The 288,358-nt window shown below is 39.1% G+C and overlaps 2 protein-coding genes across 4 annotated transcripts in view; both read left to right on the plus strand.

The window, feature by feature from the left end:
* The first annotated feature begins 12,576 nt into the window (after positions 1-12,576).
* On the plus strand, positions 12,577-150,169 carry Kynu (kynureninase). Its single transcript, XM_028881967.2, has 14 exons — positions 12,577-12,753; positions 19,825-20,006; positions 41,743-41,863; positions 53,437-53,519; positions 64,055-64,116; positions 65,476-65,547; positions 67,024-67,098; positions 68,969-69,115; positions 95,277-95,375; positions 96,526-96,599; positions 138,977-139,029; positions 140,737-140,822; positions 147,784-148,014; positions 149,594-150,169. The coding sequence occupies exons 2-14, from the start codon at positions 19,838-19,840 to the stop codon at positions 149,723-149,725; spliced, it is 1,404 nt and encodes a 467-aa protein (XP_028737800.1). The 5' UTR covers positions 12,577-12,753; positions 19,825-19,837; the 3' UTR covers positions 149,726-150,169.
* Positions 150,170-227,196: 77,027 nt separating this feature from the next.
* The window catches only part of Arhgap15 (Rho GTPase activating protein 15), a 602,692-nt gene continuing 541,530 nt past the window's right edge, over positions 227,197-288,358 (plus strand). Inside the window, exons 1-2 of one of the 3 annotated variants that reach the window (XM_037204746.1) lie at positions 227,197-227,344; positions 254,865-255,045. In XM_037204746.1, the coding sequence (XP_037060641.1) occupies positions 227,334-227,344; positions 254,865-255,045 (192 nt within the window). In that variant the 5' untranslated portion in view covers positions 227,197-227,333. The remainder of the gene's footprint in view (positions 227,345-254,864; positions 255,046-288,358) is intronic. The other 2 variants (XM_028881759.2, XM_037204747.1) reach the window with 2 other exon arrangements.

Here is a 288,358-nt window from a genome sequence, read left to right on the forward strand (position 1 = left end):
ATGAATGGTGAAAATGTGATTCATATATACAATAGAATTTTCCTGTAAAGAAAAATAAAGTTATGAAATGTACAGTAAAAGGAAGATCTGTATCTTACATTAAGAGAGGTGACCTAGACTAAGATAAAAAATCATGTAATTTCTCTCATATGAAATCCTAATATTTAATCTTTCTCTCTCATATATATGTATATATAAATGTATACACATACATATATATGTACGTGACTTGTATTAGTCACTTGTTGCTGTGATAAAGCACCATGGACAAAATCAACTCATGGAAGGAAGGGTTTATTTATGGTTGGCATTCTAGAGGGACATCCCATAACTGGAGTAGGGGATGTGACAGCAGGAACTCAGCTCAAGGATTCAATATTCAACCTCAAACATGAGGCAGAGAGGACAAACCAGAAGTGGAAGAAGGCTATAAACTCCCGCACAGTGCCTCAGCCTCCAGTGAGCTCCTCCTCCTGACGGTTCCGCCACCTCCACATCACCACCACCAACCAGAGACCAGCTGTTCAAATATGTAAACCTACTGGGGGACATTCCTCATTCAAATCACCATGCCACCTGAAGTCTGAAAGAGGACGAGAGGAAGGGAGTGCTAAAGAACATGAGGGAGGTGAGAAGGAAGGATGGTCGGCTACCACAAAGTTTGTTTGAGAACGTCATAATGAGAACTAATGCATTGCATGCTAATTAAAGTCAACCAAATAATTGCAAAAAGACTTAGGGCTTAAGAATTCTCTGAGCTTCTATGTCCTATATATTTACTAGCGCAGGTATTGATAATGAACTAAATGGGAACTGACCCTGTGTTTTCTGCAGGCAAAGCCTCCACAGAATCCCTCTTCTACAGCTCTCCCAGGATGGCACTGAATACGGTGACTAAGCAGTTAGGGAGCCTGCTCTCTTGGCTTCTCTATACATTGCAGTTGTGGGCAGTCTCAGCAATGGCCTCCCCATGTGACAGTTCTCTGTCTAGTTCCTAAAATAACTTGAGCATCCTTTGAAATCAGGTGGAAGTAGCATCTCCCAAGAGTCCATGTTTTTTCATAAATGCTGAGTAAGCTTCTTATGGACATGACCCATATTTATGGCTTCAATATTCCAAATGGGTTATTCTGGATGATGTAAGTCATAACAATGACAATTAATAAGCACTGCATTCAAATACAGAATGTAAAGATTTGAGCTACACAAAGAACCCCAGATCCTCAAAACTTCTGTAAATCCCTTATTAAAACTATTATATCCTCAAGGTCCTAGTTTTCTTGGCCTCTAAGTGGTGGTGGTCTCCAACATGGCAATATGCCTTGGAGGTCATTCTTCCATTGTCGTGATAAATAGCTTCTACTTTCCTTATAGCTACACTAATTTCTTTATCAAATATTCATTTGATGCCTTGTTCCTCCCTCCTGAACACTCCTCTTCATTATTTATCAGCTGATGAGCCTGAACATTTTCTAAATCTTATGGTTCTGAATCCCTTTTGACTATAAATTACATCTTTAATTCATTTCTTTCCTCTCACACTTTCCAGTAAGCAGCCAAGGGAAGTCATACAGAACCCTCAAAACATCTTAGAGATTTCTACTGCCAGAAAGTCAAATTTCATTGCTCATACATCTTTCTTTCCACACAGTTGTAGGACACAGGCACAATGTTAACACTTGTTAACAAAAATGGCCTCTTAGCCAGTTGCTAACACTGTCCTTTTATTTGTAGATGAGATCCTAGAACTGCCTTCACTGTGTGTGTTATTTCAATACTACAACTACAAGCGCTCCTGCAATAATAGTCCAAGGGGGTAAGACTCTCCCCACAGTTTTTGTCTCCTTCTGAGTCCTTATGGTCCAGCTTCCATCATTGCCTACCTCAAAGCTGATCACACATTTGGGGGAGGGCATTTTAAAAAACATTCCTTTTAGTTTTTGAAATTAAAATATACTTATATCACCTTTCCCCTCCTTTTTCCTCCCTCCAACTATTCCCATATACCGTGCCCCTTGTTTTCTCTCAAAGTCATGGCCTCTTTTTTCTTTCAAATATATAGAACTTATGTAGTCCACATGTGTCAGCCAATCCAGTCCAGTCTGCCATAGAGAATACCTAACCCACCAGGAGTCTTTCCATCTTTCTCACAGCTCTGGGATTGAGAATGGTAAGATGCCGACAGCATCAGTTTATGGTAAGGGCTTGCCTTGCCTGTCTACCACCTCTGGACAGGAAGAGGAGACTGTTGTGCCCTCACAGGTCAGAGTGAACAAAAACAAGAAGGCTGCTCTCTGAAACTCCCTTCATAAGGGCATTCACTTGAATCATGACACAAAGTCCCTGTGGCACACTTATGTTCTAAGGCACCTAACTCGGTGCCATCATCTTAAAATTTAAGTTTTAAGGTGGGAAATTTGGGTACATGCAAACAGTAGAAAGGACCATGAATACCAAGAACTTTGCAAAGTAGGCTTGCTATGCAGAACAACAGAGAGAGAGAGAGAGACAGACAGAGAGAGACAGAGAGAGAGAGAGAGAGAGAGAGAGAGAGAGAGAGAGAGAGAGAGAGAGAGAGAGAGAAATGCTCTAAAGACAAACCTGAAGGGTCTGTTTCACATTGGTAGCTCCAAAAGAGGAGTATAGAGAAAGAATGTAAGAGAAGAGGCAGAGCAGGGCTAGAGAAAAAAGATTGGTCCAGGCTCTGCCCAGGGAAGGAAATGGTAAGAGTGGATATAGAACCTGTCAACAGAGAGGACAGTTTGGATTTGTCGAGAGCATCATTGCAGCATGGCCAGGAAGAGGGTACTATGAGTGACTCAGAGAAACTTGTGGTTAAAGGGGCATGTAAAAGGTCTTACCTTGGCCTTCTCATTAAGGGCAACAGAAACTATGGAAACTTCTTTAAAAACACAGAAGGCAATTCCCTTTATTACAACAGCCAGGAGTGAAGCTACTTGGGAGGCTAAGGCAGGAAGGTGGCAAATTAAAGTCTAGCCTGAACAATATGAGCAAGATCCTGTCTCTAAATACTATCAAAAGTTCTGGAAATGTTCAGTGGTGAAGTTCCTTTCTAGCATGTCCAAAGCTTGGTCCTAAATAAGTAAAATGAGCCACAACTCTAATTTCAAGCACGTAGTATAAGAGAGTTGCTAACTAGCATTAAGACACAGATGGAGGGAACCTAGGGATGGAGAGGACACTGCTAATTGCTATGAGTGTCCCAAGGCAGATGATGTGGTCCTTGGCAACCCATTGAAGCCTATCTCACCAAGAGTTTCTAGGAAACTAAATAATCTGGGGAACGATCTCTATACTGCATTCTGTGACTGGGCAGATGGCTCAGCACATAAGCATTTTCTGTGCAAGCAAGAGTACCCAAGCTCAGATCCCAGAGCACAGTTAAATTTTGTGTGGGTATGGTGACCTGCTTATAATTCCAGACCAGGAAGATGGACAGAGGACCATTTGAGCTAGCTACCTAGCTAGCTAGGGAGCCTACCAATCCTAACCAGAGAGCTCTAGGTGTATTTGAGGCCATACCTCAAGTAATGAGATGAAAGCATGATTTAGGAAGATTTCAAACATGAATTGGGCCTCCACATGCCCACATGTGTACATATACATGCATAGGGCCATTCACATACTTATATCCATGTGCACATACCATACACATGGCGGGAGAAAAAGAAAAAATAAACTCCAACTCCTCTCAGAACACTGAAAGAAGACAGAAGACTGGAGGAGAGAGTACATAGATCGAGCATTATCCTAAGAAAGTGTAGTCACTGTGGCCATCGAGTAACAGCAGCAGCAATTTGCTTTATCCACAGTGATCCAAGCTAGCTAAGTCATCTCCCAACAGAAAAACTGGGTCACCTGGTGCTAATCTTGAACCATATTGATTTTCTGCTTTAACAATAACAAAAAGGATTGGGCCATACAGGGAAGATAAATCCTTTCATGGCTCCTGGATCTCTAACCTCTCTCAGAACAAAACCAGACAGTTAAATAAAACATTGTGAGGAGCAATATAAAAGAGGGGAGAAAAAATACCTCTAACTATAGTTTAAGGGAAGACCTCAGAGTTAAAATTGAGACTGAAGTTGGTTTCTTTTTTTTTTTTTTTTTTTTTTTTTTTTTTTTGGAAGAGTAACAAGAGAGAAAAGAATAGCAGAGATAGGAGGAAGTAACCACATTAACCACATGTAAGGGAAGGCAGAGAGGTGACAGAGAGTTTGAGAGTCAAATTCTCATAGAGAATCTAGTGGAGCTCTTCTCACCCACAGTGAAAAAGGACACAAGATGTGACCCAGAGCTCAGCACAGGTCAAATCATAAGAGCCCTGCATGTCATGTTGAGAACTGCATCTTTTTCAAATACCACTGCACAAAGCTCTTTTTCCCCTAATATATAATTCTACTTGTGTTTAAGAAAAGTTAATATATGGATCACAGAGACTTTATAATGTTAGATAAATTACAGACGCAGAAAATTATGCTAGGATATTGTCTAAAGAAAATGAGTGGAAATGGATTTGGAGAAATAAATGTGACCACGCTGTTATCACAGCGCATGGATGGTTTGGATCTTAACCATGCTCCAAGCCAGTGTGGCATATAACATTGCCAGGAAAAGGTAGAAACTCTTGGGGATAGGGCAAAAATTGAGGGAATAGGTCATTGGGAATGTGTGCGTCAGTGTCTATCAGGACCCTGGCCCATTCTTTTTTCCTCTCCTACATCTCCATGCACCCCATTATGCATTCTATTGCCATGTATTCCACCACGATGCTCTACCTTATCACAGGCCCAAAGTGATGTGGCTAAGTTCTCATGCACTGAATGCATGAGACAAATAGATCTTTCCTTTCATGGTATTTATAGTATTCCCTGCCAGCCATGGAAAGTTTATACTACAGTGAAAACCCCACATTTACCATAAAGGATGGTAGGATGCTGATTCTGCAGTCTTTGTCAAGAATTACAGACAAGAAACTAGAAACAAATCTTCCTGAAAATATTTCCTGGTGACATTTTTGGTTCTGTATTAATGATATTTTATTCATTAAATATTTAGAATGCCATAGCTAGCTACTTATTTGTATGAGGGAAATGTAAACCAATGATTGCATCTCAGAGCAATGAATCCAAATGTCCATTCTTTCAAGTGGGGGGAAATTTGAGGTCTCATGTAAGGGGACTAATTCGAAATAATTTGTTAGATAAACAAGACAAATAAACACAGTTTGAAAGAAACAAAGCATAAGATATGTAAATTGCTGTGTTAGAAGCAAACCTATGAAAACAGGACAGGAAACGAGCTAGTTGCTGATTGCTTTGTTTGTATGTTGTAGCTAGTATCCAGACTCAAAAGTCCCTTCCTATGCCAGCTGGGGATGCCTGAGGACCTGCCTGCATTTTGAGCTCTTCCTTTGATCAATGTGTGTGTGGAGGGGGGCAGGGATGGATAAGTTTCATACATGCTCTCAAGTGTATGATAATGAATCAAAGATATCACAATAAGTAGGTTTTAAAGACGTACTCAAGATGCAGAGAAAATGAGAGATGGAACCTAGGCAATGGCTCACTGGTGAGGTGTCTTCCTAACACTACCAAGGCCATAGGTATGATTCTCAACACCAGAAATGTCAAAAGGGAATTGTATTGCATTGAAATTATGTCTATACAAAGAATGGGAAAGAAATAAGTAGGTTGCTAGAAGAAAATTGTGTGACCAATAAGGTCGTTAATGGTGAGTGAAAAGCTGATTGCTGCCTCTAACAGCCAGAGAAAATGATGGCACAAATCTGCATCATTTCTGAACACTGATATTTGAGAACTATTTCTCCTGTGGCTTCCCAACCAAAAACTCATGCTTTGTATTGGGTGTGGTGGCACATGGTTATAACCCCCTCATCCAAAAGTTGGGCAACATATCAAGATTGTCCCAAAAATTCAAAAATGGGAAGAAAGAGACAGACCAAGACATCGACAGAGACAGATAAAGGAGCCATTCTGAATTGGAGTTCATACAAAGTGAAACCCATGTCTGTGATGCCTTTATATGGCCCAGTTTGTACCATAAGAGAAACTGAGTCCTCTAAGAGCCAAACCCACAGAACCAAAAGCAATGCATTGTAAGTGTGCTTGCTATTATAGGTAAAATGAAATCTTCCTGGAGATGACCCAGATATCTGAACTTCCCATTTTCAAGGTCCCTTCCCCTGCTTGTGGTCACCAATATGTAAGAATAGAGAGGTTAAAATACCCAACTTCTCCCTCTTGTATGAGTTCCAACATTCACAATGTTATTTCATCATGAAGACTGTCATCATCCAAAACTTTCCCTTCTTCCATTTGATAAAACTGTATTGAATGTCAATGTTGTTCTGTTATCCCTGGCAAGAATCTCATGGGCCCAGTCTCTTGACTTCAACTCTACATAGAAAACAGTCTACATCACAGGGTACTAACATTAAAGATCACCAACTCCATTAGTTTGAATGAAAAATGTCCCATATAGGCTCATGTATTTGGACACTTGGCCTCCATTTGGTCACATTGTTTAGAAAGGTTATGGGCCTTTAGAAATACAACACCAGGCAAAGGATTTGCTGTATTGCCCTGTTCCCTGCTCCTTTCTCTCTGTGTCTGTATGTCTCTGTCTCTGTCTCTGTCTCTCTGTCTCTCTGTCTCTCTGTCTCTCTGTCTCTCTCTCTCTCTCTCTCTCTCTCTCTCTCTCTCTCTCTGTCTGTCTCTCTCTCTCCTTACTATGTGTCCATGAAAATGTCACCCAACAGATTCCTACTCCTGCTGCCATGCAAAGACTTCTATGCCATTATGGAATCAAGCCCTCCTAAACCATAAGTCACAATAAAGTCTTTCTTTCTTACATTGCTTTTGGTATGCCCTTTTATCACAGCAACAGAAAAACAGACTTATTTATATCTTTTTTTTTTGTTACCTTCTTGCCCATCACTTTTTGTGCACATAAATTTGAGCATTGCTTTCATTTTTAAATGATATAAAACTTTGCTTCTACCTGACTGACCTCAATTTAGCTATGCCATTTACAGAATGAATTGCTTGGGGGCTAAATTTGTGTTGTTAACTTAATCATTTTTCCATCAAAATTCTGGAATTTTAAAAGATACAAATTTATGAAAATCTCTTGAAATCTTTAAATCATTTTTGATTCACAGAATACAGATTTCCTGCTTTTATCTTAGGTGATGTACTAAAGTCAGACTGAATCATTTAGGGCCTGCTTTCTTAAAAATGTAGATATTTCGGGGAATAAGATATAATTTTGTTTGGACATTTGTGCATGCAAATGTATATGCAGATACATGAGGGAAGGAGGGAGAAATACTCAAGGGAAGGGAACAGCCTGGGACTTTAGAATCACGTGACAAACTTGTTCTTTCATTTAGCTATTAGTCTATTGAAGGAAATCGGTATGTTTTAAATCAATGAAGAAAATATTTGACCCAGGCCAGTCTCTATATGTCAATATCCAACAAGCAGCTAAAGTTGAAAATTGTAACAGCATCCCTGATATAGCCACTGGTGGTGATAGTATGTATTTTCAAGATGTCCCTTTAGGACCTGGGAGATGAGTCCTAATAATCACGTGATTGCTACACATCAAAACTTTGATTGGTTGTACATCTCTGTGATAGCAGCCAGGCCACACAAGTCTTTGTCATCAACACTTCCACACATGAAATATCCCTTCATGACAGAAGATGGCAACAGCATTAATCTACAGGTATGCAAAAAAAAAATCTGTAAAAGGTAGTCATGCAGACATGTGTCACATCCATCTAACAAAGCATTAACTGTTGTATTCACATTGGAACCTATGACTTCTGTAGCCATAGGCTTCTGTTTTAAATCACAGTACATGATTTTAGTTTTTCTCATGGAAAAGGCCTTAAATTCTAGTGAGTAGCAGTTGGTGGCATTCTAACACTATAAAAGCCAGGCAGCATGGAAACAGCTCCCAACTCTTTTCTTATTTCTCCATGTCACACAGTCAAGCATGGGGTGTCTTTAGCAATACAGTGTTATCATCTGGCCCCAGCATGCAGTCAACTGCATTAGCATCAGCCTTTGTGGTTTGGGAGTGTCAGGAGATTCCTGGCTTAAGAGAAGATAGAAAGATAGCCCACCTCTGATACTGGGTTATTTAGTCAAAGGCCTTATGTTTTCTGACACTATCTTTTCATGTCCACAGAGGTACTTTCTTTAAAAACCCTCTTAACCTCTTTTTTATTCTTCTTCAAGATCTTTAAGCCACTCAGGGGTTAACACTACATAATAAGATGTTTTTACAGAGTATGGCAAGATCATTGAAGGTCCTGCTATGCTTTATAAGCAAGCATCAATTGGTCTTAGACAGTTAAGAGGACACTAAAATGAAACATTATCAGGGCCCAAAAGATTATGAGAAGATCTTGTCCTTGTTTCATTTCTGATAAAATACCAAGACCAAAAGCAATTTAGATGAAAGGGGGTTTAATAGACTTATAATCCCATACTACAATTCCTCATGGTAGAAGTAAAGTCAGGAACTAAAAAGAGCTATTCACCTCATACCCTCAGTCAAGAGCAAAGAGAAATAAAGTCATGTATCTTGGCTTGCTTGCTTACACTCAGTTCAATTTCTTTATTCTTACATATGATTCAGCACTCCTACCTAGGGAATGGTTCCACTCACAGTGGTCTGAGTCTTCCTATAGCAATTAGCATAAGACAATACTCCACAAACATGCCCACAGCTCAACCCATTATAGAGAATTCCTTAGTGAGACTTTCCCATCTGATTTTAAGTTTTATTAAAGCTAATCATCAAATGCCATCATTTGTATCAATTGTTTCATCAGAAGAGTAATGCTGAGTTCAGGCGTGGGTGGGAAACACTATGCCATTCAGCCCTCAATCATTCTGGAAGGAATTCCAAATCATTTTATTTAAAGTACTCCCTTATTTTCCAAGTAGGACTGATAATGAAAATGGTTGAATATATGCATATCCTTAAACATTCATGAATTGTAACATGCACTTCAAAAGTATAAAACTGTAGGCAAAAGGAACAAAGCCAGTTCAGATTTCTCATTTTAACATGGCCCTAGAAGAAAGAGGAACTTCACCTACAAATTAATGACAAAATGTTATTCCAACATGATAAAAGATAATATTTAGTCATTTTAACGACAAAAATATATTTTTAGAGCATACATAAATTCAGTTAAAATGCCATGCAAAGTAATTTGAGTGTCATGGATTGAATCCATGTCCTCAAGCATGCTAAGCACGGGCTCTAATCTTAAAATACTCCTCACGTCCTGCAAAAAGTTTAAGAAATAACTCTGAAATAAACAGTGAATCAGAAAAGGCACTTTAAATAGAGTAAGAAGGAGAGAGTAGAGACTCTAGAAGAAAATTAGATGGAGCAATGTTACCATCTATATCCATCTGTGCAAAATGAGAAGGTAGCCGGGCGGTGGTGGCGCACGCCTTTAATCCCAGCACTCGGGAGGCAGAGCCAGGCGGATCACTGTGAGTTCGAGGCCAGCCTGGTCTACCAAGTGAGCTCCAGGAAAGGCGCAAAACTACGCAGAGAAACCCTGTCTCGAAAAACCAAAAAAAAAAAAAAAAAAAAAAAAAAAAAAAAAAAAAAAAATGAGAAGGTAGTTGATAATGACAGACTTGGAAAGTATAGTCATCACCCTAAATCCAGTCTCTTGTAACCCTTGTTCCAGTCTCTTGAAACAGAGGGGGGTTTACTGGAAAGTCTATTAAACATTAAACTGCTTTAGCCAAGTCCAGAATACATATACATCTGTACTTCAAGAAGAAGGAAGTAAAAGATTTCCAAATTTCTCATCTATGAATAGGCAGAAACAGAAGGGAAAGAAAGTGAGTGAAAAGCCTTTTAAAGGTGTCATTTTTCATGAGGGGAATGTAATAGGAAGGAAGAAGTAGTGAGGCTTGCCAGAGGAAAACGACACTTTGGTTCCAAAAATGGATTCATGAGGAAGAAATGGAAAGTGCCTAGTAGGTGAAAAAATATAGTAGAACTTCCAGCTGAAGATTGATGGGTCAAACAAGAAAAATGTGGGCATGGACAGAAAAATAATGTTTGAAATAACCAGTGTTCTGTGACATAAAATTTGAATTGTATGTCACGGAACAGAATAGAAGTACAAAACATACCCCTCTGTGTAACACTGAAGACATTTGAGATTAGAAGATAGATGATAGGCAGATAGACTAACGATAACCAAATAATGGACAAGTGTATGACAGACTGATGATAGATGAATATATAGATAGATATGATAGAAGATAGATGATAGAGAGATATATGGAAAAATGGATAGATGGATGCATGGATGGATGCATGGATGGATGGATGGATGGACGGATGGGTGGATGGATGGATAGGTGGATAGATGGGTGGATGGGTGGGTGGATGGATGGATACAAATGTACTTCATATTATTGTGTATACATCAGGAAATTAAGAACAATGTGTGTGTAACAAGGTAGTATCTCAAATGTGGGAGTTCATGAGCCCCAAACTAACCAAAATTTCCAGCATCCATGAAGCCAAGAGACTACACATGTCCAGGAAGTAGACACAGGGACAAGAGAATGACCCTTAAGAGAATGAGGAGTCAAGTGTCATAAACAAGGATTGGTTGGCATGAAGGTACAAAACATTTCCAAACTTAGACAGACATCATTAAGGATAACAAGATATAACCAGAGGGATGACAGGCTTAGTGTTCAATTAGACCTCACAAGATTCCCACGACCCAGAGCAGCTGTACTTCCATTATTTTACTTTGGCAAAGAACATGCTAAAACTTCCTGATTCTGAAGGTTTAGTAAGTAACAACTTAGTAACAACTTGTTACTAAGTAGCTTAGTAACAAGTAAGGTTACCGGTCAGGACAGCAGTGTTTTCCTGTTCTAACTGTCCGTATCTAAGTAGCTTGGGCATATCATAAAAAGACTTTTTTTTAAAAATTAAACACAATGATAATTCCCCAATACTAAACGTTTAAGGGAACTGGGGAATAATGTAAATTATGAAATAAAGCCAACAGGGTAGAGTGAAAGGATGGAATATAAGAACCTAAGGTCTGCAAGTCAAAGTATAATATGAGTGATGAAGGAAGCTAGGCTGCAACAGCTCTGTCTGAATGCGCTACAGTTTTCACTCCAAGATTTTACCAATTACATGAAAGGAAGACTTTGACCTGTCAGTCTTTTTCTTTCCATATCTAGTCAACAACAGAGTATGACTTTCTCTCCTGCACAGTAGAACTAATCTTCCAAAATTCTGACAGCACAAGACACTAGCTGATAGAAAGTAAATAAAAATACTATAATATTTTAGATTTCTCAATTACATTCAAATTTTTATAATTCCTATTGAGTCAATGTAGGATCCTCTATTTTATGTGTTTCTTTTAAAAGTGGCCAGTAAATTATCTTGAAGTAACTTCATGTGTTCTACTACCCTGTCTTGGAAGCTGGGGACAGCATGTTTTGTCTGGGGAACTTGGTCTAATTTGAGGCAACAAAGGATGTGTCAAAAGGATTTATGTGTCACAGTACAGTGGTTTCCTTTTCCTCTGCATTGTTTCACTATCTCAATAACCTTGTAAAGAAGATGTGTTTTCTGCTCATCAGGTAGATAGTAGCCTGAGCCTGAGCAAGGTACAGCAAATTGTGCAGGTCACAATGAAGACACTCAGAATAAACTGTAGAGGGCCTCAAGGGGTGCAAATGCTGCAGGCTTCAGCAAGGAACAGGAGCCAACCAGCAGAGAGCCAGGCAGTCTCTTTTGCAGTCCCCATTCTGAAAACAGTAGCTCTTTGTTTGAATGCCTAATAGCACCTTCATCAAAAGACCTGAGCTCAGGAGTAGGCTGGAGGAGGGAATCTAGACCAGACAATAAAGAGCAGAGCTTAAAGAAATAATTTGTGTTAGTGAAGTTTCTCAGTCTACTTCTCACATGGACTTTCAAGACCTAACTCTTTTTTTTTCCTGTGGTTGTCATACTAACTGTCAAGATTTATAATCTATCCATTTTAAAAATTTCATTTATTGGACAATAAATTATTGCAAGGAGCTAATAGTCCATATTAATTTTTCTTTTGAGACAAGGTTCTTCTTATTTAGCACAGAGTGCTTGAGTTTATTTTAACTTTTGAATAAAACCATTATCCATTATAAGTCAAAAATCCTACAATCAAACTGAACAGTGGGTCAGGGTCTCAAAATCCAAGAGAAATGTGTCCAGAGTTGAAACAGAGCATGTCCCCAGGGTTTAGAATATTCCAGAGCACAAAGTAAAAAATACATGCAGATGTTTGGAGTTCAGTTGCCTCACACAGAAATCACTGCAGAAACAAGCAGAGCTCCAGGAAGTGTCTGTGGGTGTCTAGAACTGACAGGAGCTCCACCACGGGAAAAGCTCTCAGAAGAGCCGGATGTCTTGCAACCTGCAGGGGGAGGTGCATCGTTTTGCTTAGTTTCTGTCAGTGGCTAGAAATTTACAACCTGATTAAACAGGGTGGGAGGGACTAAGTTGGCATGCAAATTCCTAACAGGGTGGAGTCTCATCAGTTCTTAGAGTCTGGCTGGCTAGCAACAAGAAGATATCAGGCATCTCCCACTCCCACCCCCCAGAAGGTACTGGAAGCTGAAGGCCCTGTGAGGATCTAAGCAGGTAAGCAGGGAGGCCATGGCATGGCTCTACACAGAAATGTACATTCACTTCTCTTATTCTTTTCCATATGGTAATTTTCTCTGCTGATACAGCGAGGTCCTTTGGAGATTTCTTTTCCTGGTTTCTTTAATGGCGTGGCCTCCTGCACCTCTAAACCCAGAGGAGAGAAGAGATCTAAATAACAAGAGTGAGATAACACATTGCAATTCACCTACTAAACTTGATTAGTTAGCCCTGTACTTCCTCCAGTTTCAATGGTCCAATAGAGCGAGTCCGGGTGAGGACAGGCATGTTTCAACCAGCGGTCTGATTTGCGGGTCTGTATTTTGTCCTACGCTGCTGTTAGTCACAGTAACTTTTACAGAAGTGAAAGTGTCTCTTCTGGAGTGGAGTCTCTTCCCCTTTTGTTTTCTACAGCATTTGGCTAAGAATAGAAAGTAAGTTGATGTGTTTCTGTGTTTGGTAGACAGCTTTGGTTTCCAATGTTCACTGCTTTAGGAACTTGGAAACAAACTCAAATGCTCAAACAAAACTAAAGCAAACTCAAGTCTTCTAAGGCTCAGCTCGGCTGGCCGTACTATGACGTCACATAATTCCCAGTGGCAGTCCCACAAAAGCATGCTTTGTGCACCTGTATACAAACTTTTTACTTTTCCGATGGAGGATGACATTTCATGAATGTGTCTATACCAACTTCTAAACTTTGAACTTGGGATCCAGTTTCCTCACTTCAGGGTTAGAAGGGCTCTTTGCTGTGTAAAGATTAACTATTGAGTACTGGGTCATTTATTTAACTGGTCAATCTTAGAACAGTAGGATCAGGATTCTTAGCTAATAATAAGCTATTAGTAAGTAAGTAAAACCTTTCAACTGTAAAAATTTAGCTACATAAATATAGTCATAAAGATACAGTTTTCAAAATTTCAAGGGTATAACTGAGGACAAAATCAACTTCCTTCAAAACACATTGATATTTAAAGCTGTTATGAAAATATCTTATGAATGTGACTTGATGCTAACCACAGCCTCCTGCAAAAAGTTAAATTGAAGTTTATTTTATATAACAATGACCAAAGAGTATTCAGATGACTTGAATCAGGTGCATGACATGTTTGTCTACCTTTGCAAAATTAAACCATGCTAAGTACATGAAATATGAATTTTGACAGTTATGATGAACTAGGATTTAATGTCTTCATTTTCAAACAAATCATGTCAATATGCTTGGAAATGATAAGTCTAAACAAGGCATAAAATGATGTTTTGAAGCACTAATTGTCTTAGCTGGTGATATGAATGCAGAATTAAGCAGCAATTAGTGTGAACTAATCAAGTGCTCTCTTGGGGCGAAGGCCTTGAATGAGCATTTCAGCCTGTTGGAGCTATGCACAGAAGGGTATCCCAGAAGGAATGAGACCTATTTCAGCAAAGACACTCCGGCCCAGTATCTCCTCCTGCCTAAGGTGTAACAAGCCTGGAAGTGGAAGCAGCAACACTTTTGCCAGAAAGAATTAGATTTTAAAATAAAGACAGGCATCTGCAACTCCAGTACTCAGGAAGGAGAGTCATGAGCTTTAGTTAGGCCACTGCTGCTTCATGATGCTCTGTCTCCAAGTATGTTTTTAACAGGAAATATATTCACATTTAGACTCTGCTGGTGTGTAGACTTTATGTGGAATTGAAAAGAGAAACTAGAGGAAAAGGGAATAAAGTAAAGTTATTGGTGTTAAGACTCGAGAAACAGGATGCAAGAAAATAAGAGGCTGCTCTGGGCAGAGAGTTTTCTCTCTTTGAGCGGGGGTGGGGGGAGGGGGGTGGGGGTGTCTCTGTGGGTCTGACTCCATGCCTCCTCAAGAGAAGCACAGTTTGCTTCTTGGACACACTTGATGATAAACACTGCATTGGCCTCAGAGTCCATTTTTTAATCTGTTGTGCAGTCTTTGGCTTCTGGGTTAAGTAACTCTACCTCCTCAGTATTGTTACAAGGACTAACTAGACATAGGTGAAAACATACTAACACTTTTCTTGTTTGTTTTTGGATAGGGTCTGGCCATGTACTCAGGGCTGGCCTAGAACTCGTAATCCTTCAGTCTTTTCCCCAGTAAGAGTTCTGTGATATCGGCCACCGTGCCCAACATGATTCGCTTTTATATTGTTCACATGCTTTGTCATGAGGTCAGAAGCATTATTTTACTTTTTCAGAGCTATATGTCTGAGTCATAGTAGAGCTCAATAAACATTTTTTGAATTGGTAGTTAGAGAACTACCATTCTTTTCAGTTAGAAAGTCTCTACATTTGCTCACACAAATTATTACCAGTTGTTTTCTAGCATTATTTTGTTGTATGTTAAAATATATGTAAGTAACCAGGAAGACTGTTTCTAGGTTGCTGTTGTTTAAGACAGGGTCTTATGATGTAGTACAAGCTGGCCTGGAACTCAGTATAGCCCAGGATGATGCTGAATTCAAGGCCATCCTCAGCCTCCCTAGTGCTGAGACTGCAGGCATGAGTAAACATCTCCAGTTTCATTTAGTAGTATTGCACCAGCGATTCACAGATTGAAGGGCTGATAGCAAGGTTAAAATGTAGCCACAGAAGATTTCACAGTGTTAACAAATGCTCCCTGTGAGGATAGTGGGGTGCTGCTTGGAATATGACAGTGAATTAATCTCAGAATGGAAATAATCTCTCTCAGAACTCATGTGTCCCCAAAGAAATAGTAAAGTGCCAGCACTCCAGGTAAAATCCCAACATAAGGCAAACTCTTGACTCTGAGTTTCACTAGAAGTGTTTCTGTAATTGGTCTTCCTATGGTCAGAGTGAGAGAGGTCACATTCTCCTGGGAACAGCTAGTGTCACATAAATCACTGAGCTGTTTGTTTGGCTTCTCCTATTCAGCTGTCATTTTATTCTAGGGGAAAGCCTACATAAGCAACAATGCTTAGCAATGAGGTAACCAGCGTGAGTAATTAAACATGGTGTGGTGCCAGTATAATAGACTTTAACTGAGCCTGTAAGAACACACTGTCACAGGTCTGTAGTAAGGATACACCTTACAGCGAGGACGTAAAGCACCCCAGGATATTTAGCAACAGCCCTCGACAGGCCCCAGAGATTTGCACAGAGCTCAGTGTATAGCAGGGTTCTGTGACTCTCAACAGAGGACCAGCCTGTATTTGTTCGGAGTCTTCACTGTTTAGCCACAACAATTGCTCAGCTTGGTGACCTTATTTGCTGCTGGAATCACTGCACACTTTCATGGTTTAATAATCAATACTTCTGTTTCACTGAGAAAATAAGAATGAGTCTCTCATGACCATATGCTCTTGAGCCCCAGTATTTCATAGCTTCTCTCTGATTCTTTGCAATTTATGACCCTGTTTCTACCTGAATTAATCAATGTCTATCACAGTTCAAACTCTGGGAAGAATTTGCTGTTATGCTCAGCTAAATACTATGCCCACTGCCTCGACAGAGCTGCAGCAAGTCATTCGGACACAGCAATGCATGGTCAAGTGTTCAGGCAAGGACTAACTAAATGTGTCAGGTCAAGGGAGAGATGCTGTCATCTCTAGTCATGCTTCCTTCTTCAGAAGGTACCCCAGTTGGAACCAATTTCAAATCAAGTTGCAAGCATAACAAGTGTATTCTATCTTTCTCATCTGCACAGGTACCTAAAGAAACTGTGCTGTAGTTAGAGTTCAAAACAAAAGAAAGGATAGAAAATAAAATGGCACTTTAAAAACTTCTTCTATGCCAGGTTTGAACAAAACCCATTCTAGATTAGCATGAGGTGAAAAGCAGACATCATACACTCTCTTCATTACAATGGCCTTAGTGGCATCACTGTCTATACTTATGGAATTGAATGTTTTCTATGTAGGACTCTCTTCTGTGCAGGAGAAGCCATTGTCACCCTGTCTGTATTTTTCTTACCAAATGTACCATGAACTCACACTCTTTTCTCAATCCTGTAACATTTAAAAAATTATCTATTATTACTAGTATAAGTAATGTATAAGTAATGTTGTGTATAAGTAATAGTCTACGTGTGTGTGTGTGTGTGTGTGTGTGTGTGTGTGTGTGTGTGTGTGGTTTTTCTGCATTAGTACAGGCATATATGTGCCACGGTGCGTGTCTAGGGGTCAAAGGAAAACTTTTGGGAGTTGGTTCTCTCCTTTCACATTGTTCAGTCAAGGGCTTTCTTATATCTGCCAGACTCACACTCTAGGCTGGGTGTCCCAGGGAATTCTGGGGAGTTCTCCTGTTTCCACCCCCCATGTTTCTGCAAGAGTGTTGGGATTACAGATGTATGGCATATATTCGGATTTTTAACTTTGGCTCTGAGAATCAAACTCAGGTTGAAAGACTTACGCAGCAACTGCTTTCATCTGCTTTGCCGTGTCTTCGGCTCCCTGTTAAATTCTTATAATTCTTCAGAGTACATGGTGTTTTTCACTTAATGCAAATTACATATCTTTTCTTCACTCAAATCACCGAATAAGCCTATTTTCTATTCACCAAGTACCCCAAAGCCCCTTTGGGTCACAGAAGTTTCCAAAACTAACATCTGCCCTTGTCTACTTCACTCGATTTCCCACACCCTTAACCCTACAGAGTATTATGTGACCAAGCCAAGGTCATCTCCTGCCCTGGACCTTTCAGTTATAACCATCTTCCTTCCAATTGAGATTTTCATCAAGACAAAAGCACAGGGTCCCACTGAGGTTGGTCACTTAAGCCACAGCTGCATCCCATTATTCTGTCCCCTCAGTTCTTAGAAGTATCTACAACATTTACTACAGTATTTGTTCTCCTTTTCTTCCACAAAATGTCAACCATGTAAGAATTGACACTCACAGCCTTCTCCCCTGCCCTCCCACCAGTGTCGGGAGCTACAGGAAGGGAGCAGGGCAAGCACAGGTCCTAAAGGCTTAAGTGGATGTTGCTTACAGAACTACCATGTGTAAAACAAGGAAGTCTAAGGTGGGCTAGGTATCTTTCACACCTTTCTTACTCATCTTCAAAAGCCTGAAATTTCGGGGAAATATAAATCAATATGCCTACCGATGAATGGAGTTAAATCATGCAATTAAACCTCCATTGTCAGGCCAGTGAGATCACTCAACTGGTAAAAGTGCTTGCTGCACAGCAGGATGTGTCGAACTCACTACCCAGACCCACAGTGCAAAGAAAGAACTCATTTCTAGCAGTTTTCCTCTGATGTCCACACATGCTTAGTGGCATGTAGGTGTTCCCATATGCATTTTATACATTCTATACTAATTAATGAAGTAAATTTAAAAAAAAATATTAAACCCCTAATGGCCCCTCAGAAAGGTTCAGCCCACTTCCCCAAACACTAAAGAATTCTAGATAATTATGAAACAGAGTAGAATGTAGTTTCAAGAAACACTACAGAATACTGCTTGCTCTGGGGTGGCTGAGAAGCAGCAGGTGGTTGAATTAATTGCTCTGGTATCCTATTGAGAGAAAGAGGACATTCCAAGAGAACTTGCCTTTCCATCAATATCATATACATTACATTTGCATGTACATTAAAGACTCTTGTTAAAGTTTAAGTTATTTATAGCTTTAAAATGGAGAATTAGGTGTCTATACTTTTAAAAAAAAGGAACCTTCATTGTTACAACTTAGTAAAGTAGCTAGACAGAATGAGGTGAAACAATAAATTCGTGGTTTGTTTTTTTCAGATAAGAATGGAATGAGGGCTAGAGAGATGGCTCAGTTCACTAAGAGTACTTGTTTCTTAGAGAGAACCTGACTTTGGTTTACAGCACCCACACAGCTAACAACTGCCTGCAACTCCAGTTTCAAGGATCAGATACTCTCTTCTGGCCTTTGTGAACACTGCACACATAGGACACACACACACACACACACACACACACACACACACCACACACACACACACACACATACACATATATTCATGTAGGCAAACAATCATACACACAAAATAAAAATAAATAAACCCTAAAATTGAAAAGTAACAGAATGAGGAGGTTACAGGAGATGTTTCACTCAGGAAACTATCTGCCATACAAGCCCACAGACCGGATGTCAGATCTCCAGCACCTACAGAAAATCTAGGTGCAGCAACAGGCATTTGTAACCCCAGTATGAAGAGAAGGATGGAAGCTAACTAGTCCCTGCTGGAGCTCACTGGCAAGCCAGCTTAGGCTATTGGTGAGCTCCAGGATCAGTGAGAGCACTTGTGTCAGGAATGTAAGACTAAGTGCGTGAGGACAACACCAACACTGACCTTCAGCCTCTGCATGCACGCACACAGACGTGTGACCCACAAACACATATGCACACACACACAGAAACACATGCATGCACACATACATGTATATAACACATACACACAACCACAAAATAAAAAAAAAATAAAACAGCAATATTAACCATAAAAACTCTTCTGCAGCCTTAGCAATTTTTGTTTTTTATTTATATAGACAAGGTTTCACTATGTATTCCTGGCTGGGCTGGAAAGCTCTATGTGATCCAGGCTGACCTCAAACTCCTAAAGGTTTGCTTCTGCCTCCCTATTGTGCCACCACACCTAGCATAGTCTTTTCCAACATTTCTAAGTTACTACTATTTTCATTTTATATAGAACAAAATCTTTGGATTAGGTTTAAAGTGAGTAATTCCATTGTTCTTTCTACCATGTGGGTTGCAGGAATGGAACTTGGGTTTCCAGGCTTGACAGCAAAGGCCTTTACTTTTGGTGCCCTATCTCCAGCCACTTCTGTTGGTTTGATTTGGGGGAGGGAGGTTGGTTTCAGTATGTTGCCCTTCCTGGTGTGACGCACTCACTGTGTAGCCCAAGCTTGTGTCTATCTCTCAGTAATTCTCCTATTTCAGCCTTCCAGTTCCGGGATAACAGGTATGTACCACTGCTCCTGGCTAGAATTCTATTGTTTCTGGAGTTGCAAAAATGGGAATCTGAGTTTAAAATCATGGTACACTCTGTAAAGGGATAATACTCTGTAGAGAAGTGACGATGGCTATATTGTTTGATCATTTTACTTCCTTCTTAGATAACAGTTTGTGATGGAGCCCTCGTCCCTTGAGCTACCGGTTGATGCAGTGCGGCGCATCGCAGCTGAACTCAAATGCCACCCGACAGATGAGAGGGTTGCACTCCGCTTGGATGAGGAAGATAAACTGAGGCATTTTAGAGACTGTTTTTATATCCCCAAAATGCGGGATCTGCCTCCAAGTAAGACTACTGGGAAGGGTTTTATAATTCAATTTAGTAATTAATTTATCTCTGCTAAAGCATGTGATTGTCATAAGTCTTCAAAACCATTGTTCCATTACATAATAGAGCTGTTACAATTGTTTCTGAGAAAACAGCGGGCCCCTGACACTACCCTACCAACCCATCCACCTACCTGAGCCTCCTATTCTTTATGTTTCTTATCCTTCCTGAATATAATGCTCACAGGGTGATTATGCTGTCAACTACTTTTCTGAACAATACAGCAGCTGATTGAAAGTATAGGCAGAGGTGCTTGCTTGTTCTCGGCATTTAAAGCACAAAGCAATTCTTTTCAAAGCGATATTAGAACATGTCTTATTTTGTGGCATCTCATTGATGATAGATAGCATGGTGCTTGTCTGAGAGCTAATGCATTTGTGGCTAGAAGTATTAGGAGGCATAATATGTGAACAGCTTTCTTTTCATGCTACAAGGAAAGGCAACATGTGTCAGAGCTTCAAGAAACCCACACTGCATTTCTAATGTGACAAAGTGACCTCAAAGTTTCTGTTTTTAGGGAGAAAACTCTGTCTTTAAACATATGTATCCCAGGCACAAAAAATATGAAGCATCTTGTTTCAAGCTCCATTGCTTTATACCAGTGAAAAGGCTACAAGGTTGACTGGAATGGATTGCAAAGTCAGTCTCACGTGATATATATAATCCAACTTCTGTTAATTTTCCTTCAAATTTAATAAAGTGGGTACAATTTTGAATACTCAGAATCCAAGAACTTCCACTAACATTATTCATGATAGGTTTGGGTCACATATTCTCATTTGGCTTACACTCTCTGAACACCCTTGTGAAATGTGACACCTAGAGGATCGATCCATGTGTGACTGCCATGTCTAGCATCAGACATAATTTTGGAAAGATGAAAGTGGAGTGCAAACCAGGTGTCAGAAGATGAATATGCTTGCCTCAGAAGTGTACACTTAAAAATAGATGAGATGTAAGATTTTCTCATGGGGAACTTAGCATATTGTTTTGCTATGTATTACAACTAGAAGTTTCTGGGGCTCGTGAGATGGCTCAATGATTAAGCACACATGTTGTCCTTCCAGAAGATCAGAGTTCAATTTCTAGTACCCATATCAGGTGATTCACAACTGCCTATAATTCCAGCTCCAGGGGGATTCAATACCTCTGCCTCTGTAGGCACACAAATTAATGTTCACAGACCCACACAGAGACAGACAAACAGATAATTATTTAAATAATTTAATTTTTAAAAACAGCATTGCATATATATGATCATTTAAGAGCTGATGCCATTGTCCCAACCCTAAGAATAATATCCGCTTTGAGTTTTTGCCAAACAGACTTACTTGGGCAAGACATGGCTGATTCTTAAAGAAAATAAAGAGGGATGATAAATTGATTCAGTAAATAATTTAAATTGTTTTAATAAATCAAGTTTCAGATGGCAAAGAAAAAAATAGTTCATCAAGACAAAGTAAGGTTTCTTCGCGAGCAGCCTGAGGGTGAACTGGGACTGTATTAGAAATTCTGTTTCTTAGTTCTGGCCCAGAATTATTGAATACACAGCCTTAGTTTGAGGCCACTGTCACCTACTCTAAATGAAACTGGGTGGTATACTGGAGGTGGATCAACTGATCTCCATTCTTGTATTCCCATTCTGTGTGTGTCTTTCGCTAAGGATTCAACCATTCAACCAACATTTCTTCACCATTTTCTGGTATGACTCACTTTTCTCAGAATAACTGAGTGAAGTGAGTAGTGTTTGATTGTGTGCTTGAATGTGTATCTAATTTGAGGAGACAGATATTAAGGAAATCACGAAGAACTCAATGTATGCTCTACTCTGAGGTATTGCCCTGGTAGAACAGTGATGATGGGTGTTATTTTGCTCAAGATCATACGGGATGGAAACTTTGATCTGGTGACATCTGTGTAAGGGATGATAAGGGAGAGAGAAGGTGAGCCCTGTGTAGATACAGGAGAAGTAAGCTGAAGAACAGCTCAGGTTTATACTATTAAAACAGAACAGAATCCAACTCAGGAGCAATGACGGTGGCTTCTCTTCTGTGTTTACTTTTTACAGGCTATAGATGCATCAAAAAATCAGTATTTTAAGAGTATAGAACAATGCCATAGCAGGTCATTCTGGGAGACTAGCATAAAAGCCAAAGCAAGGAGCTTTAAATGCTGAGCGACAAGAAACAAAGCAGGCCAATCAACAAGATTGGGAAAGGAAAAGCAACAGGACTCTCAGTGGTAGAATTTTTTTTTTTTTTTTTTTTTTTCTGTGCTACAAGATCTTGCTCATTGCCCAGTCTGGCTACAAACTGATGGTTGTCTTCCAGCCTTCCAAGTGCTGGGGTTACAGGTGTGTGCCACCCTTCTCAACTCTAGTAGTATGTGCCTTAGAATATTCAGAAAGCACTATGTTTATTGACCTGATAATTTCTGGGTTGACTGTTTGATTTTTGCAGTCCTTTATACACCCTAGATATTAATACCCCATCTGAGCTGTAGTTGTCAAAAATTTTCCCATCTTTTCTCAACTCCTTGCCTGTGCACTTGCCTTGAAGTATTTTACTTATGTTCTCCTCTAAACAGTTTCAAAGTACCAGGTCTTACAACAAGTTCTTTGATCTATTTTGAGTAGATTACTATGCAGGTCGGGAGATAAGACTTCAGATCTAAACTCTACAAATGCAAAAGTACATGCAGAAATCCTACTTTGTCCAGACCCATTTGATAAAGTCTGTTTTTTCTTAACAATGTTTTTTTGTTTTATGTTGATTTTGTATATGAGTCCACTGTCCATTTCCACCTCTCTCCCCATTCCAGTTCTTCTTGTATCCCCAACCCCTTCTCAAATCATTACCTATATATGTTTTATAAATATACATGTGTATGAATGTATATATGAGCTGTATATATGTATACACATCCACATCCACAAATATGGCATCCTTATAATAATTTGTTGGTATATTTTTGGAAGGCCCTCTATTCTGTTGTTCTGCATGTCTTTTATGTGCCAGTACCATGGTGCTTTTGTTATTGTGTCTCTGTAATACAACTTGGGGTCCGGTTCTGAAGTATCTCCAGCATTGCTCTTTATAATATAGAGTTGCTTTTACTGCTTGGGGTTTTTGTGTTTCCATATGGTATTCATGGTATTTTCCATGTCTGTAAAGAATGACAACACTTACATTTACTCAGCAGACTGCTTTTGGTAAATAGTTATTTTCATAATCTATATTATAAAAATGACTACTATATATATTATATATATGGCATATATATGTAATTCTGCCAATCCATCAATGTAAGATATTTTTCTATCTTCTGTGAGTTTTTATTATAGAAGTCTTTCATCTCCTAGGTTACATTTATACCTAGGTGTGTGTGTGTGTGTGTGTGTGTGTGTGTGTGTGTGTGTGTGTGAAGCTATTACGCATATTTTTTAGCCTTGATTTATTTCTCAGGAAGTTCATTATCGGTCTAGAGAAAAGTTACTGATTTTCTCTCCTGCATTCTTCTTGAAAAATATGTATAAGGTCTAAGAGTTTTCTTTTCCATATGGGAGCATTTGCAAGTGAGAATAATTAGAATCTCTTTCCTAATTATACTCTTTTTATTTCTCTCTCTTGATTTATCACTCTAAGACTTTGAGGCAGGTGGATCTCTGTGAGTTCAAGGCCATCCTGGTCTACAAACAAGTTCCAGGACAGACTCCAAGGCTAAACAGAGAAACCCTGTCTCAAAAAAAAAAATAGTTCTTGGATAATGAACTTCTTGAAAGAAGAAATACAAATGAGCAGATACTTGAAAAGTGTTCAACATCCTTAGCCTTTATGAAATTGAAACTGAAAATTTTCTTTAGATTCCCTCTCACACCAGTTGGAATGACTAATATCAAAGCAAAAACAAAAACAGAAGAAAGAGGGAAAAAGTCAAATAACAACAAATACTGTCAAGATGCAGGGAAAGAAGAATGCTCCTTCTCCACTGGTGGGAATGTAAGCAGACACAGCAACTGTGGAAAGGAGTGTTGTAGCAGGCTTTCTTTTAGACCACCAACCAACTCTCTAATCATGACACAGACACCTGTTAGTCATAATGAATGCTCAGCCTTAGCTTATGCTCGTTTCTTGCTAGCTCTTTTAACTTAACCTGTTTCTCTTTAACTACGTTTTGCCTTGGGGCTTTTACCTTTCTTTCCTTCTGTATATTTTACTTTCACTGCTTTTCCATGGCTGGCTGGTGGCTGCCTGGCTTCTGGCCCCAGGCATGTCCTTTTCTTTTTCCTTCATTCCCTCCTATTTCTTCTCTCTTATTTTTCTAGAGCCTACATTTCTCCTCCTATTTATTCTCTCTGCCAGCCAGCCCCACCTGTTTACACAGTTAAGATAGTATTCTACAACAGTATTCTACAACAATAGTATTCTACAGCAGAGGGTGTTCAAAATCGAAGTCAGAACTACCATACTACTACACTCGTGCCAATTTCTTACATATTGGAAGGACTCTAAGTTGGTACGCCACAGAGATGCTTGCATATTCATATGTTTTTGTTTATTTATTTGCTCTGCTGTTCAGAATGGCCAGAAAATCAAATGAGCATTTCATGTCTAGCAACAAAGGAACAGATAGAGAAATGTGCTACATGTAATGTGCTGCTATACAATTGTAAAGAAATATGAAAAAGTTACATGTCCAGGAAATAGATCAACTCATTGTGCTAAGTAAAATAATTAAATATGTGAGCACAAATACCACATGCTTTCTCCTCTATGGGCATTCAGAATTACATGTGGAAGTTCTTAGAACTAGGAAAGAGAAGAGGAGCTCTTAGGGGCAGGGAATCAGTTGATGGAATACATGGAATCAGAAAGCAGATGGAGGACTGACTATGTGTGGGAAGGAAGAGAGCCAGTCAGAGGGAAGCAGAAGGCAAGGGGGAGAGCAAAGGAGAAATAAGTGGGAACAAAGGACCCTGGCATCTGTGTGTGAAAATGTCATAACAAAATTGATTGCTTCATATGCTAACATAAAAAATTAATTTTTAAAAATTCTTCAAGGAAAAACTACAACCTACAGTTTTCTATTTTTTCTTCATTGAATACAAGATTAGTCTAGGTTTCCAGTAGAATTTTTTGAAGTGAATAAGCTTTAAAAACATTTTCTGGGATACTATTATGGATAGGATGAAAATATTCTTACTGAGCTGGTGATATTCTTAATGCTTCACATTGTTCTGCAGGTTATAGCCAAAAATGGAAGGAAGGAAGGAAGGAAGGAAGGAAGGAAGGGAGGGAGGGAGGGAGGGAGGGAGGGAGGGAGGGAGGGAAAGAAAAGAGAAAATGTGAGTAGTATATAGTGGTTGTGAGTAAGGGCTGATAAGACCAAAGAAGTAAAAGTAATGGAAGCAAGGAAAGCGGCTGAGCTTCAAGACAGACTTGAAATGCTTATTAAACAGTAAATTTAATGTTAGCAGATGCTGCACCAGCTTTATGGTGTAGGTTAAATAGCAGTGACATGATTCATGTAATTAGCTTGTTTTAGGTAACTACTCATCTCAAAAAATGTCTTTTTCTGCTTTAGTATGTATGGCCTTCATTTAGAGTTCAGGAAGGTAACAGCTAAGTTTCATAGTAGTAAGAAGCATGTGGTGACAAAGAGAAAACAGAGCAAGGTGTGTCCTCTTCTTTGAAAAGGATTTCAGGTTCACCTAACATGTCCCCACCTAACTGGAAAAACAGGAGTGCTGATAAAATGTATTTTTTTTTAATTTTAAAAAAGATTTATTTAAATGTATATGTGAAGTTGCATGTGTTTATCCACATTACATACATATAAGTGTCCTTGTGGCCTACAGGGCATCAAATCTCATGGAACTGGAGTTCCAGTCTGTTGTGAACTACCTAATATAGGTGCTGAGAACCTGGGTTCTCTGCAAAAGCAGTAAACATTCTCAACTGCCAAGCCATCTCCCCAGCCTCACATTCATTCTTAATAGTCACATGCCAAGCTAACAATTCTAATACTATAAAGGAAAATGAGAGTGGAATCAGGGAACATCTAACAGCTGGGTTAACAGTGATATTATAAATTTGAGAGTCATCAACATTTAAGTAACATTTGAAAATATAGGTTTGAACATTAAAAACCGTACATCCCACTGGAACAAAATTTCTGGAAGCAAAACAGTAAGCATGATCCTGTAAAACAAACTATTAACAGAGTTAGAAAAAGTGAATCAGGGAACACATAATGTGTGTAGAAAGGCATTCAATAGAATGAGAGTGCTTACTACCTTCTGCAGTCACAGAAGCTAAATCCAGCAGTTAAGAAAGTGTTATTTAATAGGCTTAATTTTAATCAAGTCCTTGGAATGATAGTGGGGATGGATTTTTGCAAATGTAATTGAAAGATTGGAAACTGGAATTTACAGGCATTTTCCAAGAAACTTTCCCTTGAAAAGAAGAAAACCAGAGATCACAGGGAGAGAAAGGAAACCCCAGAGGTCTTTGATCATGTCTGCACTTTAATAAAAAGAATCTGAGAGGAGTATGAGATAGAAAGATAAGTTTTCCAGCTAAGAGGAATTTATATTAGCTCTATTGTCTGTCCTCACATATTCAGCTCATGGAACCCACAAACCTAAGATGATATAGACTGTTAAAGAAAATCTTTGTCAATTCTCAAGAGATGGGCATAGTGGGCAAGGTCTGTAACTGGAATGGATACTTCTTGAAGAACTTTCATGTCCCCATCTCAGCATTACATCATCCTGGCAATACAGCCCATGCCTTGCTCTTCAGTGTCACAGAGGGTTGGAAATAAAATGTGTTTATCAAGCATCCAGGGTTTCACCCAAGTGTGGGGGCAAGGTCTACTTTCCCCTTCAGTGGTTGCCTTAGTTACATTTCTATTACTGCACTAAAGCACCATGACCAAGGCATCTTATAAAAGAAATAATTTATTTTGGCTTATGGTTTCTGAGGGTTAGAATCTATGATGGAGGAACAAAGGAACAGCTGAGAGCTCACATCTTGATGCACTACCACAGACAGAGAGAAACAGTGGGAGTCATATGAGTCTTTTTAAACCTCAAAGCTCCTATCTAAGTGACACACCTCCTCCAACAACGTCACACTTCCTAATCCTTTCCAAACAGTTTCACCAATTTGAGACTAAGTGTTCAAATGTATGAGCTTATGAGAGTTGTTTTCATTCACACAATCACAGTTATGTATATTTTTCCCTAAAGGGAACTTAACTTCAAGAATATAGGGAAATTCTTCTGAAGTCCTCAAAATGCATTTTTTCTTTGGGAGTTTTCCACCCTATAATTTCCAGACAGCATAGAAGACTAATTAACTCAAAAATTACTTAAGACTATATCAGTTGTGAAGGTAAGTCTGGAAGTGAACCATATTTTTCTCAATCTTCCTCTTAGAAGATAAAGTCCCAAGGGCTTTGGATGGGCATAGCCTTGCATCCTCATAAAAACAAAAATAAAAGCTAAAACCATCCACTCTTAGTAGCCATGGATTGCCTATAGCTATTTATCTATTGGTGAATCCAAGTAAGATTTATCCCATTCACACTGGCATCTCAAGTGGTGGGTACCATTTTTCAGGTATTATTTAGGTGACCATATTTTTAAGATTCATGGCTGCACCTCTCTATCATACACAGAAGACACTATCGTCCAGTAGATACCTGGTCCTCTATCTCTTAGGTTATACAATCCCAAGTGGGCAGCTCTGAATACCTATACACTCAAACAACACTAAAGGGACTCAACAGGTTGTATTTATAAATTAATATAGACATATGTAACAATAATAATTAAAGAATAAGAGGACATAAAAAAGAAAGGGAAAACTAGTGTTCCTACAGGATAATATCAAGAAATCTAATAGTATTAAACTGGACTTAATGAGATGTTGCGGTGTGTGATGTTAGTATTAAGCCACTCAGCAACACACAATGATATGAACTCATTCCATTCTGAACAATGGTAAACTAGGCATAGGTACAACTTTTATTCAGTACAATACATAAACCAGATTAATGGGTCTTTACAATGTGAATAAATCTCTGTCGTCAGACACATGGGCACCATTTTACAAATTAGTGCCAGATCTTTGTGCACACATGAGTTCAGAGGCTCATGTGTGACTGACTCTGTATGGTTTTCTGAAAGTGCCTGCTACTGAGAGAGGGTTATTTTTGTCTTAATTTTTGTTTGGGTGATGATTTTGCTGTAGGTTGCACAGTAGCCAGCTTCAAAGGGCCCAAGTTCATGTACCTCTGCTAGAAAACTGAGAGTTTAGTTTATGTTCTGCTACTGACATAAGGGGCAAGGGCACTGGGAACATGTTGTGCAAATGTCCACCTTGCTTTCCTCCATGTGGCCAAGAGCCTTGACGCTGGATCAACACGTTGCTACTGGAAAATCAGATGGAGGGCACAAGTAGAAAACAAAGCAATAATTGCAATATCTCGTTCACACAATCTTCAGAGGAACTCTGCTCTGACAAGTAAAGGAGAACTAGGATTCTCCTAGAATTCGGACAGACCTCCAAGTTTGGGGTTTCTGGTTCTGTGAATTCCTCAAAAATAGGAAGAAACACTGAAGCTCCTTTATAGTTTGGTTATATTTCCAGTTCTGACTTTTTTGCCTAATCTACAGGTGGCCCTTAATCATGAAGTTATATCCCAACTAGCTTATCACAAACTGAAAATGAATTTGAAAGTTAAAAACTATGAGTGGAATTTTAAGTCTGTTAAGTTGAACCAACTCATGCCTCTGCTGTCAGTTCTCCAGAACCATCAGACGGCCACTAGACACACCACAATAGACTCCAGTGTCATCCTGGAAGTGCTTCACAGTGTCAAGTTGTGTCTGACTGCTACCTAAGTGCAAAATACAGGCAAGAGTTTCCACAGTTCAAAGTCAAGTAAATACCCATTACACCAGTACTGAATAAAAAAAGAGCTTTATTTTAAAAGATTTTTAAGGCAGAATATGTTAGTACCCTCATCTTTCATTTTAATGGCCAGGAACAGAATTGCTCCTTAGGAAGTTTGACAGGCAGAATTATATGTATTAGATAATGGAAGAAAAGGAAGCCTTCCTTCACCTATTGCTTTGCTTCTGAGGCATCTTTGTCTTCAACTAAAGTTTTACCTGATTTCTCAGAGGACCGTGATCTCAGATTTATGGACATGAGCCTAAGTCCCAGCTAAGTGCTATTGCAGAGTGCTGAGATGCCGCTCGATATTGCCAACAGTAATAACAAGCCAGTTACATTACTACCACAATTATTAAGATTGGAACAATTTTACAATTAGTCAGTGTGTACCTAGTGAGTTCAGATTATATGCTTGGCTCTTTCTGGTAATGGGGGGCTCTGAATAATCAAAATGTGAACGAAACAAGCACATCTGGGCCCTCTGTGTTTTCACCTAGTGATTGTAACACAACCAGCAACCATTTTGTGTCCATTAACCTGCAAAAACACTGTGCTTCTTTGAAGAACAGAGTATCTTTCATTTATTTCCTTTCCCTTCCCCGTCTTTGCATTCTGCCCATTTCCCTCTCCCTGTCCTTTAACATGAAAAGAAATTCTCAATTGAGATGAAATTGAAAATAAAAACAAAAGCAATTCATTTATTCTTTCTTAAATAAATAGTTATGATGTCCCAGTGATAAAACAAAACTCTGGATCAGGATTCCAATCAGACGGGGCCACACCACCAGTCCTGGAGAGGAGAGTCAGGGAGGAGCATGGGGTAGGGAGAGTCCTATGTCTAAGGTCTATTGCACAGTTGTCATGGAGGTAGCAGAAATGTTATCAACAAGCTCAATAGAAAAGCTCTTGTCACTATAGTCATTCCAGGCACCAGCAGATGGATACAGGAGCTAGACACAGTCATCTAAGCTGTTAGTGTCAAGGTTTTGTATGCTGGAGTCTCCCATGCCTGAGCCAATTACTAAGCAGAGTAAAAAAAAAAAAAAAGCTGTTTTGAAATGCTCTGAGTGGGCAGTGCCTCCAGTTACACTTTGTGTGGTGGTCTTGCTGTTCCTTCCCTGGCCCTCTGGTATCCAGAAACACCTGGGAGGCAAGGAAGAGGGATCAGGTGGCCTTCTAAAGGCCTCATCTGTGCAGCAGCCACAGATGGCTGTTCCAGAGAGGATGGAACTGAGACTCATGGAATACTTGCAAAACTAGGCCAACACCTCAATGCAGAGCCCTGTTTCTACTCCCCCTCCCTAAGCCTCTGAGGATACTGCCCAGCACTGATAGTGGGCACTCAGAGAGCCTCGTGTCAACAGCCAGGAGACCAAGAGGCTGTGGGGAGAAAGATGTGTTTGAAAGGAGAAGATCCTTATTAGCAACCTGAAGGCACTGGGCAGAACTGAAGGCAATGATCTAAAATCCATCCACATATGCTCACTGCAGTCTTGGTGTTTGCTCTATAGAAAAGAGAAACAAAGACAAGGCTTAGGATTGTCACAGTGGCCCATCACCCAGCCTGTCTGGCCTTATAGTCTGATTGATCATAACCTCGGAACATTATGTCAAAGTCAACCATGCAAGGCTTTGTTGGCACACGAAGGACACTGTAGCCTAGGAAGTAGATTCTTATATTCGCCTCTTATATTCACCGATAAGTTTTATTATTCTTGGCATGGAAGATAACCCAAGAGGAGAAAGATTGGATAGCTCCACCAGGAAAAGAAATAAGAGGGAGTCAGATACAACATGGAGTTGGCCACGACAGTAACATGGCCTTCCTTCAAACTTCCAGTGGCTGGACAGCTATCATTCCATTTTTATCAAAGTGGGGCTGAACATACAGCATATACAATGGTGCACTGAAAATTGAAATTCCAGCTTAGAGCCAGGCAGAGTGGCACATACCTTTAAAATTCCAGCACTCAGGAAGCAGAGGCAGACTCTGTGAGTTCAAGGTCACCATGGTCTACATAGGGAATTCCACGACAGCCAGAGCTACCTGTCTCAAAAAAAAAAAAAAAAAAAGGAAGGAAATAAGGGGGAGAGAGAGAGAGAGAGAGAGAGAGAGAGAGAGAGAGAGAGAGAGAGAGAGAAATTCTAGCAATTTCAAATTAAACAGTTCTGTAATAACATCTGAATCCCACCTGTCAGATAGCTGTTCACTAATGTTATCACGTCTTCACATACACATATAGGGAAAGACATGTCACATATGAATTCTTTCAAAGCAAATAATGTAGTTTTGGAGTTAAATCTCACAGAGGTATTTCATTTTCTTTGATTTCTTTTTCTTCCCCTGTGCCCTCAGGCCAAAAACATCACCATAAATGCTCTTCTGATAGCTATCACAACAATCTGTCCGGAGACAATGTTGTCAAAGCAGCTCTGGGGCCTGACATGCTTCCCACGTCAGGACCTCGGCCTTGACAGCTTTGCGTTTTTATGTCACTCTGTACTTTGACATCTCCAAAGTACAAAGTGCTGTTCTCTGGTTCACAGAGAAAAGAATTTCAAAACTGGACAACATTTGTTTTTTAAAAAGAACGTGTCCTTCAAAATAATTAAAGAACGTTAATCTTGTATTCTAATTAATTCTAATAACAAACATCAATTGCATAGAAAGAAATTTGAAGGTTTTATCTTGCTGAAAATGAATGAGTGCAGCTGCCGATAGTCACACTGAATGCTGATGTATAAATTACAGTCAGGACTGTGGTTCATACACCCTGAGTTCACACCAGGCACACAGTAAACTCAGTCGCTAACGTATGAATTCATTATACAATCATTTTATTTCTAAATATTCTGTATGCATTTTAAAATGTTCTGCAAAGCTACATAGTCACTTCTGGGTTCCCTTCATAATTTGAAAAAAGATGATGAGGAGGATGATGATAAAGAGCTGGAGAGATGGTTCAAAGGTTGAGAGCACTGGCTGCTCTTCCAAAGGACCTGAGTTTGGTTCCCAGCACCCATGTCAGACAACTCACCAACTCCTGTGCTCTATCACCGGGAGATCTGATGCTCTCTTCTGGCTCCTGTGGCCACTGCACGTGCTTGGCAGACAGATACACACATGAATGAAAGTAAATGTAAATTAAACCTCTAATTAAACATTACAATTGAATGTAACAGTAAACTTCCACTGGATTCTCAATATGAGATCATTATTGCTTATGTTTGTGTATCTGCTCTGAGGAGATAGAATTGTTCTGAGAGAGCAGTCTTTGAGACAGCTGACCAGAACCTGTCACCTAGATCCCAACATGAGCCACTTGACTTACTAAATATGCTGAACAATATACATTTAATCATGTGAAAAGTGGGACGATTTTGTTCACAAGGGCTCTGTTATTGAATCCTAAAGCATTTTAAGTGGGATTCCTCAAGTCTTATATTCCTGAAATTACATGCCATACTAAGTGGGATGTAAAATATCCTTTATGGCCTCAGTAATTCCATTAAACTTGAGCAATCTCTGTGTTTTGCTCATTTTGTGATTTTTGAGAATTGAGTTGAGTGAAAGACTTCCCAAAGTAAACCTGGATAGTTCCTTGGACGATTTTTTTAATGCTTAATAGAGGGGCAATCTATAGGAACAAGTTAATTAGAATCTTTTATTCTAGCACAGATGCTGGTATTTCTTTTCAGGTTTTTTTAAAATGATAGACTAGAAAGTAAATCTAAGGAAGCACAAGAAGACTTGCTTGGCATTTACAGTATTTTTAGAATCATTATTTCATTAACAGGTCATAATCACTTTAAACAGCAGCAACCATATTAGGTATAAAATAATTATATATATATATATATATATATATATATATACTTACATGATTTAAAAATAATAAACAGTTTACCTCTTTCAATCATAACATACCTGGAACTGGTATGCAATGTATTTTCAATTAAGAGCTTGTGTGAACAAATTATATTACTAAGTGAATGGTCTAAACATCTAATGAGCCCATTTTGTGTGTGTGTAAAGTGGTATAATAGAAAATTCATACATATAAAAGACATAAAGCTCTACTTACCGACATTAAAATAATTACAACTTAAAATAGCTTCATTAGTATGCCTGCCATGACTAAAGGTGTATTTCCTTTGACTTAATCAACCCTGTAAAAGCCAGCAGAACTTAAGTCACTCCAAAGTGCCCCACTTGGGAAATCTACTTGTAGGATTCAGTCATCTCCACAGAAGGTTTGGAAATCTGCTTTGCCACCAGAGGTGAGAGGTAGTAGCAGCAGACGTGAAATGTCAGCTGAAGGGAATAGTAACTACTCTAAGGGCCTGGTGGTCCTATGTGGAGAGAAGTTTCTGGAATACTTACAATAAGCTCCCAAAGGAAGGAGTTAACCTAGATGCACCAAAGCCTGAGTAAGCCTTCCCTTAGTTTCTGTGCTCTACAGTGTCCTTGGTTTGGTTTTGATCGTCATTTTCTGCTCTGATGGAGGGATTGAAACAACATCAGCAACAGAAAAACAAGTCAGACTTTGTTTTTCTGAATTTAGGACAAGCGTAAGATGAAACTTCGCATCCAATATGACACAGAAATTTCACTTTATTTTTAACACATGCATACAGCGTGTACTGATCCAATCACGGTGGTGAGCAGGTACAGTTCCCTGTCAGAGCTTTATGTTTGAAGCCATCAAGTCCCTTTCTCCTGCTTCTCCATGATGTGCCAAACAGTTAAGATCTATATCCTGCCCATTGTGCAGTGAGATACCAGAGTTTACTCCTGCAGCTGAACTTTGATACTCGGTTTTCTGACCTGCCTCCAAACATTTGTCCTTATCTTGCTCAACCTTTAGTAACCACAATTATACACTCAAGTTGGCTTTTTTTCATCATCTATGTAAAATAACAAGTAGTATTTGGCTTTCTTTGTCTGGCTTCTCTGGTTGCTTGACCAAACTTGGAACTGTTAAATAATTATAGGGGTCATTGTTTTAAACTAGGTCCTATCTTGGACCAAGACTGCAATTCAGTTGCGGTGATCTGCACTGAAGGCTGATGGAGTCTGCCATCAACAAAGTAAAACCAAGCTATTTAGCTGACCTTCTAAAAGACCAAGAGAAATGGGAGATAGGAGTCAACTGTGCCAGATGGGGTGCTTCAACCTTACTCCTCTGCATCCTGTAATATGTAATCCTTGAAAAATAACCTGAAGGAAGGAATCTGTGTTAACAGAGCTGTTAGTTTCTGTCATTTGCCCCTGTCTTATATGGAAATCATCATCTGGTGCTTCTGTTTGTACTTCCTTCTGTCTTCCTGTAAGGAATCAACTTTTTATTGATGAGGTTATTGTTGTTGTTTTTTTTTTAACTGTTTTTATTTCTGTTTGTTTTGTTTCTTTTTTAGCTATATCTTCGTTGCATAGCCTCAAGTAGGTATTAAATTCTCAGTTCTTTTTGTGAAAGCCGGGTACAGGACTTAGTCATTGGAACACTAATTCTATGTTATACATTGAAATATTACTTGACACTACAATTATAAATAAAGTCAAATAATACCTTTCAAATAAGTTGCTGTCATTTTGTTCTCACACAAATTATATCCACTGAATGACAGAGTAAGTAAAGACCAAAGTGATTGCATTTTTTATTAATTAACTTGTTACTCAGATTTGTAATAGTGTGTTTCCAGAACCTCATATTCCAAATAACCAAACTGTAGCCATGACCGAGTATGGAGACTTCCAGAATAAATACAAATTTTTGTCTTAAGTTTAGCTTAATAAAATTATATAAAGTTGAAATTCTTAAGTGCTTCTACAAGTTCTTAAGTAAGTGTGGAGTGAATTAAACCTTTGTGGAGACCGCTCCGGGTTGAAAGATATCCTTTTAAAATCCATGTTGAAGGTGAATGAGATAGCTCAGTGGCTGGAGCTGCATGGTATCAAGTCTGATGATCAGAGGCCAGTCTTTGGATACTACAAGGTAGAAGGAGAAAATGACTCCTCAACATTGTCCTCCAACCTCCACATGCTTATAAAAAAATGAAAATGCCATGTGGAAAAAAATGTTACTTTAAAGATTAGTCATGTTAGGCTATCCCTAATCTACCATGACTTTGTATTTTTATGAACAGAGGCAATTAGGAGGCACATTACAGGAGATACAATGAGGACTGCACATGAAGATAGCCATCTACCAGATAAGGATAGAGATTTAGAAGAGAGCCTTCCTCATGGGATGCACAGAAATCAACCCAGACAACAATCTGATGGTGGGCTTCTACCCTCCATTGCCACAAGCTTCTCTGTGTTAGACCTCCTCATTTGTGAGAAATTCTTAGAGAAGAACTGTCCTGTTCTTAAATTTTGGAATAGTTAAATTGGAAATAAGTCCAGAGGGCTTATAATGCAAAGTGTTGCAGCTGCAACATATTGTAGATACTTGGCGGATAAAGAAATTAAGAGCATACAAGAATTTCTCGGTGACCTAGGGAGAAATTCAACAACACCTCTTTGATTCTTTTAAGCAGACACTCATGAGTTCATGGCCACCATTCTTGTCTTAGGTGTTCTCTACAGGTGCTTCCATGCTGATGGAAAAACCAAAAACACTGCAGTAGAGATGGTATGATTGACAGAGCCGGGTTCATGAAGAGCAGAGCCTGACCTGGTGTAGAACAAGAGTACTACTCGCTCTTCTGTCTACTTGAGGTTGACAATACAAAAGCAGCAAGTGATCAAACCTGGACACAGATCCTCAGGGCTCCAGATCAAGAAGCCATTCGAAGCAGAACTAAACAGTATGGACTAAAAGGAAAAAAAAAAAAAAAAAAAAAAAAAACAGGGATCACCTCTACTTCCTCCTTCTAGTAAGAGTGAGATCAATTCAAAGAAAATTTTCTTCTGATGGACTAGAAGGAAATAATTAAAAGATAATCTCAAAAGATGTCCAAAGAATCAACCTCCTCAGGTGTTAGGATGTAGCCAACTTTGGGGGTTCCACTAAGATGGCATTTATTAGTCATAGTTCACTTTAAAAGTAGATTACAATAGCTCATTCAGGTGAGGGTGAAAACAAAACCAAAACATAGAGATGGTAAAAACTCTGACATAATTGGAAACCCTTAATTCCAAGAAAATAGGTATGTCAGTGCCATCATTTCTACAATAACTGGTTTGCAGGACATCAAATTAAACATATACTGAAATAAAAGAAGTTTTCATGATGAAAAAATATCCTGAAGAACATTAACACCTGATATGAATCAATACTAGCTTCATTTTGGAAGAAAAGAATAAATTTACCTCAGAGAAAAGGCACTCTGTGTGTGTGTGTGTGTGTGTGTGTGTGTGTGTGTGTTAGAAGGAATCTCACATTAGTCCATGAATATGAAGCACTAAAGAAGGCATCTAATACACTCACAAGATGTCAAGTTGTGAAAGAGTGGGGGTGGGGCACTACGGACTTGGAATTATATATGTACCCAGACCTACATTCTCAGGAGTTGCTCCTAGAAAGCACTGGAGATAGGAAAAATACAAATGCATTTTAGAAAGTTCTAGATGTGGACTCAAACTCTAATGTAATAGGAGATAATTATTAGTAATGATTGATGTGACATCAGTAACAATTGACACAATCATCTTAACAACAAGAAACAATGAGTCTTGGCTAGCCTAGCAACTGATGTAATCAAGGGGATATGGCTTGCACAGATGCAGAGTAACCGCTAGGCACTCAGGGAACACATAAATGTCCCTATGATTCCAAAGCAGTTTGGAAATGCTCTGTTCAACCTACTTTCCTTTCTTCTTATTTAATATAGAAAAAATAGTTGTGCTGTAACAAACAGCAAGGATTAGAACAAGAAGAAAAAGAGAAACTATTTTTGGTCCACATGTTCATGAACATGAACGCTCATGATAAATTCTGTTCAGCTGCTGTCTGGTCTGAAGACCCTCTGAACACCCATCCAGTTACTTACTTGATACTATTTGATGCTATGTCCTTAACAATTATCACAGATGCTGTTTCTGACAATGAGTTCTTGAGAGATTTTGTACAGTAAGTTATGTGTGAACATACATAAGTTTCTTCCTCAACCCATGTCTCAACTCTCCTCAAATTGCTGACCTTATGCTCTCTGTCCCCAAGTAAATAATTTTTTCTAAAAATTTTAAGAAAAGGAAGGGAGAGTGGGGGAGAGAGAGAGAGAGAGAGAGAGAGAGAGAGAGAGAGAGAGAGAGAGAGAGAGAGAGGAGAGCACTGTAATATTATGAGGGTTGAACCTGCAGGCAATATCATCCAGGTGAATCAATGACTGACTGATGAAATTTGCTTAAAGGGCAATAATGTGATAAAAATAAAATGAAATTCATTTATGATTTTTCTATATGACCTATCTATAAAACAAGTTAGAGTTAAGAGATGGAAGATCATGTTAGAAGTATTACTTGGCAGTAAAACGCTTGGCTACATTGTACAAGGCCTTGGATTCAATTACCAGGACAAAACAAGGAAGGAAGGAAGCTCAATTTGAAGAAGAGGGGTATTTTATTTTGTACAATTCCAAAGTCATTAATACTCTACTTTCTGTCAAATTATTGGAATAGATATAATTTTGATTTTAAAACAGGACCAAATTCACTAGCACAAGATTTGATAGCAGATTTTGTGTCTTTCATTTTGGAATTTCCTTTCCCTCTTCCTGCAGGTCTGTAAGCTGTATAGGGCCCCGCAGAGCCTCTGAACTCCGATCCTGTAAGAAACTCTTCTCTCCTGTGTACTCTTGTCCCAGATTCTATGCCATAGATATCGACCTCAATGACAGCAGACCCTTTCTCCTATCAATCTCCTCCCCAGTCCCCAAACATATTCAGGGGAGAGGCCTTCTTTTCTTTTAATAAAATTATTTATTTATTTTATATCTCAGCCACAATTTCTTCTCCCTCCCCTCCTCCCAGTCCGTCCCCCACACCCCCTGTGTTCCCATGACCCAATCCACTCCTCCTTCCTTTCTGTTTAGGAAAGGGCAGGTCTGGGGAGGCCTTCTTAATGCATGCAGTTATACAACTTAAAATTTTCCTCACAGTGACAAAATAGCTGAGAAAATTAACTCCAAAAAGTGAAGATTCACATTATGCTCACATTTTAAAAGGTTTTTGTGCACAATTAACCACTTGAACTTGCCTGGACCACGCTGAAGCAGAACATCATGATAAAAGGGTGTGAAAAAATAAAGGGGCTGTGCCCAGGAAACAAAGAGAGAGAAATTGGAACAAGGTCTAGCCTCCCAAATATGGCACAATTACTACTTCCTTAAGCTGGGTTTCAACTTCTAAAGTTTCCACAGTTCCAAAATAGCATCACCAGCAGGGGTTGAAAGCTAACACATGAGCCCAGGACCATTTCCTATTCAAACCCTAAAATCCCACCCCTGACCCCCAAGGCACATGTCCACTTCATAAAGCAAGAGGCATTTAGAATATCTCCAGGAGTCTTCAAAATCTCTACAGTTGCAACATTGTTCTAAAGTTCAAATCCAATGTCTCCTGAAATTAAAGGCTGTATTCCTCCAAGATACAACAGTACAGAGTGAATATTTCTGTTCTGAAAGGGAAAAGGGGGTATTATGGAGTATAGAGAGGAGAGATGGACCAAAGATCAAAACTCAACAGGGGAAGTATTAATGAACATAGATCTGGGAAGAAATGGCTGTGCACACCAATAATTCCAGCACTTTGGAAGTTGAAGCAGGAGAATTGTGATTTTGAGACCAACCTGAGCTACATAATTATACTTCCTCCTCTGCCCCTCCCCGTAAAGGGGTTTGTAATTGTGCATCAGTGTTCGGGACAGATAGCATCATAATTCAAAACTACAAGATCCTGGGTGGCCTTATCCCTACATTGCTACCTGCAAGAGGCACTCTACTCGGCTTCTGTCTCAGCTGGATCCAAAATAGCTTTTCTTGGCGAACATTCAACTTTTCTGGAATCGCTAACTTCCAGGAGTCTCCATTGTGTCCTTAGCTTCAAACATTGCCCTGACAAAGACTTCCTACAGAGATCCTGGCACTCTTATACACTGCCTGGCCTCCTAGGTTTTCCTTTAAAGTCTGGATGGAAGCTTACATAACCCTGTAATTCTTGCCTTTTACATGCCTGCAAAACCAGCATCTCCTGGATGGTACACAAGTCAGCCTCCAGCTCAAGCAGTAGCTCTCCTTTGAACCCCCACACCCACCTCATTTAAACCATGACTACAATTACTTCAGAATACCTATGCAGCTGATTCTGGGAAAATACTTCCCTAGGCTATTCAGTGTGAGCAGTGTTCTCTCAAAGGAAAGTCTTCTACATAGTTTACATGTTCACTATTTGGCCACAGAGTGCTTTGTTGAGTCCTCGGGGTCTCAACAAGGTGTCTTCCCTATCATTCCAGTCCATTTTAATTGCCTTTTTAAAAATCATGCCAACCCCTTCAACATTTTCATCCTATGTATGCTCTTCTCTGGGAAAAATCTAAGCTTTTCTAACATTTCTGTTCTTTCTGCTTTGTGTTCACAATTTTCACTCTACAGTGATTCAAAGTATCCAGCAATATTTAAGCTACACTCAGAGTTCTAAATTGCTCCCACTCACCTACCACTAAGTTTCAGTTTAAATGTCTAAGTAACATTAACACCTGTTTTGTTGTATCAAGTTCAAAACATGCAACAAGGATGTCCAATAGTTGATAAGAGAAATTTTAGTACTTATCTTTGTTTGTTTGATTATTTTTATCTCTCACCAGACATGGTGGCACATGCCTTTAATTCTACCCCTTAGGAGGCAGAGGCATGCAGATCTCTGTGAGTTCAAGAGCAGCCTAATCTACAAAGTGAATTCCAGGATAGCCAGAGCTACACAGAGAAACCATGTCTCAAAGAACAAATAAACAAAATTATCTCATATAGTTCTAGAGATCCAAGATCAAGCTGCTGGCAGATCTGGTGTCTGATAAGACCCCTTTCCTTCACAGATGATTCCTTATTGGGTGGTTCCATGATGGAAGGGATTGGATGTTTTTGAAGGCAAAGCCCTTCTGAGCTTACAATGCCCAAAGCCTTCATTGCCTAAAACCAACAGTCTGGGAAGTAGTATTTGAACATATGAGTTTTAAGGGGATCCAAACATTCAGAATATAGCATATTTTGACATTTTCTACATATTTCTATATATGATTCACATTTTTCACAGTAGAATAATTTACTTGTCTCCTTGAAGCTTTCTTTGTGATGAAATATATTTGACAAATCATAATAATTAAAAGCATGGAGTAATTCACTTGTTGAGAGAAAACATCACACTAGTAAACAGAGTTTCCACAGATGTTCTCATGTAGAAATTATCTCAGCACATCCTTCTGAATAGCCACTCTCAAATCTCAGGGGATACCTCAACGGTTTAGTTGGTCAGCTGGGAATGGCTAAGCTAAATGGCTGCCACTCAGCAGTTCCCACAGTCCCTGTGGCACAGGACAACAGGCTTGTTTTCTGTTGCAGAGATGCTCTATTCATTAGGTTCTCAAAAGATTCAGCCACAGCGGGTCTCAGCAGTTGCGCTAGAGGGAAAGTAGGTTCTGGGTGACCTCACTTTGCTGAGTAAAGAATTTAGCTTAGAAATGACACACACCCTTCCTGCTCACAGTTGACTTGCCTAGATCAGTCTTGTGTGTCACAAGTCTGTCACAAGAGGGCAGGAAGTATGTTGTCATCGTATGTCCAGAAGACAGGAGAATCAAAAGCATTGGCAAAGAACTCCAATGATTTCCTTACTAATACCTGATATGTCCTGGTGTTGAAGTTGTGTCTTAAGTCTTGGGGATGACTATGCCTTGTTGCTACCCTAAGATAAATATGAGTGCTCATCCATGCTGTTGGGCCACATCCTCTGACTCAGTCATGCAATACACAAAATGCAGAGATTGCAAAACGAATGTGGGGCTATTGGTAACTTAATTATGAATTCAGTAAGGTTCTTTGATGTTGGTCTTTGTATTTCTCTGGTTCCAGGGACTGAACCCAGTAGCCATTATTACTAATGTGTTCTTTTCTCCATGGTCTTAAACATAAGAATTGTTTACTTAAGTGCTACAGTGAGTGAAGGCTAAAACCTAAGATGGAAAACTCAGGAAAGTTCTGATGTATATGAAAGAGAAAAAGATGGAGAGAGCAATATTTACTTTATGATGTTTGTACTCTGCATGTGTATATATAAACACACAATAAGATACAGAACTCTAATAGCATTATGTTGTTTGATTTCTAAACATTTCCATGACACCCACTAATTCAAAGTGTACTTTGCCTAAATTCTGGTAAGCTAACTCAATTAGATAGGCTATCATATTTCCTGTAGAAAACTGTTCTTAAATCTTCCTAAAGCCTTTGGCCATTTATGATTGGAAGTAGTTACTAATTTAGATTTCTTCCTGTAGCACAATAACCGTGCGAGATCTTCATGTCACCTCTGTGGGTTTAAGTTATGTTTTAATGTAAAATACAAAAGGTTAATTACTGTTCAGAACCTGACGCTTCTGTGGGAGTAGCTGCAAGTTATTTATTATCCTTCCTCTAGTTAATTATGTTAATTGTGGTGGATTTACAATGTCAAGTGCAAGAACGTTAATTAATTTAATAAGCACTTTTTTTTGTACTTTCTTCTGTTTCAGTTGATCCATCTTTAGTGAATAAGGATGAAAATGCCATCTATTTATTGGGAAATTCCCTTGGCCTTCAGCCAAAAATGGTTAAAACATACCTGGAAGAAGAGCTAGACAAGTGGGCCAAACTGTAAGTACCAACCTGAAAAGTGTACTTCCACATCTGACAGAAGAACTTTGAAAATCACAAAAGGTGTCTAATTTGGGCAAGTTATGCCCTAGCATTTTAGGACTGAGGAAAATCTAATTGACCATAATTATCAATACTACAATATTTTGAGGAAATGACTTGGGGTCAGAATAAGGCCAAATTGCAAATTCGTGATGAAGGGAGTGTAAAACAACATATTTAAACATTTAATCTCCTTTCCTACATCTAAATCAATGTAGCCACTTTATTTCACATGCTTCACCACCAGCAAAGAAGTTAATTTATGACTTTGAGTGTTTTATGATTCATTCATGTCTAAGCTAGCAATGACATCAAAAAATATGGAAGCCAGGCTTGTTAAGATAACGTTATGTTGGGGGGTGGGCAGGACACAGGATCATGGATACACTGAGTGAGATGTATCACCTGTTCTTAGCATCTTTAAGCTCCCACAGTTTCTTCTGGTGTAGACAGTTAAAATACATCTATTTCCAGGCTTTCTATATGTGAATTCTTACAAGAGTACCCTTTTTCATCCTGTGTTCAATGTATACTTGTGGTCTTCTAAGGACTAACCCTTCCTCTTTCCACCCTTCCTGAACCCTCTTCTGTAAACTAGCCTCCTCAGCCATATGTCAACTCTCCCAAATGTCACTACATTAAAAACACATCAGTTTAAACATTTAAAACTTTTTCATTAACACCCAAGAGTTGTACATATTGATGAGTATATCAGTGTGATATTTTTATTTATGTTTATAATGTGTACCAATCAATTCAAGGTAATTGAGGTTCCCATCTAGTTATCACAGCTTATTGTGAATTATGATGCCATCAGTTTTATAAAACACCAGAACTTATTGCTTCTGTCTAACTGAGTTCAGTCGCCCATTTTTAACCCTCTGCAATTTCCCTTTGAGTAGACAGCTTAGAGATATCTATTTTCATCACTTTCCCATTCTTAGGGAAATAATCTGGTTTTGTGTATCTTCTCTCTTTCCACAGTAATTACTTATAAAACTGAAATGAGATATATTTGTTAAGTACTTGAATGTTTTTGTCTTATTGTTGAATTGTAAACACTTGAGTATTTTAAACAGCTCCAAAACATTCTTTAAATGTTTTCTCTGATCATTTGAAAAAAAAAAATCATTATGGAATTGAGCCCCACCCGATGGTCAGGAAACATTTCAGAAAGATGAGGCCACATTAAATATGAATTCTGGTGCAGGCCATTGTGTGTTCATACGATCTCATGTTTTGTGACCTTTCCACCTTCCTGCTCTGTCATACTGGGAGCAGCTTAGTTCTTACCACCTAAGTGAGGACAGCTCCCATGACTGTCAGATAACGCTGCAAAGCTCTCAGTTTTTATGGTTAAGAATGAGAGCTCTCAAATTAATGCAAGAGTGATGGAAAGCTGATATAATTTATTAAGCATGTTATAATTTCATCTGCCCGACTTTTATGTGTAAGTTTCAAAATACACATCACCACATTTGAGAGCATTTTGGACTAACAGGTTTTAGTATTTAATAAATGAAGGTCACAGTTAATAAAAATGGTCGATATTCATGTCGGTCCTTAATGTGCGAGAGCAGAGTTAAATTGGATGATTTTGCACTTTTGGAAGTGTCGTCCCCCCTTGAATACTCAGGCAGCCAGGCTTTGCATTTTTATGCTCTAGGTATTTAAAAATGCTGCCCTGCTGATCCATTCACTCCACAGCATACCTCAGGCCACCAAGGGACCCGCCGAGGAGTGTTGGGATGTTAAAATGATGTTTCAGGAAAGTGCCTGTCTCTCAGAGCATCTTCTATTGTTGCGTTTCACTTTCATATTTTACTTTGTGAATGTAGACAAAGCCAGAGCCTTAGTTAGATCCTTCCAATGCTCATTAGACAAATGATTCAGAGAGGAGTGCACTTTATGGCAGGAAGTGATGAAAATTGAATTAAAGGCCTTTTCTCGGCAAAAGAGATCCACCTATTTTTGCTTTGGCTACTTTCCTTTCCCTTTCCCTCGGCCCTGGGGACATAGTCAACCTTGTGACCTTACTTTCTCCTAAACAGCCACAGAGTTTCAGATGTAAAACGGTTACACTTCTGTTTCTTCCTCTCTTACTCCCCGCACATCTTTGATCCCAAAACAGTTCTTTTTTGGTTGTTTTTTTTTTTTTCTCCCCAAATACTTAATTTGAAAGCTCACTCCTAGCTTTTTCTGTATGAGACTCTGTAGGAAAGAATTTTTTTTTTTCTTATCAACTTAGCTCCAAATAGGAAGAGGGCCTGCAAACGTTTTGACAGCTGCAAAAGTATTGAGGGAGGAAAGGTTTTCTTAATGGAGGAGCTGGCTGAAGAGCTGGGCATGATGGACAACTGTAGTGACTCACAGGGAAACACAAGACACTGCTCCATGGGACCCTTCACTACTGTGCTGAGTTAGTGAGTATCCTGTGCTGGAAGCTTCCAGGAAGGACAGCAGGAAACTGCCTTTGTCCCTGAGTTTGGTCCATGACAGCCTTCCCTTGAAAAGCCCTTAGTCAAGTTCAGACTGTTTCTTTTTATAAAATCTTGCTTTGTGTGCACATGTTTTCATTTAAAGAACTGTGGTACTGTGGTAGGCTGTCCTCTCAGTTCCCTTTCCGATGACCATTCTGGTTTCTATACTAATCTCCCCTTGTGCTATTTGTCGATAGATCTGGGACTTCCCAGTATTGTGGTAAGCTTTTAATGGATGTGATTTTACTCTCTCTGCATCCTCCACACCCATGTTTGTTCCCAGGCTGAACCTCAAGCCAGGACTGTGCCTCTTTCATTTGACCAATGGAAGATTCTCAATTAAAAAAAGCTACAGGCTTTATTATTTTTTCCTTTAAAAATTTATGATACAAAGTGATAAGTTTCACTGTGGTATTTTCACACAAAACTTAGTTTTGTTGATCCTCCTTCCTCTACTTGCCTCCCCTGGCCTCCTGCTCCCAGGCTTGTGTCATGCCATTCACAATAGTTTCCTCTCACCTTCCCTATCTTATGTATTCTGTTGTTGTAGTCCTCTACTTCAAACATCTGTCATCTACTATACAGCCTTTTTTCTAGTTTCATGACCTACAGCCACATTCGCGTTCCTGTATGGTCTCACGACATAGAGAAAGTACAATTTTTCTCTTTCTCAGTGTGGGTTGTTTTGTGTACTATAATGATTTCCAGATTCCTCATTTTAATATAAATTTCATTTTCTTTATAGCTGAATAAAGTTCTATCATATGTGTGTACCACATTTTCATTGTTGCTCTCTCGACAGATATCTAGCTTAGTTCCTTCCTATAGCACAGCAAAGAATATGGATGTACAAGTATCACCATACATGCTACAAGTCCTTTAGAGTAGTCCATAAATGATATTGAAATGATGAGAAGCAGGAGAGGGGGCCGGTGTCTTTGAATATGGTGGAAACTTTCTCACTCACCTCAGGTGGGCTTTGACTCAGAAGTTAGAGTGTGAGAAACTCAGGGTCACACAAAAGGTGTGCTGAGTCAGTGACTCACAAATCTAAAAGAAGAAATTCACAGAGCACAGAGGGTGATTTTAGATGCATGTTTGATTGTAAGGAGTTTAGGACCAGAAGGGTCAGCATCCTATACAGCAGGAATGCAGGAGTGAGTGCATCATTCAGCTGCCACTCTGGAGGTTAGGGAAGGACTTAAGTAAAAAGTGGGTGCTATGAGGCAGGTAGGAGAGGGTGGGCTGCTCAGTGAGTCCCACGGGCTCAGTTCCTGTCAAGTCTGGGCAGGGCTGCTCATTTAGAGGAAGAGAGAGAAAGAGAAACCAGATCAGGAACCAGACTCCTTTGGGATTTCTGACCTCTAGCTAGGACAGAACCAAGGAAAAGAATAAGAACTGGTTGCTTTAATGTCCCAGTCCCTAAAACCACCCAGCCAGTTTCTGTCTCCCTTCTCCCATTCTTCTCCGTATAACTGGTTATGTGGTAGCGTTACTTACAATTTTTTGAGGAGCTTCCATGTTGATTTCCATAGTGGATGTTCTTTTCCTCTACATCTTTGCCAGCATCAATTAATGGGGGATTTATTAAGGCAACTCCACGTAGTTAAAAGGGAGGTTTATTTTGAAGTAACTTACAACAAGTAAAGGGATAGGTTACAGGATCCAGGAAAGGTGAGGTACAGTCCAGCTGGGTTCTCTGGAGACCTCTGCTTGGTCTACCATCCAGCATCCAGGATCACCAGGAACCAAGAGAGCTGGCACATCTGAATCTTGGGTCTTAAAGGCTTCCTTCGTGGCCCTGCGTCAGGGCCAGGTCATAGGTAGGTGTGGCAGTTACTGGAAGCCTCACTGGGGGTAGTGCTTCCAGGGTAAAGCTGGAAGAGCTATCCACTACAATTAATTGTCATATATTTTCTTAATGAAGGCCATTCTAACTGGAAGAGATGAAATCTCAAAGTAGTTTTTATTTGAATTTCCCTGATGGATGAGTAAGTGAAACAGGATTTAAAATATTTGTGGGCTCTTTGTGTTTCTTTGTGAGAACTGCCCAGTCCACTACGCTATTTATTGATCAACAGATTTGGGTGTAGTTATTTAGGGGGTTATCCAAATTTTGAAGTTCTTCATGTATTCTAGATATTAACAATGTCTAAAGTATAACTGGTAAACATCTTTTACCATTCATTTTGCTGTCCATCCTAAGGGCTGATAGCTTCTTTTGCTATGAAAGCTTCAAGTTTACTAAATAGTCTAATATGAATTAAAATTTGTTGTCTCAGTAAAGACGATATTAAAAAGCACAATCTTGCTGTGCAGTGGTGGCGCACGCCTTTAATCCCAGCATTTGGGAGGCAAGGCCAGGCGGATCTCTGTGAGCTCGAGGCCAGCCGGGGTTACAGAGTAAGTTCCAGGAAAGGCACAAAGCTACACAGAGAAACCCTGTCTCGAAAAACAAAACAAAAACAAACAAACAAAAAAAAAAGCACAATCTTAACGATAGAATTAAAATTATCAATACACTTTGACAAAATGAGACATCACTAATAGCTGTGGATATCAAGGCAGGAAATGTCATATTCTCTCGCACTCCACTGCAGACATCCTGCCTATTTGTCTACAGCAAAACCTACTTTTTACTGTAACTGAACTGTGGTGGTAATCTAATTATACTGAAATGTGATTTTGATTGTATGTTAATAAATAAAGTTGCCTGGGGGTCAGAGCTATTAGAGCCATAGCAAGAGTGTGGCGGTGGTGGCACACGCCTTTAATCCTAGCATTCCAGAGATAGAAATCCCTCTGGATCTCTGTGAGTTCAAGGCCACATTGGAAATAGCCAAGCATGGTGGTGACACACTCCTTTAATCCCAGAAAACCAGCCTTTAATCCCAGGGAGTGGTGATAGAAAGCAAAAAGATATATAAGGCGTGAGGACCAGAAACTAGAAGCATTTGGCTGGTTAAGCTTTCAGGCTTTGGAGCAACACAGTTCAGCTGAGAGCTATTGGGATGAGGACACAGAAGCTTCCAGTCTGAGGAAACAGGACCAGCTGAGGAACTGGTGAGGTGAGATAGCTGTGGCTTGTTCTGTCTCTTTAAATAGACAAACAGACAGGAAATAGGGCTCTGATTCGGGAGGCTGGGACACCGCAGGCAGAAGGGTGAGATTTTGGCTCTGAGCTCTGACCTCTCGGCTTTCTCTTTTGCATTGTTTCTGTGTTTCTTATTTAATAAGAGTTGGATACATCAATACTGAACTTATACCCTATTATGACCATGTTTGATTACTAATACTAAAGAAAAATCAAAGGTCAAAACACTTAGTGATTTTTTTTGGTATGGGGCTTTATATCCTAAAATAACAAAATACTAGAGACTGAGAATCTTATAAAGAACAGAAAAGTTTTATCTCACAATTCTGCAAAATTAAGGTATGAGAAGACTTGGTACTTGCCAAAAGCAGCTTGGGCTTCCCAAATACTGTTTCTTGTCATGTCACAGGTGATGGATGGTGCATGCACCTTACTCGCCTTTTATGAGGCTTTGGGTCCTAGTCAAGCCTCTGCCCACATGACTTAACTCACTGTTAAAACAGCAGTTACTTACTAGCCTGTGGCTTGAGATCCCTTCAGGGTTCAAACAACCCTTTCACAGGGATCACCTGATATCATCAGAAAACATGGATATTTATATTACAATTCATAACAGTAACAAAACAGTGATAAAGTAGCAACAAAAATAATAACACAACATGAGGAACTGTTAAAGGGTTGCAGTATTAGGGAGGTTGAAAACCACTAGTTTATACTCTGTAGCTCTTAATACAGACACACTGATGACTTAAATTTTCACCTATTACTTCTGGAGAAATATATCTAGGCTCTAGTTGTATACAAAGTCTTTCTTCTACAATTTCCACTTATTTAAGAAAAAAAATGCATCTCTCCCAAAGTTTAGTAAGAGCTTTTACCTCTTATAAAACAATCCTTATTATTTTATTTTGCAAATTGATTTTCATTTATGAAATTTCTTAAGTTGATCTGAACAGCTTATATTATAGTTTAACATGTGTTCTGTCAAATGAAATTATTTAGGCAATTCTAATATTTTGAAACAGAAAAGTTGTAGCATAGACTCATTGCTATATTATAATTATCAATAAAAAGTTTATACAATCCTGAACATTGTATCATAAGCCTAGTATCCCATCACTCAGGAACAAGAGAATTGGATATTTGAGGACACCCTTGGATATAGGGCAAGATATTGTCTCAAAAATGAAGAAAAATGTCCTTTTTATATAATAAAAAGACTAATATTCTTCAATCCTATGGTATATGAGAAAGGATAGGCTGTCAGCTTACAAGATTTGGGGAAATGTTTTCTATTAAATATTTACTAACAGTCTGTGTGGTGGTTTGAAAGAAAATGCCCCCCAAAGAGAGTGGCACTATTAGGAGGTAGGCCTTGTTGGAGAAAGTGTGTCGCTGTGGGGGCGGGCTTTGAGGTCTCTTTTGCTCAAGCTTCCCTCAGTGTGACATTGAGTCAACTTCCTGTTGCCTGCAAGATGTAGGACTCCCCACTCCTCCCACAGCACATCTGCCTGCATGTAACCATGTTCCCTGCCATGATGATAATGGACTGAACCTCTGAAACTGACTTCTGCCTGTAGCCAGAAGTTTTTCCTATGCCACCTGGTCCCAAATAAATACGCAGAGGCTTAATATTAATTACAAACTGTTTGGTCTATAGCTCAGGCTTATTGATAGCTAGCTATTACATCTTAAATTAACCCATTTCTATTCATCTATATTTTGCCATGTGGCTGTGGCATTACCAGTCTGCTGGCATCTTGTTCCTTTGGCAGCTAGATGGTGTCTGCCCTGACTCTACCCTACTTCTCCTTATCTCTCTGTTTGGATTTCCCACCTGCCTCTTATCCTGCCTTACCACAGGTCAATGGGAGCAACATATATTCACAGCATACAGAAAGACCATCCCACAGCACCCCTCAATTAGATGTTATTCTTGTAAGAGTTTTCATGGTCATGGTGTGTCTTCACAGCAATAGAAGAAGCCCTAAGACAGTCTGCATTATTTAAAAGAAAGTAACGTGAGTTAATAGTCATGATGATAAACTTCAGTTAGAAGGCAAAACATCAATCCTAAGAGTATATTGTAGATTGAGAAATATACATTACATTCCAAAGACAGAAACCTAGAACCATGGTATTTAAGTCATCTGCATTCTCAAATTTACAAGATAGATGCTGTCGTCTGTTTTTCACAGGAGTAATTCTTTCTATGGTAATGCCTTCATAGGGACTTTTGTAAAAGATTGACAGCTTAGGTAGAATTAGTTAAAAAAGAAATGTCCCATGAATTTATACTTCAGGAATAATATCATTCCATCACCAGCTGGCTGATGGAATGATTTACATGGCAGTGTGTTTGTGGACAGTGCAATGATTAAGTAGCCCAGAGAAGCTTTCACCTGAAGACTCCTACAATAGTTTTTATTCAGTTATGAATTTCTCCCTTTAAATAAGAGGGGGACACATGAATAAGAAAATACATATCTCCACTAGTCAAATACAGATTGTTAGCCAGTTATCAATTGGGACATGGATAAAGCTGTGCTTCATTAAGAAAGGCTCTGAAAATTTATTTATTCACTTACAGGGAAAGCTTTCTAAAATAGGACCACTTCTCATTTTGTAGGATGGGTAAAATATGGCCCCATTTTAAAGAGAATCCAAGTTTCTATTAACTTCTTAATTAGATGTTATATCCTGAAATCTGATTTCATAGGCAAATATTGCTCATGGCCACCTCACAAAACACTCCATTCCTGGCAATGATTAATGTTGTGGTAATGGGTTAACTCTTCATATTTCTTTCCCAACATTTGCAAAGAATTGCAGCTGTGTTCAGCTTATTTTAAGCAACTTTGAATGAAAGCAATCTAGCAACTTTCCTAACTCTAACACATATGTTTATAACCACACTTTAATCTACATCAATTCTTCCTAATGACAGGCCACTTTACTTTGGGTTTATTTGGATAAAACGTTCTAAATACATTTCACTACCCCAGGCTAGTGGGCTGACAAAATGAGGAAGTAGCCTTAGTGTGTAATATTTTAAAGAGAGGAAGATGCCAAAAGCCTTGCAGGGAGAAACATATCCCTAAAGATTATTACCATGGTGTCTACCAGAGTGAGAAGTAGGTGGCATAATATTCTGAGATATAAATTCTCTGAGGCAGAACATAGAATTTTACTACCTAGATGTAATAAGATATATTGTGCTATCAGCAAAGGCCAGGGAGCTCTATGTGATTAAAATAAAAAAGGGATCCAAGTATCTGCCTTTAACTACCATTTAATGATAATGATTTTTGTCTTTAACATTTATATTGGGAGTCCAGAGAAGCAAGCTGCAGGCTATCTAATAATAATATGAATAATAATAACTAGCAATTGAATTGCCCTTCTCTTCCTCCTAGTTCTTAGCAGCCTATGTTTATTCACACAGAAATTCCTCCTCCTTCATCTTAGTTTATATGGTAATGGAAATATTAGCTTAAAGATTCCTGTTATGTACCACATGTTGATGAAGGCAGTTTAGCATTAGATTTACATTAGAAGAGATGAGTCAGCAAGGGAATATTGTGCATCCATCTCTTTTATATGCTATCTCATTTACTTTTTCTGCCAACTCTTTAAACAACATATTGTCACTCTTTTATTTACTTTTACAGATGTGGAAAATTAGCCCCTGGAACCTTCTAATAAATGTGATTTTCCTCCAGCAGAGACCTGAAGTTGACTCATACTATATGATAAAAAGCTAACTATCAAACATTCAGAATGTAATTTTTTTGGTAGCATAGCATCAAATGTGAAGGCATCCCAGCTCACCACAGGCAGATGGAAGAATTTCAATAGGTGGACATAAACCTTGACTTCCCTTAGAATAAAAAGCATGTGCGCCAGCCTTATTTCCTAGTCTATAACGCATCACCTAAGACCAATCCATTTCCGAGTTATGGAAGACGTGAGCATTCAACAGCATTCTAGATGTTCCCTCACAGACTTGGATTCAATTTCCTCCACATTTTCATGTGTATTATTCTTTCTCATTTTCTTAACACTGAAATACTCTTTTGTATTTTCTGATTTCCCTTCCCCCGGAAAAAAAAAAAAAAAAAACAAAAAAAAAAAACAAAAAAAGAAACCTTCTAGGAAATTTACTTCAATAATAAAATTGAGCTGGAACATGATAGCTCAATTGCTAGAGAGGCGATATGTAGTGAAAGATAGGTGAAAATGTAGTGTTGACTTTGACTGTTGCTAAATTTTGTTATTTCTATAAAATACTATCACAAGGATAGTCATTTTATGTCTTTTTATCTCATTAATAGATTTTGGCCTCCCAACATAAGTTAGTATGTATATTTTTGTATAGATACTACTGTAGGCTACAAGTATGTAAGTAGAGTGCTCTAATAGTCTTGGAAATTTCAAAATAAAGAGAACATAGTAGCTTAGGCTGGAAAATGTTTTACAAAATGAAGTAGCACATGGATAATCTTCCAACCACATGACAGTAAAAAAAAAAAAATTATAAGCAATGAAAGAATGATGAATCTTAAACATACGATACCCGGGTACCACTTCTTGATTTTATAAAAGCTATATTTTAATATTTTTGCTTAAGCATTATAGAGATATATGTACTGCTTACTTGTCTTGTTACTATGTCAACTGCCTAAGAAGACTCAAACTTAGGAGGGAATGATTTATTATGAGTCATGGTTAGAGGATGCAGTCCACCATGGTAGGGAATGTGTGACAGTGTTATTGTGAGTCATGGTTTGAGGATGCAGTCCACCATGGTAGGGAATGTGTGACAGTGTTATTATGAGTCATGGTTTGAGGATGCAGTCCACCATGGTAGGGAATGTGTGACAGTGTTATTATGAGTCATGGTTTGAGGATGCAGTCCACCATGGTAGGGAATGTGTGACAGTGGTTGCAGTGACTGTTGGCTCACATTTGGGCAGATTAGGTGTGGTGATCTATTGTGTACCCTCATAAAACTTAATGTGGTGATATATCATGTAACCTAATAAAATTTTCCTGAAGATCAGACAAACAAAGGAACAAGCCACTGCTACATCTTACCTCTGGGACTCCTCAGCCTGAAAAGGCTTCGGTTCCTGTCTCTGCCCAGCCCTATTACTTCCTTTTAAGTGTTGCGATTAAAGGTATGTGACTTCCCAAGTACTAGTAAAAGAGGCATGAGATCTCAAGTGCTGGGATTAAAGGTGTGTTCCACCATCACCTGGCATAATATTTAATCTAGTGGCTTGTTCTGTTCCTTGATCTTCAGGCAAATTTTATTAGGGTACACAATATATCACCACAATTAGGAAACAAAGCAGAATTGGCCTACAAACCTCAGGTTTGCCCCTGAGTTACCCAATTCTTCCAACTAGGCTCTACCTCTTAAAGCTCCTATTACCTCCCAAAACAGGGCCACCAACTTAGAAACACCTGTTCCAGTACATGAGCCTGTGGAAGACATGTTACTATTTAGACTAAATAGTACACATGGAAGTATCTTACTAGCTAATATTTGAAAACAAAATCACACACACCACCACTGCTGCCGCCGCCACCGCCACCACCACCACACTACTATTGGTTGTAGTAATAAGTCAACTCCACATAGTTAAAAGGGAGGTTTATTTTGTGGGTAACTTACAAGTGAAGGGATAGGATACAGGGTCTGGAAAAGGTGTAGCACAGTCCAGTGGTGCTCTCTGGAAAATTCTGCTCCATCTACCTCCAACATCCAGGATCCAGGAACCAAAAGAGCTAGCACATTCAGATCTTGGGTCTTAAGGGCTCCTGTCTCGGCCCTGCCTTGTAGGTGTGACAGTTACCAGAGCCTCAATGGGGGTAGTACTTCCAGGTCAAAGCTGGAACAGCTACCCACTACATACTACTAAGAAATTTTTATGTCCCTTTTTCAATTTCAGGGGAGCCTATGGTCATGATGTAGGGAAACGCCCTTGGATTACAGGGGATGAGAGTATTGTAGGCCTTATGAAGGACATTGTGGGTAAGTATAAAACAAAAGAATTGTGAAGATATAGTTTAGCTCTAAAAGTAAGTGATAGATCTTATTGACTAACATTATGATTTTCTATGTTAATCCATAAAAGTAAAAAGAATATGTACCTTTAATATTATTATTCAAGGTTTTTATGAAGAATATAGTATCAATATACAAAATATAAAAATAAATATCTGTTATTTCTAGCCCTTTCAATTATCTACTTGTTTATTTAATTCTTTATTTTGTGGTACTTGGGATGGGCCCCAGTTTCCGCCTCAAAATAGTCACGTGTTCTCCACTAAGTTGAACCCAGGCCTCCTGGGTCTCTGCTTGATTTTTAACACAGTCTTCCTCTGTAACCCAGGCTATCTTACAACTTTTGCTTGGTCTTTTGTGTGCTGGGATTATAGGCATGCTCAGCCCCTTAGATACTTTGAAATCCCTTTTTATCACCTTCTAAAAAGAAAAGCACATTTTATTAATTTATAACAAATAATTAAAAAAATACAAGAATATTATAATGTTACATAATAAACATTAATTATCATTAATATGTTTAGTGTAAAGCACTGAAAGCATTGTTTCAGTTTAATCCTTGGTGATCTATTTAAATTAAGACTGAGCCGGAAGAAGAAACCAAAGAGGAGGTGTGGGGGTCCTAAGTTTATGGCCAACAAGCTGCATAGTGTGATCCCATCCTAAACTTGACTAACTAACAATCAAATGAACAAAGTTTTATTGTTTTGTGTGTGTGTGTGTGTGTGTGTGTGTGTGTGTGTGTGTGTGTTAGAATAAGAATGATCCCCATAAGCTCACATAGTTGAATGTTTGGTTCCTAGCTGGTGGGCTGTTTAGGAAGGTTTAGGAGATGTGGTCTTGTTGGAGTAGGTTTGGTCTTATTGGAGAAGGTGTGTCACTGTGAGATGGGCTTTGAGGTTTCAAAGGCACACGCCCCATCTCTCTGTGGTTCCCACTTGCTGATCAGGATGTGAGCTTTCAGCTACTGCTCCAGCACTATGCCTGCCTGCCACCCTGATCCCTGCCATGATGGCCATGATCTCACCTTCTGAAACTATAAGCAAGTCCCCAATCCAGTGCCTTCATTTATAAGTTGCCTTCATCATGGTATTTCATCGCAGCAGCAGAACAGTAACTAAGTCTCTCTGTCTGTCTGTCTCTGTGTCTCTCTGTGTGTGTCTCTCTCTGTCTGTCATTGTCTTTATCTGTCTCCCCCTCTACCCAACCCCTTTGTGTGTGTGTGTGTGTGTGTGTGTGTGTGTGTGTGTGTGTGTGAGTGTACATGAGTAGATGTACCTACAGAAGCTAGAAGAGGCCTTCGAATCCCCTAAAGCTAGAATTCCAAGCACTTCTGAGCGAACCAACATGGGTACTGGGAGTGCATCTTAGGTATTTTGTAAGAATAATATGTGCCCTTAATCATGGAACCATCCATTCATCCCTAAAACTTTAACTGTAATATGATTGGTTCTATTTTGTTGTATAATGAGTTTCCAGAACTAAATTTTGTATCCTGTTGGTAGAATTCATGATCTTTTGGATAGTAAATTGACTTTTAATTTCATTGGCTTGAATACTTGGCATTGACTGAAATTTTATGTGAAATTTAGGGTACGTTACACTTTTCCAATTTTTATATGCTATCTGAAAATATTTGATGTACTTTAGGAAATTCCCAGTTTTCAAATGGTTTTAAAAATCTGGCCCCCTTATTAGAAAGTATAAAACTGTCTTTATTTTTGTCTCATTTGATTCTGGGCAACTAACTAGGTGATTCAATCTACATGGATGACAGGTGGAATTAGAGTGGAGAAGACAGACTCAAGTGCCGAAAGGCTATGAAAAACTATTAAAATATAAGAAATAGAATATTTACTCAAAAAATAATTTGTGATCCTTTGCTAAAAGTTCCAAGGCTGTAGTGAGAAAGAAATGAAGACAAAAACATCCCTGACTGCCAAACAAAAATTAATATATATGACACTAAAAAAAAAAAGGAAGCCCAGAATTTGTCATTGTGACTCATATTACAATAGGAACTAAGTTTTTAGTTGACCGAGTGCCAGGCATATGCATGTAAATCCATTTTATCTGAATTATCACTCAAGAAATTATTTAACAAATTGGAAAAAATTATGTAAACTCTCAATGAACAAAATAGAAAGCCAAGACAATTGATGTCCATGCTATTTGGAGAATCTGTTAGCAGAAAGATGATTGCTAATTCCTTTATTATAAATAAACAAAAATCTGTAAATACACAATAAACCAAATTTTTATCTTCTAGAGGAAAAACAAACAAATAACAACCCTTTCATTATTACCCTAGTCATTATCTTTCAAAGGCTTGGAAATTATTCAGCCAATCCAATAGGGGAGTAGGTATAAAAATAGGAATAAAAGAGAGATCTCTTGAGAGACTGTAACCACTGTATCCAAATAATCAATTCCACTTGTCCCTGTGTGTGACCTCCAGGCTCCTCTTATATCAGACTGAAGAGAAAACTGTCAGGTTGGAAAGCAGGGGAAAACCAGGCCCAGTGAGAGGAATGGCATGCATGTCCATCAGCCCAGGCTGCCATAACCAAGTGTCTAAAATGGGGAGGCTTTAAAAGACACCTTTTTCCTGAGACCAAAAGCCCTGATCTAAGAGCCACCAGGCTCTCTTTCTGACTTGCACAAGCCAATTTCATATTTTCCCCAAGTGACTTTTCTTTCTTGTAAGAAAGCTAGTCATACCTGATTAAGACCTCACCTGTATGGCCTCAATTATTCTGAATTAACATAGGGGATTAGGGCTTCAACAAATGACCTTAAGAAGACACATTAATTCATAACACATAAATGTGAGAACACTCTTCATAGCAGCTAGAACTCACCAGAAGACTATGTGCTTTCTCTGTGCTTTAAACCTAAAGGCTCAAACAGGGGACCGACCCCAGGCCAATCGACTTGGTGGGATCACCTTACTGTAAAGTACACCACCAGCTTAATGATCCTCTTTTACATTGAAAACTATATTTCCATGCTATCTACTACAAAAAAATTAACTCTGGTTTAAAAAATTGTGAGAAAAAGTAACCTTACTTCATTTCAATTTTATTGAGTTTCTAATGTGCAAATTTCTGTTGGTTTCATGTGGCTGCGTTGTAGAATCTGAAGACTGAGTGCACACTGACAATACCACCCACCTCCTATGGCACAGAAAGATGACAGGAACAATAAAGGCATATGTGCCTCCGCAGACCAAAAGTATAGCTGCTGTGAAAGGGCTCAGAAATTCACAAGTGCAGCTTTGGGGGCAGCAAGTGAAAGGCTCAGAGAGTGGGATCTGCATTAAGAGCATGCACAAGAAGCTGTAGGGTATGTAGGCAACCTGTAATCTCGAATCTTGAAGCCAATATCCCAGGATGCCAAAGGGCATCTGACCTCAGGGAGGCTAGAAGCACAGCACCTCCTGCTCTACCACGAGGTTCTCTCGGGGCAGTACTCTTGACCTGTCAGGAAGCCCTGTGCATGATAAGGGAGGAAACTCACATGGAAACAGTTTCTATTATAGCTAAGAGGCTGCATTTTTGAAAACCATGTGTATTTGTTGAAATTTCTAACAGATAAACAAATGAAAACCTAAAAATAAACATGTATATTAATGCAACGTGAGATTTGTGTTTCTTTAGCTGTAGACTGTGCAGTGTGTGTATGTGTGTGTGTGTGTGTGTGTGTGTGTGTGTGTGTTAGTAGTAAGCTTGTTGTTCAGATAACAATTGCATTCTAATCTTGTTACTCTGTGTTTAGTATTTATTATCCCCAAAAGGGGGAGTTAGGATGTTTATAGACAGGCCAGGAAAGTCGTAAGATGATATTATTTAGTGAGACTTATTTATAAAGCCAATAAACTCTACATAATTTTCCTTTGACCATTTAAAAGTTTATAGGGCTATTGCAACTTATTAAATGTACAAGCATTTTGTTGCTCAATAAGTGCATTTATGTCACATAAAGATAGCAAATTTTTTAAAGCAGTCATCTTCACTGTTATTAGTAAGGTGTGGGGGGCCATCCCTCACCCCCACATTTCCCCAGAGTACTCTTGAGTAGAAGCAGTAGGAAATATTAGACAGAAAGATAGAGGGGAGAGAAACAGACAGAAAATACAGGCTAGCCTCCAGAGGGCCTGGATCATAATTCATCAGCCTGACTGTCTCTGCCCTAGGGTATTTAAAGGAATACCAAAGGGGTGTAGCAAAAGATCTCTCCCCAGCACAGTCAAGTGCAGACCATCTCAGACACCTGTATTCAGGCCCGTGGTCCAAGCATCTTCTTTATGCAGACCTGCTGGGTAAAGCCACTAGGAAACCTAAAAATGCGCTCCAACAGTAAGGAGAGAAAAAAAGGGCTATAAATATTCAGGTTGCTTAGAAAAGAAAAAAAAATGCTAGAACATTTTTAAATTTGAAGAAGCTACATTAATTAACCTCTGCTTTGTGCAGCTTTATCTGGTTTGTAAATTCTATACAGTGTCATGTGATTCATGTTCTGATGCATTTCTAATGCTGGAAACCAGTCCTGACATTGAGACTATGTTAACAATCATTTGATTAAATTCCGACACCAGCTTCCCAGAGTTCGTTCACATTACATAGGTTTGGAGTTTGACCCGCCTCTGGTGCTCCAGCTTGTGACACCTGCCATAGGTCCCTACTTTGAGCTGACTATCTATATACTGGGACTTCCACAATTGACTCTTTGGTTGTAATGGCATAAGATACACTTTCCATATTCTAATGAGCTGATTTGAAAGTACACAACCCAGCAGAGCAAGAAGGAATCTCAAGGTCATGTGAGAGGGTTGACATAGAGTGTGGTCAAGCTTACCATGCCCTCAGTGCTCAGGTCTGCTCTCGGGGTCAGTGTCCAGTCCCTGCCCAAACAGGAGGTAGTAGGTGAGATGACCAGTTCAATTATCTAGTCACATGATCTCTCCTGACTCCACCTAAGTCACAGCCTGGAATAAAGAGCCAAACATATGAGACATTTCTTCTTTTCTTTGCACATTTTAACTTGGATGTTGTATTAGTTAAAATAGAGATGTTTCAGTTCTCTATGTAAAAAGGCATATAAAAGATAATTATTCTTGAAATGTCTAAAGTCTATTTTGTATATATGAAACTCAATAAAATATATGAATAATTTCCCAAAGGCTCAATATTATATAAAAATTATTATAGAGTTAAATGTTGCTGGAGAATTTCTCTCCAGCTCCCGCCACCAAGTCTTGCCAGTCCCGGAACCCACTTATAAAATAAACACACAGACGCTTACATTATTTAAACTGCTTGGCCATTAGCTCAGGCCTATTATTGTCTAGCTCTTACTCTTGTATTTAGCCCATTTCTATTAATCTTTACTTTGCCACATGGCTCGTGGCTTACCGGTACTTTACATCTTCCTTGTCCTGGCAGTTGCTCCAGGCAATCTCCCTTTCCTTCCTCCTTCCTCAGTTCTCCTCTCTCATTGTCCTGCCTATACTTCCTGCCTGGCCACTGGCCAATCAGTGCTTTATTTATATAGAGCGATATCCACAGCAGTTAAATACTTGGGTTTCTGCTGTAACTCATGTGTCCAGTGAAATATCCCTAGTATTTCAGAGGCAATAACTCCCAAAAGCTGAACCCTTGAAGTTATTTGCACAACTTGCAGGTAGCTCAAAAGGTTGGAAAGTATACTTTCTTCAGTAATCCTTACTGCCTATTATTAATCTTTGGGGAAAGAAAACGCTTTATGGATCTGGTAAGTTTTAGGGACTTTCTGAGTCTTTTGAGTTGTCTCATTAAGTCTTAGCAAAATTTTATTTAGAATTTTTCAAATTTAAAGGAGTTTCCCTCAGGGATGGAATGTTTGAATTAAGAGGAAATTACTACAGGGACTTGGAAACTTAACTCAGTGACAGAATGCTTGTCTAGCAAGATCTAGCTGGACCCTGGGGTCAGTCACTAGCATCAGAAACAAACAAACAAGGCAAATTGCTACACAGAAGCAAAGTAAGTATTCCTGGGAATTAAGTAGAGGAGTCTGGTTTTATTCAAAGAAAAGAACCAAAGAAAACCCCAAAACAGAAAGAGGAGATAAACTATCCATCTTAAAGTTAGTTTCTTTCCAAGGTAGGACAGGGAGACAAATTTTTTTGTATCAGGTTTCTGTTGGTTACCTGTTCTGTGAAGGAACTAAGGCATTGGGAATGTTATTGTGCCAATTAAAAGTGACTTGTTTGGAAATCAGACTATCTTTCTGATGCTGGCTTTTAAGGTTAGGTAAGAAATTGGTTTCACCTGAATGATATAAAATATGAATGTGATTTCATTTTTGTTACTCTCCTGATTTATTGGAAACTTAGTGTGGGAGTTTTGTCCTAATCAATGTCTTCTTATTTAACATTTTTTTCATGGTGTTTGTCAAAGAAAAACCATACATGATTTCCCTTTACCTTGCTTTCAAAGTGTTTCTAAGAGGGAAAATATATCCAAATTTAAAGTAACAAAATTGTTAACAACTTCAAAATATTGTTTTTTCTATAAATACTTTACTTCATTGCTCTCTCTCTCTCTCTCTCTCTCTCTCTCTCTCTCTCTCTCTCTCTCTCTCTGTGTGTGTGTGTGTGTGTGTGTGTGTGTGTGTGTGTGTGTGTGTGTATACTCGAATGCATGTATGTGAGTGTATATATATCCTCAGATGGAACCCATGGCCTTCCCTGCAGTAGAAAAGCTCTCTATCACTGTGCCATGCTCCAGCTTTATTGTATTTTTTTGTTATTCTTCTTTATATTGTATCATAAGGAACTTCAAACTGTCTCCAGAAGATGACATGACTTAAAATCATGAAATAGTTAAAATAACAGTGAAGTGTAGCAAAAGCCAAATTACTTTTCATTACTAAATATAAGCAGATAGAGATGTCTTATTTTGGTCATTGTTGAATCTTCTGGTCACTTGAAAATATAGTCTTTACCATAGGATTATTCAAAAGAAGTAATAATAGGGGGGTGACAGTTATTATGTACACATGTTGATGGCTCTAGAATGAACAGGAAGAGAAAGAGAGTGATCAGCCATATTTATTCAAAATTTTTTCAATTTTGAATGTAAAGAAAAACTACTAATAAAATATTTTGTATAGAGCCAGCAATTCCACAACACATGGGACATGGGGTAACTTTCCCTTATAATTAATGTCATACTATCAAGATGCTAGAAATAGATGTGCTGGAGAATATTATTAGGATCATTATTAAGTCTACTTCCCCTAGATACATAAAAATCACTAAGGGTTAGATGCATGCATTTGATCTTTTAAAAGAGTAATATGAACATATTTCCTTTATGAAACTGTGGTTGACCATGAGAGGAGTAATGATTCTCAGGTGATCTGCCTCGGCTGTCCCAAACCCTCTTCCATGCTCTGGCCATCTATCTTTACGGCCCATAGAAATTTGTAACTAGAAAAATTCCCTGGGGCTTTGCCTAATTACAGTTCTGACATCAAATGCACAATAGCATTTGCATCTGCTTAATAAAGAAGAGGGAAGAGGATATGACAGTCCAAGTGGACTCTCTTACCAGACGGTAAGCAGCTGGGGGACTTGCTCTTCTCAGCTTGCAAAAACTTTGATATTATATTGGGATTGGAGAGACAAAGAAGGAAATTGGTTATGAACCTGGGTCTCCCATATTTGATTTTTGGAGAATGTCTCATAAACAGTGCCTCCAAATGTAATTCTGAACAAAAATTTATTCTTATTTGTGAGACTTTGGGTTAGTGCTATTTGGATATCAGTTTCCATATTGAGATAATGAAGGAAACCCACAATAGATTTCTCATCTAATGGCAAAGAAGGCTGTGGGAAATAATGTAAGTTGCAGATTTCAAAGTGCCGATGCACTTTCTGAACAAAGTCTGTAATGGTTCAGCTCACTTGAAACTCCCAGGAGTGGCCGTTTAAACATTTCTGAAATTAAAAAGTATCAGTGCATAGTAATGGTTCCATAACTATTTCCTTGCCAGGCTTCAATAGAAGAAGGCAGTGCTTATATTGAGTTGCCAAAAACAAGTGGGAAACACTCATCTCAGATGAAGCAACTCCAATTTCGACATTTATCAAAGAAAATCACAAGTGGTCCCCTAAGGGGAAAAGCCTCCCAAGTCTTAAGCTTTCAGGAAGCTTCTAAAAAATTGTGCTCTGAATAATTTTAGGTCGTGATGCTTCCTCATTAATTCAAAGAAGGCTCTTAGGACAGGAAAGGGAACAAGGAGAGGCAACTTGAAAGAGTTTCATTTAACTTAAACCATTTATCTCTCAGAGAATATTGAAATAGTGTAGAACAATATTGTGTTCAGAGGTACGACTTGAACCCATGAGGTCAATTAGGTAAACTTTCTTTTGAAAATAAACTAAAAATTAGTTCAGTTGGCATTGCTGTGAAGTTAAGAATAAATTATTCTTAAGTGCCTTTAGTTATACTCACAGTAAACATTTCTGTTAGTGTTTCAAGACTTTAATTCTAGCATCCCTCCTGGGTGTACCTGGGTATACACATTTGCATCCTAAATAAATGGGTCTTGTCTTTGGACAGGGCTCAGCAGTAGGTTAGGATGACATTCAGGAAAGTGCTCTGGTGAATTCCATATGTAGTAGTCAAAGTAGGGATAATGGTGTGGGGATAACTAATCACTCAAAGTATTGAGAGATTATTGACAAAGAATTGGTTCAAGAGTGAGTGTGCCCTTGAAAATGAGGGATAATTGCCATGAATAAGCTGAGATTGGTTTAGACCAGCATGTCTGGGGTGGATATGCTTGTGGAGTCAGAACTTACCCATCCCAGAAATATTCAGAAAGCAAATATGTATCATGTGACAGACCAACATTTCCCAGAAAGTGGTAGTTTTAATAAATATGTAATGCTTAAGCAAAAATAAATGTCTGGGTTTCTATATAAAAGTTCTCCATTAATCTCTTCCAATTATTTGTTTTCATCTGACAACTACTGTGTTTTCTTACCATTTTTATTTATCTTTAAATGTTTTCCCCCATTAATTGTTTTCTTTCTTTTTTTCCTCCTATTTTCTACATCAAGTTTTTTAATAAGTGGTTTTCACAATAAATACTTACAAATGATAGAGAATCAATCATATGGTCAAGACAGATACCATAGAATAGGGTTTTATTTCAGAAGCAATAATTAAAAAGAATCATACTGCAGTACAGAGAAACAACTAGGATAGAGCTGATGACATTTACTTTCATAGCATATTTCAAAATGTATTTCATATGTAGGAGAAGACACATGTTGTTACATGTGAAGTAAGCTTATCATGTCCATTTACTATGTCTAGACATATAGATGGAGATTGTTTTCCTGGCCCCTTGACTTCAGACCTGATAGCCCTTAAAATGACCAAGGATGTCTTTTAATACCCACTACTTCTTCACCAATTGTATAACAAGTAAAGAAATCCAGAGAGCCAATACAAGTTGCCTCTGACCAAAGGAAAACACAGGCTCCTCCTTGATTAGCTATGATAATATATGAATTCATCAGTTAAACACTCATTTCCAATAACCTCACTCCAAGCCCACTTACCCTAGAATTTAGTGGACTTATTATCCCACTGACCACTGTGTTTCTAAAGGGAACTCTATTATAACTATGCCTGTGAGTAGACCAAGGTAAGACCAGCATTACATATTTTCTCGAACAGCTTTATGAACCTTGTGATAGATATTTTCCTCAGTTGGTTAGGAAATATTTAAAGAAATATCTAGAAAGTTGAAGCACACAAGTTGCAGAAGCTTCTCTGGGGTGTCCCAATCACAAATATAGGCTCTGTCTCCTGTCTCCTTCCTGTTCTCAAACCTTCAGAGCCAGGTCCCATGGTGAGTAGGTAATAGACTTCTTAATTTTGCTTATGTTTTTATCAGACGGTACACATTTACCTTGTCTTTTTATCCCTGTGTGTGAACAAATCATGAAGGTATTTAAGCTGTGGTATTTCCTCAGGTAGCTCTTTCGTCTTGACAACTAGGACCGATCTTACTGTGGTAACAGTGAGATATATCTAGCAGAGTTGACTTCTGCGACCAAAAATGCACTTTAGCTTCATGTCAGGAACAACCAGCTTTAAAGTTTAATTTCAAAATGTACACACATTAAAAAGTACTCTCTGGGAATTTTGTCAACTGATAACAGAATAAACCACTCCGAGTTTGTGAGTCATAGAAATGATTATTATCTTGGCTTTGTTATTCATAACATCAAGAGAGAAATATAATTTTTAACTGTCTACATGTATGGAAGTTCAGGTATAATTTGGTAAATGGACCAGGTGTGGAATTTCCATTTTCATAATGACATATCAATAATAACATTGTATGATCAAATAAAGCCCCACCCTCATGTTCAAACTACATTCCAAACCAACAAGATAAACCTCAAATATGATGGATTTTTAATAATTGTTTTCCAGGAGCCCATGAGAAAGAAATAGTTCTAATGAATGCTTTGACTGTTAATTTACATCTGCTACTGGTAAGATTTCTTTTCCATCTGTGTTTTGGGTTCTCTTATTTGCATAATCTGATATATTTCTACCTTAAATTCATAAGTCTCTGATGGACTGTTCATTAATGTGTGAAATTATTTATATTTTCACCAAGAAATTCTAGACCATGACCACATCGTTCCTTCATAATTGTGCAAGAGTTTCTTCTTACAAAGAGCTTTAGAGTAATGAATTCTTATCAAGAGCAGAAGGAAAAATAGTAATAGTACTTGAAAGAAAAAACTGTTCCATAAGAACACTCACTGGCAAGCTCTGAGCCTCTCAGAAAGGATGTTTCCCTATGCTGAAAAAAAAAGTCAGTGGTTTCTAACATCAAACTAAAATGCACCTTTGGTAGCAGAAGTCAACTATACCTAATGTATTTCACCATTATCACAGTATGATTGATCATAGTTATTAGTACAAAAGAGCTGCATAACAAAACACCACAGGTTAAGTACCTTTGTGGTTTATACATACACAGAGAGAAAAAGACAAAATAAATGTTACACTCTGATGGAAACATGCAAGAATCTGTTTTTGAATTACATCTAAAAGTTCATACATACTTAGTTTTGACTCCCAACTAATTGCTTAGTGTCTCTTTAATGTTAGTCAAACTTCTCAGTATCTCTGAGAAGTAATATTTCTCTTTGTAATAATGAGGACAACAGTATCTTCCTCATAGATGTGCAGGACTCAGTGATTCAATATGTAAAAATTAATTTAGCACCTGGCCATTAATGAGCATCCTGTTGAAAGGTGTTGCCTATATTAAAATCTGGGCCAAGCTTATTGTTCAGGGACTTCATGAAGAAATGAAAGGGCCTGTGAACAAGCAGTATATTTCTTGCTGGTGCCTCTAAGATGGACAGGGCCTTCATGCCAGGGCAGAGGCACATTTAGCTGGACCTAAACCAAAACTCCATAAAGCAAACAACCAGACAACCAGTGATAAAGGAAACCAAATTGGCAGAGTAAGATATGTAAATAAGACACGCACAGAACAAGCTATTTTAGCCTCACTCTAGAGAAATTACCTTTAATGTTTAAGGAGATAAATTTTCAATTAACATTTAGGTAAAGCCTTAGAATATGTTTTTATCTGGTTCACATTTTCCTCTGAGTTTGTTTTCCATTGATAAATGTAATGAGCCAATATCTTTTCCCTCTTCATAATTCACTGGAAACTAGGCTAATTGGAAAGGTACCCCTGTCAGATATCTTAGATGTTTAATTAATTAATGTCTTTAAAATGTTGAAGCTTATAAAATGAAAGTGTGGCATAAAGGAGTGAATGAGTAAATTGTGTGTTAATGCTTCTCAATAACTCTGTTTCATTGTAGTTATCATTCTTTAAGCCTACACCAAAGCGGCACAAGATTCTTTTAGAGGCCAAAGCCTTCCCTTCTGATCATGTAAGGATTTCTTCAAATTATATTTATGTTCTTTCTACTCTTCCTAGCGGGACGTATCATTTTCCTGACTTGAATGTTTATTCGTTAGTAGTTCCAAAGTAAGCTGACTAAAAAAGATCTGTCAAGTGCTTTTGATTTAAGGTTTTTTTCCCTAGATACGAGATTTATTTCTTTTGTTCAAGTAAAACATGTGTTCAGGGAGGAAAGGACTGAATGGGGACGTTGATTTATTAGTCTTTTTAAAGATGTTGAGCAAATCGTTCCCTAAATCAAGTGTGGTTATAAATGTTTTATTAATTCCTGTTGCTGTTTTCTAAAATCAAATCAATAAAAACTCCACTGCTTAACCCTTTAGCAATGTTAAGTTGTCATATGAATGTGTATTTGCATCTCTTTTGTCATAGTATGCTAGCAATACTTATTGATTCCTTTCTATGAAAAAAATATTAAAGATTACAAAATGCTAATGCAGGGAGATGGCTAAGTCTGTAAAGCGGTTGCTGTAGAGGCATAAGGATCTAAATCGGCTATCTACCACTCACAAAAAAAGCTGAGTATAGCTGTGTGGACCTGTAGTCCCAGAACAGGAGACAAGAGAGAGAGGAGGATGTCTGAGGCTTGCTAGACAGCCTGTCTCTCTTGTCAGAAAGTTTCAGTTTCAATGAGAGACCCTGTCTCAAAAACACAAGATATAGAAAGATCATCGAAATCACCTTACATTGACCAATTGCTTTTATATGTGCATGTGAACACACACAGAAAAATGTACATATAATTACAGCCTTACACAGAGAGAAGATTAAAGGATTTCTTGTAACTCATTCAGATACTCATGATTCTTCCAGATCCATACACAGATAAAACCTTTTCATTTAGTTTCAAAGAAACTTCACTCCTAATTTATTTTATTATTCTACACTACATCTTGTAATTTTAAATCGTGTAATTCTATTAAGCCAACAAATGATATTTTGCTAAAAAGAATCAAAACAAGATTAAGACCTTGCTACCTTGAAGAAAATTCCAGCTCCTCTTAGTTATTTGGCCACGTGCATATCTGATTTTCTCTATGGAGTTTCAAATGTGATCTGTCTGGTGCCTGACTCTTCCTGGGGTGAGCTGTTAGTTTATCCTAACTCAAGCCAGGTGCTGCAAACTCCTCTCTTTGGGTACATAGTAAGCCCCAGTTGTGATTTGCATTGGGTGAGTTTTACTGTAACTACCTCCTTATCTCTAAAAGCTACTCTGCTCTTTTGATCACCTTTAGTATGTGGTACTTCAAAAAGTGCCCCAATTTATGCTCCATTACGTTAAGAAGATCCTCTCTGGTGTAGTCATTCACTTTACCTTTGACATGTGGTTTAATATAATGGTTTGGTTTCATTGGTATTTTATTATTTATTTTCAGAGGAGTTATGTTAAGGGACTGCTGTACTTTGGAATTAATTTAATGAGTAAAACTTCTTTCTTTTTCAGTATGCTATTGAGTCACAGATTCAACTTCATGGACTTGATGTTGGAAAAAGTATGCGGATGATAAAGCCAAGAGAGGTATCTGAGAAAGAAAGAAATGTTCATTATACTTCTACTTAATGCACATTGATTTCCCTCAGAAATGTATTATCTTCATGGATTTGATGCAGCTTCTAAGAAAGCATAAGAGACCAATGCATTTTTTACTATTAGATCATTTTGTTTAAAATAAAAAATAAATGGAAGTATATTTATCTTCATTTTCAAGAGCTAGATATATGACAAGGAATTTTTCCTTTTATGCCAATGGAGTCCATAGTGGTCAAGTGGGTGAGAACGGGATGACAAATTGCATATACCACTTTAAATTTCAAATATAGTTGCTGGTGGATCCCACTGAAATCAAAGACTAGAGAGCATTGGGAAATTGTATGGAGACTGTATTTCATGTTCTTTTTCAATGTATCAAACTTTTTCTTGTATGTGAGACACAGTAAGTTTTCTAGAGCCAATAAGTTGAAGAGTCTGGGATTCCAGTGTGTGTAGGAACCAGTATGAAGGATTAATGGTATAAAAGAGTCTCAAATCTTTAAGAAGTATCTGTTTTCACAGGTGTTACATAAATGGGTAGTTTCTAGCATAAACGAATATAGCCACCAGAAACCAAAATTCAGGGCTAGATATGACCAGCATACTTTATCCTCTGAGTCCACTTTAACCAGCTGTTTGCATTAATAGATAGCTTCAAATCAACATGAATGAGAGCTTTATCTCACTGAAAATTTTATTTCTAATTTGATTCATGGTAATCCTTTAGCCAAATAAATTACATGTTAGTTTCTGCAGTACTCTCTTTAGTCTGTTTTTTGTTATTGTCAAACTGTATTAGAATTTTAAGAGTTTTAAGTTGCCAGTTCCCTAAGTATAATTTTTATAATTATTAAGTTCTTTCTTTATATTTATAAAAGTATATATCTAATAAAACAGAGATTTCAATATCAGTGGTTTCCTTATTTGGTAAAAAATCCCTAGGAGTCTTCTAATAGAAACTACACACACACACACACACACACACACACACACACACATGCACACACATACTTACACATCCATACAAGTCTTCTAACATGAGACTTTGGCAATAGCATGAAATTGAAACTTATATACAAGGATAGTATAGGATTATTTTAATGAGCTTTCTACATGATATTAAGGCAATTAAGCATGCACTGGACCCAAATTTACATCATGTTTGCTACAAGAGAAGATTTGTAGAAAAGTTAGATAGACATCAAACCCGCTCACCCCTAAGCAGATGCTTATCTGATTTCTTACAGCTCAAGTTACTTTTTCAAGATTGAATCTCACTTCACTGACAATTTCCAATCATTAGTTGTGGTGAGGAGGTTAGAGAAACTTTGTCCTTGATACTTTATTTTGATCTGTTTTCTTCATGTTTGTCTTTATCTTTACATTAGTTTGGAAAAGATTAAATTTTATATTAATTGAAATGTCCATTTGGCAAAACTAAGTAAGGGAGTTTTCACTGGAAAAAGTACCACTAACTTGATAAGTGTAATAAGTGAATCTCTAGCTTTGCTAAAAGATATTTCAAGGACTTCATGCTTTTTTTTTTTTTTTAAGATAAACATATTGGGAATACTATTTACAGGTTTGTAAATTGTAAAGATTAGTTGAAAGCTGAAGTACAAAGGAGCATATAGGATTGTGGAGATAGGCACTTAAATGAAACCTCTTTAGCATTTTATTTTTTATGTCTTTGTAACAAACTCTATCCCAGTGTTGCTCTTTTTCTGGATTTCTGAAGAGCATTGGCGTGGGGAAACATAGTCACCTTTCATTTGCATTCTGAAGGAAAGACATTGTTGGATATGGAGTGACATGTTTGCTACTGTCATACTGTCAACTTGCACTGAACTTGACTTAGGGGGAAGAGACATTAAGGACAGAGGACATACTGGAAGTAATCGAGGAGGAAGGAGACTCAATTGCGGTGATCCTGTTCAGTGGAGTGCAGTTTTACACTGGTCAGCTCTTCAACATGCCTGCCATTACAAAAGCTGGACAAGCAAAGGTAGATAACTCTTTCTCCTTGTCACTTCCCCAGGCAGCACTCTGCTCGAGAGTGGTCCACCGGCGTTATTTTATGTATGCTTTAAATTGTTTTAGAATTTTTTCTTTAGAAAGGAGGCTTAAATTTTAAGATACTATTATCACTATGGCTATTTCAAGCCATGTTTACATGACATCAATGATCCAACCTCATTCATCATAATGTCATCCTCATGTGGGCCCCTAGAGTCCAGGATGAGCACATTTTACACACATGATGTGACTCTTCAGACAGCAAAAGAGGGATGAAATATTAGGGTTTTCAGGACATGCAAGGACTGTTAAAAAGCCCACTTCAGTACATTGTCATACTGTAACTTGTTCTAAATGTTAAAGCTAGGTACTTCCAGATAAGGAAATATGGACTCTATTAGTAGCTCATATAGAGTTATCAGTAGGATGAGTTTTACTCAAGCGACTTTAAGGATGCCATTTTATTTCTAACAATCTTCTAGCTTCATAATATTGTCTATAGCAAAAGTGTTTATTCCCCCATACACTATTAATTCAAAATTAAATTATTTTTAATTATATATCATGTTTCTCTCTATATAAGTAAGTGACTTAAGAATTTTTTTTATTAATTTTGGGCTATAAGCAAGAAATCAACTGGGGAAAAAATTCAATAGTAATAAGTTATATTTAAAATCCTAAGTAGCTGTTCTGTTTGATTATGCAATCAAGACTTGTATTAAAAAAGGTGACAATTGAATTTTATTATGAACATTAATAAGTTATAGGATTACTATATATGTGAGATCCAGCTAATACATGTAGTTATTGAAGCTAATGAAGGGAACTAATGAAAAGAAATTTAACACCGTTTTCAGTGGTCTCTAGGAATTTCCAACCAGGACTTCCAGCTGATTTGATGGATAGCTGTGAAAGTGGTGCGTTACAGGAGATATAAAGATAATGTCTTCTTAATTTAGATGTTAAATCTTGAGCACCAAAATAAAGGGAGGCCAATAAAACTTGTGTTTTAAAATGTTCTGCAAGTAATCAGCAGCCATGTACTCTTAGTATGCAAGCATGTCTCATTAACCTTCACAGAAATGAGACAAGGGACAGAGAAGAAAGACCATGAGCTTGGCAATCATACAGTCAGGTTTTCGGGCACTGGCTGGATCTTTGCCATGTTAGATGATCCCTAGCAAGTTACTTGACCTCTCTGAGCTTCTGTCTCAAGTTTATAATAACAGCATCTACCTTATGCACTCAGAATTAAGAACGTAGACTCTGAAGATTTTTGTGACTACCTCACGTTCTGCTCTTAAGCAGGGTCCCTCCCCACTCTGCTCTCTTCAGTGGATATGAAACAATGGGCAATGTCTCAGATATTGACTTTATTTCCCATTAAAAATAAAAATAAGGGAGTTAGAGAGATGGCTAATTAAGAACATTTGGTGCTATCACAGAGGACCAAGGTTTTGTTCCCAACATCCACATGGCAGTTTAAAGCATTTCTAACTCCTATTCCAGGCATCCAATGTCTTCTTTAGCCTCTGAGGCACTAGACATATACATATACATACATGCAGGCAGAATACTCACATATTCAAAATATAAATAAAATTTTAAAATTTTAAAAATGTTTATTCGGCTTTATATTGAATTCTTGTTAAGGGATTTAGTTGCTGGAACTAGTCTCTAAGTATGCCGCTGGCTGTCATTCATTTAACATGTCTGTAGAGTCAAATTCTCATGACACCGTCAGTCAAACAAATGAAGGGAAAAATGAGCGGTTCCCATCTAAATGCAATGATGTCGTGGGAACGAACTAGGGATATGGCTGACTTAGATTTACCCATTATCAAATTTCTTTTAACAAATGTTTACCCTCTTGCTGTCCAATTGCTTTCATTCTCAACTGGAGTTGAAAAATTAGGCTAATTTAAAATTAGACTTATGTAACTCTCCTGTGTGGTCTGTGAATATAAAGCTGATGAAAGAGACAGGGAGAAAATTAAAGGTGTCAATCACAGAAGAAACTGACAATTGTAAGGGGGAAGGGGACTTAAAATTATCACTGCTAAGACTTATAGAGTGAGGTAAAAGAGAGGGAAGTTTCTAGAAATTGAGCATGATAGCAGCCAAAGTGACAGTGAATAGAGCAATGAAAATCAATGAGTCGCTTATGAAGTAAAATCTTCAAAATCTTGAAGGGAAAATTTCAAAGTTTGTAGTAGGGAAGTGGGTCCACACATTTTGAAAGGTAGTTTAAAAATGCATATATACCAACAACAGCACAAATCATAAGTAGCTGGAGTTACTTTGTATCTTGAAATTAATTTAAAAATCAGTGTATGGTTCTCCAGGACTTGTTAGGCAACCATAGTGCTGAGGTGTTATAGACGTACCTTCTTTGTCATTTCCAGGAGACACTTTCTCACAGCAGATTTCCTGGTCCTCCAGCTCCTAACAGCCATTTGCCCTTTCGGACAGTGTTCTCTGAGCCTTGGGTGTAAGAGCTGTGCTGGTTCAGTTGGGGATGGGCACCCCATGACCACTTGTTCTCTGCTGTTTGATAGATGTGCTAACAAGGAAGGAAAAATCTTAAGGGGTCAAACTATAGACAATGAATGACAGACAACTAAAACATGCTGAGAGCAGGAGAAATATTAAGGGATGAACCCTCTAGTTGATTATACCAAGTGGTCAGCTCTGAAATCATATACATAAAAACAACACTAAACAAATCGAGCATATCATGTTTATAGTGTGTGTGTGTATGTGTGTGTGTGTACTTGTGTGTATGCTCAAACACGCACACACATTCTGCTCATAAGGGAGGAATCCTTGTGCCTTAATTGTCTCCCAATGAATGCCCCCATTCCTTTTTTTTGTTTGTTTTGTTTTGTTTTTTGAAACAGGGTTTCTCTGTGTATCTTTGCGCCTTTCCTGGAACTCACTCTGTAGGCCAGGTGGGCCATGAACTCACAGAGATCTGCCTGCATCTGCCTCCCGAGTGCTGGGATTAAAGGTGTGAGACACCACCACCCGGCCCAATGTCCCCATTCTTAATGCTGGTATTATTTAACAACTTGGTATTATTCAACAAGTTGGTATTATTTAATAACTTGTGGATTGGGAGGATACACCAATATTTAGAGGATAGACCTTCCCATCCCAAATTCTACCAACTTTACAAATATAACCTCTTTGTCCAGTTTGACTCTTTATAGAAGTTCAAAGTATGTGCAAATATAGACCTTTTGTACCTGGTTTGTTCCTAGCTTGTAGTACTAATTCATCCATGCTGTACTGAGCTGCAGTCTTGCCTCCTTGTGTTTCCATCTGAGTATAATATTCACAGATAGGAAATACAGCACAATTTCTCAATTTGCGTCAGAGCAGATGTTTGTTTGTTTGTTTGTTTGTTTTTTCCATTTGAAGGCTGCTTCTATACATGCTACTTCAGTTGTTATTACAAATAACTTAGGGTAAGCCTCCATCAAATTTCTGGTAAGGCTGTATCTTAGAAGTAGGATCCCTGGATTATAAATTGTGTGCCAATTCAGTCATAATCAACAATACCCACCACTTTCCTACAGAATTATGTAAATTTGGTGTACACTCTGAGCAGTGTGTATGAGAACAATTGTTGCCCTGTTGCAATCTTGGTATCAGTTACTCAATGCCCTGATTGAGTCAGAAACTTTCAAATGTGTACTATATGATTGTATGATTGAGTATCTTCTTTTGTGAAATGCCTTTTTAAGTTTTTTTTTTTTTTTTAACCCATTTTCTACTGTTGTCTGGTGTTTTCTGGTTAAGTTGTAAGTGGTGTAAAGTTAATTTCTGAAGGACAGAAGAATATTTAATTTTCAATAGGTATCAAAGATGAAATCAAATTCATAGAAGAGCTGATACCACAAATTTGACTTATATGGCGATTGTAAGATGTGGAAGTGCTTTTCATAGCAAGAGGAAGGTCAGAGATTTGGGTGGCAAGGTTGATGAAAATGAAACAGAGTAGATAAGAAATCATAGGGAAGGCCATGAGTTGTCAGAAGACATGAGTTTGAAGAGAGATATTCATCAGTTCATGGAACTACATGGTTGTTTCATATTACTGAATAACCCATCTTTCTAGAGCTCTGATTTCCATATTTCTGATTTTCATGGTCTGTTACTTGTTTCTACTAACATTTCTTTTCTATACCAGCAAAATGCAGATGTATCCCCTTAACCTCCACCACCATCTCTAGTGATTTTGAAACTGCCCCTCAACTCAGCCATTGCTGCCAATTGAAAAGCCCTGGATTGCAGGACAATGAAAAATCAATAGTCAATGCTAATCTTCCCACAACACTTGGACATCCAGCATGTGTTTCGAGATCATGTGCTTCACCATTATGCCAGACTTAGGGCTCAGCTGTAGTTTCCTATCTGAATCATTTTTTCTTTCTTTTTCTTCATTCTTTCTTTCTTTCTTTCTTTCTTTTTCTTTCTTCCTTTCTTTCTTCCTTCCTTCCTTCCTTTCTTTCTCCCTTCCTTCCTTCCTTCCTTTCTGACACTTGAGATGAACCTTAGGGACTTGCACCTCTCCCTCCTGAATGCTAAAATTACAGTCATGTGCCACCATGCTGAGCCTTCTGATCTTACCAATTTTTTTCAAGAGAAACTTCAAAATAATTTATTTTCTATTTAATTATTTAAAGTGAGAAGAAATTACCTGCATCCATCCAGTATTTTCTTAGAGTCCAGTTAAATGGTTTGCTGTGTGCCACATTTACTTTTAGAAGATATTTGAAATTTGATGAACCAATAGTGACATGCACAGTACTTTTAGAGTTTTGAAATTACATTAGTCATTTCCATCTTTTGTTTTATTCTTCCCTCTTGTATTACATCCCAACTGCAGTTTCCCCTCCCTCCCCTCCCCCAGTCTCTCCCCCCTATCCTCCAGCTCCAACCCTCCCCTCCATCTCCCCTCAGAAAAGAGCAGGCCTCCCTGCAACACCACCAAACATGACATAACATGCTACAGTAAGACCGGGCACATACCACCATATCAAGACTGGATGAGGCAACCCGGTCGGTAGGAGGAAAAGGGTCCCACAAGTAGGCAAGAGTCAGTGACCGCCCCTGGTTCCACTCTTAGAATTTTAACCAAACACTTTAAATTCTGCTTTCTCACTGTCTGTCTTTTCTTAAGCAATCCTCAATCAAATATTAAGATTTGCAGGTGTAATGAACAGCATACCAATGAAAATCAGCCCAAACACAGAACTCTCTTTTGCTAACCATAGAGCAGTAGTGTCCTGAGGCTGCTGAGCTCTATGGAGAAACACAGTTAAGTCTTAAGTCTGAGTGAGAGATCTAGAGTCCTCAGACTGTCCACATCACAGTTATAACATGGTTGTCAAGGACCTATTTCTATTCAAAGCAGCAAAAAGGAAGAAGGGAGGAGAGGACAGGTTCATCTCTCCCATGTGTCCCTTTTATGTGAAGTGCTAACTCTTTCCCAGCAAAACCCAGCAGATTTCTGCTCATGACTCAGTGCCTCTGAAGTGGCAGCCAAAGGAGATATGGGTGAAGAAAGAGTTTGCTTTTATGGTCCCGTAGTAAGAAGAAAGTGCTGGAGAGTGGGTTTGGGATTGCCAACCCACAGTATTTCCTAACTACATCTGCAGATGACCCACTGCTTTCTAACATGGTGCCTTTGTTTCTGAGCCGTATTCCTGTTCTTTCCTTCCTCCCCATTTCCCTCCCTCATCACATTTCACAGGCACTGAAAACAGTTAATAAGGAACTTATAAGAAAGAAACACATGTTCTCATGCATGATAACTTCTTAGTTTAGAGTATGATAAAAAATAGTTGACTGAGCCTGATAGTACATGCTTATAATTCTAGCACTGTGGAGGCTGAAGCAGGGGGATTGAAACTTCCAGATTAGTGTGAGTGGCTGAAGAGCCAAACTTCTCAAAACCAGACAGACAGACAGACAGACAAACAAATGAACAAAACTGAGTAGTTAAAAGTTCATTAGTAATTATTTTCTATGCAAAACTCTCTGTGTATTAGTTAGGCAGACTAGCCTCTATTAAAAAAAAAAAGAAAAAAGAAAAAAGAAAAAAAAAACAGAACCATAGACCCTTTCCCAACACCCTCCCAGGGTTTATTTCTTGCTCATGCTATCCAGAGGTCAACCTTCTGTCCATGCAAAGATTAGCTTCTCATGAGTTAGGATTGGACCTTTTGGCTTTCCTACCCTAAAGCTCTGGTGTGTCCAGCCAAAGGATGAGGATAAAGGGTGTGATCAGCCCAACAATTTCCCAAATGCCTTACCTTCAAGTGGCAAGATGCCTTTTTCATGTAATCCACTGGCTAACAGTCTGTGCTTTCTCTGGGAAATGAAGTGTAGCTGTGTCTGCGAAGGGCTGTTCACTGCTACCCTGAACTCAGGGCCCTGACATACTGATGGGGTAGGACGTTTCTTTTGAAATGTAGAGTAGAATGTGCACTCGTCATTTTAGTAATTAAGGCTGGCGAGAGGGCAAAAGCACTCATTGTGCAACACTAAAGACCAGAGCTTTATTCCCAGGACTAGTGTAAAGGCTGACCTCTGACCTCTACATATACACAATGGCATGTGCACCTACACTTACATTGTACAATATTTTCAATGGTAAAGAAAAAATTTAAATAATTATATTAATTGTGTGATTTACATACTAGACAATAGTGTATTAATTATGTATTTTATATTAATAAACTAATAAGTAACATATAAAATATATGTTGTTAGGGTGTATTATATACTTTTATATTAGGAGAATTATATTTTAGCATAATTTAACTGATGAAATGCACTTATCAGCTTAACTAATTAAGATGATAGTAATGTTTACTTCATAAGCCTGCTTTAAGAAGAATTAAGAGAAATGGCATCTTAAAAATATTCAATACTTATTATGTGGTAAGTACTCAATAAATGTTTATAAGTTTTGACATACAAAAAGAATAAATTGATATTGGGATATATAGCTTCCTTGGAAAAGGAAATAGTAGAGAAAGGAGACTCCCAGGTTAAAAAATAAGGAAGAGAGTTTTTCACTGGTGAGTGAGTATTTTTGCATGAGAATGCACACAAGAGCAGAATAATATAGACAGCTTGTTAAGAGCGGAAGAAGCTATGCTGAAGCTTCAAAAGTTAAACAACGGACTAATATACCATTCAACAATTGAATTCTTAGAAATCCCACTGTAAACTCCTCATGCTCTCTGTCCCCAAGCAAATGCCTTACACCACCTGAAACACCTGGTTCCTGGCAGATAGTGAGTGCCCAATCATTACCCATTGAAGGGGTAGATGAATAAATAAATCACTTTAATCCCTCATCCCTTTGACACATTACAGTAACACACATATGTGGGTGTTCATGTATTTGTTTCCTTTGAGCCTACTAAAATTAAAATGCAGATGGTGGATTAAAAGAAATAATTCTGCAAGACACCTCTTTATCATGTAGCAGTTTTTATTTTTGTATGTGAATTATATGTCATGCCCAACCATAAGGCCTTTCTATTGCTAGTACATATTAATAGCAATTGTAGTCCAATTCATGTTAATAAAGTTGAATTAATTCCCAGCTATACATGGTGATCTGTACCTGTAATTTTAGACACCATCTGGGAAGTTGAAGCAGAAGAATCATTTTCGTCCAACAACTAAGGGCCAGCCTGGGCAACATAGGAAGACCTCATTTCTTCAAACCTATACAGAGTGGTGGGAGAGATGGGGAGAGAGATGGGGAGAGCGAGAGGGGACAGGGAAGGACGGAGGGATGGAGAAAGAGGAGAGGGACTATGGAAATGGCTCACTGAGTAACAAAACTAGCTGAGTAAGCTGAAGATCTGAGTTCCAATTCCAGCACCAGTGTAAAAAGCTGGGCATAGCCACAGGTGCTCCTGTTACTCATCACTGTGAGGAAGAAGAGACAGGAGGATTTCTGGGGCTTGCTGGCCAGCCATCCTAGCTGAAAAAAAATGACAAGCTCGGGTTCAATGAGCAACATTGTCTCCTGGAAATAAGGTGCAATTGATAGAGTAGGACACACGGCCACTGCGAATGCACATGGACATGTACAATAAACACACACACACACACACACACACACACACACACACACACACACACAAATACACAGATATGTGCAGACACACACATGCACGTGCATGCACACAATTGTTTCTGAACACTGAATGATAAAACCACAGAAAACTGATAAATATCTCATTGGTGAAATCAACTAGCAAAAAGTCAGAGATACCAAAGCAACATCCACATATGAATGGTCATTCATTAATCTTCAGCATAAATACCAACTTTTCTTTGAAAAGTTTTCATGTCTGTAAGTGCACAAACAAATGATTGCCTAAGCTTTTAACAGAAACCTTAGCTGTAATGGTTGAAGTCAACTTCCAGGAACTGTTATAGTATAATACCAATAATGCTTATGTGGGCATCAAGACTTGCAGTCAGTTTGAATGCATTAATAATAAACTAAGTCACCAATAATGCATTGGTGTCACATTAAGAAAAAAATCAAAGCTTTTCCCTTGTGTCACTTAACCAGGAGAGAGCCCAGATTTGAATTCTCTACTTGCTCTCTGTCTTCTGTCTTGTCTGTCAGAGGAGTATGAATCTGTGCCTGCCTCAAGGCTGCCTTGTGAATGTATCCCTGTGTCTGTGTCTGTCTGTCTGTCTGTTTCTGTCCCTAAGAAAGGACTTTGCTCTCTCTTTCAAAGAGCAGCATTGTAAGCACCACATGGAGGAAAGAATGCGATGCTTTACAGAAATCTTTAACAGAGTTTTACAAAGGATTAAGTCACTGACTCCAGCTCACCCCATCTGGCCCAGATAACAAACAGTATTACAAATAACATTGTTTATACAGCAATATCTGTAGTTTGCTTACAACATTTATGATGGATATTCACTTTATAAGAATAAGCTTAGTCTTCCTTTGCCGTTTTCAGCAAATGATTATCATAACACATGAATAAACATATGTGCATTAATCTTGGGTCAGGAGCATGGAAGAACATATACCTTGAGATGACACCTGTGTAATAGTTTAGGCTGTAAATGTTGATTACATGGGATATCCAAGGCAAGTAAGGTTGGTTGTTATATTTTTCTCTTAAAGACATGTTAAACAAAGAGGGCAAATAACAGTAGGATAGTTAAGTCTTACATGACTTCAAGTTATATTATTAATTCTGGCTGTGAGATACAACAAAAGCTCCTGTCTCTTAGAATATAAGATACATTTTTCTCATAATGCATTGCCACAGATGCTAAATGAGATATATATTAAAATACATAGATTTTACTTTATTTTATATGTATATATTATATATTATGAATTAGCATGATGTGTGTTCACTTTTTTTGTAGCCCAGTCCGGCCTGACATTCATGATCCTCCTGCCTCAGCTTCTTGACCTTCGATGTTATGATCATGTGCTTACCTGCCTGAAGATGCATAGAATTCTGTTGTACAAAAATTAAACTCTTACACAAAAATTTAATATTACAATTTTACTAGTGAGCCATCTTTACTAGAAACTGTAAGTTGGAGTTCACTTGAGAGGATCTTACAGTCAGCAAATAAAAGAATTTTGTCACTATATTTTCTATAGTAAAGTGGCATATATTTGTATATTTCATTCATCAGTAAATATTTTCATGGCACATTGTAATAATAAAATTCAAACAAGGAACACCTAACACAGCATTGCATGCCAGGTGAGCTTCTTAGGAAATATGAGATGAAGGTAGTTCTAGCAACAGGAGCAGATAGTATCCAGTAAGACCTTCTCTGTCTGGGCTGCATATCCAATAAGGACTATTCTCAGAAGTGTAAAGCATTAATGGGTTTATGAAGAAGCAAATGCGGCAGTATAATCTAACTTAAAGACTTCAGAAAAGAAAGAATAAGACAGTGTATGAGGATGACAGAGTCGGAAGCAGCGTCTTCCAAGCTTTATGAACTTCATGAAGACCATTGGAAGATACTGCAGGGCTTTAGGTGTTTAAGAAGACAGATCTATTTTAACTTTCAAAAGGAGCCTCCTACCTGCAAGGGTAAAAATGGATGGGAAGGGAATGAGAGTGGACAAAACGAAAAAGTATAGCATTATTTTTGCAAAAATTTAAAGACTGTCATTGTGATGCACTTCAGTGTGCTTTGATCATTTGAGAAATCATTTTTATCTTCATTCCCTCAGTTATAATAAAAATGAGTTTTAAATAATCATTAGTGATTGTATCTACACCAGAATTCCTGAAGTATAATATAGACTTGATTCTATCAAGGAAATCCAAAGAAAAGAAAATTAAGAATGTGTGTTCGTGTACATATGTGTATGTGTAATTGTGTGTATGCATGCTTTGGATAATAAAAATGCTGTGGCTGCCCAGAAAATGATTGAGAGCAGAACATTAGTCTTTGTTTTAGTAAGGAGAGAAGTAAATTTTAAATGGGATGTACCATTAACACTGGTCTTTGGAATGGTAGAGGATTGCTGTACTGTACTCAGAAAATTATCCATACTCTTAAATCCTCCCATTTGAAATCCAGAAAGTATTAAGTCAAAATAAATTGATGAGGATCAGTGCTCAGGAATCTAAAATTATAGAGCTATATCTAAGCAATCTCTTCAGATGTTTTATATAAGACTTGATTAAGTGGACCATACAAGATAAAAATAATTTATTCCCAGTGGAAGAATATTCTAGACTCCAGATGTTGTTTTAGGATTATAGATCTGGGAAAAGCAAACCTCCTAGTTGTCAATCAGGATTTCTGATATTGCAGCCATTCCTATCAAAGGCACGAGGGAGAGCTAATTTTCTGATATCAAACTTCATTTACCTGATAATTCCAGGATCACCTGAAAAAGATGTTACAGTCAGAGGGTTTTTTTCAGATGATACAAATGATGTAATTAGTTGTCTAAGTCTCAGGGCTGTTCCTCTTCCATTCCATTTTTCTTATCTCTTGACTAATCAAGGAAGATTGTTTTGTCTTTGTTGTGATGAAAAGTAAATGAATTCCAATGCAAAATGTATATATCCATATATATATATATATATATATATATATATATACATTCTAATTTATTCACTACTATAATAATAAAGAAAGACTATGGAATTCTAAGGGTTCCTGGCACAGAAGAAAATGCAAAATAAAATACAGAAATCACCCACAACATTTCCTCTTCCCATTTCTTTCTTCAGGTGAATTATTAATGTAAACAAGTTTAGTACTATCTCCTTCAAAGTTAGTTGAGTTGGAGAATGTTCATTTACCCACAGATAGTCTACCTAAGGTAAGGCAGTGACCAAAGAAGAGGACCAGCAAATTATCTATAAGAAACCTTTCCCATTCTTTTGATTTCCTTTGGCTTTTTTTTTTTTTTTAGAAATTTCTTTACATTTTTTTTTATGTGTGTCAGCATTTTTCTACATGTAAGCATGTGTACCACATGTGTGCCTAGTGCCCACACAGGTCAGAAGCAGGCTTTGAATCTTCTGGAACTGGAGTTCCAGATGTTTAGGGGCCCTCATATGCATGTTGGGCAACAAATCCATGTTCTCTGCAAGAACAGCAAGTGCTCTTAACCACTGAACCATCTCTCCAGAACCTGTTTTGGTATTTCTAAGACAGGGTCTTGATATGCAGCTATCTGAGCTCAAGCCTGTCACCTTCCTGCCTCAGCAGGAGCCCTGGAAGTGCAAGCATGCAGCATCATTGTCCAGTTTTAAAAATTGTCTGTCATGGGACAAACATAAGAGATGTCTCTTTGATTTACTGTGTAGACTTTAATGTGACATCATATTTAGTGCATAATTAGAAACAGAAAAGGAAAAGTTGGTTAGGGATTTTATTACTATGATTGGCACAGAAATCACTCAAAAATTATTTTCGAGGACAATGTTTCTTGATTTCACATCTCAAGCTGGGCTGTCTCCAGATAGAGTCACCATTACTATGTAAAAGAACAATTAAAAGGTTTTTTTTTTCCACCTATGACAGAATCTTTACGGTGAATGTCTTTTGTTTCATTCCTCAGGTTGATCCCTACCTTCTCAAACAGGCAAAAGCCTGCTCTAGAGATTTTCCTTGCTGCCTTCATTCTCTTGGAAAACAGAGTGTGATTTAATTACATATCAACAATTAAAATTCATAATATTTTATATAAAACTACCATTTGCAAATATCTTAGGAAAAACCAGAAGTTTGTTTGGATCATCATTCCTGCATCATAACAACTCTAACCTAAGAACTCCCTAAACGCAAGCCTATGACTCTGTGCTGTCCTTGATGCTGAAGCTGAATCACAACTGATGTTTACATCCATGCTTTGCCCTGTGGCATTCTTACAATGGGAAAGTGAAGTATTTCTCTCAGGCCCAACCTATATGTAAACTTGTCTGACTTTAGAGCAGCAGCTCTCAACCTGTGGGCCACAACCTCTTCAGGGGTCTTAAGACCATCAGAAGACATTACTAGTCATAACAGTAACAAAATTACAGGAGCAACAAAATAATTTTATAGTGGGGGTCACCACAACAAGAGGAACTGTATTATAGGGTCACAGCGTTAGGAAGGTTGAGAACCACTGCTTTAGGGATCCTACGTGTGAAATACTTGACCTTCATCATGAAAGCTTTTGGACCTCTGTGTAAGGAATTTATCATCCTGCAGTATTTCCGGAGCATGATGGGAAACATTGGTTTCCTTTTGCTCTGCATTACAATTTTTTCAACACCTGTTTGGACTCTTAAGTTTAGGAAGCTTAAATCAGTAGAGTACCAATGAGTGACTCTACAAACTTCACAGGCTGCAAGCTTTTGCTTTGCACAAAGTGATTTGCTTTAAATACATGATACGTCTGTGAACAGATATCTGTGTGTTTTCAACAAAAGTGTTGGTCAGGCAAGTTGAAGGGTCATAGTATCACATAAAGAACAGAATTTAAACATGATCATTTTCTGGAGAACTACTTATATATAGTGGCTAGTTACCCTAAAATTGGATACTTTTGTTAATTTTGAGCTCCTTCTCAAAGTCTTCTCTACTCGTTGTCATTCTTAGGCCATACAGGGAGTTCCATTAGGTCATTAAAAATTCAATGAACTAAATTAAGCATGAAAAATTACCTCACTCTATTTTCTCACTTAAGATATCTGAAATAAATCAAGCAGGCTCAATTTTTTAGTAAGATCGTCGTCAGATAGGCTTAAAATTGTGCAAGAATATGGTGCCGCTAAGTCCATTATATTTTCCTGGTTTCGTACACATTAAATTGAATTAGGAAAGGATCTGAAGGAAAGTGTGGCCATGGGTAGAGTGCTTGTCTTGAATGCATGTGTCCTAAGATTATATATCCAGCATTGAAAAGGGTTGGGTAGATCATCAGTTTGTGGAGTATAAGTGACAGAAATTGTGAGACAGAAGTTTTCGGCTTAAAATTATAGTGTGCGTCAGCGTCTCTGAATTAATTTGCTTTTCCTGTCTCCCCAGTCCATGATTCTTACTCTGCAAGCAGCATTTATTTTTGCCTTATGTATTCAAAATAGACACATTAAATCGTACTTGAAGATGTCCCTCTCCTTCTTTCCATTCATTTTCATTTTCAGATTTCCCAGGCTTATTTGGGAATCGAATCCAGGGTCTCATGCTACCTAAATGCTTGATCACTGAGATAGTCCAGTCTCAGTGTTGACTTTTTAACAACAGAACTAAAAAGATGCCTGTCTCTGGGGAATGATGCATTCTATAAGTGTGGCTAGAATAACAGCAGCTGCTTCTGATAGCCTACTGTGGTTCAGGTGCTTGCTATCTAGTACAGTGCTTTAGATTTCCCAAAAAATACACTAGTGACTTTTTATCATGGCTCAGATGAGAAAACTAATTCTGCGAAAGCACTTGCCCTGCACACTTAAGCAGATAATGAGGGTTGGTGTTGGAGTCTACTTTCAGAGTATACCAAAGCTATCTTCTCAATGGCTGGCACGGAAGATCTCTTCCCACTAGACTATCTCTTTTTATTCATTCAAATTAATCACACAGTGCCAAAGAAGTCTGAGCTTTTATGAAATTCAAGACAAAAATGAGTAATTATCTCTTTTTTTTTTTTTTGTTTTTGTTTTTGTTTTTTGTTTTTTCGAGACAGGGTTTCTCTGTGTAGCTTTGCGCCTTTCCTGGAACTCACTTGGTAGACCAGGCTGGCCTCGAACTCACAGAGATCTGCCTGGCTCTGCCTCCCGAGTGCTGGGATTAAAGGCGTGAGCCACCACAGCCCGGCGAGTAATTATCTCTTATCACCTCCTTCCTTGAGTTTTAGATTACACCAGGTTTTCAAGGGTAGAAAACAGCGATTATTCCAGGTAAGGGTCTGACCAATGCCAGCGTTCAGAAGTCACTTCTCAGACCCTCAGAAATACAAACTCCACCTCATGTAGCAAGCTCTTAATACTTGGTTTCTCCACCCCTCTTTGTGGTTATCTCAATGCAGCTGCTCCATTAACTATGGCTCCAGATGAAGGCCCACATATCTGTGCACCTGCATCTCTTTAGTGCTTTATGTGGTGTCAGAAAGAGTTCCTTCTAAACAAAAGAGTATGCAAGCCTTTATAGGAATGGATAAGATCTACATAATACTGGGCAGATTTGCAGCAGGAAGTCCCTAGACACTTCACTGGATCCTGGATCTGCGCACAATCAATGAACTTGGTTCTTTCATCTGTATGTTGACCTCTCACTTTCATGAGGATTGGCTTTAAAGGGGAAAATAGAGAGAAAACCAAATGGGGGAAACTCTACCCTCTTTCAAGAACTCAGTTAGCCAGGGTGTACAGACATAGAAACATTTGCTTGTGACTATTGAGTGCTGATAAAGGAAGAGCAAATACTTTGCTGAATCTCATGAAATCAATCCAGACTCACATAATGAAATTTATGCATATGCAGGCTTGAATTTGTTTAAAATTAGGCCAATATTGTGGATGAGGGACTCCATTTTCAGTTCAGAAGCTCTTGCTTTCTTTTGTGTCTCTCCTCACAATTAAGAAACACAGTCATGGTATTAATTCATACTTACCAGTTTACACCAAGGAGTCTCTGACTATGTTAATCCCACTTTGGGAAAACTGAAACTTAAAAGATAATTTAGATTATGTCGATGTTCATGTCAAAAGAATGTGAAAGAGATCTTCCTGTAAAAGAAATAATAACATCCAGAAAGACTCCAAATGTTGTGATAGCTTGACCACCCTCTACATCTCAGTAAAGTTTCCTTATTCACATTTGGTGTTCTAGGGATTTCATCTAAAAATAAGCCTTTGGAGGGCTTGTGCCCACCTCTTTCTCACCATCATTCCATCCCCATTATTTGACAACCTGACACTTTCTTTCAATGGGCATTTTGCTTCATGGTGATTTCTATCACAAAGTACCTCACTTTTAAAAATAATCTATATCATATTATACTATATGTGAAAGCAGCTTGATTCTAATGAAATGCTCATAGTGTGTTGCTTTCATTGGTACAGGTCAAATAGTTCATGAGGATTCCCACTTCCATTTTTATACTTACCCTTCAACACAAAGCAGAGTATAAAGATCAAATGATAGAAACAGCCATTCCAATTTTATTCAGATTTCAAAGAAAAAAAATTTGAGTTGGGATATTGCCGGGTTGGTCTCAAACTTCCAACCCCTCTGCTTCGATTCCCCTAGTGCTGGCTTCATAATCATGCATCATCATACCTGATAAAGCATTGTTTCTACTGCAATAAGTCCTTTCATTTTTGTGTATTCCTTTTCTCATGACAAACTCTTTTTTTATTCAAAACTCTCTTACTGGATTTCTTATCTTTAAAATTAAGCTCTCTGGGACAAGTAAGTCACAGAGCAATGCTCACTTTATCAGGAACTGTTGTCTCTCTGCAAATAGATTGCTTAAGTACCATCAATCAATACATCTGGGACAAAGGGAACTGTGAAATCAATTTAGTGAGTAGAGTAAGTGTAACCTAGTTACTATGCACTTACGCATTAAAATATTTCATTTGAAATTATCAGACATCAGTCTTTGGGTAGCTATTTGGGGTGTCATCCCAGCTTCCTTCATCTTATTCCAGTTTGCTACTGACCTTCAATATGAGCATTTAAAATTCATCATCAGGCAGCTCTCTTCTGGGATAAAAGATTGTGTGGATTTATTTTCTATAATGTACATTATTTGTAGTTCTATCTTCTGTATTACTTACAAGAGCCTAAGGTCTAATACAACCTTGACTAACAGAGTTCTGCTCACAGAAAACTTGCACGCTGAGTTATTTTGTGATGCAACTTGACTCCTAAAATCTGTTGTTTTAGTTGAACGAAAAAGAATATGCCTCATACGTTTAGACTCATTGTTTTCACTTTTGTTTTAATACTGAAGAGCTGCTGTTCCCACTGAGCTATTTGTGTAACTGACTGGCAGCCTTACACCCTAGACTAGAATAGAGTAGATACTTCCAAGTACTGTTTGGAAAGTATTGTGACCCACAGAACTTGGTGACATTTGCTACAAAGTAGGCTTAATATACAAAGTAGTATTAATTCCTGCTTATAACCAGATAGCTGAAAGAAAATGAAAACAGCAAAAGGGAAGACATCTGACAGTCTTGGTTAATTTGGTATGGATAAAAGGAAAGATTTTGTAAATTCCCAGGCTGAGGTGATTGACAGAGATGGCGGGACAATAGGATCCACTCTTGTAGATCTTATTGCTTGCTTTAATATTATTTTATTTTAGTTAGTTAGATAGTTTTCAGATGTGGTTTTACTATGTAACACTGGCTGATGAGAACTTGATATGTACCAGGCTGGTTTCCAATTTACACAGTTTCCTGAATACCTGGATTGACGGTGTGAACCACCACACCTAGTCAGGTCTTAATTTTGGTTTTGGTTTTTAACTTGGTATCTGTGTATGATTGTGACTCCTAACAAGTGAGTGAATTTGGGAATTAAATGTTCCAATGCTGTGGCAAGAAACCTTATTAGCTTGTATCCTCCATCCCATTCCTCCCTAGTAATTCAGCAGATATCTAATTGTGAACCTCATTGCAAAACAGCATCAGAGTTACCTAGCCAACCTGTTATTGTTAATCCACCATATGTCTGTATTTCTCTATAAAGTGGTATGTTCATAGGCAAGCATACACATATAAATATACATAGAAAATTTCTTATAGATTCTAAAACAAATTTTTCCACCTCACATATTTTTTTCTTATGGGAATGTTGTCCTAATTAGTGTACAATTTTAATCTGGATTTTTGAGTCAGGTAAAGAAAGGTTGATCAGAATTCTCAACAACTTCACTATTCTGTAAGGTGTCTGATAAGAAGCCAAGAGGTGCTCACACAAGTGCACCGAGAGTGTCCACAATTAGTCTCGAAGGAACTGAGAAGGCTCTGTACACACCTAGTACAGTTTTTGTGACACTGGAGATAGACTACTTCATTCAACTGGGTCCGAGTCAGCACTTCCAGCGAACACTCTGGTTGACTGTACCAATGTATAGAGTTGCCCTTCTGTGCAGCAACAAGGATCAGAAGGCCTCATCTATAAAATGGAATTCAGCTGGCTTAGCTCAATGGCTATTGCGCACCTGGTTTAGATTTTTGACAATCCTTATGAACACACAAATGCACACCTGGTGAATACCAGCCTCAAGTATTGGTACAAATATCTGTCTTGTATCATAATTCTGGAGCCTTTTTTGAATGAAGAAGGAGCAAACCAAATAATAGTAAAGAGTCAACATATTGCAAACTTCCAAAAGAATCGGAACTTAGACTATCGGGAAACTTCCAAGAGAATCAGAATCTTAGCCCCCCCCCTTCATTTATCTCATTCATAATTCACTTAATAGGTCCTGATGAGACTGTGCTTTTTCTTCTCCTGGAAAGTAACCCTGTGCTGCATTTGACTCCACTGATCAGAAAAAAATAGTAATGCTACGTTAAAGACGATTAAAGAAACGAACTCAAGTGGTGTTTCATATTTAATTGAGAGATTTAGAACATTTTGAACTGCTGTTTTGCCAAAAATACTCCATTTTAAAAGATGCCCTCAGAGAAAATAGCATACAATAAAACTATCCAGAACAAACCTCAAAGAATCTTCTTCTACAATCCAACATCAGGGTTCTCAGATGTCCCTGTCCCCTGTAGCCACGTGCTGCAAGCCACGGTCAATCACACCATGTTCACTGACATTGACATCTTTGTAGGTGGATAGGGAGCCCTTGGGGCATACGTCCTTTGAGCTGTTTGCAGACAGAGTTCCAAAGGCAGCAGAAAACTCTCCTTTTCTGAGCCCCGGAGAAAAAGGAATTGTTTACAATGGTTTATTTTCTTCATACAATTACTTCAGGATTTCTGTAACAAGGTGGTGACATCATATTCCATAATGGCACTGGCTGCAAGTCCACCTATAGGAAGTAGTTCGAGGTTGAGGACTTCACCCTGAAACCTACAGGTCCTAGGATCTTGCCCATGGCGAATGCTGAACCAAACATGAATGACTCCTAGGTTTTGATCTCACTGCCAGGACTGAATGGTGGAGTGACAAGACTGTGGTCTTTAGGAAAAAGAAAGATGATGTAAGCATTGTGGAAGCCATGAAGCTCTTTGACTCCAGAAGTGACAAAGCCAACAAGATGACCATTGCTGACTCTGGACAGTTCTGATGCTTTTGACTTGCACGCATCTTAACTACTAGGACATTCCTTCTGTAGCTCAGGAGAGCTCCCCCCTTCCCATCTGCTTGCAATATCCCAAGATATTTGCACTCTCATTAAAATTTTAGGATCTCAAGTCTAGCTGTATTGCAATGTTAAGTTTATGAGTGTGAATAAGAACTATTAAACTCCAGCATCAGATGAGAGGATATCTACTGGCAGTTGATTTTATTTTTTTCTTCTTTTGCTTACTTGTTCAACAATGTTTTTACTTATTGTATAAAACAGTAAGATTGGAAATTTGCATAAGAATATATAAATAGGGAAAAACTACTGAGAATGGAGCCCATCCTTAGAAGCTACTTTATGAACATAATCTGAGCTATTCAAGCCCATCTGCTTCCTGTGGTTGTAACTGAACTGTATAGACTGTCTAATTCATAAAGGAATGTTGTTTTATTCAACTTGTGGTTCTGAAAGTTGATAAGTCCAAGAGCAAATCTTGGGACTCTTGGGAACTCCCTTTCTGCAGTTCATCATACCCTAGCAGGGGCCATCACTTGGGAAGCAGAGGATGGATGATATGATACTCTGTGGTCTTTTGCTTTCCTTATTCATACGCAGTAATGCCATACAGTGGGACCCTGTGACTTCAGCTAATGTTAACTACTACCCAAAGGCCCCCACCATCACATTCCATTTACACATGAATTTCAGCATGAAGTTTCCAACCCCTGTACTTTGAGGGACTCTAAAATCATGGTGTCAGCACAGTGAGGAGGGAATGGTATCGGGGAGAAAGTGTAAACTAAAGGGAAGAAGCGATAAGGCCTCTCTGGTCCAGGACAGATAGAAAAGTCTATAGAGGCTCAAGAACCATGGCAACAACTACTACAGCGTGCTTCCTCATCCTACCAGGGGTTTTCTAGAGGGAGAGCAGGTGTTGTCAAATTCGTGGTTTAGAAAATTTACTGGAAAAGGGCAGACTGCAAGAATTTGCATTGCTTGAAAAATAAATTCCTAGAATTATTCAAGATGGCTAGAAAGTAAGGTGTTGTGCTGTCTGTATACAACTGTATTTCATGCAATTCTGCCAAAATGTATATGCAAAGACCCATTTATGATAAATCTGAGTAAAAAATGTGTTGAAAAATTGAGAATTTTTATTTTTATTTTAAAAATTATATAAAGGAGGCAAGCAAGCTTTGGGGTCTCCTCCTCCTCCTCCTCCTCCTCCTCCTCCTCCTCCTCCTCCTCCTCATTTTCTTTGCATCTCAAGTCACCTACTCTTATTTGTAAAATAATGGAAACACCTGAGGGAAGGCGACCTGGGAAATGGCTCTGTGCTATGCTTTGTTTTAAGATGCTGCCATCTAGCGACACTTCTGTAAAATTACACTGTAGCCATCTCACTCAACTTTGCTTCTTGCTGCAGTCTCTGCTTCAATAATTTATGTTTTCTGCCATCCATACAAAAGAATTGTACATTCAATAAAATGTATTGTGGGAGCCTGGAGTGCTTTTCTGATATGATGCCACATCTGTGACCACAGGGCATTAATAATGGGATCCAGTAGGTGAACTTGGTACCTTCTTCATAGTCCATACTTTATAAATAATTCATAATGAAATAAAGTACAGACTCTTGAATTCCTTGAGTTTTTTAAGAAGGTTGAATTTATTCTAAAAATGTGTAAAAAGATGAGTTTGGAAAATTCTTTGATTGAAACATCTTTCCTCTAATTACAAATATGGATGAGTAGAAAGATGACTTCTATTTTAGGATCTCTGGGTTGTTTGTTTGTTTGTTTGAACACGGAATTTCAGTCTTATGTGTATCTCACAATGCACAGTAACAAATCTGCCTTTCTATTAAGTCTGACCATGAATCTGAGAGTCCAGATTCTGATGACCTCCAAGTCTTCTTGGTGTGGATTAACTGTATTGCTTCCCAGTCGCTCTCAAAAGGTGCATTACTGTAGAAAATGTCTTGCTTATATGACATATATTCCTGAATTTGGGAGTAAGAAAAATTGTACAAATTCACCTCTCTACCTTCAAAGAAAGAGACAAAATCAGTTAAATATTATAGATAAGCTGTTCCTTTTGTGAAATAATAGATGCAGTCAGGTTATAATAAGTATAGTTTTGTGAACTGAATTTCCAAGAATAAAAGCCACACCTGTGTTAAGAATCCTACAAAGCTGAAGAGATTATTGACTGATTAGAACATCTGCGATTGTGGAGTGCTCAGATGTGGTAGGTTTGAAGCACAATTATCTTAGGCTATCTTTAGTCTCCTTAGCAGGGATTCATTGTTCACCTCGGTGTGTGACCTGCCATCCTTGTAACTAGCAGGTGGAATAATTTGGGACTGTGCTAACAAAACTGCCTCTACCAGCCCATAGACTTAGAATGTCATCAGATAGCTCCTGGGGGCCATAACAGAGACTTCTCCATTTTTCTATAACAACCTGATATTCCCACAAAAGTCCTTGAGAACTTGAGAAGTGACGTGATTTATGACTTTCTTTTCTTCTGTGACTATAAGAAGCACTTCATGAAATGTCTGCCACACTGGACATGGTATATTTGCTGTAAACTGAATCTGTGTTCTTGGACATGATCATTCATATTTGGATCTCAAATAAAATGCCTCTTATTCCCTTTGGGCCGGGAGCTTTGCTCCTGTATCCTCAGTTCTGGGCACACAACATGGGGCCCTAAGGATGACCCAACTCACAGCAGGAATAACATGCATCTGTGTGAGATATTAGCATGAGCCTCTCATGCCCAGTAACCTAGTGTGGCCTCATTGTGTGGATGTTGATGGGGTCTTTCTGGAGGTTGGACTTCCCTTATATCAGTGGATGATCCACTGGTTTGTTTTCTTTTCTTTCTTTGTTTCTTTTTTTTTTTAATGTTCTATATATTAATTTTTTTATTAAGAGATTTTCTATTCATTTTACAGATCAACCATGGATTCTCCTGTCCTCCCTCCTCCTCCCCCCAGCCTTCCCTCCCAACCCACCCGTTCCCATTTCCTCCAAGGCAAGGTCTCCCATGGGGAGTCAGCAGAGCCTGGTACATTCAGTTGAGGCAGGTCCAAGTCCCTCCTCCCTGCACCAAGGCTGTGCGAAGTGTCTCAGCATAGGCACTAAGTTCCAAAATGTGGGCTCATGTACTAGGGACAGGCCCCGGTCCTTGTGCCTGGGGGCCTCCTAAACAGTTCAATCTAAACAACTGTCTTGCTTATCCAGAGGGCCTAGTCTAGTACCATGGGGGCTCCTCAGCTATTGGTTCTCAGTTCATGTGTTTCCACTAGGTGTTCCCGAGTGCTGAGATTAAAGGCATGCCCACCACCACGCGGCTAATCCGCTGGTCTGTTTTGAGCTGGTAGTTGGGAAACTATTTTGTTTGGATTCTATTTGGTTTTTGTTGTTGTTGTTGTTGTTTCTGAAGCATCTAGTTGAGGTTAGTCATTTTGTTTTCAGGACATTCGGTTACAGGCATTTGCTTTGTTTCTGGTTTTGGAAGTTTTGTTAATATGCTCGATTTTGACCTTTTCCCTCCAATATCTAATTCTGTGTTTTACTCTGGCCTCTGTCTATCACAAACTCCATAATACATAAGCACAATACATCGGGGGCAGGGGAGCCCAGAAAAAATACACATTCTTTCGATGAAAGGAACTTTAACGGCTCTGTTGGAAACAAACATAAGGATTGATCACCCAGTACGTTGAGTCCCCATACATTACCCATCATGTAAATGTCCAGCAAGTAAATGTCCAGGACAAGTCTTAGATACAATACAGAGGGAACTGACAGGGGAAGAGCTCCAGAGGGAATTCCTTCCGAAAGCACTGGGAAGATTCCACCCAAAGCACAGGTCCCTAGCCAGCACAGAGAAGTTCATAATTTTCAGAAGAAAATGGGAAACAGATAGAAAAAAAGGTGAAATATTTGGAGAAAAACTGCTATTTGGTATTCTTCCTCATTTTATGGCTGATATTTTTGTTAATTTAACTTGGGGAAAAAATGGGCACAGCAAAAGACAACTTGGCTTTCTACTGCCTCGCTGGAGAACATTTGGTTTTTCTGGTGTATTTTATTTCTTTGGTGTTTTCTTTGTTCTTTTCTGGGTTTTTTGTTGTTGTTGCTGTTTGTTTGTTTGTTTGTTTTATCAGTCTCACAGCAGCATGTTTAAATTTTTATCCCATCTTGGTTTAATATTGGAAATTCATTTGCATCTAAAAATTTACCAACTTTTAGATTTTCCAACTCACTGGAATGTATTTCAAGACAAGACCTGATGATTACATTATTTTTTAAATTTATATAAATTATATATATATATATATATATATAAAATCACATTTTCACTCTCACAAATCCTTCCATATTTCCCCCACCTATCCACCCAACTTCATGTTCTTTCTCTCTTAAAAAAAAGACAAACCCCAAAAGCAAACAAAAAGCATCAAACCAAATGATTTCTTAATGTAGGCAGGTAAAACTACAAACCACTCCCATTGGTTTTGAGATGTTGTGTTTTCATTTTTATTTGCTTCTAGAAATGATTCAATTTTTTTCTTGTTTTTTCCAACAACTCACTCAATGTTAAATAGTATTTTGCTTAATAACCATAAGTTTATGTGTGTTCTAGATGGTTTTTTTGCTTTTGTAGTCTTAAAGTATTATAGTCTGATGCAATACAAGAAATTATTTAATATTAACTGTATTTATTAAACTTAATTTTTGTCCTAATATATGATGTGCATTGTGCAGTGTTTGGCTGGGATGTTCTGTAGATGTCACAATCAAGAGAACATTATTATTCTAAGCAACTCAGTATGAAGTTGTTGTCTTTTTCTTTTCTCATTAGTTTTGGTTTAAATTTTATTTTGTCAGGCATTATATCAGTGAAACCTGCTTGTTTGTAGATCCATTTGCTTGGAATGGCATTTTTCATTCTTTTATCCTAAAAGGATGAGGTCCATTTTTTGGAGGCAACAAATAGATGACCCCTGCTCTTTGATACAATCTATTAGGCTGTGTTTTCAGATTGGGGAATTGAGACCATTAATATTCAAGATTATTGAAAGTTGTGTATCGATTCCTACCACTCTGCTGATTTTGTAGTGGTTTTATTTTATTTTATTTTCCTCCATTGATTAGTATCATTCTCTCAGGCTTATTTCTATCTGTAGCCTCATGGAGGGATTCGTGTTTATCTTAAGTATTAGGATTCCTTTCAATATTTTCTGTAGAGCTAGCTTAGTGGCCATAATTTATTTAGTCTATTTTTATCATAAAAGTTTGTATTTTTCTCTTAAATTATGATCAGTAGCCTATATTGACAGTGGCTATCTTCCAGAACTTAAAATACATTATACCAAGACTTTCTAGCTTTAAAATTTCCAGTTAAATAATCTGCTGTTATTCTGATGGGCCTTTATACATGCCTTAGTGCTTCTCTCTTGCTGGATACTTTCTTTGTTCTGTTTAAATAATATTCTAATGAGAATTTTATGAAATGAAGTTCTTATTTGCCCTCAATACCTTATTTATCTGAACTGACATCTCTTTTCTTAATTTTGGTAAATTTTCTATCATGACTTTTTTTAATGTTTTCTATGTCTTCAGAATAAGTTTCTTCACCTTCTCCTATGCCTACAACTTATAAATTTGATCTTTTCAGAGAGCCTCATACATCTTGGGATTCTCAATATTAACTCACTGTTTTATCTTTGTCCTTGTTGGATTCTTCCAGTCCCTCCACCTTGTCTTCAAGCTCAGCATCCTTTCTTCTCCGTGGTCCATTCTATTGCAGAGACTTTTTAAAAGTTTTGTTTCACTTATTTTTTTAATCTTATTTTATTTATTTACTATTTTATTTTACTTATTATGAAATTTATATCCAGCATTTCAGATTGATTTTTCTTCAATATTTCTTTCTTTTTGTTGAATTCTTCTCTCATTTCATCTATTGCCTTCCTTATTTTGTTTGGCTATTTGTGTCTCTGAATACGTTTATAATCATTATTTTGAGTTCTCTGTCTAGAATTTCATCTAACTTACTCTTACTAGATGCTATTGCTGTAGGAATAATACTTTTTGAGGAAGTAATGTTGTCTTGCTTTTTCATATTTCTTTCATTAGTGCATTGGGAATTACGTATTTGGTATTATTTCTCTTGATTTGGTGTTTCTTAATCAGCTGTATTTTTTTAGTTGAAAGATTTGTACCATTCAGGTGAGACTTGGTTGAGGAAGAATAGAATGTGTAGCTATGAAAATAGTTCTTTATATCAGGATCTCCAGGTGCTTGGCAGAGACTGTATAAATCCCGCTGCAGGACATTAGCTAGGAGAATGACCAGAGCTGTTTGGTATTACCAAAAACTGTGGGAAGATAAACAACCAAGGATAACATGAAGTATACTCAAATTTTAGTTAATATGATAGAAGAGGGAGGGAAGTAAGGTAAATAAGAGAAAGTATTAAATACCGGATTGACTTTGAAGAAAAGAAATTCAGGTAGGGAAAGCTGAAGTATAGTTAGGTTCTACAGAATATAGAGATCGTTACATTGACGGAAGGTTATGATTAGGAAGTAAAAGAAGGAGTGATAAGGATGATAAAAAGAAGATAAGACATATGGGGAACAGGAGAGTGTATGAGATGTGACAGAACAGTCTAGATTAAACTAGAAAGCTAGACTAGAGTGAAATGACTTAGAGTAAGCTGTATGGAGCCAAATAAACAAAAGCCTAAAACCAGCTGAGCAACAAACAAAAGCAAGACCATCATGACACCTATGTGTGTGAGTGGAGGGTAAATGATGGAGGCTACAGGATAAAAAGAATGCTTGTGGGGTCATTGCTAGCACAGATGCATGGCAGAGGGTAGTACAGGAGCCATTGGCTCTGGCACCTGGGTCTTCTGGGAACCCTCTGAATCTGTTGGGGACAATTTGTTGTTTTCATGAGGTGAATTTAAGCAAATCCCTTCCATCTCCCATAAATGAACTGTGGGTTGAGTGCAATAAAGGCATTGCAGTTTGGCATTGCTGCTTGCATTTCTCCTACTGGGCCTGAAGTTTCACCCCATTCCCATTTTTGCATACAAGTACAAATGTCAACGTAGTGAAGAAGGAAATAGTGGCAGTTTTATGAAGATGGCTTTGGTCTAGAAGGTCATGCAAAGGGTTGTGGGAGTTGTAGGTCAAATGTTGTGAACTGAGGCATCAGGGAGGGAACTGTTACTGTTTAACATGTTGCAAAAGACTTGAGATACTTGTCCTGACTGTTTCTGATCATTAAACAAATTGAAGCCTTGTTCTGTTCTTCCTCAGGGCTGTTTTGTTGGCTTTGATCTAGCACACGCTGTTGGAAATGTTGAACTCCACTTACATGACTGGGGTGTTGACTTTGCCTGCTGGTGTTCCTACAAGGTAGGAACTAGTTGATGCCTGAAATCCTTTTATTTCACATTGGTCTTATTCTAAAGAAAAAGCTTGGCCCACTATTTACATTCTGTTTCTGTCAGTCCTGTGTTTTCTGATTCAGAAAATAATGAAGTCATATGATAGAATAACATGAAAAACAATTTAGTTCTATTCTTCCTACAACTGTAGAAAATTTATTCATTAAATTTCTACGCTATTATGAAAAGAAATTAAGTATAGAGAAAAGATTCCACACTAGAGTTTAATTCTTACTGATTAATGCCTTTAGTTTTGATGGATGTGAAAACCAAGTTATAATATCTCTACATACAGAAACGAAAATTTAGACTATGAGTATTTGACACAGAGTATTTGAACAAAGACTTTGAAATCTGTTAAATCTTAGTTGAACTGCTACCTACTAGTGATGCTGGGCATTCGATGGGCACCTCTGCAGGTTTCCAGACTCTCATGCCCTGAAAAAAGGAATTGGACACAGATATATGAAGAAAGCAGGGCTGTGTGTTAGAGAAAGGTAATTTTCTAGGTAGGAAATTGCAAGAGCAAAAGGAGCTCAGTAGTTCAAAAGGCCCTACTCCAGGGGATTGCAGCTTTGGGGGTCTTTTTTCTTTTTAAGCATTCATTCTATGCAAGTTCTATCTGGTAAATGTAATTCTATGTACAACTTCATGCACCACAAGCATGTGTTTTGACCAACTTATGTCTCCCCTAGGGAGTGTGTATTAGCATTTTAGTGAGTCACAGATCACCTTCAGACACCAGCCCCTTGCATCGGATGGCACCTGCACTTTTGCTGAGATTAGTCAGCCTACAGGAGAGGATCGGGCCAGCTAAGTTTTCAATACATCCAAGGCTCTCCAGGGCCTCACTCTGCCCCACTCTACTGACGCAATAATTTGAATAAAATTTCCTGGAAAATAATATAGCTACATATTTTTAACTTAGTAATATTTTTCATTTGTTTTTCTTTTAACAGTAAGACCCAATATTCCGTTTTACTGCAGAAGCTCAAATAATCACAAATTTTGAACTGGTCAAAAGTTATGAGCTTATTGAAAACAAGTAAAAATGAAAACAGTGTTTATATTTTTCTCATGTATTCAAGTAAACCCATAAAATTTCACTTCTTTTCCAGTATTTAAATTCAGGAGCTGGAGGTCTGGCTGGTGCCTTTGTCCATGAGAAACATACTCATACAATCAAGCCTGCGTGAGTAGAATCTCCAAGCTTTTATTCTTTTACGAACAAATCTGTGCGCATTCTTAGGATGTTAAACGTTTCTAAAATTGCTCACGAACAGGAGCTGGATTAGATTATAATTATTTTACCACTCCATTAACAGTGCTATGCTTTATCAGAAAGAAATGCTTTCCAAAGACTTCAATTGGCTGGATGGGAAGTTTAATCAAAAAAGGAATCTCCAATGCAAAAATGAGTTTTAGCAATCATGTAGAGCCAACGGTTTAATGCAAAAGCCCTCTTGAAATTTATACTGTTTAAATGTGCTGCTTTGGCTTTCCAATTGCTATAAATACAAGCTGTCCCCCCACCCACCCAAACCACAGTCTTGTGGCCACGACATGAAAGTTACAGGTTGTGTTTGCATTCCCCAATGCCAAGGTGTCGCATGAACCATTGGAACCAGGACTTTTACTAAGTTTCAATTGCTTTGCCCTCTGAGCTGGCCAAATCATCTTCAGAGTAAGGACAGTGGACTGAGCACTCCTCCGCCTCTGGGGAATAGAAGGATCAGGGGAAGAGGTGAAGGGTCAAGGCAGAACTAGAGGAGCAGCTTCAGGCAGTACAACTGGCTCTCCTATCCCATGGCCCAATATCTAAGCCCAAGCTGAAGAGAGAAAAGAATGAAAAATGGAAGAACCAGAAGGCGGAAACATCAAGGCCAGGTTGGGACTGATGAAGATGGTGAGGGGCCTCAGGTACCTTGACCCTTTACCCCAAGAAATCTAAGAAAGCAAGCGACAGTGGGGGGGACAATGCTGCCTCTCTAGGCCACCCTGGCTTTGGACTTTCAAGAAGATACCCAGGGAGGCCACAGAGACAGCCCCACCTGGCTTGCCCATTGATCAGGGTCCAGAGAAGCAAGAAGAGAACAGTGCAGTGAGTTACGGGAGAAAAGGCAGTTGAGCCTGGATATCAAGATTACCTGGAGAGGAGCTACATTGAGCCACACACATCACCTAAGCTAAGGAGCCCTCTTTACTCAAATCCAGAAGCAATTGGGATTGAGTTTGAAACTGACAACCCATGCACACGTAGCTTGAGCACTGTTTTATCCTGCCTATGAAAGAAACTTAGAAACCTTACATTATTAAACGTGTGGGAAGAGTTTGAAATACCAAATGGTTAGCCACCCCCGACCCCAAAGATATATATATGGACATCCATGCACACACACACACTTTTGTAATAACAATTAATGAAATAAAGAAGCCATGGATTTGAGAGAGAGTATGGGAGGATCTGGAGGATGGAAAAGAAAGGGGAAAATGGTGTATTATATTATAATCTCAAAATAAAAAAGAAATAGCTTTTTTGAAAAACTCAAATAAGAAAGAAAGGAAGGAAGGAAGGAAGGAAGGAAGGAAGGAAGGGAGGGAGGGAGGGAGGGAGGGAGGGAGGAAGGAGCCTGTGGGAATGGCCAGGGAAGAGCTAGCTTTGGAGAAGTGGGAACTACAGCACTTACAAGATGTCAGTGGACATCACAACTCACCGAGAAGCCCCTCAAGAGGGTGAGTGTGAAACCAACTTACTGTGCACCAAGTCCCAGTGTCTCACCAAGTCCAGCCCCAGATTTAGCTCCTCATCCTCATCTTCCTCTTCTTATGACACCATTAATTTTGATTCAGTCAGGCTAAGAGACAGATGGGGCAGCAAGGGCCAGACCCCTTAGCCACACTGCCCCAACACTTCCCTCCATGTTGTGACACTTCTTCATCTCACACTCAGCCATAGGAGATCCGGCTCTGTAGGGAAGAGGATTACAGGGACATTCACTGAAGTAGGGACATGAGTAATGAGACTGAACTCCCCAGGTCCATTGGCAATGACCTCTTAGATGTGGAATCTCTTTCAGAATGTTGGAGATGGGGCAAAGGCATGAGTGGGAGAGAGCAAATGCCTAGCATGAGGCTACCTGAAGCCACATCATCCCTGTTTACACCCAAAGACCCTGTTTAGGGGGGGGTTGTTTGTTTATTTGGTTTTGCTTGAATTTACTTAAGCTAGGTAAGACTGGGAATGGGTAGCACCATGGTCCTACCCTCAGCCTCCATGGGGATGAGAGGAGGCAGGAGTTCTCTTTCTTTGTTGGATTTTTTGTTCCACTTCATTTGGAGCCTGAGGATTTGTTCATATCTTCATTTGGATACCAAAACTGTCTTTCCTTTGTCTCTTGATTTTAACTTGTAAATAAGGAAAATGTTGAAAGAATTAGACATTAGAAAATGTTTTATTCCTTATCAATATAAAGACAATCAGACTGCGCCTAGTAGAGGCCTAAGTGTGCTGCTGTTCACATTGCATCTACCTTTAAAGCTGTCAATGTTACAGGATAGCTTGTAAGGAGTATCTTCTCTCCTGAAAGACTTGATAATCCATGAAACCTAAAGGAGCTGAACGTTGAGCAATAGACTGGTACTGCAAAAGCAATACTTGCATGCTTTACACAACTCTCTTCATGTTTTACAATAAGTGTAAATACAAGCACAGTATACCAACTTATTCATGCATTTTTATTTGATGAGGGAACTCATTGTTTGCCTTTTATTTCAATCTGGTGTGGAGATAAACAAATAACATCTTATTTGCTTTTGTCCTGGAATGTGTTTGATGAGCATCAGGAATGCCACTACGAGATACAGGGCTGCTGGTTAGGTTTCTTCATCCCCCTGCAACTGGCTCAATGATTTAACCTTTAAAGAAATTACAGGAGAATTAGTAGACCTTGGAGCACCTCCCATTTCTACAGTCCTCTGCATATTAATCCTAGAAATTTAAGATCATTTTCTGTGGGTTACTTAATCATGTCTGAAGTCTCCTCAAGATTTCAAGCTTCTAAAATTAAAGAGCACTTTTTCTTTGGACAGCTATTTAGTCAGGCCTGTATTTTCCTTAAATATATTGCTGTCAGTACATTAAATTGTTCTCTATATCCCAAATCTTCAGAAAAGACTATAAAGCACATATTATGAGAATACTACACATATTTTAAGTCACTATTTGTGTGTGTGTGTGTGTGTGTGTGTGTGTGTGTGTGTGTGTGTGTTGGGGTGTGTACATGTATGGTACATGTGGGGGTGGCGCATGCTCATGTATGTATATCTAGGTGTAAAGGCCAAATGTTGATTTCGGGTCTCTTTCAGTTGCTCTCCACCTTAAGTTTTTTTGTTTTATTTTGTTTTGTTTTGTTTTGTTTTGTTTTTCGAGACAGGGTTTCTCTGTGTAGCTTTGCACCTTTCCTGGAACTCGCTTTGGAGACCAGGCTGGCCTGAACTCACAGAGATCCGCCTGCCTCTGCCTCCCGAGTGCTGGGATTAAAGGCGTGTGCCACCACTGCCCGGCTCCACCTTAAGTTTTGAGACAAGGTCTTTCAGTGAACCTGGAGCTCACTGATTTGGCAAGGATAGATGGTGAGCAAGTTCCCAAGACCCCCTTATCTCTGCCCCACAAGCCTAGGTTTACAGGTGTGGACTATCACTCCTAAACTTCTAAATAGGTGGTAGGGATCTGAACCCAGATCCTCACGCTTGCAGAACAGGCATTTTATAAAATGAGGCATCTCCCTCACTGGGAAGACAGCTCAGTAGACAATGCACTTGCTCAATCATGAAGACCAGCGTTTGTATTCCCAGAACCATAAAAACCCAGATGTGTTTGCACACATATGATAATATCATCCTGCCTGTGGTATAATGACAAGCACAAACAAGATTGTCTCCAGAAGTTCCCAGGCCAGCTAGCCTGGCTGGCATATGTCACAGTGAACAATAAAGTAAATATCCAAGGTTGTTCTCTGACCTCCCCACATGTGCGCCATGGCATATGTCTGAACACATGCACAGGAACATGCAAGCACATACAATACACACACATAAAAGGTGGCTACCATTTGAGCCAGCTTAGTTTCTTTCTACATAGTAGACAGACAAGATATTTTTGACTTTTGTGTGATGAGTAACCTTCTCAGCCATTTCTCATACTCTGTTATTTGAATTAGGATCGACGATCTGATGTGTGATATCACATTGAAGGGCAAACTGGTTACAGAGGGACAGAGGAGGAAGTAATTTATATGTGCTTTAGGCCATGCTAGGAGTTAAGCTCTGACCTCCCAGCAGAGGTGTGTTGCCCTTAATTTCCCTAGCAATGAAGGAGAAGGAGGGGGTGAGGATGCTCTTCTGCACTGCGTTCTGTAGACTCCCTAAATTATACTCTCTTGCTGGTGTGCAACTTTAAGATTATTCCTGCACTGTCAATGCACTTCCCCTAAAGGAAATCATATCTGCCTCTATTGCATACACAAGTTTAGTGAGAAAAAAATAGTTTGATGTATCCTAAGGCATTAAATGTTGCCACTTAATTTTATTATATGTCATAAATTTATATAGGGCTGCATAAATATATTCAAAGTTTCAGAATGAATAAAACTAGGTGACATTTCTAAAAATTAGGACATTCTTTGACACTTAATCTTTAGGACTTCTTTAATACTACCCCCTGGTTACGTTATTGGCTCCCAGTGAACATGTAGCATTTTGCCCAATCAAAAGCATAAATTCTCCAGCAAGAGAGATAACTCCGAAGTTTATGGTTTCTGACCTTCTAGGATATCAAATCATTCTTGACTGTCATCAGTTTCAGTGGACTTTGGAAGAGCTGACTGAATTTCCATTCCCCAAATTCTCTCTCCCACTGGCCTTATAGCCTACTGTTTTCTCCTCCCTCCCTTCCTCCTCTCCATTTTGAGATTTATGAGGCAGACTGTATATATAGCCCAGGCTAGCCTGTTCTGAGGCAGGTTGTGAAGCCCATGCTGGCCTGGAAGTCAGAATAGTCTAGCTCAGCTCCTGAGTGTCTCATTCATTACAAGTGTGTCAACTACACCGGAAAGGGAGCTCCTTTGATGCTTACTTTGTATTTGTATAAGCTGTGGTTTAAGGTTTTTGAAAGATTATATTGTGATGTACTGCATTTTAGCTAGTCAGCTTGGCATGTGGATGGGCTTAAATCAGGCTTAACTAGCAAAGCTGCATTACAAGAGACTGGCTTTTGCTGTTTGGTCTGTTGTTCATTTCTTGGTGTCCTTAAAGCTTCTTTCCATGTGATGTCAGAATGACTAACTCCAGGGCTTCCTGTTTCTAACCTGATTTCCCTCTTCCAAACCCAGGATCATGTGTTAATTTGTGTTAGGGACTTAGAGCTCTGTAGGCGTGGGATGTTGCAGATTTTCGCAAGAGCAGCGTAAGCTATTCCCGGTGATCTGCTCTTGTCTGCGATGAGAGGCTTAACGCTTCACTGAAGCTTCACTTTGTGCTCTGTAGTGTGTTTTCTTTCTTTGTTCATCTGCCAATCAAGCAGCATCTTCAGGAAAACATTAGAGCAAGAACAAATATTGGAAATGTCAAAATAGGAAGCTAAATTAGACTGATTCCATAAACAGCAGTGGTGTCCAGTAAAGTTGTACTGAAATGAAAAGCTGTTTCCTTTTAAATAGTAATTATCTTGCAAAGACCACATATAACTTGAATTTCAAAAGTATCATGCTAATTCTATTGCCAATTAACAATCATATTTCAGTTGTTAGGTCTGAGGTTTCAGCTAGTTAACTGTGTTTAATAAATCTTCTAATGCCTATACCATCTCCATTTGCATAGGACTGCAGAGTTTTTTGTTACTAAATTATTGATTATTGTATCTGAGAGCCATGTGAACAGCCTCAATTCAAATGCAAGGATCTAAAGGCTAACAAACTTGACATACGGCAAAGTCAGCTTTGTTGCTTGAAAAGGCTGACATCTAGTGGTTGAAGATGTTATTTCAAATTAATAAACAGTCATTACCATTCGCCTTTACCAGATATTTTCATACACACACACACACACACACACACACACACACACACACACCCCACAATCTTTTTTAAAATCTTTTATCACAATGTACATTGCAGCAGTCTGATAATCAATGCCTTAAAAAAGGTAAGAACAGAATGTAGGTGGGAGTAAAGGTATGGGGGAATTTCAGGTGTATGGTTAGAGAAATTTTAGATGTTCAGCATGGATGTGGAAAGGACTGCCTTGCAGAAATGGATAGTCCATCTGGTGTGGAATGAATCACAGGAAATGAAGCAAATTCTAGAAAGTTAGCATTTGCTATATAACTTTGCAATGTTTTTGATGCAGTTTTTCCATCAGTGATGGATGCATTGTATCTATACCAAGAATTTTAGTCCCTTTTTTGTTAGAAAGTGCTTGTTGGACCTTGTCCATAGCTAATGATATAAAATATTTCTGAGGAGTTTGTGCATGAAAAGAATGAGAATGTTAGAGGGCATAGTCAATCTACTGTGCAAAGGTCAGAACTCAAGCAATCTCACCATCTTCTAGTTCAACATCACCCTTTCTCAGAGCAACGTCACATTTTAACCTCTCCTACTTAAGAATTATGATATATTAGGACTGTTATGAATGAATTACATATTGGGAATCCCTCAATAGATATTTCAGGTGGACTGCAGCTCAATCTACAAAGTTAATAACTGCCCTAAAACATGGGAATATATTTTAATTTAAATTCTTTGAACGTTTCAAATGTAAGTCTTGTATTTACATCACTGCCTCCCCTTCCTTTACCCTCCAATTCTTCACATGCCCCCCATTTTCCTTCAAGTGCATTACCTCCTCACTCATTATTATTGCTACATATATGTATGCACACACACACATACATATATATATATATATATATACATAGCCTACTGAGTCCATTTAGTGTTGCTCATACATGTATAGGTTTAGGGCTGACCACTCAATATTGGATAACCAGCCAGGGGGCTTTGTCGCAAGAGAAAACTAATTCTCCCTCTCTCAGCAGCCATTATTTACCTACAGTTGTACAGCAGGAGGGGGGCCTTGTGAGATAGGTCTCCCTCCCATATCCACACTGGCATGTTAATTGGGGTTGTCATCACGCACATCTTGCTCTGTTGTTGATATATCAAATTGGGGCTTGGCTCCCCACAGTCAGTTGTTCTTTGCATTTTGACCAGTTGTGTCTTTCTTTCTATATGGATCTCCATGTACTACAAAGAGAATCTTCTTTGATGAAGGGTGAGGGTTTACTCTTATCTGAAGGTATAAGGATAATTATTTAGAAAGCAGTTGGGAATTATATTGGTTTAGGAAAGCGACAGTAGCACATTATCCTTCAAAGTCTAAGACCTGACTAGCTGCCAGTAGTCAGCTAGGTTTACAGCAGCCATTATGATTTCCCTCCTGTTGAGTGGGTTTTAAATCTGACTAGATGGATTCTGGTTGCCCCTAAAACATAAGTGTTACCGTTGTACCTTTTAGGGTATCTTGCCATTCTTTTTTTTTTCTTTTATTTTATTTTACAATACCATTCAGTTCTACATATCAGCCACAGATTCCCTTGTTCTCCCCCCTACTGCCCCCCTCCCCTGCCCCCCAGCCCACCTCCCATTCCCACCTCTTCAGGGCAAAGCCTCCCCCGAGGACTGAGATCAACCTGATAGACTCAGTCCAGGCAGGTCCAGTCCCCTCCTCCCAGACTGATCCAAGCGTCCCTGCATAAGCCCCAGGTTTCAAACAGCCAACTCATGCAATGAGCACAGGACCTGGTACCACTGCCTAGATGCCTCCCAAACAGATCAAGCCAATCAACTGTCTCACCTATTCAGAGGGCCTGATCCAGTTGGGGGCCCCTCAGTCTTTGGTTCATAGCTCATGTGTTTCCATTAGTTTGGCTATTTGTCCCTGTGTTTTATCCAACCTTGGTTTCAATAATTCTCACTCATATAAACCCTCCTCTTTCTCGCTAATTAGACTCCCAGAGCTCTACCCAGGGCCTAGCCATGGGTCTCTGCATTCAGATCCCTCAGTCGTTGGATGGGGTTTCTGGCACGACTATTAGGGTGTTTGGCCATCCCATCACCAGAGTAGGTCAGTTCCAGCTGTCTCTCGACCATTGCCAGCAGTCTATTGTGGGGGTATCTTTGTGGATTTCTGTGGGCCTCTCTAGCACTTTCTTTCTTCCTTTTCTCGTGTGGATGGAATAGGAGACCATGGTATCTTGCCATTCTGGTCATTGTTGTTCATAGGGTTTACAGATGGGTGGGACTATTGGTTGCTGCCCTCTCTTTGTAGCTTATTTAATAACATCGCTAGATACCATGAGAGCTAGTCCTCAGGTAGGGGCTTTCTAGGTCCATTCCAACTTGATTCTTTCAAGTACTATATCTGTAGTGGTTTCTTCACCAACAGGTCTTACCTTCAAGTTCTGGGAGGCAACTGAGACAACAGCAGTAGCTGAAATTGTTTGGAAAGTCTCTTGGACCCTCCTGAACAAAAACTTGAAGGGAGGTTTCCTATGGCTGGTTCTCAAGGGGGAGCATTACCACTCCATGTGGTGCAACTTCACTTAATATATATGTGTATATATTGTACATGCATTTCTAAGTAAACATAAAATAATATGAAAGGAGTCTTTTAATTGCAAAGGCTTAATAATCAGAAATGTTGGGCAAACAGCAGTGTTCAAATGACCTTGACTTTGTGTTAGCTTTACAAATGTCACCTTTCTATTTCATATGGTCCATGATAATGTATAATGTTTGCCCTTTTGATTTAGGAATTCCAATAATACCTGAATTCTATGAAAAGTTTTATTTTTTTCTGCAAGATCCCATGGCTGTAATTCAATATTCAGCACCCCACCTACTTTTATGAAAATGGATATTCTGCTTTGATTGGATGTGCAGAAAGATGATTTCTTTTCACAATGTTAACCTTAGTCAGTGAGATCCTAGTGCTCAATGTTGTTGTCCCTTATTTGCACTCTGATTCAGCAGATCTCCAAACACCCCCATTATGTTTGATCTCCTGAAATGTTCATTTCTCTTGGAATAAATTTGTGAGCATTTTATTTGGTCCAGAATGATGCCAACTGATAATTTTGATGAGAATTCTCTAATTTTTAATTCATGTCAACACATTTTCATAACAACTTACAGTCATTTGATTGAAGATTTTAAATATAGATGACATTTTAAAAACTTTATTAAGGGCTTTCCCCCTCTTTATTGCTACAGATAGTTTGCAATTTAAAACAGTCTGTCTAACTTAGTGAATGGTTAAAACAAATTTTAGATCTCAGAAGCACAGGTTAGTATCATTGTTTTGGCACTTATTATGTACATAAAATGATTCTTAGAGAAGTCCAGTGAAGAATAAACATATGCATTAAAATGTCCTACCAAAAGACTTATCAAAACATATAAGCTTATACCATGCTTCACCCAACATCGATTTGATGTTTCCTATATCTACATACATCCAGAGACATGCCCCAAACTGTATCTAAAATGGAAACCTTGCTTTAGTTTCTTAGTGATCTCTTCTGACTCACTACTTACCAAATCCTCTGTTGCTCCTGCATAATGCCTCCATATGCAAATGCTCCTATAACAAAGAGGAGAGGTTGCAGAGAAAGGTGCAAGTGTAGGACTAGTTCAGCCCTGGAGATAATTTTAACCACACATTCTTGGAAGAAAAAAATTCCATGGCTAGCCATTATTATCATCAAATTGCAAATTGTGAGTTTCTCATTATGCAAATAGTACCCAGTGTTGAACACAATACAGTGATGCAAGAAAACAAAGATTTTCCTACAAAAAAAAAAAATGTTCACGCATCAACAACCCTCATAAAATTAGTCCTTACTTGAACACCCTTCCTCAACTAAATTGGCATCCAATTCTGTGAATTACTTTGTGTAGTTTCATCATAAATAAGAGAAGATACAGCGAAAGCATACTGAATGTTAAAAGTAAGATCTTTCCAGAGAGTCACAATGTAAATAAAATTGAAAAACTGTTGATTCCTAATCATGGGCAAGAATATGCCATACTTAGAGCTGCTAGCATAGATAGTTGAAGAAATCTGATAAGAATCTTAAATCAAATAACTGAAATATTAAGGATTTTAGAGAAAATAATTGTTAAAAACATCTCCAAGATCATGTGGAAACAGTTAAACCTTGTATAAAGGGGATTGTATTTTACCACCATCATACTGACTCAAAATACAGACCAAAAATAAACAATGGATGTATTGTTTGTTCTTTTCAAAATTTGTTTTCTAGGGCTGGAGGAATGACTCAGCAGCTAAGAGCACTGGCTATTGGTTCAGAGGATCCAGATTCGAATACCAGCAGGTACACATGATTCACAGCTGTTGGTAATTCCAATCCCAGGTGACTCCCCCACCCTGTTCTGGCCTCTGAGGTCATCAGATCCACATGTGGTGCAAAGATATACATGCTCGAAAAGCACCAATACGTATGGAAATTAAAAACAAAATAATTATTTCAAATGGTATCATTTCAATTTCAAATTTATCAGATTCTAAACTGAAACTTTTCATAATTTTCAACTTCATAATTTTTTATCTATTTATTTTTGTTTCACATATATGAGTGTTTGTCAGTGCTACATATGAGTGCCTAGTAGCTACAGAGGCCAGAAGAGGGCATTAGATCACCTGAAATTGGAGTTATAGATGGTGGTAAGCTGCCATGTAGGTGCAGGGAACTGAACTTCAGTCCTCTGCAGGAACAGCCAGTGCTCTTAACTGATGAGCCATCTCTCCAGTATTTTCATGTACTTATTTTAAGGTAACACTTCAATAGATACTTAAATACTTTCTCCATTACATTTAAAATTTATTTCAAAAGATATTTGCTCAGTGTGTCATCAAAGGATAAAGAATTCCAGTGTCTTTACATACATATGTGTGTTGTGGAAGTATAAATCTGTACACTTATGAATTTGTATTTCCAACTCAATAATTAAATATGGCAAAGCTTACTATGTATCTTATTCCTGCCTGAGTACCCATCTAAGTTATCAGTGCTTAGTCATGTAAATGGAATAATACTGAGTGGGTTAAAATGAAGCATAAATACAACCTGCAAATATTTTTATGCAAAAGCCTCATTTTTCTTTTACTAAAAATAGATTTTTTTTCTCATATAGTGTGTCCTGAATTGTGTTTCCCCTTGCTCTACTTTCCTAGTTCCTTTTCAAACTCCCCCTCCCCAATCTGAATTTACCCTCTTTCTATCTTTCATAAAGAAACAAACAGATTTCCAAGGGATACTAATATAATAAAAACAAGATAAAACTAACACATTGGAATAGGACAAAACAAGCAATATAAGGAAAAGAACACAAGAGAAGTCACAAGAAACAGAGACCTACTTGTTTCCACACATAGGAATCCCAGAAAAACACTAAACTGGAAACATACATACATACATATATATATATATATATATATATATATATATATATATATATATATAATGGAACCTATAAGGTGAAAAAGAGAGAAGAAAAAATATACATAAATAAAAGTAAAAAATAAGATACATTTGTTTTTTTAAAAAAAGGAAAAATGCTGACATCATATTATGAGACAGGGAACATCCAAAGGTGATGTTGACTTTGTTTTTTGATGGCCATCTACTGCTGGACATGCAGCCTACCATTAAGAGTAGTTTATTCCCCAGTAAGATTCCCTTGGACGTAGTTGAAAGTTTTCCTGTATCCTGGCCTGCTGGTGGTCCCGCCAAATCTCTCCCACTTGCATCCCCCAAGTAAGTACACAGAGGCTTATATTAATTAAAACTGCTTGGCCCTTAGCTCAGGCTTATTACTGACTAGCTCTTACATTTAAATTAACCCATAATTCTTATTATGGGTTAATTCTTAGCCACATGGCTCAGTACCTTTTCTCAGTTCTGCCTTGTCATCTTGCTTCCTCTGTGTCTGGCTGGCAACTCCTGACTCAGTCTTCCTCTTCCCAGAATTCTCCTTGTCTGTGTATCTCACCTATACTTCCTGCCTGGCTACTGGCCAATCAGCATTTTATTTATCAACCAATCTGAGCAACACACATTCACAGCATGCAGAATGGCATTCCACAGCACTTGGAGGAAACTAAACTTTCATTTACAAGTGGTTATCTGTAGATGTAACCAACCGTCTTATTAAATAAGAAACACAGAACCAATGCAAAGAAGAAAGCCAAGAGATCAGAGCTAAGAGCCTTACCCTCCAGCTAGCCTCTTCAGCCAAGAGACCTCTCTGAAAAAGACCTACTTCCTGTGTGTTTGTCTTTATATAGTCTTTCTGTTCTGCCTTCTCATTGGTTGTAAACCCAAACACATGACTGCCTTGTCACTGCCTGTCTGTAGAGACTTCCAGGTCTTCTATGGTATTGAGATTAAAGGCGTGTGTCTCCAATGCTGGCTGTATCCTTGAACACTCAGAGATCTACCTAGCTCTGCCTTCCAAGTGCTGTGATTAAAGGTATGCGCCATGAACACCCAGCTCTGCTATAGCTTGCTATTAGCTCTGACCCCCGGGCAACTTTATTTATTAATATACAATTAAAATCACATTTCAGTACAAATAAAATATCACCATAGTTATCAATTGGAGATTGCTTCTGGGTTAGGGTGCAGACCCATGAAGGCCCTATGTATGTTGTTTCAATCTCTGTGTTGGTACTGATGATTTGTTTCCTTGGTGTCCTCTATCACCTCTGACCCTTGAACTCTTTCTGCCTTCTCTTCAAGAAGGTTCTGTGAACACTGAGGGGAAGGATTTGATGGATCCATCCCATTTAGGAATGTATCCCAAGGTCTTTTATTCTCTGCATATTGTCTGGCTGTGGGTCACTGTATTTGTTCCCATCTGCTGCTGGAGGAAGCTTGGCCATGATGGCTGAGCAAGGCACTGATGTACAACTATAGTAGAATATCATTAAGAGTCATTTTATCCCTCCCCCCTTTTTTTAGACCATTAGTACTTAGTATTTCCCAAGGTCCCTTGGATAGCTAGTCTCAGGTCCTTGAGCCAATCAGCATCAGGTATGAGTTCCATCTTGTGGAGTGAGCCTTAAGTCAAAATAGATATTAATTGGTTATTCCTAGAAGTTTTGTGCCACCATTGCATTAGCATATCTTGCAGGTAGTACACCATTGTAGATCAAAGGGTTTATGGTTGGCTTGTTGTTTACATTTCTCTTTTGATAGCATAGAGTACCTTCCTGTACCCAAGACTCTAGCACCTAGGGGTGAAGACTCTATGTAGGCAACATTCGATTTCTTTTTTTACTGTATTAGGGCATTAGGTTTCCTAAAATATATACATGTATGAAGGTGATCTAAATGAAATCGCCAAATAATCAAGAGACAGAGTGACAACTGGATATTTCTTGTTACTAAATGAAGCTTCCAGTAGCAGGATTGGGTTACATCTAATTGCGTTATTTGAAAATGGGTTCCAATGGGAATCCCCAAATAACCCAGACTATTGCAAAGACTATAGTTTCCTCTTCACAAACTGATGGCAAGCCCATACTGTTGAAAATAATGTTTATACAACTCATTGAACATAGAGAAATCGAGCAGGATTAAAACAGGTGGATGAAGTGGAAAGGGAGAGTGAAGGAGGGGCAGAAAGGAATACAGGGAGAGATAGTTTTGATATCTAGCTTTTTTTAAAGCTCTTTATATAATTTTGGATATTAACACTCTGTCAGATGTGTAGTTGGTAAAAATCTTTTCCTGTTCTATAGGCTGTCCCTTTATCTAAATGAGAGTGTCTTTTGGTATATAAGAGCTTTTCAGTTTCATGAAGTTATTAATTATTTATCTTAGGGACTATGCTAACACTTCTCTGTTCAGAAAGTCTTCTCCTATGCCAATGAGTTCAAAGAAATTGCCCACGTTCTCTTCTATCAGGTTCAGTTTATCTGGTTTCATGTTGAGGTCTTTGATCCATACAGAATGATAAGGATAGATCTCTTTGGATTCTTCTACATGCAGCTGTCCAGTTTGACCAGCACTAGTTGTTGAAGATGCTTTCTATTTCAAGTGTGTATTGCAGCTTCTTTATCAAATATCAGGGGTGTGTGTGTGTGTGTGTGTGTGTGTGTGTGTGTGTGTGTGTGTGTCTGAGTCTTCAATTCTATTCCACTGATTGATGTGTCTGTTTTTGCACCAATTCAATGCTGGTTTTAGTACAATAGCTGTGTAGCACAACTTGAAATTAGGGATGGTGAAACCTCCTGCAGTTCTTTTATTATTCAGAATTGTTTTTTTTAGTTATCCTGGGTTTTTTGTGTTTTCATATGAAGCTGAAAATTGTCCTTTCAAGATCTATGAAGAATTGTGTTGGAATTTTGATGGGGATTGTGTTGAATCTGTAGATTACCGTGAAAACCTCTTTATTGATAAAAAATGTTCTTGCCGTATAGTCTAGGCTGGTATTGAACTTGTGATCCTTCTGCCTCAGTGCAGACATTACAGCTGTGTGTCACTGTGAAGAGCACTCAAGAAAGTAAACATTCTTTCTGATGGAAATTAAAAAATTTTACAGTTCATTTGGGAAGATACCACTTAAACAATCGTGTAATTGATTTAAATGACAGACAACACCAAGGTAGAATGTGTGTCCCAAGCCAACTTGTAAGTAATGGCTGGTGTTGCCATTGAAGTGAAGACTCGTAACTAACTTAGGGCTGCTTGATCTAACCACAGACCAGGGGAGGAAGAATGTAAAGCATCTATTCCCCTGTCAAACAGAATGCAATATTAACTACGTGATTACCTTTATCAAGTTGTCTATAAGAGACAGTCACTCCACAAATTCCATCCATTTAAGGAGGAATAAAAGGAACAAAGAATTGTTTAAATGACATTCCTTAAGTTTATGTCAAGGGACTCTTTTCTTTTTATTCCCTTCACTGGCACCTTTATGGAAGTGTTATTGGCTTAACATTTTAAACCTGCCTCACTATAATCAGATTGCCCTTTATCCTCATTCTTTAATGTTTTAGAAAGTATAAGCAATAGTAAAATCAGGATTATTTTAAGTTACCAGTTCTGAAGACACACTGAACAAGTTAGTTACATCTGTCCTCAGAGTTAGGCCTCAACTTGTAAGTATATGGGAGTCCAAAATCAGACATGTTTCTTTCAGAAAATTTACCTATGGAATCATGATATATAACCAACTCTGTTTTTGCTTATAAACTATTAAGATTTAAGATCAGTCATTACAAAATTAAATTATTTCCCTCGATGGCAAGGTGGTGTGTGTGTGAGTGAGGGGGGGGGGAGAGTAGCTGAGCTTATCCAGAAAACTGGAGGTCAATATTTGGTGTTTTCTTCTATCAATCTTCAACCTTAGTTTTTTTGATCATTCCTTTCCCCCAACTCCTCCAAAATCCTTCCCACCTCACTAACTACTAATTCTCTCTCTAACTACTAATTCTCTCTCTCTCTCTCTCTCTGTCTCTCTCTCTCTCTGTCTCTCTCTCTCTCTCTCTCTCTCTGTCTCTCTCTCTTTCTGTGTGTGTGTGTGTGTGTGTGTGTCTCAAAAATGAATGCATAAATGAAAACAAACACAAAACCAATAAGACCAAAAAAATACCAAAACAAAAAAAGAAGTACACAAAATTTATGGAGTTCATTTTGTGTGGATCAACTACTTCTGGGCATGAGGCTTGCCTAGGAGTGTAGTTAATATACCCATGACACCCCAATGGAGAAAACTATTTTTCCTTTTTCCAGAAGGTATCAAATGCAAATAGATTATTGGCTAGGGGTATGAATTGTGTCTACTTCTCCTTCTCAGTGATGAGCTTTTGGTTGATTTGAATCTGCACAGGTGTGTGCATGCTATTACCATCTCTGTGAGTTCATATTTCCATCAGTCCTATTGTGTCTAGAAGACATTGTTCCCTTGGAGCTGTCTACCACCTCTGAATCTTACAGTCTTTTAACCTCCTCTTTCACGTAGATATCCAATCTTTCATGGGAGGAGTTTGATAATGACATCCCAACTGGGTCTGAATGCTCCAAGTCTCTTACTCTCTGGGTGTTGTCCATTTGTGGGTCTCTGTATCAATTGCTATCTAGTGCAAGAAGCTTCCTTGATGAGGGTTGAGTGATACACTGATCTATAGACACAGCAATATGTCATTAGGAGTCATTTTATTGCTATGTTCCTTTATCAGAATAATAGTAGTAGGCTTACCACTAGGATCCCTGACCTACCTTGTCTCCAATTTTTGGCCACATTAACAGTGTCAGAGATGAATTTTATATCATGGAGTAGACCTTATATATAATAAAGATTGCTTACTCCCATAACATTTGTGCCACTATTACACTAATATATCTTCTAGACATGTCTCTATTGTAGGTCATAAGACTTGAAACTGGATGACATTATTACTTTTCTCCTCTGGTATCAAACAGTACTTTCCAACACAATGAATAATACTACTTAGTAGGGGCAAAGCTTCTAGTTAGGCACAAGTTGAACTCCCCATGTTCAATGACGTAAGTAGAATCTTCAGCAATAAGGCAATACTGTCGGGTTGTAGAGATAATATACTAGAGCTCACTGATTTGGCTAGAATGGTTGACCAGTGAGACCCCTGGAATCTACCTGCCTCCTCCTACCTAGGCTGGGGCTACAGGCTTATAGCCTTATAAGAATTTTTTTAATGGTTGCATGGCTGTCCATGGTCTGGGCCTTGTCATATTAATTATTTTATTATTATTATTATTATTATCATTATCATTATCATTATATCATTATCATTGTTGAGATTATAATGTAATTATAAAATTCTTCCTTCCCTTTCCTCTCTCCAAATCTTCCCATATACTCCTCCCTAATTTCCTTCAAGTGGCCCTTTTATTCACTAATTGTTGTTCATATATATATGAATATTCATATATATCTATATATATGAATATACCTAAATATAACTTTTTGGTTCATATAATGTTACTTGTATGTATGTTTTTAGTGCTGAATGTTTGGCATTGGACAATCCATTGGTATGCAAGTGTGGGGCAGACCACTTCTCCCATGACCAGTTTATTCAGTTTCTTATAGTTATTTTTGTAGGGTTAAGGCCTTGTGGGCTTTTTCCCATCCAGTTTAACATGTTTATTAGTGTTCTCCTTGTTCAGCTCATGTTTGGCCATCCATGTTGATGAGAATTTATGGGTGTAGCTTCTGATATTACTAGTAGACACAATCTCACAACAAACACCTTGATCCTTAGGCTCTTAAAATGTTCCCATCCCTTCTCCCACAATGTCCCCTGTCTTAGGAGCAGGATCACTTTGTATAGAGGTGGCCATTGGGATTGGGTTCCATAATATTGTGCTTTGATTGGTTGTGATTTTCTGTAGTGGTCTCTATCTATTGCAGAGAAAAGTTTCCTTGATGAGGGCGAAGACTACACTTACCTGTAGGTACAAAGACTAATTTTTATAGACTGTTGCTAGAGATTATGTGCATTTAGTAAATTAGTTGTTGTAGATTCTCCTCCAATAACTATGATTTCACTAGCACTGAGTAATTAGCTAGGTCCAGTACCAGCCACTGTTTTCCACTCACAGATATATCAGACTTTTATATGGGTGCTAGGTATCTGAACTCCGCTTATTATTCTTGTGCTTCAAGAACTTTACCCACTTAACCTTCTCCTCAGCCTGGACAGTTTTATTGTGTGAAATTTCCAAATAACTTTCCCATATGGTAAATTTAAGCTGTTACGATAAAAATAACTTATTTGTACTAAGGTGTGATCACAATTAAAAATAAATTTGATTAATCATTTTGTTTTCTTTCTACTAAGGAAATAAATAATACCAGCTGTTAAGGGCAGCTAAATAGTAATTATCCACATTATAAGATCCTTGAGGCCCTTCTTGCTAGCACATCAGTCTTCACTGATAATGATGACATAATCATTAATTTGGGAACGGTGAAGTCCTTTGGAACCTCACATTTTATTTTATGCTCTAAAACTGCAGTCTAGGGTCTCAGAAGGAACATAGGGTCAATGATCCTTTCAGACTTGAAAAGTAAAACTTGTCAAAGAGCTTCAGCTCGTGTGTTAATTACTTCAAATTCTGAACAGAAAATGACCTTTGAAATCTTCAGGGTTTTTTTTTTCTAAAATTTTACATAGCATTATCTAGAAATTGCTTGCATACCCCACCCCCAGCTCCCTAAGATTGCCAAAAGAGCTGGGGTAGAAATCTGCTATGAGGATACACACACCTGGTCTGTGGGCAGCTTGGGAAACGACCTCATCACTCACAGGCCCAGGGCATGCTGGTATGTTCAAGACATTCTGAATACAGTTCTTGAAACAAATGGCTGACCTACAGGCTCTAGTTTTTCTTTGCCTACTTGTGTTTTGTCAGAAGAAGGAATTTGCTTGGGTGGTAATTACTCATTTACCTGCTACTTTCATGGCCTTATGTAGATATGGTGTGCCTTTGGTTTGCATATCATATTCTGTTTCAATCAGTTTTGGTTGATGTCTCAGAAACTTAACATAGCAATTTAGGCAGGTGATATGTTCTTTTTTCAATTTTTTTATTTAAATAAAGGGTTTATGATCCTAGTAAGATTTCACCATAATCTCTCCAATATAAAGTTGATTGTAAATTGAAACTTCTTAATTCTGAATTACTTGAGTAAGGGGCATTATGCTATTAATCTCTCCTTTATAATCCAGAATGCTCAGTGAAAAAAATTAATGTATGTTCCTTTCTTTCTTTCTTCCTACCATAATAGACAAACCAGAGTTTAGCATATGGAGACATTTATACTCTGAAAATTATTCTGAAGGGGTGTGAGTTGCAAAGTGCTGACAAATTAAATATGCATTTCCATATGCTTCTAAAAAGATCAAATGTATCTGTGAGAGCTATCTACATAAATCCTTCATGAGTTTGGTTCAAAACGGATGCTCAAAATTTGAGTACTTTCAAAAGTCTCAGGCTGAGACGTCTTTTTCCTGTTCTTGTACTCAGGACGTCAATATTATTTCAAAGGATTGTACAGCAACATTTCAAGATAATAAAAGACTTCAAGAAAGTATATTCAGAAAAATTTCAAAGATTTTTGAAAATAATGTTTTATTCCAAAATATTGATTCAGCTCTTATAAGAACAACATAATATTCTGAAATGTCAGTAAACAATAATTTTTATTAACTAACAGTTATCAACTTAGGACATATGTTTGTATGACTGCGCTTATCACACTGCTAGCTCACTGGCCACATTTGAATGAGTCTCATGCAAAATGAGACTTAAAGAGGTAGCTGAATATGTGACAGACCAAGAAAGCATGGATGGGCAAATGAGAGGAAGAAAATGGGTTGATCTCAGCACTAACTCCTCAAACTGCTTTGCAGGGACATGTTAGACAGTTGATGAAGAACTAAACACAGCAGTGGTGAGGAGGTGAATAATTTCAGAAAATAGAAACTTATGACCACCTCAATGCCATGCCATATTAAGCTTGATAGCAGGCCTGCTTGGGGGCTGGTTGCTAGTTTCATAAGAGGAACCAAAATTTGTAGACCCAACCAACCCATGGTGCTTCTTTGCAGGAAGTATCTTCTTTGTCATGGGGACTCTCAAGCCTGAGTCTGTTTTTGTCACACAACCACACTTTCAACTTTTTGCCAATATGCTGAATAACCAATGACTGAATTTAGGCATTCCTTGTGCCTTCTCTGGCTGTTTAATTTATGTTTCATTATTTATGATTCCTTTCATTACTTTCCCAACCATTGCCTGCTCTGATCCCTCTGTGCTAACTGCCTTCTCTTGGTGCCTGAAAACCTGTTACTGCTGAGATACATTATCTCCTTAAAGTCTAACAAAACAGTGTCTGCTTCCTCTGTGTTTCTTCTTACTCTCACATTGCTTTAGCAAAACAGTGGCCTGCTATGACATTGTGGCCAAAGAACATGACCTCATGACTTATGTACCTACCAAACCATGTCCAAATGTTACCCAACTAACTTCCCATGCCAGAACACAAAGTTCTAGTACATTAAAACAGGGATTGTTTGCATTTGTCCATCTAAATTGGATTGTACATCTAAAAGACTATCATGGGAGCATGCAAGAAACACTATGGCTTATGATAGATGAATAAATCTTAGAGCAATGAGAAATGATAGCCAAATGATTTGCAATCATTCATGAACAGAAGTTATGTTCATTGAACTACAGAAGAAGGTTATCTTACAATTTTAAATAAATATTGTCCATATTAAAGAAATATTTCTGTACATCCACTATATGGCAAGCAAAATTTAAGGTAAATGGAATGTACCAACAAATAAACAATCTTGCTTATCTCCATCAAGCTTGTGCTTCTACTGGTGTACAGACCATGCCCATAATATAGAGCAATTGCATGCATGCTATAAATAAACAAGTCTTACAGGGGATTTAAAGAGTATCAAAGAAGAGGTTTATAGATGCACATTTTGTGGGAATGTCGACATGTCAAATTTTGAAAAGGCCTTCAAGAAAATACATCCCGAGTGCTAAAGAGTTAAAGGAATGAAAGTATTTATGAAGTTCTTCTGAAGAGAGTTGCAAGTAGAGGAAATACTTTATCCAAGGCTATAATGTAAGAGCAGAACTTGAGTACTTGTGGGAAAGCAAGGATACTAGCATGATCTGAATAGATTGGATGGGATGAGAATAAATCAACACAATTAGATAGGTAAAAATCATTATATGTTAAAAATTTTAAATGATCATCAAAATTGATTCTTACGTAGGGATAGAATGAAAGAATGATACCTTTGGCAATTCTTATTATATAGGATTGTGTTAGCTATCCTGACTTTTTTGTTTTTCCATATGAAGGTCTGTAAATAATTGTGTTGGAATTTTGATGGGGATTGCACTGAATCTGTAGATTGCTTTTGGTAAGATACCAATTTTTGCTATGTTAATCCTATGGATCCATGAGCATGGGGGATATTTCCATCTTCTGAGATCCTCTCCAATTTCTTTCTTCAAAGACTTGAGGTCCTTGTCATATAGGTCTTTCACTTCCTTGGTTAGAGTTACCCCGGGATATTTTATACTGTTTGTGGCTATTATATAGGGTGTTGTTTCCCTGATTTCTTTCTCAGCCTTTTTATCATGTGTTTATTTAAAATTGTAAGGTAAAATTCTTCTATGGTCCAATGAACATACTTCTATTCATAAACAATTACAGATCATTTGATCATTTTTTTTTTATTTCTCACAGATTTATTCATCTATTGTCAGCCATAGTGTTTTTCGTATACTCAGCTGACAGTCTTTTAGATGTACAATCCAATTTGGACGAACAAATGTAAACAGCCTCAGTTAAAATGTACTAGAATTCTGTGTTCTGCATGTGAAGTTAGTTAGGTAACATTTGGACCCAGTCTAGTAGGTGTGTAAGTCATGAGGTCATGTTCTTTGTCCATAATGTCACAGCAGGACATTGTGTCGATAAACAGTGGGTATAAGAAAAAAACACAAAGGAAACAGATGTTCTTTTGTTAGGTTTCAAGTAGACAACACATCTGCTGGAAGTTTCCCTTGCATCAAGCATCTACTCTATTCCTTAAAGCCTCCCTTTCCAGTCATCTCTCTTACCATTCTACCCTTCTGCCCACCTCTAACAAGATCCTTCAAGTTCCCATGCCTCACCCTCAACTCAACTAGGAGATCTCCTCTATTTCTCCTACCCTGGGAGATCCATGCCTCCCACCTTGGGCCCTCCTTGTTACTTAGCCTCTCTGGATCTGTGGATTGTAGCATGGTTATCCTTTACTTTACAGTTAATATCTACTTATGAATGAGGACATACCATTTTTGTCTTTCTGGGTCTGTATTACTTCACTTTTTTTTTTTTTTTTTTTTTTTTTTTTAGTTCTGTCCATTTGCCTTTAAATTTCCTGGTATCCTTGTTTTTACTAGCTGAGTAATACTTCATTGTGTAATTGGAATCAAATCGAAGACCCAGACATACATCCACACACCTATGGACACTTGATTTTTGACAAAGAATCCAAAACTATGCAATGGAGAAAAGAAAGCATCTTCAACAAATGGTGCTGACATAACCAGATCTTGGCATGTAGAAGAATGCAAATAGACCCATATCTATCACCCTGCAAAAAACTCAAGTCCAATTGGATCAAAGACTTCAACATAAATCTAGTTACACTGAAAGTGATAGAAGAGAAAGTGGGGAATAGCCTTGGTACAGGAGACAACTTTCTGAATAGAATGCCAGTAACACAGACGCTAAGATCAACAATTGGTAAATGGGACCTCTTGAAACTGAAAAGCTTCTGTAAGGCAAAGGACACTGTCAAAGAACAAAATGGCTGCCTACAGAATGGGAAAAGATTTTCACCAACCCCACATCCAAGAGGGCTGATCTCCAAAATACAAGAAGAACTCAAGAAACTAGACATCAAAACAACAAACAAACAAATTTAAAAATGAGGTGCTGATGTAAACAGAGAATTCACAAGAGAAGAATCTCAAATGACAGAGAAACACTTAAATGTTCATCATCCTTAGCCATCAGGGAAATGCAAATCAAACAACTCTCAGATTCCATCTTATACCTGTTAGAATGATTAAGATAATAATAATAAAAAAAAAACCACTAATGACAGCTTATGCTGGAAAGGATGTGGAGTAAAAGGAACACTCCTTCTTTGCTGGTGTGAGTGCAAATTTGTACAGATACTTTGGAAATCAATAAAGAGGTTTCTTAGAAAATTGGGAATCAATCTATCTCAAGACCCAGTGATACCACTCTTGCACATAAACCCAAAGGATGCTCAATCATACCACAAGGACTCATGTTCAGCTTTGTTCATAGCAGCTTTACTTGTAATAGCCAGAACCTGGAAACAACCTAGATGCCCTCATCTGAGGAATGGATGAAGAAAATGTGGTACATTTGCACACCAGAGTACCACTCAGCTGTTAAAAACAAGGACAAGGATAGCAAAAAATTTGAAGGCAAATTGATGGAACTAAAAAAAAAATAATAATCCCAAGTGAGGTAACCCAGACCCAGAAAGACAAACATGGTATGTACTCACTCATACGTAGATATTAACTGTAAAATAAAAGATAATCATGCTACAGTCCACAGACCCAGCGAGACTAGGTAACAAGGAGGGCCCAAGAGGGGGATGCATGGATCTCCCAGGGAAAGGGAAATAGAGGAGATCTCCTGGTTGGACTGGGATGGGTGGGCAGGGAACTTGAGGGACAGGGTTGAGGGTGGGCAGAAGGTAGAATGCTGAGAGAGATGACGGAAAGGGGGGCTTTAAGGAGTAGGGTAGAAGCCTGATGCAAGCAAAACTTCCAGGAGTCTACAAGGATGGCCCCAGCTAAGACTCCTGGCAGCAGTGGATGCATAGCCTCAACTGGCCATCCCTTGTGACAGGATTGGTGATTACCTTGCTTGCCATCAGAGAGCCTTATCTGGTAACTGATGGAAGCAGATACAGAGAGCCATGGCCAAACATTGGGCCAAGCTCAGGGAGGGCCCCTGAGAAGAGGGAGGAAAGATTGTAGGAGCAAGGGGGTCAAAGACAATGCAGGAAAACCCACAGAAATGACTAGCCTAGCTCATGGGAACTCACAGAGTCTGAAACAACAACCTGGGAGCCTGTATGGGACCAACCTAGGCCCTCTGCATGTATGCAACAATTGTGTACCTTGGTCTATTTGTGGGGCGCCTGGCAATGGGAGCAGAGTCTGTCCCTGGTGCTTTGGCTGACTCTTGGGAACCTACTCCTCATCCTGGATTCCCTTGCCCAGCCTGAACACAGGGGGAGGTTCTTGCTCTTATAGCAGCTTAATATACCATTCTTTGCTGATGCCCATGGAAGGCCTGCCCCTTTCTGAGCCAATACAGAGGAGGGGTGGAGGAGTGGGGTGGAGGGGAGGCTAGGAGAGGGAGTGGGAGGAGAGAATAGAAGGGAGGCTGAAGTAATGATGTAAATAATAAATCAAATTTAAGAAAATGAAGGAGGGAGAGGGATGGACTTTAGAAGTCCTTCTGGGGAGTTATCCCAGTGACCAGACTGCAAATGGTCAGAATTCAAAGAGGAGGCTAGCAGAGGAGGTCATGAAAGGTGCCAGGCTACTGGGTCTATGCTCTGAGATAGTTTGAAGACTTCATGAGTAATTCAAGAATGGAAACATATGTCTTCCTCAGGAAAAAGAACAAATAATAGATGGTTCTCGCGAACAGAAGAGCCTGAAAGACTTGGGGACCAAGGTTTGGGAGACTGTAATGGCCTAGTTCAGTCTTTTGCAGTGGTCTTCAGGACTATATTCCTGGGTTGGGGCTGGGGTGGAAGCTGGGGGGCTTGTGGTGGCAAAACAGAAGACAAGGAGTGTATTCCCATCTTTAACCTGGAATGCCTGGTCAAAGACACAAAATTCAAGTTTCTGGAAGAGATCCACCTGTTCTCATTGCCATCAAAGAGTCTAAGATTATTGGCAGGCTCTTGGCTGCATCCTTTAAGGAAGAGGGTTTGAAGATCATGCCAGTGAAGAAGCAGACTTAGTCTAGCCAGTGGACCAGGGTAAAGGCTTTGCTGCCATTGGTGACAACAATGGTCATTCAAAGCTACTCTCTTGGCTGTTTTGGAATAGCCAACAGATTGTGTCAATTATTGTCACCTACTGTGCTGCAGAACACTGAAGCCTCTCTTCTCATCTGCCCGAACTGGGTGGTCTTTCTGCCTTTCTCTGCCTCTGGTGACCTCTACAACTCACCTCTGTGACATCAACTTCTTCAGGAAATATGAGTGAAGACATGCAATTGTCAACTTTCTGTGCTTTATCATTTTGTGTAGCATCCCCCAGTGATACCACCAGTGACAGCATTGTCTTTTTATGTGGCTGAGGCCATGCTATTATGTATGTAGGCCAAACTTCCTGGTCCATTCATCCACAAATGGGTATCCCAATTGTCCATATCTTGGCTGTTGTGAATAGCCTGTCATGAATACAGTGATCTCTTTGTAAAAATATAAGGTCAAGCTGCCAACCATTTTCTACAAAAATAAGAACATGTGAAATTTGGTTTTGGTGAATATGTTTCTCATTTTTCTCCAAATAAAACAATCTTTGTGAAACTTTTGACTCCATGAAACTTGTTTCATATATATATATATATATATATATATATATATATATATATATATGTGTGTGTGTGTGTGTGTGTGTGTGTGTGTGTGTGTTTATACATATGTATGTATATTAATGTATCTGCATTTCTGTCACAGAAAATTCTGGACTGACAGACATTCTAACATATCCCCAACTGTTTTTTACGAATTGTATTTATTTTTAGTAATAAGCAATTATGATGCATCATATTGTGGTTTTGTTGTTTTTTTTTTTTTCAATACTATAACGCTTTGTTCAAATCAATACATTTTTAAAAGCCACGAAAGGAGTAAGACAATTGTGTTTAAGTTGTGAGGGAAGAAAGGAAGGTTGAGTTGTGAGAACAAGAAGCATAAATTCTGAATTCATGGGCATAAGATATGATGTCAAAGGACATGACTGCAATTTTTTATTACATTTGTTCCTAAAGAAATTTGGATCTGACTGTATTATATTTTGGAATTTGTTCCAAGAGCAACTGAGTTTTTATAATAAACTACAAAGTCAAAGAATTGCTTTGCTTGGTTTCAATGAGGTTTGGGGTGAAGGAAAGTAAAGGGTATAAAGCTTTTTAATTTAGTAAGTTAGATATTGATGTTAATTTGTTAAATTTCTGATCTGAGGATTCTAGCATTAATGTCTTCTTTAGAAGATCAAAGATGGGCCTGCGTTAATGGCACAGTGGTTAAGAGTGCTTTTGTGCTGGGTGGTGGTGGTGGTGGTGGTGGTGGTGGTGGTGGTGCACGCCTTTAATCCCAGCACTCGGGAGGCAGAGCCAGATGAGTTTGAGGCCAACCTGGTCTATGGAGTGAGTTCTAGGACAGGCACCAAAACTACACAGAGAAACCTTGTCTCAAAAACAAAACAACAACAACAAAAAGAGTGCTTTTGTACTGTCTTGAGGGTCACAGTTTGGATTCCAGATTCTGGTATCAAGGTGAGCATCTGGCAAACACATGATAGAAGCAACTCTGATGTCCTCTATGTGGATACACACAGCTAAAACAAATGCCGGAGAGTTTTGACCTCACTTTATCATTCCTTATGTCCACATTTAAGCACCCTTGTGGTTTTCTCACACGGAGCATGATTGTGTCTCAGAAACACCCTTAACAAGTTGCAGCCATGCTTTCCATTGGTTTGCATTTATTTGCTGCTCTATTTTTTTATGATGGTCAAATAATTTTTTGGCTTTCTTCCAACACTTCCTTTTCCCCAATTCCTTTATTTTTTTAAGAAAGCCATACTCTGTTTAATTTTTAATTTTTCATGAAAAATTTTTCAATGAAAACTTCAAATACCATGATACTGCATTTTATTTGTGATTGTTCAGTTCAATTTTAAGGAATTATTTGTGAGTCTGTTGTGTTGTTAGTTGATTACTAATATGATTGTAATTTTACTTCACTGGCTTTACATCTGTTGATTGGTAGAGTGTATGCCAAAACGTCACTAGACTGCATCTCTTTAGTGCTCTGTTTTTGTTGTTGTTGTTTTGGTTTTGTTTTGTTTGTTTATTTTCCTAATTGTAATTGGTGGACTCTGCTAGATTCTGTGTGATACATTTGGAGTCTGAATATCTTCTAAATAATTATATTTTTGTGTGTGTGTTCTATATCTTTAAAATGCTTTAAACAGTCCTGAGTCCATCTGTAAAAGCTTCAAGGTAGACTGTATGAGTGAAATTACTCAAGTTTACTAATTCAAGTGTGAAGAGCTGTTCTTTATTGTTCTGAGACAGAGTATCGTATCTGGCCTCAAACTTGTTATGCTTTGTAGCTGAGGTTGGTCTTGAACTCCTGATCCTTCTACTTCAATCTCTCAGTGTTGGAATTATAGACATGTCCTGTCACACACAGCTAGGTCTATCCATTTTGAAGTAAAATTACTAACAACCAGAGAAGTCAGGCAATGATGCTGGTGTGTTCTTTTTTTTTTTTTTTTTAGATTTATTTATTTATCATGTATACAGTGTTCTGCCTGCATGTACGCCTGCATGCCAGAAGAGGGCATCAGATCTGATTATAGATGGCTGTGAGCCACCTTGTGGGTGCTGGGAATTGAACTCAGGACCTCTGGAAGAACAGCCAGTGCTCTTAACCTCTGAGTCATCTCTCCAGCCTACTGGTGTGTTCTTAATCACCACTAATTTCTCAGATCAAGTCAACCAGCATCAATTGGCCAGTAAAGTAAAGGTTTCACTGTAGTGGTACTGGTATCTTGTTAATCATGGCTGATTCTTCAGCCCCAGAGAACAGAACCACAAATTGTTAACTCAAAATATCACACAAATAGCCATAGGAGAGTCTTTGTGTCCTTCTGAAACTTCAAAAGCTCTTTCTTCTGCTTAGCTCTCAGCAGTTATCATAACTCACCAAGTGTTTGCACTAAATTATTTTTCTCCCCCAAAGGTTCCAAAGTCCTGCCACAAGCTTCCTGTGCTGGATAGTTTTATAGTTTTATTTCAACTTGACATAAGCTCAAGTCATCTGAAAGGAGGAAACCTATATATATATATATATATATATATATATATATATATATATATATATATAAATGTTTTCATAAGTCCAGGTTGCAGGCAGGCCTGTAAGGCATTTTCTTAATTAGTGATTAATGGGGGAGGATCCAACCCATTGTGTGCAGTGCCATGCCTGGGCAGTGGTCCTGGGTTCTATAAGAAAGGCTGTACAAACCATGAGGAGCAAGCCTCCTGTAGCTGAAGTTTTCCTGTGCTTGCTTGGCACCATGGTCCCACAGCCACTTATAAAATTATAAAATTCCTGTGTCCTGCCTGGTCCGGTAACCACTCAGACCCAAGTAAGAACACAGAGGCTTATGTTAATTAAAACTGCTCGGCCGTTAGCTCAGGCCTACCATTGACTAGCTCCTACACTTAAACTCAGCCCATTTATGTTAATCTATAAATTGCCACGTGGTTTTACCTGTGTGTCATTACATGCTGCTTCCAGAATGGCAGGCTGGAGTCTCCTCACTCAGCCCTCCTCTTCCCAGAATTCTCCTTATCTGCTTATCCTACCTATACTTCCTGCCTGGCTACTGGCCAATTAGCGTTTTATTAAACCAGTGTACAAAAGCATTATCCCACAACACCCTCCATTGCCACTTCATTAGTTCCTGCCTCCAGGTTCTTCACCAGCTTGAATTCCTGCTCTGACTTCTTTCAATGATGAACAGTGATATAGAAGTATAAGCCAAATAAACCCTTTCTTCCTCAACTTGCTTCCTGGTGGTGGTGTTTCATCACAGCAATAGATACCCTAAGACACTTCCTCAAAACACATGGTCAGGTCTGTCAAAGAATTACTCTATGAACTGGAACTAATTTCTTTCTTATTCAGGGTTTCTATTGCTGTAATGAAACACCATGACCAAAAGCAACTTGGGGAGGAAAAGGTTTATTTCAGTTTGCACGTCCCAATCATAATCCATCATGAAAGGAAGTCATGGACAGCAACCTGGAAACAGAAATCATGGAAAAGTGTTGCTTACTAGCTTGCCCACAGGACAATCTGTAGGGAGTGTTTTCTCAATTGAGGTTCCATCTTCCCAAGTGATCCTAGCTTGTGTTGAGTTCACTGAAAACTCATCAGCACACAACCTTTCCCCTTTCAAGCTCCCTTTTCTCCTCTCATGAGCCCCTTCTAATAGCATTACCCCCCATTCACTCTCATATAAATACCACATACAAAAAAATTAGACGGTATGGTGTGCATGTGAGAGAGAACATTCAGCATTTGTCTTTCAGAACCTGGGCCACCTCACTTATTATAATATTGTCAGTTCGATGCATTGTCATCAATATTTTATCATTTAATTTTTCTTTATAGTTAATAATATTCCAATGTGTGTATGTATCATATTTTCATTTTCTAGTCATCTTTAAATGTACAAATGAAATAATTTGATTTTTTCCTATTGTAAGTAGAAAAGTCAATATGTCTACAACTATCGCCATGATAAGTATGGAGTCTTTTGGGAAAATGTTCAGGAGTAGTATTGCTATATTATACAATAGTTCTATTTATAGTTGTTTGAGAACATTTCAGAATGACTTCCAGAATGGCTGCACAAGTTTATATTCTCTCCAACAGTAAATAAGGGCTCCTATTTCCCCACATCCTCAATAGCATATGTTGTCATTAGTTTTCTTGGTGATGACCACTTTCAGTTGAGTAAGATGGAATTTCAAAGTAATTTTAAGTATATTAGTTGGTCATTTGATTTTTTTTCTTTCAAGATCTGCCTGTTAAGATCACTGGCCCACTAATTTATTGGCAGATTTCTGTGGATGTTCATTCCTTTTTTGCAGGTTAAAAAAAATTATTCTAGATAGTAACCCCTTCTCTGAAGTATAGCTGGTAAAGATTTTCTCTCATCCTGTAGGCTGTCCAGCTGGTTCATAGTTTCTTTTAATGTGCAAACTCTTGCTAATCTGATGTGATCCTATTGTAAATTATAGAAGATACTTGCTGTGTTATTGGGATTCATTCAGAAAGCTCTTGTCTGTAATTGAATCCTGGCAAGTTTTCTCTACCTTTCCTCTAGTGATGCGATGTTTGGGGTTTAAAATTAAAGCCTTTGGCCCACTTTGAATTGAGTTTTGTGCAGCCTGAGATTCATATGTGTAATTTCATTCTTCTGCAGGTAGATATCCAGTTTTGCTGATGCCTTATATTGAATAAGTTGTCTTTTTTTCCAGTATGCTTTTTTATATCCTTGTCAAACGTTAGGTGTCCATAGATGTGTTGGTTTATTTCTTGTCCATCTATTTTATTTCATTGGTCTACATGTTTCCTTTTTTGCCTGTACTCTGCTGTTCTTGTCACTATTGTATAATCTTAAGTCAGGTAATGTGGTGCATCTGACTATGTTCTTTCTGCTTAGGATTGCTTTGGCTACCCATGGTCTTTACATTCTCGTATGAATATTAGGATGTTTTTCTAATTCTGTGAAAATTTCATTATTTAAAAATTTCAAATTTTAATGAATATGCCATTGAATTTGTAGATTACTTTGCTATTATATCCATTTTATAACAGTAACTATGCCATCGTCTACTGTATTCTTCAGTTTTATTTTTTTCAATGTCTTCAGGCTTTTCTTATATAGGTCTTTCTTATCTTTAGTTAGCTCTATTCCCAGATGTTTTCAAAGCTGTTGGAAATGAGATACTTTTCCTACCTTCCTTATCAGCAAACTCTTGATTAACGTATCTAGAAGCTATAGATTTTATATTCTCAATTTATATCCTGTACCTTTTGAACATGTTTATGAGATCTAAAAGTTTCCCTATGAGTTCGTGGGTCTTTTAAGTGTAGAATCACATTATCAGCAAGTACAGATAGTTTAACAATTTCCTTTCCAACCATTGTGTCTTTCGTATATTTTTCTTTTTTTGCTCTGCCTAAGACTCCGAGAAGTATGATGAATAAGTGTGGAGAGAATGGACATCCTCTAGGCCTTCCAGATGCTCTTGGATTTTCCCAATTTAGTATAACATTTGTAGGTTTGTTGTCTATGGTCTTTATTATGTTGAGGTTTTATTCCTAGTCTAGTCTAGGGTAAGTTTTGTCCTAAAGAAATATTGAGAGAATGGAAAGATGTCTCCATGCTTAAGAGTGCTTACTGCACTTGCAGAGGACCTGGGTTTGAGTCCCAGAACCCAAATAGCAGCTCACAACTACCTATAACTACAGTTCCAGGGAATCCAATGCCTTCTTTGAACCTCCAGAAGATGACCAGACATGCACATGATGCACTTGTGTTCATAAGTGCAGGCAAGCACTTGTGACAAAATAAAGTAAAAATGAATAATACTTCATTTCCTCAAATGTCTTTTCTGAATCTACTGACATGATTATTTGATTTCTATCTATCAGTCTATTAATAAAGTGTATTACATTTCCTGATTTGATTATGTTGAACTAACATGTGATATTATTAATGTGATCTTGAATAAAGTGTGCAAGTCTTTTTGTGAAGAATGTTTACACCTATTTTAATCAAGGATATTCTTTTGTAATTTCCTTTTTTGGTTATGTCTACATCAAATTTTGGTATCAAAGTAATACTGACTTTGTAGAATGGGTTTGGCACTGGTCTCTCTCTATTTTGTGGAACACTTTGACAAGTATTAGTATGAGATATATCATATCGGTAGGTAGAATTCATCAGCAAATACATCCCCTTCTGTGCTTTTTTTTGTGAATTGATGTTTAACCACTGCTTCAATTTCATTGTTAGTTATGGGAATGTTTAAGCAACTTAAACATACCCATACATTTATATTCTTCTGGATTCTATAACCTTCTGACTTTAATTTTAGTGGTCATATACTGTTTACTGCTTTAGAGGCAGTGGGACTTGGGAAAATGGAGAGGATAAATGAGGTGGACTGGTCTCATGCAATAGCCAACTTTATCCAAAGCATTGGAAAATTTATACTCTGAGGGTGAAGAAGCGTGACATGACTAAAGTGTACAATCACAAGGGCAAGCCACAGGTGGTGGGTAGGTCACATGCAGCAAAAACATGTTTTTCCATAAAGGCATATACATAAATAAAAATTACCCAGTTGTAATGAATAATCTGAAGTAAACTCATTCCTATCCACTATATCTGGGAGGATAACTAAATCATAATCCAAAAACCATTTTGTGTTTTTGAAGAAATTGAGGTCATGAGACTCTTGTCTTTGTTTCTTAGCATTTTCCCACAATCACTCAGAAATCTCACACAGCTCCCTCCATTCTTGGATCATGTCTGACAATATACATTTTGAATTTTTTTCATTTCTTCTAGATTTTCTAATTCATAAGATGTAATGTCTCCCCTCTCATCAGTTATTTTATTAACTTGGAGTTCTCTATTTGTGTTAGTTTGGCTAGGAGTTTGCTAATCTTGTAAGTATCTTCAAAGAAACAGCTATTCAGTTGATAATTCTGCTTATTGTTCTTTTAATCTTGATTCCATTAGTTTCTGTCCTGGTCATTATTATTATTGCTTGCCACCAGCTGCATTTGGGGTTGATTTTGTATTGTTTTTCTATAGTTTTGAGATGTATCACTAGGTTATTTACTTGCCATCTCTCTGATACTTTTTCTTGAGCACTTTCAGCTCAGCTATAGCTTTTCATCTTAGGCCAGGGTTCGATGTATCCCAAAGGTTCTAGTGTGTAGCACAATAATTTTCTTTTGATTATTGTTTAGAACCAGCACTGAGTTTAACTATAAAGAAGAGAACATTTCCCCTTTGGTATAGTCTTTTGTTCATATTTCTGTTATGAACATGTCATTGTGTATACTCAAGACAAGTTATCATTTCCTCCTGTGATACTAGGCTGAACAGTACATCTTTGATGTCCCTGTTAAACATAAACAGAAACCATCGTAACTCATACTCTTGAATTTTTAATATTATTGCACACACAGAGATGACAAGTACTCAATTCTTCAGTGAATACACAAAAATGAAAGAAAGCTTGCTAAGTAAGAAAAGATTGAAATATTGCTCCCAATTTTTATTTTGATCCCACCAAAAATGAAATGAAGAAACATGTTACTGTATTTTTTTACCACTATGTCTCAGAGTCAAACTTTTCAAGAAAATGCCAAGAGGTAAATTTGATATCTTTGAGTGCATAAAGCTCATATACTATCATGATATGTGCTACAAAAGAAATAATTCTACCTAGTAAATCAATGTTTTCTACATTTTCAAGCCGTAAAAAATGAAAATAATCCCAAGTTCATGCTTTTGCCAAAAATGTTACCTAGTTCCTTCATTCTGCAATAAATTTTATCTCTTGTACATTTTTCTTAACATTTCTCAAACACTGTCATTCAAGCTATTAATCTAATAACAATTCTAGAATAAATTTTATCAAAGCAACGTTCTATTGAAATATTTTATAAAGTGTTTGCTGTGGGGCTGAGGTGAACATGGGCATCATGTAGACTAAATAGCAAAGTCTTGGCTCTCTTATGTTTATAGAGGTAATGATTCTTTCAATTAGAATGAGACATACACTTTTTCTTTCTTTTTTGTTTTTGTTTTTCCTTTTGGGTGGGTATGGATTTTATAAATCATTACCACAAATGTCTCTGATTATGCTACACCTTTTAAATTAACTTTTTTATGTCTGTCTTTCAGTCAGCTCTTAACTGTTTTCAAACTAAATAACCATGAATTCATTAGAATTGACTTGATCATCTTATATAAATAATTGCATTATATTTCTTCTTCCACTTTACCCCCTTGATGTCATTCAGCTAGTTACATGAAATGTCTATAATTCCCACATTATACTTAAGAAAGTTCTGATTTTTATTTTAAATATGTGAAAAAGAATAAGTATTTTGAAGGCTAGTGAGATGACTCAGTGGATGAAGATGCTTACTACCCTGTCTAATGAGTAGAGTTCAAACCCTGGGACTCATATGGTAGAAGAGAAAAGAAAATTGAATCCTTCAAGTTTTCTTCTGAACTCTACAAGACACTGTGGCACACAAGTCCATACCCTTCCACACAAAAAAATAAGTAAATAAATAAAAGTAATAATAAACCTTTTGACAAGTATACCTTCCTTTGGACTCCAGTTTAAATGTTAAAATTTTAAAAGTATTGAGTAAATTTCTATGAATGCCTCTTCACCATGTGCCAATTGCATTCCAAATGGTGGACAAGGCTGTGAATTTTACTCAACGAGTGTTCTACTTGGGAAAGTCACTTTGCTGAAATGATGTGCCTCTCTCATGCTTCTCTGCCTCTCTCTCCTAGTCTTTCCTTCCTTTTCTGCTAAAATAGACCCATATTATTGCTTACCTTCCCCAGGAGAGCGCCTTTCCCACCCCAAGGTGACACAGTTTTCCTGCTTGTGCTTCCTGTATTGATCATTTATGACACATCACACCACACACATACCCTGACCTACAACATAGTCAAGTCCCTGAGCTCACAAATTTATATTCTAGCTGGAGAGAAAACAAAAGCAAATGAACAAGCAATTATTAAATATGATCAATATATACTGTGGGTACTCCTCATCTTTCTTGATTTTGTATTCATTCCCTATTAGCACATCCAGTTCTTTGCCTCACTTTTAACTTAATAACTGCATACTAATTTCTATAATTTACAAAACCAAATTCCCAATTAAAGAAGTATTTCTTCATGTCTTGAACAGTTACTGAGAAGATGTTGTGTCTATACTTACATGTAACTTGCTTCACACTATATTTTTCCAGAAAAATAATTGTTAGATGTGTATTTGCCAAGTCAATAGCATAAGCATTCATAACTTTTGTAGTCATTATTCCTCTGCTTTCCTCTGGTGCACATCTCATAATACTCCTACAATAACATGTGAGGATTATCATTTTTGTCACATTTATACCAATGGAGGGCAAAAACAGACTTTTTATTTTTTCAATATGATGGATGAATTATGCTATCTTTTTATAACTATAATTAATAATGACATCACTAAATGGAAAGCTGGTATTTTGATGCTTAAAACAACTTTTGAATCAACACTGACATTTTTATGCACTTTGGCCTTTCTGGTTTATTTCTCTCTGCTCTCCTCTTTTCTTTCTTAGACTTTTTTTTCTCTTTTTCTCCTCACTCTTCTCTAAGACAGGATCTTCACCTCTAGCATGGGTGGCCTGAAACTGTGTGTTGCTGAGGCTGCCTCTGACTTTAGGTCTACTGTCTCTACTTCCCAGGGCCAGGGCTCCGGCTATGGAATGCCTATCACCCTTTGTCTAGTCTCACTGAGTTAGTTTGCACTCTGACTTTCTAGAAAGCTTAAATTAACCTTAACGGATACATAAAAGCACAACAATTGTAAATATTAAAACTACAAAGTGATTTGATGCATGTGCACATTTTAAAATGCTCAGGTTAGCTGTGTTTGTCTCACACACTTACCATTTTTTTTGTGGCAAAGCCACTTATACCCCTTTCCTAGCTTGTTGAGAAATACTATGCTCAATTGCAGTGTGTAATAAACCTATGGTGCAGTGTCGCGCCAAAATTTCTTTGTCCTGTCTGATTTTAATTTATTACCAATTGACCAACTTTCCTCCACCTCTTCGTTCATTCTTTGCAAACTCTGCTAATCACCACTCCCCTCTAAATGTATTTGAAATCAGGTCATTTACATTTCACATGTTAGTGGCATCATGTTTTTCTTTCTGTGCATGTTTTCTTTCATTTAACATAATGTCCCCCATTCCTATCACGTCACAAATTGCAGGATTTCCTTCTTCCCTTATGGTTGAATACTGCATCTACATACATATTAAGAGGGCTAAGTGGTTAAGAGCACTTGCTACTCTTCCACAGGACCTAGATTTGGTTCCCAGCACCCACAAAGTGGCTAACAGCCATCTGAAACTCCAGCTGCAGGGAACTGCATGCCATCTTCTGGTCTCTGCAGGCACTAGATGTATGTGTTGCAGACATATGTGCAGACAGAATGCCTACACACATTAAAAAGAGTAAATTTTTAGGTTGGCTAATCCTTTGTGATATAAATTGAAAATGATTGTTTGAATTGTTACTTAAACAATCTTTCCTAGTTGGTTGTTCTGCAGAAACAATCTCAAGATTCTTTTTAGTTTTATTACACAATGAATTATGTATTTATTCACTTGTTGACATGGTGTATGCTGTTTTGAATGGGAACTTTCACAGATAGTAAAATCTTCCACGAATATTCCCTGTCATCATGTTTTTCACAAAGAGATTTCTTAGTGTGTTTGTTTTCCATGTGACATTTGAGTCAGCTTCACTTTTCATAAAAGCATGCTTGCTTGAATTTTTATGTGACTCATGTTAAATTTGTACATCAACTCAAGGGTAATTGATTTCCTTTTAATATTGGTTACTAATTATATCCTTTTCAAGTGGTTTAGAAATGTAGGCCTTACATGTTTCTTGGCAATATATCTGTGTATTAATGCAAGTATATTTAAAATTTTATTTTTGTAATAATTACATAAAAAACTATTATATTAAATAATCAACTTGTTCTTTTTTTTTTTTTTTTTTTTGTCTTTCCTCTTCCTCTCCCCTCCCCTTTTATTTTATTTTACAATACCATTCAGTTCTACATATCAGCCATGGATTCCCTTGTTCTCCCCCCTCCTGCCCCCCTCCCCTGCCCCCCAGCCCACCCCCCCATTCCCACTTCCTCCAGGGCAAAGCCTCCCCCGAGGACTGAGATCAACCTGGTAGACTCAGTCTGGGCAGGTCCAGTCCCCTCCTTCCAGACTGAGCTGAGAGTCCCCGCATAAGCCCCAGGTTTCAAACAGCCAACTCATGCGATGAGCAAAGGACCTGGTACCACTGCCTAGATGCCTCCCAAACAGATCAGGCCAATCACCTGTCTCACCTATTCAGAGAGCCTGATCCAGTTGGGGGCCCCTCAGCCTTTGGTTCATAGCTCATGTGTTTCCATTTGTTTGGTTATTTGTCCCTGTGCTTTATTCAACCTTGGTTTCAACAAATTTCGCTCATATAAACCCTCCTCTTTCTTGCTAATTAGACTCCCGGAGCTCCACCTGGGGCCTACCTGTGGATCTCTGCATCCAGATCCCTCAGTCCTTGGATGAGGTTTCTGGCATGATTATTAGGGTGTTTGGCCATCCCATCACCAGAGTAGGTCAGTTCTGGCTGTCTCTCGACCATTGCCAGCAGTCTATTGTGGGGGTATCTTTGTGGATTTCTGTGGGCCTCTCTAGCACTTTGTTTCTTCCTTTTCTCATGTGGTCGTCGTTTACCATGGTCTCCTATTCCTTGTTCTCCCTCTCTGTTCTTGATCCAGCTGGGATCTCCCGCTCCCCCAGGCTCTCTTTCTCTCGACCCTCACCCTTCATTACTCCCACTCATGTCCAGGTTGTTCATGTAGATCTCAGCCATTTCTCCATCATTGGGCGATCCTAGTGTCTTTCTTGGGGTCCTGTTTTCCAAGTAGCCTCCCTGGTGATGTTAGTAGCAGTCCAGTCATCCTTGTTCCACCTCTAGTATCCTCCTGTGAGTGAGTACATACCATATTTGTCTTTCTGAGTCTGGGTTACCTCACTCAGGATGATTTTTTCTAGATCCATCCATTTGCCTGCAGACCTCATGATGTCATTGTTTTTCTCTGCTGAGTAGTATTCCATCGTGTATATGTGCCACAATTTATTTATCCATTCTTCAGTTGAAGGGCATCTAGGTTGTTTCCACTTGTTCAAGTACAAAATAACATAACTTGAAAGTAGTGATAATTTATTTTGCCTCCTTCCCCTAATTTTTTCATCCATAAACTCTTTTAATTTATGCTGGAAGTTTTGGTGTTTCTCTGCAAAGTTCAAATTAATTGTGACTGTGTATTATTACATTTAAGATTAGTTTGATCTTATATTTATCATTCTTTCTGTGTGTGCGCGTGCTGAAATGTGGTGATATTTTATTATGTTTTAATTTTATAATTAATTTAATTTTACATATTAGCCACAGATTCCCCTGTCCTCCCTCCTCCCGCACCACCCTCCTCCCTCCCCCCAATCCACCCCCCATTCCCACCTCCTCCAGGGCAAGAACTCCCCTTGGGATACAGCTCAGCCTGGTAGATTCAGTGGAGGCAGGTCCAGTCCCCTCCTCCCTTTACCCAGGCTCAGCAAAGTGTTCCAGCATATTTTATATTTGTCATTCTAACTTAGGTTTATAGTGATATTACATTGCTCTTACAAAATAGTAATTTTTCAAATGCTTTCTCTCTAATTGAATACTTTTTGATGCATGGGAATAAATAATTTTGAGATTTATCTACTCAAAAACAGTAGTGAGATAGGTTTTCTTTAATGACTTTACGTTTTTATAATGTTTTCTAGTTCTATAAAAATCTTTTGGTTTAGACTTTTCCCTTTCTTGGATTAAGTTAAATAAATAACCTTCTTTTAGAAAAGTGCTCATTTTATTGATGTTTTAAAACATTTTAGGTAATCTCTGTTTCATGATAAACTACGTTTTCCTTATTTGTGACTAACCCTGCACATAACATTTTCTTTTGCTTTATTGCACTGTCTTCCATTTTCCTACGGAAATAGAATTTCCTGACCACTGCTGACTTCAATATGCTCCCTGGACCCACTGGCATTTATTATTATGATAGCTGTGTCTGGGCTTCATTCAATGTTGTTTAACATGGTGTCTTCTGTGTTAAGAGCTTCTAAAACAGCATTTCAACACACCTTGCTTTTCTATTTACTGTTTTTAAGCAAAATCTTCTGATTCTTAGTATTTTATTTAAAATTTTCTTTTAAAAAATTCTGTTGTTCCCTTCCATTGAATAATGGTGGGTTTGGCATGTTTCTTCTTCCTTCTGCCTAGCCACCATCACCCTTTGCTCTGACTTCCTTTCCTTTCTGAACTCCTTATAAGCTAGAGTTCTAATATGCAGGTTGGTCACTGTGGTCTGGATCGCTCAGTTGCCATTGCATTGTTTCAATATAAAAATTCAAATAAGTCTTTATTCACTAAAGTTCTGTTGAAATAAGCCAGGTGGTGGTCATGCATGCCTTTAATCCCAGCACTCAGGAGGCAGAGGCCCGTGGACTTCTGTGAGTTCAAGACCAGTCTGGTCTACAGATCAAGCTCCAGGACAGCCAGGGCTACACAGAGATCCCTGTCAATTTCCTTCTTTGGGGCCAATAATTACCACTTTTTTATAAGTAAGTTGCGTTAGATCTTTCTTCCTTTGCATCTTTGTCCTGCTGCTCACTTCTGTTCTTTTCTCTTTTCCCCTGCCCTCCCCACATTCCTTCCAAACCCTTCATTACTTCTTTCACATGTCCTCTTTTCTTTTCAAATTCAACTCTACAAGCTCATTTTCATCTGTCACATTTCTAAGATATATGTTGTGTGTGAAACTTTTCCTAAGAAGTCATCACACACACACACACACACACACACACACACACACACACACACACACTTGCATGGGCGTGCACATCTATTCACCCCAGAAAGGGAACACACAATAGATCAGAGTAACGTTTGAACCAAAGTCAACTTTGTAAAACAGTGAGTTTTCATTGGAGTTACTAACAGGAGTATGGGTAAAGGGTTTCTTACAGGAGCAGGGGTGACTCAAAACAGTACTGTCACCAAGATGGCCACCCCAATACCTGTTGTGACTGATGAAAGCTACAAGCTAGGAGCTCTTTGCACAACTTGCAAATAGCTACAGAAGTCCCAGAATCTCCTCTGGGCTGTGATGCTGGTCACTTTCCTCAAGGGCACTATTTGTTGCTTCTAGACCCTGCTACATTCCCTACACTTGCCCTTGGAATTTTCACATCACACTAAATATCATTTACAACGCTTTTTCACATTTATTGATTCAATTGCTGTCTATTTTCCATTACCTTTTTGGTAGCCAGTTCTGCAGCTCCTGCAGCTTGTGATTTCCATCTGTGCATTGTGTTGCTACTGGTCTTGCGTTTCATGTAGATGTTTCATGTTGCTGCTGCTATCTTCCATGCATTTTGTCAAGTCCTCATTCAGAAAGGCGTGAATGCTTGTAATCCACATCACTAAACAAAGAGGAAAGATTGTCTCTCTTTGAATGCTTGGCAAAAATAGGCACCTCAAGTTTTGTAGCATGCTGTCAATTGAGTGCCTTAAACATGGTTTAATTCTTCTGTTATTTGAAATTGTTTCTTTATTTGTGAGATTGAGATGTGTTATTTGTTTTGATGAATGGGGGCACATTTGCATTTCCTCTTTGGTCAAATTTGTACCTTGTTTAGAAAAACATAGCTCTTGGAATACTTTGTTATTCTCTCTCTCTGAAAAACAAAAAATAAAAAACAATCCTCCTTATGAAATTACTCAAAAATAGCAAGAGCATTTCCCCATCTGTCATTTTCTCTGTAATTTGGTCTACCTTTTTTTTTTTTTTTCATTTTATTTTATTTTACAATACCATTCAGTTCTACATATCAGCCATGGATTCCCATGTTCCCCCCCTCCTGCCCCTCTTCCCTGCCCCCAGCTCACCCCCCCATTCCCACTTCTTCCAGGGCAAAGCCTCCCCTGAGGATTGAGATCAACCTAGTAGACTCAGTCCAGGCAGGTCCAGTCCCCTCCTCCCAGGCTGAGCCAAGCATCCCTGCATAAGCCCCAGGTTTCAAACAGCCAACTCATGCAATGAGCACAGGACCTGGTACCACTGCCTAGATGCCTCCCAAACAGATCAAGCCAATCAACTGTCTCACCTATTCAGAGGGCCTGATCCAGTTGGGGACCCCTCAGCCTTTGGTTCATAGCTCATGTGTTTCCATTCGTTTGGCTATTTGTCCCTGTGCTTTATTCAACCTTGGTTTCAACAATTCTCGCTCATATAAACCCTCCTCTTTCTCACTAATTAGACTCCCGGAGCTCCACCCGGGGTCCAGCCGTAGATCACAGGATTTCAAGTGTATACGTGTCCGTATGTTTTACTTCATATTTTCTTCTTTCATTTATACTTAAAAATTATTTTTAAAATACTGAAAATAGGGTTAGATGTGGCTCAAGGATTAAGAGCACTTGCTGTTCTTCCAGAAGACCTGGGTTCAGGTCCCAGCAGCTACATGGAACTGCTCACAACTGTCTGTATCTCCAGTCCCAGGAGATTCAGTGTCTTCTGACCACCATGGATACCCACATGCATGGTGTACATGCAAACAAGTATGCACACATGCATAGACAAAAATAAAACAAAAAAAATTTAAAATAATGAAAATATACAAATGTATTTTCTTTACTCTGGGGTGTTTTAAATCACAATAATCATGTAGCACATGACATAAGGCTGGCTTTTATGTATACTATCCAGTTCCTTTTGTCTGAAGATGTTTCTTTTGCTAGTACTTTACCTACTCATTTAATGTGTATTCTATATTTTTTCAAGCTTGTTGAATATTATTTGCAAAATTAGACAGTGAACTCCTTTAAATATTTCTACATTTCAAAGTCTGTTTTATTTTCATGCATTTATTATGTATAAATTGATAAGCATTTCTCCAAGTTCCAAAAGTGAGTGTCATAGTCTTTATTCCAATGGCATTGCAATGACAATACCGTGCTAGTCAGCTTATGTGACAAACACCTGGGAGGAAGAATTCAACTGAAGAACAATTAGTCTGCATCTCAGCGGCAGGTTCTAGTTCATGGTCAGGGGACTCCATTGTCCTTGAGCCCCACAGTGAGGCAGAGTCTCATAGATGAAGGTCATAGAAGAGAAGGGTGTTTCAACTCCTGGAACCCAGGAGGCATGGAGAAGAGTAACTGGAAAGGGCCAAAGCTACACTCAGTGCCCACAGTGCCCCCTGCCTCCAGTGAGGTTCCACCTTCCACAGTTCTACTGAGTATTCAAAGTTTGAGGCCACCAATGGAGTGAGTAGACCACTGATTAGAGCAGAGCTTTCATGATCAATTTCTATGTCTGATGAACCTCTGTGGAATACCACGGGGTGTGCTTGCTCATCTCCTCCTGATCATTGCATCTAATTAAGTTGACAGGATATCATGGAAAACATTGTTCACAGAGAACTCATGATTGGGAGCATTGTGCTTTTCTCAAAGTTTGTTTGTCTGTTTGTTTACTCTAAATTGTTTCATCCTGTTTTCCATCTAACAGAGGCATACCTGATTTTTTTCCTATATAATCTATATTTTCTATCTGGCTCATTCAAATACATTCAGTGTAAACTAATTTCAAACTGAAGGAAGACATTTCCTTAGGAAATTATTCAAACACCCTCAGCACTTTTTCAGGTTTTGCTAGGCCAACTCTCTAGGATTCTACTGTAAAATATCATGGACTAGTAGGCAACTTTAGCATTTAAGCTTTAGTTTGTCATTTAAAAACAAAACCCCCATGAATGTTCTTCTAAATCATTTAAGAGATTTAAAAAAATATTGTATAAGAAAATATTATATAACTGTATTTTACTCTACTAAAATGAAATAAACAATGTGAGAAAAATAAATTCTCCTCATTTTTGATAGTGTCTTATTCTATTGTACAACATTTATATATTTAAGTATTTGCTAACTTGCACCACAATTTATTTTAATATACTGGCCACAAAATCCCTAAATCAACTGCAGTAGTGTTGTAGACCAAATGCTTATTGTTATCTCTTATATTTTAGGTTAGTGGGATGGTTTGGCCATGAACTCAGTACAAGATTTAAGATGGATAATAGTAAGTATATTCAAGTTTATCATATGCAATTTTGTTTTGATTTTATTCTAATTTTCAACTGACTTTGTATTCCATGTAATAGACATGCCCCATGGAGAATGCACTTTGAAAATGTCACTGTGGTTTCCAAAATAAGAAATGACATTTCAGTATGTAAGGCTAAGTGTTTATAGATGTAGCATGATTTTGTATTTTATCCCTTTGAAGAGAGATTAAAGGGAGTGAAATCTAGCCTGTGGCTCATGTGGCTTGGTCAGATTCCCGAGTAGGAATGGCCAAAACCCAGGCAGGAAAGATGGGGCCATTTGGTGATTGAGGCCAGAGCCAGAGAACCATGAATGTCAATCCCAATTTGCTGCTTAGTAGTTTTGTGATAATGCCAGTCATTGTTTGTTCTGTTCCACATATTTAATGTGAATAATGTGGACTTCAGTGTTTGCTTTAAGAGTAAGTTAAACTCAAAATTACAAACCCAATGGCATGCTACAGCCCTTTTAACAAATGTTCACATTTATTCTTGTTCCAAATATTCCCTTGCTATGGCATTTGCCACATACCAAAGAGTAGGAATCCCTATAAGCAGCATGCACAAGGGTCACATCTTCCCTCTTCCTTTTTCCCAGGACGGTGCTCTAGCCTTCTACAACACTGGAAGCATCCATTTTCCAATTAAGCATAAACTCAGAGGTTTTTGTATATGTCCAGATCTTAGGAACTCTTTATATGTCTTTCAATTGGCAGTAGCCAGGTCACAGAGTCCTGAAAGACAAGCCTTGTTAGATCAGAAGCCACACTGCTAACCTGTTAGCTTCATGCCAGTCACTTCAGCTGAAGTGAGGTTTCTCACCAGTCCAGAGGAGATTTGATGAGGTCAAGAACAGAACTGACTCTCTTGCTGTGAGACGGAAGCTGTTCTGCTCAGCTCAGTATTGTAATGCTAAAGCAGCCATAGAGGCTCACAAAAGCCACCGAGATGGTTGTCCAATAAGCCTTTACTTAAAATGATTTAAAACCGTGTAATGGATTGGACTTTGTCTGCTGGTTTTATTTCAGCTAGCCCAAGGCTTGATGAATTTCCAAAGAAATTTAACATTTTATTCTTAGTTTCAAGTGAATTTCTGGCCACACCAATGTTATTAGGTTTAACTTGCATCAGTTCAATGTACTTAATTGAATTAGGGGGTACAATATTATTTTCTAGCTCACCACACATAGGCAGATTTTTTTAAATCTCCTCTCCTTTTCCTAAGAAATCCATGTGACCTAATAAAACTCCTAGAGCTAAAACCACCTTCACGGGTCATTTCATTCATCTCTCTGCCTTCAGGTGACTCAGGATCACATGCCTTCACATCTTGATGTTCTCCCTCATGACGTGACATTCATAATATTTTTAAAGCAGAGAGTAAAAAGGAAACACTGTCTTGGAACCAGGAAGAAAGAGGGTAGGGTTTGGATGATTTTTATCCTCCTGTGAGGGTGCTAGTGTCAAATCAGCTGACAGGGCTGAGCCCAAGTCACAGGAATTGCCATGGAGTGAAAATACATCAGAATCTTCCCTCCATTGAGTTTCTTTTACATGGTTCAGGAATACCATGGAGGGGGGGAAATGGTTTTAAGTCTTACTCTTTCAATATTGACTTCGTTATTGTCGTAAGCCCTTCTTTAAAGTATGTTGTAAATAATGATGTTATACTAATTTTTCAGAACTGCAGTTAATCCCTGGGGCCAATGGATTCCGAATTTCCAACCCTCCCATTTTATTGGTCTGTCCCTTGCATGCTAGTTTAGAGGTAAGAAACCTGGGCTTCTTCCTTCCCACATCCTTCCTGCATACCTCACCTGGTTGTCACAGGTCCTAAAGAGTTTCTGCTAATCAAAAAGTTCCCGACGTTTCTCCAACAAACGATGGAGAAAAGGCAGCATTTCCTACTGAGGCAGTGACTATGACTATGACCTTGAACTTGTTTAATTTGTTAATTGTGCCTGACATGTCTTTTGCTGTTCTCCTGAGATGTGTGTGGACTTGACAGAGTCAATGTTCACCTTTCCACAAACCAAATGAGCATGGAACATTGAATTCTAATTTAATTCACTCGAGTAGCTAGTATTTACTGAGGAATTGGCAGGCATTGTTGTGACATCTAGGCATCCTGGTACTCCTAGTTCAACAAGCAGAGGAACCACTAAAGTGCCCTGTAAAAAAGTAACAGGAGGCTAACTTCATAAGGTAACTGAAGAATTAGGGAAACCATACATAGGGTAAGGTGGCCTCACTAAACCGGGTAGATATTTTTCTTATTGAGATGGCTATGGCGTTGTATCAATGCATAATTTCTAGTATAATCAGTATTTCTTTTAAATGAATTCATACATTTGTCTAAATTGATTTTACTAAATATATATATTTATAAAATCATTTAGGTTTATAGATATATATGTATACAAAAAGTAGATACAGAAAAATAAACATATCTAGAAACCCAAACTGCCAGTGATATTCTAAATTCATTCAAGTAAATATATTACATATAATTATTACTTATCAAGTAATTAAAATTATATGATTTGGGGCTAGAGAAGTGGCTCATGGGTAGAATACTGGCTGTATTTCCACAGGACTTGGGTTTGATTTCAGGCACTCACATGACAACTCACAACTGTCTGTAACTCCAGTCCCAGGGAATCCAATGCCCTCGTCTAACCTCTGTGGGCACCATACACCCAGGTGGCACATGCAGACAGACAAAACACCCACACACACAAAAAAAATAATAATAATACATTTCCAAAGTTATACGCTTAATATTGGTACATATATCAGTTGAATACATTTAACTGAAATGTATTAAAAATCATACCTCTTTAAACAAATGTTTAAACAGATACCTCCTAGCCAAATAAAGACTTGTATTTGTTTTTTAATGCCTTCTAAACCCATCTAATTCATGATATTTTAGGAAATCTGTTGTGCAGGATTTGAGCTTGAAAGGGGTTTTAAAGAAACTATATCTTTTCTAAACCAAAACTATAGCAGTTTCCCATTATGGCCACTGGGTGGTAGTATCAAATTCTTATTTTTGTACATCTTCACCACCTGATAATGATAACTGTCTTTCTCATTTCATCCTAGTTTAGGAAGCACCTACTCAGTTTGACCACTAGATGGAGCATGTGCTGTTTTCACCTTTTGGGACTGTTACGTTTTGACAGAAAATAGACCAAGTGACAAGATTGTTTTTCAGCCAGTGTAACACTTTTTAAAGTCTTTTGGAGGACAAGTCGGTTTAGTACTTTGTGTAATGATATTTAGTAGTTGTCTAATATTATTTAATAACTAGTATCCATAACGAGAAACCTTGTGTTTAGCAATTTGAAAACAGCAGGTGTGATCTTGGTTCGCAAGGTTTTGACAGAAGGGCTAAGTATGGAAGCAACCAAGACATACCCTCAGGAACTATAGAGTCCTAGCATTTATATAAATCTAGCATTTATATAAGTCCTAGCATTATCTATAAATCAGAAATGCTTCTGATTTCTCTGATCCATATATTCCAAAATTATCTTTTTTTTTTTTTTTTTTGACAAGATAACCTCCAACTCAGCTCTCTCCACCTTCGGAGTGGGGTGATCTTAGCCCCTGGGGCCACACCCAGCCCCACTCATTTTAGCAAACTATCTGCACACAAGGGAGGCAGACTGTCCTTTATCCTACCATGCTGGATTAGAGCCACCTACACCAACTTTCCATTCTCAGACACGAGGACTGACTGATCTTTCCCTTTAAAACCTAGACTTAAACCTACCAAAGAACCGTAGCAGCTGCCTGTAGCAGGACACACAGGTCTCGGCAGCTTCTGGACTCTAATTGCATCCAGTCACTACCAAGGCTATGTTCTGGCCAAATGACCCTTTTAGTTTTAATATTTAGACATTTTAATTAAAATATAATTTTGCCACTTTCTTCCTTCCTCTCCCTCTGGCCCCTCCTCCAATTCATCCCACGCCCCTCCCAAACTTACAGCTTCTTCTTTGATTATTATTGTTGAATATACTACTCAAGCTTTGTTTGAGCTAAAGTGGTTTTGAAGTTTTTTTCCTCCGCATTTTAAATGGCAAAGGTTTAAAAATCACAAAATAACACACAATTTCCATTCCCATTCTCTGATATACTAATCCCCCTGAATTTCTGAGCCACGTCAGTAAGCATGAGCAAGTTAAACTCCTTGGTTTTACTTGTTTATAAGTTTTGTTTGTTTGGTTCTGGGGGAGATCCAGCCATGCTGTGGAGACAAGAAAGAAGAAGTGTCCTGGGGAAGGAAACAATGTAAGGAGGGGGTTCAACGTGAGAAAGGCTGATCAGTGAGAGAAGAGCAGAGATAGGGAAGGCAGGCTGGGACAGAAAAAGGACAAAAGAGACGAGAAAAGGGCGAGAGTGGGAGGGCATGCACCTTACAAAAATATGACCGATATTTAAATCAAAGAAACAAATGCTTTAACTAGTTTCTCTTCTCTACTTTCCTTACAAAACTATTCTATATACTTGAAAGACAACTGGAAGATTCTACACTTAAAGATCAACTGGACAGGGACAGAGAGGTGTCTCAGCGTGTAAGGCAATTGCTGCGCAAACCAGGGGACCTGTGTAGATAAAGGTGGAAGGAGAGAAGAGAAGTGGCAATGTTGTTCTCTGACCACATGTGCCCCACAGCGTGCACGCCCCCACCCAATGCTTACATACATCTTTAAAATATGTATTACTTATGACTTTGACTGCAACTACATTTGCTCAGCTGATACTGGGAAAGTATTTCCTATCATCAGTTTCAAACTGCATGCATGCCCCCACCCAATGCTTACATACATCTTTAAAATATGTATTACTTATGACTTTTCTGCAACTACATTTGCTCAGCTGATACTGTGAGAGTATTTCCTATCATCAGTTTCAAACTGCCAATCCTGTCCACTGCTGGGTGGTGGTCATTCACGCAACCATTTAAAATAGACGTGTCTGAGCAGGAAGAGAAGGAAACTGGGAAGAAGCCCACACTCCATTCCACACCAGACACTATGGATGACCTCAAACAAGCACAGCTGCTCCAGAATATATTTGCTCTATTTTTGTAATGAAGATGTTTGGGGCAGAGAATTTCAGAAGTTTCTACGGTCTTCTGACCGCTAAGTTGCAATCTTTATGTATTTTGTACTTAATGTTCGTATTTTTATATATCAGTAAGTGTACAAGTTCTACATCTGCTCAATATATAAATTTATTGCTATGGTATAAGCTACAATAACTATTCAAAAACACAAGCTAAGTATTCAGGTTGACTGCAGGGTGATGAAGCCCAAGACAGCAGCAAGGACAAACGCGAGGTGCTTCTTTACAAGGCTTCGGGATCCACATTTGAAAATTTAATAGACGCCAGGTAGGCTTGGTGGCTCACTCCTTATGTCCCAGCACTCAGGAGTCATAGGCAGAGACAGGGGAATATCTGTGAGCTCCAGGCCCACCAGGGCTGCATAGGAAGACCCTGTCTCAAAAAAAAAAAAAAAGAAATGAATAAAGAAGGAAGGAATAAGAGAAGGAAAGAAGAAAAAGAAAGAGAAGGGCATGCAGGAAAAAAGAAAAATAAGAGGAAAAGAAAAAAAGAATTTAAGAGAAAAAATACAAACAAAGGAATACTCCTCATTCTACATGGTTTCACTCCGTGAAGGGTCTAACCTTCTACCTTGAGAGTCTAGCCTTCTTCCTTGAGGGTCTAACCTTCTACCTTGAAGATCAAACCCCACCCTAGCTTGAAGGTCTAACCTTCCTAGTCTTATGTTCATTTTACACAGTAACAACAAAATAAAGCAAGCAGAGAAACCTGCCAAGAATTCTTTTAAAAGCTATAAGATTTTAAAATTGTATTTTTTCTTTCTTTTTTGTTCTTTGTTTGTTTTGAGACAGGGTTTCTTTGTATAGCTTTGGCTGTCCTAGAACTAACTCTGTAGACCAGGCTGGCCTTGAACTTACAGAAATCTTCCTGCTTCTGCCTCCCAAGTGCTGGGATTAAAGGCTTGCACCACCTCTGCCAGGTAAAATTGTATTTTTCAACTTCCTCTTAAATTTTTTTTTTTTTTTGATTCTTGAATGAAGTAAAAAAAAAAAAAAAAGCATCAAGGAAAGCAGGCACATGTTATATTTCCCTTCTAACTCCCATTAGCTCGTCTTTAAGTTTTTTGTTTTTGTTTTTGTTTTGTTATGTTTTTCCATGCTGAGGATGAAGCCCCTTGGACTTTAGGCAAGCATTCCATCACTGAGCCCATCTGCAGCTCTCTTAAATGTAGGACTTCGGACCCTACTTCTCAGCTCTGTGAGGACACTATAGGAAGGCTCAGGCCATGTTGTGGTTTGAATGCGGTCCCCACAGATTTGGGTATTTGAATGTCTGGTCCCCAGCTCATGAAACCATCTTAGAAGGAGGTGGAGTTCTGCTGGAGGAAGCGGGACATAGGGCAGGCCTTGGAATTTTATAGTATGTCCCAACTTCCAGTCTGCCCTGTTCCTGAAGGTGGACACAGTGTGACTAGAACCCTTTGTAAACTGTTGCAAGCATAAACTCTCCCTTGTTCACATTGCTTATTGTCAGGTCACAGGTAACAGGAACTGTGACTAGAAAGACCACAGCCACCCTTGTTGTGGCTGTAAAGTGGGAAAATAATTTTATATTTATTTTTCTGTGGAAGAGTAAACCATTTTGTAATATAGAAGATAAAATGGGTTGACATTGAGCACAAAGATGTTTCAGTTATAAAAGAAATCAGTAAAAGCAAATGCCTCATCTTTTTTAAGAACACAAGAAATGCTAGCTAATAGTCTCCAAGAGCTTCTTTTACCTGTTGATATAAATGAATTATTAAAAGTGGACAACTTGCTCTTCCTATGCATGGGGTCTTCATTCATGGAGTCATATCCAGGGGAAAACATTCTCCTCACACAGACCTATGTTTTCCTTGTCATTATACCCAGATGATACAGTGTTCACAAGTAGCTACACAGCAGTTGTGCTGTGTTAGCAAGATCCTTAATTATTATAGTGTGTGAGAGGATGTGTGACCATCACATGAAAGTCGAGTGCTATTATATTTATGGAATTTGGTTGTCAAGGGTTTGGATACTTGTAAGAGTTCCAGAAGCCGATGCAAAGGAGCAACTGGATTTTACACATTACCCTATGTGCATATTCGGGGGCCAGTAAATGAACCAGAAAATTTTATAGAATAGTTTACTCAACAAAATATTTTTTAGAATATTATACTATCCAGAGAGAAACTTGAGCTAATATATCTCATAGTCTTGTTTCAAACCCTTATGAGCCTTGCCTTGCCAATCTGCTCCTGCCCTTCAAGGAGTATGCTGACCTAAATCCTGACTGGCTTCTCAGAAGCTCCTGTCCGCCAACATCTTGTTTTGCACAAGGTAATGAAACTTCCAGCATCTTGGACCTAATGTCCTGAAGCTATTGATGCTGACACCTGATCTCTAGAAAGACACCAGCGCCTTCCTACACCTGTCTTTGCTCGCAGCTGTCTCTGCCTGGAACAGGTGCATTCACTCATCTCAAACAGTATTTCCCTTCAGCAGTTTCCCAGCCTTACGCACAGACAGAAGATCTAGAGTAGCCGTCAGCCTCTGCCTGCGGCTGGATCTTCACTGACTCACAATCCTAGCCAATCCATACCTCATACACTGTAGATCCAGAGAAATCTTTGCTTACTGTTTCAATTCTGATTAGAATGCCTTCTCACACATGCTGTTTATGTCTTGGTAAAACACAGATACCACTAAATGACACCACCCATATTTTTTCTTGATATTTTGGCTCATGTTATAGCAAAGGACACTAAATGGCATGCCATATACATCATGCTTCCATTTCCCCCCATTCTTACATGAAGGATACATTTTTAAACAAGACAGAAATGTCTGTTATGGCCCATAACATTACTACACCAATTACTGTAGACCCTTGTCACCCATTGTGATAGGCCCATCAGATGGCAAATGACAGTATTTTACACAAGTGCTAGAATTTTGCAAGGAAAGGAGCGGTGGAAGGTGGTGGTGACTAAATTCTTCAGCAACAATAAGTATTTATGCCACATTATTAGCTTCCCTGAGAAAATCAGCTTCATAATTTAACTTTTAACAATATAAGACGGGTGGTGGTGAATCACACCTTTAATCCGAGCACTCAGGAGGCAGGGCAGGGACAGCTGGATCTCTGAGTTCAAGGACAGCCTGGTCTACACAGCAAGTTCCAGGACAGCCAGAGCTAGACAGAAAAACCTTGTCTCAGAAAACAAACAAGCAACAACAAAATAGTACTGACTTGGGAAAATGTAGTGATCACCAAAACATCGTGGACAATACCAGTAAGCTCATTTGCAAATGTGTTGTCTTGTTTTGAGTGGTCTGTGGACCAAACTACAGACAACAGTTGAATGGTCTGAAGCAAAAATATTCTTCACAGGCAAAGATTGTTTAAATGGCGTTTTGCATATATTTTCTGTCATGGAAACTTTACCTTCATTATTTAAAGATTAAAGCAGTAAATGACAGCATGTTTCCATAGAGAAAAGATGTTCTAAAATGTGTTTTTTAATAGATCAAAAATCGGAATTTCCTTTTTTATGTGTGATTTACATTTAACTTTCGCTTCTCTTTGAACCGGAAGCCACTGCTAATCTGACTGCCATTCTCAGCTCTTTCAGAAAGCAACTATGACAGCGCTGAGGAGAAAATCCATCCTGCTGACAGGCTATCTGGAATACATGCTCAAACAATACCACAGCAAAAAGAACACAGAAAACAAGGGGCCCATTGTGAACATCATCACCCCGTCCAGAGCAGAGGACCGAGGCTGCCAGTTGACACTGACCTTTTCCATTTCCAGGAAAGGCGTTTTTGAGGAACTGGAAAAAAGAGGAGTCGTCGTGAGTACATGATCAGTTTATGTCTTGCACTGAACCACAGTTTCTCTTTGGGCTCCAAGTTGGGATGAGTCTTAGGTTCCTCTGTTCACCCTTGATTACATATCATTCCCATTAGCCAGTCAGAATAAGTCAAACACCAACTCAGCACTCAGCACTCCGCTGATGGATAGCCAGAAGGGCCCTCTGTCGTTTCTGATCAAATGGAATACACGACAAATCCTGCTTTTGAAAAATAGTCTTCCATTTTTTCCTCAGTTTTTTTTTAAAGATGTATTTATTTATTATGTATACAATGTTCTGTCTGCATATATGCCTACACCCCAGAAGACGGAACCAGATCTCATCATAGATGGTTGTGAGCCACTATGTGGTTGCTGGGAATTGAACTCAGGACCTCTGGAAGAGCAGACAGTACTCTTAACCTCTGAGCCATCTCTCCAGCCCATTTCCTCAGTTTTTTGACAGCTAAGCAGAGATACATGAGACTCAGTGAAGACAAAATTTTCACCAGTTTGGCTTGTAAAATGTGTATGTGTATATATATATATATATATATATATATATATATATATATATATATATGTTATAGGGTTAAAGATAACCCTTTTATATTTTATTGCACGAAATAAAACTAATCACCCTCATTTGGTTGATTAAACTAAATTAATCTCATTTTGGCATTTCAATCAAAAACAATGTGGTGATATTTCTAAGGAATGGGAACAAGACAAAGAATATTGACTGTTGCTTAAACCCTGTGTTTAGGTGGCCTTCTTAGCCTTTTGAGAAGAACTGACACATATTACTGAGGTAGTTGCAGGAAAAAAAGTATATGAGTTGGGCTGCCTTCCACTCATTAGTACTCACAGCTTTAGAAAGGTTACCCTGCCTTGGAGCTCATGTTATAGTAACAGTATTGCAAACCAAGCTGAGGCCCTCCCAAGCTCTGTGCTCTCAGGAAATCCATGCTCCTTTGGCTTTAGATTTCCCATATTAATTTTGAGTTTAATAACACTACAAAGAGTCATTATAAAAATTAAACAGGATAGCATACCCAGACTATATTAACTGATGTCTATAATTGACATTCTTTAAAGTTGGCCATGGTGATGACTAGGCCAGGTAAAATTATTTGTTCCTACTTCCAAACCCATCAGCAGTCCCAGGGGCATATGGACAAGTCCTGTCTCCATGGTCAGGGACTAGAGAATTAAATAAAGGGTGGTTTCTAAAGCTCCTTAAATCTCACCGAGGCACTTGTACATTTACATTGGTCCCAGGGATCCATCTGATCCAGAGCTTACCCTCTGGAAAGCTGGTTATAGGATCCACTTTGAGAGATAACTCTCAGTGACTTCAGAAACATAATTTGGACATTCACATGAAAACCCACTGTTGGTGTCATTATTAAGAGCAAAGTTTAGACTAACAGAGACATAGAGTTTTACTTACAATGACAGAAAAAAATGCTCATATATTGTGTTATAGGGAAGTCATGGTCTATGAAATCTTATCATGTAAGTAGAATTTCTGTGTGTGGATATTGCTTAGACGATGGCTTTATGTTTTTTCTCTCCAGTGTGACAAGCGAGAACCAGATGGTATCCGTGTGGCCCCCGTTCCTCTCTATAATTCTTTCCATGATGTTTATAAGTTCGTCAGACTGCTCACTGCCATACTTGACTCTTCAGAAACTAGCCGTGTTTTCTAGAATCACTCAAGCAAATCTAATTTCACTACTATTGAATTCCAGTCATTAAAAAATATCTAGAACTTGATTGCTTAGAATTGGTAATAATTATATAAACTTAGATAAAACTTGATATCTGTTTTAATGATGGTGTTGATGGGGAATGTAGTGTCTCTGGGACTGGGGAGTCAGACATGACGTGACATGACTCCAGCCTGTAGGTCACTGTCTTGATCAGCTGTATATTCCATGGTCACTGAAAGATTTTCTGTTTAATTTGTGATTGAACTGACAGCTTTATAATATATGAGGACTTCTTGCATCATCATTGGAAGTGTTGCTTTAATTTTGATGTAAAAAAGTTTTTCTTTTAAAACTTGTAATTGAATCATCTAAATTATGTATGATCGTGTGATGTTCCACCCAATTCCAGGAAAAGAAAACCCATTTTCTATGCTGTTACAATCATGTGTGTGTGTGTGTGTGTGTGTGTGTGTGTGTGTGTGTGTCTGTGTGTGTGTGTGTGTCTGTATGTGTGTGTGTGTCTGTGTCTGTGTGTGTGTGTCTGTGTGTGTGTGTGTCTGTGTGTCTGTGTGTGTATGTGTCTGTGTCTGTGTGTGTGTGTCTGTGTGTGTGTGTCTGTGTGTGTGTGTCTGTGTGTGTGTACTCATGTAAATTCACATACATAAGGGATGATAGTGAGAGTGCTTAGGCTACATGCTCATGTGAAGCCAGAGCTCAACACTGGGTATCTTCCTCAATCACTGTCCACTTAATTTTAAAAATTTTTATTCATTTATTTTTATGCATATGAGTGTTTTGCTTGCATGTATGTCTGTCCATCATGTACATGCTGTGTCTACAGCAGCTAGAATAGGGTATCAGATCACCTGGGACTGGAGTTACAGCCATTTGTAAGCCACTGTGTGAGTGCTGAGAATAGAACCCAGCTCATCTGGAAGATCAGCCAGTGCTCTGGTCCTCTGAAATATCTCCCCAGCCCTTCTGCCTCGTGTTTTGATACAGGCTTCCTCACCAAACCTGGAGCTCACTCCTTTATCTAGCTGACCAGTGAGTCTTCGGGGTTTCTCTGTCTCTGCCCCCTCTCATTGGTGCTGGGATATAGATGTATGCTGCTACACCAGTCCCTTCACATGCTCCAGCAGGTAACAGATGGGATGGATGTTGGAGTGAGCCAACTCATAACCCTTGTTCAGGGTTCTTGCAAAGTTGATAGGCCTGCCAGGTCTCCCTTGTCCTCACCACCAGGTTGAGCTCTCCTGCATTGCCCTGGCTAGTTTACCCCTTACAGCAGCGAGCAAGGGGTGGGGCCAGTTCTCCTGCTTTCATGTCCCCAGGGTCACTTTCCCCACACCTACACCTCCAGGGACAGGTCTACTATGTTGCCCAGGTGTTAATGGGGAGAGGGGTACACTGTCTCTCCCCTGCCCATGCTACTACATAACAGGTGATGAATGGGGACTGCTCTCCCATGCTCATAACCTCAGGGCTGACCAACCCACATCCCTGCCAATGGATTGACTCTATTGTGCGGCCCAGGCAAGTCAGTGGCTGGTCAGGGGGAGGGTCAGCTCCCTCACCCACCTCAGGTGGCAGGGGTAAAGGAGAAAGGGCATCTTTCTCTCGCCCTCACCAACACATGGCAGACAAGGGGGAGGGGTGGCTGGCTATCCCACTCTCACACCCTCAGGGCTATCCCACCTGTGCCTCTGCCACCAGAGTCAGCTCTACTGGGCTGCCCAGGCCAGGAACAGGGCCCACTTCTCCGAACACTGAAGCTGGTAAAAGGAAAGGTCAGCTCTTTTGTCTGTAACAGGTGGTGAGGGGTGAGGGGTAAGAGTTTCACAGTGGTCAACAAAACAGTACAGTTTCCATTTCCAAGGAACATAGATCCATGGAGTTCAGCACATTAATCGTGGAAAAAAAATACTTAATTACAACTGGCAGCTGTTGTACCCAGAGTCCCCAAAAGACCACCAGAGATAGAATCCAATGCAAAAGCAAAGAGTCTTTGTACTGAGAGTTAACTCAGGACTCTCTGTCTTTCCGATGCAGCAGCAGAGCAGGAGAGACCCTGAGTAGCAATGGGGCAGGATTTTTAAAGCAAGGGGGTTTGGGGTCCACAGTCTACATATGGACAGATAGACTCAGGATTGGTTTATGTGAGTGGCAATCATGTTAGTAACTTTTAATTGGCTAGGGTTAGTTGGGGGCTACAGTTAACCATTTTGAGGCAGGCCTGGACAAGTCCCAGGCTTTGTCCTTGAGCTGCCATGGAGGCTGAGAGGCCTAGCATGTACTGACTGTGGGGGCTACTCAGTGGCGCAGGCTCTGTCCTTGACTCATGCATGTAGCTCTAAGTTGGTAAGGGCTCTCAGACAGTAAACAATTGGCTGAACCTTGAGTGGTCAGAGTAAGTGCAGAAAAGGAGCTACTGCAAGGGCTATGACTTTTGTTCATGGCCCTCTCGGAAACTGCTTGCTCAAGTCTGAGGAAACTGAACTTGAGGTCTGATCCTTGAGAGAAGAATGAGCAGCCTTTTATGGCGTCTGCCTGATCCTTTCAGTAACATCTGTTGATGATGTCCTAGGTAGTTCTCTGTTGCTGGGATGAACATTGTGCTGGCTAGTGTTTTGTCAATTGGACACAAGATAGAGTCATTTATGAATAGAGAACCTCAACTGAGAAAATGCCTCCACCAGATTGGCTTGTAAGCAAGCTTGTGGTATATGTTCATAACTAATGATTGATGTGGGAGGACCCAGCTCACTGGGGATGATGCCACTCCTTGACAAGTATAAGGCAGTCTGACAAAGTTATGGGGGAAAGCCAGTAAACATCATTCCTCCATAACTTCTTTTTCAGTTTCTACCTCCAGGTTTCTGCCTTGAATTTCTGTCCTGACTTTTTTGGATGATGGATCACAGACTGTAAGGCGAAATAAACCATTTGCTTTCCAAGTTGCTTTTGGTCATGGTGTTTTATCACAGCAATAGAAATGTTAATGAAGACAAACACCATCACCAAAAACGACTTAGGGAGGAAGTGGTTTATTTCATCTTATAGGTCCCACAACCCATTGCTGAATGAAGTCAGGACAGGAGCTCCAGCAAGCCAGGAATTTGAAGCAGAAACCATGGAGACACTCTGCTTACTTGCTTGCTCACAGGCTTCTGTTCAGCTATCTCTCTCATACAGCCCAGGCCCATCTACCGGGGATATACTGACCCACAGTGCCTGGCCCTCCCACATCAACTAGCAAACAAGTGAATGCCCACAGACATGTTCACAGGACAATCTAATAGAGGTAATGTCCCAAAGGAAACTCTCTCGGATAAGTCTGGGCTTGTCAGGTTGACAGCTGAAGCTAACTAGGACTGAGGATAAATAGATGACAGTATGAACTGGAAGACTTAACCCATATGATTGAGCAAGGGGAAGTGTTTGAAAATGTTTATAAGGTTATATTAAAACTATTTCATGCTAATCATGATAATGTTTTATCAAATTATAAACAGAAACCATGGAAGGAATACCATATGCACATAACCCACAATGAAATAAAGTGTTACAGTCCTGTTCCCTTTCCTCTCCCCTGATGTCACGTTTGTAAATAACTTCCCTGTTTTCAAGAGTTTTCTATTCATGTATACCCATAAAAACGAATTCATTTTACTGTATAACAACATTGTATAAATGTAATCGCATTGGATCTACTCAACTGCTTTTGCTCAACATCATTTTGTTTTCTGAGATTCACCTATTTGTTTTGATTATCATTGCAATGTAGTATTCTATTCTGGTAATAGTTTACAAACATTTAGAGACAATTTATAAGTCACCTTTATGCTTTAATATATCTGAAAACTTTTTTCCTGAGCATTTTCAAGTAATTTTATTGTGTTTTTCCCATGGAGATGATTATATAAACTGTAATTATTTTCTCATTCATGATTCCATTTTTTGTGTGTGTAGGTGAGAGAGAGAGAGAGAGAGAGAGAGAGAGAGAGAGAGAGAGAGAGAGAGAGAGAGAGAGAAGAGAGGAGGTGTGGGTTAACTTTTGTACAGATCTGGCCAATCTCTATTTTCTTTCTTCAATTACAAACTGCCTTAATTACTACAACATAGTAGGACCTAGCATCTGTTAAATGAAATAGCTCATCTTTTATTTTTAAAAGATTGCCTTGGGTATCCTGGGCCTCTTTACTTTTACTTATAAATTTAGAATATATCTAAATAAATTTAGAATAAATGTATTGTGCTCTATAAAATCTCCTGCTGGGATTTCAATTGAATGGCAATTAAATTTTAGTGCAATTTTGGAAGAATTAACTCATTTCAATGTTGAGCCCTCTTACTCAAGAACATAACATTTATTTTCATTTATTTATGACTTCTTTAATGTTTTTTTGAAAAGTTTTATTTTCTCTATTAAGACACTGCACGGTTAGAGTTCAGAGCACTGACCCCCTCGCATGCACTGTTGCATTACATGCGACCTTTTGTAAATGGTTCACTGACAGTTGACACTGCGCAGATGTTCAATTGATAGGTACACTTTGAATTTTTATTTAAAATCTAACTCTTTAGTGCTCAATTCTCGGCAGAGTCTTCCATGCAAGGAGTCATTATCTGCAAAGAAGCTCCATTTCTACTTCCTTTCTAATTTGGGAGATTTATTTTTTCTAGTTTCTTTTTTATCATTTTATCACCCAAAGGCTAAAGGGTTTGAACACATGGTTTCCAGGTGGAAATTTTAATTTTGAAGGTTACAGAACCTGTTGGATTAAGGGGTATAGCTGACAAATGTTAGACCACTGGGTCATGGAGCTCTGGGTAGAAACTTCCAGGTGATGGTTACTCCCTAAATCCTTCCTGCCTTCATTTGCTTCCTGTCAGGTATTTGATCATAGCAAAGAGACTAGTGATTAATACAGTATGTGTATTCATGTGTGTTCAGTCTGTTTTATCCTTTCACTTGTATGGAAACAGTTCATTTACTCTAGCTCCCAACACTCTGGTGCTGGAGTTCAAACCCAGGACCTTGTCCCTACTGGACAAACCCTTCACCACTGAGCTATACCCCAGCACTTGGATTTTGTGAGAGTGTCTCACTGTGCAGTTCAGTCTGGCCTCATTGGCCTTGCACACTTTTTGCCTAAGATGGATGCACAGCCACGCCTGTCTTCCCTGGCTGATGTTAATGCATGTGCTTGACAAAGTTGAAAATCAGCCCTTTTCTTTTCATCCTCCTCCTGTGCCCTGGGCCTCTGGCTTCCACACTGGTTATTTGGTGCTCATGCTTAGGCTGCTTCCCACCAACGAAATCGTATACTGGGATGTCTGCTCATACTTCATCTCATTTAATCACACCAAGGGATTGCATTTAGGGTTAGTTTGATTTTGTTTTAATGGGAATTTTCTACTAGAATTCAGAAAAAAAAATACTCTGTTATTTCCCCACAACCCTAAAAGAAGTGATTTTCTTTGCTATACAATTCTATATTGAGGATTATTTTTCTCTTAAGAAATAGACACTCTTAATTCACTGTCTTAGCATTCAGCCACTGCTTACATTTTTTACTTTAACAATTAAATTTAAAATTTAAATATTTGCATGAAATTTTGCTTTAACTGATAGCATATCCAAGACCTGAGAATGACTCTTTAAGGTTTGGGATGAATACACTAGCTCTGGTGTTATTTGTTCCAACATTATCTGTTCTCTACTTTTTTGAAACTCCATTAAGACATTGCACCCTCAATCTTATTACTAACATGTCTCTCATATTTTCTGCCTGAGTTTGTAGATAACATTCTCAATTACAACTTTTTTAAAAGTATGCGTATAGAGAGTTTTACCTCTATATATGTCTTTGCACTACATGTGTGCAGAAAAGGGTCAGAAAGGGGCATTAGATGCCATGGGCCTGGAGTTACAGGCTGTAAGCCACCAATTGGGTAAAGGAAATTGAACACAGGTCCTGTGGAATAGCATCCAGGGCTCTTCACTGAATAAGCCTTTTGATTACAACTTTTAAAATGTATTTTGAATTTTTATATATTTTATTCTATTTTCTAAAAATGCCCTGGACATTCTTGATCTTTTGATGCCATGTTTTGAACTACTTTTCATGGGCCTTCTAGCATGCCATCTCAGTTCTCTTTCCTGCATGGAGCCTGCTCACACCCTGTAGCTGCTTTGTTTATCCTGGATCAGTGGCTTAGTCCTGTCCTAGTTAGAAGCACTACTGCTGTGATAAAACACCATACCCAAAACAACTTGGGGAGGAAAGGGTTCATTCTGCTTACACGTCCACATCATACTCCATCCCTGAAAGAAGTCAGGACAAGAACTCAAAGAGGGCAGGAATCTGGAGGCAGGAGCTGATGCAGTGGCCGTGGAGGAGTCTTGCTTATTGGCTTTCTCTTCATGGTTTGCTCAGCCTGCTTTCTTATAAAATCCAGGACTACCAGCCCAAAGGAGGCCCTACTCACAATGACCTGGGTCCTTCCCCATCAATCACTAAGAAAATGCTCTACATGCTTGCCTACAGTCCAATCTTATGGAAACAGTTTCTTATTTGTGGACCCTTCTTTCTGATGACTCTAACTTGTGAGTCAAGTTGACATGAAACTATCCAATACAGTCACTAGTCTAGTATTGTAAAGAGACATCATGACCAAGACAACTCTTATAAAGGAGGGCATTTAATTAGGGCCTTGCTTACAATTCCAGAAGGTCAGTCCACTATCATAATGGCTGGGAACATGGTGGCAGGCCGAAAGACATGGTGCTGGAGCAGTAGCTGAGAGCTTCACATCCTAATCCATCGACAGGTGGTGGGAGAGAGAGAGAGAGAGAGAGAGAGAGAGAGAGAGAGAGAGAGAGAGAGAGAGAGAGAGAGAGACTGGGTCTGGAGTGGGTTTTGAAACCTCAAAGCCCATTTCCAGTGGCACACTTTCTCTAACAAGGACATACCTCTTAACCCTTCCAAACAGTTCATCAACTGATGACTAAGCATTCAAATATATGAGCCTGTGGTAGTCTGAGTATAATTGGCCTCTATAAGCTCATAGGGAGTGGCACTATTGGGAGGTGCGGCCTTGCTGAGGGAGGTATGGCCTTGTTTAAGGAGGTGTGTCACTGTGGGAGCAGGATTTGAGGTCTCTTTTGCTTAAGCTTTGCTCAGTGTCACAGTCGATTTCCTGTTGCCTTCAAGATGTAGGACTCTCAACTCTTCTCCAGTGCCACGTCTGCCTGCACACCACCATGCTCCCCACCATGATGATAATGGACTGAACCTCTGAAACTGTAAGCAAGCCCCCCACCCACCATTAAATGTTTTCCTTATAAGAGTTGCCATGGTCATGGAGTCTCTTCACAGCAATAGAAACCCTAACTAAGACCGAGACTACAGGAGGAGGGCATTCTCATTTAAACCCCTTCATTCTACCTCTTGGCCCCCATAGACTTACAGCTATATCATAATGTACAATTCATTTTTAGTCCAACTTCAAAAGTTCCCATAGTCATTCACAGTCTCAACACTGTTTAAAAGTCAGAAGTCTCTTCTGAGACTCAAGGTAATCTCTTAACTGTAATGTAACAGGCTTCCAAATCTTAGCACAACTAACACCATAATGGAAGTACCATTCATGCTATTAAACTCAGCATGTTGGCAACATGACCAGCCAAACCTAAAACAAGGGAGGGCATAATCCATATCGAGTTTGTATTCTGAGAAAGTCTCTAAATGTACTAACCTTGCTTTTTGTGTTCTATAGTTCCACATCTGACTAACTGTTCTTGTTAAATAAAGTATGCCAATCAAAATTTGTTTTTGTGCTTAAAAGCTCACTCTGAGAAAGGTTCATTGCTACATTGTGACCCTGAACACCCAGTGTAGCTGCTAGCCAGCTAATAAAGACTTTCTATTGGCTTACATCCACAGCCAAACAGTCTTCTCTGGTGGCTACCCCACAACAGTAGCCCCCTGGAAAATCAAAACTAAAAAGCAGATCACATACTTCCAACACACAATGGCACAGATATACATTAACATTTCAAAAAGGAGAGAAGGGAGCATAGTGAGGAACTACTGGACCAAAGCAAGACCAAAAACCAGCAGGGCAAACTCTGAATTCTACATCTCCATGTCTGATGTCAAAGTGGTCTACAGATTGGCAACTCCTTTTAGCTTTGTTGACTGCAACACACATCTCTTCCTTAGACAAGTTCCACACCCTGTTAGCTGCTCTCCATGGCAAATATCCCACAACTCTGGCAGCTCTAACATCTTGGGGTCTCCAACACAACCCATGCTTCATCTTCCCAGCTTCAAGCAATGGCCTCTTTAGGCCTCCGTGAAGAAATTCCCCTGCCACATGCCTGGCCCATTGGTTTTTCGTAATGCCAGGAAGATTCAATAACCCCTTTCCTATGCCTTTGACTCTACAGTTAGAACCACATGGCTGACGCTGACAAGTTCTTCTGCTTGCTGTGACTGGAAGCTGTTCCTCTTCTTGTTTCCCATTTGTGTAAACTTTTGGCTGTTGATGGTTTCCTTCACTGCGTAAGCTTTCCTTTAACTCCTTTTCACAAGTTGGAGGCTTCGCTGGATGGAGTTTTGCCCTGTGGTCACCACTCTCTTTCTTCCAGCTATCATAAGGCTTTTCTTTAAACTTTGGTATCTCCTTGAGCACAGGAACATTCACCTTCAACATTATATTTTCTGGTGCTCCTTTTCTCCTTAAACTGTACATTTTTTTTCCGGGCTCTTCTTACTTCTTTTCATTGTATGTTTGTGTAAGAGTGATCACTAATAACCACATTATACAGCTAATACTCGGCTATCTTGATATCTTTTCTGTCACTATCCTCATGGCGGGGGCCATGGTGGCAGGCAGGAAGGCCTGGTGCTGGAACAGTACCTGAGAGCTTTCCATCCTAATCTGTAGGCAAAGAGAGAAAGACAAGTGGGCCTGGTGTGAGATTTTGAGATCTCAAAGTCCATTCCCTGAAGTTTACCTCCTCCAAGGGTACAATTACTCCAACAAGGCCACACTCCCTAATCTTTCCAAAGAGTTCATCAACTGGGGACTAAAAATACAAATATGCCTATGAGGGGCATTCTCATGTAAACCCTCACAATCAGATTGCACTATGCCTGGAAAAGTATGCAAAGCACAAGAAAACCCACATTTTGCTCATGCAGAATGGGTCCTGCATAGTTCAGAAACCCTGCCTGAGCTGTCAGTGAAACCAGGAACAAATTGTCCCTGTGGTCATGCTTTGCTCCCCCTAATATCTACTACTCTCTCCTCCACTCCTTGGCAAACTTAAAGATCCTTGTTTCAACTCCTCACTTCAAATCTCTCTTATTTTGTGAGGTAGAAGCTTAGAGATATAAACTGACCTCTATTGACTGCCTTCCTTGTGTTTCATAAGTTTTGGTACATTGTGTTTTTCATTATCATTAAACTCTAGAAATATTTTTATTCCATTCTTGATCTCCTCAACAAGCCAGTCAGCATTCAATAATGTATTGTTTAATATCTACAAATGTGTGTGTTTTCTGTAGTTTTTCTTGCTGTTGATTTCTTGTTTTAGTCAGCTACAGTCAGCTAGGATGGAGGGAATTATTTCAATTTTTCTGTACTTAGTGAGGTTTTCCTTCTTCTTAGTATATGATTTATTTTAGAATAGTTTCACAGCTTTTTGAGAATGTATACTCTGTAATGTTTGGATAAAATATTCTGTAGATGTCTGTTAAATCCAGTTGTTCCATGTCATAATTTAAGTCTAATATTTCATTGCTTGTGTTTTGTCTGAATGACCTGTCCCTTAGTGGAAGTGGGATGCTGAAGTCATTGACTATTACTATATTGGGTTAATACGTGGCTTAATGCCTAGTCATATTTGTTTTATGAAATTGGAAATATATGAGTTTGATATGTAAATGTTTAACATTATAATGGCTTTTTACTGTGCTGTTCTGTTGATCAGAATGAAGTGACTGTCTTTAGCTCTTCAAATTACTTTGGAGTGAAGTCTATTTTGTCTGATATTAGAATAGTGATGGTCCCTTGTTTTCTGTTTCCATTTGCTTGGGATATTTTTTCTGTCCTTTCACTCTAAGTCATTTCTATCTGTAGAGGTGAATTGTGTTTCTTGTAGACAACAACAACAAAAAAAATCTTTTTTTATTTTTCTAATCCCATGGTTAGTCTGTGTCCTCTGATTGGCAAGTGAGGTCACTAATACCCAGTAATTTTTGAAAGCTGTGTATTAATTTCTGTCATTTTATTGATTTCCTGGGATTTGTTTTCTCAGTTCTACTTTGAGTAGCTGTTATCATACCATCACCTATTTTTCCCTGTATCTCCTTGAATGGCTTTTTTTTTGTGATCACAAATGTCTTTAGTTTGCTTTCATCATGGATAGTTTTTCTTTCATTATCCTTCAATCATGATAAATAGTTTTGCTGGGTAGAGTAGTCTGGATTGACATCTGTGTTAGTCACAAATTCGAATCACATTGTTCTAAGCTCTTTTGGCTTTTACTATTCCCACTGAGAAACTGTCTGTTTTACTGAGGTGCATGCCTTTATATGTGACTTGCAGATTCTCATGTAGCTTTTAATATCCTTTATTTGTTCTGTATTTTAACTGTAATGTAGTATATGGAGGCTATTTCCTGTTTTTGTCATTTTGGTATTTTCTGTGCCTCTTTAAACTGGATGGCCATCTCTTTCCCTAGACTTGGAAATTTTTCTTTTATGATATCTATTGAAAATATTTTCTGTCTTTCATCTGGGATTTTCTTTTTTCTGTTGATAATCAATAGATTTAGTATTTTCATGGTGTTACAAAGATCCTATAATTATGATTTGTTGCTGTTTATTTGTTTATTCTTTTCTTTAATTGAATGTTCCAATTCCTCTGTCTTGCCCTCAAGCCCTAATAATCTATTGTGTACACAATCCATTCTGTTGGTGTCCCTTTCCACATAGACTTTTATAATTTTTCATTTTCAGCTTCATTTCACCTTGGATATTATTCAACATTTTTTATTGAAATCTATTTTCATATCCTGGGTTTGCCTATTTATTTCAGTCAATGTTTGTGTTATCTTGGGTTTCATCAGTTTGTTCCTCTGCCCCCTGTAATTTCATTGAGGCATTTATTCACTTCACACCATCTCTGAATTCTCTTAACTCTTTGAATGTATTTATCACAGTGATTCTGATTTCATGCTTTACATTTTATCAAAGTTGTTCTCTTTGGGGACCATTGCAATGGGGTGTGCAGTTCTTGATGCAGAAGTGATTGTCCTGATTTTTGTACTGATTGTGGTTTTACCATTAGACCTCAGTGTCTGCACTTAGGTTATATTTATATTCTATAGGAGATTTTATTTCAGATACTGTAGTAAGCCAATAGGATTGCATGCATCATATATTGGCTTAGTGCAGTAGCTGAAAGGTCCTGGGAGTTTGGGAGCTTGGACCAAGAGAATAAGTAGTGATAGAACTCCCAGGGCTTCGTGCAATAGCTGGAAGGTCACAGGAGGGTCGAGAGGGACTTTGTGGAATTCTGAGTGGGAAGAGCCAATAAGAAGTGGTTACCAACCCTGGAGCAGTAGCTGGATGATCAAGAAGAGCCAGTACCAGGGTTTTTTGAGTCACAAGATGGAAGCGTCAATGGGAACCTGAGCAGGGACACTTACAGGGCCTCCTATAGCAACTGAAGTGTGGTGTGTGGGCCACTGGGGAGCACTGAAGGAAAAGTGCCAAAAAGAGTCAGGAACTACAGTGACTACAGAAGCCAAAAAGCAAAGGACTTTCCCAGAACTATGGACTTTAATAGATTAGGTATTTGCTCTCCTTTTGGCAGGTGATCCTATCTGCATGCTGGGTTTCAAGGCCTGGCCTCCCTACTTTCATCACAGCACAAGTTGTGCTAAGGTCTGTGGTCTACTAAGGTTTAAGTCTTGTTAAATTCCCCACTGGTTTTGTGGATATGAGTCAAGTTGTGGACTCATCTGAAGGCAGAGAGTACTGGGGTTATATTGTCCATTAGCACTGATAGTTTAACATAATTTATTCTGTGCTTTACATAGATAAGTACATAGATGTAAAGCAAGAAAGATCCCAAAGAAAGGGCTAGGGAGCAAAAGGATTAATGACTCAGACATGACTGTAAGTAGAGTGGTTAACCAGGAGGGAGAGGATTGGTACCAGTTATGTAATTCTTGACAATGACCATGGCTAAACTTTCTCTAATTATCCCTGGCTGACTGGCATAAAAGCAACAAGAAACATCCTTGTCTCATAAGGAAGAGGTCCAATTCTCTTGGGTTCTGAAGGACAAAGTACAGACGTGTCTACTGCATCACACATAACGCTGCCTCAGTGGGTCTCAAAAACACGGCTGATATCAATACCTCGTGTTGAATTGGTTTAGACCCAAGTCTACCAGAATATTTCAGAAGTAATCAACATTTAGAAGAGCTGTCTGAGATAACTTCCAGTTTTGGAAATGTACAAGTTTAATATTATTATTATCTTGTTAGAAGGCAAAGTTTCTACAGTCGTGGTCATCTAATGTACTGCTTCCTGAAGTTGACTGCCCTCTTACAAATGTCCCCTGCTTGAGACTTACCTACAATGAAAGTTTAGGGCCTGAGTTCAGTTTCCAGCACCTATGGCAGAGGGCTCAAACTGCCTGAATATCCAGCCCCAGAAAATCCAATGCATCTGGACTCGATGGATACCTGTGCTCACAGTCATTTCCATACTCCTACTTAAGTACATATAATTACGATTACAATAAAATATTAACATAAAATAGTTTTTTAAACGGGACTCTTTCAATGCAAGTCTCAAAGAAAAGGCAAATGACCTGACATTTCGCTCCTTTCTTGGCCTCAAATGAAATTTCAGTATCATATTTACATATCATTTTAGGTGAAAAGAAATGTACTTTTGTGCCAATATTTGTGAAGAAGAGGTCTTAATGTTTTCTCTCCCCATGTGTAAGAGTATCACTCCATGCCCATCTCCCTGCATTCCATCATGTTAAACAGCCAGCTTGTCAAGAATCGAGGCATTGTAGTGATGCATGTGTCTGTGGGACACATTTTCTGTGGGTTAAAGTAAGTAGTTGGATCCAAGTCAGGACATAGATGCTACAGCTGGTCTGGGGAAAAATGGCAATTAAGAGGGAATAAAAAGAACACACAGGGAGAGAGAATCACAGACAGTCTTTTTTTAGGTGACAACAACAGATCCAGACTGCTTGAAACTGGTAAATCACTCCAAATGTCTCGTTTTTCACTGAATGCTAAATAATACTGCAATTTTATAACCATGAGTTGGTTATATTGAAGGCCATATTAGCTTCTTTCATATAAATGTATTGTATGTATTTTATAAGTGTATTTGTTATCTTTCTTACATTTCTTTGTCTCAACAATACCCAGTATGACTGAAGCAAGGCTATGTAAAAGTTAAGGACTGTGACTTCTGAATGGCTTTCTGTCCAACCAAATCTGGTATGTTCAGTGTTATTTGTGCAGGCACGTCTGTGTACTTTAGCATGTGGAATCTGTGTCACTACATATTAAACACACAGGCTCACCTCTCTCAAAGTGAAAATGAAATAAGACAATAAGAAAAATAATGTTTTAAAATAATTCCTCTGGTGAAATTGGTAATTTACAATCACTTAAGGAGAGAAGATTTTCTGGATAATAATCATCTATATCACCAAGTAGCAAGACATATTAGTCATCTAATTCATATGAAAATCATAGTGAATAAATAAAGACAGGAAGTAAACACAGCAAGGCCCTTTCTCTAAGTGGTGAGGAGCAAGCAGGAGGGTTTGGGTTAACATACTCAAAGCTGGCAAAGATGAAATCAACATTGAAGAAGGTTGAAAAATTGTAATTGCCTGGAGTGGAAATCAAACTGTAGAAACCTGATTCAAGTTAAAGAACCATTGACAAGTTTAGGTCTGAGTTATTCTGAATGTAGCCTGTCATTTCTGAAGGCCAGACTGCAGGCACAATGCGAGACAGATGGTTGAAAAGCTGGAATTAGCAGACAGGGCCCAGATCCCTTTCTCCAGTTGGTGCAGCCAAAACATTCGAAGTGACAGGAATATGTTGTCCAGAGAAAGGGAACTTGGGTAGTTCTGGGTTCAGGGACACAAGTGTCACCCGAGAGAGAGATGGGGTTTGGGGCTGAAAAATGAGGATTCAAGGAAAAGTTTTGCATTCTAAATGATCAAAATTTGCCCTCCATTTCCCATTTGGATCCTAATGATTGTTTATGTTTACACCCAATCTTCTCCACACAGGAGGTGAATATACACGTTGCTCTGGAAAAAACTAACAGTTCAGTTGAAATCTATCCCTATACAAAACTTGTCTCTGTTTCTCTGAGTTCTACTTTTAAAAATGAATGGATTGTAAGTATCAACAGATCATCAGTTATAATGTTTAAAATGCAGGACCAAGTCCAAGGAACAAACTGAAAAGAAACAATTAAAGAAAATAGTCAAAGGGAAGCAAATAAAAATACAGAATAAAAATTGATATACACAGAAAAAATATGGAAAGAAAAACACTTGAAAATTAAGAATGTAATATGAACTTTTTTTTTAAAAGCTTAAGGAAATTTTTGAATATACAGTTGAAAAAATGTCTCAAAAAACACATTTTGATTAAAGGATTAATTTAAGATGCCAGTATTAGGAAATGATTTCCAGTTTAAAATTCTATAGTGAGAGCCAAGGAGGTAGTCCAGTGGTGAAAAGGCCCTTGTTGTCCAGCCTGAGGACCAGAGTTCAAATCCCAGGACCCACAGAGTGGAAGGAAAGACCTGACTCCCCCAAGTTATCTTCAGACCTCCACAAGCATGCCATGGGACACATAAATATGCATACACACACATGCACCTACACATACACACAAAAAAATAATTGTGAGAACATTACTATGATCAGCAAAGCTACCAGTTACTGAGAAAATGCCTAAGACACTTACAGGTGAGAATGTTCCAGTGCTTTGTACTTCTCAAAGCACAAAGAGAGCTACTTCAAAACTAAATCCTGGCGGAAGGGCATACAGTTACCAAACAGCATGCAGACAAACCCAATGCTGACAGTGGTTCATCAGCCCAAAAGAGGAACCAGGCCAGCTGGGAGCAGGCGACTAGAGGACTCTCAAGGTGCATTCTGTATCTGTGGCTTCCCAGTTCTCTTTCCAGCCTACCAGCCACCTAACACAAAACCATGAGGTACTCAATACCTGCAATGTTTGACTATTCTGAGAAGAATTTTAACTTCTGTCAAAACTAATTTGAATATAAAAATAAATATAAGCAATAATACTGAGAAAATTTAAAGGATGAAGATTGTCATCTGTAAAACACAGAGATGAAGATGATGGGATAAGGAAACATCAAGAGTCAACTGTATACAGTTACTGTTTGAGAATGCTATATTCTCAATAAATTTCAGGATACATCACCATTCTTTTACTTATACGTGTCAGTTTTGCCACAAACAAAATGAATATTGATATAATCAAATCACAGTTGTACTGTATTTAGATAATGAGGAAGAACACATGTATTTATGTGTTTGCACATGAGCACTGCATGGGGAGGGGAATCCATGATAGCTGAAGGTACTGTATCCATGATCAGAAAAACAAAAATATTGCAAAAGTCATTTTACTGAAATAGCAATAAATTATGTTATTTTAAAATGTAGAGTGGGGACTGGAGAGTTAGATCAGTGGTTAAGAGCACTGGCTGCTTTTCCAGAGGACCTGGGTCTAATCCCCAGCACCCATATGGTGGCTCACAATCATGTCTAACCCCAGTTCCAGGGATAGGATGATCTCTTTTGACCTCTGCAAGGACCAGGCATGAGTGTGATATACATACAAACATACAGTCAAAACACTCAAACACATAAAATAATCAAATAAATCTAAAATAAATGAATAAACATAGGGAGTGGGATCGTTATTATCTAATGCTTGAAAAAGCGGGCAGAAATAGTGGAAGAGCTTGGGGGAGTGGGTGTCTACATTGCAACAATAGTGGGGACTTCACACACAAGACTGCTCAAGATCAGAGAAGCCGAAATGCCAACATGACGTCCCACTTGTCCTAGTAGTACTTGAGGGCTACTAGGAGAGAGAGAGAGAGAGAGAGAGAGAGAGAGAGAGTCAGTTTTCTTCATGGGCCTGGGAGACTACCAGTCCTCTAATCAATGGAACTGCACAGTGCACATACACATAGCACTAAATAAACACAACAGGTATCAAGTAAAACAAGAGACGGCTAGTGAAGTTGGGAAGAAAATGGAGGGTGCGATAGGAGAGCAACTAGAGGGAAGAAATGCTGGTAGATTTGATCCAAACATATTACATGCATCTACTAACATTAAATAAAATATTTTTAAAATATGAAAGCCGGATGTGGTGATACATACCTGTAACACCAGCACTTTAGAAGCAAAGGCAGGGGGATTGAAAGTTCTGGCTTGCCTGGGCTACTGTCTTAGTCGGGGTTAATATTGCTATGATTAAACACCATAACCAAAACAACTTGCAGAGGAAAGGGTTTATTGGGCTTACACTTCCATGTCACTGTTCATCATCGAAGGAAGTCAGGGAAAGAACTCAGAGTAGGAACCTGGAGGCAGGAACTGATGCAGAGACCATGGAGTAGTGCTGCTTACTGGCTTGCTCCTCATAGCTTACTCAGTCTGCTTTCTTAGAGAACACTGTATCATCAGCCCAAAGTTGTCACCACCCACAATGGGCTGCCCTTCCCCCATCAATAACTAATTAAGAAAATGATCTTATGGAGACATTTTCTCAACTGAGGCTCCCTCCTCTCTGATGACTCTAGCTCATGTCAAGTTGATATAAAACTAGCCAGTACAGTGTCCAGTGAGATTTACCCTGCTTCATAATTCAAACCAAAGAAGCAATATGGATCTGAATAAAAACCAAAACAAAAGAAAAGGTTGAAAGCAGTTATCTTGTTGCTAGCAGGAGTAAACAATAAGTGTATGTGGAACATACCACAGATTTTGACAGAGTGGAATGGTACAGAGAAATACTTCAGCAAGATTAAGCATATGGATCCTGAAACCAAAACAGAGTTAAAATGATGTATCCACCTTCTCCTAGTTATAATTCTTGTTTTTAATACTTATTGCCTTTATTTCCCTGCTTGGGAATTTGAGTAATAATAGTACTGCTTCAAAGGGTTAGTCTAAATTTTGAGTTAATACAAGAAATTACTTAAATAACACCTGGCACAATTTACTAGTGTTATCAATTATGTACAGCTGCTAACCATCTACATGGACTACTTTGATATAAAAATGAAAGGAAAACAATGTGTAGCATGACACAGAGTAGTCAAGATACAAGGAGGGTCCTATATTTAAAAGCTGAGAGTTTATAAGTAACCAATAATGGAACATAGCTGCTTTAACTTAAGTATAATTTTACTACCTAACATTTAAATAATGTGATAATTATGCTTGATTCTGGAAGAGCTGATTATTATTACTAAGTGTGTGGAGCACCTAGGGTGTGAATTTTAAATGCTTTTTTGAAAACAGAGATTGTATTTGTGAAAGAAAGGAAGCCAGTGCAATGAGTGTCACGCTAATCCTGAATTGTCAGAGGCTCTTTAACACCGGTGCCTGCATTTCTTCTGAGGAAAGTTAACGCCACACCTGTATGTGGCCGCATCTGTGCTCTGGCTTCAGTTTCATGTCAAGAAAAGCCTACAATTTCAATAGGTTTTTCACACATCTCTGTTCATTTATTAATACCAAACTGATATTGAATGCTTCTATTTCTCATCAATACAAGTTGAACACAGTAATTTTTTTTTTTCAAATAGCAACTCTATTTAAAGAAATGCTGCTCAATAAGGGGAAGTCAGGTAATGTTTTGATCGTGGTAGTTTTATTAATTATAACATACAGTAAGCCATGTTTGTGTTTTTGTTTGTATTTTCAAAATACAATGTAAATAAGAACACCTCCAGATATTCTTTTGGCAGGCACAAAAGCTGTTTATTCAACAGATGATATAGACAATAATGTATGGCTCATAATTAGGGAAAAAGCTGTAACTTCAGAAGTTCTGATGGCATTCAAACAGTTTGTGTGTAACTAAACTAAGGCTGTTAGTGAATGGCAGCTTCAAAACATTTTAAACATGTGGGCAAAAAAAATGAATTTTTATTATTGTAAACGCACAAGGAAGATTCGTGGAGAAGCTAGACAACATACTGCAGCCCAGGCTGAGTGAGCCGAGAAGAATGCTGCCGTATAAATAGACACCTGCTCCTCCACACGTGGGCCAATTCTATGCTTCGAGACCTCCTGCTAAATGCAGGCAGCACTGAGGGACAAGGTAACTGAACAAAACACAGTGTGCACAAAGAATGTCGTGGGAAAGCATGCACCTGCCCTCACAGACTCACAAATACGTATACAATTCAATCACAATCAGAATGTCATGTCTGAAACCTTAAGTCATCCAATTAATAATTTACATAATATATCTAAAGTTGAAGCTACATATTGATAGTTAAGAATGAAATCAATTCATTATTTTAAATTATTTCAAAGATTTTATCTGTCATGGCAAGTTATCCTTTCATTTTCAGTCAAATTGAGAACTTCACCAATGAGCTTCAAGATTAAAAGTGTAAAACTAACCATGTTTTGGTTGATTTATTAAAGTTCTAGTGCCATGACCACCATAGCCTTAGTCTTATTGAACCCCCACACACACCCGAGATGTCTGAAACTATGGGTGACATCAAAGCCATATGTATTTTCCTAACGCATACTGTCTTAGTCACTGTTCTACTGCTGTGACAAGACTCCATGACCACAGCAACTCTTGTAAAGGAAAACATTGAACGGGGGGCTTGCCCACAGTTTCAGAGGTTTAGTTCTTTATCATCGTGGTAGGGAGCTTGGTGGCATGCAGGCAGGTACTGGAGCAGTAACTGAGAGCTACATCTTGATCTGCAGGAAGTAGGATAAGAGAAATAGAGACTGGGCCTGGCATGGGATTTGAAGCCTCAAAGCCCACCCCTAGTGACACACTTCCTCCAGCAAGGCCACATCCCCTAATAGTGCCACTCCTTGGTGACTAAGCAGTCAAATCTATCTGTCTATGGGGGCCATTCTTATTCAAACCTCTCTCACTCCCTTTATTCCATTTAGCATCAGGCTTTTCTTTGAATTTTTTTTTATCTTGCTGAGCATTGAATTAAGCCCCATTAAACTTCCTGCTACTCATTTTCTGCTCAAACTGTGCATTTTTCTATTTATCTTTAACCAAATTGCATCTTTTTATTATAGATCTGTATAAGAGTGATAGCTAACAACCACAGGACACAGTAAATGTTGGCTCTCTTCAACTCTCCTCTGCCAACACCATTAATCCCAAACTCTTTAATTTATCCTTGGGCAGATGTTTAGGACAAGGTGAGAAAGCAGCCACATTCTTTGTCAAGATACCATAAGAATGGTCTCTAGGCTATTTACTAATATTCTTCAGCTTTGAAACCTCTTGAGCTGGGTCCACTTGCTCTCAGCACTTCTGTCTTCTAAGATCCAACTGTGAAGGCCCATTAAGCCCCCCTTGATGCATTCCACCACCTTTCTAGTCTAAAGTCCCCAAACCTTCTATTCCTCCAAGCAGCAGCATGGTCAGACTTATCAGAGCAGCACTCCAGTCCCTCATATCAATTTCTATCTTAGTCTATAGCTGTGGCTATTCTTACAAAGAAAATTATTTAATTGTGGTATGTTAGCAGTTTTAGAGAGTTAGCCCACTGTCATCATGGTTGGAAGCATGGTGGCAGGCAGGTGCTGGAGCAGTAGCTGAGAGCTACATCTTGATCTTCAGGCAACAGGAGTAGAAAAATAGAATGTTGGCCTGGCACCACCCACCACTAGTGACACACCTCCTCCAAGAAGGCCATACCTACAAGGCCAGCCTCCTAATCCTTCTCAAATAGTTCCACTCCCTGATGACTAAAAATTCAAAAATATGTGCCCATGAAAGACATTCTTATTCAAACTGCCACACATACTACCTATGATAAATTTTAATTTATAAATTAGATATAATAAAATATTCAATACTAGAAAATGTAACAAATAGGAAAAATGCAATAATTTATATATATATATATATATATATATATATATATATATATATATATACACACACATACATACATTATTTAAACAGTTTGATTGTTTTATTTCTGGAGTCGTCTGCCTACTACTTTCAAATTATGTTTGATCTCAATAATTGAAGCCAGGGAAGTGGAATTGTGTATAAAGAATGTTACAGATGGTCCCTAATTTGCAATGTTGGTTCCTAATGTATTGTGTAGACATTATTTGTACTTTACAATACTGTGGAAGTGATAAGCATTTGGTAGAAACCACACTTCAATATTGAATTTCTATTTTTTTCTGGGCTAAAGATGATGTATATTCTGGTATATTCTTACAATGCAACATAGTAGCCATGAACCACAGTTCACAGTTGGTCATGTGACTTCCAGGATAAGCAATTGATACAGCTGAACTACAATGAGATTTTTTTATACTTTGGGTGTATTTTAGTGCATTTTCCTTACTTCTGATATTTTCGATTTAGAATGTTAATCTGCTTTCTGATTTGTTCAGATTAATACAAGAAGAAAGCTTAGCACATGAGCTAAGCTCTTCTACAAAGGAGGTCCAGTCAGGGAACATCACACAAGTAGGGAAACAAAGACTGTGAGGGATTGAAGGTAAGAAGAAGGAAGAGAAATACTATCGTGTAGCTATGACATAACCATTGCAACCATGTTCTCATGGCTGCAGTGGGCTTCTCAACATCTGGCCATGGCCCTGGGAAGGAATGTGGGATTCCTTCCTGCTGTCTCTGAGTGAGAAACACTCACTATTACCTGCCTCCAGTGCATAGTTTTAAAGCTGTGGCCAAACAGACATTCTCAGTTAAAATTAGCAGGTTACAAAACAAAACAAAAAGACACAAATGTGGGAAAGATGCCTATAAAGTAGTAGGTAGATGACAGAGGTAGAAGATAGACAAGATAGGCTGGGCAGTGGTGGTGCACGCCTTTAATCCCAGCACTCGGGAGGCAGAGCCAGGCGGATCTCTGTGAGTTCGAGGCCAGCCTGGGCTACCAAGTGAGTTCCAGGAAAGGCTCAAGGCTACATAGAGAAACCCTGTCATGAAAAACCAAAAAAAAAAAAAAAAAAAGATAGACAAGATAGGATGGGGATGGACTGGAAAGAGGCCTTAGCCATTGAAGACTAGGCTCACAACCAAAAAGAGAAGAGAAGGTGTGGTAAGAGTAAGATAACACATGCAAGGAATTGTCAAAGAACAAATTTAATCAATAATTGTAAAGAAGACTCACATGAGGTCTACTTACATGATTAAGTACATACAAAATTAACATACAAAAGCCAGTACACTTCTCATAAACAAAAGATAAACACTGAGAAAGAAATCAGGAAAATAACACTATCCAAATTAGCCTCAAAAATACCTTGGGATAAACTTAGCCAAGCAAGGGAAAGAATTACATGATGGAAATTTTAAGACATTAAAAAATAATAATAAATTGAATAGAATGCCAGAAGATTGAAGGACTCCTGTGCTCATGAACTAGTTGGATTAATATTAGGAAGATGGGCATTCTACCAAAAACAATCTACAGGTTCAGTGTAATCCCCATCAAAATTCCAACCCAATTCTTTACAGAAATTGAAAAATAATCATAAATTTCATATGGAAATAAAAAAAACCCAGGATATCCAAAGTGACCCTGAAGAACAACAAAAATATTCTGAAGCCATCAACATTCCAGATTTCGACTTATTCTACTGAGTTATGGTAATAAATACAGTGTGGTACTGACATAAAAACACATTCATTGATCAATGAAATAGAATTGATGATACACATATAAGCTCACACTTCTACATGCACCTGAGTTTTGATAAAGAGGTCAACATAATACAAAGGAGAAAAAACAGAATCTTCAATAAATGATGTTGACCAAACCAGAGAGATAAGTTTAAAAAAAAATGAAACTATACCTTTATTCTTCATAATATACAAAATTCAACTCCAAATGGATGAGGGAGCTCAACATAAGACCTGCTATCATGAGAAGGCATGCAGCACTCTTGAACTTACTGGCATAGGAAAAGACTTGCTGAACAAGACCCTGATATAGGTATTAAGACCAACAATCTGCAAGTAGTATTTGAAGAAAATAAAAGCTTCAGGATAGGGAAACTCATTATCATTTTAGTGAAAAAACAGCCTGCAGGATGAGAAAAAAATTCCAGCTATATATCTGACAGATGGTTAGTATCTACAATATACAAAGAACTCCAAATTCTGAACATCAATGAACAAATGGGGCATGAAACTAAAGAGTATTCTAAAAAGATAAAATACAAATAGCTGAGAAACATGATAAAAATGTTCAACAATATTAGGCCCCAGGGACATGCAATTTAAATTTACTTGGAGCTTTTGTCTTACCCTACACAGAATGTCTAAGATCAAAACAAAACAAAAAAACCATCCATGCTGGCATGGATGTGGGGAAATGAGAACGGTTATTCAGTGCTGATAGGAGTGCAAAATGGTACATATACTATGGAAACCATTGTGGGGATTCCTCACAAAACTAAAAATAGATCTACCACATGACTGAGCAATACCACTTTTGGGAATAAATTCACAAGGCTCTATATCTCACTAGAGAGATAGCTGCTCATCCATGCTCATTGCTACTCTATTCACAATATCCAGGAAATAAACGCAGTCTGTCAACTATTGATAATGAAATGTGGCATATTACATAAGGGAATATTATTCAGCTCTTAAGAAAAACATGTTTATAAAAATAGCAGGTAAATGACAAAGGTTGAAACAAGTATTCTGAATGAGAGAGCCAAGACCTCCAAAAGTAAACATCCCAATTTACGCTAATTTTTGGATATTAGCCTTGAATCTCCAGATATGTACGTTTCATTTGGAATACCCATAGAGGTCAGGTAATTAGTAAGGGACCATGGGCAGGGATCTTTCATAGGAAGGAATATAGAAAGCAGTCATATAAAGGATTAAAAAGGAAAAAAATTGTACAAGGAAAGTTTATTGAGGAAAGGGGTGGGGCAGAGTAAAGAGGGAATATAGAAAAAGATAAATAATACTAAAGACCTTTTGAACATGAGCACACACATAGATTTTAAGATTTATAATTGAGTTAACTTGTTAATAGGTTGACAAAGCCCTCACTAAAACCCATGTGCTAACAAATACAAAGCTCAGAGCCATCAGTGGGTTATCTCATTTGGAATTGTTGACTAGTGAGGTTCCCCCCAGAATTAAAAGCTCTTGTCAATGCTGCTGGTTACCCTACAGAACAGGGTGTTAAGATCCTAATCACAGAAGACATCATGTACTTGAGGCATCAGAGATATCAAACTAGTACCTACCTGCAAGCTTCAACCCTGCAGATGAGCTTTTTTAGTGCTAGAAGGTGCTATGCATATTGCTAGGGGAGAAAAGTAATCATCAACCTTATCCAGCTGGTAATCTGTGAGCTACAGTAATCAGAAAGCTAGTTGGTCCCATGGTGCTCATGTCACTATTGCACTGGTGGTCATGGCTTGCCAGGTCAGTGATTAATCCTATATCATTATTTTCTTACTGTAGATCTCACGTACGGAGTGATATTGGATGTCTCCCAGAAGTCACAAATAATGCAAACACATGCCTTACCTTGAAACAGTCTAGTAATACTAAGTCCTACAAGAGTGACAAAGCAAATAAAAAATGAAAAGCAATTTGTGGCTACGAAAAATGTTTTTAAAGGGATGGGGAAATTAATAGGGGGCCCCCTCTACATGAAGATGCAGATGTGGCAGTTTAGAATCATCACTGCTGTTTGCCTGGAGCACTTGACGTATAAGATTCCCTCTTTATTAAGCCATTCCTCGTACAGAGGAGGTTAAGAGCCAGCCTTGCAGTGCTGCAGACTGCCTTCAAATTTCAACTCCACCAGTAGTTGCAGTACAACCTTTATCAGGGAAGCTTCTATCTAAAATACATGGTGATTAACACAGAGATCCACAACAGGTCAAGGTGTAGCAAATAAGAGCATGTGGAATGCTCATCCGTAAGTGGGACATCTCTCACATCCCCTCTTTCTGGGGCTCAAACATCATTTTGGAAGAACAGAAGACTGTGAGAGCCAGAATTATTGAGTGAATACAGGCACGTGGCATCCTCTGAATGCAATTTGGCAGCTGCTCATATGAACTCGCAGCCATTATGACAATATGTGCAAGTCCCATGGAAGTCAAACAAGACCAAACTCCAGAATGAAGAAGGGAGGAAAATATGAACTCTTTCCCCTGACTAATGAGCTATTTGCAATTAATTGATGCTAGGACAGGGAGTGTCAGTTGTAGCTGAAGTTTTCCTGTGTCCACCTGGCTCCTGCAGCTGCTCAGACCCAAATAAACACACAGTGACTTACATTACTTATAAACTGTGTGGCTGTGGCAGGCTTCTTGCTATCTAGTTCTTATATCTTTTTTTTTCGGGGGAGGGGGGGTTCGAGACAGGGTTTCTCTGTGTAGCTTTGCGCCTTTCCTGGGACTCACTTGGTAGTCCAGGCTGGCCTCGAACTCATAGAGATCCGCCTGCCTCTGTCTCCCGAGTGCTGGGATTAAAGGTGTGCGCCACCACCGCCCAGCCTAGTTCTTATATCTTAATTTAACCCATTTCTATAAATCTATACCTTACCTCGTGGCTTACTGGTACTTTTACATCTTGCTTCCTCTGTCTGTCTGGTGACTCCTGACTCAGCCTTCCTGTTCCCAGAATTCTCCTCTCTCTTTGTCCTACCTATACTTCCTGCCTGGCTACTGGCCAATCAGCACTTTATTTATTAACCAATAAGAGCAACATATTCACAGCCTACAGAGTGATATCCACAGCACACACCCCCCTTTTTAGAGTGTTGCCCAGGTAAGGTGACAATGCTTCACTGAAAGACCACATGTACAAGAGTATTTGGAAGCATATAATGGCCTTGGTGACTGAAAAACAAAGAAAAGGACAAAAAGTTGAGTTTGTAGGGAAGTGGAGTTGATCTGGGAGGTGCTGGGAGAGGAAATGCATAAGATTAAAAATAATAATTATACCATCTGTTTGTGATGATGCAGAGAAGCACGTCACTCATACGCTAATGGCTACGATGAACAATGACCAGAAATATCTGCAAAGTACTTTGGGAATTCCTTCTGAAATCCAAACATGTTTTATTTGCAGTTGCTAACTGTCCTCTTGGGGATTTATGCCAGAGAAATGAAAACCCATGTTAACACAAAAATATTTACAAATGTGCATGGCAGTCCTGTTTATAATAGACAAAAATTAAGAGCAACAGCATGTATTTCAGGGGATGGATAGTTAGAATTTGCTACAGCCATATTATGAAATCCTACTTCTAAATATAATAGAACAGACTTTTAATACTTTTAGCCACTTAAACAGAAATCAGAGGAATTTTAAAAAAGAAAATAGTTACATTAAAAGGTGCCATGTCATATGGCTCAATTTTACAACATTTTAAAAATTGTATTTTAAGGTCTGTATAGCAGCTATGTGGTTGCCAGAAGCTAAGAATTAGGGATTCATGGAGAAGTAGCTAGAAAGGAATAACATGAAGTAACCTTTTAGTAAGTTTCCTGTGCCCCGTTTGCATCATTTTTATGATATTACACATATTAGTTGCATAGAAGTACACATATGCATAAACAAGAACACTGTAAACTGGTAGTGTATGAAAAAGCTGTCTATAGTATACCAATGCCAATTATAATTTTGTTACTGCACTATAGTGTTGAGGGGACACTTCCTATTATCTCTCCATGTTTCTTGGTGACCTCTGAATTTATAATTATGTCTAAAATGCGATGCCTTCAGTGCTGAGCTGAACCCAGAGTCTTATATACACTAGGTAAGTACTTTACCACTGAACTCCATCACCAGGCTCTTGAAAGCTTCCTTAAAGGATCATAACAAATATCTGTTACTTTTGAGCTTCTCATTTCACTCTTGCAGATACTTTTGAATGCTTCACATCAACTTGATATGAGTAGAACACACTATTTAATATTTCTTCCAAATTCTACATTCATTAATGTTCCTTCAGTAGCTTGACATCAGGTAGAGTAGAAGCATTTATACATGGAAATTGGCAAACACTACAAGCCAAGAATTGATTTATTGTTCTGGTGGAGAACTATTAAAAATTTAGATAAAACATATAAATGTCTTACCTATAGCTGCTACTTTGAATAACAAAATAAAATTGAGGACATATTCTTTTAGTGTTAAACATTATTATCTATTTTATAAAATGTCACTTCATTTATTATTATTTCATTTTCAGCTGGCACATTACGTTATTGTACAGAAATAATCAACCAATAATCCCTTAGGATGTATACCCAGATTACTGGTTCCCTAACATTCGCCAGCTGCTCACCATTTACTGTGATCGTTTTGATCCTGAAAGAGCTCTCAGCTAGACAGATGTGAATAATGACAGGACCCTGATCTCACTGTTAGAGTGTGCTGTGAATTCAATAGTTAGCAATGCAAGAACAGAATGATTCATGAACAAAACTATAGTTAGCTCCTTTGACTTTGGCAACCTCTGTATTTTAGGTGAGGGGTCTGCATATTCATTTGCCTGAGTCTCATCAATAGTTTAATTTAAAGTTCTCTCATTCAGAATTTCAAGAGAGAAGTCTAGGTTGGCTTAAGCTTCTCAATAAATGTTTTCACACCCTACTTGTTAAATGAGGCCACTAAACTTAAAAAATATTCCCTACCAACATTTCAAAATTGTCCCAGGGTTCTTTCAAACCCTAAATTTATGAATGGCCTACACAAGGCATTCTTCATCTGTTTTTGCTCCACCCACTTAGACATGCCTTCCTTTAGTCAATAAGCATGGATTTCCATTCTCTCTGCATTCATTATCACCTCTTTCAGATCCACAATTTCAGAGCACAGATAAGACAATTTTTGTGCAAACCGGATTCCAACCATATCCCTAATGAATCATACTTGCCGGTGATTAGGCCTTTCTACATAGTTCCTTCCTATGAAAAAGGGTTCCTGAGCCTTTAACCTACTTTGATCAATGGAACATAGCAGAAGTGACATTCTATAACCCCATTGCTTTATGTTAAAGAAATATGTAGCTTCTATTTTTAACCTTTGGAATGATCTTCCTTAGTCAGCTACCATATTCTGTCAAATATGGTTTTAAATGACATCAAATTGGTTTTTATAGCTGATTCAGTTAACAAAGGCCTAGATAATAACACCAAAAAGGTCAGAAGTAACCGTCAACCAAAATATTTGCTTGACCTTTGAATATTCATTGAATTTAACATATTCTTACCCAGAGGGGAGAGAAATTCTCCCCTACTTGGTCTTATACTGACTGTTTAACTAAAATTCCTTACAATGGGGTCAGCAAACTGTGGACCCTGAGATATACCATCTGTTTTTGTTTAGATTGAAGCTAAGAGTATTTCTCTTAGTCCAGGGATTGAACTCAAGGTCTCTCATATGCTAAGCTGACTACTGAGCCACACTTCCAGACCAATAATAGTGTTCACATGTTCAAATGATTACTCACAAAACAGTAAGAACCTTTAATAATTCAGTTATTTATTATCCATTGGAGTTCAGCCATGCTCATTCACCCATGTACTGTATGGCATTTTCCACGCTATTGCACCAGACTCCTATAGTATTATCCATAATGACTAAATAATACACGCCTTGTTCCTTTGTTAAAAAGAGATACTAGCCCCTAAATTGAAAACTTAGTTTATTAAGGGACTATTAGTAATATAGTCATATTCAATTCTATTGTGTGCCCAATTCATTTCAAGTTTTACATATATATGAACCACTTCTACTTTTAATATTTTAATATTTAAAAATATTCTTCCCATTGATATATAGAACAATTTAATTTGAATAAGAGCATATAATATTTTTGCTTTATATCTTAACACTTTCTCAATTTTGTTTCAGGAGGTTAGAAAACCATCTAAAATTACAATATAAAGAGTTAACATTAGGTATCAGTATTTTATGTATTATTTCATGTCTATATCAATGAAGACATACATATTATTTTTGAAGACAATAGTTCCACAGGAAAATTACAATTCATCGCATTACTTATCCTACCATTTGGGTACCTATATAATTAAAATGGCCTTTACATTTTCTGCAGAATGAAACTTCACTATTTTGCAATGTCTGTTGACATGTTTTGTCATATACATGAGCGAGAATAGAACTTAAGAGAGTAACAACAGAAACACTCAAGTGGTCTGCACTATAATGTGAATGAAGCTTCAGAACAGAGACCATTTGATGGCCAAGCCTTATTTCTAGCCTGTTTAGCAGATTCTAGATTTAGTAGATGGTTCTAAACTGAAAATAGAAGCAACATGTTATAGGAAAGTGGAAAAGACTCTGAATTAAAACTCCATTTCCAAGGTGCAATAGCTGTCTGATTCAGGGCAACTTCCTTAACCGTATCTCTGTTTTAATTTTCTAATTTGTGTCATGGGCAGGATGAGGAACCATCTAGTTCATACTTCTCTGAGTTTCTGTGAAGATTAGATAATCTGGTTTTCATAAGCCACCTGGCTAATTGGCTGGCTCATTGTGCACTACACATGCGTTAGCACCTCTGCCCTGCTATGTCCCAGTTTTCCTTTATCTTGAAATTGTTGTGAACAAATCTCATATGAGAAATACTCAGTATATGACCTTTAAGGAACAGATGATTTTACAAGATTAGGCCTGGATCTTGTGAATCCTGGAAGGGCTACCTTTCCCTACCCCATTTCATAAAGACTGTCTGTCTGCATGACCATTTGAGAAGCCTGTGAAGGATGGCTCCTTTATTCCCAGCACTCAGGAGGCAGAGGCAGGCAGATCTCTGTGAGTTTGAGGCCAGCCTGGTCTACAGAGCGAGATCCAGGACAGGCACCAAAACTACACAGAGAAACCCTGTCGATAGAGAGAGAGAGAGAGAGAGAGAGAGAGAGAGAGAGAGAGAGAGACCTGTGATGAAACCAAGCCCTCAGATCTGGAGGAAAAATTATACTTTAGTAAGATGAAACCACCCAAACCTCAGAAATTGTATTTTTAAAATGTTATATTTATTATATTTTATTATTTAATCACATACAACAATCATGTAAGTATGTAGTATTGGATGTGTCTCAAAAACCTTTTGTATTTGTCTGTATTACCAGGATGTGAAAAATTTGTCAAAGAATCAGAGATCAAATGAGAAAAAAACTATCCCATGTTACTCTTTCTCAGAAACTAATAAGTCTTAACTTACCTAGTATTTAGTTATTTTATGTTTTTAGAATATATAACCAAAACAAAAGAGGATACCTGGAAGTGTGACAGTATATTCAACCCTAATGAGTCAATAAACGAAAATAAACCCCAAAATGAAGGGAAAAGCACATAAATAGACCACATGCTTCTAGAAACACATAGTACATATGTATGCTCAATATGAAGTTTAACCTGACATTTAAAGACTACAGTAAGAATTGAAAGATTAAGGTTAGAAATATAATTGATATACTCTGATGACTAACTCTGTCCTGCTTCTAAGTGAGTGTGTTATATTCAAAGTAGCTAAAAGTTCTGGTTCTTCTCATTAAGCCGAAAAAATTCTAACCCTCTTCTTGAATCTGAGCCTCCTTCACCAGCAGAATTTGGGTCATCAGACACTCTCATAGGAGCCTAGTAATGTGTACTCATCTCTTAGCATGTGCCTCCAGGGGAAGATGGCTACCATGTCAGAAGTCCCAGTGCACCATATCCTTCATGCTGAAGAAGGTGTACAGAAGCATACCATTAGCAGACCCATTCAGACCCGGCCATCTAGCCATCTCCATTATAGTCTCAGAGCGATGAAGACAAATGTTATGGCCCCTGAAGACCAGACCTTGTGCCAGTTGAATGAAACTAAGTAATCTTAGCTATTTTTCCATTGAACATAAGAACTCAGCATGAAATAGCCATGGTCCTAACAACAGCACACATTCACTCTGGACTTCACTAACTTAGGGCTTCCTCCTAACCTCAAACAGGTGAGAGTGTGAAAGTAAGGATAGCTTAATACAAAGGATGTTGGGGAAATTCCATATGTAAACCTATTAGTCTGTTAGCTTCCAACATATGTCTATTCACATAAAAGAATTTAATAGGAGTTTATGTACAGGGAATACTGCTTCTCTAAGAAGTCAAAATCAAAAGCCCAGTGTCAGGTGTGGGAACTGAGCTAGTAACTTCACCTTGAGTTACTAGTCAGGGGTATTCTAGAACCTCCAAAACTATTATAAATCTCCAAAATCTAAACCCTTGCCACTGTTCTCAGTTTCTCACTAGAACTTACTGTAATGACCCCATTGCTGAAAACAGCACACACTTTGATTATAGAACATGAAGAAATCAAGTCGGTACTAAGAAGGAAGCTTCCTTCTTGTTGACTAGATTTTAAAGTACCAGAAGGTGCCATGTAGGCTTCTGTGAGGTGCTATGGAATGTTCTGTATGCTGTGAATGTGTGTTGATAAATGAAATTCTGATTGGCCAGTAGCCAGGCAGGAAGTATAGGTGAGATAAGCAGACAAGGAAAATTCTGGGAAGAGGAAGGCTGAGTCAGGAGTCACCAGCCAGACACAGATGAAGCAAGATGTGAAGGCAGAACTGACAAAAGGTACCAAGCCACGTGGCTAAACATAAATAAGAATTATGGGTTAATTTAAGTGTAAGAAGTAGTCAGTAATAAGCCTGAGCTAATGGCCAAGCAGTTAAAATAAATATAAGCCCCTGTGTGTTTATTTGGATCTGAGCAGCCATGGGACTGGGCTACAGTGAGGGAACAGTCATAAAAAGTCTCACCCAGCTGTGGATCACGTGAGCTATAATAACTAGCTTGGTAAGTCATGCCCATGAGTGCGATATTGTCATGGATGCTATGGGGGTAAGCAATTGCTTTCTTGTTAAGGCTTGCTCCATAGGAGAAAGTTCTTGCCTGGTGCCTGATATCTGGCTAACAACTTGTGGTTGGAGAGGTCAAAGGCTCCAAGAGATGAAGCTACAACTATTATTTTGTTAAATTGACACAGTATCAAACTAGTCTCTATATCTGTATCTGTATACCCATAGGTTAGCACCACTGTCATACCACTTCAGAAATGTTTCTTTTTTTTTTTTTTTCCGATGGCAGTGGTTAGTACAGAAACTGGCAACTGATCAACTTATGGAGGGTAACTGTAGAAGGTAATTGTCAATGGAGTGCTCAGTCACTAATGGGATATTTCTATTACCTAACATCTTCCCAAAGCTCAGCATTCATCAAGGATAAGGGGGTAGAAAGATTGTACAAGCCAAAGAGATCATGAGAGACTGAAGAAAAACAGTGTCTTCTGGACATAAAAGGACCACTGCACTCATGAACTCAAGCATCTTCATAAGACCTATGTAAGTCAAATTAGTCAACATTCCAGTATGATGGAGGGAATGTGGTTTGAACGGGAATGGTCCCCATTGGCTCATATATTGGAATGCTAGGTTTCAGGTTGGAAGAGTTTTTAGGAAGGATTAGGAGATATGGCTTTGTTGAAGGAGGTGTGTCATTGTCTGCCTCTGTCTTTGTCTCTGTCTCTCTGTCTCTGTCTCATGTGTGTGTGTGTGTGTGTGTGTGTGTGTGTCTTCCATGTGTCCATGTGCTTGTAGATCAGATGTAAGCTCTCACTTACTGTTCCAGTGACAAGCTTGCCTGTCTGTGGCCATGCTTCCCACCATAATGATCATTGACTCACTCTCTGAAGCTGTAAGTAATCCTGCAATAATTGCTTTCTTTTATAAGTTGCCTTGGCCATGGTGTCTCTTCACAACAGTATAACTAAGATGGAGGGACATGAGCTCCATGCCTAGCTGAGGAGCTAATGCTAGCTGATAACTTCTGAGGAAGGGAGACTCAGGCTTCTCCAGAAGAGTGGTTCCTAACAAGTCAATCATGCACCAGTGGATGGTTCCAAACCCATGGGCTTCTGGGCAACAGAACTTACACTCAGTGTATATAAAAATTCAAAAGAAGAGGATACAAAGTTGAGTGGGGGTGGGTCTGGATGGAGTTAGGGGGTGAATATGATCAAAATGCATTGTTTGCATCTATGAAATTCTCAAGCAATAAAAATATTACATTTAAATAAACACAACATGGCTCAAATGGGCATGATGTGGACTCATATGAGCCTGCTCACTGTTTTTATTTATTATCTTTACTGTGGGTATTAATATAACTACTATACAAATATTAATAACTTTAAGTGGTGCTGCAATGATTCCATTGGGAGTGTTATATATATATAACTATATATAGACTATATATATATAGTCTAAATTTTTTTATTTTTTAAATTTATTTATTAAATTTAATTTTACATATCAGCCACAGATTTCCTTGTTCTTCCCCCTCCCGTACCCTCCCCCCAGCCTTCCTCCCAGCCCAACCCCTATTCCCATCTCCTCCAGGGCAAAGACTCCCCTGAGGATTGAGTTCAACCTGGTAGATTCAGTTCAGGCAGGTCCAGTCCCCTCCTCTCAGGCTGAGCCAAGCATCCCTTCATAAGCCTCAGGTTCCAAACAGCCAGTTCATGCACTGAGAACAGGACCCGGTCCCACTGTCTGGATGCCTCCCAAGCAGATCAAGCTAATCAACTGTCTTATTTATCCAGAGGGCCTGATCCAGTTGGGGGCCCCTCAGCTATTGGTTCATAGTTCATGTGTTTCCATTCGTTTGGCTATTTGTCCCTGTGCTTTTTCCAACCTTGGTCTCAACAATTATCGCTCATACAAACCCTCCTCTTTCTTGCCAATTGGACTCCTGGAGCTCCACCCGGGGCCTGGCCGTGGATCTCTGCATCTGGTTCCCTCAGTCATTGGATGGGGTTTTTAGCATGACAATTAAGGTGTTTGGCCATCCTATCGTCAGAGTAGGGCAGTTCTGGTTTTTAAACACAAATAGATTCAGAATCTTCAAGTAAATTGAGAGTCTAGATTGTACATTCATTGTTTCACATAAAAAACTAGGCTGTTGGGTTTAATTGTCTACTCTGTCACTTTCCAATATATAACAAAAGATAGATTTGAATTTGTTTTGATTTTGCCCTCTGCGTAAGAAAGATAGCAATGGTGTCTGTCATTCAGGACTGCTGTGAAGACTGAGTGAATAGTTACATCTAGATAAGTTTATATAAATCTAGATCACAATAAATGGTTAAGAACTGATTTTTAGCTCTTTTTTGTTGTTGTTGTTCTTTTCCCAGGCACACCGACAACTAAGGACTAGGTGATAGTGAGGACTTAAGTGACATAATGATATCTAGAGAGAAGTATTTCTTAACTCTGCATTTGTTCTTGAATGAATTTGTGAAGTTGTCTCTTTTCTTACCTAGACATCTTTCTTGCTAGATACAACTGAGGTATACTCTTGGAGAGCCATGCAGCACTTTTAACTCACATCAGTCTTCACCCATTTTCTGATTTCTCCCAGGGAGACATGTTAATATTCAAATATCTTCCCTGCACTAGTATATATTTATTACGTATGCTACCATGTTACATAAGGTCATTTTCATAAAAGGAAATCACATGCTGTGAAAATTCTTACTCCATAGCACTCTCTACCCATCTACCACCCCCCCCCATATTCCCCGAGCACTTTTGCTTCTGCTTTCATATCATATATGTATACATGACTGTATGTAGCTATATAAATCTAGAAACCATGAAGGAGAGGAAAGCTACTTCTGGGTATTTACTCAAAGACCTAGTCAATATATCAGAGATACACTTGCATACCAGTGTTTATTACAACACTATTTACATATGGTAAATTATGCAACCAACCTGGATTTTTGCAATGCAAATCTTTTTTTGCCAACAATTGCTCATAAGAAAAACCAGGACTAGGCTGAGCCTCTCCATCTCCCTGGAACACTTCATACCACTGTTCCTGTTCGTCTGTACTAATACTAGTTTGGAATGTTTTCTTCACCTAGACTTCTTTCTAAGCATAAGCAAATGTCCTTTTTTTTTTTTTTTTTAACTTAGAAACCAAACTAGCAATGTTCTGTACTCACATTCCTCACTGCTTTATTTATCTTTCATGACTTTTTTTTTTTTAATCATGTAGGTATCCCTGAGACCGATACTTTGCTTCCAGTCTATACTCAGAATAGTCTTTACCTTACTTTGTTGACTTGGATAGATGGTTCCCTGAGCATTGCCTCCAGGCCCACAGCAGTATCAGGCACTTGGTACTTGCTAAAAGACAAATTCTTTGGCACTTACTCAGACATGCTTTTTCAGGTATTATGAAGAGGATGGGGGCCCGCTTTAAACAATTCTCAGTTATCCTCATGAATGGCAAAATTTATAATCTGCTAGTGTTAAGAATAATTGTATGGACAGCCAAAACTGTTTCTTACACTGCTTACAAGGTTGGGTGAGTTTTAGAAGACATGAAAGAAAGGGAAAAAGAAAAGAAAAATGTTCTTATTAAAAATCCCAAAGGACTGGAGAGATGGCTCAGTGGTTAAGAAGAACTAGCTTCTCTTCCAGAGGACCTGGGTTCAATTCCCAGCACAAACATGGCAGCTCCTGACTACTTGTAACTCCAGACATATATGCAAGCAAAAATATTAATGTACATAAAAATAAATAATTTTTAAAGATCCATGATTTAAAAAAATGTCAATATAATGATGCCTAGTGATAGTCTGCTATACTAATAGATTGGTGACTAGCCTAATTGTTATCAGAGAGGCTTCTTCCAGCAACTAATGGAAATAGATGCAGAGACCCACAGCCAAACATTAGGCTCGGCTTGGGAAATCCTGTTGAAGAGAGGGAGAAAGGATTATAGGAGCCAGAGGGGTCAAGGATATCACAAGAAAACCCACAGAATGAACTAACCTGGGCTCACAGGAGCTGACAGTGACTCCCAACAACCAGGGAGCCTGCATGGGACTGACTCTGCATATATGTGACAGTTGTGTAGCTTGGTCTTTTTGTGGGACTCCTAACAGTGGGAGCATGGGCTGTCTCTGACACTTTTGCTAGTCTTTGAGACCCTATTCCTCATACTGGGTTGCCTTGACCAGTCTTAGTACATGGAGAGGTGACTACTCTTACTGCAACTTGATATGCCATGTTGTGTTGATATCCGTGGGAAGTCTGTCCTTTTCTGAATAGAAACAGTAGAAGAGTAGATGGAGGGGAGAGGAGGGGGACTAAGAGGAGAGGAGGGAGGGAAAACTTCAGTATGGATGTAAAATAAATAAATAAATATTTTTTAAAAGTCCCTGATTTTCTCATCCTGAGTGAGGTAGCCCAGACTCAGAAAGACAAATATGGTATGTACTCACTCATAGGAGGATACTAGATGTGGAACAAGGATGACTGGACTGCTACTCACATCACCAGTGAGGCTACCTGGAAAACAGGACCCCAAGAAAGACACGGGGATCACCCAATGACAGAGAAATCCTGGACATGAGTGGGAGCAATGAAGGGCGAGGGTCGAGGGAAAGAGAGCAGGAGATCCCAGCTGGATCAAGAACAGAGAGGGAGAACAAGGAATAGGAGACCATGGTAAATGAAGACCACATGAGAAAAGGAAGAAACAAAATGCTAAAGAGGCCCACAGAAATCCACAAAGATACCCCCACAAAAGACTGCTGGCAATGGCCGAAAGACAGCCGGAACTGACCTACTCTGGTGATGGGATGGCCAAACACCCTAATAGTTGTGCCAGAAACCCCATCCAAGTACTGAGGAATCTGGATGCAGACATCTACGTCTAGGCCCCGGGTGGAGCTCCGGGAGTCTAATTAGCAAGAAAGAGGAGGGTTTATATGAGCGAGAATTGTTGAAACCAAGGTTGGATAAAGCACAGGGACAAATAGCCAAACGAATGGAAACACATGAACTATGAACCAAAGGCTGAGGGGCCCCCAACTGGATCAGGCCCTCTGAATAGGTGAGACAGTCGATTGGCTTGATCTGTTTGGGAGGCATCCAGGCAGTGGTACCAGGTCCTGGGCTCATTGTATGAGTTAGCTGTTTGAAACCTGGGACTTATGCAGGGACGCTTGGCTCAATCTGGGAGGAGGGGGCTGGACCTGCCTGGACTGAGTCTATCAGGTCGATCCCAGTCCTCGGGGGAGACCTTGATCTGGAGGAGGTGGGAGTGGGGGGTGTGCTGGGGGAAGGGGAGGGGGGCAGGAAGGGAGAGAACAAGGGAATCTGTGGCTATTATGTAGAACTGAATAGTATTGTAAAATAAAATAAATAAAAGAAAAAAATAAAATAAAATAAAGATAATTCAACAATGAAAAAAAAGTCCCTGATTTTCAAGACCACAGCTTCACTAAAAGCTCAATAGACAATAGCTTCCTCTTCTCAATCTCTCTCTCTCTCTCTCTCTCTCTCTCTCTCTCTCTCTCTCTCTCTCTCTCTCATTATTCTGTGTCTATTTTGTTTTGTTTTGATTTTTATTTTTTTATTAAGAAAGTTTCTATTCACTTTACATAACAACAACAACATATCTGCCTCTTCCCACCTCCTAGCCTTCCCCCAATCCTCTCCCCATCCCCACATTTTCCAAACCAAGGTCTCCCATGGGCAATCAGAATAGCCTGGCACACTCAGCTGAGGCAGGTCCAAGCCCCTCCCCCCTGCAGCCAGGCTGTTCAAGGTGTCACACTCTAGGCACTGGGCTCCAAAAAGCCTGCCCATGCACCAGGGACAGATTCTGATCCCCCTGCCTGTGGGCAGGGGACGTCAAGATCATGATGGGAAAACGTGCAGAGATGACTAGCTTCCTCTCTTTAGCCCCCCAGCATCCACTGTGAGGACATGCAGGGATGCTGATTTAAGAACATCAGACATAACTGAGCAGAGTTTTCTAGGTATGTTATCATCATTTTGACCAGCACAACAAATGCATCTGTAGACATTTCTCTTAAATAGGTATTTCCGTTACTTCTGAATGAAGGTCAACTCTAACATTCAGTGGCTAGATGAAAACTTTGATTTTATTCTCCCATAATCTGCAGTTCTGAAAATTTGATCAGTCTCAGTTACTTGGTTCTTCTGTGTTTGCAGCATAGTTTAGGATGCCTTCTGAGGTGCCCTCTCACTCAGATAACAGGTAAGGGCTAAATATCCAAATGGCTTTACACACGTATCTGTGTTTTGCCTCAGATACCATCCAGAGACAGCAATGTGGAAGTGGATTCCATTGCTTGATGAAGCAGAAGAGCTACAACGCAGAAGCAAGAGTGAGGTCGAGTGTCTGGGCTGTCTCTCTAAAAAGAATTGAATATAAATATACTCGCAGGAAATCAAGTCAGGCAAGCTTTTCCAAGTAATTCTTATATGGATGGAAAGTGGGAATCAATGTAAAGCCTAACCAAGAACTGTTAAATTAATTAGTCCATCATTAAAAATACCATGTTTGCCATGTTTGAACATTTTATTATTCTCTACATCCAATATAGAACATAAACATAAAAATAAAGAAAAACGATTTCTGTGTGAAGAGAGTCTTTACATTTTAAATCTAAATTGGAATGAACTAAATAAGAGTGTATTACCAAGCTTTATTCAAGTAAACTGAGAGTTTCGATCCCCGCTGAGGGTGTAATGAGGAAGGCCACTCCTCTTCTTTTCTGATCAACTTCAGATGACTCAACTTCATAGGAAGTCTTTCAAGGACGGAATGAATGAGTCAGGGAGGAAAAGTGCCATCCGAATATAGTGGAGTCATCCAATATAGCAGGATTCACCACCAAACATTTAAACTAAATGTGCATAGACCAAAATATCCAAACTAAAGAAGAGGATAAATTGTGTGTGTAACTCAAATAGCCTCCCTTCTTCATGAGTTGAGATTGAATGTAACAAGGTGTACACAAATTCCCCTCATTGTCTCAATGACTTGCAAGAACAAGCCTTGTCATGCTAAATGGGATCACAGTGTTTTCTAGAATCCAAGGTAGTTGTTGTTCCTGAAACCAAGCAAAGTACCCTGTTTTCCAACAATATGTGAGAACTGAGCACACTGAACTCATTTAAAAGGGGGCGGGGGATGTTGGCCTTGAAAATTTCCACCACTGAAGATACTCAGTGTACTTGGGCTCATTGTGACCAAGAAATCCCTGCCCCTGCTGAAAATAAGGGACACCCAGTCCAGTGTAGGTCCCTTCAATTTCCTACTCTGACCATTTTTCATCCCTTTCCACACTACACTTTTGTGAGGCTCCACAGTTCTCGATTGCTCTGCCATCACTCTCAGTAGAAATAACGAAATTGCAAGCAGTTCCTTTAGTCATTTTCTTATTTAGCTGCTTGAGTGTCTTCATAAAACCCACTTCTTTTCTGAAAGAAAACAGGACAGCTCCCTGGAGAGCACTACAGACTCATTTGAGATGTCAGAGATTTAGCACCAAGAGAGGGAATGAGCCATTGGTTTTCAGGCAGCACATAAGAACCCTGTCACTTGCCAGCCTCCATCACAGCAAGGAAGGGGGACCCCCTCCCAAAAAAAACATGTTAGCATGTTAACTTTGAAAAGAAAAAAGTGATAGCACAGGCATAGCACCATTTGAGATTTGTGGCACCAGCCAAAGCTCATCTCCCCAAACCACAGGGAATGGGAGACAGCCTTGATGCTCCACCTCAGCCAAGAAAACAGTCCTTCATCTCAGGGAATACAAAGGATAGATTTTATTTTTACCCTTTTAATTTAGGTTTCTTTTTCCTACTCAATCAGTAAGTTTTGAAAATGGTATGAGAAACTGGAGGTGATGGCAACTTTTTCCTACATAAATCTAATCCAGACCACAACAAGGAATTAATACATTTAGCCAATATTAAAATAGAAAATCCTTCTCCCATAACCAAGAGTCCCATAGGAGTCACTTGACAACAATCACTGGACTATTGCTTTATCCTCAAAACTGATATAATTTTAATATCACATAGTTAATAATGAAATAATCAAGTAATTAATAGGCCAGCATTTCCTATACCAATTGAGAATAATTGCTTTTAAATAGTCACTTCGGGCCGGGGAGGTAATCAGTCAGTAAAGTGCTTGCTGCAGAAGAATGAAAAACCGACTTTGGTTTGGTTTTGCCAGAACCATTTAAAAAGCTAAGGGTGATGACATGTGCCTATAATCCCAGTGCTTGGAAAGTAATAGACAGGTAGATTCCTGGAACTTGTTAGTCAACCCAAACCAGTGAGCTTCAGGTACAGTGAAAGAAACTGTCTCAAAGCATCAGGTGAATAAAAATAAAGACACTCAACATTGACCTCTGACCCCCATAGCTACACACATATGCACTTGCGCGCGCGCGCGCACGCGCGCACGCACATACACACACACACACACACACACACACACACACACACACACACACACACGTCACCTATTTAATAGGCTAGGATCAATTGTTCTTTGACTCTGAAACCATGTTTTTCACATGCTCATCATTTAACACCTTCAGTTAACAGGCTTGCTTATCAAGTTCATACATAGGTCTCTACCAACGGCAACAACAGGCATTTGGATCATATCTTAATATCCTGCCTGGATCAGAGATAGGGAAAAATCTTAAAATCATCATAAGAAATAGCAAAGGAGGGGGGTGGGGAAGCTAGCAATCACTGTGTTCCTCACCCTCTGGGACGGAAGTTTCCCAAGAGCTTCCATCTGCTCCTTCCCTACAGGCTTTCTCCCCCTTCCTGGCTGTCCTCTGCATCTGCTAACAGCTCACCACGTACTCCATCAACCTTACATTTCCCCCAAGTTCTCCCCAGTTTGAAGCATGGGCTTACTGTCACTGAGATGACAAACCACTACAAACTGAGTGGCATAAATGAGCACTCACTTATCTCACAGCTCTGTAGAGAGAAGCCCAACATGTCTCTTGGGGGCATTGTCAGGATGCTAACAGGTCTGTGTTCATTTCTGGAGAGAACCGCCTTTCTGGGCTTTTTCAGATTCCAAAGACTTTCCAAATCTCTTTCTCCTGGCAGCTCTACAGTCTTCAGAGTCAAGAACTTGTATTTGGATTATTATTATTATTATTATTATTATTATTTTGGTTTTTCGAGACAGGGTTTCTCTGTGTAGCTTTGGAGCCTGCCCTGGAACTCACTCTGGAGCCCAGGTTGGCCTTGAACTCACAGAGATCTGCCTGCCTCTGCCTCCTGAGTGCTGGGATTAAAGGCGTGTGCCACCACCGCCCGGATGATCATTGCTCCAAAGGCTCTAGATATAGCTGGGAAAGTTCTCAGCTTTTAAAGGGCTACATAATTAGGTTGGGCCTACTGGATAATCCAAGGTGAGATTTATCAAGACTTCTTAATTATCCCTGCCAAGTCTCTACTGCTAGTAAAGCAACATACTTGGACATTCTGCAATTAAAATATGAGTCATTTTGAAGTTATATATTACCTATGAGTTACCTACTGGATAATCCCTTTCTTATCCCTTACTTGTGCAGGACTGCCTTATAGAGTCCTGGATTACTTTTCACATGAAATACTTCATTTCTATCTTTTATTCCCCATCACTCACTAAAGGCAGGTTTTTGTTTGGGAGACAAGCTTCCACTTTTTATTCACATTTGTTCTGGAGTTTGTAGACATAAAGATTTATGTGCAGACAGCTGCTGAAGAATTTTAAGGCTGGTATAGCAGTTTGTAGCCAAGCACATAAAGAGCTCTAAGGTGAGATGGTCTTTCAGTAAATGAGTCTCTTATGTGGGGATGCCTACCTCTTCTCCATAGGAAACTCTTGGGGAAGTAGTCATGACTTCAAGAAAGGCACAAAAATAAATAGATAAATCACTGGCAAGGTTCAGAACCCAAACCTTAGCACTACATAATTGGAAGAATAAATGTTTTAGGTGAAGGCAAAAGACTGTGACCAGCAAAATAAGATGAAAGGCAATGAAAGTATAGAATGATATGTCCTATACCAGCCATATCTTGATTTATGCACAGGCCTGTATGAGATCTCAGACCCAACCACTTGGAAACAGAGGCAATGGCCTTGTCTTGCTACTTCCCCTTCCTCTTGGGGGTTTCTGATGGCCTGACTTTAGTCTAATGAGCCTAGTATCCATGAACACATCCTTTATACTATGTCATCATAAGTCCACACTTCATATAGTAATATTCTAATCGAGTTATCCTATGCACATACATGCAAACATAGATGTTCAATGTATATAACATATCCATAGAAACCTTTGTAAATTGCTCATTCAGAGCGAGAATTTTTTGAGATCGTTTTGGGTAAGTATACCTGTAGAAGATTTGGGGTACTTGAAAGTCTAATATGAAGTTGCTTTTTTAATTTTTAAAGAAAAAGTATTAATTCTTTAGTAACCATAAAAATTAGAAATAATGCATACACTTCCATGTGCAAGACTGGAAATTTTAATAATTAAAGATGTGAAAAGAGGAAAATTGCCCTTAACCTGGCCTGAGACAGAGCTGTTAAATCACCCCCTCCTTCTGGGAAGAAATTAGCATTCCTGATAAACTGTCCCAGCAGTTTGCAGAACTCCTAATGGTGTTAAGACCTCTTCTGGGAAACCAGTTGTCATCCCACTCAATTTAGTGACAATCAGACACTCAGTGACCCTTAGCAGATGCTTTCTTTCCATTTGTAATTTTAAAGGGATGGACATATACATATATGTAAATATTCATATAGACCTATATACATGGATATTATGTAAAAGACTCAAATTGTCCAATTTATGATCTTTTCTTTTGCAAAAGTTTAAAAGTAAAATTCAATCAATATACCTAATTTTGTTTTCTCAAAGCAAGAACCTTTTGAAGTAGGGAATATTTCATAAATATTTGGAGACATTTAGAAATCTCCTTTAAATATTTTAAAATATAGGTACAAATTCTAAAAACTTACTTGACTTATTGAATATTTACATTATCACAAAGATTCTCTGGGCACTAACATAATTATTATAAAATGTACTAAATTAAAATGTGAAACATAACAACATCAACAAATGCTATAATACTAATGTAAACTAATATTTTAGTTCTGATCTCAAGGCCAATCAATAATGTAATTATACTTTCTGAGGTATGATTACAGGCCTGACCTAATATTCTAATGCACCAAATCTTGCAAGACACATCCAAGTATTTAAAACAATAAGCATACACATTTTACTAGACAACAATATCAGCATACTAATAATATTGCTTAAACTCTCTTACACATTTTTTTTAAGATTTTGAAACATGGTCTCACTATGTATCCCAGACTGAATATGAACTCAGATTTCTGCTTCATCAGCCTCCTCAAATGCTGAAATTGCGTGTGTGTGCTGCTACAGTAGGAGTCTTTAAATATTTGGATATGTAATTCTAAATCTTTCAAAGAGTTAAAAAGAAAAGTCACACATAAGAAATTAATTATAACTTCAAACACAGTTCCTGAGTTTTCTTTCCAAAATGCTTTGGGGATTGCTTTTCGGCCTTTTGGCTCTTGAAGACCTGATGGGAATCCGTGTCTGTACAGAGGACCCAACAGAACCCTCTCACTTAAAAGCATTGTCATTTGGATCATTTTCTTAAGACTAATCATATTTTTCCAATATTGCCGGGAAATAATACCATCAACTACATTTTTTAACCACACAGTATTATCCAACCCTTGGCTATGTTGTGAACACTTAACTCAATGTTTATAAAATTTGTGTGCGGTAAAGGGATTATTTTTATTTAGCACGCCAGCTACTCTCTGCTGAGTTTTTTTCTTGTAGGTCAGAAACCATGTTAGGGCTGCCACATCATCTTTTACACCATGAACCAATGCCGTGTGACAGCAATAGAAATCTCCACTTCACAGCCAGAGTTTCAGAGCATAAGTAATATGTCCAGGGTTGTGCTGCAGCTACTGATAGAGTCGAAATTTGAAGGCAGTCTGCAGCACTACATGGCTGGCTCTTAACCTCTTCTGTATGAGCAATGGCTTAATAAAGAGGGAATCTTATACCCTAAGTGCTCCAGGCAACCAGAGAGCAATGATCCATCTAAACTGCCACATCCGCATCTTCATGTAGAGGTGGTCCCCTATTTGTTTCCCCATCCCCTTTAAAAACATTTCTCCTACCCACAAATCGCCTTTTATTTATATTTGCTGTTTTACTCTTGTAAGGCTTACATTACTAGACTGTTGGAAGGTAGGACTTGTGTTTACACTGTTGTGGTTTCTGGGTGACATCCATCCAATGTCACTCCATACGTGAGATCGGCAGTAAGAAAACTGCTGTTAAGTTAATGTGAAAAACAGGTTTGTGTCATTTAGTCCTTACACACAAGTGGTATTCTATAAAAGGAGAAAAATAAAACCTTTAACATTTTTGTATTGGCTGACCTTAGCTCTGCTACACAATAGTTGTTGTTTCAGTGCCGTCTAGCACCAGACAACAGCTCTTCAATTCACCCGGCCTTCCGTCCACTTTATTCATTCAAGCTTTTCAATAACCCAGCAAGACAGGCCACATTGCCACCATCTATTACTCTTGTTGTATCACTGAAGAAGTTAAAGGGCTTGTCAAAGAAAAAAGATCAAATAAGTACCAGGACGGACTTTGGAGCCTAGTGTGTCCGATTTCACTAACAAAGAGGCTTACCCTTGATCATGAAGGGGTACTGAAAGTGACTCATTATTGAAATTATTTTCTGTGCTCTGCTGCATATTCTCAGTAGATCCCTTTAACAAAATGCCTACAGCTCTCCTCTAGGTTGATTTAAGTGTGATATCCTCATATCCCAGAGAAAATTTTAGGAAATTAAAATGTGCTTTCATTTCAGCATGCTGCAGCCCACTTTGGGTGTGTGTGCTTCTCTCTCCAAACACCTGCTACCCAGGAAGTCTTCGGAACTGATCTGGGATGCCACTCACCTCCTCTCTGAACAGAGCCATAGAGGATCTTAAGTCCCATCCCATTCTCCACACGTTTAAAACGGAGCTCACTGCCTTCCCCACCACCCTAAACACACCCTGACCCCAACCTTCCTCCTCCATTCTCTCAATTTACTTCACTATCTATCCATGGTGTACTACATATAACCATTCACTAACTGAACCCTCCCTTCAAGTACCCACTTTCAAGCAATTATTACATTGCATTTTTATCTCACATTGACTTCAAATTTGATTCATTTTTCACCATTCCCACTGTTCAAATTAAACTCTGATAGAAAAAGAAGAATGGATCAGTTGGCTCACGTAGTAGAGCATGGTGCTCTTAGAATTATTTGGATTGTTAAAAGTGCATCTTGTGCGTATTTCTTTCATGGATTCCCTCCTATCCTTTGAGTTCCTTACAGTACAATATGTGATGGTATCTTTAAAAGACAATTATGTTCAGCCAGTTCCTTTTGGTAACTATCCTCATTTCCAGGAACCTGGGGACAGAGTGCATATCTACTCTGATACCCTCCGAAGCCTCATACTTTAGCACCGATTTCTTCCTCCCATTTGTTCTGCAGCAAAACTTAGATTTTCTTTTGCTTTGCAGCACCACCCATGCTCTGCTTATGTGGGGCCTCTCATACTTTGTCCCCTGCTTATTTTCCAGTCATTCCTCAAGTCTACCTGATTAAAGAGAGCCTTTCTGTTGAGTGTAGACTTCATCTCCTCTAACAGGCTTCTATGAGATATCTAAATATACTCATGGCAAAATTGAGGAGCCCTCATTTGGGTTCCATTGCAATTTTGTGCTTTGCTTTCATCTTCAGTCATGCATGAAGTTCCCACCAACTCAGTGTCATACAAAGACCTGGAACACGCCTGGCATCCCCAGCACATTCATGCACCTACAATAGCACACTCATTCATCACCTATATTGCTCATCCAAAGTAGTAAACCTCAGGTAGCTGAATCACAACTTCAAATGGGTTCTTTCTATTTTTGAAATTATTTATGTAAAGAAAATACAAGCAAAATATAAATCATCATATCTAAAAGCATGACAGTATGCTTATGTGAGTTTGGACATCATGAGAACACAATATGATTAATGAGAAATCTTGGTGACAAAGTTGTGCAAAATGAATGGAGGAGCAGTGTGTAAAAATCACACTTATGGAATTGTTATATGACATCATGTCGTATATTGCTCTCCCATCTCTAGATTCTTTCTGAGCTTTGAGGCTTTATTGCACACCATTTTGTGTCAACTGAATTAATTTAAACAAGTGAGTACTGAAGTGTAGATTAAGGGAGAAACGCTCAAGTTGAGGATAATAGATAAAGTTATAAAAAGTGAGTTGGCACAAATGAGAAAATGTAAAACTCTCAGCCAAAATAAAAAAGTTCAACTTTCTGAGGTAGCAGGTGTCTTTCATGACATTTAATATCCCCTCACTTAGAAGAAGAAAATTCAAGTAAGCTCCTTGCAGTTTCCCTTGGATGGCATACACGCATGAGCACAGATTTCTGTACAACTCTTCAAGTGGGTAACCCGTTTGAGCACTATTTTGACCAGGTATGAGTAGATTTTTGCTCTGTGTCAAGGGTTTTTATTTTTCTTTGATTTTTATGAAGCAGACAAACTTGTGTTCAATATTGGTGACATATTTTATTTACACACCCTGAAGCCATCACAATGCCTGGGTTATAGATCTGTAATTTGTGCCTTTTATTCTTCAATTTTATTACCTAAGCTTACTCTTCTAAGCATTGTTTTATGTTTCTGGTTAAATATAAGTGAAAATTGATTGGAGTATTTCTCAATGGAATTTTATCTTTATTTCATCATAATTGCTTCATATTTGAATAATGACAGATGAACTGCCTCATTCAATTGTACTTTTAAGGCTTTGAAGTCACAATAACATCACAGGATTTAAATCCTCAAGCCATTATTACAGCAGAAATGACACTGGGGAAATGGAAACTTATGGTGTGATAATTTGCTGGAGGGGAGAAAAGAAACTCCAGTGGCTAAAACACATTATCTCCAGGACAGTTTCCAGCCTAAGGCATTCTGACACATGAATGAACTAGAGAGGTACACGGGGTCCCACTTTTCCCAATGACTTCTAGAACACTATAACTATTGAACCAAAATTCACACAACGAACAAGTGACATCATAATTATTTTGTTTTAAGATGAAACATTTGGGCTAGTAGGTAGCTCAACAGCACAGTGCTTGCCTGGCATGTACAAGACGCTGGATTCAGTCCCCAGCACTGCTAAGGAAAAGATAAAACATGATCTCAGTATCGTGTAATAACAATTCATTTTTTCATCAATAGAAAACTCATCGGATTTCTTTTTCCTCTGGCATATATACCAAGAGTCGAGTACTTGTTATCATGCTCCAAGGTATATATTTAAAGTTATCTTTGTTTTTGAATTTGGTTTCAATTCATGACAAACTATAAGCAAATGCTAAAAGTAAAAACAGATTTGGCATTTAAAACTTCATATATAGAAGTTGGTGCTGACTGATCTATGCACAAAGCACTTTAAGTTCTTCAATATTAAACCATTATTTCTGCCATTGTATTATTAAGGGTTCAGGTCCACACTACAAAGTGGAGTGTCATGGAAAGTAGCTAGAATACACGAAAAGGTGAAAAGCGCTCAGGTTGCACAGAATAGCATAAGTGTGAGGGGATGTTTCTAAGGAGTGAGTGTAGACATGGTGAACATAAAGCATACTCCAGTGATGGGGTAGTCTCTAGCCAAAGATAAGAGCATCCTGAAGAGGTCAGGCCAGTGGCTTTCTTTCTGAGATTCTCAGTAAAAAAAAGCCAATAAACATTAGTTTATGACCTAATACTCGAACATTAGTCAGCATTGCTATAAAGCATCATCCCTCACTATGAATGGAGCATCTCAGAGCTTGCGGGGGAACTGTCCCTCTAATCCACAGATGCTCAGTCTCTATCATTTTCAAAGACAGCCTGATGTTTAATTCCATCTCTTCCCATCTTGTTCTCTGAGCTAGTTCTAGGTTCTGGCCCTCGCTAAAGAGAGATTTGCTAGGCACCTTGTCAAGATTAATTTTATGTGTATGAATGTTTTGTGTGCATACATGTATGTGTAGCACATGTGTGTCTCCTGCCTAAGGAGATCAGAAGGAGGTTGTAGGATCTCCTAGAACTGAAGTTATGGATAGCAGTGAACTACCACATGGGTGGTGGGAACCGAACCCCAGTCCTTTGGAAAGCATCAAGTGCTCTTAACTGCTAAGCCATCTCTCCAGGCCCTGTTTGGTACAATTTTATCTTCAGGTTTTATTTGCTCAAGTCACCAAACTAATTAGTTCCAGAGCTCTTATCTCCATTTCCGGTGACTCAAACTTTGATTTGCCATTGTCTCTTTCTTAAGCTCCTTTCTTTAAAAAGAAGCCAGTATTCAGTGTAGACACTTGCAGAAACTGGTAGAGTTCAGACTTGGACAAAAAGACAGCTGAAGACTATAGTCCTCGGCAAAAATATATCATTTTTTGTTGTTGTTTTGTTTGGGGAGCTTTTGTTTGTTTGTTTGTTTGCCTTTCTCTGCCTAAATGCCTAAGAGACTATCACATATCTGGAAAAAGAATGCTTCTTCTCCCCCCACTTATCTTCAAAAACACCCCAATATTTGCAGAGCCCTGTACAGAAGGAAAAGTAAAAATGCTTAAGCCACACTACTGAATAAAAGTTGCAAAACAGCTAAACTGTGATATCCAGCACAGCCCTGTCTCCCCACATGGCGCATTCCCGCAGTGAGACCGGGTTTCTTGTGCAGTTTGGAGTGCGGGAGACCCTGGCTCTGTCCTTGAATGTTGAGTTTCTACTCTGCTTTCTACAACACAACTTTATGCCCCAGTGCTTCACCCAACCTCCCCTGAACATCTCTCTCTAGGAAACCTTGAGGATTAGGGGAGCACACAGCTGGCAGTATGGCCTGCCCATGGCAAGATCGATGGAGGGGTGAAGTTTAAATGAGATCCCGAGCAGACACAGAGATCATTGGGCAGTAAACAGTCAAATACCCAACTTCTGAAAATGTCTATAGAGGCAAAAGACACAAAGGCCAAAAGTTCCCAACAATCCACTGTTTTCAGTCACAATCCACATATTAAGTTTCCACCTTCTTTCAACAGCCCATAAAGTGGGCGACTAAACCCTCATGCTCCCCACCCTTCCCCAAAGCCACACCTCTGAACAGCACAGCACTGGGGGGGACCAAGCACCAAGCGCAACTGGGGACAACTTAAAATCCATTGAGAGATGACACCAATCGTACACAGGAGGTAATTAAATTACACATGGAAACATTAAAGGACAGACGTCACAGATGTCTGCTCATTTTCTCTAATTCCTCATAAAGCTTGAAAGCTATTTTCTTTTTCATCCTGGTGACATTTGTTCAGCCTGTGACCGCTCTACTTAGAATGCCCTTAACTTGGAGGCCATATGATACAAGAAGAGTGACTTTAAAAGAGTCTATGTCCTGCCAGCGAATCTGGGACATGGTGGACTGCTGGAATTGTCCCCACCCCTAAACTGTCGCAGGGGTTGGCTGCTGTGTAAGCACACTATCTACTTTTTTCAATTCCTGTACTCTTGCCCCTCAAACATCACTATATGTGGCTGATCTAGATGACCTAGTTGTCAACCACCTACAAAGCCCCCTGACTGAGGCTTCTCAGAGCACTGTCACTGGAGAGAAAGTTCCCGTTAGGAACACCCAGAAAAGGTCCCCATTAGTATTTACGCTGACTCCTATAGATGCCACAAGGTGGCGCCAAATCACAAAGAAAACTGACAGAAGCTTGGCTGCTCTCAGATTTGCAGACCTTGCAGCTGGGCAGCAAACAATCATGGCCCTGCCATTTCATTAGCCTCCCAATGGGCATCATTCCTCGATTTCCCTAATGCACTAGTGTTTGTATCGGATCTTTCTTACATTTGAAGGATTTTACTCTAGGAACCAAGAAATCAATGAAACCGAGGGAGAGTTTGGAGGTTTGGAGGTTCCAGATAATCCATAAAGCCCTGAGTTTAAGAGATAAGTGGAGTTTGCTCAAAAGGTGGCAACACCTGCCTGCAGCTCCCTATTCTGAAGGACTCTAGTATGACTTCATTCATGTGCAGTCTTTCTCACCATGTGATATCATGCTGTGTTGTCTAAAACGTAACTCCGGGTATATGTCCCAGAATTAGGTGGCACAGTGAAGGCACCTGAAACTTACATGCTAGAAGGGCTTGTCAACATAGACTGACAGACACACCTGTCAGCAGGGGGGTCTGGTATCTGGAAGGCCTGAGCTTACACATGCCTTTGTAGAAGCACTTGACTTCCCTTTACTTTCACTGTGTGTGTGTGTGTGTGTGTGTGTGTGTGTGTGTGTGTGTGTGCAAGTGCACACACGTGCACATGTGTGACTCTGTGCACGTATACCAATATATCTACGTGTCTATAAGCATAAATTTGTATACACTAGACACAGAGTTAAGTTCTTACTAATTACCTAAGTTTTACTTGTCTGCCATTGAAAATAGAATTTTGTGTAATCTTCCTGGATTTTGTGACCTGTAAAGTAAAACACTTACATTATTTAAGAGTAATGTAAGTTAATTAATGCATTAGAAAGTTAATTAATGCATTAGAAAGGTCAATTCTTACCTAGTCTTTTATTCTGGAAATTCCCAAACAGGGACGTCATCATTATTTTCCCCTTCTTAGGTAAGAAGATCTATGTTTTCACTTGGGCTGTCAATGGGTCCATCCTGAAGTGACACATTTTGAGACCACAAAGATTAAAAGCAAAACTGTCAATGTGGAACATTTGGAAGAGTGCTTTTTGTTCGTGTACCTGGTATTCTGTGAAGAACTCATACATGAAGGCAGGAGGTATAGCAACCATTTTGAGACCATGAGGGCCAAGACAAAAGGTTCCTAGCTAACTAGATTTTTGCCATTTGGAGACATTGAGTTCATTGTCTATGTCAGCCACAGCCCAGTTATATGTTTCCCTTTACATAACCATGCATATGTCAAGCCCACTGTTAATTTGGGTTTCCTTTCACACAAGTAGAATCCTAGCTACTAGAATAACTGGGTCCCATCCTTACATGCTTCTCTTGAACTTGTCTACAGTTCTGTCCACACATGATACCCACTATGGGTCATGAAGGTAAACTGAGCTGCTGTTTTTCTATGTTCTCTGTTCTTTTTAGCATGAGCTCTGAATCATTATTCCATTTGAACAGGAACTGGGACTGATGCACTCGCTGTGGATTTACTACACACAGCCTGGAAGGGTCTGCAGACGTACATTGTAAGCAGAGTAAAGGTGAAATAAAGAAATAGAACCTGGGGGAAAAGGAGGTTAACAAAGTAGAAGACGGGCCAGCCTGGGGTGGGGGTGGGGGTACGACTTCATTGTCAGTGGAGGCTCCGGATGCTAGACAGAAGAAGAGAATAGAGAGGTGTGGAGCAACTGAGGGGAACTTTGTCAGCATGCAGGCCTCCAGAGGGCCAAGGTCACACTGCAAAGAGAGAACCTCAGAGAGAGTGCTGCTAGATACGCTGTAAAACTCAAGAAATGTCTGCTAAAAGCGAACCATGGGAACCCAGTGAAATAATCACATCAGTATAATTAATCCATGAGTGCTAGGACGGGAGGGAGAACTTAAAATACCACAGGAAAGGGCAACTTGACTCTTCAAACTTCATCTGTAACTGTTTACTGATGATGTTCTGCTTGTTATGAAATAAAGTACTCTGGCAGGATAGAGCTGGCAGATCTAGATGAGGATTCTAATAGATTCTGAAACTTGTGGTGTTTTTAGAGTTAACTTCCCTTTTGTATTTTTAGCTCACTTGTTACAATGTTGCAAACACCTGCTTCTGAAGAGGAGGCTGAAAGGCAAGAGTAACAGAAGTCACCACAGAAGAATCGCCCCCGTTGTCTAAATTGTTCTTTCTGTGTGGTCCCAGTCACTAACCGAGAGTTTTAATATGATTTATCCAGGAAGGCAGGCATGCTAGAGAGGGGGAAGAGTCAAGTTTCTTCCCTGTGGCTCTACCCACTAATATTTGATTAAGATATTTAGAGAACAAATGTTTTGAAACATAAAAGTAAGGCATTTGAAGTTGAACATCTAGAAAGGATTTGATCAAATATAAAATTATTGTTAACACATCAACTTAGTAAATGTTTTTACTTGTAGGTTTAAAACTGGCCCTTTAGTTTTAGTTTACATCAAAATACACGTTTGCCTTGAATTTCAAAAGAGTTCAGCCTCAAGTTTCCAAGAAATGCTGGAACCTTGGGGACCTTGGGGACTTGGAGGAGTGCCACATGCATTCTGTGTTCCTATAGCTACTGCTGGGACCTTGAATTTGGTGACTGCAAAGCCAGAGTTTGTCCTTAGTCCCTCTTGCCTCAACTGCTACTCACCAGGGGGAGTGGCTGTGTCCCCCATGTGCTTCTACCACGGCTCTCCATGTCATCATGACCAGAATTCTGCAACCGAGCCACAGGACCACAGACCAAAACCTCAGAAACCCTGAGCCTCAGTCAGTCTTTCCTCTGCCATTTCAGACATCTTGTCTTGTTGCAAAAGCAAATGGACCAACACATACACACACACACACACACACACACACACACACACACACACAAACAAAACAGAACAAAAAGAGACAGTATTTTAGCATGAAAAACTATTGACAATCACTTCATACTTTACTCTGGAAGAACTAAAAGAATCCACCCAATGTTCATGACTGAGTGGCCATGTGCACTTGACTACAAGGGTTTGCGAGTTTCCATGTCCGCAATTCATTGCTGAAAACCGGAAGATTACCCGTGAATGAGCTAGAATCTACCTAATGGATTAGCATATGTGAGAGGAAAACTGCTGTGCCGGAGAGATCTTGTTTACATAGTGAGTCCACAAGATTCCTAATTCAGTAGGTCAGTCAGTGGCACTGGAATTCTAGCGTGTGTTTTTAAATTCTGCTCATTTCGGTGCCGGAGTTTTGACTAGATTCGAGGAGAAATGTACAAACAAGCAAGAGTTGCTTTCTATTTTTCAGCCAGGGGAGGTTTGAAAAGAGCTCACTACAGAACGGAGACAACATTATTTCCCAGAGCTGCGGTGGTTTTCCTCATTACATGGAAGCGAAAGATGTTTTCATTTTGAATATTCAAGCCTGCCGGAGAGTGAAATACAACTGAGCTGAAGAGTCAATGTAAGATGAAAAAAGGGAGCCCCCCTCCACAGCTGTCTGCAAAAATAGATTATTTCTCCTAATTTCCTGATTTAGTTATAGTCATAGTGTACATAAAAACAGATTTGATTTTCTTGGAATCAAACGTAAAATGAAAGCCAAGCCCTTATCGCTGGAACAAGACAGCAGTTTGCAGGGCTGTTGCATCCTTTGAACTCCGATGACATTGTCTCAGAGGGAAAGATGTTTGATGAGTTTTTTACACTTTAAAGCTCTTGCTAGGGAAAATGAGCTGGGAATCTCTTGGTAGAATTGAAGGGGGGTTGGATCATTCTGGCTTCAAAAGATGAGGGGGAAAGTGTCATTTTCTAGTTCCCTTAAGTATCATTCTTTCAAATACTTGTGTGACAAGAGGTTCAACAGGCTTAGATATGGAGTTTTAGTTTTCCAGAAATGCATGGAGGGCTTAACTGGCCTTGCACATCAAAAAGAAGAAAGAGAGTGAGTGAGAGAGAAAGAAAATAGAATCCCCAGAAAGAAGGGAATGCTAGAACAAACCCTGAAAAACTCTAGCTCATAAAACTCCTGTGACCAGTTTTCTATCTAACCAGTCCAAAGTAAATAGACTGCTCAAACCCATAGCCAGCTAACACACACACACTTCATTCAGCTTGTCAACGATGAACTCAAGGAGAAATGTTCATTAGAGACAGAAACTTCTTTGGACTTTGGGACATTGCACCACATATATACTATTTGCTAATAAGCATCTGTGTTTCATGGTACCCAGGTACCTAAGCATCATCAGGAATAAAACAGTAGCAGACAAAGGTGACACAAATTAGAAATGAAGGAGGGAGGATCGTTGACCTCTGACAGTCATGATGAAATTAATAAAGATGAAAAGCTGAGACTGGAAGGACTAGATATGTGAAGGATCAGGACCTAAGGTTTGGCTGTGCTGACAGGCTAGCAAGTCTCTGCAAGCTTCAAAAATGGCAGTAGAAGACAGGAAAATCCTGGTCAGAACCTCCAGAGCAACAACAGCGAACAGGTTCACCTCTGCTTCCCTTGTTCGCTAGTGCCCCAAAGACACCAAGGATGGAGTCATAGGAACACTGCTTTCGCAGGGGATTTCTGTGAGTCGTTGAGATTGCAAAGCTTCTAGAGTGTATGGAGGAAAACCTGCAAGCAAACCGCTGATGCAATGGGAGGCACAGTCTTCATCCTCCTCAGAGATGAAGAAATCTCATGTCTGCCGCAGAGTAAGACACCATGTCCTCCACGGCTATTGTCCACAGAAAGTTCTTGGAAGCTGTCCCGGAACAAAGCTACTGAGGCCTTTGTCTTACAGACAGGCAGGCAGGATTGTTTGCTGGAGGATATAGACATCAAAACCATTTCTCTTAGGATTCATGTGACATTCTGCCATTTCATATCTTCATGGTTCTTTCCCCAAGTCCAAACTATGATGGGCCCAAATCATTCTTCTACATAATCTTATAAAAATCTGCTTACCCGAGTCATTCTTAAATAAAGCAAACAGCTATGTCTTGTCTAGAAATGCATGTATAGAAGATGCACAGTGAATTAAATGACATGGTTTGGAGGAACTATATCATGATATTTTTATCACGAGTATTTTAATTGTGATTAAAATGCAAGGGGGATGTCTCAGTCAGTGTGCCTGTCCCATAAGTTTGGGGACCTAAGTTCAGATCTGTAGCACCTATGCAAAAGTCAAGCGTTGTAGCCACATGGGTAACCTGCTTGGAGCAAATAGAGATCAACAAGCCCCTTACTTAGGTCTCTAGTATGCCAGGATAGCTAATCACTGAACTCTGGGACAGTGAGAACCCTGACTCAAAAGAAAGAGTGGAGCATCATAGTGGAAGCCTGCTGACAACAAATTCTGGCCTAGAAATACATGCATATACATGTACATATGCACTCACATGCACACAAACACATACTGTGCATGTGGAGACATATACTAGACACAGAAAACTGATTGAACACTTTATTAACTCATTTCTCTTTATTTGCATTATTATTATTTTATAGAAAATACCTCATGATATTTGATTAGCCTAGCAGTTTGAGGTTGATATTTGTATTTTCTCCATGTTCTAGTTATTATCATTTCTTTTAGTGAAAAAAAAAAAAACCACGCCTCTTTCTTTTAAATTATTTCTTTTATTTTTGAGATTATAAAATAATTACATGGTTTCTCCCTTTCCTTTTCTCCTTCCAAACCCTCCCATAACTTTCCTTCCAATCTCTCTTTCAAACTCATGGCCTCTATTCTTAATTAATTGCTGTTACATATATATGCCTAATATATAAATAGTATATACATACATATTTTAAAATAGAGAAATACAGCCCGATCTGTCTGTATAATGTTACTTGTGTGTATATTTTCAGGGCTGACAATTTCTCATCAAATAAATAATTTTATTTATTATATTATATTTATTTATTTTTTATTGTGCTCTTCTGGGAAGACTATTTCTTCTGCTGTCAGCAAACCTTAGCGGCCTGTGGTTCTTTGTACAGGGTTAAGATCTCCCGGGCTTTCACTGATCCACTTTAGAGACACAGTCTCACAGTAAACGCTCTGTCTCTCCTTTCTTGACAGTCTTTCCACCCTCTGTTCTAAAATGTCCCCTGAGCAGTCGGTGCAGGATCATCTTGTAGATGTATTCATTGAGACTGAGATCCACAACTCTGCATGTTGATTGGCTGTGAGTTTTTGTAATGGTCTCTGTTTCAAAGGTAAGTTTTCTTGATGGGGGCTAAGGACTACATTTTTCTTGGGGTATAAAGGCAAATATTTACAATGTAATAACAGATTATGCTGCTTTAGTAAAGTGGTGGTTGTAGATTCTCCACCAAGATTCATGACTGCACTAGCCCTCTGCAGTTAGGTAGGTTTCCAAAACTAGGAATTATTTCTGTCTAGGAATGTTGAGCATGTTAAAGAGCTATTGGTTACGTCTAAGTATACATACTATTACTGCACCATTAAGGTTATTGGGCCATACTGGTCATTGTTCTGGTTCATAGGCATCATAGTTCTGTAGGACTGTTGGCTTCTTCTATCCTGTTTTAGTCAGTAGGCTATTGCTGTAAAGAGACAACATGACCATGGCAACTCTTGTAAAAGAAAAGCATTTAACTGGGGCTTGCTTACAGTTTCCAAAGTTTAGTCCATTATCATCATTGTGGGAAGCATGTCAGCATGCAGGCAGACACAGTGCTGGAGAAATAGCTGAGAATTCTACATTGAGATCCATAGGCAACAGGAAGAGTAGTGAGCCACTGGTCCTTCCTTAGGCTTCTGAAACCTCAAAGCTCACCCCTATTGGCATACTTCCTCCAACAAGGCCACACTTCCTAATCCTTCTAAGTAGTACCACTCCCTGATGATGAAACGTTCAAATACATGAGGCTATGGGGGCCATTCTTATTCAAACCACTACATCTCCTTTAGAAGCTTTCATGGCACCTTCTGAGCCTAAAAAACCTGGCCCTTAGGGAGGAGACATTCAGATCGATTCTAGCTCAGGAGCTTCTGGACCCTGTTTCTGAAGTGCATTTTGTTTTCAGCAGTATGGACTTACCTCCCACCTCTGGTGGAGAACTTCCAAAGGCAATAACAATAGCCTATAAGGTTTTTGGAGTCTCTTGGAAAACCTTAGCCAACAACTCAAAGCAGGAATTCTTGTGTCTGTCATTTGATTTTGGTAGATGATCTCTTGCTCTTGAAGGGAGAAGGATCAGTTCAGATGACAAAATTTCATTTATTCTATAAATGTACATTTATATACAGACTTATGTGTATTGTAGGATTTTTTAAGGTAGACAGTTAATAATATGATTTCTCTTGACTTTCTCTCTCTCTCTCTCTCTCTCTCTCTCTCTCTCTCTCTCTCTCTCTCTCTCTCTCTCTCAGCTTTTTATTGATTCTTTGTGGACTTCACATCATGAATCCCAGTCTCACTTATCTCCCTGTCCCCTCCCTTCTGCCTTCTGCCCTTGCAACCTCCCCACAAACCAAAATTTAAAATTAAAACAAACAAACCAATAAAAAAATCTAGGCACAGAAGCTGTAGTATGGCCCGGTGAGTTACACAGTATAACCTTTAGTATATACATCTGTACTTGTAAGGGTTTGTTGCAATGAGCCATTGGTCTGGGTCAAGGCCTCTGGCTTCTGCTACACTATCAATACTGGGCCCTCACTGGGGTTCCTCTTGGATATCCTGTTGTTGTCTTGTGTCATGGAGATCCTGCAGCTTTGGCTCTGCAGGACCAGCCCCTTCACATGTTCCAGAAGTTCATAGATGAGGTGGATGCTGGGGTGGGCTATCTCATAGACTCCGTTCTAAGCCTGGGTGGTAGCTGGGATGGTCAGCCTGCCAGCTTTCCCGCATAGTCACCACCCAGACAAGGCATCCAGCACAACCCCAGCTAGTTCACCCAATGTAGCAGACAGCAAGGAGAGGGGCCTGTTCTCCTGCTCTCACATCATCAGGTCAGGCTCACCTGCACACACACCACCAGGGCCAGCTCTACTGTTTTGCTCAGGCAAGGTGTAGGATCTACTCCCCAGATTCCTGCACTTGGTGAGGGGCAGGACCAGCTCTTCCATTCTCATGCCAGTGAGGCTGGCTCTTCAGCCTGCCACGGGTGGCAAGGGGTGGTGAGGGGAGGGCATATTTCCCTTACCCTTGCCACCCCATGGCATTCAAGGGAAGGGGCGGGGGTGGGTGGGTGCAGCTCTTCTGCTTTCACACCTGCAGGCCCGGCTCTAGTGTGCTGCCTAGGCATGGTACTGTGCCGGAAGGGCAGGGCCAGTTCTCCTTAGTGCTACTAAGAGAACCTAGTGCTACAAAAACAGTGAGGGGCAGGACCGACTCTGTGCAGCTCTATCCTCACTGCTTCCAGTGGTAACAGGAGCCACAGACATCAAAACATCAACACAGAAACGAGGCTGCCATAGGGCCACAAACCCAGACATGGCCCCTAACAGCAGCCCTGGCCAGGAAGACACCATGTTCTGTGGTGGATGAGCAGGCTACTCTGATCTGCGTGAGCCTGGCAAAGGCTCAACCCTCGGATACTAACTTGGTCCTGGGTGGCAGCCCAGGCCCCCGATGTCTGTGTGGCCCTTAGTGACGCTGTAGGCCATGGGCGTCAAAACAGCCCCCAGTTGTGACTGCACCACAGATCCAGACATGATCCTTGGCAGCAGCCAGGGTTCAGATGTCACCATGGTCCTGGTTAGTAGTGCAGGTCACTTAGATCAGCAGGGACCCAATGGCAGTGTGGCCCCACATGGCCCAAGGTGTGTGTCCAGATCCCAGGCATCCACACTGGCTTCAGTGGTAACAGGAACCTCAGACATCAGTGCATGTCTTGGCTGTCAGTGAGCTATGGACCCTGACATGGCCCCGGCCCCAGTACCACCCTGGTCTCTCATGTCTGTGTGGGCCCAGCAGCCGCACAGCCCTCAGGCCCTCAGACACCAAGACAGCCAGATGTAGAGGCCCAGATCCTGAGCATCAGTGTGGCCTTTGGACATCAGCACAGACTCAGGCTATGGTCTGGCCATGGACCCAGACATGGTCCTTGGCAACAGCCCAGCCTGGATGTCATTGCAGCCCTAGTTGACATTGCAGATTGCTCAGTACCATGACCCCAGTGGCAGCATGGCCCCCAAATGCCAACATGTCCCCAGGTAGCAGCCCCCGACCCCGGTTATCTGCTCAGCCTTTGATGGTAACAGGAGCCATTGACATCAACACAGACCCTAGCTGTGGTAGGGCCACATTTTGGGAACAGACAACACCATGGCCCTGGGTGGCAGCATGGGCTCTAAGATCAATGTGGCCTCAGGTATTAGCCCAGAGTCAGGCTTTTGCACAGCCCTTGGTAGGAATAGGAGCCATGAATGTCAATTGTCACAGGGTCACAGACCTAAACATGCCCCCTGGCAGCAGTCTGAGCTGGATGCCACCATGGTCCTGGGTGGTAATGCAGGATGGCATGGCTCCTGTGGGGACACATCCCTTAGACATCAACTTGGTCATAGGTAATGGCCCAGACTCCAGGTGCCCACAGGGCCCTCATTGGTAATAGGAATTATGGACATCAACCCAGACCCCCACAGCTGCATCAGGGCCACAAACCAAATCATGGCCCTTGGCAGCAGCCCAGGCCCAGACATTACCATGGCTCTGGGTAGCAAGCAGGGCATCTACCTCAACCATTAGACACTGTCCTCACCTTTTCAGATCTTCTCTCTCCCCAGAACATGAAGCATTCTGTCTCTTTCTCTCTCCCATTTCACCACCCTGTACTCACTTACCATAATGGTGCCTGACTGCCCATCGCCAAAGTGAATTCTTCCCACCCCAGGTCTAGAGACCTTGGGCAGAGCTGTGCTTGTCCTCTGAGCCTGCCAGACAGTTTTCATTCAAATAACCACATTCTACTCCCTGGCTCCCATAGGATTATAGCTATATCATAATGCAAAATACATTTAGTTCAACCTCAAACGTCCCCATAGTCTATCATAGTCTCAACATTGTTTAAAAGTCTAAAGTTCAAAGTCTCTTCTGAGACTAGTGCAATCTCTTAACTGTAATCTTCTGTAAAATCAAAATAAAAGAGAAGATCACATACTTTCAACATACAATGGCACAGGATACACATTACCATTCCAAAAGGGAGCATAACCAGGAAATATTGGTCCAAAGCAAATCTGAAAACTTGCTGGGCAAACTCCGAACTGTATCTTCACGTCTGGTGTCAGAGTTCTCTTCAGATCTCCAAATTCTTTCAGCTTTATTGACTGAAAGACACTTCTTTCTCTTGGGCTGGTTCCACTCCCTGTTAACAGGTCTCCTCAGCAGATATCCCACAGCTCTGGCATCTCCAACATCTTGGGGTGTCCAAGAAAATCCAGGTTTCACAGCTTCACACAATGGCCTTTCTAGGCCTCCATTCAGGGACACCCCTGACACATTCCTGACCTCAAGGGCTTTCCTTAGTGAGAGGAAGATTCCTGAAACCCTTTCTTCTACCCTTGACTCTAAAGCCAGAACCACGTGGTCAAAGAGGCCAAGTTCTGCTGTTTACTAGAGATGGAACATTCAACTATGTCTTTACCAGCTTTCTGTTTTCCATGGTTTCCTTCATTGTATAAAGTTGGATTCCCTGAAACTTGTCTGTAGACCAGGCTGGCCTCAAATTCAGATAACTGCCTGGTTCTGCCTCTGGAGTGCTGGGATTAAAGGTGTGCACCACCACACCGTGCTCCAAATTTTCTTTAATTTTATTTTACAAGTTGGAAGCTTAGCTGGGTGGGATCTTGCCCTGAGGTCACCACTCCCTTTATTCCATCGACCATCAGGCTTTTCTTTAATCCGTTTATCTCCTTGCACACAGGATTTAGTTCCATTCCACTTCCTGGTGCCCCTTTCTTCTTGAACTGAACATTTTTTTCTATTTTTCCTTGTTCAGCTTGTTCCTTTTCCTCACAGAGCTTCATAAGAGTTAACACTAATAACTTATTCATTTGTTGACGTTATTTACCAGGCAAGAAAACAGGAGGTACAACATAACCCACTGTAAGAGTTTTTATTAAGGAAAGCAAAGGATGGAGGTGGGTAGACCTACCAAAAGAAAGATGCACAGGGGGCATGGGAGAGGCGGGGAGGTGCACACTACCCCTGGCAAGAGGGAGAGAGAGCAGGGAGCATATAGAGCCTGCTTTGATAGGTCACCTCGCACATGCGTATATGGGTTTAACTAACTATGCTATGTATATGCGTAGATTATGTGATCACACTGCATGCAGATTATGTGACGATGCTGTGCATGGATTGCATAGGATATAAGGCCCTGGAGTGACTAAACATTTTGCCTAACTGCTGACAATGCATGTGCAGTCATGTGACTCCAGAAGTGGCTAAAAATAATAACATTCTACCCTTTTTGTAATTATAAAAAGTAAGGGGTTAGGGGTGGTGAGTGAACATGAATGGGATAAAAGGCTAGGAGGAGGAGAGGAGTTGCTGGGGAGTCTGGGGTCGGATGAATGAGGGGAGCAAACAAAATGAAAGCTCCTGCCTTGGCTAAAAAAAAAAAAAAAATCTCTTCCTGTTAAAGGCACAAGGCAAGTTGGCAGGACCAAAATATGTGTGGGTAAGAGGAATACCCCTGAAAATACTATTAAGTGGTGGGGTCTGATGAGGTAGATAAGGCTGTCCCCCTACCCCAACAATAAGAAGATTAGAAGGAGAGGTGGGTCCCCAAAACTCCCAAGTGGGACTAAGTGACTCTGGTGTCCACCAGGAAGGAAACGGATCACCTCGATACTGTAATGGCTCCCTGAGGCTCCCTGTAGGAGATGACAGTTGTCAAGCCACAGCCTGGGCACCTTCAATCATCCACGGCCAAGCCTAGAATGTCGGCTGGAGGGTGGTCTGCATTTGATGTCCCCGTGCCATAAGGTAAACAGGGGGCAGTCAACTGACCTATGTCCCTCTTGGTGGCACTTTGGACATAGCCCCGGTGGCCAATACAATCCCAATGCCCTTCTTGACCACATTTAAAACAAAGACCTGGGGGCCATCAGATGGCCAGTCGGATGGCTGTGGCCAGCAATTGGCATTCCTGATTACTGGCTTTCTCATCTCTCCCATGGTACACCTTAAATGCCAGCACTAAGACCTCTGCCTGTGGGGTCAGGAGCTCTTTCTCCAGATGCTTAAGTTTGGCCCAAATGTTGGGGAAGCTCTGCAAAAAGAAATGAGTCATAAGAAGCTGTCTGCCCTCTGGTCTCTCAGGATCTAGATTAGTATATTGTAAGAGGGCCTTTGTAAGTTGTTATAGAAATTGAGTCAGATTCTCTTGTCTGTCCTGAACTGTGTGTTGAAGCTTTTCAGCATACTGGTTTGAGGGCAGCCTTATGAAGACCTGCTGGGAGACAGGTCATAAACTGATCCCTAGCTAGGGAGCCACCTGGGGTGTTATAATCCCACCATGGATCCCAACCAGGAACTGCCTCAGCTCCAGGAGGATGTGATTCATTAGTCCGGTGGCCCTCATCTGCCTGTATCCTAGCCTGTTCCCAGACTCATCTGCGCTCCTCGGGAAGTAGGTGGTTAGTGAGGATCATGTATTTATCATGAAAGGATTGAGTGATGTATTGGAATTGTTTAATAAAAAAGGTAGAGTTAGAAGTATAAGAACCCAGTTTCTTTTCTATCTGAGAGAGTTCTGCCAGTGAGAAAGGGACATGTACCTTAACCAGTCCATCCACCCTGGCTACCTCTTGCAAAGGGAGGATGGCCACTTGATTGGTTTGACTGGGGTGGGACTCCTTAGCAGCTTGGAAACTGGTGACAGGAGGAGTAAAGGTGGGAGACAGAGTTGGGTGGTTGGAGCGGCCCGATACCGGAGAGGAGGAAAGGGCTTGAGGAGTCGAAGGAACAGTCGCTGGAGGAGAAGTAGTGGGAGGTCGGGAAGACGGGTTCATTAATGATCCAGTAGATGGAAGGGGGTACCCTACTTTCAAGCTTTCTCTTATTACGTCCCTACTCCAATGCAGCTTTTCCCTCTTTCTCCTTTCTCTTTCTTGTCCCCAGGGACCAGTCCCTGTCCCCTTCGCTGCCCCTTTTCCTACCCCTTCCCCTCAATAAACCTCCTACGTGGGCCCTGTTGTATGGTGTGACTCTGCCCCGCTGTTTTTAAAATACAATATTGGTTCCCTGACTCTTCCCAGGCTCTCCTGTCAGTTTGAAATGTGCTGGGACCCTAGACCCTGGTCCACCACAACAGTCCTACTTTTCCACCTTGTGGTGATATTGTGTTCCCAAAAATATTGTGCAGCACTCTAATAAACTAATCTGTGGTCAGAGAACATATTAAACATAGAGTTTAGGCAGTGGTAGCACATGCCCTTAATCCTAGCATTCCAGAGGCAGAGATCCATCTGGATCTCTGTGAGTTCAAAGCCACACTGGAAACAGCCAGGCATGGAAACAAGAGCCTTTAATCCCAGGAAGTGATGGCAGAAAGCAGAAAGGCGTGAGGACCAGGAACTAGGGCTGGTTAAGCTTTTAGCAACAGTTCAGCTGAGATTCATTCTGGATGAGGACTCAGAGGCTTCCAGTCTGAGGAAACAGGATCAGCTGAGGAATTGGCAAGGTGAGGTAGCTGTGGCTTGTTCTTCTTCTCTGATCTTCCAGCGTTCACCCTAATACCTGGCCCCCAGGTTTGTTTTTATTAGTAAGACCTGTTAAGATTCCTGCTACACCACCTAACTGATCAGATCACTGAGATTCTCCATCTAACACCGGACAATAGGTAAGCCTCCTACTTCTGACCATTTCCCACGAATGAAGCTTCATTTCTCGAGCACAGTCCTTGCCTTCTGGCTTTTCTCAAAGTCCTGGTACCAGGCAATTGTGTCTCACTTGGGCTCCTAGCCCATCAGCCCCTGCTTTTTGGACAATGGTCCACTGAACAGCTTGTGCCTTCTCAGGTCCTCCCTGAATTTCTTGGATGCTAAAGATTCCAGCCCTTGGACCTTTTCTACCTCACTCATGGAAAATGTGCTTACCTCCATATCAAAAGGGCTGCTCACCAGCACTCCACAGGACCTCTGCAACTTCTGCCAGTGGTCGGATAGATAGAAGGGAGTACCCTGCTTTCAAACTTTCTCTTATTCAGCTTTTCACTCTTTCACTCTTTTGCTCTCCCCCTCCTCACACCTGCAACAAATCTGTTCTCTGATCTGCTCTCTTCCACCTGCCATGAATCTGCTCTTTCGTTTATCAATCGCTTTGGCTTCCATTCAATACCAACAACTGAGTCTCTCATGGGGCCACAGGCCTCTGACCATTCCCCTAGATGTGAGGCTCCATTTCTTGAACACAGTCCTCTCCTCACCTTCTGGCTTTTCTTAAAGTCCTGCTGCCAGGCAACTGTCTCTCTCAGGCTCTTAGTCCTCAGCCCCTACTCTTATGTGACAGCTTACTGAACATCTTATTCCCACTTAATCTTATCCTCCCTGGATCCCTGGGATGCCAGAACATTTAGGCCTTTGGATCTTCTTCTCTCTGCTTCATCTTTGCGAACTATGTCATACACCCCCTGCTCCCATTGGGATGTCTTTTGGTGACCCACTGACCACTCTTTGGACCAGACAGTTGGGGAACTGAGAAAGAATTCTCTGTTTTCTTCCCTTTTCTTTGCTCCAAGATTTGCTTGTGTCTGTCTCTTCTTCCTCTCTAAATGTTCTGTTTGCTGCAACGTGCAAATCAGAGATGGAGAAGCCAGCTTTGTCTTGCATAGCACACACTGATTCTCCCTTTCTATTTACTCACCTCCTGTTTAATTCTGTGTGTATGTGCATGTAACTGTTAGTGCATGTAACTACTAACAGCAGCCATGTGGCTCTCCTCCATCCTGCCTGGTGATCTCATCATGATTTCTTATGAGCTCCAAGAAGCTGACTTGAATCTGTCTGAACAGCATCTTGCCAGGTCCAAGTGTTGCTGGACAGTTCCACAGAGCCTGGACAGGGAAGTGAAACAGCCAGCTACCCCAGGACATGGCCAGCACCCTAGTTTTCTCAGGTCCCCAAAGATGATCGACACCCCCCAGGCCACCAGGAAGCAGTTTCAAGAACAAGGCACCCTCTTCCCCGTCTCACCTACTACCCCTTTGTAACTCCTCACCTTTTTATAATAAACAAAAGAGAGGAATGTCAGCATTTAGGCATCTCTACTGGCCTGCCCTTAGGGTCCTGATAGGATACACCTCAACTGCAGCCACTACGAGCACCTCCTGTGAGCATTCACTATGTTTCTTTATAAAAGGTTGGCCTTGCCCACCTCTCGTCTCTTTCTCTTTCCCTTCCTTGTCCCCAGGGACTGGTCCCTGCCCCCTTCTCTCACCCCTTGCCCTCAATAAACCTCCTACATGGGCCCTGTTGTATGGTGTGATTCCTTCCCTCCATTTTCAAAATACAACAATAACCACATGAAAGAGTCAATAGTAGGCTGTTTTGAAATTTCCTCTGCCAATAAAACTAATCCAAAACTCTTTAATTTAGCCTTTGGCAGACTTTTCAGACAAGGGCAAAAAGCAGCCACATTCTTCACCAAAATATCCAAAGGGCAGTCTCTAGACCACAGATGAATATTCTCCTCCAAAACCTTTCGAGCCAGGCCCCAACACTTCAAATCCCACTCAGCACTACTGCCTTCCATGTTCCCACTAGGATGACCCATTAAGCCCCCATTTAAAGCATTCAACAGCTTTTCTAATCCAAAGTCCCAAAGTCCACATTCCTCTAAGCAAAAGCATAGTCAGGCCTAACACAACAATACCCCAGTTTCTGGTACCAACTTCTGTCTTAGGATCTCTATTGTTTTGAAGAGACACCATGACCATAGCAACTCTTATAAAGGAAAACATTTAATTGGGACTGACTTACAGTTTCAGAGGTTCAGTCCATTATCATTATCATCATGGTGTGTGTAAACAGATGTTTCCTGTCCCAACTGCCATATCCCAAATAACTGACTCAGAGGCTTAATTTTACTTATACTCAGCAGATAGCTTGTTACTAGCTAACTTTTACATTTTAAATGAACCCATATTCCTTATTTATGCTCTGCCACATGGCATTACCTTGACTAGCATGGCACATGCAATCATCTCCTGCTCTCTGCATCTAACTGGCAACTCCTGACTCCACCCTTCTCCTTCCTGTCATCCTTAGTTGGGTTGCCCCAACTATACTTCCTGCCTGACTACTGGCCAATCAGCGTTTTATTAAACCAATTCAAATAACAAATCTTTATAGTGTACAAGAGGATTATTCCATAGGAGGGGAGGGTGCGTGTGGGTTCCTTCAGGCAGGCCTAGAGGTGAAAATCAAGTTTCTTTAGCTTTGTTATTTTGTTCTTTCACAGAGATCTTGGCATTACATTTGAACCTAACACACCAGACAAGCTTATGTTGTGTTTCTGTGTTGAACACACTGAGTAGAAATTATAATATAAAATATTGAAATAGTAATGCAAACTTTACTTATAAAAGTTTAACAACCCCTGCATCTGAGAGGGTTTCAGCTTAGAGTATAAAAGTTAATGCTAAAAGGCTTTCCATTCATATTGTTTTAAAAATCAAAATGCAGGATATCGTGATGTTGACCAATATCCATGCTGTTCTCTGGCAGAAATATCTTAGTGTATGCTCAAGAAGTGCCTGAAATGGATTTATATTGACTTTCAAATACATGTAACAAATGATAGGTATTTTGATGAAGGGGGAACAAAAGCCCTCAACAAGGTCCATATAGAAGGAAGGTTTCTCACGAGCAGGAAGGCCGTGTGCAGGAAGCTCATTGCTGGCTTCAAAAGAGAAGACCTTAAAGATGTTTCCTGAAGATTAGAAAGGGAAAGATGCCCCCTTTCCACTTCTGTTCTATGTGTTATTGGAAATCCTAGCTACAGCAGCTGGCAAAAGAAAGAAAGAAAACGAGAGAGACAGGCAGGGAAGGAGGGAGAGAGGGAGGACACTCAGATAAGAAAGCATTTAAATGGTTTCTTTTCAAATTATATAATCTGGTGAAGAAAAACCCCACAGAGTCCACCAAAACTTTGTCTGAGTTAAGCGACAAATTAAGTTGAGGGACTCAAAATTAATCTCTTGAAAGGTGTGGACCCTGTTAGGTTGAGCATGCACCAGTGGATGGCTCCAGACCTATCAAGTTATAGATAGTAAAACTTAGATTTGATTGATACATAGAAAAGGGAGAGGACAAGTTGAGGGTAAATTGGGTGTATAGAAAGGTAGGTATGGCTCTAGGAGGAGTCAGGATAAATGATCAAAATACAAACATTCTCAGAAATTAATAAAAATAGTATATTACAAATGAGCTGTGAGACAGATCACACCAGGCAGAAGAACAGATGGGTGCCTAGCCCAACTGCTCTCAGAGAAGCTTCACCCAGCAATTGATGATAACAGATGCAGAGACCCACAGCCAAACATTAAGCAGAGCTCAGGGAATCCTGCTGAAGAGGGAGAGGAAGGATTGCAGAAGCCAGTGGGTCAAGAGCACCACAAGAAAACCCACAGAATCAACCAACCTGGGCTCATAGGGGCTCACAGAGACTGGACTAATAACCAGGGAGCCTGCCTGGGATTGACCTAGGCCCCCTGCATATGTGTGACAGTTGTGTAGCTTGGTCTTCTTGTGGGACTCCTAACAGTGGGAGCAGGGGATGCCTCTGACTCTGCTGCCTGATTTGGGGACCCATTCTTCCCACCACATTGCCTCATCCAGCCTTAACAGAGGAGGAGATGCCTAGTCTCACTGCAACTTATTATACTGTGGCTGGATGATATCCATGGGAGGTCTGCCCTTTTCTAAAGAGAAAGACAGGAGTGGATGGAGGTGTGTGTGGGGGGGTGGGGGTTCCTGCGAGGAGAGGAGGAGAGACAAACAGGCAAACTTTGGTCTGGATGTAAAAAACAAAAACAAACAAACAGGGAAAAAAAGGGCTTTGGAACTAAATAAAGTTGTCAAAATGAAAAAATATGAATGGAAAATTAACATTTAAGAAGGAGTTCAACATTTTCAGTCATCAGGAAATGTGGTTCAAAGGTACTTTAAGATTCTATCCAGCTTCCATCCAAATGGTCAACACCAGGAACAGAAATGACTATAAATGTTGGTGGGGATGTGGAAAAGGGGACCTTTACAGTTGGTAAAAATGTAAATTCGTGTAGACACTTCAGAAACCTGTCTGTAGGCTTCTCAGAGAACTAGAAGTCTAGCTGCCTTCTCACCCATTTATAGCACTCTTGGACACATACATGAAGGACATTACATCACACTAGTGTGTTTTTGCACACCCAGGTTCATTGCTGCTCTATTCACAATAGCCAGGAAATGGAAGAAGGCAAGATGTCCACCAGCAGAAGAACGTATAATGAAAATGTTATACATACACACAGAAAAAGTTTATTTTTCAACTGTGAAGAAAAATAAAGTCATAAAAATTTCAGGTCAATGGACGAGATTGGGGAACTTACGTTGAGTGAGGCAGTGAGGTAACCCAGGCAAGACAAAGGATGCCCATTCTCTCTCGCAAATGTGCGCCCTGGCTAGGGGCGTCAGTGCTGTTTATTTAACCTGGATTTCCTGTGGGAACTAGGAACGGGATCTTGGGGGGAAGTGTTCCTTTTAGGAGAGGCCGAGTAGAACACAGGCAAAAGGAAAGTAGGGAGGGTACTGGATGTGGGAAAGCTTAAGAAGAGGGAGTGGGGAGGGGGCAGGGCGGAGGAGGAGCTAAGGAGGGCTGTAGGAAGAAACCACGTGGAAATTTACTGTGTTGTAAGCCCAAGCCACCCTCTGCTCGACTAAACACCGCTGCTTCCAGAAGCAGTGAGAAAAAGGTCCCTGGGAGAGTGATTCCTTCTCAGAAATTGTTGGTCAGAGAGGCCCCAGAGGCCGCCTAAGCAACACAGGCTTTTGTCAGTCCTTTCAGACAGGTGCTGACCAAACCCCAGGTTTTGTTTGACATCTGTCTCTAAGGAACCTCTTGGTCGTGTTCTTCATTTTCACTACTTGCTTTGGCAAAGGCTGACAGCTTCTGGATAAGGGTGCATTTTTATATTGTGTGCGAACACCTTCTGCTAATGCTGGGGGGTGGGGGGGGGGTAGACTGCTGAGCTGCTGAGCACTTCAGTTTCAGTAAAGCACTTGCTGCATGGAGATTTCCAGTTTGCTTCTTGAAAAGGGCAGGGAGGTTTCACTGTCCGAACAGCAGTTTAGCATGGAATTCTACCTTTGGGTTTCAAATAGGAGAGTTGTGATTATAATTTTAGCGCCTCAGCGTGAACTCATTTTCAGTTTCTCTTCAACTTTTGCTCTGCCTTGTGCCTTGCTTTCATAAGCTTTCCTGTTTTCTTTTTTTTTTCAAGTTCCTCTTATGTTGCAGTCATAGCCAGTCTCTGGTCTGGATTCCAAGCAGCAATGGTTTTTCTAACTCACTGCTTCAGACGGCCTTGGTGCCATCTCCTCCTTCCCTCTGGATTAGAAGCTTCCTGGCCAGGGGGTCGCGTTCAACTTCGCTCAGTTAGCTGGAGATTTCCACGCAGGCCATCCTTCTGAGCGCCGGCTTTCTTTCAGAGAAGGTGGCTTGGCTGTGTGCTTAGCTTTAATTTGTGCATGTACAGTGTTGCCTGTGCAGGCAGAGCACATCATCTCAGCAGGCAGTGTTGCTGCAACAGGAAGTTTCCACCACAGCTTACATCACCACTGCCGGAAACAATGGCCTCTCGTAAATACACCTCTTGCTCCTGCTTCTCTCATCAGAGAGGGAAATATTTAGGATTCTCAAAATGGCGCCCGAGGCCCAGAGGTCAGGCCCACCTGCGTTACCCACAGCCCTGTACCCTAGAAGTCCATCCCCCAGCCCAGAAGTCCATCCCCGAACCCAGTGAAGCCTTTGGAGACTTCACTTTGTAGACATTTAAACAAATCACAGGAGTGTAGCCCTTCTTGATATAAAACGCAAACATGTAAGATGAATATGCTATATCAAGGTGCAATTACCGTGCTTTGATGGAGGTGAGGGGGTGCATGAAGAAATTGCATGCTCTTATCTTTACATTGTCACTGCCCCCCTTGGTAACTTGTACAATATGCACGAAACCCTTTTCTCACCTTGACATCCCAAACCCCGCTCCCATTTGTTCTTTGCTGCCAGACAAACAAACATTCCAGTTATAATTCAAATTGCTAAGCCAACTGAACTTTGCCTCTACTTTTCCCTGTCTTGGATCTTAGTTCTCTGGTTGTGCACCTGAGTTGTTTCAAGTCTTGTACCAATGTTATCTTATCAGAAAGGTCATCTGTTTCCTTTTCTCACCTCACTGTGAAGTGTCAATGTCTAAATTGTAGCTAATGACACTTTTTGAGTCATTGCTCCAGCAAGTTTTCTGTTTTGTGTTATAGCAACAAAATTCCTCTTTACTGCTTCATTCGAGTTCACATGGGTTTTACTGGAGACCTGAAAAGAACAAAATCGTCTCTTCTTTTCAACCTCAAGCAGTCCCTATCAAATTCATATCTGTCTTGAAAGAGCTGTGTATGATTGCTGCCTGGTGCCTTTGCTTTACATTCTCTGTAATTGTTCTACTTTGGATATATTAACTAATAATATGTTTACTCTCTGCCTTACCTCATCATCAACAAAATCAAACCTGAAGCTAGGTATTGGGGTGAATGCTAGAAGATCAGAGAAGAAGAACAAGCCACAGTCACCTCACCTTGCCAATTCCTCAGCTGATCCTGTTTCCTCAAACTGGAAGCCTCTGTGTCCTCATCCGAATGGATCTCATCTGAACTGCTGCTCAAAAGCCTAAAAGCTTAACAGGCATCTAGTTCCTGTTCCTCACACCTTATATACCTTTCTGCTTCTTGCCATCACTTCTTGGGATTAAAAGCATGTGTCACCATACCTGGCTGTTTCCAGTATGGCTTTGAACTCACAGAGACCCAGACAAATCTCTGCCTTGGGGATGCTAAGATTAAAGGTGTGTGTGTGTGTGTGTGTGTGTGTGTGTGTGTGTGTGTGTGTGTATACCACCATTTTCTGGCCTCTATATCTAGTGGCTGTTTTGTTCTCTGACCCCAGATAAATTTGTTAGGATGCACAATATACTGGGGAACACAGTATCACCACAATCCTGTTTCTTTCCCCTGGGATAATGTAACACTTGTTTGTGAGGGTTGTCATATTCTTTCCCCTACAAATATCTGATTCTCATGTGTACTATCCATTCTTGTATGAGGAATTAAAACTTTTAGAATATTTTATACCCATCTTTCCCAACCCCATCAGTCCTTAAAACCACACAGAAGTCCCAGGTACTTCTGTGGTCCTCAGAGAAGTTCCCCAAACCAATATAAACATTCTTCAGGGCTCTCTGTCCAAGCTCAAGGATGCAACTTGGTTCTGACGCTCCTGAAGTACAGAAGCTGTACTGTTGGACTGCCTCCCATTTCCTAAAACCTCAAATTCTTTGTCCCATTTTCTCTAAGCCTTACTGTTTTCCTGTTGCTGACAACCAGAAGGGAACTTTTAGTGACTCTGAACACAGGAATCTCTATATTTCTGCACCCTGCCCAGGAATTCAGGCAGGATCTCTGCTTCCCAGACTGTGCCCCAGACTCCTAGTCAAGGCCAAGGCTCACAGTCATTCCTGATTCCGGTGCATCTCTCCCCTCTCAGGACATTTTCCACAATCCTCTCTGCTTTTTTCTTTCCATGCATGCACTGTCACTTTTTCCCTCTAAAGACTCATCCTCCAAATTTGTGTCTTCTTTTCCCATCCGGAAAAAGCAAAAACACATAAAATAAGTCTCTGTGGCTCCATTTCTCTCTTGGGTACCACACAATCCCTCCCACTTCTACCTTTTCCTTTCACATAAGAGCTCCTTAAACATGGGGATACGTCCCGTTACAAGTCTATTAAAATAAAGTCTTTCTTTTCCAAATTACGTGTATGTGTGTGTGTGTGTGTGTGTGTGTGTGTGTGCGCGTGCGCGTTTACACTAAGATGCATGTGTCATGGTCAAATAATATCTTCTAAGATGTAGTTCTTTCTTTTCATCATGTAGGTCCCAGGGGTCAAGCACAGGTCATCAGAATTGACAGTAAGCTCCTTTACCTCCTGAGCCATGACACCAGCCCTGTATAACAAGATTTCTTCCCTGTATATCCAACAAGAACTGTTTTTATCAAAGTCACAGTGACTTCCACCATTTCCTATCCAAAGGCAATTTGACCACTTCCATTTAATTCTGGAGCCATCACCAGCATTTGACAATTTATAAATCTCTCAAAGAAACATTTTAATTTGACTTTTTAAGGCATCAAACTCTTCAAGGACCTCCTCCTCTTCCTTAGACTGTTTTAGTCCTTTTGGCTGTGGCTGTTTTTTTTTTTTTTTCTTTTCTTCTTTTTCTTTCACAATCTTTCGATTGGGCACTGAGAGTCCTGCCTTGACCTTTCTCTGTTCTACGATCACTTTAGGCTTTCACACCCAGTCTCACACAAGTAAATGCTGAATGTTGCTGACTTCCAAATAGACACTGTTAGCTCAGCTCTTTCCCTTGTCTCTCACCTTCATATCCAGCTGCACATTGGATAAGCGCACTGTGAGCACAGCCAGCTTCTCAGAGGTCAATGTCAGTAGCACTATGTACAGCCTCGGTGCTGCTCTTCTGAAGCCATTCGGTCTTATCTACATTTGATGTATTTTTTGCTGCTCAAGACAAAATGCAGTCTATTCTCAAACTCCTCCAGAACTGAACCATTGCCCTCTGCTGATGGTCCAGCTTGGTCCATGACCCAGTCATTTCTGCTGTGGGCAATTTTGACAGCTTGGTCCATTCTTCAGTGCTCACTAGAGTTGCACAGAATTCCATACAGTTTCTCAGGAGTACCAGATGGAGTATTCCTCCTAGCCTGTGATATCTCAGTCTCACCACCAAGGACGCTGCTTTCGTCACTTCCCCCTGTTCTCTGACATCTCTTATCCAGCAAATAATGTGATTCCTCACCACCGCACCTTTCTTTCTCTCTCCTTATTCATATTTAACATCTAAGTATGTCCCAGAGACTTATTTCTTTTTAATCTAGAGTATAATATGCCATTATTTTTGCCTGTTTTGGTATAAATTCAGCAGCTTAAAGAAAACAGGCTGGGAAGATCAACTCTGATGACAGCAGATTCAGAATCTGACAAGGATTATTCCACATGGATGCTGCCTTCTGATTATGACTTCATATGGTAGAAAAAGTGAGCTATTTTCATAGGGTCCCTTTTATAGGAGCTCTTATTCAAACCATAACCCCAAACTTAACTTCTAGGGGTTGGGGTTTCAATATGAGTAATTTGGGAAGACTCCAACTTCTTATCTACAACATCCATAAATCCAGAGGCAGATCTTAAAGCTGTATGCATGGCATGTGGAAAGTGCTCAATAAGCACTGTCCTCCAAGAGAGATAACTGCTTCTCCTCTCTCTCACATGGACTCTCAGTAATCCTCATCCTAGCAATACCTATTGACCCTGTTCTGTGTTCCTGGAGTGTTCATCTCACAGCATCCATTCAGAGGACCCATAGACTTTCCCCCTTCCACCACTAACACAGGTACTACCTGAGACATAAAAGCCAGGATCAAGACCCATCGACATATGATGGGGTGAAAATACTCTGTAGGAAGAATTCTCTAGACCATTATGGATACTACAGTCAGGGTGCTGGAGCAAAGAGAGAAACTGAGTGTATTGTATTTTGCTTTTTTTTTTTCTGAGATTGCTTATTAGAATGGCTTGTTCATAGTCTCACCAATGTCGGTCATTTTCTCTTCCACACATTCACATCCAGACCTTGAACATTTCAGTGGAAGCTGTGGAACTAGTTTTATTGTGATTACTCTTGGTACTTCCCTTCATGCACTGGTTGGATAGTAGAGCATTTTCATGAATATTTCATCCAACTCCATTTTTTTTTTATCCAAATTAGCCTACCTAGAAGTTTTTAAAATTGGTTTATGTACATCTTTTGGAAATATATGCATTTTCTACTAGGTTTTCTTTTTCAGTCATCTATGTCTGTTATATCTGTAATAGAAATGGTTAATTATTTTGTAGCCCAATCTACATATATTTGCTCTTTTCCCATGGTAATGGAAAGATAGCCTTTATGATTTATTCACTTCACTGTATCAGCATCAGGATTTAACCTCAAGTATAGGTTTAACTCATTAGGGGTGGGTCTATCTATAACATAAATCTTAAAAGGTCTTCTAATAAAAAAAAAAAAAGAGCCAGATATTGGGGTGAAAGCTGAAAGATCAGAGAAGCAGAACAGCCAGCCACTAGCTTACCTCTACAAAATCCTCAGCCTCAAGAGAGCAAGTTCCTATTTCCTCATGCCTTATGTACCTTTCTGTGTCCTGCAATATTACTTCCTGGAATTAAAGGTGTGTGTCACCACTACCTGGTTCTGTTTCTCTCAGGTAGCCCAGTGTGGCCTTGAACTCACAGAGATCCAGACGTGCTGTGGGATGTTAATGTATGTCCTGTGGGAGCCCTTCTTGGGTTCCTTGTGGCGTTACCCAGCAGGTCCGCATAGAGGATGATTAGGACCATGGGCCTGAGTGCAGGTGTCTGAGATGGTCTGCACTTGGCTGTGCTGGGGGATGGTCTGTATGTCAAGTTGTTCTGATTGGTCAATAAATAAAACCTGATCGGCTGTGGCTAGGCAGGAAAGATAGGCGGGACTAACAGAGAGGAGAAATAAAAGGACAGGAAGGCAGAAGGACTGGCTGCAGCCGCCGCCATGACCAGAGACGCTGCAGCCACCGCCATGACCAGCAGCATGTGAAGACGCCGATAAGCCACCAGCCACGTGGCGAGGTATAGATTTCTAGAAATGGGTTACTTTAAGATATAAGAAAAGTTAGCAAGAAGTCTGCCACGGCCATACAGTTTGTAAGCAATAAAAGTCTCTGTGTTTACTTGGTTGGGTCTGAGCGGCTGTGGGACTGGCGGGTGACAGAGATTTGTCCTGACTGTGGGCAAGGCAGAAAAACTCAAGCTACACAGACGAATCTCTGCCTCCCAAGTGATAGGATTAAAGGTGTGTACCACCACTGCCTGATCTCTATGTCTGATTTAGTGGCTGGCTCTGTCCTCTGATCCCCAGGTAAGCTTTACTGGGGTACACAATATATCACCACATCTCTCACTACATGTAATCTAATGTAGGGCTAGACCCATGTACATCTGTCCATTTATATCTGCTTAGTGGGTGTGTCCTGCCAACACTATCTACAAAACAAATGATTCCTTCTGATTTACCTTAGGATGATGCTTTCATCACATATTTAATTTTCAAATAATGTCTTTTATATTAATTATTGTATACAATGTTATAATATACTAATAACATTGATTTAGGTATTAAAACACTGATTGATTATTCTTTGAAAGAGGGTCTTGTGAAAGAAACCCAGGCTGTCCTTGAACTCAATATGTAGCTGAGGCCAGATTTTAACTGTCTGTTTTCCTTGCCTCTAACTCCTAAGTGTGGAGATTGTGGGCCTACACCACTGTGTCCAATTTTAATATATATATATATATATATATATATATATATATATATATATAGCTATGTTTTTGTAGCATGTTAATATTTAGCGACCAAGTTAGCTGACTTTTTGTTATTATTCCCAAACGAGCTCGAATTCTTTAGATATTCATACTTCTACAGAAATTCTGGAAGTTGCTAGTGGCTCTCTCCAAAGGTTCCCACTATAGTTCTAATCAGGACTGTGTTGAGTCTATTTGTAGGCTGACCTGGGCAAGCTGATGCCAAGCCACTGCTTCGCATCTATGAACACAGTATATTTCTGGTTATAGTGGACTTCATTTCATTTATTTGATACGCATTTAAATTTTAGAAGACATTCTGGGAAATTGGCTTCAATGCTTCTCCTGGAAATGACTCCTAACTTCAAAGTCCATTGTGCTCAGCAGTAGAGAAACTAAATGAAATTCTGAAAGTGGAACTTCAGGATTCAGTATCACTCACTCAGAGCTATGCTGTACAGTGATGGCCTGTTTAGTTATAATAGGGGCTCCAAGATTAGAGCCTCAGAGTTTGACTCCTGGTTCCTCTCTACTAATTTGGCCCACAAATAAATCTCATTTTTCTTATATATAAAAATAGTATACTAATATTGACTGATTCATGAAGGCATTTTGAGGATTAAAACCAAGGGTAGAAGGAACTGCTTGCCCTAATGTGTAGCTCACTGCAAGCACTCACTAAGTACTCCTTCTGTGAATGAATGAACCTGTCTACCAATAAGTGACAACATGGGACCGAGAGCCTTAATCGGGATGAGTATCCATCACTCCTCATAGACCAAACCAAGACAAAGCCTTGTGAAAAGAAAATGCACCTTTGACTCCAGTTAATATATTTTATTAATACTTGCTTTTACAGAGACATCTAAGTTATACTGCTCATCCTTGATTTCTGAGTCCAGCGAGATTTTACCAAGGCTTCATATTAACTGTCTTAAATTTCTGGGATGCTTCCTGGTCCCATAGGCTCATATGCTTGAATGTTTGGTCCTTAGTTGGTAGAACTGTTTGAAAAGGATTGGGAGGCATGGCCTTGTTGGACGAAATGTGTCACTGAGAATTGCCTTTGACATTACAAGCCCACACTAAGCCCAGTCTCTCTGTCTCTCTCTGTCTGTTTCTCTCTGTGTATCTTTCTCTTTGTGTCTCTGTGTGTTTGCTGTTGCTGGTGGTTGTAGGTCAGGATGTATAGATCTCAGCTACTGCTCCTGTACCATGCCCACCTGCTTCCCTCCACAATGATAATGGACTAACCCTCTGAAACTGGAAGCAAGCCTCCAATTAAATTCTTCCTCTTATTAAGAGTTGCCTTGGTTATGATGTCTCCTCACGGCAATCTAATGGTAACTAAGATACCTACAATTCTTCCAGATATAAAAATTAGTTAAATCTATTTATTATTCTCCCTAAAGTACAGTTTTCATATCTGTGCATTCCACTATACAGATGACTATCTGAATTATAGGAAATGTAAATGGCTTGGACAAGTTTAAGCAGCAGAATCAAAATTGGTCCCTGAATTCAGTTTTCCTCACTTCTTTCATCATTCTTCCTACTTTCTCTTTGACGCCAATAGCAAACACTCACCAAAGTCCCTTAGGACCCATGTGCCTAAGAGGGTCCATCCAGGAAGGAGGTCTGACAGCGGATTGAATGGCATCGTAAAGCTGTCCATACTACTGTCCTCCATGGAGGTCTCATCCAATTAATCTGCAGATAAGAGACTGCGATTTATTTGCTCACATATTTGGAAGGCACAGGTTCCCTTCTGGGACTATCCTTCAAATCTCACGGAGCTAACCAAGCCTGGTAACCCAGGGTCTGATTTTCTGAACTCTGGAGCTTAATGTACATGCACATATTACAGCTGTTACTGAGACCTGGAACTGTATGATCTGGTCCAGCTGAGGCACAGCAGCTTGCCCAAAGGACAGCTCTTGAACCATTTATTTTGTCTTTTCCTTTCTGTTAGACCAAAGGATTGCGCAGCTTGAGCAAATGCTCTTCAGCACGTTTCAAACAGCTTAGGAAACAGAGAGAACATGCTAGAGTGGAACCTCATTCATGTGTAGTACTGAAGCAAGTCCCCTGCACTACATGCTCTCTTGGAGTGCCTGCAGGTTCTGGGCTGTGTGCTCTAAAGTTCTAATGCCATCTGCCCACAGCACTGTGCACTTGTTAACCCAACTAGGTTCCTGTATGTTTAGCCACCAGTTAGACAAGCACCAGCACTATGTCAGAGGTGACCTCTTGGCTTCCTAGTGGATATTCAATGCCTTCTGGTAGCACAAACATGCATAAGTTAGCCCAGGAGAGACTGTTTTTAGGGCTTTACTAGAAGACAGAGAAAGAGGAAGTTTCCACTGGTCTTACAACCAGCTCCTTCCCTGACCCCACCCAACCCGGTGGCTAAAATTTTATTACATTTTCCCCTCCACATTAAACTTGTGCAGCCCATACAAATATACAATACTGGAAAACTGACTATTATATTGGTAAATAATGGTATTGTTAACTGACTATGCAAGGTTAGCTCTAAGTCAAATAATGTGTGGTTAGCTGCATGTACCCAGGAAGTGGGTTGTTTTTAAGGTCTATGCTCACTCTTTGCCCCCGCCTTTTTTTTTTTTCTTCAGTACTGAAATTAAGCAGCAGCTAGCACAGGCCTCCTCCTAGGACATGTGACTTTGCTCTTTCCCGTTTTGTTAAAAAGGCATTAACAGGAGTTGATATCAGTTTTAATAGCAAGTCATCATGGAGAAAAGGTATGTACTTTTAACTTCCTACTGTAGATTAACAACTGGAAAGTCTTGCTGTTTGGCATGTAGAATCATTTCTAGTACATGTGCTGTGCTGCTCCTACCTGTAGCTCAAACATCAGCTTGTTTCCTTTGGTGGAGAAAAGTAGCTTTTCTTGTTGTTGTTGTTGCTGCTGCTGCTCTTTCATATTTGTGGCTGAAAAATTCAAAAGTCTGTTATGGAAGTATTATGCTAGTGTCTTTGGTTCTGATTTTAGACTAAACTGTTAAGGATCGAGTATGGCCAAGTTCTAGCTTGAAAGTGCTTTTAAAAGTAACTCTGAGTAAAATGTGTACTTTTAAAAGTACCCGTAAGACCATGCACCTTTAACTGATAGCTACATAAAAATAAGCATTATTCAAAATTCAGCTAATAAGAGAAAAAGGCCACTACAATGATAGGAAATAGCCTCTTAAATTTCCATGTGAAAATACTCTAAGGCATTGAGTAAAGAGCCATGAGAAGGTTCTCACACAACCTGATAAAACAGCCACTAAGAAGCAGGGAAGTTTAGCATATGAAAGATAATCTCTGTCACAGCAATGGAGTATTTCCCCTAAATTTTATGTATCAGAATGGATAAGATCAGGCTGGTTTTCTAAGTCATAAACAGACCTTTATGTTCAAAACAAAAATTTCACCTGATTTCACTGACGGTTATTTCTGGGAAGAGGGTTCACTTGAAGACATCATTCGTTGCTTAAGATACCAGTATTTTGAAATATTCTGAAATAATAAACCATGGAGATGAAAAGGACTTATTCATTGCAAACCAGCAAGAACTTTCCTTAGCCATTGATATGCTGATGTCTCTGTGCATTCTAACTTATGTGCAGAAATCATCGAAATGTTGCTGATCTTAGAGAGAAATACCTAAATAAATCTAACGGAAGAGTTTTGAGAAAATTTAATAAAAATGCAAGATATGATCCCTTTGCCCCTAATATTATTTTATTGTGCTGTTGGATAAGGATGTGATACCCTACAATACAAATATTTGGGGTTATTAAAAATGGTTGCAGGGTCGGTAAGTGCCAACAATTTTATTTTCTTTTATTGTGGTCTAGTGAAAGACACTTATAAATGTTTTTTTGTGTGTGTGTGACATGGTCAATCTTGTAGGAAATTATTCAGCATGCTGACACACTCCTGGCACACTGCATTTTAAGCTCTCTTCAATTGTCCACACTGAAGCTAGCTACTTGATGACTATTAAAATGATTATGGAAAAACGGAGATTAGGATGTGGTATCCAATACTTTTTATTGTTAGCATGTCAAAAGATCTGGTAACATATACTAGCTTTGATATTCTGATTAGAATTTCAATTTGTTGTATTTCCTTACCATGGAAAGTAGTATTTAAATCTGTCTTCAATATTATGCTGCTGAAACCCTGTATCCTGAGAAGCTATATCTTTCAGATAATATTGGTTGATATGTTATTGCTAATTTCATTGTATTATAAAAGAGCATCCCCATGAATAGAGGTGGTAGAATCCACACATTAGCAATAATGAATATTCAGATGAACATTTGAAGTAAGGAAAAGACAATAAAGGTTTAAAGCATTAATATGATTGGAAATCAAATTCTTTGTTAAAAAATGTTTCTGCAGCTTCTGTTAGATTCAGGTATTTTACAGAGTACATATGAAAAGTTCAGACAGTTTGGGATGGATGTGGACAAGGCAGCAAGTAAAGACAGGTATATTGATGATTTCAACCCTGTTTTGCCAAACAGTGGTGCAGACTCTGGACTATTCAGATTAATTCTTAAAGGGCTTGATTACAGTTGAGTTATTCTAGATCAGTCTGCCTCTGTGCATGCTGAATAGTTAAGTAAGTTTTAGTGAACTAAAACAAGCAGAGAATTTCGTTTTCAAAATCAGTGTTTATCAGCAGGCCTGATAAACACTATGATTTTTTATCACTTGGGGCCAGCATTCAGTCAAATTCAGAAAGGAGAAAAATCTTTCCTGCATACCTTCACCCCCTTTTGCTAATCTTTGGCTCTCTTCATGGGGTACCTCACACAGCCCCTAACTTAAAATCCTACAGTTTACTTATCCCATGATGCAGAACATAGGGACTTTAAGGCAAGCAGCTTTGTGCTTTACAAGGAAGGCACATGGTCTTAATGTCTTTGCCAGGGCATCCCTGTTCTACTAGCAGACCCCCAATATGGTCTCTCAGATAACGGGATCCAAATGACTATTTACGTGTTGAAGATTCCAGTCTTGCTTAAAGAAAATGGTGTGTGGTAAATGGTTATAAATAGTCCAAGGCAGGGTGTCTTGCTACCCCCAGTCCAATCAGTAGTATTGAAAGACCAAAGTTCTGAAAGTGTCTAATAGGGAAGCACCTCAGGGATGTACTCATCCCTATAAACTATTTCTACAAAAGTACACTTCTTTTTCACTCAAGTGAAAAACTACTGTGATGTATCTTCAGACAGTTTTGTTGTTTCAATACACAAAATACTTAACACATGTAGATTTTTGTGAGTGAATATGTGTGATACATGTGTGCATGTATGTGTGTTTGCAACGGTGTGCGTGTGTGCACGCGTGCACATATGCATGCTCACTCATGTTTGTGTTAGTGTATAGACCAAAAATCAAGGTTAAGTGTCCTCCTTGTTTGTTCTCATCAATACTTTTTGAGACAGCATCTCAGCAACCATGTCGTTCACCTAGTAAGCTAGACCGGATCCTTAGAGAGTTCCAGGCATCCTCCTTTTTCTGCCTTTCCAGTACCGGGATTACAAGCCCGGGCCACAGTCCCTGACTTCTCATGTGGGAGCTGGGGATCCGAACTCTGCTCTTCATGCTTGTGCAGCGAACACTTTACCCGCTTAACCATCTCCCCTCACCAGAGATGCAGTTTTTAATGTTCCAAATTATTTAAAAATTTTTAATGTTCCAAATTAAAGTGGATATGATATTTTTATAATGCGAAACATGAGTTAGATGACAAAAGTTAGAAATGAATTTATAATTTTTATGACTCTTAACTTATGGCAAATAAAATCATTTTGCTGCTAATGGTACAAACCTAGCAGTGGTAGCCGTGACAATGCTTGACTCATGACAGCTCCACAGAATACAAGGTCAGGAAGAGCTGGATCCACCATCTCCTTTGAGACTCTCAGGATGGAGTCTATATACCTTCTATAAGGAGTGTGCAGACGACGTTCTCACTGAGTTAACAGAGCTTCAGGCTGTGTCTCATCCTTTCTGAAAACCTGGTGGAAAAAGAATGCTTTTCCCATCACCACAGTAAGACCTAAGATGTGTATCTAACTGGGTTAGACACAGGAGTCTCAAAATTTGGATACAGGTTCAGGCCCATCTAATGATTCCATACCTGTAGCACATGGGCTTGCTCTGACATGAAGATTCTGCTGAATCGGGAAGGGAGGCACTTTCCCAGAAGAGTTATTGTGCTTCTTCAGACAAAACCACAGGACTCCTCTCCAGAGTTACAAATGGTTGCATTTGAAAGTATTGCTCCCACCTTCTCCAATCATGTACTTACACAGAAATGCATTAAAGCAGGGTTGAGTAAAGTAAGAATTTCCATGAAACCGAATTGAAAATATTTTCAACAACTATTTATGCAAACATCCTTTGAACAATCTAAAGTTTGTAATCTAGGACAAAAGTTAACTTACTTTGAAAGACTTGTTTACTTCTATTTTATGTGTATAAGTATATAGGCTGTATATATGTCTCACATCATGTGAGAATAGTACCACAGAGCCAAAAGAGGGTGTCAGATCCCCAGGAACTGGAGTTACAGACAGTTGTGATCTGCCATATGGATCCAGGGAATTAAACCCAGGTCTCCTGCAAGAGCAGCCAGTGCTCCATAGAAAAAAGTTATCTTATTACAATGCAAATAAAGTATATTAATTATCACAAAACATACAAAGGATGTTCTCTCTGGATTCAGAAACCCATTCAAAATTTTGCTGTTATTGTTGTTTGGCAGGCCACCAACTATAGAAACTTAGTGAGTAAATAGTACACCATTTGGTCTGTCTTGTAAGATAATTCAGAAAAATTGTGAGACAAGCTTATGGTGGGTTTCAGACACAAATTTATTCTAAAGAGCAGGATCGAATGTATTAAATTAGGAAAACATGGGCAAGGGCAGAGAATCTCAAAGCAGAAATGAAATGTCCAGTCCAGGTCTGATGAAAAGTAATGTAATGCGAGGTGAGGCCAGAAGAATGCTGGGGTTGTCAGGGCATGCACCTGCTGAACAGGCTGCACCTTAGAGATCCAGATGTGTACAGCAGCTGTGAGTGTCATAGTCCATTCCCAAGACTGCACACTGGCGTTGAATGGGTTTTGTCACATGAGCATCAGTCTGCTTCTTCAGTTTTCCTCACTGTTGAATGCAGTGCTCCTTGGAGTTTGCAGACAGCCTGAACTCAGTGACAAGGCACAACTTGCTTCCTTGCCCAGGCATCCAAGACCCTTGCCCAGGCTGAATTTCAAAAGATTTTTTTTTCTTTTCCTGGAAGTGCTTAGGTGATTTGATGGGATGATTACACATAAAGGAGACTTTTGGAGACAATCCTTCTTACATTCATCTTTCTGTCTACCTTATTCACTCTGACTTCAACCAACCATTTTCATACTGATTTATACTCCTTGGGTTCTTCCTGTAGAAAGTATATATTTATGTATGTTCATATGTGTGTGCTTCCTTTGAGGCATAACTTTACACACTTCTCCAACTTCAATTTTTTACTTTAGCAGTGAATATTGAGAACATTTTCATGATAAAAATAAATTATATGATACATTTTTTTAAACAACTGTTTAGTATTCCATATGAATTTATTACATCGAATCAGGATTTTACTTTAAGAGTCATAGTGTTCATCATTTTACATTTTCTATGGGGCAATGAATTTCTGTGCAATTATTTTGAAAATATATGTATAGAATGAATTATTAGAAATACATCTGTAAAACAAATAAAGTAATTTTAGTAGTGGCGCTAAACTATTCTTCGTATTCTTGTCACTTTTTGAGCCTCTATCCGCACTTCGTTAGGGTGGCCGTTGAAGCAGCGTAGAGAATGCCTCTGGCCACCTCAGCTTCGGCAGCGATAGGAGGGTGGCAGCTGTCGGTGTGCTCCACCTTTTCTGGTGTCATAAATTTACAAAATTGTATTCCGACGCAGTTTTGTGTGCTACTTCTGCTATTATGAATGAAGTTGAGTTTGCTTTTAAAAGTCATATCTGTTTCCACTATTCAGGAGGGGGCTCATTCTTAACTGTGTAATTAAAAAAAAAATCACTGATGTTCAAACCTTGCTGAAGATCTTGAAGAAAGTAAGAAACCAGGGGTAGAGTAGCATCCATAGAATAAACCTTTCTAAAGATTGAATGGACACTAGCCAACTGGGGAGGGGGAGACTGCTGTGTGAACGCTTGAAGGAAAGAGAGAAAGAATGCAAATAAAACAATACATCCAGAAAGCCAACAGGTCTCAGAGGAGCCCGAGACAGATGGGTGTAATCACTAGCTCAAGTAGATAAATAACCTTAAACAGAAGGAAGCAGGCTTTAATGAGTCTGAATGTAGATGAATTGGATATAGATAAGATGAAATGAGGAGAGGAAGTTGAGGGAATTCATGCTTCCTAGGTTCTGTCTTCCCTGAAACAGTTGGAAGCTCATCTGATGACAGTGAGTACTTCCAGGTGCCAAAAAACAGATGGAACATTTTATTTAAAAACGGCCCTTGTCGATAACACAGTACAATTGTAGATTTTTTTTTTTTAATTTTTTTCTTAGACAGGATGTTAACCGTGTAGTCAAGGCAGGCCTCACAGTCTCTGTGCAGCCCACTCCCAGAGTCTGACACCTTGTGTGGTCCAGGTTGGACTCGAACTTGTGTCAGTCCTCCTCTCTGACCCTCATATGGGCTGGGAATGCGCTCATGTCCCACCATTCCCGGTGTCTTTATCCCCTTTCTGTTGCTGTGATGTCATATGCTAGCAAAAGTAACTTAGAGGCAAGGGGTTTATTTCAGCTCATGGCTCAAGGTTACAGTCCATTATGGTAGGGGAAGTCACAGCGTCAGGGGCTTAAGACAGCGAGAAACACTTCATCCACAACAAAGAAGCAGAAAGCCATGAGTGAAAGCTTGCTTTCTAGTACTGGACACATTCCCCATATAACATAGACCATATCCTCTGCCCAAAGAATATACCCCCACAATTAAGATGGGTTTTCCCACATCAGTTTAAATATACTCAAGATAATCCCACATAAATGTAACAGGCTTTCTTTTGAGCCACCAATCAGCTCGTAAATTATGACATGGAGACTTATTATTAGTTATGAATGCTCGGCCTTATCTTAGTCTTGTCCCACTAGCTCTTATAACTTAATTTAACCGACTTCTCTTCATCTACATTTTGAATCTGGACTTTCTACCTTTCATTCTGTACGTCCTACTCCATGTCTGGCTGGCTGATGGCTGCCTGGCTGGCTGGCCTCAGGAGCCTCCCTTTCTTTCCCTCTTGTTCTCTTCTCCCTCTTCTCTTTCGAGCCTAGAATCCTCCTCTTACTTATTCTCTCTGCCCACCAGCCCCGCCTATCCCTCTGCTGCCTAGCTATGGGCCGTTCAGCTTTTTATTAGACCAATCAGGTGCCTTAGGTAGGCAAGATACAGCAACACATCTTTACATAATTAAACAAATGTAGGATAAACAAATGTAACACAGTTGTTTATGTTGCAGAATAGTATTTTAACTACTTATGAAAAGGTGTATTGCATTTGTTTATACTACATTTGTTTAACTAAGCAAAGATGTAACACATCTGTACATAGTAAAAGTAAAATTCCACAAAACTTAAACATGCCTAGAAGCCCATCCCCAAGGAGATACTAAATTTGTCAAGGCTAGTTATCACATTTTTAAATGGATTTTTTTTTCTATTTTAATAGACAGTAGCACAATTGAATTAAAGTCTATAACCAATTTGAGTTCCAAAATCAGATCCTGTAAAGTGTTAAGAATTACAAGGGAAACAAAAAAAATTAGGTATGTGTTCCAGTCAATGAAAACTTTAAATAACATAGACATACAAACACAAGAATTCAAATATAAAGCTATGTGCACAAACCTAATTTCTCATGAATGTTAAAGCACATACTATAGATAGATCCCCAGAGCTCTTAGCTTGGCACATACACTAGCCATCACACTTCCATGTTATCCAGACACTGAACTGCACATAGTGCTGTTGTAGACCCTTCTTTCCCTATTCTGTCCCATTTGACTTCCTAGTGTATCCTGATCTGTTTTCACCCTACTAATTGGTGGATGATCTTTCTTGGTGTCTTTTGTGTACTTTATGCCAGCATTCAGATCTCTAAAAATTGAAATAATCTGAGATCCATCTTGGCATGCAATCCTAGTTTTGTCCTGGATGTCTATTCCTAGGTAATCTTTAGTAGTATAACTTTAAATCCTATCTATGTGCTAATTAGATCTCAAGACCAAACCCTTGTTCACAGCATTAAAACTGTAAATGCAACTGACTACCCATCATCTGTCCTTGAATGTCTCTGACAAGTTGCAACAACTATATCAAAAGCAGTCCCTTTGGCTAGCAATAGAGCTCTGTGGGTAAAACGCCTGCTAAACAAGTCTGAGGACTTGAGTTCCAACCCCTAGACCCCACATAAAGAACAGAATGCAGTAACACACGGGTCTGTAATCTCAGTGAGATGAAAATAGGTGAATCACCCCAAAGCCCATGGGTCAGGTAGGCAGAAGTACAGAGTGAGGCAGAAACAAAGAGATACTCCACCTTAAAAGAAAACAGTGTGGAAGGTGTCCTCTGAACTCTATACTTCTGCTGGAGAATATGTGCCCCCCACATCACGCGCATGCACACATGCACTCATGAACATACACACACACACACACACACACACACACACACACACACACACACACACACACACACCAGAGAGACAGAGTGGCAAAGAACTTTAAAATACAAAACCAAAATAGTCACCTAGGCACTGCCACCTCTGCTCAACCCATGCTGCTTATCTCCTTCTGTCTTCCTTCATTATGACACCATCTTTCAGGCTTTCTGAGGCAATCTAGAATCATGCTTTGCTACCCGCCTTCTTCCTCCTCTTTCCTCTAAACACCTTCTACTTGCTGAACAGTAAGTAGATTCTGGGAACTACAGACAAAGCTTCCTCCATACTGTTTATGTGTCAGCGATGCCTCTCATAAAATGTCCCTTCTTCCTCAGACTATTTTTTTATTAGTGTGTTTGTGGGTATAATGATTTTTCTCTCCAAAATGCTGAGAAACAGCTACTCTGAGACACATGATGCCATGAAGTTTTAAACACAGCCGCAGCGACCAGTTCACTGTTAGTTACTGTTGTATTGCAGAAGAGACAGCATGGCAGAGGCAACTTACAAAAGAAAGCATGGAATTGGGTGCTCGCTTATAGAGTCAGAGATTCAGAGAGTGGGTTTGTGACCATCATGGCAGAGTACATGACAGCAGGCAGGCAGGCATGGTTCTGGAAAAGTAGCTGAGAGCTTATATGTTTAGAAAACAGCTATAATGCACACACACACACAGAGAGAGAGAGAGAGAGAGAGAGAGAGAGAGAGAGAGAGAGAGAGAGAGAGAGAGAGAATTGGGAATGGAGAGGGCTTTTGAAACCTCAAAGCTGCCCCAAAAGACAACTCCTCTGACAAGGTCAGACCTCCTAACCCTCCCCAAACAGTTCCATCTACTGCAAAGGTGGGGTGGGGTGGAGGCATGGTAGCAATAAGCCTTCAAATATATGAACCTAAGGGGCTACCACTATACTCTCTAATCAAAAGTAATATGGAGCAATGTATATTATATTTGTCTTAACTCACAGTTTCGATGTTAAAGAGTTTAGGAAATTCTACAACCTTTTGATTTGGATGTTTGGTCTAAAAGTGAATTTTTTGCTGTAGTATATTATTAGCCACATCTTGTGGAAACTATTTCTTACATATATTGAAGATACTAGCAAAGAACAAAGATATAAAAAAATATATATTATAAACCAAACCCCATCTATTACATTTTAAAAGGCATTGTCATACAAATTGTTTGTTTACATGTAGGTATTTTACTTGTATCCTTGTATTTGTATTCATAAAATATTTATTTGTTTCTTGGATTTGGGCTGATAGATTTATACTTTCTAGGAGTCATTTAGAGCAAATCAGAGGACAACTAAGGGTATTTTTTGTGTCTTGAACTCAGTACTTTTACCATTTCCACTGCTGTTACTGCAGAATTCTTAAACTTTCCTCCCTGTCATTTCCAAGGAGTAGCTAAATTGACCATTTGGAAACATGGACAATTCAGTTCTCTCCTAAGCATTCTTACTGAGCTCCAGACAAAACTCCCTAGTTTGCACTGCCCTCTGTGCCTCGGGACTCCGCTTTTGTTTCCCCTTGCAGGCTGAAGTTTATTATTTTTCAGCTAGTCAGTATCGATTTTCAAGACACCTTGCATGTTGTCTTACTGCCAACCCCTTAGAACCTGTAAGAGTAGCTGCGTGTAATAATCAGTGAACAACTATTTTCTCAGCGAAAGAATGAAAGTTACAGAAGTTGACCCTGGGCTATAAAAATAGGGAAAGACTTCTGAACACTTAAGACTTTTCCTGAGTCTAAAAATTAGAAAAATGTAGAAGGTAACTTATGAATACATCCCAGATAAATATCACTGTACCTACTCTGATGGTTATTGGTACTTCAGCAGCTGTGCCAGACAGTAGCAATTGGATTATCACTTGAATCTGTGGCTCTCTTTGCCTTCTTTTACTCTTATCTAAAGATAAATGTAGCATGATTTTTGTTCTAGTTGAATTCTAAGTATTATTATAAATTCGTGAAACTCATCATGAGCAATTTCTTGCAATTAGTTTCAATTCCACCATATAACCATGTGTGGGAGTACAGTTCGGCAGTAGAGGAAAGACGGAAGATGGGCTAATTCCTCTTTTGTTTGTTTTGGTTGGCAGAAAACTTTTACTCCAGAAAGCTCAAAACAGGCTGTCTCCAGAAATATGATTTTATTTTTAAGAGTTCCTATTTTGATAAAAGTGGTAGCCAGTCACTGATCCTTGGAATTGAAATTAGGAAGAACGAAGGAGAACTAAGGCGTGGAGGAGAGAGGAAGTGTGGTGTTCTTTTTACCCACTTTTACTTTAAATCTAGTGTTTGTACAGGTGTTCAAATGAATCACCTGAGGCAGGTATGCTGAGGCCACAGAAATATGTCTGGGGGGGGGGAAGGGGTGGGAGGAAATTGTGGGGTACAATATCTCAATTATTGGCAAGAAAATGTATTTTGTTTTATTTCAGTTCTTCCCTGGGTAAAGCACCTCAATATTTCATTATGGAGTTTAGGTGTGTATTCCAATCCGTATTGTGAAACGACATATACAGGACATCGATGAGGGCACTATGTTTAACTAGGGGTCCCAAGTGCTGGGATAACATGGGCAGCAGCTGGGCTTCTGTCCTTGGAGAGCCACAAGATCCTGTGGTTGTTTGGCAATAGGTTCTAGATTAGCCATCTGGCTTTAGGAAAGGGAATTAGCAATGGGGTGGGTAGGTACTGGTGGGGCCATCTTAATAAGGAACCTGGAGATGAGTCTGTAATGGCAGATGTGCAGAGTACAGATAATGGCATAGATGGGGAGAAAGCAAGATAAAGCAATTATTCTGGTTTCCCCTCACAGTGTCACACAATCCTGGGTCCGTTTGGCTCTTGTAAGTGTGAATCGGAAGTGAAACACAGGAATCCAATGACACTCCACACTGACTGGGAATCACAACCATTTTAAGCATGAGAGCAAATCTGAACTTGGACATTCCCCATGGTGCTAGTAGAATTTGTGGCATGGACTTGCAGACAGGCAACAAGCATCTGTAAAGGTGAAGGAATAGAAGCTTTGACCACACTGTCTGCCTAAGGAGCCTACAGTTAATTGGGCAGATTAGACACTGCTTCAGTAAAGAATAGGAAGCAAGTCAGGATATAAATATCTGTCAAAGTATAATAGGAACAGTAAAAGAGTCCAGAGCAAGAGAAGAGAGAAAGGGCAAGTCACGTTGTGCCAAGAGCACAGCACACTATCTCAACATCCAACAGGAGTCACGTTGGGAGGATGGTAAGGACATGTGAAGTAATGTCTGAAGAAACTCTTTCTGAAGCTGTGGTGCAAACACCATCTCCCAGCTCCACTCTCCATTTCTAACTTACCTGCCTGAATTCACGAAGAGTAAAATATAGAAACTTGTGTGAGCTTAATGTGCAGCAGGAACTCTGTTCTATGCACTCAGCAGAGGAGGGATGCTTCTATGCATATTGATGCCAGGTGTCACCTTCAAAAATATCTCCAGACCAGTCAGAACACACAAGCTAGAAGAGTCATTCAGAGAGAAATGGAACACAGGGACATGCGTCCTCTCTAAGGGATGGAAAAGGGGTTCTCATCCAGTGGACTGCTATCATTCAGTCTGGATCACTTTGTCAAAGCTAATGATTTTTCAAGTGAAGATATGAAACTTTTTTCTATTTTTTTCCACTTTTTTAAATAAACATCAGCTCTCATTTTCAATTGGAAATTGATTCAAAACATTTTAAAACATTGTTCAGGCCCAACACCATATGTCTGTGGGCTGAATCTGGTTGGCTGTCTGGCTGCCTTTTCCACCTCTTGTTGAATTTATAGCTGCTCCTAAGAATGCAGGAGCAGGTGTCACAGAGCAAACAAGAGCCACCAACTAACTTTTATACAGTTAAGACATCTCAAAAGTCCTTTGGGATTTGTTAAAACATTGAATTATCTTATGAGAAACCATCTATTTATATAGATAGCTTTTCATTTAAGTTTGTTTTGTCTGTCTAGATTTCATGACTGGGTTCATTTTCTTCACTAGAAAGAATAAATTTTCTTCTGCTGCCAACTCTCTCCAAAACACTTTAAAATCATTAAAATATGTATCCAAAAGTTTAACTTAACTGAGTAATAAAGAAAATATTACTTTTTCAACAGATATGTTTAATCGTATGTTATAGACTGTGTATTACAGAGTGTCACCTGACATGTACATGTGTGTAGATGTACTGTTCTATGGGATATGAAAGATTTTCATGTCTCACATGAGAGGAGTAACAGTGGCAACATCTAAACACATATCCACATGTGTGTGGCCACACTGGTGCTCATACACACACACACACACACACACACACACACACACACACACACACACATATGCACACATGCACATATACACATGAAGTTCACAGTACACAAAGCAGGCAATATAGCCAGGGTGTGGATGCATAACCCTTTTCTTAACTCTCTGTGACTCAGAAGGATCATGGCAAAGGAGATAAGCAAGTAAAGCCACACAGAAGATAAAGAAAATCCAAACATTTTAAATAAAACAATCCTCAGTCCAGTACATTTTAGCTTATTTTAATTTTGAAATTATAATTACAACATATTTTTCTCTCCCTTCCTCCTTCCAAAATCTCCTCCTGGCTCTCCTGAGAATTCATAGCCTCTTTTTTCAAAAACTGTTATTGCTCACATATATTTATATGCACATATATACCTAAATATAGGCTTTCAGTCCATATAATGTCACTTGTATGTTCGTTTTAAAACTTGAAGTATTATGCATTCTCTACATTAGGATGGAAATTTGGCTGAACTAATGAAAATTATAATAATGTTGAATGAACTGGACCCCTGTTAGGTAGATTACTAACCCCCATCACCTCTATTTCCTAGCTAAGGGGGCCTCTGGGAAATTTGGTTTGGGGATCCAGTCACCTCAAAGGTTCATGAGTTAAGGTAACCAGCAAAGCAACAGAAAAGACTAAAAATACTGAAAGCATGAGGACCCTTCAGTTACTCAGTCAGATGGAGCTGAAAACATCCTAAGATGTGCAATGAACATGGGATAGTGGGAAATTTCCAAAGATTGAGGATGAAAAATTCAACTAAAAATTTCAATTTCAGTACAGAGGACTGGCCAATAAATTTTCCTCATTTTACTGTCCTTGGCTTCTACAAAGAACTTTTGCATGATCCATACTTCCAACCTTCCTCCACTCTTTAACAAGGAGAGTTGTGTTGCATGTGTCCAACTTGCTATTTGGTTCACACTGACCAAGCCCATGATATAAGCCAACAAACCAAAGGTAGCAAAGTACCCTGAACCGAATGTGGCACAGCAGACTTGGAGCCTGTGCCAGGCCGTGTCTGTGTATACCATCTTATGGAAAAGGACAGACTTTCAGCAGTATTTGTGTTGGATATTTGTTAATATCTAACTCCCATATTGAAGCACTGTTTTCATTCACCTGTGTCCATGTACCTACCCACCAACTACTCACACAGCTTTCCCTCTTCCCAATATGGTGCTCCACCACCTGCATGCTCTAAAGTGAACTTCCATCCCCGTAAAACAACTACAGTTACAGCAAAAGCAAGATGAATCTAACAATGATATAGCAATCATTTTAGAATAATACTAATATGAAAATAACTCTTATGATAATTTTTATAAAGCAGGCTGGAGATGACTCAACAGTCAAGAGCACATGGATATTGGGCAGCTCTCAACTATCCATAACTCTACCTCCAGGAGATCCCACCCCTTCTTCAGGACTATGCCTGTGCTGGACTCATGCAAATAATACGCCGCACATATAGAGAATCAAAATTAAAATGAAATAAAATATGTAAACCTCCTTATAAAATAGCTTAAAACTAGGAAAATCTGAGTCCCTGTGGGATTATGGGCTAATGTTGTTTATTTATTTTCTTTTTCCTTTTCCTTTTCTTTTTTCTTTTCTTTTTCTCTTTTCTTTTTATGATTTTTGAGACATGGTTTCCCTGTGTAGCCCTGGCCATCCTGGAACTCACTCTCTAGAACAGGCTGGCCTTGAACTCAAAGATTTACCTGCCTCTGCCTCCAGAGTTCTGGGATTAAAGGTGTGCACCATCACCGCCTGGGGAAAATATGATTTCTGACCCTTCCTCAACCTTAATGATTTGGAATAACTGTGGAAGATACGGTTAAGTTTGCTTGCTTAATTATCTATAGACAAATCATTGATGACCATTGTTTTATAACACATGCCTTGCCCCCCTTATCTGTTATAGTCCAGCACTCATTTTCAATTGTGAGCTTATTTTTTATTCTAACTCTTAGGATAAATGTTAACTAAGTGCTGGTAACCACTAATTCCAGAGGGATGGGATTGTGTGGTTGCAAAAACAACTGGTCTTGTATATTGGACTGGGCCTGCAATGTACACATCGAGCTCACTTTCCAAGCTTAGTTCCAAGTCCAAGCATCCATGCAGCCACTTCCTCTTCATCAGGCATTGTGTTGTCTCTGACTACAGCTTCCTCAACTGGTGACCTGGTCATTTGTTGGTTATCCACTTACTAGTGTTGAAGTCCTGCTCCAACACTGCCAGTCTGAGATGTCTGCAACTCGATAACGGACCGCCTAGTTGATAGCTTCTACACTGTGCCTCATTGGCTGTTTCTGCTCTCTGTTAGATAATTCCATCTTACTTGTCTTTCCAATTGCCACTGTTTACCCTGACTGTGACCAGATACTTGCATCATTTTTTTTTTTTGTATAATGTTGGTACTTGACAAGTTATTCACCTCTGTCACCACCTGTGCCCAACAGAGCTCTTCAGAAACTGTCACTTTAGATGGTTTACTAGATCATGGTCCCTTTCCACTTTGTGAACATTAGCGATGATACTCAATTCAAAATGGCAAATATACACATGTATGAGTTATCCATAGAGCAAGAATTTTATCCCATCTCCCAGCAAACACAAAATTATTCCAGGTTAAATCACAGTTTTAAAAATGAAAACTTAAAGAACCAATAATTTAAGGTAAAATATTTCATACAAACAAGTATGTGTGTAACCTAGAATTACTCAGGGTATATTTAAGAAAAAAGTGAAAATTAAAAGGAAAGGAGAGCCTGGAGAAATGGTTCTGCAGCTCTGCATCTCCCTGCTCTTACAGAGGACAAGCCTTGGCTTCTGGCATGCATGTGGCAGTTCATATCTGTAACTCCAGTTCCAGGGGATCTGACACCTTCTTATAGCCTCCATGGGTGCCAGGCACAAGCATGGTACACACAAATATGCACAGGTATTCGTTCATCCACAAAAAATAAAAATTTTAAATAGGGAAGGAAGAGAAGGAAGAGTATATTAGAAAATTTTAAAATTAAAGGATCATACTAATAAAATTATAACATTAAAAGAATGAAAAGGCTACCCACAAGTGGAAGATGTATACAATAGAAAATGGTTTGTATCAAGGTCAGTAAAGAATTATTGCCAAGCAATAGATGAAAGAAGACAACACAATGGAAAAGTAATAAGGAAAATGAGGAAGACAGAATCATAGTTGCCTTTGGTGAGGTGGCGACTGTAACAGACAGAAGCATGAATCTCAAGTGCCCTAGTGTGATGTTTAGCCATGATTACACAAAAGTGTCCAGCTTCAAACAACTAATTGAGCTCTGGACACAAACACAGGCATGATCACACATGCAAAAATGCCTTTAGAGCTATTTAACATGCTTCATGCTCATGACGAAGAGGCAGCTATTTTAAAAATATATTAAAGGAACATCTCTGATAAACTTTTGATGATACAGCCATCATCCCTCACAACAATGGAATGTCACAATGCTGCTCCATCTCTACATCAGTCTGCCCTGTTGGCACTGAAATTCAATCCAATCAATCCAGACTTTGGAGATATCAGCATTATGGGAAGAATAATGAACACAATAACAAATTTTCTAGATGAAGCAAATGCCAGCTGTATTGACATTACTGATCACTGTTAATTACTGATGAACACTAATTGTGCAATATACAACTTCCCTCTATTTGAACCCTGCCCAGGCAAAAACCGAGATAAAGTCTGGTATAACTGTTACCAACAGCTAGAAGATTTAACCAACTTGACAGAGAACTTTGCCACAGCAACAAAGTCATTTAGGGGGGAAAATATCACCTTAGAAATCCCAGGAAATAGACGCAAACATAGTCTTAAATGCAGTGTCTACACTTGGTACTCTTCCAGCAAAGATCAGAGCACATGCTTGGCCCTGGCAATATCTAGATTCTGTTTGTTTCGCCAACGTTTTCTAATACTGTGGATGCAGGGCAACTATGCTGGTATTTCTCTTAAGAGATACTTTATTTTCAATCTCTATAAGTCTGCAAGAGATTGTAAGTCCTCCACATTTCTTTCCGAGTTAGGTCAAAGTTAACAATGAACAGTCTGAAGACTGCCTTAGTTAAACCCTGTGTAGTTCTCTGTATCTAAGGGACTGGCATTCCAGAGAACGTCTTCCAGTCCTGAAAGGTAACCACATCAGCATTCACATTTTGGCCCTATGGATTTCCAATGCTTTTCAACCTGCCTGAGCATCAGAGGAAACCAGACATTTCACTAATCTCAATTTCTGTCTTCTTAGTTCAATGAAATTGCACCTGTGACCTCTGTCACTAGGAACTTTGACTTTCTTGTCTCATCTTACAATTTTTCTGCATATGTTTGATGCCTTAGAAACATTAAACAAGTACTTGGATGTCCAAATTGTACTTTCTAAAATCCTGGATCTTTTTCCCTCATGTCACATGGTTCTTTTAGCATGACAGTAAGACTTATAAATACTTGAAGAAATATGTATTCAGATTTATCTTTCTCATTGTTGTTTGTTGTTGTTGTTTTTTTTTTTGTGTGTGTGTGTGTGTGTGTATGTGTGTGTGTGTGGTGCTTAGGCATATATTATAGCACACATGTGGTTGGTCAGAAGATAGCCTTCAGGACTCAGTTCTCAATCTCCCATGGTTCTAGGGAATCAAGGTTAGGTCACAGGCTTGTGCAGCAAAGAGCTTAACCAACTGAACTGTCTCACTGGCCATACCATATCTTTTGTAAAACAAAATAACCTTAAACAAATAACCAAATGTCTCCAAGAACTATAAGACGGGTTCAAATTCCTTGAAAGCAGTTGCACAGTTCTCCTAATTCAGCCCTGCCAGACCTTCTCTACTTAGCTTTTCTACCCAGCTACCCATACTCTGCCATTTGATGTGGAGGTACATGTCTTTCTTCTGTGAATGTAATATCTCACCCCATGGGGCTCAGATTTATGTCTTCTCCTGTGAAGTTGTGTTTATCCTAAACACCAGCCCTAATGACATACCTTGAAAATGTCCCCCGTTCCATTCTCCTTTACACCCTTATCAGACTCCATGACTGTCAAGCATGCTATGCCTAAATTTACTGAAAGATTCTCCATAATTTCTGTAGAACCAGTGGGACTAAACAAGCCATTTCTTGGGGTGAAGACTCACTATGCCTGGGACTAAAACTGTCTGCTTCATTTCCATGAGAATGTTGCTAAAGTCCCTGGGAGGTGGGGGTGCCAATAACCGACAGTTAACAGATGTCAGAAATGCCTATCATACAGATTTTGAATCTATTCTATTTTTAATGGATTATCTCCATTTAGAATGGCCAATGCAAAGATAATAATAGTAACATTACAATTTTTCTAAGCAGCTGACCTGTCAGACATTTTCAGTAAGTGCAGCCTACCCCCAGATTCCCTGATATTGGTTAAATAAATGTAATGTCTTATTATCACATCTCCCATATGTAACACCTGCCCTGTCAAAGAGAATGTTACCCAATGGGCTGGCTATGATCAAATTCCTTTACTGTGATCTTCCCTTCTCATTATACTTGACATTTTTGAAACTGGGTTTTATTGCATTCTCTCAGCTTATGGAAGTGGTCTGGGGAAATGAGACTTAATAGAGATGTAGAAGCCACTGGGAGAAAAAGGAAAGGAAAGGAAGCGAGAAGGAAACTGAAATTAAAATGTTATTTTGGTAAATGGCTGCTGTGGTAGAAGCAGCAAACAATGGCAACGCACATTAATTACTGACCTGTCAGGAAAGCACGACTCCAAGGTTGTGCCACGTATTACTGGAGCTACCACAGCCACAAGTCATTTCCACAGGGGAATAAGCAGACTTTGTTGTAGCACAGATCAACATAAGATCTTTCCAGGGGATTGAAATGGATTTCTCTGAGAAATAATACTTGTTTGTGGAGTAGCCATGATCTCTTAGCAGACCCGGAGAGTCAGTCTGTACCACACATGCAGAGACAGAAATAGGATCTGACTACAGAGGGACTTTCTGCGTTTGGGGGGTGGGGTGTGCAGAAGAGACCTGGCTTTTGTGGGTGGGGTGACCACATAGCTCATGTGCTACGCAAGGAAAATCTAGGCTGGCTCTCATAAAATAGGAATTCTCTGAGGGTGCATGTGATATCTGCCTCTGAAATAGTTGTCCTCAAAAAGCTCCCAGTGGTAGCCAGTGTCATATGAAAAAGTTCATATTTGTGTATGTGAGTGAGTACATATATAAAGTGCCTGAAGTAATCTTGTTCTCAAGGGAGATGTTCACTTGTTTGCAATAAGAAGGAAACAGAAGGGTTATTCTGAAATGGAATGAAAATATGGTGTTCTGTACATTTTTGGAAATCTATATGAATCTCTAGGAATACTTTAATTCTGGCCACATAAATATAAAAAGCCTCACTTCTTTGTGCCTCTGACTTGCTGTGAAATACTCATAGTGCACTAGCCCTCATCCCAAACATTGCTAGGAACACAGGTTAAAAAAAAAAGAAAAAAAAAAAAGCTTAGACAGATGTTTTCCTTTTCCTGACAGTGTGTTGATAAGTTACACACACTAGTATTAACTACTTTCCTCAACAAACATTGATTCTATCACTCTTGTTTTTCCCAGACCCATAGGAACACATATTAATTCATTGGGAGAGTTTATGATATGTATCTAATGTGGCTGCACTATAGTCATTTTAACTTCCCTGATCTCTGAAATATTTACTTTGGAATCGTTGTTCTCTTATTTTCCCAGACTAAGTCTTCCCTGACTTTGGACTCTACAATGGCATCAAGTATGTTTAGGGATACAGGGTCCTGGGCTGCCTGGGAGGACTTTGCACTGCCCATGACAACTTGGAGAAGAAAGCAATGTATTCAAGCCCAATTCTGCTGAGTCCCACATGAAGACTCCATCATAGGGCCTCTTTACTTTTCCATAGCTCAAAGATATCTTAATATGTTCTTACTTTTAATGCTGCTGTTGTGAAATAGAAGTCAGAACTCTACTTTCAGACTCAAAAGGTCATGCTGCTGAGCTTCCCCATAATTAACAGCACAAAAAATAATTGGCAGAGCAGCTATGAAATTTGTGATTACATATCATGTTCACTCCTCTTTGGGCTTTTGTAGGGTGAAAGGTGAAATAGAGCCCAGAACGCCATAGAATCAAGTCTCATGAGCAGAGCCAACATTTGTGTGGCTTTGATGAAGTGTGTTCTCATCATACTTCCTGTTTTGAAAACAGGATTGAAAGTGGAACTTCAGCAATACCACAAGATATTCTTGCTTTCTTAGTACGTACAAAATCAGAAGTCTAGAGGAGTAGTAAAGCCAGGCTTAAATGATTTATATTTAAATTTCTAAGTTGGGAATTTGGGACTCGTGGGAGAGATTTATAAAATCAGTGGGTATCTTAGACACATGCAAAATTGTCTTGTTCTCCCCTATCTTTGTTAGTCATTCTCCATTATTGATTGCCTCCTACAGAAAGCATCAATGTCTTATCTTATGTAATAAAAATGATGATTTAAGTGAATGACATAGACTAGGATAAACAAGGGGCAATCTGAGCAGGAATGAAGAGTTAATATAACCAGAATTGCTGCAACTAGTATCAGCAATATGCCTGAGGTAACTACGTCATCCAGAGAAGAAACAGGCAGCACTAACATTATAAAATCTAGATAATTGAAGATTTGTGGGGTCGAGACATGGGTAGAACAATAAAATAGCTGTTAAAATATCTGTCAGTAATTTTGGAATAATGTAGAGACACAGAGCTCTTCATGTCCCTTTGTGGATGCCCTGAAATGCACACAGTGCTTGGGTTAGCCCAGCTACTTCCAGATACTGAGCCAAGAACCCTCAAGTGTGAGTCAAGATTGAGCAGGTTTTGTGATATAGCTTGGTATCAAGAAATGTATTTCATGAAGACTGGGGCATCACTTCAATACACCTAGGAGGCATTTTCCAGGATGGATCACTATGTGCAATCCTGATGGCATCTCCATGGAGCTTACTTAAGGCCATATGCAATATGGTCTGATATTCATTCTAGATTTTTAGAAGTTGCTCACAATGCTCTTTCTATTTACTTAGGTGATATTATATCCTTCTGAGGTCTTTGATGTAGTTGGAGACTAGATAGTTATAATTATGATTTTCCCTGGTTATGATATGAGATAAATTAGATATGAAACTTTAGACTCGCAAATATAGGATATATAGAATATTTTCTTTAATTTTGCCAAATATAAATAAACTAGATATTATAATTGTAATTCTTGCTTGATAATTGTTCTATAATATGTAATTTTACTATGTTAAAGTTAAAAACCTTCCTTTTTGATTAGACAGAAAAGGGGAAATGCTGTGGGATAATGCTTTTGTACACTGGTTTAATAAAACATTGATTGGCCAGTAGCCAGGCAGGAAGTATAGGCAGGATAAGCAGACAAGGAAAATTCTGGGAAGAGGAAGACTAAGTGAGGAGACACTAGACTGCCGTCCAGGGAGCAGCATGTAATGGCACACAGGTAAAACCACAGAACACATGGAGACATATAGATGAACAGAAATGGGCTGAGTTTAAGTGTAAGAGCAAGTCAGTGGTAGGCCTGAGCTAGTCGCCAAGCAGTTTTAATTAATATAAGCCTCTGTGTATTTACTTGGGTCTGAGTTGCTGTGGACCCGGTGGGACACAAGAAAATTTTCAGCTACAGTCTGGTAAACATTATTCTACCTGATTCAAAGATGCACACTGCCAGAGGAGTTTCCATTTTGATATTCAGGCAAATGCTTCTTTGAAAATTATGAAGACAGCTGGCTAATCTTTCATAACATCATGTTTGTTGGCTTAGTTGGAATAATTTTATCTAAATAATTCACTGAGAAACATGAAGGATACAGGTCAGGAAGAATAGAAATGCAAACTGCACAAGTCCAGCTTCTGTAGATGACAGGATGCCTAAGTCAGTGACAAAAAAAGAGACTTTAACAGGAAATTTATAGAGTAATGGTAGGGTGTGGGGTAGAGGGATAGAGTACTGGAAGGTAAGGGGAAATAAGAAATTATAGGGGGGTAAAGAGAGGGCTTTACGTATGATCCAAATACAGCTTGCAAAATATTATCTAGAAACAGTTCTACTCGGAGTCAGTGGTTCCTGTCATAGTGAATGAGTCAGTCTTCTTTGCAAATACTTTGCACACCACTACAGCTTGTGTTCCAATTCATGACGATCACTCTGCTTCCCTCCACCCCTTCCTTATGCACCTCCTGCTGTCAATGGGGAGATTCTGCTTTCCTCTCAATCAACCAACAGAAGACATTTGTGTATGATGCCAAGAGAAGTTTCCTCTCTCAGACTCTCTTCTGGAGGGTTTACAATACCAGCTGGGTATAGCTCTGGCAAGTGTTCTCAATTGATGCATCGATCAGAAGACAGGCAAGCAACACTAACAATCTCACCCCCAGAAGTCAAACACCACTTTCTTTATGACATTCATCGTGGTTTCCTTTCAGTTTATTCTCTCCCCCCCACACACTTTATTTCCCCTTCATGAAAGCATTGGTAGCTAGTTCACATTATCTTAAACGTTAGCAAGGCTGAGCACTCTAAGCCCTTGCCTGACTTAGCCAGGCACTCTCTGATCTTCTCTTCAGAATTGCTCTCTCCGTCTCCTAGCTCTTCATCAGTCTGATAACACTGATCTTCTCCCAAGCTAGGTACAATCTCAGTGTAGTAGATTAGAGAATTTAATGACTGAGATGTTTCTCTATCCTCCTCAAAAAACTGTAAGGCATTTGATGTAAGAACACAATCTCTGATGTCTAAGATACTGCCCACCTCCTGGAAGAATCTCAGTAAATCTTGAAGGAATAAAGTTTTTCAGCTGATAGGAATCTTTTCCTGTGTGTGATGGATGTGTGTTCTTGTGGGTATGTACAAGTAGGTGTACAAGTAGGTGTTCATGAATGTGCGTGTGTGTGTGTGTGTGTGTGTGTGTGTGTGTGTGTGTGTGTGAGAGAGAGAGAGAGAGAGAGAGAGAGAGAGAGAGAGAGAGAGAGAGAAGAGAGAGAGAGAGAGGGTGCTTGCAATCCTCTCTTCCATCACGCTCCGCTTGACTGTTGAAAACAGAAGCTGATACTCAAACTCACTAATTCAGCTAGTTTGACTTCTAATGAACTCCAGGAATCTGCATGTATCTACCTCCCAACTCCCCCTGATGCCCAACTTTCAGATTTTCATATGGGTGACGAGGATTTGAATTCAGCACCTTTACCAACTGTGCTATCACCCCTGTCTGGAAAAACAGGTTTTGATGAATTTTTTATTGTTGTTGGTTTTTAAGATAGGGTTTCTGTGTGGCCCTGCTTGTCCTGGAACTAGTTCTATAGACCTCAAACTCACAGAGATCCACCTGCCTCTGCCTCCTGGGGAGCTGGGATTAAAGGCATGTGCCACCACCACCTTACTGTGGCATTTCAAAAACCCTCTTCAGAATATTATATTGTTCTACAAAATGAGAAACTCACAAATACTTGGAAATAACAAAGATCAATTATAAGGTAGTTTTTCTAATTAATTTCCTTGTTCCTGAGATAAAATATTGACCACAACTTGAGGAAGAATGGGTTTAATTGACTTGCAGTTTATATATAGTCTATTATCCAGGGAAGCCAGGAGAGGAACTCAAGCAGGGAGGCAAGAAAAGAAGCAAAGACTAAGGAGAAACACTGCTTACTGGCCTCCTCTCCATTGTTTGCTCAGCTGGATTTCTTACACACCCTGGACCTCATGCCTAGGTGTGGTACCACCCATGGTGAACTGAGCCCTCCCTCATGAATCATTAATGAGGAAATTCTCCACAGACTTCCCTAATAGGTGAATCTGAAGGAGCAGCTCCTCAGCTGAGGTTTGCTCTTCTCAGGTGACTCTAGTGTGTGTCAAGATGAAAAACTAACCTGCACAATATGACAATGTGACTACTAACACAGCAAAAGAAAATCCTGTAGCAGTTCCTGAGTTTCTGTGGCTTTAACTACCTATAGCCAATCATATTCTGAAAGTATTACATGGAAATTTCCCTAAATTAAAACAAATCTTAAGTTTGAAGCCATGTGCTGCTCTGAGATCATGGTGAAATTGAATGCTGTCTGCTCTGACACTCTCAAGAACCTGAGCCATACCTGTGTGTAGTGTCTTCATTGTATATGATGCCCACTTGTTAATGGCTTGGTAACCCTCTCAGTAATTAGATCCAGCATTCCACGTCTTATACTTGATTTTGTGTAATCCTTATGCAGTGCCTAATTTACGTTACAGTCCTACCTTCTTCACATACTGTATGACATCACTTGGGCATATGTCTTCTCCCATTGTCACTAGAAGATACAAGAGAATAGCACAATTCTAAGAGAAAGAAACCACATTTGCATAACTTCCATTCCAATACAGTGTTATAATTATGATCACTTAGTGTGCATGACTCATAAAATAACCTATATCGCTAATATATATACATAGAGGAAAGCATAATAAGCATGATTTTCATCATGGTCCAGTTTCAGGAACCCACCAGGACACACGGCACATCATCCTTATAGACAGGGAGGGCTACAATACAAGGATAGCTGAGGAAAGACAAGAAGCATGGTGTAGTAAGAAATGAACAACATAAGGCCAGATGAAAGGAAGCAGCAGTTAGGGGAGCGAAAAGAGCAAAAATCAAGAGCAACTGGCCCAAAGAGTCATACAGCTGAGGGAAAGCTCTGAAATAGGGAGATTGTCCCTAAGCAAATAACCAGGGAGGTCGGGACAGAAGTTTGCTAAGTAACCCTGCCTTTTGACAGTAGTATACCACTAGGCAATTCAGGGGCTGGTTTTAAAATGAGTATAAGAATTCACACGATGGGGCTATGCAAATATGGTGGCTAGATAATCTCAGTCAAAAGACAGAGACTTCAGCATGAATGAGTCCCCCACTAATATAACAAACATCCCACCCTTAGACTTTGAATCTATTGATTAATGTGGAATATCAAGCCTTGAATGTACTTGGAGAACTTCACTAAAAAATAAAAGACCTTTCTAGAGGAAAGTAAAATGTAATTATTTTAATATGAATTAAAATGTAATTAATTACCTCAATTTTTCCTTCATACCCATTGAAAGAGCTTCTATATTCAATCAGATAAATCTTACAACACGTTCAGATAGGCATATTAAAAAAAAGCATAGCTAATTGAACAACTTTCCTCTAAATAATTTTGCATATTATGACTGAGGTATGATAGAGTATAATCATTTAGTGTGTACAATGTATTCATTTTATTACATGAACATGGGACCATTTCAACATTTAATCAGTAAGACAAATATCCCTATCACTCCCACATTTCCTCCTACTCAATAATAGCTAGGTTATTATTGCCCCCACTGTCTTCTTCCTCCTTAAGCAATTGTTCTTTGAGTTTCTGTCCCGTGTTGGTTTCCACTCTTTTAGAACACTGTACTAATAAGACAGCAGAACAAATACTCTTCTTTTCTTTTTGAGACAGGTTCTTGTTATATAGCCCAGGCTGGCCTAGAACTCATCACCCTTCTGCTTCAGCTTCCCAAGTGCTGTAATTACAGATGTGTGATACCACAACCATTTACCACACTTCCAATTGTTCCACCTTTCCTTTGGACTGGCTTCATTCAGTAAACAGAATGAGTTTTCGATTCTTCATCTTAGTGTCTGTGAATAGATGGTTTCATTTTTAAGATGCTGAACTATGTACATAAATATGTGTCGGCAGATGGGTGCACCACAAGTATAGATGCCCTTGGAGAACAAAGGCTTTGGACCACCCTAGAGCTGGAATTAGAGGCTGTTGTGAGCAGCCATATATAAGGGGTGTGAACAGGACATGGGTCCTCTGTAACAGTGGTGTTTTACCTGCTGAGTTCACACCCCTTTATTTTCATTGTATAGATGCACTAGAATCTGTTCCTCTGTGCTGCTTTGGTTGGAATTATGTGCACACTTCACCTTCTTTGCCAGTATTACTGGGAAAGTCCTTAGTCCCTTTGCATTTATCTCCTCTATAACAATTGATTTGAATGTCTATTTCATAGGCATTTTAGAGAATCAGGAAATGAACTATTGTGAAGACTGACTACCATGTAGTAAATAAATCTGGACATATTTTTAAGCTATTGTAAGTTTCTTTTCTTATGACGGTGCTTCAAGACAGGGTTTCTGTGTGTAGCCCTGGCTGTCCTGAGACTTACTTTGTAGACCAGGCTGGATTTGAACTCAGGGATCTGCCTGCCTCTGCCTCCTGTGTGCTGGGAATTAAGGCATGCACCACCACTGCACAACTAGTTGTCGTAATTTTCTAATTGCCATTTATTATAAAATAACACTATTTTTCATATTAAAATACCTGTTTTACCTAGCACAGTGGTACATATCTGTAATCCTAGCACTGAAGGTAGAGGTAGAAGGGTTAGGAACTCAAAATCAAGGAAAGCCTAGGATGTGCAAGACCCTGTCCCAAGTCAAAACACAAACAAACAAAAAGCTCCAATTTATTCTTTGCTGCATATTTTAGTGCCCATTTTTCTTGATCTCTATATCAATTCTAATTCCATCTCAAACCTATGGATATCAATACTCTTGATTCCTCTAATGTAAGACTACTGTTCTTTTAAGTTATATTACCTTCTGGAATTGATGAGTCATTGCTTTGTCTAATGTTGTACCCAGGTGCCTAGTGTTGATAGCACAATGGTCAGGCTAGGAAAAGGTCATCAAGGTGCATCGGGGAAGCTGTGTTTGCGTCACAAATATTCCCTTAGATTTAGAGGGTGTGTTCTCAGGAGGGGCTCTGGGGGGACAGACGAAGAGTGTTCTTGCTCAGGTGCTGCCCCGAGTCTGCTTTATTTCCCTCATAGCTGCTTGTGTAAAGTGTGCCTATGCTGGATTTGCCAGTTAGCCTTTTTCTATTGAATATATATCATAAATAAATAAAATGTATAGGAAAAATAAGTAAATGCTGTTTTTCTTTTTCATTATATTCTTCTTAAATATAATGTCCAACTAATGCAGCAAACAGTTTAGTAGGCAGGTGTCAATGAACACAAGAATTTTAATTTCTCCCTGTGGATATTGTGAGAGGGGTCCATTAGGTCCGCTTGTTTTTCTCTGACGCTATTTCTACTTGATTCATATAATTTCTCTCTCTCTCTCTCTCTCTCTCTCTCTCTCTCTCTCTCTCTCTGTCACACACACACACACACACACACACACACACACACACACACAGTGCTAGTGGCACACACAATGTGCATACAAAACTGGCAGTGATGTAAATAATGAAAAGCCTGTATCTGTAATAGTGAAGAGTTAGCACCATCATTTCCCTAGACAGAAGACTGTATTACATAGAAATTTCTTTTTTTTTAAGATTTCATTTGGGGGGTTAAAAAGATAGCAGAGCAGCAAAGAGCACTGGCTGTTTTTTCAGGTGATGGGGATTTGATTCCTAGCCCTTAGGCAGCAAGCTAGCAACCATCTTTAAGTCCAGCTCCAGGTGATCTGATACCCTCTTCTGGTCTCCATGGGCACTGCATGAACATGTTGCACAGACATAATGCAGGCAAAGCATCAACACATATAAAGCAAAATGGCAAAAAATTATTTTAAAAAGATTTTTATTTTTAAAATGTTTGTGGGGTGGGATGGAGTTGGGCACATGAACGCAGTGCCCATGGGAGCCAGAAGAAAATGTTGGATCCCATGGAGCTGGAATAACTGCCAAGGCTGTGAGCTGCCCAAGGTGGGTGCTAGAAACTGAGACAGTTCTTATGCCATAGCAGTAGGTAGTCTTAGTGGTCGTAGTCATCTCTCCAGACCCTATACAGAAGTTTCTAATAAAATTAGATATTTCACAGATAGGAGTTAGGAGCTGTGATGCTTACAAACATCTGTCATCTGTAGGGGTGGAGGACAGAGCTGCTAAAAGCCAAGTGGCAACTGTCTTATTTCCTACTGGATTTTAGTAACTTGATGATTAAGAGGATTGTCTCCTCACTAATAGATTTTCACAGGAAGTGTATGTATTTATAGTAATATAATGTTTCATGTTTTACCAGGATAAGCTGTAGTGTGCAGACATCTACAAATTGTGATAACTCGTTGGAAACACAGAATTCTGCCCACCAAGCTACAGGAGTGGTGCAAATGAGAATCAAAAATGCCAACAGCCACCACGACAGGCTGAGCCAAACTAAATCCATGATCCTCACTGATGCTGGGAAGAAGGTCACTGAACCTGTAAGTCAAATACTCTAAACATGCCACTTCCTTTTAGCAGACAGATTTCAAAAAACAAAACAAAACAAAAACCAAAAACAACACCCCCAGCTAATTAGCTTTGTTTTGTTTGTTTATCTAATGTGCACCAGAAAACTGTTTTGTAATGGATTTTATCTTGCCTACTTATAGTCATAATAATATCCCCAGTTACAAGAGCAGAGCTGGGCCTAATCCAGAGCAATAAAGGGGATGTGGAGCCAGGCTGAAGAGCACCTTTGACTCATTTTAAGGGCGTCTGCTATCATGCTTCATTGTCATAAAAATAATGAGGTTATGCTAGCATGCGGCGTTTGTACTTCCAAATACAGTACATCACTTTGAAAAGCCAGAGGCTAAAATTAGCTAAGAATGAACTGAGGGGAAAAAAATCAACAACTAAAAAAATGTGAAAAATCTCTTTCTTAAAATCTCCCCCTAACCTAATAGAGAAGAGTTGAAATTGTGGTTTGATTTGCAGTAGGCTCCAATGGTGTGGCTATTTAAGGTTTGGAGAGGAAGCCATTTTGTTTCGATAATGTGTCATTAGAAAGATTTGAAATAAAATAGTTAGAGATGAACTCTACTGCCAATTGTGTCCCTGGCCCTGCACGCATCCTGAGCCACTATACCCACTGATTGCAATGAGTCTCCTCTGGTTAATTTTCTACCATAATGGTGGTAACTTGCAGCTGAGGCCATAGAATGTTACAAAATTATTTATGCAATGTTAGCCACTCTTTTGGACCCCAGATCTATTTTGTTTGTCACAGTGAGAGGAAGAGGGAGAAATAAGTTAGCTGGGGACAGACCATGAGTCCCAGTCACCCTGCAGAAGCATGTGAGCTATTAATTGAGTATTCTGTTAATATCATAGGGGCCTATGAAATATTCAGCTCCCTAACTGCGTTATTAAATGAGGTAAACTTACTGAGTATAATGTTACCAATTATATTTATTTTCCATTTTTCACTTGAATTTCAAGTGCAAAATGAACTCACAGCATTTTCAGGGGGTTGAGAAATATATGAATTTAATCATTTCTTCCTCAGGTGTTGTAGACAGACTTAATGTGAGAAAGCCAGTGTTGATACAGGGGGAGTGAGAAATCCATCCTTAGATAAGGTAACTGTGAGAAAAGCATTTTCCTTTATTGACTTTCTCATTTACAACAATTGTCTGCTGGGAGGCACAACACTGTTAGCTGCCTTCACTTTAAAAACAGCTAGCTGTTTGTCAACTATGAACTTAAGACAGTGGTTAGAGTCAATTATTGGACTCTCTATATGTTCTATCCATAAGAACGGTACCTTTGGAAAAGTTTAAAAGTTAAGTATATTTAATGATGCCTAACATATTTTATTGGCTGTGTTTAACAAAAGGCACTATGCCGCAGTTGTTTTTGACAAGCATGAAAACATCACAGCATGAGACTGCAAAAGGAATTATGGAGAGAAATTACAAGTGATCCATCTCTCAATGAATTATCCACCTCAATAGCCCGCAGAACTCAGCTACCAATTAACACCTACTTTATTACATGTTGGGATGTACTTAATAACTTTCATGTGTTTATGCACTATTACCTTGACTGATGCCTCTTGTACAATTAGGCATAATTGGCATATCAATATGCAAAAGTTAAAAGGATTAACCCTCTTAAAACTAATGAGCATTTCTGTATCCAGCTGCTAAATGAGACAAAATTAGCATTTTTCACTTTTGGGCAGGATTTGATCATGCAGTTTCTCATTGTTGGTATTACCTTGTTACATAACTTTAGTTTGGGGGGTTGTATGCTGGACTGCTGGAGAAAAAGAGTTTTCCAAAGTTAAATTAGCTGTAATTATCCCAGCTTTTGTTTCCGCATCCTTAGTCTGAGCAATATGGATTCCTCGATAAGGAACAAAAATAAAAGTTACTTCTGGTTATGTGTACTCAGTGCATAATTATATAAAAGGGGTGTTTTAGTGAGGATATGTCATTTCACGGAGAAAACTTGGCTCAGAGATCCTGTATTGAAAGCTTGCCATGGCACTAATTTTCTTTCTGTCTCAGTTCTTTTCATCTTTTTTTCCATGCACAATTTTCTGACTAGATACTGACAGAATGTAAAGTATTTTGGCATATTTATTCAAACAAGCCTGTTAAAGTTATCTGCTTGGTTTTTCAGAAGTTGGGTGATGGTGTGAGGTCAAGGGGGAGAGTTCGCACTTAGAAGGGGGAGGGAGATGTACCCTAAAAATTTGTATGCATGTTTGCACAAAGCAGTTTGTTTCAACAGAGACACATACATGAAAAATCTCTACAAAAGAAACATTAGGTGCTCAAAGGCTACACATAGGCTGTGTGTCTTGTTTAATAAAAATGTCTTATTTATAATATCTGTTTATTGGAAAGTCTCATTTTAAACTACTGGACTAACTGATAACATAAGCTGTCTGATATTCACAGTGATTTCATTATTATTTTTAATATTTTAAGGTAAAATCAATAGAAGTTTTCATTAATTCACAATTTCATTTGTTGAGTTACAGTATTTTTATATGACTGTTTACTTACAGCATACAATATTATGTCATTTGTAAGTCCTTTAAGATTCTGAAAATTGAAATGATTTTGAAATGCTAATGTAGTTCTTAAACCCAAGAAATACAAACAGGTGAATTTAGTTGGAAATTTGAGAATTCTGATGACCTAAATGTTTCAGGAAAGCATTTCAGTCACACAGGTACCCCACATGACATTAGAATGATATTAGTGTGTGTGTGTGTGTCTGTGTGTGTGTGTGTTTCTATTTAAACATCAAATAATTAATATCAAAATTTCAAGAAGTTGATTTGGTACTCAGGGAATGTTGGACAGGTAGGACTATTAGGTGTTGAAGGATGCAGTTTGCAAAACAATTGCCTCTCCGTTAAAGAAATCTGGAGCATTCCATTTGAGTGGGAAGGAAGCTTCCTGGTCTCTGTAGTGATCTGTTGTCCCATCCTGAGATGCATAGTGAGGCCTCTGAAAGGAGGGTAGCTTGTTTTCCAGAACACACTAGTTGGAAAAGCAGACAGCAAGGACAAAAAATGGAGCAAGTGAAGTTGCCTGTCAAAGGGCAGAAAGGCCAATGTGTAATTCAGCAAATAGCTGGTACAAAAGGTTCAGTGCACTTCGATGTCTATTTATCATAGGGATGCTTTAGTCTACCAGACAGTTTAAAATAGATATTAATGAACAGTTTAAACAGTCCAAATCAGGAAGCTACAAACACAGGATCTGCAGGCTGGAGCCATTTCAGCATTTAATGCTGGTGTCTTCCGCAGTGACAAGCATGAATATTCACCATTTCCATCCTGCAAACCCACAGAAGGGCATTACTACATTCATGGCCATCATGAACAGAGAAATATGTTTTCACTGGTGTTTAGATGAGGACTTAGGTCAAGCCATCCCTAAGTGTTAACATACAAGATTCCTCTTACCCCTGTTAACACACTGCCTCTGTTCTCTCTCTCTCTCTTTCATTTCAATGTATTATCAGAAAAAAAGAGGAAACAATTTTCTTTTGTTTCTTACTTCTGTCATTATAGGATACTTGCCAAAGTTGTGGCTAGCCAAAAAGGCAGACATAAAAATCACTACTAAAAATATAAGCCTTCTGTTTCGCAGACTTTTTGAGAAATATTATGAGATTGTAGGGCATGTCCGTATTTACTTCAAATCAAGCTTATAGTTAGGGTTGAGGCTTTGTTTGGATAAATCGTCCTGAAGTGGATCCTGATATTTAATTAAAATGACACTAAATCACATTGAATTGATAAGACTTGGCATCTCAAACAAAGGTAATTGCCCGTATTGGTTTTGTGCAAAAATAGCGCTGCTTGGAAAATGTGCAGGCAACACAGACTGTCAACTCCATTTATAGATCGATATGTGAAAACCATTGATCAGGCAGGCATGTGTAACAGTAACACTTTGCATTTATTTGTTGTTTTTATACCACATTAAGGCTTACAGGATTATAGACTTCCTAAATATTTTGACTTCCTCATAAATATATGATCTGTTGCATGTTAATTAAATGAGAGTCTGCAGCCATTTCTAAAATTGTTTTTAGTTTGATGGTTTCCTTTTATTGCCATGGATCGTATGATCTGAAAATGGATTAGTTTTCTTTTGCATAAAGATTATTAAAGCTTATTTTAATGTGTCCTATTTAATGTAAGATGTGACTGCCGTTTTGCTTTGGAAAACATAGACACAGACAGTTATTTTCTCGTAGTGAGTGGCTGATCTGTTTTTTATTAACTGGGCATTCTCAGTGCACAGGGTAGAATTATTTCCTGACATATTCTGCACACCCAAAAAATAACAGGTATTCTTGATTTCTCTGATAGAATTTGTTTTCTTTCTTTTCTTTTTATCTAGCTCTGTGACACAGGCATCTGATTGAACATTATGTAGAAAACAAACTGATCATTTCAATTAAATTTTAAACACACACCAATGCAATCTGAATTCTATCTTTCTGATTTGAAAACAAGCCTCATGAACTGTCCTTCTGTGCTGCATTCTGCAGCTGAATCTTCCTTATCTCATCAGTGTAAGGACAGTGTTTTGTTCCTAATCTTTATTGGACTATTGTAGATGACATTTGTAAGCCATTTTGGTTTATAAGGAAAAGCTGAGGACAGTGGAGTGAGACTCTCCGCAGATCCAAAGCTCTGATACGACGACGCAATAATGTATCTTCCACTGCAATTTTCTTTGCCACTGAGAGGTCAATTCTGTTGAAGAATCTTTTTGTACCCTCTGTAAACGTTAGGAGTGCTGCTTTCAAGACAACATTCAGCTTTGTGCATGATATTAAAATGCTACAAGAAGCAAGACTTCAGACACACGAAGATTAAAGAAAATGAAACAAGAACAATACACAGAAACTCCCAGGTTGCCTAAGGTAACCAGCCTCCAGCTGTTGGCAGTCATGCAGTGGAGCAGATGAAAAAGTTTGTTAGTCAGAATTTCCACTTTCCTACAATATGCCCCAGAGAAGATTCAAACCCCAACAGAGGTTTCCGTCTCTGTCTGTGCCACCCTGTGCCATTTCATGCTGGGGAATCTTTTAACTCTATTTACCAAGTACAAATTGGGGTTCCCAAAAGGTGGGGGAAGTGTATGGTAAAATTAAAGAGTCCATACTTCAAAGAATGAGCCAGGGCTCTGGAGTTCACACACGTGGCAAGCACCGTTTTCCTTTATACTTGAGCACAGAGCTAAATTTGTTTATAATCTCCTACTGATTGAACATGGTGCAGAATGTACATGAGATACATTTTTTTAAAAGTTAGTCCTCTGATTACTAATTTGAATCCAAAACTCTAACCTTGTTAGCATCTGGACTTATTTCCATAATAACAACCCCTTCAGAACCTACAAAGTAATGAATAATTGACAACAAATGAAATGTTTTGATAGTTGTCGGCACAAAGCATGTTTAATGTTTTGTGTTGCTTCCTAGCTAATTATGTAGATGACACATTTGTCAGACCTTGACTGCCATTAGAAACGTGTTTCCAGAGGGGAGAAAAACAGGCTATTCATAGAGTAATTAACTAGAATGCTCAATGACCTGTGAGAGATTCAAATCGCTGCCAGTTCAGACATTGTTTTGTTACAGAGCAGAGGGGTAATTAAAATTCCAAATTACAGTCTTATGATGGAGCATTTGTTTGTTGACAGTATACTCTTACTCTAGTTTGTTAATTCTTTTTTAAATTGCTTCTAATCCATTTTATAGCTTTAGTAGTCCCGTCTTTGAATTTACTGACAACTAATATTATGGTAAATTGTACTTGAATGGAGGACTGCCTGCTTCAGTTCCCTGGGAGCACAAGGTGGGTGGGACAGAGACGGTCCCTCCTGAAACTGACATACAAGGTGCTGTCAGCGGAATGTCACTGCCCCGAAACATCTTGTTAAACACTCCATTCCCAGCTCTGTGTTAGGGGCAATGTCTCAGTAAAAAAAAAAAAAAAAAAAACCCACAGAGATCAAAAGGAAAATTTCAGTGAACACCTAAAAATACTGAAAGAAACCTGCCCCCAACAAGAAATGATAGATGAGGTTTTGAGCACACAGAAAGAAGAGAGAGGAGGTAGCCCTGTGGAGGCGGACTTGAGGAGCGTGTGGAGACAGGTGCTGGGTTAATTTCGTGGGATACAGCAGTGCACAGAGAAGCTCAGACACATCACTCAATGTGGCAGTTTTTGCAGCGATACTTTCAACCCAGGTCAATAAGAAACCTGGGATAACAGGTGTCACTTCCGTGGCTTTTCCAGGAAGTGTTCGAGAGGTTTGCAAATCTAGAGGGCTACACTAGCCTAGAAAGCTTCAGCTCCAGCACAACATTTATGTAGGTTGCTGAAAGTGAGACTATAGTTTTATTAAAGAGATCTGACAGAAGTCACACGGTGTTTGATGCAGGCGAGTTGACAGAGGCATCCAGTGGGCACTGATTATCCTGAAGTCACTGTCAGCTAGGATTGATTTTCACTTCTCCGTTTATGTAACGGTTCCTGTAATACAGCTGACCCCGAATCACGTTACCTTGTCATTTCTCTGCATGGATCAAGAAGAGATGAGCTGAAAATAGCGAGACACCGACCTTGAACTTGCCAGAGAAGTGAGAAGTGACAGTGGGGTTTTCTGTAGTTCATGCACAAAGATGAAAGCAGGCTGCTCTCTGCTGAGTTCAGCGCAGCAGCACAAGGGGGCAGAACAGCACTGGAGATCACAGGTAAAAGCTTTAGCACCGTGTGCAGAAGCCGGAATCTGTGTGAGAGCAGAGGTCTGATTTTTTACATCTTAGTGAGACATAAAGGAGAATTACTGATGAATCAAAATCTCGGGTCCCATGATGTCCCTAGTCAGTAATCTAAAATTATACATTCTAATTAAAAGAGGTTACCTAATATTCCGAGTGCCAGCAACTATGCTTTTCCAACCGGTTATCTTCAGTGCCTCTTCTTTTATTCATGTTACTCTACCCTCAAAACAACTGTGAACTGTACTCAGCATTAGTAAGAGAGTCTTATGACAAGCTCCAATGGTGACCCGTCAGTTTGAGAAAGGTGAAATCCAAGGTAAAGAATGGGTTTTGCCAATGAATTCAAGTTTGCTGGTATGTTGCAGCTTTTCCAATTTTAATATTTGCCTCCATTTCCAATAACTGCCTTTTTGTAGACCGTGATTACAGGCAAGGTTAACTTAAACCAAGGCATAGTGAACAGTCCTTTACTTACTGAAGCTGAACCATCATTGGTTCATAAGTGGTGTTCACACAGTTTCCCACGTTAGGCCGAGGACTGAGAGAAAAGCAAAGAACAACTCAACTAAAGCCCAGGTTATAGATGCCTGGTGCAATGCCACAATGCCATCTTTGCATGTGTGATGGTTCATCAATATTTCTGAAAATCTATGTAATACCTAGATATTTTCTTACATGTAGTAAATTCTACATGTCTGCATACAGGCTTATAGCATTTGTGAATGCATACAGAGTTCTGTATCTGCATTTATAGTATGTATACATATCTATAAAGAAATACCACCCAAGTAAGCTCATCCGTATTTATATAAGTAACATGCTTTTGTACTCATTTGTGTATTTCTGGAAAATAATACACACACACACACATATATTTGCAGACAGAAATATCAATATCAGTTTAATAATCTTTTGAGATTCAGCTCAGTATGTAGTGACAATCTTAAGTTCTAAAAAATAAGTGGGATCTTTATTTTTAGGGTACAATAAATTGGGAATCATTCTGTCACCAAAAATGAGTCTAAAAATATTTTCAGTACATGGGTCATTTCAGAATTTCTTAATACCTATATTTTAGCCTCTGAAACAAGGAAAATATCAGTACTCTGACTTTCCATGATTAGGGGAGGGAGTATGTCAGGGGATATTGAGGGCCTTAACATTCTGAAGTGTGTGTGTGTGTGTGTGTGTGTGTGTGTGTGTGTGTGTGTGTGTGTGTGTGTATGTGGCTGATGCCTTTCAGGAAGTCCTGGGAAGCTGTCTGAGAGTCTCGAAGACTTCTCCTTCCTGCTCTGAGGAGTAGTGTGAGCACATAGACCTCCAGGTGCCCTTTCCTAGGCAGTAGTAAATCCATCCCTAAACGGTTGATTAGCCTCTGCTTCTAAGGTCACTGATGACATAAAGCCGTCGGTGGCTAAAACAATTCCCCAGAGTTTTGGTTTGGATTTTACTTTTTTCTATTCCCTCTCTTCAGTTTGCAAGGCTTTTAATAAGGAACTCCACTCCCCGATGTGTTCAGATTCGGTTTATTGTTGCCATCTGTTTAATTATCCTCTCAGGTTTGTGTCGGGAAGCATGAAAGTATTTTCTCCAGCCTTTGAATCCCTATGTTCCTGAAGAGATGTGGGTAAAGTACGTGTCAGTTTTCAAAGAGCGTATTAAAAACTGATAAGCAGAACCATCTCCAAACAGCAACTCCGAAGGCCAAGGCATTATTTTGTACATTAATGCTTGTTGCAACTAATTAGCAAATGTACAGCCTTGTGGCTCGGTGGCAGACGCACACGATGCCGTCTCGGTTACATGCAGTCTCCTATGGTGCTTCTTGCAGGTGACAGGTTTTGGTGATTTCTGTTTCCTTACGATGCGCTGACAATAAGTTTATCGGAGGAAGAGAGGGGATTTGAGTTGCGACAGCACATGTGTTTGTCATATGTCAAGCAGGTTTAAGGAAGTGCTAGTGTTAAAAAGCAGCAAATACGTGAAAACAAGGACGGCCTCTTTGGGGAAAGAGGAAAAAATGAAAGGGAACTCAGAATCGTTTTATCCTTCCCTGTTCCCCCACTTTCCCAGTCCCCTCAGTCCTCTATCTTTCCCATTACAACTATTATATTATAGCATTGAATCTTTTTCGTTGTTTTTTTTTTTTCACTCTGAGACTCAGTGCCATGATTTTTCTCTGGTGGACACTATTCTCACATTTTATCTGATGCATTTTTTTCCCCGACGCAGAAATCTTTGAAAAACAACGTAGTGGCTGGCATAGACTCGTTATCAGGTCATACCAAAATTAATCTGTATACTGGCATCTGGGTAAAATAACACACACTGAAGCAAATCAGTGTGTCAATATCCAGAGGTCACTCAGAAACTCCAACAAGAAGGAAACCTAGCACATTTACACCCCGAATCAAAGAAGTCAAATAACTACCCATGAGGAGGTACTTCAATAAACGACCTGATTTTTCCTGAGATTCCTATATTATGTTTTATGGTATTCAGAAATGTCAGTCTTGTTTTTATTCACTGTCTTCCCAAGGCATCAGAAACAGAGGTAATCAGAACGCTGTTCTATTATTGCAGTGTGGGTGGCCACACTGTGTTGTAGCCTTATGCTTATACAGGCTCTCTGGCAGGGAGGAGTAATGAATGGGTGCACTAAACTTTCCTCCTCTGTTACCTTTGGGCACCTGACCTGCTTTCTTTCCCACAGGGTGAAAGAGAGCTACAGTCTCGTATATGCAATGAGAAGGGACATGTGTCTCCTTGCATCGAATTGTCCTGGATCATATCATGTAGCACGAAGTGACCCAATATAGGAAGACAGGAAAACAAAGTGACAGTTTTGTTTAATATAAACCAACATCGGAACAAGAGGCCCAAACCTCCAGGCCCACGGCCAGATCGCAGATCACGAAGTGGCCAGAGCTGGTGATTTCCTCTTGAATTTGTCCAAGGCACAGTCTTTAATCAAAAGAACAAGGTTAATGAAGAAATAAGCCTAGCTTTGGTCAGGCAAACCAAGTGTAAGTACCACAGTTTTGAGAATCCACAGGAAAGCGAATCTGGCTGATACTTGATAATACATCACCCACTGTGGTCTCTCCTATTGATCACTGCCCAACAATGGGCAACCTTTCACAGTGGCTTCCTCCTTTACCATGAATTATTGACAGTGCTAATGCCAATAGCACATGACCAAATAGACAGGAAAGAAATTTAAATTTCTTGTGTAGTATCCTTAACTCCTGTGCTATTAAAAGAGAGAGGGAGAGAGAGAAAGACAGAGACAGAGATACAGAGAGACAATGTGACAGAGAGAGAGAGAGAGAGAGAGAGAGAGAGAGAGAGAGAGAGAAAGGAGCTCTTAGAAATCCTTTTACACGTAGAAATAATGTGATATTCTTAGAATTCTTGCCTATAACTAACACCTGTCCTCTCTACATGAATACTTTCCTTTACAATAGAATGATCACTGTGTCAACTCAACCTGAGGATCCTTCAAGTGTTCCCAAAACAGAAAGCAGAACAGAACAATTGCTTCCTTCCACACATTCATTTGTTCCTTTACTTCTTCAATAAACATATTACTAATGTCAGAATTGCTTTGGAAGCTGAGGAATGAAGCAAATAGTGCTTCTGTCTCCTTGCAGGTTACCTACTCATTGAGTGAAGTTAACTGCTAATCCTCCTGGACTAGGCCTAACCTGCCCAGTTCAGGGAGACCCTAACGCCAGCGCTGCCTCAACTTTTCGTGCGGTTGCTAGAGCCATTGGATTGCATTTTGTTACACATACACCATGCTTCAAAATGGCCAGGGAACCCAGAAATGTTCTTTATTTTCACTTCCTGCAGGCTGTCTCCCTGTGGTTGTAAATCCCAAATAAAACCTTTTTCTTTTTAAAATATGTTTAGAATTGTGGGTTCCCACATGACTTTAAACTCTCATGTGTACAGTTTGACACCTCTCCTGTGTGCTGTTAGCTGGATGCACACAAGCTAGTTGAAGATGATTTTGACAACAGACAAAGCTGCAGTTGTTCTTATCTGGTTAAGTGTGTTGGTCCTCTTCTACTCACTGCTGATTTTAACCCATCCTCTGTACTTATAAAATTAATTATAAATTTAATTGATGTTAAAATAATGCTTTATGAATAAAAATAAAATATTAATGTATTTGTTTATCTGATTTCAGTAGAACTGAACATGGACCTAACTTAGACATTTACAGAGTAATCAAAACTCTCATAGTCTTGCCTTCTAAAATTTTTCCTTGGTTCTTTGCTTTGAGATTTGATGGAACATTATCCTTCACCTTCTCATGATTTATGGAGTTGTGTGGGACTGATTGCAGCTTATACTTGATCTAATTTATAAGCCTATCAAAGCAGTCCCTACCATTAGTGTTTTCCTGTCTATACTGGATGAACAAATCACTATTGCCCTTAAAAATGTGCCACTGATCTTGTGCTTACACTAGATCAAAAGGGACATTATCCATGAAGGAAAGCCCAGACCACAGGGTGAGTCACTGAGGAACTATCTTGAGGCATATTCCACCCAGAAGAAAGGGAGGAAAATGAGCATTTATATGAGAAATGTATTTAAATTGCTTAGACATGCCCGAGCCAAGATATAGTGTCAGCTGGTTATTAAAATAAACTAGTCTGTTAACAGCACTGCCCAAGTAGAGGTGCTTTTCTGATCTTCTTGGTGACCTGATCATACACCAAATGGCACTATTAAGTCTTTATAATTTCTTGTTTCTCCTGTTTAAGTAAATAACTGTCTAGCTATGAGAATGGATGACGAAATGTGGATTAGATTCAGGATGTACTAAGTTGTGTTATTCCTCACCTTTTACCTGTAAAGATGAGCTCTCTTTCACTCATGTTGCCCTTTCTAACTCCAAGTCCCCCACCTGTTTAGTTGGGGCCAGCCTTGGATGACTTATGCAAAGATCATCATCCTGTACCCATAAGTCTGAAAACTGCTTTTCACCTACAATGCATAGACTTGCTTCAGACTGTTCTCACCACAGTCTACCCCGACTTTCTGTCTACCATGCTCTTTCTTTGAGGTTGATAAATTACAAACAAGTGACCAATCCACTGACCCAAATGAGTCCCCAGTTATTTTTATTCAGCTGAAGTGTTTTTGTTTTGTTTTGCTTTTAGCATTTTTGAATGTAAATGCTTAGCTGGATGTGTGACGCCTTCTTGAAGGTTATATGACCTGCTTAGCCATGGACTTTGCATTGAGTACCTTATAGCCATTCCATCGGCTGCCTTTCCCCAAGTGAGGACACCATGTGGAAAGTCAGAGTGTGCCAATTGTCTTTACACATGGGAACTCAGACGCTGACAGTTGCTACTCATAAATTTGGAAATGTAGTCTCTACCACATTTCAGTGACAGTATAAAAACAATCTTTCTTTATAGCTAAAGATGAATTTTCTTACTCAGATTTTCTTCTTTGGGTTTAATTTCAATTTTAGACTCTTACATTACTGTAAATTAACAAACATCTTGCTGCCTCTTAGACACCACTAAAAAAGTAACTGTGTTGTCTCAGGAAATGGTGTTCTCTTGTCACCAAGTTATAAATACTCTGTTTACTCTAGGTTATCTGTGGTTTAATTCTCACATGTTCTGTAAAAATCATTCGGAAATGATGGGAAGCTAGCTGCCTTGAAAGTCAGAACAACTTGTGGTGATTTAGAAGTCTTATCAGAAGGACTACACAGGCCCTCAGAAGCAAGGGGTGAGACGTGATGCACCATATTTTACACAAAATTAAATCACCTTAGGTTTGAGTAGTTACCTAACCCTTTACCATTTATCATACATTTTGACTAATTAATCTTAAATTGAAGTTTTCTAAACTTTGTTTGAATCTTTACCTCCTTTTCAAGAGCATGTGACAGCCCATAAGAAGTGAAAACATACAGGAAAATGAACTCTACAAATACAGTCAACTTAGCTCCCCAGAACTAAGACTTACTCCAGCAGCCGGCGTTTTATCCAATAGAAGCCTTCATGGAAACGGAACAGCAGTGTCACATGAGGAAGAAGCATTCCTCAGTAGCACAGATCGGAGGCCTCGCAGGACATCTGAGTTTACAGTTGGGATTCTGCTTTCAGCAGCTTCATTGCACGTTTTCCTTCTGTCTTTTTAATTGCACTGACATTTTAACATTGTCACTGCCCTATTGTATTTGTATTTAGAATTCTTCTGTCATAAGCTGGTTCCCCAAAGAACATTCAAGATCCCATTGAAGTAGCTGTTGTCCCATCTAAATGAGTCCTAGTGCTCCTCAAGTTCACGACAGGCCCCCTAGTGATGATGCTTCCTAGTAGGCATTCCAGCCAGCAATTCTAATTTTAATGTCTCCAATCCAGTTTTGACTTGCCCACTGAGGGTGTATGAAACTGTACAGTCAAATCAAGACACATAGATCTCCTGAGTATAACTTCTCCAAGTCCCTGATTCTGTGTAGGAATAAGCCTTTGAAAGAGGAAGGCAAAGTTGTTTATATGTTAGAGAGGTCATTTACATAAATAAAACTTCAGGAACCTTTATCCTTTGCTGATTTCTGGAAACAGAAATTATTATGCTCATGACCAGAAATCACCAATGAGAAATCAAAGAGTTTGTTTGCTGAGAAGTGGCCCTTCTTGGTTCTGTAAGAGCTGTCGGCAGCCAGTGTCTCTTTCAGTGTAGAACAAAGCACATGTTCAAAGTTTCAACCAGTTACATTTCAGTCAGTGAGGACTAAGATATTTTAGGAATTATAAAGCCATATGTGATCCATGCCCTCACAGATCTCCATGATAGTCCTTACAATACGCTTTTTCACTCCACTCAGTTAATGGGTCCCTTAATTATGAATCTGGGGTAGTGCTAGGCAGTCTTAGGGACAAATCCTGCCTCTTGCCCCTTACTAATCATCTTAGTTTGAACTCATGACAGGGTCTTTTAATGCTTTTAGTAAGATAAATGTGAAAATAAGTCGGGAGGTGGTAGTGCAAACCTTTAATCCCAGTACTTGACAGGTAGAGGCAGGCAGATCTCTGTGAGCTCAAGGCCAGCCTGGTCTTCAGAGCAAGCTCCAGGACAGCCACAGCTACACAAAAAACCCTGTCTCTAAAACAAAACAAAACAAAACAAAACAAAACAGTAAAAATTTCTATCATCTACAGAATAATAAAGATGAAACAGCATGATGTGTACAAAGCCTGTGGGCATTTGTGTAGTATCTTAACTTTTTATTAAATCACTATTATGATTAAACTATCCATCTGCAGTGTCTCAGTTCTGTACCTTTAAGTCGCCTCATGAGTTACCCTCCCATTTTATCTTGTCCTTTCAGTGAATAGGTTGTGAATGTCTATCTATGTTCTGACCTATTCTGATTAAGACCAACTTGAGTGTTTATTTAGTTTCTTCTTGATTTTAGCTTGGCTTCTTACTCAGGTCTCTGAAATATGCTGTTATTTTAATCATGCCTGTTGGATTCTCCCTTCTGTTGTGACTCATGGTTAGCTCTTGCACTACACTAATAGAAAAGTTCAACAATTGGAAGCATCCATTATGTGCTTGGAACTGTGCTGTGTAACAAAAGATTTCCTTAACTGGTAACAACGGCAGACTGGCAACGGGGCTAAGAGGTGGTTCTAAGACTGTCTAATCCCAAAGCTGGAGCTTCTAGCAGGATGTTCCTTATATTACTCCTGGAGAGAATGACTGGGAATCAGGTGTGTCACTGAGTTTATACCTAATAAAATTGACTCCAAGACCCAATTAAAACATAGCCTCCTGTGCTCAGTTTTATGTCCGGCTTTCTTTTGTCTGAACTCTGACAACAAATACTCACCTTTTTAGTTATATAATTATCCATTATTCATAGCCTTGGTGTTCTTTCTTTCTTTGTAAACTTTCTAACTTTCTTACTGCTGTTCAGGATTTCATATTTATATAGTATAAAGCACCTACTCAACTGAAAACTTCTCGAATTCAGACCTCATGCCAAATCTTGCCAAAAATGGCATTGGATATTATTTTACTTTAAAAATATTTTAGAAGGCTCAAAACATCATAGATCTAATAATACCCAAAGTGCCAAGCAGGTTATTCTCAAAGACACATGATAAACCAACCTGCTTCCATATTGGGATTGAAGTGGCAACCACAAGGCCAGCAAGGGTCTGCACCAGGTCCTCTGCATATATGTCATGGCTGTTAGCTTAGTCTTCTTGTGGAACTCCTAATAGTGGGAGTTCCTGACTCTTTTGCTAGCTCTTGGGACTCCTTTCCTCCTATTGTATTACCTTGTCCAGCCTGGCTATGAGGGATTTTGCCTTGTCTTACTGTATCCAGTTTTGCCATGTTTGGCTGTTGTCTTTTGAAGGCCTGCTGTTTTCTGAAGGGAAAGAGAGGAGGAGTTTATCTGGGGGAGAGTGGAGGTTGGCAGAAGCTGGGAGGAATGGAGGGAGGAGAAAATGTGGTCAGGATATATTGTATGAGAGAAGAATCCATTCTCAATTTTAAAAAAAGAAAGTCATCTTACAGTAAAGACAAACTATGCTCATTCCTGTTTATGCTTAAATCTGTTTCTCAAGGATTGGGCTATGCCCCACCTGTAACCTTAACTATGAATAGTTTTATACTGCCTATTCCAGGAAATGGTAACTATGCCTTTGCTTCTAAAGTTTGTTATGACCACCTGCTGTTATGATTACATTGTTATGACCACCTTGTTATGACCACTTTGCAACCCTGCCTGTGTTTCATGAGACTGTTGACCAACATCTTATGCTGATGTTCTGCTTCTGGAACCCCACCTGTTTACTTGCCAAGTCACCCATTCAGAAACTCTCTACTCCTAAGCTAAAAAAAAAAAAAAAAAAACAAAAAAAAACATTATCTTCCCCCTGTCCAATGCCGAACTCTTGAACCCTGCCCTATGGAAAGACAGCCGTGTACATGAATAAAGCTTGCTTTAATTAATTTGGCCATGATTTGGGACAGTGGTCTTTCTTCTTGCATCTATGGGATTAACACACAGAAAGAGCAAAGGCCAAAAAATTGCCATAGCTCAACTGTGCTTCACCCCACCAATGGTGAAGATGCTGCTGTGGAGAAACTGAGACCAAAACAGGCAGCTTAACCTCTTCAACAGATCTTTCAGAGAGTAAAGTGGCCGAAACTGGCAAACACCCCTCTACTGCACAGGCATTATTTTGTGAGACAGCCAGAATTCTGTTGCTCTTCAAACTTCCACATTTTTTCATTAAGAGACCAGAACACTCCAGAAACAACACAATGGGAATCATAGGGTGCTAGCAGTAGAGTAAGCCAGCCAGGGACCAGCAGTGACTATGACAGCCCTGTTAGGATTTGAGCTTGAGTTATAAGAAGCCTAAGAAAAGGAAGACAATGTTGCAGTTTTCTAGCCATAGCTAATCAGTCTGATGTAATAGAGAGCTCTGCAGGAAGAGCTGAGGATGTTCCTGCTTGTGGCTTTCAAAGCCATAGGAGGCATTCTTGTTGTTGTTAAAATGCCTCAAGGTATACCTAGCTCCAGGAAGGAAAATCATCTGCCCATGTAGATAATAAATTTTAACCAGGAATAGTCACATGACCTTTTATAAGCATTGAAGTTTGCATTTAGTTCTATGTACTGGAAAAGTGAACATAGAAGATTAAATAAGTAACATTTTTATGTCATGAAATGTGCTCTTTCTCTCTCTCTCTGAGTGTGTGTGTGTGTGTGTGTGTGTGTGTGTGTGTTAGTAATACAGAGGCAGACATTTCCTAATCAATTTTAGGAAAATGGGGATAAAAATTGTCAAAGACATGGGCTCGTCCCCTCTTTCTGCTCACTATCTTTTGAATGTAGCTCATTTCCTATTGCTTCTGCTCTTGCGGCCAGCAGGTGGCTGCTTTCCTTTCAGTCTTTAGTTTTTCAGCTAAATGCCAGGAAACACATGCAAAGGGGAAAAGCCCGTGTGCAAGTTGAGCCTACTCTCCTTTAAATGAATAAGGAAGAAAGGAAAAAAAGGAAAAAGAAAAAACCTATTTAGTGGTCTCTACCAGCCTATGGTTAGAAATGTATCACATTCACATTTAGTTTCAATGAAAATTGGGAAACGTAATTAGGACACTTACCTGATATAAACAAAATAATTTTGGGTAGATGTAAGATAAAAGATAATGTTAAACAACCATAATTCAGGGTTGAAGTGGTTGACATTCCTTAGATTGTCAGGACCTTTGCAGTCTACTGTGAGTTTGGGCTTTATCGTTTGATGCACAATTATAGGCCACTGAAGGATTCTAAGCTGATTAAGTCCCTCTGCTGAGTGAGAGAAGAGTTGAAAAACAAAAGATAGAAACTCAGGGGACTATCAGGCACTTTAATCATACTCTTTACATAGTAAATCACAGTAGCTTGTCCTAGATTGGTGGAGTAAAGACAGATGGAGACAAAATAAAGAATATATTCAATGTAAAATGATTAAAAAAAAAAAAAAAAAAAAGATCAGCTACCAGTAGAGAGAGAGAGAGGGAGGGAGGGAGGAAGGGAGGGAGGGAGCGAGGGAGGGAGGGAGGGAGTGAGGGAGGGCTTTTCAATGCTATGATAGGGAAGAAAATGGATGGGTGGTTGTGCCTATCACTGAACTGGGAAGAACACAGCAACAGAGTCCTCAGCTAAGGTATCAAGTGAGCATGAGCTTTCAGGAATACATCCAAGTAATAGTTACAAATTGACCATCAGGTATGTGAGATAGGAGCTTCGTATATATGCCTTGGAGAGGCATTTTGATGTCAGCCACCAACATTTAGTGATTAATGCCACAGAAACAGTCAAAATCCCATTGAGACATAATATAGTTACAGAAAAGTGAATGTTCATGGATATATAAAAATATTTATCTATATGCATGTATGTGCTTTGATATCCATGTAAGTGTGTATATGATAATAACATTAAAGATACCTGTATGCTTTCATATACATGGATGTGCATATGTTATAATAATATTAGAGATACATAATGTTTTAAATGTTATTTTTTTCCTCTCTTGTAACAGGAAAACTCAAAACTTTTAATCTTTTCATAGAAATATCAGTTCCTGATTAAGAGACTCATTTTGTCATTGCAATATCAGAAGGAAGAAAAAATATCAAAATTGACCAGAAAACAACACCTGGCTACAACAACATGCAAAATAAATGTTCCAAGATAGAGTCAAAGTGCAAACATTAGGGGAGAGGTAAAAACAAGCTGCAGACAGATTATAGAGATCACACACACACACACACACACACACACACACACACACACACACAATCCTCTTGTTTTGTCTGCTGTGAACTGAATGGATTTTTTCAAACTTTGTTTTTCCCACTTATGGTTTGCTCCAGGATAAAATGATAAGTGCTGTTAATCAGAAAAGGTTAGTGGCATATTATTTCCTCAGTAGATGGATAACAGACTCTAGACCAAATTGTTTACAATTTCTGTCTAAGAGTTGTTATATCTCAGGAGCAGAACACACAAAAACGTCAACTGTATGTCTGATTTAATCCACTTAAAAAACGAAAATCCCACAAGGAACATTCTAGGATAATGGAATATGTAAAATTAGTTGCTTTCCAAAAGGTCTTTCCCAGTTTTATTCTTCTGGGTTGTATTCCCTACCCATTTGGCCCTCAGATCCACAGTCTCCTATTGGAAGAGGACTCTGTAATACTGTCCCAGTGCCCACTTTGAATCAACCTGCATTTGTCAAACAATTCCCTCTCATCCACACGGTCCCAGTGTAGACACTGTGTGCAATTCTCCTTTGTTTCTACTTTCCATTTGTACCTGGTGGACTGTATATTACATTAATTCATAAAACTGGCTCTGCCAGGCTCCCCATGGTTACAATTATTAAGGCCATAACTGAACCAGTTTCTCTCATCTTGATCTTCAACCAGAAGTTCTTGTCCCGAAGCTTTTGCTTCCCATTAAAACGCTAATGATCACCTCTACCAAATTAGCAGCTTAATAATAATATTTAAAAAAAAGCTGAATGAAAAGATTTCGATCACCACCTTTGAGAGCTCTGTATTCTAACATCTCTCCCCTGCATCATTAACAAACAATGACCTTTAATTAAAAAATAAAGGATATACACAAAATACACAAGAAGCTTTTTTAGCATGACATATTCTCACATCATTGTCTTTGTAAAGAACACCTAAACCTATTGTATTTGTTTTCCAGATCATACAAAAACATACTTGCCCATAGGAGATTTTTAAGCTATTTTTTAAAAAAATTGTGTTGTCTTTTCACAGAACTAAAGTTATAAATCTAATCGAATGGTAGAAATTTGGTAGAGCTTTGAAGTTCCTATCTGACTTGCTTGTTACAGGAATTGACATAGATGAGTCATTGTAACCTGTCCCCACATCCACGGAGACAATGGTTTTCTTCATTTTCCCATCTCCTCCTGGAAGAAACTAGAATAATGGCTTTATAATGAAGTCTTTATACAAACACAGTGTGTCCTGAAAACAATATTAACAGTATTTTCTAATTGATCAAATGGGAAAAGACTTCTTTAGGTATCAATCAGATGTATTAATGTTATCCATTCCCCTGAAAAGTAGTAATACCAGTAGCACTGTAGACGTTTTAATCCTCAGATTTTAAATCCATTTCCTATTTTCAGTTATGAATTCTCCCTAGGACCCTGCAGATATAAAATCTGAAAATGGATGCTGTAGTGGTGGACTGTGCATCCACACATAGAAAGCCACAGAGGGCTAAGAAACTATGAAGCCTGCGTTTTTATGTGTCATTAGCTCTTTAATGAATCTCAAGGGCCCCTGAACCAATGAACTGAGAGTCTTGGGAAGCCTCTGTCTGACCTGAGTGGAAGAAGTGAGGGAGAGCACACAGATTAACAGTGCTCAGTCCTATTAAAATATTCACAGAAGACTCATTTGAGAATGTATTAACCACATACTAAGTTAAGGCCCACCACAGATCAAATGCTAAGTTTGGGGACAGGAAGCAATTGGCAGAAGTTAATTGGCCAATATTCAGGGAGGAGACTGGAAGAGAGGAGGCTGGGAAGGAAAATGCCCTGATAGCCTTTTAAGACCTGTGGTTGGCAGACATTCTTCTGATAATGATCTGTGTCCATTGGTGTTTCTTCCCTCAGGAGATAAACGCATGAAGAAATGGTAGCGCTGATGCCTCCTGGAAATGGAGCAGGCGTCTGCATGGCAGAGTGGAGGGAAGGGCAGGGAACTGGATGCTTTCATTCCCAACCACATTCAGGATAAATAATGCTCTCTAAGCCTCAGAAGTCGCTAGACTCTTACTTTTAAGGCTTCTTCTTTGAATTAGAAATTAGTGCAGTAGTTCCACAGAGGGCTTTCTAATGATTGCAATCTGCTAATTTCCTCAAGGCTGTATTAGGATGATGACCTTCAAAACTCAACGTTGTTGCCAGATGTGTTTTCAATGGAAAGAAAGTACCAAATCCAAGTCTTAGGTCATGAAACGCAGCTGTCAACTTGAATAAAGTAACACAGAAATGATGTAACTAGTTAAACAATAAGGGATATGCAATAGCTGAAAGAAATCAAAATTTAATAATGAGTTAAATCAAACATATATTTAGCTTGAGAAAATATTAAATATCAACAAATTTCTTTTTTTAATGTAATCTTTTTTTAATTAATTTATTTATTATGTATAGTGTTCTGTCTGCACATATCTCTGCAGGCCAGAAGAGGGCACCAGATCTCATTACATATGGTTGTGAGCCACCATGTGGTTGCTGGGAATTGAACTCAGGACCTTTGGAAGAGCAAGCAGTGCTCTTAACCTCTGAGCCACCTCTCCAGCTCAATATCAACAAATATCAAGGAAATCATTTCCTTGTTAGGCTTGAGCAAGTTTTCTTACTTTGAAAACTTCTTCAGTGACAACTGATATGAAAGAGATGACCTCATTATATAATTATTAACAAAGATTATTTTATATGGATGAAATGTTAAATAGGCAATTATGTGAAGCTTTTCTACTACTTATATATAATATGTTTCCCATAAAATCTCAGTTATAATTTCAAAAAACAAGTAAGGAAATTATTCAACACAAAAATAAAACTAATTTATTAATTTAGGTTATAGGCTATACATTGGTATCCATATGCAGAAGACAAACTAATGATACATTAATCATTATATAACCTAATTCTTAGCTTTAGGCAGTTAGTTCAAATCCTTCCATGAAAGCAGAAGAAAATCTCCTTTCTCTTGGCTTTTTTTGTCATTTATCAAATAGTGAAAACTATCAAAAAATCTACATAAACATTTTATGAACTGAAAAAGTCTTCCTTTTTACATATGCAGACTCTTGTTTTGCACTTTAAACAATAAAGAAAAATTAGCTACTTTTGTATTTAGCTATTTTGTTACTCTTGATAACGTGTTATGGAATATTTATTTAACTTACAAAGCTACAGTTTGGGCAGGAAACAATAGAAAAGGTCTGTATTCTAAAGTGACACCAATCAGCTTAGGAATGGAAGACTTTCTGTTTGGATTGCTTGTTTATGAGATTAGAAAACAGGATTAGCTGGACTTGAAGATTGGGGTTTGGGTTCTATTTCCTTCCACACCAGCCTGTATCAGCTGCCTCTTAATCTAGGGACAGCTCCTTAAAGCTGTTTCTTGAGGGCAGTGTGGAAATTTTATTTATGTAGTAGCTTTACAAGCTTGCATTGAGTCACTTTGATGGTAGTTATAGGCCTGCCAAGTTTAAAGGAACATGGAATATTTGTGTGAGTTGTGTTTTGGAGTGCTTAGAAAATGAAATAAGCTACAAAATGAAGTGTAGAAATGTTCCAAACTCTACATCTTTCTTCTGTCTGCCATTATTGGCTGTCATCTTTGTCCTCTACTAAGATTTTCTTCGGCCATAAAGTGTGAAGCTTAGAGCTTAGTATGGTCTTTTACAGAGAAAGAAGAACTGAGCTGAAAGAATTACAATCAAGGACTCTACTTGGCTACATTTTGGTCACGAACCAATCCCATATCAATTGCTTGTCAAGTTGATGGTTCTAGGGACCTACCTGAGCAGAACCCAGCAGACCAAGTCCATTGGATTAAGAAAGGCTGTCATCACTCTTACCAAAGGGAGTTGCCTTCAGGATAGACAACATAAAGCAACCAGAGAAAGTTATCACACCAGTGAGAAGGCTTTTATATTTTCTACCTAAAAATTACTTCCATTGTGTACTTTCCAATGGTATTTACTTATCATTGTGTTCTTTCAACTGTTTGCAATTCTCACTATCTAGCAGGTATATCAGTGGTTCTCAAGGGCAATCTAAGAAGGGGTGGGGGCTTCTCATCTTCTCAGGTTCACTTCTTCATAGTGTTTGTAAGCTGTGCCTTGTCCTTCTTATGTGCATGGGCATCTGGGTGTAGGATGATATCCTATGAGGCTCCATGATATACTGTAACAGTAGGTTAGGTGCAGACTTTGGTTCTGAAGAACCTTTTCCTTTTCTTTTAAGACAGACACAAAAGACATTTGCAAAACCACTAGGCAATTCTTCATCAGAGAATTGTTTTGAAAACTAATCATTTTTGTTGAAAAACATGTTAATAGGCAATGTGTTTATTATTGTTGAGTTTAAATGAATTGGTACTTACATATTATTAAGATAACTCAATTTTAGCTCCTTGTGATAAATAATAATAGTTGTAGCTTATATTAACAATGTCTTTAAGGAACTTAAACTTTTTAAGAGAGTAATGTTCTGTTATAAATATTTGAGAAGCTTCGTGTATGTTTAAAAATGCAAACTTCTACAGAGGACATAGGAAAAGATGCTATGGGAAAATGATAAAATACATCATACCGTACTGTGTGTGTTTATCTAATGCTCATAAAAACTCCATTCCTGGAGACGGCAGCTATGTATTATTCTCACAAATAATATTAAAACAGTATCTATTTCTTTTATAAACAGATCTAGCGAGGTGTTTAATTTTATACATTCATGAACCATTGAGACATGAAATCAGTTGTTAATTTATTTCTAAGGTATTAAAATATTAAATTGATTAATTATTGATTAGTTTAAAAGCATTCATTTAAATCTTAGGTATATCTCAAACATCTTTTCTAAATAAATGTTTAATAATTACTAAAATAAATACTCCAATATTATAGAATTCACTATAGTCAGAAAAATAATACTATGTCATGAGTATTTTAGTAATTGCGGCTGTAGTTTATAAGTGCAATTTTAGATTGGCTTCAAACCCACAAAAAATATTCGGGCAGATCATGTTCCAACACTGGTTAAATTTTGCTGCTATTGAAGAATAACTATGTATTTGGTTTTCAGTGATTAGATGAAAAAATGTGACACAAATTGCCACCTAGACCTGAGCAGTGCTTTTTATCCTCTGAGATCACTGATTTATTTATTTTTGGCAATAATTTTGGAGTCTCTAGAAAGCAGCACCAAAATCTGAGCTAATGACTGAACTTCTGTTCTCTTGGAATGAACAAGGTCTTTGCCTCCGTGCTGTGGCACACACGCTTTTGTAGGCTACTACTGGGAAATTCCTACCACTCTCCACTGCGGAGGTTATCAGTTTGACTGGTGATGAGAATCATTTAGGCAGATTCAGAGACACAGATCTCCGCACTCACTCCAGATCCGAAAGCTCAGACTGACCTGCTCTTCCCTTTGTGCCTGATGTCTCAGGCCTCAAAATTAAATGAGAAAAATCAAACAAAATGAAACAAGCAAACAAAGCAAAAGCCCCTACAATGACCAGCTTTTACTTCAATATTCAGCCCATGAAACTGATAGTATGGTACAGAGCAAGTCATCTTGCCTATAAACACCTACCTGACAATCTATGTATGTATCTTTAGTTCATTGTATGTTTTTCAAAAACCTAGATGACAAAACCAAATGTACAAGTCATTTTCAAAAAGATATCAGTGAGACAATATTAAATATCAATGTTTTAAAGAGAAAATGATCTGGTCACAGTTCATCTGTATCTGGGAAACTTTTACTTTTCTTCAACAATGATTCCTCAGTGATGTATCGTGGTGTGTGTGTGTGTGTGTGTGTGTGTGTGTGTGTGTGTGTGTTAAATATAGTGGGGGTAGAGAGAATGGGGGGGAGAGAAAATGAAGGGAGAGTGGGGAGGTGGAAAGAAGGTGAAGAAGGGAAAGGACTAGAGGTGAAATGGGGGTGAGACGGAAGAAGGGGAACAGTGAAAAAGGAAAGAAAAGAATGGGGAAGAAGGAAAGATAGAGGATGAAAAGAGAGTAAGCTATTATAGAAGTAGCTTGATCTCTTTGAAATGATCCCATAAGAATATCAGAGGACTCTACTTTCAATAGGATGGGAATTAATTTAGGTATGGAAACTGTCCCTGGAAAGTCAAATGTTAGAGGGTGAAAAATTCTCAGAAATGGTTGAAGCAGTCTTTTCTACCAGCTGAACTAATCATCTGACAAGGGCAAAATCACAAAGATTTAGGGTAGATGGTACCATGAAAAAGATCTGTGTATATGTAGTGGGGCTCCCACCAGGTATATGGGTCATGACAATATAGTCTACTCCTTGGACCAAGAATAAGTAGGACATCAGGGGAGATCATAAGTGGCAACTTCTTTCCACCACAAGAGAAGCTACCTGTCAAGGATAGAAGGTCAATTTTAACATTAGAGACAGATAAAGAAAACAGAGAAAGGTCATAAGATGTTTCCAATTTTGACCCATAATGTAAGTCAGATGGCCTCTAACTTTACAGCAGATGAAGTTTATTGGAGCTTTATTTTCCTAAGACACTGGAAAATCTGGTCAAATATTTACTCTTTCTGGCAGGCTCTGTAGCTGAGCTAAATACTATTGAAGAGCTTGGTCATCAGAGACCAAGATAAGCAAAGGCAAGAAAAGGCAGTTGTACTGCTGGACATTGTCAAGTATGTCCTCTACACATACCATAGGCTGTTTGTGACAATCAATGATTACCTGTCATCAGGATGATGTTACTGGAATTAGGAAGATTGAAGCTGTCTTTCTGGTCTTTTGTGTAAAGTGAGCAATGTTCAAACAAGAAAATGGAATGAAACTATAGTACCCACAGCACTGTCTTTCCTTGAATTCATCTAAATATCTTTGAGGGAAAAGAAAAATCAAAATAATAAAGTGTCTAAAAAGATAAACTGGCAAGAAGAACACACACAGGAAAATAAAAGGAAGGGTCACATAGCTCCAGCCTGAGTGTGAAAGTGGGACACTCAGGTAAATACTGTTTACAAATAGCTCACTCTTCAGAGTTTTTTTGTTTTAGATTTTCCTATTTTTTTTCTTGATTAAAGCTAAACGTAAAAAGCAACCATCTTGTAAGTTTATTTACTGGAAACACAATTGTCCAAAAGTGGAAAACAAACCAACCAACAAACAAAACAGTACTGTCCTTAAAGCTTGAAATTGAAACCATATAAAGAGACAATCTTTATAAATCAAGTTGCCAAGGAAGAGTAAGACAGGGATGGAAAAATAGGCAAACCCAAAGTTCCTCCGCTGTGATTGCCCTTGCTCTTCACAGCTCATCCTCTTGTGGTTCATAGCCCATGGCAGTTGACTCAGCTGGGGAGGTCAGCATCCCAGCAACCCAAGACTTAGGAAGAAAGAACACAACCATGTAACCTGAAATGACATATCGCTGAGACAGCTTGTTGCTCTGCATGCTTACATTTTGAAATATATCATGTGAGCTGAATTACAGAGAATAGCATTCGACAGGGTGAAGGGTTGCTTTCTCTAAAGAGAAGGCAAGGTCCTTGGCAAGGCAAAAGTCTGAAGGACAAGTGCCTTTAGCATCAACCAGAAGTCTTACTTTATAAGATGACCTCAAAAAATCAGACAGCCCTGCAGAGCCAGTAGAAGAATAACCAGTGGGATGAAATGACTTAGTGTGTTGCTATCGAACCAGCTTACACAGGACTTATCTCTAATGGCATTTATCTGAAGAAGGCTGGACTATTTTCTCTCTGTCCATTCCCTCTGTAGCTCAATGTTCAGGAATGGAACAGTGTTTCTTCTTTGAGTTTTCCTGGAAACTGTGGAACACCATGAGATTGGAAAACTAGTTATCTAATGTCAACTTACTCCGTATACAGGAGCCTCTGTTTGGAAATTAATAGTATCTACGTACAATGTTGGTTTTGTTGACCAAATGACATATTAGATATAGCTACAAAAGAAATGTAAGCTATAATTGAAATATTGCCTGGTGTACATGATGCTTAGTGGATAGTTTTGCCCATAAAAATTATTTAACAATATTATCTTTAAACTGTAGCTCAGTTCTCTTGTCTTCCAAAAAGATCTAATGATTTCCTTTATGTGTGCATTGTTGTTGCTTCTGTGGAATGAATATTATCTATGAAACCATTTTTAAAATGAAATGTTTTTATTAGTACTTTCTTATTAATTTTTGCATTTATCCCACAATTGTAATTCACCAAATACTCTGCCAGCCTTTTTGTTTGCTAGGATGAGGTAAATATAGCTCATAACTTAAATAAAAATATATTTCTTCTCCTTTAATCTGTCTTATCAATATTTTCATTGTTCTATCATTTTAATCACTCACATATAACTTGACATTCATGTATTTTGAACATTTCCTCTGAATTTTGTTGGTTCAAATCCTTGATTCTTTTCTGGTTTTTAAGTCTAAGATGGGGGATAGAACATGTCAGAGTCACTTGAGAGATTTCTGCATGAAATCAGCCACGTCTATGGTCCTACAAGGGTCCAGTGGCTTTCACCCAGACCTGTTAGTCACAGCAATGTGAGTGAGTAGCTATGTTTTCAGGAGTCCTTCCTTTCAGATTCCTCTGGAGAGCCAAAAGAAGTGGAGATCATCCCCCAGGAGTGCTCATGTTTTGTTGTGGTCAGAATGATTCCTACCTCCTTCGCCCTGCATCCCACCCCCATTATTAATCGCCATTGTAGGAAATCTATTTATTCTGTGTCAGTTCCATTAGAGAGAACTAAAAAAAAAAAAATCACATGAAAGCCATTTTCCTTAAACTGAAATTTCATAGAGTTAAAAGAGAAAGTGCCCTCTACGAAGGTTACATGAATGTTACAAAGTTGGCTTCCTTTTTAATTTTCCTAAAATTCCTCGATTCCTTAGCCACAGTAGATCCTGTCAGCCCCCACCTTGCTCCTTTTTGTTGCTGCCCAAGACTCCAGATTAGCTTCTCCATAGCTGCCTGCAAAGTGCCCTGTTTCCCAAGGCAAAAAAAAAAAATCCTAAGCTCTCATAAGGAATACTTCATAAGGGCTTTCCATATGCTACAAGAATATTGCTACAAAGTTTTTGGTGAACTTCTAACAGTTCAAAATTTTCTCAGGTTTTTCTTTTTCATTGTGGATGAGGTGGCTGTGCCTTTTTCAGTAACCAAACAAGGAAAATCATGGTCATCCTAAGGGGGCAGAGAAATCTGAGAATCTGAGAGTACAAAATAGATATGAAATAATATTTCCTTTATGATTAAAACTCTGATTTTTCTTCTTTCATGAACCAAAACTTATGACATCTGTGATGTGAAACTTTTTATTTTAAAAGATTACTGTGCTTCTACTGTTGTTGTTTTAAGATGTAGATGTGGAGGTTTTGTTTTAAGAGTAAATTATGAAATTTGTTCATATAATAAGAATTTCTTTTGTAACATATGACCTAAGTTATTGGGACCTAGACTTGTTCTATACCTAAAAGCTTCTCATGCCTTATTTTTGAATTGGCACTGATTTTGTTTATTTATTTTTTTGTTCACTTAGTTTGTCAGAATGGCATGTGTTTTGTTTGTTTAAGAATTTCATACAGGCATATAATGCATTTGATCAAATTTACTCCCCCACCCCATTCATCCCGTTCAGTGTCTGTCCTATGAACTGCACACTTTTCACTCCCAACCTCGAGTATTCTTTCTTACTTTATGAAAAACTCACTGGGACCACTGAGTAACGCCTGTATGTGCATGGGAGTAGCACATTTACCAGAGCATGATAAATATATCCTTGAAGAAAACTGACTTTCCCTCCCCTAGAAGATATCAGTTGCCAATAGCTTCAGGCTAAGGGTAGAACCTCATGAGCACCCCCCCGTACTGATGCTGGGAGTGTTTTGTTACTGCCTTTGAATCTGAGTCCACAAATCAATATTGGTGCCGTTCTATGTTATTTGATTTTCAAAATATTCCCACTTGGTCCTATATCTTATCATCCAAATTTGCCTTAAAATACCCACTAAATGAACACAGAGGAGTCTGCTTTAAACGCCCAGCATCACAATTTGGGAATCATTATGCTATGTGACAGATTTCTCCCCAAACAAACACTTTGATCATTTAATGATAGCCCACGCAGGGAACACTAATGACTAACTCCAGCATTGTGGTGAAGACACAACAGAGGATACAATGCCTCAGAATTCACTCATCTTTATTCATCTAAGGGGAGCATTAGTGAGGGTTGATTTTCTTCTTTCTTCTTTTTTAATTAATATTATTTTGGCAGCTTCCCTTGCTTTGAAAAATAAGAAAGTTTTTAGAAGGTGATGGGTGAAAGAGATTTCTCTTTTTCTTCCTAGATGTCTGTGAGACTCATAAACATGAAAATCCTCTCATGGATTCTATAGTAAGAGAAATGACAGCATCCCACACAGTAATAACAACCAGGAGAATACTTCCCAGTCCTTCCACCGACTGTCCAGAATGACGAATACTTACTTAAACAATGGCATGGGTTTCATGGCACTGCTTTCCTCTAGAAATTCTATTGATTTGAAATATTTATATTTTAGCTTCTGCTGTTATTATTAAACCACTATTTTTATTATTATTTTGTACTCTCATGAATCCTATTTTTCTTGTCTTTTGAAAATATTCTGAAAAGTTTGATTTTCAGCTTTTTAAGTTTCTTTTCTTTCTTTTAACTATTTCTGCTTACAAACAGTCTTCTACCAAGTCACTCCACACACACCTTCTTATGTCGACTTATTTGATACTTTCTACTGAATTTCAAAACTTTTCATGAAAAGCAGGGGTTATTTTATCACTGAGAACAATGTATTGCCTATACCTGATGCTTAATGACTAATTACTACTTAATAATTAAGTAGCTTCTCATAACCAATGACTATTAATTTACATTTTTAAAAAAGCCATTAAAATATTGCTGGAAATCTCCATGTCTTTAGAACAGGGACCTTATTCTTTTTGCTTAATAGGCTTTTCTGTAGAGCAGTTACATGATGAAATCCTCTTTCCACTTGAGGTTATCTGAACTCAGTATCTACAAGAACTTAGAACTATCCACAGTGCTATCCCTCTGGTCTTCTAGATGATGAAATACATCTTTGCTTTGGAGTTTCTGGAGTGTGATTGACAACAGATGCTGGAGGTCTTGATTAGTAAGAAGGTGTTAGTCCCCTAGTTTATAGCTACATACTTACCTCTTCCCTCTGTAGCAGCCAGTGGTTTTGAGTCTAGACCCTAGATTCTAGCTGTTTCTGATATAATGTTGTAGTTTACATGACTATGTACAGTGGGTTAGTGTGTCTACAAGTCTATTCCTTCTGAATGATGGCTGTTATTGGCAGTCATGACCTTATCATCTGGGTACCAGATACTACAAAGTGATGAGCTTCTTGAAGGTTTTGTCAGTAAAATGAGCAACTGGATTTGTTAGCGCTATTCTGTTTTGTTTTCAGAGTTTCCTTTATGTTATTAATATTCCTTTCTCCACAAATTCAAATGCAGGTTGTATCTCCTTTAGTCATTATAATGATTCCATGTGATTTTTTCTTCCAAAAATATGTCATGTTTACTTTTGCTAATATTTTCATGTCTTGTTGTTTTAGAAAGATATCAAAATTTTGTTGTGTTTGTTTGTTTGTTTGTTTATTTATTTATTTATTTATTTATAGCCAGTGTCTTTCTTTGTTATTCTTTAGGAACTTCAAACATGAATTTATAGTAATATTCATCCACTACTGTCTTTTGTCACCCTCCCTCTCTGACTGAAAGCTTTCTTCTTCCCCAAAGCTTCCTTCCTATGTTGTGTGTGTTCATTCTCTCTCTCTCTCTCTCTCTCTCTCTCTCTCTCTCTCTGTGTGTGTGTGTGTGTGTGTGTGTGTGTGTGTGTGTGTGTGTGTATCTGTGTGACCCACTAAATTTCATTATGGTTTTGTTGCATGAGAATGAGTAGGGAACATGGACAACTAATCAATTGGTATGACATTTCCTTCTTCAGCAACCATTCATTTCCTATAATCACTTAGTGAGGGTTGAAGATTCACAAACAACTCCCTATGCATTTTGCACTGACAACAGGCCCAATCTCATGGAGGTCTTGTGTAGATAACCATAGCTGCCATAAGTTCATGAGTGTTACTACTCAACATGTCAAATGTTCAGAAGACACTGTTTTACAGTATGCATACCTTTCCTCTGGCTGTTACATTTTTCTACCTCCTGAGTCTTGGAAAGATTGAAATAGATGCCCCATTAAGGGCCACATACTCCATAGACCTTATTCCCAGCACTCTGAACAGTTATGAATTTCTGTAATAGCTGCTGCCCACCCACAAAAAAAGAAGCTATTCTGATGAGGCCGAGAATAACACTAACCTATGACTAAAAGCATATGAATATAGAAAGGAGTTTGACAGGATGTCTATTTTGATACAAAAATATCAGTTTCCCTTCTAAGCTCTATGAAATACCCAACTATAGGCTCTTGGCCAATTTTACATTACCAAGCATGAGCTAACTCCTCTTGAATGGGCTGAAAGTCCAACCTGAAAGCTGTTGTTTACCCTATAATAGTTATGCCACTATTGAACCAATGTGAACCTCCTCTTCCCTTGCAGAATGATATTGTAGTTTATAATATCCACTGCTGGGTAGGATTGATGATGAATTTACTCCTCCAGAAGCTTGTATAGTAAATTCTGGCACTGTGTAAGTAAGCCAGCAAAGGGGGATGTTCTCCATGTCCTGCAACTCAACTTGTGTTGTCTTCATCAGTTGTCTTACATTCTCATCCTGGTAGGCAATCAATATACTGTATTATTTGAGGGATGGGAAAGTCTGTCTCTTTTACCAAAAACTCAGGTATGAGTTACCTTACACATGGTAGTTGTATTTTCACTTAATAACCTTTGGCTTTGAGAGGATCACTCTCCACACATGCCACTGGATAAATACTTTTAGTTGCATTTTAATAGATACAGAAAATAGTTGTGTTGGTTAGTATCAATTGTCAACAATGTGTACAGTTACCAGAGAGATGTGCCTGTGAGCATACCTGTGGGGAATTATCTTTATTACATTGTAGTAGGATATAGAATCACTGTGGGTGATACCATTTTCAGACTAGGACCCTGGACTGCATAAATGGAGAAGATAGAGAGCATCTTCCTGATTAGGATAGGACTAGCTTTTCCAGGCTCTGCTGCTGTGATAGCCCCCCAAATGACACTCTACAATTTAGGAAGGTTTACTGAAATAAACCACTGACCCTTTAAATTGTTTTTGTCAGGTATTTTATTTGATCACAGCAAAAGAAAATAAAAATAAGACAGTAAGTTTCTATAGGGTATTTTTATAAGGTTTTGAATAATCCTTCTCCTATTATCTCCTCTCTATGTCCTCCTGCCCTTATACCAATTTAAACCTTTCCACCCTCAGTATTCTTCAACTCTACATTTATATCACACACATTCTACTATTATGTCCTCCCTCCTTGAGGCCTCTTTTCCTAACCTCTCTCATGGACCCTTTCTATCATCCTTATTTGTCTTTAGGATATGGTCTTACTATATAGTCAAGGTACTCCTCAAACTCAAGATTCTCCTGCCTCCAGTTTCCAAATGCTTAGATTATAAGTAGGCACACACCAAGATGGGAAAGATAATACATTTTTAGCTTCTAAATTTTTTGATTCATGTTCACATTTGCTCACATTTTCATTTTCTAGGATTTTGTATTGATAAAGATTTTTTTCCCCTTTCTACCATGGCTTCAATAGGATTTTAATGAGTGGGAGATGTGTTATCCACCTCTAAGTTTTGACTATAAATTAATTTTGACATTGTAATTCTGGTTTAAGATCTAGATGAGATAAAAAAATTGTCAATCATATCCCAGTATGAGGATTCACTGGTAAATCTCACTGTGCTCTGCGGAGTAGATTTAAAGAGAGCATACCTACACTTAGTCTATGTGTCTTCCAGGTTTTCAAAGCATTACTACTGCTAGTTCATCTTCCATAATAGTCTAAGACACTATATATGAAATACAATAACCATAGATAAGAGGTGCTTTATTAGTTGCAAAATAATTAGTTACAAATTATCTACCTGCAAAAAGTGAACTTGTAGGTCAGTCAGCAAATATTGGTTCAATAACTACTCTGAAAGGTAGAGTGAATTCAGCGCTAAACATCATTAGGGGCAGAATATATATTTTTTAATAAAATGAATCTGATAACCAAATGCCAATGACCTTTATAAACTCCATGCCACTCCCACCACCCCCACCACACACACGCACACACACACACACACACACACACACACACACGCACGCACGCACGCACGCACGCACGCGCACGCGCGTCTTAGATTTATCATCTGGGGAGATGGCTTGGTGTGTAAAAATGCTCACTGCACAGCATAAGGACCCGAGTTCTGATCCCCAGAGTCCACACAAAATGTTAGACTTGGTAGCATGTACCTGTAAGCCTAGTGCGACTGATACTGCCAAGCAGATCCCAAGGGTTTGCCTGCAAATTGGTCTAGCCAAAAGAGCAAGTTCCAGGTGTGGTAAGAGACACTGTCTCGAAAAATCCAGCAGCGAAGATATTGAAGAATATATACCAATATTAACCTCTCTTTCCACTTGCACCCTCCCGAGTGAGCACATGCACACAAGCATATACAATACACAACAACAACAATAACAATAACAACAATAATAATATAATTATAAATACACAGCACTTACTTGTTAAACAATGCTGGCTCTACCACAATTTACTTACATTTGGTTTCTTCCCCTTAAATGATCTTACTTAAGCTCAACTTCTTTTTAAAAAATGCAATTAGATGATGTCCTGGTTACTGTTCTATTGCTATGAAGTGGTACCATGACTGAGGCAACTTATAAAAGAAAGAATTTAATTAAGAGCTTACTTACAGTTTCACAGCATGAATCCATGACCATCATGGTAGGTAGCATGAGCCTATGAGGGCCATTCTCATTTAAACCACCACAGATGAGTTAGCTAATAAGATGTTTAATTAGATTTAGTAAGATTTGTTTATGAAACTATAGACTTT

This window comes from Peromyscus leucopus, chromosome 4 (genome assembly GCF_004664715.2).
Source record: "Peromyscus leucopus breed LL Stock chromosome 4, UCI_PerLeu_2.1, whole genome shotgun sequence".
Lineage (NCBI taxonomy): Eukaryota > Metazoa > Chordata > Mammalia > Rodentia > Cricetidae > Peromyscus > Peromyscus leucopus.

What these genes read in the sequence shown, in the direction of transcription:
- Kynu (XM_028881967.2), top strand. Translation starts at nt 19,838, where the DNA reads ATGGAGCCCTCGTCCCTTGAGCTACCGGTTGATGCAGTGCGGCGCATC. An exon ending in CCTTATGAAGGACATTGTGG is followed by an intron (nt 53,520 to 64,054) that starts GTAAGTATAAAA and finishes ATTGTTTTCCAG; the next exon opens with GAGCCCATGAGAAAGAAATA. An exon ending in CAAAAGCTGGACAAGCAAAG is followed by an intron (nt 69,116 to 95,276) that starts GTAGATAACTCT and finishes GTTCTTCCTCAG; the next exon opens with GGCTGTTTTGTTGGCTTTGA.